The 288,358-nt window shown below is 39.1% G+C and overlaps 3 protein-coding genes across 4 annotated transcripts; 2 read left to right on the plus strand and 1 right to left on the minus strand.

Moving 5' to 3' along the window:
• Positions 1-73,383: 73,383 nt before the first annotated feature.
• On the plus strand, positions 73,384-178,672 carry NKD1 (NKD inhibitor of WNT signaling pathway 1). Its single transcript, XM_054389837.1, has 10 exons — positions 73,384-73,408; positions 73,544-73,576; positions 73,805-73,947; positions 140,184-140,241; positions 159,171-159,277; positions 161,862-161,957; positions 170,939-171,086; positions 172,172-172,256; positions 177,191-177,321; positions 178,098-178,672. Exons 1-10 carry the CDS (start codon positions 73,384-73,386, stop codon positions 178,670-178,672), a joined length of 1,401 nt encoding a protein of 466 aa, XP_054245812.1.
• A 51,904-nt stretch (positions 178,673-230,576) lies between these two features.
• Positions 230,577-237,448, minus strand: SNX20 (sorting nexin 20). The gene is made up of 4 exons (XM_054389815.1): positions 237,419-237,448; positions 235,102-235,279; positions 233,424-233,575; positions 230,577-231,273 (listed from the first exon to the last, which is right to left on the minus strand). Exons 2-4 carry the CDS (start codon positions 235,265-235,267, stop codon positions 230,605-230,607), a joined length of 987 nt encoding a protein of 328 aa, XP_054245790.1. The 5' UTR covers positions 235,268-235,279; positions 237,419-237,448; the 3' UTR covers positions 230,577-230,604.
• Positions 237,449-248,123: 10,675 nt separating this feature from the next.
• CYLD (CYLD lysine 63 deubiquitinase) lies at positions 248,124-267,558 on the plus strand. 2 transcript variants are annotated; one of them, XM_054389894.1, is made up of 16 exons: positions 248,124-248,664; positions 249,328-249,630; positions 250,466-250,571; positions 251,580-251,678; positions 252,770-252,886; positions 254,428-254,807; positions 256,210-256,375; positions 257,175-257,316; positions 257,851-257,973; positions 259,234-259,325; positions 260,397-260,463; positions 262,130-262,262; positions 262,870-262,978; positions 263,999-264,117; positions 264,765-264,981; positions 267,057-267,558. In XM_054389894.1, exons 1-16 carry the CDS (start codon positions 248,158-248,160, stop codon positions 267,239-267,241), a joined length of 2,865 nt encoding a protein of 954 aa, XP_054245869.1. In that variant the 5' UTR covers positions 248,124-248,157; the 3' UTR covers positions 267,242-267,558. The 2 variants fall into 2 exon arrangements, with proteins under 2 accessions (XP_054245869.1, XP_054245870.1); XM_054389895.1 differs by having other exon boundaries at positions 254,437-254,807.
• Positions 267,559-288,358: the final 20,800 nt, after the last annotated feature.

Consider the following 288,358-nt stretch of genomic DNA (forward strand, 5'->3'; position numbering starts at 1 on the left):
TACAGTATGTGTGTGACCATAGAGTTGTTCCTCTGAAACTAATGAACACTGATAAATGTAGATGTGTGAATGCTGGAGCAGTAGCCAAGCAATGAGGAAGCTAAGTGGATAAGATTGTTGGAATGGATACAGAAGTCATTAAATATATGTCAGGATTTTGACATGTGACTGTGACTTTAGGCAGTTTTGCAACCGATACTGAAAAGACAAAAAAACCGATCCTATTAAAATAAAAGTTTTCAAACTTTGCAGACCAAAAATCTGAGCCATTCAAACAAATCATTGAAAACACTTCTACAGTTTCCATATGACATACTTTTTGAATAGATGTAGTTTCTAGTGGCTTATCAATGGAGAGGCAATAAGGCTTCTGGACTGACCAGTTGGGGATGCCTGGAGCCCAGCTGGAGTAATGCTGCTCTCCACTGAGTCAGCAAGGGTTGAGCCCTGTGGGCTTGGGAGACCTGTCTGATGGGTGAATGAAATGGGTGCTTAATTCTCTCTTCTTCTAGTCTTTCTCTCTTTTTCTTCTCTCTGTATATGCCTCTCTCTGTATCTTACACAAACTTTCAGTCATTAGTGGACTGCCTGCTGTAGAGAGCTCTGGGCTTTGCACAGTCTGGCAGTCTCTCTGTCTCTGGAAAGGAGATCTAAATCAAATCACAGCAAAAAAAAAATTCTCTTATGAGAGCTGTCACCTTGCTGGGATTTGAGAGGGGGGGGAGGGCGGAAAGTATTTGGAAAGAATGTATTTCCATAATCCAGCAAACTTTTTCTAGCTTGAAATATTTTATCATTGTACAGGGAGTTTTCTTTTGTCTCCTTGGTCTCTATGACCTCATGTGTGACTTTCATCCCCTTGCATCATAGTGTGCACAGCAACCTTAATCCATCCAATTCACATGAGACAGTAGCCCCTGACTGCAGTAACTCCTATGAAAGACTGGAATGAAATGATGTTACACTGATGTGAATTATAGATGTTATAAATATACATCAATTTCCAGTTAAATATTGAGTCTTGAGCTTTCCAGAATAAATGGAGCAGTAGATTTGATAGCAACAGATCTGTGGTATGTCTCTGTTTGTATTCCACTTAAAATTAATTATCATTCAGAACTAATTATCTTGAACTCAGCACTGCATCTGGACTACAGTAAAGATTTGAACTATATCTCTACTGTGGTGAATTGTGTTTGGTTCTGTGTAAGAATTTTTTGCCAATATCACGTCTACACCTGCTCATTGTGAATGTACAAGTCTTCTTGTGACTTCATCATCACACTGAAACTGCTGCAATTTCTTTTTCCTTCTGTCTCTCTTCATGTGAAGGAAAAAAAGACAAAGAAACCTACCAGGCTCTGATGCCAGGCTGTTCTGTTAAAAGTCCCTCTCCTCTGGCACCAGGCAGAAGCTGAGCACCTAGCTCAGTTTCTTGCACTTTTGGCAAATCAGATCAGTGTCAGCTGCATTATATTTTTCTTGATATGAAAATGCTTTAGCAGTTTGGTTAGGACTTTGTCTTTCACTGCTACGTTTTTGTCACTGTCAAGTGACATCTGAAGAAAGTTGATAATCTCTTCTTCCTCTTGTGAATATTCTTTATGTAATATGTGCTTTGACTTCTACAAACTTGAGTTGCTTTCTAGAATTCCAAGCTACAGGACATTTCCAATCCAAAATACTTCATTTCAGAGTTAAGTTGTCTACTAACTGATAATGGATCTCTTGTGTCCTTTTGAAAAAGTCAGCTCCAAAAGGTGGAGGAAATGAAAACTCCAGTATGACAGCAGTTCCACCCAGGCTAGGCTGCATGATTAACATTCTGGGATGGATTCTCAGCTGTGCTGAGTCTGGCCTTCATGAAGCTGAACAGAGCCAGAGTGAGTGGTGGCAGAGAGCCACCTTTCCAGTCCTTTGATCCTGGGCCAGCCAGAGGCAGAACTGACTGTCTGCATACTTTAAAGCAACCTAAGAGGTGTTTTTAAACTATGCAGTTATAATGATGAGGTAGGGACTGTTAACCCACATGGCTACCCAGCCCCACTTCAGTATCCTGGGCATATCTCTCTTTTGCTCCCCAGCCTGGCTTGTGACCCTATTACTTGTCACCAGGAATCCTAACTGTATCTTTATAGTTACTGCTTTTAGAAGTTAAAAAGCAGCCAAAGTCAGAGACAAAAATATTGCCTGTTAGATTTACACACAGAAGGAAATACCTCTTTCACCAATACATTAATCTTATTTTGGAACAAGCCCATTTTAGATTACTCATCTTGATTTCGATATCTAAATTCATTCTATTGAGTGTTATTATTGATCTTGAATAAATATTTTATTTTTAAAAATTCTATTTACCATTAAGTGTTTATCATTACAGGTATTTGAGGAAATAATATTTGCATTTTTGGAAAGCATCTGCATGTTGGAAAAACATGTTTCCTGAATTAAGGTGAAACACTTATATTTTGGAGTGAAAATGTTTCACCTGTTTCTTAGATCTATAAAATGTTGCTCCCTCACCAGGATTTTATTTTGTTGAAGTTTTGTAGTGATCTTAATTCTGAGAAAGCATTCCATCTTCATTAATCTTGTTCATAGATTACATACTTGTGAACTGTTTGAGATGAACGTTTTTATGACACAAATATCCTTTAGACTCTTCTGTGATGCAAATTTCTTGAATTGAAACTATTCCACCTTTTCAAAGGTAATAACCATTTGAAATAGAAGGCTTGCTGCTCACTACTACTGGAGTGCTCTTTGAATTAGGTTGTCTGGAATTTTCCCTCTGTATGAGACCTTTATGGAAGGAGGGACAGATGATCCTGTGTATTTGCCCATGTGTGGTTTCTGACATATCTGGTGTTGGCTCTGTTGGAAACAGAGGAGTGGGGGAAGAAGGAAGGAGGGAGAAGCATTCTTCTGGAAAATTACTTTTTTTTTTTTTTTTTTTTTTTTTTTGCTTTGGAGCAGGGATATCAAACTTGGCAGAAACAAAGTGCCTTCAGATAAATCTTTTTCTGTTCCCAGGAAAAACTTGCAAGCTATGAACTGCTGAAAAACTATTTACAGATGAAATTTCCATTTGTTTCTTCATAGATGGTCCAGTTTTAGGGGACAGAGTTTTGAAACCCGATTTGGGGGTTTGGGAAAGAATGCAGCGCGACTATAGAGATGTGTAGATAAAACCAGGAAGCTGACTGGGACAGGGAACTTCATAGATGATTGAGATCCAGAGAGATGGATTATGGAGGGAGAATATGGAGTCCAAAGGGAGAGCAGAGTGGAGACAGGCAAGAGAGACTTTTAACTGGACATTAACTCCTCTATGGATGACCCAGAAGCCCTGCACAGACCAGTCCTCATCCAGCTGTAGCCTGAGCCTTATCCTATTCTCTCACTTAGAGAGCATAGCTTTTCACTGTCTGATATCAAAATTTGAGGATATTTGGTACTTAAAATAATCAAGACTTTAGAAAAATTGCTTCTCCTAGTAGTAGTAAAGATGACCTAGAATTTTTTCCCAAAGAAAGTATTTTCTGTGAGATACTATGCTAACAAGATGTGTTAAACTCACATGTCATGCTTTCAAAGCTTGAGAGTTTAAAACTGGGAAGCTCTCTAAAATCACAAGAAAGATGAAAAAGGAGGAAAACTGAGGAACAAGAGTGGAAGGACAACATAAAGCAGTTTTTCCTAACCTTCTGTGACCAGGGCAGGCTCAAAAAGTTACAGGCAGGCAGATTGATAGGAACGTTTGGCAGTTATTTTACTCAGCTAAGTAAGACTTCAGAAATGGGTAAAATAATGAAAGGCTGCATGATAAAGATTTATTCCTTGAAGGAAGCTTTCCAAGAGCTCCTGTTCTACATAAACCAGAATGGCTTGTTTTCTCTTGAAAATTTTCTCTAACTGGAAATCTTTAACTCCAAAGTGTCAATCTATAAATATCTTTACAATGTATAATTCTTTCAGGAATAAGTAGTTGTGTACTATTTGGAACTTTTCTTCTGTTATAAAAAAAGAATTAATTTAGCTTTGAGCAAAATCCAAAGCCATGTGAATCATGGACAGCAGAATGATCATTTCTTGTGTACTACAACATCAGGTATCTTGAATTGTTATTTATTTGTGGTTATTATCCATGTAATCTTTTAGGTGAGTGCCTTAGGGAATATTAACAGTAGGGATACTGCAGTGGGAAACAGATTTACAGACTTTCCAAGTCATACTTGCTTGGCACTGCTTGCCTGGCACTGATCTTTCCTGCTCCAGCATGGTGCTTTTCAGGCACAGCAGGCTGGTATGCAGCAGTGCAGACCAGGAGAGCAGTAGTAAAGCTGCACTGTCGGAGGCCACATGGTTGTCAGCAGTGTCCTTACTCCAAGCATCCTCCCTCACAAAAGAAAATGCTCCTCCCACACCAAACACCCCACTTTCTGTCCATTCTATGAGTCAATGCAGCAGGGTCATGCTGAGATGAGAGGATCAGCCGCGTAGCCTTGTCATCCCTATGTACTGAAAATGAATGATAAATAAAATTAGTACTTTATTTTCTGGTTTGTGGGTTTGTAGGATACATTTGAGTGACTTTTTCAGAAACCACAAAGGCTAGAAATCTTCCTTCTGTTGTGATTCTTATGTAAATAACTGGCTCCAGATGTTGTAACTGTAAGAAAGTAAGTACTGGGAGAGCTGTAACTGTATCATGTAGCAACATCAGGAAGAATCATCATTCCTTCTCCAAGAGGCAACTTTGAAGGGAATTAGGAGTAGCTAAGCAGATAAGTATTTGAGAAGTGTGGCCATGGAGGGTACTGAAAGATCATTTGGGATTTCTCTATAACCATTAACTACAGAAGGGTCATCAAGATTAAATGAGAGTGAGAGTAAAGTATGTATCTCACTCATTTTCTGAATCAACACCATGTACATGATGTACATGGATTGATTATCTGGACAAGGGGATTGAGTTCATCATCAGTAAGTTTGCAGATGACACCAAGCTAGAGGCAGGTGTTGATCTGTTAGAGGGTAGGAGGGCTCTGCAGAGGGACCTTAACAGGCTGGTCAGATGGCCAGAGTCCAACAGCATGAGATTTAACACATCTAAGTGCCGGGTTCTACACATTGGCCACAACAACCTCATGCAGTGCTACAGGCTGGGGACAGAGTGGCTGGAGAGCAGCCAGCCAGAAAGGGACCTGGGGGTACTGTTGACAGTAAGCTGAACATGAGCCAGCAGTGTGCCCAGGTGGCCAAGAAGGCCAATGGCATCCTGGCCTGTATCAGGAATAGTGTGGCCAGCAGGAGCAGGGAAGTCATTCTTTCCCTATACTCAGCACTGGTTAGACCACACCTTGAGTACTGTGTGCAGTTCTGGGCCCCTCAATTTAAGAAGGATATAGAGATACTTGAATGTGTCTAGAGAAGGGCAACGAAGCAGGTGAGAGGTCTGAAGCACGAGCCCTATGAGAAGAGGTTGAGGGAGCTGGGGTTGTTCAGCATGGAGAAGAGGAGGCTCAGGGGAGACCTTATTGCTCTCTACAGCTGCCTGAAAGGAGGTTGTAGCCAGGTGGGGGTTGGTCTAGATGAACAGACAGTGAGGTGGATTGAAAAACTTGATGAAAGATATAGCTCAGGCGGTTGTGGTCAGTGGCACAGAGTTCAGTTGGAGGTCCATAATAAGTAGTCGTTACTGGATTCAGTCCTGTTCAATATGTTCATCCGCAACCTGAATGAAAGTATAAGATGTACCTTCAGCAAGTTTGCTGATGACACAAAACTGGGAGGAGTGGCTGACATGCTGTCTGGCTGTGCTGTTACCTGGGAGTTCTGGTGGACAACAGGATGATCATGAGCCAGGAATGTGCTCTTGTGGCCAAGAAGGCCAGTGACATTCTGGGGTGCATCAAGAAGAGCGTGTTCGGCAGGTTGAGGGAGGTTATCCTTCCTCTCTACTCTGCCCTCGGAAGGCCTCCTCTGGAGTACTGTGGGTAGTTTTAGACTTTGCCTTTAAAATTTTTCACAGATCTTGAACAGAAAGTTGTAAAATGTAAATAAATCACTATTGGGTGTAAAAAGGAAAATAATGATTATTCTGAACATTTCCATTGGAGAGATATCTCCCATAAGATTTGGTTCTCAAAACAATTTTTGGCTCTCTTCTCGCTTCTTTGCTTGGGGAGATACTACCTGTGTGTGCTTCTGCTGGTTTCTGCTTGACCTTGGCTGCATCACTTTTATTTTAGCTAAGTCTAACATTTCTGCTTCTCTCTCTTGTCCCTTTTGTACAGGGGAATAAGGGGGAGGCAGGGAGGGAGAACCTGTTGCATCTCCCCTGGTCTTTAGGCCAGGGGGGTCTTTGTGCTGTTTGTAAATTGTAAGTATTGTAAATACTGTATGTTTGTATATATTCATTTCATTTCATTGTAGATTGTAGTTTTGCCTGTAAATACAGCTTCCATTTGCTTCCAACTGAGCTGGTCTGGCAAAGATAAAGTTGGGGGGAATTTCCAACCCACCAGAAGTATTGTGTCAAATTTTGGGGTCCTTGGTTCAAGAAGGACAGGGAACTGCTTGAGAAGGTACAGCAAAAGGCAGCGAAGATGATTAGGGAACTAGAACCTCTGTTTTATGAAGAAAGGCTGAGGGACTTGGGGCTTTTTAGCCTGAAGAGAAGACTGAGGGGGGATCTTACCAACCCTTAAAAGTATTTAGAGGGTGGGTATCAGGAATGGGGCCAGTCTTTTTCAGTGCTCAGTTACAAGACAAGAGATAATGAGCACAAACTTGGAATTTCCATCTAAACATGAAGAGGAATTTCTTTACTTTGAGGGTGGTAGAACACTGGAACAGGCTTCCTAGAGAGGTGGTGGAATCTTTATCTCTGCAGTCATTCAAAATGTGCCTGAACACCAACCTGTGCAACCTGCTTTAGATGAACTTGCTCTGGCAGGGGGATTTGAATGATCTAGAGAAATCCATTCCAACCCCTATTATTCTGTGATACAGAGATTCTTTAGGGGAGCATTTACAGAATACATCTTTGAGAGGCCAAAGTTTACTGTAAAAAGGAGAAAATTGTCTCTAGAATAATTTGCACATACGTGAAACAGATTCAATCTTTCCATACCCTTTACATGAGGTCCAAGGAGATCTGTCTGTACAGAACAGCACATTGGTCTTGCACTGACTAATACAGGTTGTGCTAAGGCATATAAATAGACATACTTGTAAAGAAATGTTTAAAGCACAGAAGTTAAAAAAGACATCAACTCATAGATTCTTCAGAAAACATTACTGTTGAGAAAATGTGTCATGGTCTATATTCTCTATAAATTGTATTAGTTTGTGGTTTAGAAAAACTGCAAGGGAATTGGATATTAGAGTTGGGTTTACTTCCTCAACTGTGAGGAATCCTGGCTTACCAGCAAAATTCAAGACAGTTGGTGAAATGTATGAGGAAATCAATGTAGTAGGTCACAGCAGATACATTGTTTTTACACTTTGTTTTACACATTGTTTTTAATGCTTCCCTGTGGACTATCTTATCAATATGACAGAGATATGTGATTACCATGGCAATCTTTGAGAACATGAACAGACTAACATATATTGAACTCTTGTTAAAGCATTTTGAAAAATACCAGGATATCAATTAATTCCATGCAAACTTCTGAAGTAAACTGTACTTCAAATGCAAATCTCTCCCAATTTTGGGATGACAGTTGCATTCACTAACATACAGGTGTAGCTGTACTCAAATAAATAATGATGCAAGGAACAGTAGAACTGTAGTGAGTTAAAGCCGTGTTACCAGATTGGACTGGGGCTTAGAATCATGGTTTTATGTGAGGAGAGCAAATCTATATTTGTTTTCAGGCAGTTTAGGAATTGCCCCAAGAAGCCTGGCTCAGAATCCCAAGTGCTGTAACCTCCTTTGTATGCAAAGGGTGCAGAAGGGGTGAGTGGGCACCACAGGAGCTGTATGGGAAGTGCCAGGAAAAGTGCTGCATGGAACAGCCATGCCATGACCACTGCTCCCACCCCCTGCACCACACACCAGCTGCCAGCTGTGCTGCCCCATGAATTATGCACTGTTTATTCACTATGAAAATCCACTCTCGGTTAAGCCTGTGCTTACACCACCTAACTCATACTCACTAAATCTGGGGCACATTATACACAGGTCTCTGAGATGAAAGGCCAGCCATGAACTAGCCATTCTCCCCTCAAATCCTTTCAGTCAGTCATTCTCTAATGAAAAACACTAAGGAACATGCTTCCAGCTCTTCTCTGCATTTGGCCGGCTTCTAAAACAAGGCTAATTGTCTGCATGTGTCTTGTTCAGTTGAACGTCTGTCAAGAAAACACTCTGTCTGGCTGAGTTTAAAAGTTAGCTCTGATCCTGTCAACCACGTTATTCTAGTTAAAGCTGGAGGTTAAATTCCATTGGTATTTAAGGTGCATATTCGACTACAATGCACAAGGAAAAACTAATCTACTTCATTCTGTTCAAGACCCCAATGGGTTAATGAAATGTTCTTAAAATAAACAGTTCACTGATGTATTTCCTGGGTGAGTAATCAGCATTAATGATACTGTTTTGAGAATTTGCCCACTGCAAATAAGTGGGCAAAGCTGGCAACATTTATGTAGGTAAAATACTATCTGCCTATTTGTATAAGTAAATAAATTTAAATGAAAATGCTCTTTAGTGCATTTGAAATAGAAAAAGGTGTGTTTCATTAACAGCATTTTATAAACCTTTCCCACCTTTAGAAAAAGGCTTATTTTTAATATGCATTCTGTCATATTACAAGTCAGTTTTCCGTTAGCAACAGGAAGGAAGTTCTTAAAATCAATACAATTTCACCTTGTTCATCATCACAAATTGAAATTATGACTTGTTCTGCCTAGATTAGCATCTGATTGTTAATGTATTTCTAAAGATAACCTTTAACTTAATCCAATTTAAAAATAAATTCTAGGAGCTCTCTGCTTTTGATCAATTATTTTGCATTGTCCAAAGTGAGTAATAGAAATTTATTTAACTGCAATTCAAATTGGCTGCTATCCAGTCTGGTTTTGCTTGTTTGATAGCCTAAGTGACATATTTTGGGGTTTTTTTTGTTGCCTGTACTAAGGCTGGGGATTGCCTACTGGGACTGAAGTTTCAGAGAGGAATAAAACAATCTCTTTCTTGCTATTTATTTGAAAGAAGAAAGCTGCATGGAGGCTCTGGTATTTTTGGTAGGCACATGTGGAACAAACATGTGTAATTGTGTGACTGATCCAGCAGATTGTCTTGCTATATATCATGGTATGCCATTTAGAGGAACAATCTGAAGTATGATACAAACTCAAGTATGTGTGAAAGCTCTGTGGAGCAGAGGAAGCTGTATGTATGAAAATGCCCTGCTAACATACCCTCTGTGTAATTATGCAGACTATTGCATGCATCTTTATAATGTGCACATTTTACTTTTAATCGAGTCCAATCTGCTGTATCCACAAGAACACTCAGACGAAAAATATATTGGTCATTTGCCAAATGTCTGAAGATGATGAAGTGGCTAATATAGTCCAAGTAGATGGAACATCACAACTGGGTTGCGTAGGGCTGTAGCAATGTGGTGCATTGTGTGTCTAATAGCCTTCAGTTACTCTCACTTTCTTTAGAAGATGAAAATTCTTGGGATAAATTAAATACCCCAGAGGTGTTTGGCATGCATACAGCATTTATTTTATGTTTGCCTTTTTTTTATTCTTGAATGTAACTTCATCAAGCAGTTCCACAAGGTAAAACTACTACCTGTTGAAGAAGCTGCAACAATGTGCCTTTTGTACTTGTATAACCAGTTCTGTTTGTTTGGTTTGGTTTGGTTTGTTCTGTGTTGTGGTTTGTTTGTTTGGGGTGTAATTGTTTGGGGTTTTTTTCCTTGGGTATTTTGCTTGTTTGTTGGTTGGTTTTCTTTTTTTTTTTTTTCCAGGTGGTGCATCAGTACTTCAGGCAGCGTCTTCATGCTTCAAAGTACCTCAAAACTCAGTGTACCTTAAAGTACACTTAGAGCATGGTGACACACAGCATCCTGGGCCACCTGGAAACAGAAGCAGCAACCCTCTGTTATGTTTCTAACACCAGTGAACTGCAACAAGAAAAGGTAAGAGGAAACTAAACTGTGGGACACAGAGCTTAAACAGCAAGTTTCTGGACTTGTTTCTGTGATATGGAAATAGGGAAAGTTCAGCAGATGCACTCCATATCTGCTATGGTATATTAACATAAATAGAAAGAGACATTAATTCTATGAAGTAATGTTGGTAAGTTAACTCTTAATATGTCATAGCACTCAAAATATTGCATGTGATTTGTTTGCTGCTGTCATGGGATGAAAGTTGCTGTTACAATTAAGTTCTCTGTCAACTTCCGATTCTCCTGAAACTTTTCATAATAGTACTGTGCGATATTGTGATGTCCATTCATACTGGAGAGTCTGTGACCAACTGGGAATGACCTAATTCTGTTTTAAAATGGAGGCAATTGAAGCACAGGCAATTCTTGCCTGCAGTAATTTAGTGGCAATGCTAGGAGGAGGAATGATGAATTTTTACTCTGTTAATTTCAACAAATTGCAGAAGTCACTACTCTCTTCGATCTCTTATCTCTTCCTTATACAACTTGACTAAAGCATAGAGGCTGCTATAAAGGATTGCCTAATCTATGCAGAAACTCCAGTTAGTGAGTCAAGAAATGAATAAACATGAGCTTCTTACAGTGATTGAAGGAAATATAACACAGTTGAAAATGGTTATTCACATTCTGAGGACTACCTGTTTAGTATTGTTGTTACTATTATGAAGTATAGAAGAGGGTAAAAGAGCAGATCTTCTATATACTTATAGAATATAATGTATGTAAATTTGTTATTAATGTAATTCACATGTTACCAATTGCCAAAAAAACCCTCCCAAACCACCCTGGAAAAAAACCAACTCGGAAAAATTCAACAAACTAATGCTTATTTGCTTAGGACTTGAGAGCCTGATTCTGTAATGCCAAGCTTTGCTCAGCTTTTTGGCTACTAGAGCAGAAGTGCTCAGCAGCACTTCTCTGTATTGGAATTTAGGGCACCAAAAGTCATCTGATAGATGTCCAACAAATAGAAAGGAAAGAGCAGATGTGGCCTTTTTGGAGAAATTCTGTTATAGCTTTTAATCTGACAATATACTCATCTTGCCTGTTCCATTGTGGCCACATCATGATGAAATGTTTAAACTAGCATAGCTATTTTAGTCCCTGGGTAATTATTTAAAGCAATGTTCTGATTTGGCAGGAAAAAAAACCCATCAGCGGAACAGCCAATACTTTACACATTGTTTCAAGTTGGTAAAATATTCAGGGAAGTAAACTCTGATTTGACTGAATACACACATCTTGTACCTGTACAGGGTTCATAGGAATTTTGGAAGGCAGGTCCTATCTGAGATACTCAGCATGTCTACCAATGGCCTAATTCTTTGTTCTTTCCATTAGTGTGTGGACTCCAGGGGTGTGAGGAACTGATAAGTGGTAAATATTTGAGTACTTATGCATTGCTTTAAGAACTAAAAGATGGGTCAGCCTCAGAGGAAATTGTTCCTTTTTCAGGTAAAAGCCTGCTTTTCTGTGAAAAAGATTCATTTGGAAGAGTTAACAGCTTAACTAAACTAAAATCATCTTCCACAGGAATGAGGCAAATATTTGCAGCTAAGTGTCCATTTACAAAATGTGGTGAACTCTTCTCTTTGAAAATGTTTTGTAAAGTTCAAAGGAAGAAATACCCCATTTTGGGGTCAGTGTATATTACTGTCATTAGCATTGCTGCTAATGGGGAAGAGTGGGAAGAACCATGAATATGAATTTGTTTGCATTGTTCAATGAAAACCTATCTGCTTTTTGCTCTAATGTGATAGACATACAACTACAGCAAACAGAGACACCAACACTGCTACCTTAACAAAGGTCTGTGATTTCCAAAGGGTATTGATTTCTTTTTAATACTTCAAAGAAACCAACCAGTCTTCTCTGTCCAACTTTAGGAACGAGACTTCCGAGTTTTTCTACTAAGGCCAAGTTAGGAACTGCGAACCCCCAGTGCAAGCTGAGCTCTGGCCATAGTGCAATTTAAATTATTTATGCACAGTGCTGTGTTCAAACCATGTGCACATTTGTCCTTGTCAGTCAACAAGTGTTCTATTAATCAAACAGGAACCCTGGTGCGTTCATTACAAAAGTAAGAACATTGAATTTGGGATGGTATCTTTAGTGCTTTTGACAGACAGGGATTATTAAGTTGTCACTCCCTCTTCTCTGCAAACTCTCCTATCTTCCTCCCCTTCTTCTGTAATGCATTGTCATTTTATTATTAAGAGCATACTAATAGTTAAACGACAGGAACCCTAAACCCCTGACTAGTTCACTGACATGACAGGTTATTTTTTCCCTCTCTTCCCTGTCCAAGAGCCCCTGCTGATCTTCCCAGCATGCAGTGCTGTGTGACCCTTAACATCTGGCAGTGATTAATTGTCTTACTGTCATAGTGATCGCCTTCCTCCCTCTGATCCTCACTTACTTTGTTCTCCCTTTTAAAGCCAGTGTGCTGGAACCTTTTCTTCCCACTTTTAAATCTGCCCAGTATCCAGGATACTCTGTGTGTCTACTGTGATACAACTTGAAAGAAACCGAAACAGTCAGTTATCTGGCCCTGAAAGTCTGGTCATGGATTCAGAGGGCTTTCTGTTCACTGAAGGGGTGTGCTTGAAAAACAGCACTAACTAGAATGACACAGATCTTGTTGAACTTGATCCGGATCTCAGTCTCTTCTAAGCAAACAATGCAATTATGGGAAACATCATTTTCAGCAGATACATGCAGTATTGTGTAGGAGGCTGTTGGCTGAAGCTTACACAATGTTACACAGATTAAGGGCCTGACACCTCCTGACAGCAGCTGCCCCTTTATGTTCAGCTGCACCAAGGTCTGAGACCTATCTGGACCTGAGCTCTTCTCGCTCAACTCCCACCAAGTTAGGCAGGGTTCCTGAGGTGTACCAAGGACTGTTGTGTAGGCTTCAGTGCCATGATCATGCAAGGGGAGAGCCAAATCAGAGATGGTGTTTGCATGTGAATTTTATTGGCTGAGCAATGATATCTGGGGAGTACTCATGCCTATTTTAGATGCTTGTGTAATAAAAATACTGGTGGATGAGGAAAATACTGTACCACTAAGATAAATGTCAGATGTCCTCATTCCGCTCTCCAACATCAGTAATTTGCCATATGATTTTCAAGAATCATTTTAATCCCTGCCTCAGTTTCTCATACTGGAAAATAAAGAGATAAACAAAACATGCTCTGAGGTATGGGAGACTTAATTAGAGTTTTCAGAGACCTTTATTTTTCCTGTATGAATGTGAAGTATTGCTAGGCAATTATTTGTATCTGCACATTAGGCACCAGCTGGCAGGCATGGGGGAGCTGTGTAAGAGAGAGGAAAGAGGCCATGTTGTGCAGAAGTTGGGTTTTTTTAAGTTGCTTGGATTCAGAATGCCTGTGATCTATTCACAGTTTGGCAACTTACATGGGTAAATTACCGACTGCTCTAAACTTCCACTTCCTTGCATGCAAATGGAGAATGAGCTAATAGTATTCTCTGCAAAAAAACTAACTCTCTTAACATTTGAGGATGAAAGGTAAAAATAAACAGTTGTTTTAAATCCTGGTTGAATTGCAGAATACATGCACTGAACCTAAACTACTGTTACATTTACATTTTAAGGCAAAATATCTGAAAGGCAGTTTCTCCTTCACTTACCAATTGAATGTTGAGTTCAGAGCCTCTGTGTCTCCCATGGCACACACTCGTCACAGATTTCTCCAGAGCAGTATTATGTTCCACGTCTCCATGTATTTCAAATAACTGTAAGGCCATTTATTTTCTGTTTCAAACCAAAATAGTAAAATGGAGTGCATGGACCTTTCTGTTGCTAAGCAACACTTTATAATGTGCATCCTGCATTTTGCTGTGCCATTTGGCAATTCACACAAGATCTTGTTTGTTCATTTCCAGTCTAGTAACGTTGGTTGCTATATTTCAAGTGCCAGTATAGATCAAAGTATTTCCTAGAAGGATAAACATGTTAACTGGCAGAGAGTGAATGATTAACATCAAGCACAAGCCTTTTAGTATAAAGGACTTGGCATGTCATCCATTGGCAAAGCTATTCAAATGAATGCCATCTATACCTAACAGATGTGCCACTAAGGACTTATTCTCTGCTTTCCAAAGTATGGCTTGCTGTGCTGGTGTGACTGAATAAGGGTGATAGCTGCTGCTGAGCTTTGTAAGCAACTGAGCCAAATGCTGTTGTCAGCCGTGGTAGTGTATCTGGAGATCTCTGCTGACTTTGCCTAAGCTACTTCGGCTTTACATCCATGTGACTAATGGTAAAATGATATTAGGCTGCTATTTTGTCTTCCTCTGCCCTTTATGAGCACTTGCAAGCAAACCAGAGTCTAATGTTTGGCTGTTTGATATTACTTGTCTCTGATAAACTGTAAGTGTATGCCTAATGAAAACTTTTTAAGTAGAGAACACTCATTCCTCATTACAAGTCAAGACATAGCTGGTTTTTGCTATGCTCTCCACATTTCCAAACTTCCGATTAAAAACTGCAGATATGAATCACGTTGTTTACCATACAGTTTGGAAAGGAAGTTTGAAAGAAGGTTGTTCAGGCAATGCTTTAAAAAATATGTAAGAAAGACAATTTGAAGTTGCATATAGCCATAATTTCTCCCCTTGTGTCTGGTTTGTCATCACTAGCTACCTGTGCATGTGTAGCATCCTTAATTTGCAATGTGTTAGAATCTGAGTGGTACTGTATATATTGGATCAAATGTTAGATGCTGACAAACATATTCATTAAAAGTACTATGAAGTGGGAAGCACTGTGGTGTTAAATTTGACATTGGCAACAATATTGAATCAATTACAGTGTAACAACCACTATGGAAAAGCTAAGGAGAATTCTATAAAACCTGTATTCCTGTTGTAGAATGGTTGAGGATAATTCCAAGAAGCAAACAGCCACTGAAATTAGCAGGTTATCTAAGTAATTCTTATTGCCACAAGAACCCCATGCAGCGCTACAGGTTGGGGACAGAGTGGATGGAGAGCAGCCATGCTGAAAGGAACCTGGGGTGTTGGTTGATAGTAGGCTGAGCATGAGCCAGCAGTGTACCCAGGTGGCCAAGAAGGCCAATGGCATCCTGGCCTGCATCAGAAATAGTGTGGCCAGCAGGAGCAGGGAAGTCATTCTGCCCTGTACTCAGGACTGGTTAGAACACACCTTGAGTACTGTGTGCAGTTCTGGGCCCCTCAATTTAAGAAGGATATAGAGATACTTGAATGTGTCTAGAGAAGGGCAACGAGGCAGGTGAGAGGGCTTGAGAACAAGAGATTGAGGGAGCTGGGGTTGTTCAGCATGGAGAAGAGGAGGCTCAGGGGAGACCTTATTGCTCTCTACAACTACCTGAAAGGAGGTTGTAGCCAGGTGGAGGTTGGTCTAGATGAACAGACAGTGGGGTGGGTTGAAAAACTTGATGAAAGATATAGCTCAGGAGGTTGTGGTCAGTGGCACAGAGTCCAGTTGGAGGTCCATAATAAGTAGTCATTACTGGTCTCTTCTCCCAGGTAACCAGTGACAGAACAAGAGGACACAGTCTCAAACTGCACTAGGGGAAGTTTAGGCTCGAGATGAGAAGAAAGTTCTTCATAGAAAGAGTAATTGGCCAGTGCTGCCCAGGGAGGTAGTGAAGTCACCATCCCTGGAGGTGTTCAAAAAAAGCTTGGACGTGGCACTTGGAGCCATGGTTTAGTTGTTGTGAGGTGTTATGTATTAGGTTATAGGTTGGACTTGATGATGTCTGAGGTCTTTTCCAACCTGTTTGTTTCTGTGATTAAATCTCATTATTTTAGACAGTTGTGTGTCATGGGAGTGTATTTTATAGTTTCTCTGGACAAAAGTGTACCTGCCAGCAGTACTGGTGGAATTGTAAGTGCTAGAAGTAATTTTTTTAATTGAAGAAGCAAGCACAGTATTCTCTTGTTCATGCAGATATTAGTATCTGAATCTAATAGTATGGCCAAGGTCAGCCAGGAGATAAATCTATTAATTTTTTTCTTTTCTTTATCATATACCCTATCTTAGACACAGCTATGAAGAAGAGGATGAAGAGAGAGGTAAGGCAGATTTGCCTTATGTAGTCAGAAAGCAAAGGCAAGAGGCAGATTCTTTACACTTCCAGAAGTGTGTACAGCTGGGGAGAATCAGCCCTCTCATTTCATGGCAAATAATCAGTTTCTTATTTTCTGCGGCAACCATTAATATACTACAGCCTTAGCTCTAGGCCTGTAGGTAAAGCTATTTGCCGTGACTGCTTTCCTGTTTGTCCCCAGAGAGCTGAGGATTCTCCAGCAAGGCCATGGTGAGCAGGGTGATCTTCTGTAAAGTCTGTGATTTAGGAGCCAGAGCAGACTCAGATCCATTATCTTCTAGCTGTATTGGTAGATACTTCTAACTGATCTAGAAATACATTAAAGAAGCTCTTTCTCTCACACACACAGCAGGAATGCACATAAATTGAAAGATGGTTTTTTAAAAATTGACACACACTATCTCTAAATTGTAATCCCTATTGCTCATTTTGCTTTTTTGTAATATTGGAATCATACTGATTTCTACTGAACTGACTTCAGCCGAGGCATGATACTGAAGTAATATGAAATGAGAACAGCACCTCAATAATGCCTTAAGTTTTAATTTCTAAACTGATTAAATATTGATTTGGGAGCTAAATGTGGAGTATGGTTTTTGTAGAGTATGACTATAATAACTGTGGCTAAAAATAAAATTAAATGGCATGTAAAAAATATTCTTAAAAGGTTGAAATTGTAATGGTGTGTCCTCTTGGCCCAGATTTACACAACTGTCTAACACTGATTATAAGCTTAAACACCCATCATGTAACATCAGCTTTTCAATCCAACATTTGTTTTTGAAAGTCTTGAGCACTCCAGTGTGAATACCACAGGGGCTGAGAAGAACAGCAGAGAGGCAGTTGAGTGGTACTGCTCTGTTGTTAGGTTGTGCTGCTCTGGGCCTCAAGATTAAGTGCTCTGAACTGTGGGTCTGTGTTTGCTTCTATCTTTTCTGAGTAAGTACCAAATTTATGTTCCTAGTGTTTGCTACTGTGACCTGCACCTAGACTGTGTGCCTAAACCAGCCTTAATTAGGTAACGTGATGAATAACATGACATTATTTTAGTGTCAAACGATGATTTCCTTTGCAGTACCCACCAGTGAGGGAGCAGTGAGCTGTACTTAGGAACAGCCACAGAGGTGCCTGCACTGCTCACATCAGGGGCCATGACTGGAGGGAAGGGGGGTGGTAGGGCCCATGCAGAGCAGGTCCCCCACTACTGTGCATACACCAAGAGCACATAAGCAGTCAAGGCAATCTGACACCAGAGTTGAAACAGCCCAGCGCCTTCTGTGCACTATGTGTGCACCCATGCAGAGAGCTCAGGCCAGCCCCGATGACACCTGAGCAGAGCGAATCAGGGAGGTTTTCCTACAGAGAGGTAAAGGCTAAAAAAAAAAAGTTGGAGATGTGTGTCTTCCTGCCTTACCCAGGCACTTGGTGAGCACGTGTGCCCCATGGCCAGAGCACTGCTGCCTGCTGTGGATCAGGCCGTGGCTATCCTGCCCTGCATAGGTGTTGCTTTGGCAGGCAGCAGGTAACTTATGTTTGTAGCAGCAGCTGCTGTTGTCTGAGGCTGTGGTTGTGACAGCACTTGGGCATAGTTGGTCTTGGAGGGTAGAACTTGGGATAGCATCATCTGTAAGGCTGCAGGCAATAATACTAAGCTCTGGTTGTCATTTTAACTGAGCATTATGTAAATCAAATAGAGTAGCTGTTAAATTAAAGTGTGAGGAAGTAATGCCTTCAGGTATTCCCTGCCACAGCAAAGGCATGGGATTTTAAAGAAATATGGAATTTGTAATTTCCATGTTTCTTTCTAAAGGAGATGGAAGTAAAGGTTCAAAAACCCCCTAATTGTTGCCTTCCCCAGGGAGACACACTAACAGCTCCCCACATAGTGTTGGGGCAAGCCATGGTGGCCAGAGAGCTGAAAAGCTTACTATACAGATCCTTTCTGAGAGAAAAGTAGAACTATTTTTAAATCCTGTGGGAAGTGACTTTTTCAATAGGGCTTGCAATAATTAAGAATTTCTTAGAAAGGAAAATTTAAAAAATCTTCTGCCTTCGGAAATCTCCGTATGAAATATCTTGGATATTCAATCAAATACTAGTTCTGGTATTTCAGAGTAAAATCTCATTTGGAATGAAGCATGTAAATTTAATAATATTTCAGTTTATTGATTTAGTATCTATATTAGCTCACAAAATCTCACTCCAAGAAATTAAACCACTTTCGTGGTTTAACTGGTTAGCTGTTGCAATTAATAAAGTTTTTGAGGCATAGCAAAAGGAGGAAAGTTCTAGGACTACATCTTAGTGATATTTTCAATTAAAATATTTTACATTGAAATGAAGATTTAATTTAAAAAAAATTAACATAACTTCTCACTTTAAAAAACACCATGATGCTAAAAGAATTTCTGCCATTCGACCAAAGTGTTCCAAGTCTTGCTCAAGTACTGAGAAAACACTCCAGGCATGGACCATTGACGGTGCTTCAGTCCAAGGTGACATTGATATTCTGAACATTTAGACCAGCAGTATTGCTGGGCACACGATGATTACCCTAACTCATGAGAATTTTCAAGATTTACTATATTTCCTGAAGCAAGGATGAAAAGCCAATCTAAATATTATTCAAATGTAAAATCTTCTAGAAATTTGGACTGAGTCTATTGAGACATTCCAGTTTTATGTGAAAGCTTAAAATGTTATAAAATCAGTTTAAACTTTTTTGAAAATCTGAATGAAAAAGGGAACTTTCTCATTTGAAGATACGTTCTTCTAATTTTAACACCTCTCCTCCATTTTCCCTCCTTAGTGGAACAAATTTCTATTTATTCTATTTTTAGCTTTTGAATTTTTAATGAGTGACACTCTCAGATGAAAATGCATTGTGAAAATATTCCTGGCTCTCTGTGTTTAAACTCTATGTGTATTTAAAATATAATTATTAGCAGTTTGGGTGCACTTGTAATTAGATCTTGAACTCAAGTAGAATTTGAAATACAGTTTCTTCTCTTCCATTTTATAGTAGATAGTTTACAAAAAGGTTTTTTATAAAGGTAACTGACAGCAAAGATGAAATCACAGAGGAGAAATAATTGAGACAAAGAGATAGACAATTATCTTTCCTAAAGATTTTTACTTGCTGTTTTTTGTTACTTTGCTATGCATTTGCATTAAAGCCTGAAAAACAGTATATGACCAGATAATTCACAGATCAGATAGTCACTGACAATTTTTCTTCTAGGATGCTTGATCCTTACTGAAAACTGAATTTATTCTTATACTTAGCTGCATTGTCAGGTAACTTCCTAAAGCAATATAGTGATCTCATTTACACCAAAATAAATAGAATATAACTACATTTGTTTCAGAGGAGCTACTCCAGCTATACAGTTCTTACTTTAGGACAGAATCTAATCTTTATCATATTCATTTGTGTGTATCTCAGTGTACGTTGACAGGAAGGCAGTGAGTGGAGTGCTAGTTACATCTAAGGTAACTCTGAAATAGATTTGCATTGAACTTATTTGGTCCATGGCATCTGAAACATCCCTCTCCTGCTTAACCAGGTGTGGGTGTTCTCTTGGGTGCCAGCAGCATTGCAGCAGATCTGCTTCCAGCATAGATTACTTGCAGAAAATATGTTTGACTAACACAGGGGGTTCACACCTGAAGCATTTGAAAGCTGGGCCAAGAGAGCACCCACAAATTACACCAACTTTGTGGACTTGACAAATGACCTTATCGTACAACATATTCCTTAACTTCTTTTAGATGTCTGGAACATCTTAGATCCCTATGATACTGTCTAGGAAGCTGTGTTGTACCAATGTGGCTGGGCAGTATTTCAGCCTGTACAGAGCACATTAACTTCGATGGAGATTAGCTTGGTAAGGATATGCAATCTTGGTAGCCTTAGTAAGAAAGGCTGTGATGTGGGCCCCCTTGATATTCTTAGGAATCATAATGATTCATGTACAAACACACAGTTTATATCTCCTCCGTAACCTTACCAGCAAGGGAAGGAAAACTTCTGTCCCTTGGCAGGAGTCCCCAGCGTGCTCTGAGCTGTTGGCTGCATTTGTGTGTTTATGAATTCTAACAACTCCATCACGAATGTTGTCACCAGATACCTGGGCTCTCACCACAATAACTACATTTCCAAATGTTTAAGCATGGTTTGCTCTTAGGAATGTGCTTTCAACTTTGTGACTGTGTTATAGAGTTACTATAAACAGTAAGATACCATGTGGTTTTTTTTTTTCTTTCTTTTTTTTTATTATTCACTCCCTAATCTTTCTAGTCAAGGGTGAAATATGCATGGCATTACTTCCAGACTTCTTGTGTTTTCTGTGTTTCAGTGCTATAGAGATGGCTTTCTCTTTTTTAAATAAGACCTTATATCCTGAGAGGCAGAGCAGAGAAACACAGCAGAGACCACCACCATTGGAGTTAGTACAGAATGTGCATCTGGCATTTTGAAAATGTTTAGCCTCCTGGAAGGAACCAGTACAATTTTTCATCTGGAAAGTATTCAAAGGGTATTTACCGGAAAGGAAAGTTGTAATCATGTAATACAATTATGCAGAAGAGGTTGCAGACACACTATGCAAACCAAATGGGGTTACAGTATGTTGGGAGAAAGTAGGATGAGAAAAAATAGTGATTAACTGTTTTGTTGCAAAGGGAACAAAATGTCTCTTTATATTGTTTTGGATCCTAGAAGACAGAATTCTGAGGGAAAAATAACCATCTCCACGGGGAAAGGAAGAAACTTAGCATAAATTTATGTACCGTTGGAAGGATCACAAAGTGCCTCTTAGTCTGACTGATACGTCAATGAAAACTCTTTTATTTCCACAGATGTTGGCTCGACCCAACTCTGCATAAAGGGTTTGAGAGGGTTGAAGGGATGAACAGTATCTTCTTCAGACCTAAGGAAAACAGCAGAGTAGTAAGAGCAAAAGTTTAGAGTGTTTTATTCCCTGGGAACAGCTCTGTTTTGCAAATCTCAATGAGAAATATTTGACTAATCATGTTTTCTTTAAGAATGGTGAAAGCTTCAATTATTCACCTTGAAGTTAAAAACAAAGCTTCTTTATGTCTGTATAGATGTTTGTTACCATAACAGCTCATCTTCAGTGAGATTGCCTCAGTGAGATAATACATAGATAGGAAGAGTCACCGAGAGTTACTAACCTAAAGTCACACAGGGAACCAAGCCCTTTCAGAGCAGTTCATCAGTCTGCCTAGTGATAGTCCCAGTAACCACTGGACCTGGAAACTTGCATGTTTTGTAAATGGGTGGCACTGTATGTGTGTTTTAATTCGGGCTGTTCACTTTCAGGTAACTCATCTCTTTTGAGTGTTGCAGGGTGTTTTCATAAGGAATCACTTCTAAATTTGCTAAATGCAGAAAAAGGACCTCAGCTTTTTGGCAGCCATGAATCTTTCAGGAGTGAAAATGGGAGGAACAAAAGGAATAGCTCATTAGGAGTAAGAAGATGTCAGGCTGTTTTAAGTGCAGAAGTTATTCAAATAGCAGGTCCTTGTTAGAAGTGTGCAATTTTTGGACATGATTCTAGCCTAGTGTAGCGTGGTAGAATTTCCTGAAATTAGTAGTGGGAAGGGGTTTTATCATTAAATCAAACAACATAAGAAAAATTTTGATTTTTAGAATCCCAAGGTCTTTGAGTGCATAAAAAGCATTATTTCTGTGTAGTTATTTCTGTTACCTTATAATAAGCTTTAGAAAACAAACAGCAGGTTTTATTCTTCACTTTTGGAGTAAAAAAAAGTTGCTTCCAGGGTGAAATTTGGCATGCCAAGTCTCTGGCCAGAGCAAATTTTTAAAGCAGTATCATAAACCTCTGAAAATACAAGTTTATAATAGAAATGCAGACATACAGTTAATTATATTGTCATGAATGGCGCCACTATAATTAGCTAACTTCTATATGATGCCAAGTTTTAAAGTATTTTACTTTTATGACACTGGATGTCAAAAGCTATTTATGTCAGTTTCTTTATTTTTTTTTCTTTTATTGTCTTACGGGCCTGGCTCACCAGGTTAGGAAAATGGCTCGCGGATTTTTCTTCAGCTCTGAAGAACCTTTGCAGCCTCAATGATAAGCAGATTCCTAGAACCTAAGGTCTGTAAGGAAGTGGATTCCCTCCAGAGGCAGGGAGGAGGATATCAGAAGATGCAGACTTCTCTGAATAACCTTGGACTTGTGGTTCCCATTGAAGGGCTTATTCTGTGATTACTAACAGTCTAAGCTGGACAGCAATCTGCTAGTATTTTGGTAGTGTATATACTTTTAAGGTGACATTTAAAGAAAGAGAAAATACAGAGGAGAAAGGAACACAATCTGTTTTTTAAATATAATATTTCCTATGAGTTCAAAAGCAGACAGGTGCTAACAACACAGCCAAGGAGACTGTGGGATGAGAAAATCTCCTTTCTTAAATTTCTGTTTCCAAGTAACTGTAGCCCTTTCACAGCTCACTGCTTTTTAGGTACTTTATAGTGCACACACAAAGATCACTGTTCCACCTATCACTGAAAACCAGTTTCCTCTGGATGATTTTTTTTATCCATATGCATATCCATATTCATATAATAATAGTCTTAACTTTGTCCTTATTATTTAACATATCCATTGTTATATGTTTATATAAAAATTTTATTAATATTCATATGCTTGAGCGAAATTTTATATAATTGGTAAGGGTCTGAAGGTGAAACTTCAGGTACACCCTGTAGGTTGTAGCTCTTTAGGGATGGTCTAAATTGTGCTGCCTTGGAGAGGTATTTTTCTCTCTGGATGATATTTAAGGTGAGCTGTTAAGGCAGTTCTCTTTCTATCTTTTTTTGTCTGAGACTATGTGAACTGTTCTGAGACTATGTGAGTGCTGTTCTAGGACTGTTTAGCAAAAGTTACTGTTAAGTGGATGTTAACAGTTTTTACAGTATGATAGTTCTGAATTATGTCTGATCAGCTGTTTTCTGCTGATATGCCATCTAATTTTATTTCTTCCAACAAAACTTCCAATAGTAATTTAAAAAATACTTAGTTGTGCAGTAACCAACAACACAGTAGGAATTAACATGGCTTGTGCTGTGCTTCTAAGACTCTCTCTTCCTTCTCACCTTTCCATGAAACCTCTTCTTTTAATGATATTTTTGGTTACATGCTATTTACTGCCTACAAGGAGTTCCACACATACTATTATCCTGTACATAGAGGACAATGCAAACTAATGACATGAGTTTAGTTACCATGCTTTTTTTCATATTGGCTTACTACAGGTTCCTTGGGTGGATCCTTCCAGCTCCAATGCACATGAGAAATCTCTCTGATTGCAGCAGAACTGCCCAAGTAAATAAGGAATGAGGGACTGGCCACTCAGTGATGAATAGTAATTTCTGCTCAGACAAGGCACGTCAAATCAGTGGCCACCAGCCAGCATGATGGAATTAATGAGGGGAAACAGTAGCCAGTACTGACAAGTTGGGATAAACTCACAAAGTTGCAATGCCACATCCAATTACTATATTTCATTATTGTTCCCTGGAGATGGGGACCCTCTGACAACCTCTATGAAAGCTAAACTGGAAACCCTGAGAACAGAAGAAGCAAGTATAAGTAAAGCTCATGCTGATCTTTTCAAAACACCCTAACACTGAAAAAGACTTGCCTTGCTTTTCTGTCTCTGACTTTGCCACAAAATCTGCACTTTGCTGCCTGGTAGGAAGTGTTAAAATAAATTGCTTTCAAATGAAAAGAGAAATAAAAGTTAGGAAAACATTATTTTGTCTGTGCTTAATTTTGTTGTTCTGTTGGAAGTGACACTTCTACGTTTTGACACACAGCATATTTTAATGTAAACTTCCTGTATAAACCAAATCGGGCTATCAAGATTCCTGAGACTGCTTTAAAAAAAAAACAACAAAAAACTAAGGCATCCTTTTTCCATTCCAAATAAGGGCATTTACTAGTAAAGGAACCAGAGAATTGGTCCAAAGAGTGCAGAAAAGATGTTAATGCCAATGATATTTTACTCCATAGAATACTTCACTCAACAATAGATTCCAACACATATGAGCAAAAGAACAGCCTGAAGGAATGATTCATATGGAATTATTTAATTCTGCTCAGCAGAGAGCTACTTTTAGCTGGGAAAAATCTTCTCATAGACTGGTAGGCAAAAGAATATCCTGTACAAAGCCAAATGACATCATCAGCTTCTTTGTGTAACAAAAGGCCAATGGCATCCCCCCTTGCTGAGTGAAAATTAGCAGCAGGTCTTTGCACAGTGCACATACTTTGAGAGGAGGGAATTGTGTCATTGTTATTTGCTATTTCCGCAAGCTGACACTTATCTTGTAAGCACATCAACTGTTTGCTTTAGCTCCACAAGTCATTTCCTATACATTATATCAGTTAGTCATGCTGTTCTGCATTGTGTGCAAAAGAGGTTAAATTCCACATGTAGAGAAATCAAAGATGAATGAGAAATGGGAACTATCTAAATAATTGTTTTAGAATGGGAACAACTATTAATTTCTTTAAGAAATAACTGAGTGCGTAAACTGCTACAAAGTTTTGCTTCTACTATATTTGAAGCCAGATCAGCACACCAAACTCTTAAACTCCTTGAAGATAAATTAGATAAACTCAAATCCTGCCAAATTACTAAATACAAATAATATTTTTTTCCTGGTTTTTACATCCTGAAAAGCACAATGAACTATCAAGAGAAAAAAACAGAGCTGACTATAGTTGCAAACTATGGAAGATACCAGATTTTTTTCATATATAATTCCATATGTAAAGAAATACATTTTAGTAACCATTGCAACGTCTCAGGTATTGCCCACTTTTATTAGCAAATGTTTATCTGCTGTAGTGCTGCTGGGGAATAGTCGTATTTTTTCCTAGGGAATTGAATGGGATTTAGTGGTTTTTCTCAGCTTTAATGTCATGGAAGTTTTGGATTTGGTTCTGGACTTTTTACAGAAATGTTTGCTTACTGTTTGTTTTGAATTAGAACTATACTATCGTGCAGTGCTGCACTATATGTCAGAGAATATATCAAATTGAACTGCAATTTCTCAAGCACAATGGGAAGTGAGAAAAAGAATGCAGAACTATAAGAAAATGTAACATTCTTTGGCAAATAATAATGAATATTTTATTCAGCTTGGTTTGAAACATAACATTGTAAGATTCTGTTAGAGAGAGAGAATATCGTTTTCCTTCAGTCTCTTGGCTCTATAATAAGATCCTGAAAAATTAATTTCCTTAGTCCATAGTTGAATACAAACTCATCTGTTAAGACTTTCACAGTCTGTAGATTTTGCAGCAGAAAGAGTTCAAATACTCACATGATGCATTTCACTTTTTCCCTTGTTCTCACTATCTCATTCCTATGTAACTGTATTAACATCACTGCTCTTCGTCTTTTCTTTATTTTTCAATATCCCAGGACAATATTATAAAATCCTTGTGGAGAGAAATGTAAAAAGTTATGGCTTCAATTCACCAAACACTTAAGCAAGTGCTTAATTTAAAGCATGTGTGTAATCCAAATTTGCTTCAGTCATTGGCTTCTGGACTAGAGCCAGTGCATTTGGAATGCATCCTGCATATTTATTCTACTATATACATGATTCTATCACGTGTGTAAAGTTGTGATTAAATTTGTCAATTACAGTAACTGGATTAAATTTTAACCTAAGAAAAATTTACAATGAGCAATGCTCCTGCAATAACTGTAACATCTGATGACACAGAAAATCTTTAATTTAAAAAAAAAATCGTAGCATTTGAGGCAAACTGTGTATGTAAATTTGTTTTTTTTTTAACTTTCTTGAAAAGTAGTAAAAAAAAACCCAAACCAAACAATTTCTTTCATGTTAAAAACAAGGAAAAATTATCAGATCTGTTGCCTTTGATATTCTCCAGATATGTGTTCTGATGTTTAAGTGTACTAGAAATACTGCCCAAACTATGTTCTGTGGAAAAAGCTTTCGTTTTATCAGTTCATCTAAAAAAGATTTCTTCTTTTGAGATTTGATATTGATTGTTTGCAGTATTAAAATAAGGTTCTGATGTTTCAGAATCTGTCCTTTGCACTTGTCCTCCCTGCTGGAATTTTTCTGAAAATTTAAGGAATGGTCCAGTAGCTAAATGTCACCTAGATCATATATGTATATTCAGACTCCATGTACATTATCAAGTCTATATATGTGTGTGTATTTTTTTTTCCAGTTATATGTGACAGGGACAGAAGAAGAGAATTCTTATTCTGCTGGAGGTAAAGAGCAAATAAAATGCTCTAAAAAAAAAAAGTTAACGTCTCTAAATTACATGGTAGAATTCCTGCATTAAGAACTTTTAATTCTGAAAGAAGCTGTAATCTCTGTCAGTTGCTGTTCTGATATGTCATTGTGCATACATTTTGTTACACAGAACAAATACAAGAATATATTATTCTTTTGTGGAAAAGTTGCATGGACCTAACTGATAAAGTCAGGAAGGAAGGACTGATGTATTTATGTTAGTATTCACATTATTCATTTCAGAAATGTTGCTGAGGGTGAAGGGCTTCCAGGATGGCTAGAGTAACTCTACAAAATGTTTGATGTACTACTCTAGGAAGCAGAAATTTCCTTGTTTCTTCAAATGAAAACTTAGACTCTCTGTTCCCTGATTCTCTGATTCCTGGACTACTGTCTTCAAAAGAAATTTCAGCTTTTTTGTTTTGTTTTGTTATTTTTAAAGCAGGAAGAAACATGTTTTTTCTTTGTTTTTAAGTCTATCACTGAAGGCAAAACTTGAAAGATATTTTTAACATAAATATAGAAACTGTTTACCTATCACTGGTAAACAGTTAAATGTCTCAAAGGAAGCTCCATTCCAGCATAACTCACTTCCATCCACACCTAAGCTACTAGCATGTGTGGTAGCCATGTGGTGTTGATATTGCTTGTGCATGCTAACAGTAGAAACTTTCCTTGTGGCAACTTCCTCATAGAAATGGTGTACAAAGCTAACTGTTTATGCAGTGATTTAAAGAATGAGGTAACTCAGATACAAATCTTTGGTGTTTCTGCAAGGTCACAGATTATTAGTCTACAAGGGCCGTATTTAAGTCAATCAAAGCATCAACACCAAAGATTTTTCTTGTGGTGTTCTGATATTACTTCCATTTGCCCAAAATTTAGAAACAAAGCTGAATTTTGTGTTCTCTGTATGGTTTCTGAAAGGGAGACCATGAGGCTTACTTGAAGAAGGGTGCCTGTTTTTTAAAGAAATCAATATGCTGAATGTTATTGAAAATAAGGATTGAATGCATTATCTGGGACACTACTGGAGGCCACAGGTCTTTCTTGAGATTCCAGACACTTCCCATTCCTTCTCCAAATTCCTTAAAAAAACATATTAGTGTTCTAGACTGACAGCAAGTGACAAAAATGACAGACCTGCTCTCAGGACCTTGGCATCTGTTAGGGGTAGAGGGCATATGTATGAGAGTTTCAGAAGAAAAAAATAAATAAGACATGGAAGCCTTAGCATGCTCAGAATCATTCTTCCCTGCAGAAATGTCACTATTTGGAATTACTTTAACATGATATTCTCCATTTTGACCAGCTTACTTTCTTCCTCCTGTTCTTCAGATCTCTAATGGGCATAGTAAAAATTACCCTGAATTGTTAGCTCTGCTTTCATCTTCATAGCCATATGGTTTCTTGAATTCATATGTATGTTTTTTAACTCAAGATGGTCAATAGAGAGTATGAAATTACTAATGAAAGAATCAAGCCTTCTGAGCAATATACTGGTATTCTTTTTAATCATCCAACTTTCCTTTTCCTTTTTCTTCTCCATGTAAGCATTTATTGCAAAAGTTTTAAAAGCCATAGATGATCTCTATTTATCCGCTAATCACTGAATAAGAGAGTTAACTCATATCCTACTCAGGAAGTCAAAATCTGAAATATCAGCACTAATCCACTTTTCATTTAATTATTATGAATACTTAACCTTGTCAGAACAGATTTGAGTGCTTCATTGTGAAGTTTGCAAGCAACAAGTATTTTAAAGGAGGGACTGCTAGTTTTCACAATGTAGTGACAGATAACCATTATGTATGCATTTCAACTGAAAAACAATATCCTTTCTTCCATATCTGTGCAGCCAGTGCAGAGTGCAAGTATGTAAGACATCAAGTCTTTCATTAACCCAGGAGCTACCTTTTGTTCTTGCTGTTAGACCCAAACTAATGATGACTTCCAATTAGTATGAATCAGTGTAATGTTAAATGAATGACTGGAAAACAGAAGGAGGAGAGCAATTGAAGTATTGAGTGGGACACTATAAACCTTGAATGAACATTTGTGTTTGTGAAGATTTACCTAACAAAGTTCATTTTTTATCTCTCACATTTTGCTTAGGTATTATGGCAACCTGTGTTTCCTTAGGCTAACTTGCTATTTGGAAGTAAACACCAAATTACCACCAAGGTAAACTTTATACTCATCCTCTTGCAAACTGCAGTGCTTCTGACATCAGAGGTGCCGTAAAGTATTTCTACTTGAAAGGATAGTACCTGGATAATTTATGGACTTGCATTCCTCATTTAACTGCTGAAGAATGGTGATACAGAGTTTTGTGGGTGAATTTCAATGGTGTTTGAACTGATTTAAAATATACAAGGTGGCTATATTGGTCACCAACTATTACTTTGTAACATCAGGGAACTTGTGTCAGCAACGTGGTACAGGGAGAGGAACCTGCTGAATTCATGCTGACAAAACAGGAGAACTTAGAGAAACCTGGATGCTGACAGGCTGGTCAAAGCAGCACTGTAAGATGCAGCCTTTGGGATTTTGGGAGACACTATTTTACTAGAGATAAGATACTGAATTTCAAAGAACTCCGGTATTTACAAACCAATGGTGAAAGAGAAAACTAGTTGGGCTGCTCGTGTATGCTGAGAGTGCCTGACTGTGGTGGGGAATGCATGTTTTATTAGACTGGAATGGCTGTGTTACTTGTGTGATTGTAAAACTTTAGTGAATGTTCATACAAATTCCCTTAAAACAAAGTCCTTAAAACTTTAAAGAAATTGCCTTTGTGCATGACTTAAGACTTGTGTTTTGTAGGAGGTTTTTCATAATAGACTTCGAGATGATGTTTCTCTCCTATCAGTTTCCACAGGGGCAAGAGTCTAACCATACAGGCCTAGGAAACAGAAGAGTATTGTTTGAAGTTACACTAAAATCAGTTTATCTATCCACATCTCTGTCCAGAGTAGCTACCTGACTCACATACTTTAATAATTAGACATTATTCCATAACAAAGTGATTTCTATTAGGCAAAATATTTAGAGTTTTATAGGTTAGAACATGTGGAGTGCTTATTTCTGGAAGCATCAGACCTGTGTGACTGGCTGGCCCACTGCCTGCTGTGTGTTGCAAGCAGGGGTTTTTGGGTTTCTATCATTTTTCACAGAGAAGCAAAGACGAAGACTGAGACAGTCAATGCAATTACCAGAGACGTGAAGACATACTCCATAGAATTAAACAAAATTAGATTAAGGACATTGTATACAAAGAAATACTTTGAATCCAAACACTTTGCTCTGGACCTAGCACCTTAAAACAATTTCAGTGTGTGAATTGCAGGTTTCGCTAAGAGGAAATACGGGGATAGGGGAGGAAACAATTATTCAGTTACCCAAGATGTTAATTAGTAGTAGGAAACATGCAATTAGGCTTGGATGATTTTTAAAAATAATTTTCAGGTTAACTAGATTAATTCAGCTATGGGAAGAGGGACATATTTAAATACACTGGGCCATGATCTGTCCTGCCTTACAGGCTTGCTGCAGCTACACCACTAAAGTCAGTATAAAGGATGGGAGTGTCCACATTTTGGAGTTAGATGCTAGCAGCTGGCCAGATCTATGATCTTTTACCTCTTGATCTTTTCTTAATCCTCTAAGTGTACACTTAGAAGCAACAGCTTTCTAAGCCAAAGTGTAACTGCTGATACTTTCCAAGCCCTGTTTTCCAGCTCAAATAGTTCTGCTACAGTCAAGCTATATGCTTGACAACATATGTTTTTATCATCTGGGAAGGAGAATTATATTTGGAACAAAATAGAATTCAGTACTTTCTAAATTAAAGTTGGAAGTTTGTTGTTTAGGATGAGTATACCAAGTTACTATAAATTCAAAGGAGAGATTATTGTAATAAATTCCTTCAACAGACTTGAAGATTATTTTAATCTAATGTTATACTCTAACAAATTGACAAGCAAAAATTATGCGGCAACATCATCTCATCAGAGATGCTGTCTTTACCTACAAATCTCTTTAATTGTTACAGGTAATTTCTGTTTCCTGGAGCATTGTATTTGCACAGTTTAGTTTTTAGGGTCTGTCATTGATTAAATAAATCTTAGGGGATTTCCCAAAAACTTACTGGAGTACAACCTCTCCATGCACCCTTGTTCTGTTTTTCTAAAACTACCCTAAAGTTGTAACCAAAGTATGTGTGTGGGAAGGACATATGGCTAGGTAGAAGACAGCATATGTCTTAAGTATGCACTTACCATGCAGTTAGTTTAGACAGCATCTGTTGTTTGTTTAAACAGCTTTCAGGTTTTTTTTCTTTTTGTAGGGGGAGGGGTGCAATCTGTTTAAAGGGGACGTGCAAAGAGAGGGAGGGGAAGGGTTCATGTCTGGTTTGTTCTTTTTTTCTCTTGTGTTTAAGGAAGAATTGCTTTGGTTTGCCTTTTGTCTTAGAAATATCAGGACTGTACAACATTATTTTTCATGGTATTGTTGCAGGCTTTTTGGATCACTGAGGTTCTGGGAGTTTTTGTCAGCTTTAAATGGAAGGGGGAGTAGGTGTGGATTCCTAACAAAGAGTATTTCTTTAAGCTCTCTCAGTGAAATGCATTTATGTTTCTGTTACCATTAGAGCACTCACGTATAGTTAGGACCCTGCAAGGCTGTTTGGTGTCATGCACCTTATTTAACACAGGCATTTGGCTTATGTTGTGGTGATCTGTTATTGCAGTTCAGGCTCCTTGTATTTATTTGGTAGGAGCAGATGTTCCTTCTCTTGCCCCCGTGGGAGCCCCTGCTCAGCAGGCAGATGCTATAGTACTGAGGTGCTGAAGAAGTAGGAGAGGAGTGAGGAGAGAGATCCATCCTAGCTCCACATTTATTCGAAGTGTGGGACTGAGATAGCTGTCCTGAGCTCTCTGGACCTGCATCCTGCACTGAGCAGGCACCTACCTGAATCCACAAACATTAGCTGTCTTGAGTTTGCCACCAAGAATTCCCACCCCAAATTGCTGACATACTCAGCAAGCTTTGAGTGGCTCCGTGACCTCCTTCCCTTGCATCATGCTTTCATAGTCATGAGCATGCAACCAAAAACAGCTATTAAAGAATTTACATAAAACCTCACACGTGGAGTAGGCCAGAACTTGGCAACTGCAGTGCTGTTTTGCTAAGCAAATACAAATATAGAGGCAGATTCAATTTCGGCAGAAAGGAATTCCCAACTCTGTTAATAGGCCTTTCACATGTTCAGTCTCTCAGATGTCTCAGATTAAATGGTTTGCCACTTGTCCTCTAATTTGCAAGGAAAAGCAGAGTAGGCAGACCTGGATTTACATGGTGCTAATTGTTTTAAGAATTCCCATACTAGAAAGAAAAAGAGGAGACAGAAGGATAAGGGAGTGTCACTTGTCACAGAAGCATTGGAATTGCTCAAATGAATACTTTCAGTACTTTAATTTGAATTCTCTTAGGGCCTCTTGATATTATTAAAAAACAATATGCTCAGTTAGGAACTTCAGTTTTAAGTTGGCCCTCAAATTGCACAGGCTGGATAAAACCCTGCAAGTTTGAATGCAACAGACTCCAGGAAGTCTGCCCCAAAAGTAGGCTTCAAGCTTCCACAGTCTTGAGTGATAGGAGACCACGAATCAATTACCTAAAGGAAGACGTGTGTTTTAAAATGTTTCCCTATTGTCCCTATTTGTTTTTCATCTATTATTGTTTGCCTGCTAAAGCCTTAGTCAACAAGCAGAGAGAATGTATTTCATAACTAAAAATGACACAACAAATTATTTCTTAGTACGAAAAAGTGCCCTTGATTTTAGTAACTAACAAGGGAAGTAACTTTTTTATAGAGGAAGTTAAATTACTTTAGGGAACAAGAAAGATAGGACAGAAGCAATCTGAGCAGAAAGAGACATTTGCCAGTCTTTCCAAATACCTTCTAACAGTTGTGAGAGAACCATCACACAGATGCATCGGAGATGTCCTCCTCTACAAGTTGCCTTTGCTGCAGAAGACACGTGAGGGGAGCTCTAGGGTGATTGCAGTATCTGTCAGAAAGTGGCACTCAAAGAGTATTCACTGATACTTTCCTCTCAAAGTGGCTGTTGGGATTCTGCAAATGTCTGTTATGGACCCACAGAATCACAGAGTGGTAGGAGTTGGAAGGGACTTCTGAAGATCATCTAGACCAACACCCTCTGCTAGAGCAGGACCACCTAGAGTAACTCACAGTATGGTTCAATAATGTTATCAATGCATACAGACTAAAAAGTAGTATTTATTTTGGATATACAGCGGTGAGAGGCTGCAAGGAGGTGGGGAGAGTGTTAGGATTGAAAAATTAATGTGTAGGCTGGAAGAATGTCCACATTTTTCTCTCCCAAAGAAAAGGCACTTCTAGTAGGATCACACAAAATACTGTGCAAGTAATGGATGGCAGTAATCAACTAGGTAATTATTGCAGGTGTATCTGAGGGCTGCAGTAGCTCACAAGCTGAAAGTGAGTCAAGAATATGTTTATGTTGCATAAAAAATTACTTGTTCTTTCTGCCATAGTCATGGTGCATATATCCTTAACTGGAGAGTTGTATAGGTGTGAACAAATTGGAAAGAGTCCAGAGGGAAACAAGGAGAATGATCAGAGGTGTTGCAAACAGGACTTAGGAGGAATGACTGAATGAAATAGAGTTCTCTATTTAAAGACGAATGGAAGACATAATGTACAAGTGTGTAAGAGCTGTGAAAAGAAGAAAGGAGTAACCTATACTCCACATCTGTGAGGCATAGGAAGGGAAATAATGAGCTTAGTTTGTGTCTGGCTTTTTTTAAAGAAAAATCTCTAATACTTGAAGAAAAAACTAATGTGTGGGGAGGTGCTGAAGCTTCATTTTGGACGTCTTTAGATAAACATCTGCCAGAAATAACAGTATGATTGACCCTGCTCTGGGAGTAAGGCTGCACTAAATACCTTTTTGAAGTCCTTTCTGGCCTTACCTGCCATGATTCTCTACTTCTGAGTGCTTCTGGCTCAGTACATAGCTTGTTTACTCCTGCTTCCCTTTTGTATATTTTCCTGCACATCTGTGAAGGGCCAGGGGACCCAGTTTGGACCCAGTTTGATTCCTCAGTTCTCCTGTACCAATATAAGCACAGTGAATTTCTTTTGGTAAACCCTATGTCCCTTTTAGAACTACACAATTTGAATTCAGTTTTTCTCCCAGTGAAGACTTTTACATTCCATTTTTGGACCCACTGTGCAGTAACTACACTGCCAAACCTTCTTGCGTGCTGATTTGTGTATTAAGTGATAGGAGTGGGACACTCTTTAAACATCTGTATGTTTGAACACTGGTTTGGCAACATTAAATGAAAAATGAAGACATGGAAATATGTTAAGCAATGTTCAATAGTTTCTAGAGGTTTGATTTAGGTGCCTTAAGGAACAAATGCAAAATTTATTTTTGGACAACATTTAACTATTGTATCTGAGTATTCTTCAACTACTCATCCTTATAACATGCCTTTAATTTTAAGATTTCTTTTTGGCAGGAAGAATGCAGAGTAATTTTAATATAAGTAATTTTATTTATATGCACCCTAAACATATTTGTATACGTAGTGAGCTCCAATTACAGTCTAATTAGAGTAACATGAGAGTCTTAAGATCAGGAGTTCAAATTTATATTTGTAAAAATTCCAGTAACTTCTAAAACACTCTTCAAAGATGTTTATTATCTCCATTTTCTGATTGATGGGGTTGTCATACTTTTAAATACAAACGATGCTGGTGTTAACATAGAATTTCACCTTCATTACTTGAATGTTTGAATGACCATAATAGTTAAGATAATTGAAACAAGAAACTTGAATATATGGATGGGAGGAAGAAAAAGGTAAAAATCTGCACACACCTAGATATACTCAAGATTATTATTATTTTTTACCAAATACTAATAGCTGTTCATATAGAAGGTAAAATGATACTATGAGCAGTATGGGAAACTGTGGTCTTATTTTTCAGGAAAAGTTTGGGGATTTGGGAGATGATGTAGACTTTCAGATTCTTGAAAAACTCCTTCATTTGTTTTATAAAGTGTATGACAACACTGATCCATGCAGCACTGTCCAAAGGAAATTTTGTTGTATGTGATCAAGTTACTTATTGGCATACAGTGCTAGGAGTGATGTGCAAGCAGCAGAGTCATCTATTGATTCACACATTACTGATAGGCTATGGCACAGTTTAATTTCTGGATATTGCCTGTTCTGTTCCTTTCAGGAAAAAGTCTTTTGGACTGATTGTTATTTCTGGAAATAACATTTTTAGAGAGCCTGGCACATACCTACTGATCCAAGACAAATGTGGAAACACAGAGGATTTTTGGCAAGAACAGACTAGAATTTCTTCAATTATATGATTTTAAAAATCTGTTCTTCCAGTCTTTACTCAAGCAAATTAGCATCAGCCTTAGCTGTGATTTCTGTAGTGATGTCTATGAAGAAGAGTTTTTATTTGCTCTTTTTCTTCTTTTTTTTTCAGTAGCTGATTCTAGGGAATGTTCTATGATTAACTTATTACTGAGAGTGGTTCAGCTTCATAATAAATCAACCCTTTAACATTATTCAATATGGGATAACAAGTTATGATTAGGGTTTGAGAACTGAAGGCCTTCAGAGCTGGAAATCTACTGAAGTCTATGCAATCATTGGTGTCTTTGATTCTTCTCTGCTTAGGATAGGGACTGGGGTAGGGAACTGGAAGCTTTCAGAACTGTATTTCCTGAGGAGGCATACCCAGCCTGGAGACCAGGAATAAAAGGTGTTTGAAGATGGAGTTGTAGCTCAATGTACATTTGATAGCAGAGGGACTGAGTCAACAACTTAAAGGAGAAGTTTCCATTGTTAATTAATTAAATCCTTATTCTAGTGAATTTTTAAGACATTCCATTTACACTTACTATTGTGTTGCTGTTGAGGTGCCTTGTAGCAGAAAATACAAAACTGATCTTCAGTGATCTGTGGGCTGCACATGGTCTACTCCCTGGGGAATGCTGTCATTTCAAATGAACGTCAGTTCAAATTTAGTTTTAACAATCAGCAATGAGTGCAGTAGAGCTTAGACAGCCACTTTTGATTAATTTGCAGATTTGTTTCTTCTGAAGTTTTAAGTAAAGAAATTATTTTTTTTTGTAAGCTGTTGGAAAAAAAATTTTTTTTTTCTTTGGGAGAGAGTAATTCCACTTGCTAATTTATTCTCCAGTGCAGCCATATTGTCAATTGGTTAACACTTTCAGTATGAAAAGAAAGATGACAAAATAGTCTCTGTCTTGTTCCATGGAGATTTTCTAAAGCTCATGTGTTCCATTAATGGAAAAGAGAAAGAAGGCAAAAGGTATGTGTTTCATAACACCCACACAATCACATACATGAAAGATGAATTCCTCACACAGCAAAAGAACTGAAAGAAACATCCTTGAAATAGATTAGCAGTAGCTCTGTTGATATGACTAAGATGGGGTGGGATGGAGATTATTTTGCTAGCAGCTAGGAATAGGTTTGTGGTTTCTAGAAAAAAATAATCTCTTATGAGTCCTTCTCCCTGCTGTGCAAGAAATGAAGCTGAATCGGTGTGAAAACAGTTGCAATGGCTGCAGAGGCAGAAGATTCTTTCTGATGCATGTACGTGTAGGAGGCTGGACACCAGCCCAGCCCTGGGGAGTTTGGGGGACACCACTTGCATTTCTCCCTCCTCATATTTGGGTTGCTTGGGATCTCTGAGGATAGAATGGCTTTGCTGCAATGAGGTCCCAAGAGAAACAGGATGGAGATGAATCTTAAGAACTGGGTCATTAATTGTTCTTTAGAGCTGTTTCATTTTTGTGTTATAAGCACTATTTTCAAAACTTCCAAAGAAGAATAGCCTTTTCTCACCTTTTGGAGATTGTTTTTGCCCTTTCTAGCTAAGAATGTAGGTCTAGAAATAACTCTGGTAGCCATTAGGTCCATAGTCTGATTATTTTTTTCTGTTCTGAGCCATAAATATGAAGATAAATAGCTCTCTCTTTACTCTGAGACAGTAGTCCTTAACAGTACATGGTTTTCTAGCAGCATTACATAAAACTGAATGAATATTTATCAAACGATGTTTCGCAGACATAGTCAGGGCCATGGCTTCAACAGGAACTGGGGATGCATTGCTTTAGCTTCTATGGTAGGGGTTTAGCACCAAGAACAAGACTGCCTGAATGTGAAACAGCATAGACCACAGTTATTTCAGTATGCAATCTAATGTGGAAGTCCAAACAACTGGGACTCACCCAGCGTGCAAAAAAGTTTAATGGGACCAGAGGGAACAGTGGACTTGAAATAGTGCTGGTTTTGCTGAAATATGAGCCTGTGCTGGGGCTGGGGGAGTAGCTGGTATATTATCACCACTAAATTGCTGTTTATTGCTTTATGGAATTCTCTGCAGTTCCTGCTTCTCCCCATGTTTTATTAATCAGTGAGGAATTGCTCTGAAAGTCACAGGGTGTTCCTTCTGTAAAACTTGCTTGAGTAAGAAGGAGAGATTCACTGTGACTTCCAAGGGGCTAACGGAATTGTTGTCCCTTGTTCCCTTCCCCAACCTCCATTTTATTGTGAGAAAAACACTGCTGGAACACACCTGTGGGTAGATGGACTAGAAAAGGTTTTAGTGTTTCAGATGCCTCTGACTCAGAGATGTGAGCACTATCTGCTGCTCTTCCTGTCTGTCTTGTTTAATAAATTTTTCCTTCCTTGCAAAGGAGACTTTGATAAGAGGACATTATGTCCTCAGCTGAATCACTTGCCATAAAGAACTATAAAGGAGCTTTCAGTTCATTCTACCTCAAATGGTGGCTTTTAAGAAACTGTTCCCTAGTAAGAAATACTTCTTGAATCAGTCTTTTTCCTCTCTTAAATGCAAATCTCCTACTGTGTTCTTAGCACTTGGCATTTATGTAACACTTTTCATCCAAGGCTTTTAAACTACAGTGTGTTGTAACTTTCTTGAAAGTAAGAATTTTACCTTAGATACATGTTTTTAATTAGACTAAACAAACTAACAAAATCATGGACCTCATTCTGCAGGCTGATCCCACTGATTGAACCCAGGTCTCATGAATTCTTTGTGAAACTGGGGCCTAACTTTAGATGCCTTTTTTTCTGGAAATAAAGGAGCTCAGCTGCACCACATGATTAGTTTTTTAATCAAATAAGTTTTTGGCTATCAGTGGAGGAATGATCTGCAGGTGTGGAGGAAAATTTAACTTCCCAGACATGCAGTACTAATTCTTTGTTCTGCTGATGCAGGATTAAAGCTCAATGGGAAAGAAAAAGATCAATGTTGTTTAGGCTTTGTCTATACCAGGGTAGAATTTTTATGTTCTCAGCACCCATAACTGGGACCAGATTTTTTAGTACTACTCAGCTCCCACTAAATGCCTAAGTATATACTTGGCATTAAAAATGGCTCAACACCAAATGTAGTGAACTCCTGAAAATCCATCCAATTATTTTGTATACCCAAGTTCTCTTTTCAGAAATACAACTCTGGGGTTTTTTTCATATACTTAATGAAATATGTAGTATGGGTGATACTTCTGTGAACCTAAGATATTTGCAGTTAATGGTTTCTGCTGTGGAAATTCCATTAGCAAAACTCTCAGAGTAGACCCAACCTAGAGGTAAGCAAACTGTTAAGGATATAATTAGAAATTACTCAAACTGTTTCTCAAGACACTATGGAAACTTAAACCAGAAAACTCTCTGAAGTTTAGAACATTATTTTATTAGTAATTCATATTTCTGATTTTTGGAATTTGGATAGATCTGAATAGATTATTTTAAACATGAGGATTTTATCCTCTATTTTTAATATTTTTTAATTGTAGAAGCAGCTAAATAACTTGCTAAAGAATGGTCTGTTAAAGTGCTTGCATTAGGCAAGTATACATGTATATAATATTTGAAGGAGATTAATGGATCATAACTCTTCAGATGGTCAGCACTCTATAGTCCCATTAATCAAATTCTTAGATTAAAATGTAATTATCCAGGCATTTGTGAAATATTTGACACAATACAGTGATTTCTGGACCCCATGTTTTTTGATTATTCTGAACCCAAGTCACTGCTGTAGAATTTTGCCTTCCAGCAGTGTCTTTCTGAGAGTGCTGAAGAGGTGGGACTTCCCCAAAAGCATTTCTGACATGACACCTAGATCTGCTGATGAGACTGCTTTACAAATATTGCTTGTTTCACCTGAGTGGAGAGGTCATAGTATAGTAATTACATGGGTTAGCTTTGCTGCTGCAGCTGAGAGCCCATGAAGAGTATTTTGCTGTGTTGATACACAAATACAATGATCACAGACGCTATGGAAACACCATGGATAAATAGTGCAGCTAGACTGACAGGTTTCCATTGGTTATGTGATTATTTTTGATGAAGGTCAGTTTATTTTGAGTTTTGCATTCTGCTGGAAAAGTCTGTTGGTTAAGATTCTACTTCAAAGGACTTGGAAATTGTGGGGATTTTTGGGGTTGGATTTTTTTGGTTTTGTGGGGTTTTTTTGTTTGGTCTTATTTTGAAGAAATAATGAGGACTTTGCACTGGAAGCCTGCAGCAATCCTGTTATGCTGTGATTAATGTCACTATATAATTCTGACAAGCTGAAGCCCTCCCAGGGTGCTCATTCATCATGGATATCTCTATAGCTCTTATTTATTTATTGAACAACATGTAAGCACAGTTCCCTTTTTTGTTTAACATATCAGCATTTCACTGTATGTGGACTTCAAGGTTTCAGTTTTGTTGACAATAATGAGATCATCCAGACAATTATTGTTTGATTTTTCACTTCACTAGTGAGGAAGATTAAAGAAAAGTTAAGGAGCTTTGTCTGTTTCCTGTTACCCATTTACTGAGGGGGAAGAAAAACGAACTGCTTAAAATGTATAAATTATGAGACTTTAGATCATGCTCAAAGAGTATGTGAGGAGACTGCATACCATTAGCTCACCGGAGTTTTGTATCGGTCAAGCTGGCTTTCTGCTTAACTAAACCACGATTTGAATCCCCACTTAAAACAGCATGTATGAGTTAAGGGCCAGCACATATCTTATGTATGTACCATGTCCAACTCATATACCATCGAGTTCTTCATAGTGCAGATGTTCCTTGCTTGCAGAAGAAGGATTTGTATCTAGCATCAGCATTTTGTTACGGCAACTCAAGTTCCTGCAGGCTCCCTGCACTGCCATCTTTCATTTGAAGAATAAAAATGGATAAGAAATAAAATGTGAACACGTAATAGGATGTTACACAAGGTTCCAAAATCAGAGACTGGTAGTGTCATAGGCCAGGCTGGGAACAAGGACACTGGTCACATTATTTAACATGTTTGAAACTGCTCAAATACTGATGTGGTGGGTGATGTGTAAGAGTCTGAAGAGAAAGAAAGCAATTCTCACTACAGAAGTAACACTACACCTACAAGAGCAAGTACTCATATGGACACTTTAAGATCAAACAAAAATATCAAGAACTTGGAGGGAATTCAGAAAAGATGATGGCAAAACATGATTAAAGAGCACAGAAAGATGATGGCAAGAAAAGATGAAAAAAACCTAGTTTTGCATAGCTATATGATGAATCAGAAGGTGCATAAGTGTCTACAGCTAATTGATGGATATAAAGGTAAAGGAAGGAGCATAACCATCTGAGGTGTTATGAGGGCTTGTAACTGGGAGTAGTTGGACAAAATTAATCAAACAAGAATTTAGGTTGGGAAATTTCCAAACAGAGGACCATATGTTCCCTTCTGGCATAAAAACGTGTGAAGGGGAACAAAACACTCTGAAAGCCATGTGGCTTTTGAAGTGCAGCTGTTGTTCCACATTCTCTCCCCTGCTCTGTGAAACTGAGGGCTAGGGCCAGGTTTCTGAAGTGCACGTACTATCAACACAAGTGTTAGAAAAACCAGGAAATCACTAGTTAAGCTTATCCACCCCTTGAAGTCCCAGTTACAAGTTGTACCTTTGCCCATTTTTACTTCCCACATGTCTCCTTCCTCCACTCAAATCTTGATTCCCACTGAGGTGAAGTGTTAAAAAATTTATGGTTTTGCTTTGTGGGGAAAGTTGATTGAGGCTTTGAAGTATATCATTAATTTGTGGACAGCCTTTCAGTTCAGATTATGCTCAAGTATACGCTATTGAAAGATGGATAAAGAAGGGAGAAGTACAGTGTTTAATAGTGTGACTGTTTAATACCAGTCTTGATTAATAAATTTAATACCTCCTTCCCCTTCAACAGCTAATGGATGTGGCTGAAGTTACCACCTTGCTTGGAGGACTGCAACAAGGACAGAATTCTTCCTGACCTCTGGTTAGCAGGTAAGAGTGTTGCACAGAAAGGATTTTTATAAGGATACAGAATTTCTGGGTTATCTTGTCTTTGTGTACAATACAGTTATGTGGGTGACCTCCACTGGATTGTGGAGCTTTCTTTTTTTGGTGTGTGTGTGGTGCCAGTTTGTCGGTTAGTTTGGGGTTTGTTTCGGTGGTGCTGTGGGGGCTTTTTGTGTATGTTTGGTGGGGAGGGGTTTGCTTTGTTTTGTTTTGTTACTTAAGTGTAACTCTTGCTTTTAGATGGGATTTTCAGCTTTATGTGTTCACTCATGCCCTCCAAATTGCCCTGCACAAGTGCTTCCTAACTTCTTCCTGCTGCACACTCCCCACATCTGCACTCCATATTGTCCAGTGAAAAATTAATATGTCACGTTTGGGGACTAAATCAAATCATTCATATATTTCACCAGGACTGAAACCTATTTGTTTAAATGCATGTCTCAACATTAGTTATACAGTCATTGCTGATTTCTTCTCAATAGAAGCCCACAAAGCAGAATATATCATACAGTGATAGTATTTTGATTTTTCTGTTTGTATTTTTCTAACTGAAACACTGTTGAAGACAGTTCTCCTATTTCCAGTTTTTAAAGAGATATTTGGTCATTGGAAAGTAAGTAGGCCTAAGGAGTTTGAAGCAATTCAGAGTATTCAAAGCAGTCCTTAAAAAAAAAATTTACATATTCCACTAAACCCATTTTATTTAGATGAAATTTTCTGCTGGTACAAAGTGCTGATTTTTTCTAGCTTACAGTACCCATCATTTAAATCCACAGCTGTTCAGGGTAGTCCTGAATCAGTAGACCTGGTCCTGGCTAACCAGAGATCTCAGCTAATTGAAAATTGACAACTGTGATGCCCATCTATAAGAAGGGATGGAAGTAGGACCCAGAGAACTGCAGACCTGTCAGTCTGACCTCAGTGCCAGGGAAGGGCATGGAGCAGATCGTCCTGAGAGCCATTATGCAGCATGTGCAGGGCAACGGGGTGATCAGGCCCAGTCATCATGGCTTCATGAAGGGCAGGTCCTACTTGATGAACCTGATGTCCTTCTATGACATCATCATGCACTTAGTGGATGAGAAGCTGTGGCTGTTGTTTACCTGAACTTTAGTAAAACATTTGGCTCACAGCATCCTCCTGGAGAAACTAGTTGCTCATGGTTTGGATGGTTAAAAGCTGGCTGGACGGCTGAGTTAAATTCATGTGATAGCCAGTCCCAAGTGGTGATCCTCAGGGCTCAGTTTTGGGACCAATCTTATTTAATACGTGTATCAGTGATCTGGATGAAAGGGTTGAGTGCTGCCTCAGTAAGTTTGCGTGTGTCACCAAATTGGGTGGGTGTGTTCATCAGCTCAAGGGTAAGAAGGCTCTGCAGAGAGGTCTGGATGGGCTGGTGGGCTGAGGTCAATTGTATGAGGTTTAGCAAGGCCGAGTTCTGCACCCTGCACCTGGGTCACAACAACCCCATGCAATGCTACATGCCTGGGACAGGGTGGCTGGAAAGCTGACCAGAAGAAAAGGATCTGGGGATGGTTGACAGCCATCTGAACATGAGCCAGCAGTGTGCTCAGGTGGCCAAGAAGGCCAACAGCATCCTGGCCTGTATCAGGAATAATGTGGCCAGTAGGGCCAGGGAAGCAATTACACCCCTGTACTCAGCACTGGTGAAGCTGCACCTCAGATACTGTGTTCAGTTTTGGGCCTTTCACTACAAGAAGGACATTGACTTGCTGGAGTGTGTCCAGAAAAGGGCAGCGAAGCTGGTGAAGTGTCCAGAGAGCACGTCTTATGAGGAGTGGCTTGAGGGAATGAGGTTGTTTAGTCTGGAGAAGTGGAAGCTCAGCATAAGATCTCATTGCACTGTACAACTACCTGCAAGGAGATTGTAGTGAGGTGGGGGTTGGTCTCTTCTTCCAAGTACCAAGTAATAAAATGACCTAAAGCTGCACCAGGCAAAGTTTAGATTGGATATCAGGAAAAATTTCTTCACTGAAAGAGTGGTCAGACTGGCTGCCTGGGGAGGTGGTAGAGTTAACCCTCCCTGGAGGGTACCCTCCCTGGAGGTGTTAAAAAAGCATGTAGGCATGGCACTTTGGGATATGGTGACACTGGATTAACAGCTGGACTTGATGACCTTAAAAGTCACTTCTGACCAAACCGATTCTGTCATTCATGCCTTTCTAGTAAACTGTAAAATCTATAGAGCACCTAAGCATTATTGCTGATAAATTCTGACGATAGTAATCGCTCTATTTCATAAGTATTTAAAGGACTATCAGTAGCTTTTGAGTTTTCTTTTATCAATACATGCAAGTAAATAACAGTATATTAGCCAAACCCTAGCAACAGGTCACTTTTTAATGTTCATTTTAATATTCTCAAACACCAAACAATAAAAGAAACAGACCTGCACACAAACTGAATTAAAATTTCATCAAAAGGACAGACAAAGGCAAGAGAATTCTGAGTTAACTGAACCTTTGCTTCCTGCTGTGTATCTAGATGTTCCTGGAGTTCGCTAACCTTGATTAGTGTCGACACCAAAGGCTATGTGTTATTGTAGATCAACTCACACAATTATTGCTGACATCTTTAATCTAGCTTTTTAAGCAGGGAAAAAAAAATATAACGGTCTAGTGTTTATAAGCAGAAGCTAGACAAATTCAGAACTAAAGTAATGTCCCCAGGTTTTACAGGAAGAGTAAATTAAGCAGTGGAACAATTTTTCCTTCACCTGAAGTCTTTATATTAAGACTGGGTATCTTTTTAAAAGAGGTGCTATAGATGAAACAAAAATAATGGTCTTGATGTAGAAACTAATGTTTGAAATTCTTTTTTGCCTATGTTACCCAGGAGATGAAATACAATGGTCATAATAGCCTCTTTTGGTTGCAACATCTAGTGATCTAGTGAGTGAATTATGTATTCAGTAAAACAGCTATAGACAAATAAATACTGAGATATTTGGCTTTTGTGTGCTATTTATATGAGATATGCTTATCCTGAACATGTTCTGTGAAGAAAGTCTAAATTGAAATAAAAAGAGAGATCAACAGACAATTTAACAGACACACTTTATGTCAGTAAATGCAAAGATTTCATTATTATGTTACCACGTTATGTCTTTTCAAACAAAAAAAAAAGCTCACATTTGTAATAATTTCTATTACATTATCAAGATTTTCTGACTTCTAAAAATTGCTATAAAACATGTTCACACACATAGTGAGGTATTTAATTTTCCATTTCAATGGGACAGCTTAACAGAGAAGGTTGATTAATCTCTAGACATAGAATTTGAAAAGAGCAGCTAATACAGAGTGTATGAGCTTTTTGTTTTACCTGATTTTGATTTTAGTAATAAGCCCAATGACTTAGGTCAATTTGTTTAACAAAGCAAACTGGGACTTGCGAATCACCTTAATTGGTTTCAGAGCTGACTTTTAAATTCATTGCAGTTCTTAAGCTATTGAAAACAGAAAATGAATAAATGATGTTTTTTAAAAACAATAACAACAAACTCATGTCTAATGAGTCCATGGAATGATTTCAAAGTAAAGTCTCCCCCGGTGGAGAAATGGGAGCCGCCTGCTTACCAAATGGGCTGCACCTGTGCAGCTCTCACAGGGGTTAAAAACATATCAAAGAGTTTCATCTGTGCAGGGCCTTCTGAGACATGCTAAGTGGATTCAGAAGTTGGAGGAGGATCAGCACTCCTGGCATCATGTGCTGCATTACTATAGGTCCTTGTTTCCTGTTAATTGTGGTACTGCCAGAGAAGGACTTTTTTTTTTTTTTTCTCTCATATAAATAATAAAAAAAAGTCAGCCTGCAGGCATGGGATCTGATGCCTTTTCTTGTTGTAGGGATGGAGTCATCTGGTTTTAGTGCTCAACATCTAGTAGCTGGCATGTGGACAGAGAGCAGCATTCTGTTCAGCTCCCTTGGCTTCTCATAATCAGCAATCAAGGTCCATTATTTCAGCAGGTGTGCTAATACTGTGAGCATGGCTGCCTCACTCTGAGAAACTGAAGATGTGTGGCTGTGGCCTCTCATACAAAAATTGTAATAAAATTATTATTGCACAGAATGGGTAACATTCTCATTCTGCAAATTTGCCAGAGTCCTTGAGGATACACTTTTGTTGTACTGTAAAACTAACTGAAGAATGAATGATAAACTCAAGATTATTTATGTACTCCACAAGCATATCCTCTTAAGGACATTTTTGTCTTCAGGAATGCAGTTGTATGCTGAATGCATGTGGCTTTTCCCTCAGATTTTACTTCCTCTTGTTATCCTGTGTGTTCAAATTAATGGAATTGGTAGAAACCAAATATTGGAAACTTTAGTATTGGCCAGGTTTGGTGAGATTTCTCTTGCAAAATGCATTCAACAAAAGAAAGCTGGCGTACATCTCCCATCATGTTCCACCATTAATAGCAAAGTTTGAATAAGGTGTGTCAGTAATAAGCTGTTGGAACTAAAAGATGGTGGCAGCAGCAGGAGGCTGGTAACATCCCATACCTTAGGAGTTATGAAAAGGCACGTATCTTTAAAGATATATTTACATTTCAGAGTACTTCCTTCTCCTGCAAATAAGAAATTCCAGCAGAATATTTAGCACCATTGTCTTCACCAGCTGCCATATATTTAATAAGAAAATCAGAAGAAGAGGCATTTATCTTTGTACATCTGTTTCCACGTTCCAAGACTACACATCATATGATGTACATGGAGACTGATTTAGTAATGCCTGTAGAAACATCAACATTTGCACTTTGTTTATTTGTAGACAGGCTTACTCTTACCTCATTATTTGCAATTCCCCTCATTTCAAGAAGTAGAGTCATTAGGTTCTCTAGCTGCAGGAGAATTGCAGTGTTGGTATATAACACTCCCAGCAGGGAGCGTGTCTTAAGATCGTTAATAAATGGAACATAAGGACAATGTATGTGAATAAACCTCGGCAGCATGAGGCGCCATTCTTGCAAGCTGGTTGAGAGCTACCACTTATCCAAGGCTTTCTGAGCTCAGAAAGACAGAGTTACGCTGCAACTTAGCTAAGCCTGGAAAGTCCAGCTGAAATCAAGGAAAATTCTTTACAAATTAATAATCTTGAACTCAAGGAGAACATTTTCTGTACATAAATGAATCTTGATTAAATTTAGCAGAAAGGTAGCAATCCTAACGGTGCATAAATCACAGTTATCATCTTAATTTCTTCCTCTTCCTTAATTTCTATGTTCTATGGTATACATCAGAGCACATCCATGATTTCTTTATGCTAGGCTATAGTGTATGCTTCCCAGCTGCCTGATAGCAGGAACTCTGAAATCACAAGCTACAGTAAAATCATGGAGTGATTGCACAAATAATCAGATTTGACTATTACTTTTCCTCTGTCTTCTGAGTTTTATTACGATAAAGGTTATCACTAAATTGATTAAACGTCCTTGCTGTTGCTGTGTACTTATAGAACAAGTCTCCAATTCAACATAGATGTTGTCTCTTCTGTCTTATGAGGACTTCTGCTACCCTAGACTTCTTTCCTTGTTGGTGTACTCATCTTTCACTCCTGTGTTCTTCTAGCTAATCCCCTTCCTTTCCTTCCTTTTCCTAAAAATCTCCAGTGTGTGACAGGAGGCAGCACAGTGTTGTAGCTTACAAAGCGGAAGCTTGGAGCCATATGGAGTCTAAGCAGCTGAACTTCAAGCTGTGAAAGATATGGTGAAAACTGTATCTTTATGAAAGACAGAACATTTTTCATGTACAAGTAAAGAGGGATATATATCTGAGGGAATTATCCTTTGTAAGTAGAAAAGTCATAATACATTCAAATCACTATCTATATATATGAAGAATTTTTCAGGTTGTAAACCTGGAATGGAAATGCTGTTTAAGCTTTTTCAGTTTCTTTAGACTTCAGTGGATACACACTGGTCATGCAGAAGGTGTCTCCTTTACTTTTGTGAACTTTTCTCTCACATAGACTGTTACCTAGTTAGTGAAAGAGAAAGAAAATCAGCTCTTTAAAATGTATGAATTATAAAGCTTTATGTTACATCCAGACAATACATGAGAAGTTTGTTACTAAGAATTCTAAATAAGCTGAACTGGTGCATGCACTTGGGTTGTCCCTGAGTTGGCCCTCAACAGAGAGTATGATTCAATGGTCAAGGTATATCTTTGTATGTCAGAGTTGTTTGTCCAGTCCACATACTGTGATATTCATTATAGTGTCAGCTTTCCTCTCAAATAGAATTTGTATAAAGGATTTTTATATAATTTTAGTCTCTTGCTAAGGTCACCATTTAGGTCTTTGGAGTAGGAGGAAGTGTTTCAATTAAAAAGCAAATGCTTGTGGAGGCAGAGAGGTGTTTTTCTAAAAGAGCAGTATGCTTACTAAAAAATTCAGTCAAATCAACCAGAAATAAAGCAGAAAACTCCTTCCTGTTTTGAGTGCAACTGAGATTTTTATGTTTGCCTAGAAACAACTTTAGGCAACACCTGGTTTTCATTTGCCAGCACCTGGTCAGCAGAACTTTGAAAGCTATTTCTACCCGTCTCTTTCTGCATTGCCCTGAATGTGTTTCATAGTATTCTGAATACAGCCTGTGTGTTAGCCCAACATTGCTTCCTATTAATACACAAAATTGTCATGCTTTAATGTTCTACCTATACTACATGAAGGTATGCGATTTAACAGCACCTTTGTGGAATTCAGCCTGAAAGGTAAGACAGTTCTCATAGAAGAGATCTAATTTAAGTGTCCAGGACAGTATATTTCCAAATGGCTGGGAAGCCTATAGTTCTCTTCTCTGTTGGAGCAGTATCCTGTACAAAGGAGCTTGAGAAGGAGGATGTAATGTGTTCTCTGCAAAAGGGAATTTTTGCAGCTTCTTAAACTGTTACAGCTGAGACAGACTCCCAGTTGACTATCAACTGTTGATTTATTCTGCAACATCAAGCAGATTAAAAAGATGATACCAACAATGAAGCAGACAAGATGACTGAGCTAGAAATCCCATTCCTGAACAGCCTTCTCCATTTGTTACTCCATGTGTTAAAAAATTTACCTTTATGAGACAAGCTGGTACAGTGTAAACACAATCTGCTAAACAAATTCACAAATTCAGTTTTGTTTGTTAGCAGTTAGAAAAGGCTGGATTGGAAACTCCTTCATCCCTCTTCTTTGGCTTTTATCTTTGGTTGTGAGGATGTGAAATTTCAGGCTCCCCCACAAAGCCAGACAGGATAGAGAAGAGACTATCTTTTGGAGAAATTTAGGAAAAAACAAGAGGTAAAATAGCTACATGAAATACAGTTTCCCTTATTTTAATAGTGTTTCTTAATGAATGTTGTCATACTACAGTCATGTACTATATAGTCCTCAATGGCTTGTAAAAAAAATGTGTATTGTGGTGCTTCCTCTAGGCATTCATTTCATATTAAGACCTATTTTTTGTCCATTGTTCCTGCCTGTTACAGTAAGCATGCCATTAGACATGCTGAGATACATAAAGAATATTTGCACTATATTTGAACTCTGACTTGGGTGTTTAGAGACTAACTTAAGCTTTGTTCTTCTCACTTCTTACAGAGCTTAAACTTCAGTATGTGATACTTTAAATATGGTCACTAAGCCAAGTTGTTTCCTCCCTAGAACATGCGTTCGGCATCAGCTCTCACCCGTCATTTGCTGGGATTGATAGTGTGCCAAGTCTTGAAGTCTTGACTCAGTTCTTACTCTGACAAGACTCCTATGGAAATCAATGGAAGTTTTGCCTGATTAAATACTTCTGGATTCCTCTGCAAAACACTTGGCTTATTTATATCAGGCACATTTGGAAAAATCCAACATTTTTCCCCTGTAAAGCAGGATTATCAAAATTTAACTGATGGAGGACATTATGAAGGTAAAATACCCAGGGGCCCACTTTCTGGCAGTGGAACACTATCTCTATTTGAAAACCAAACCCAAAGGCTGTGAGGCAATACATCATCTAAAAAGCAGTAAAACTTATCTGGCAGTATACCTCACGGACAGCATGAGATGACAATGTCTTCTTCCACTGTAATGTGACTGATCAGTGACTTGTGTTATTTAGAGTTGTTTGAAACCAAACAATAGGCTATGAGATATTACATATAAGATTTTACTCCTTTTTGTGAAAATTAGAAAAAGTAACTGTAATATCTTCATACAGAAAGATGTACTGAACTTTAGTAAACATTTCAGTGCAATCAATTTTAATGAATACCACAAAAACACTTCAGGATTAACATAATCACCAGAAATAAACAGAAATTAACTTTAATGATCAACTTCTAATGTATAACTATCATCCAATTCTTGTTTTATAAACACGGTTAGATTTTCATAAAACTTGGCATGCTTTATGTCATACAATACATGTTTTGAAAACAATATGTGCTTTGCATCTGGAAAATGAAGCCTTTTGGGGGGTATAGGAACATGTAATACTCTTCATTGATTTGCTGTGGAGTAAATTTATTTATTTTGAGAGACATGCAACTTTTGTTTCTTAGTGAAAGTAGAGGAAGTGAAACATAGTTTTCAGAAAGAGTAAGAAATAACATCATGTGAACCAAAATTAGATAATTTTTTTTAGTTATTCTACTAAATCTGTTCCACAGTATGCAGCATGAGAGTTCCATCCTGTACCCTTCAATCCTGGTGCTACAAGCATCCCAGTCAGGCCCTGCAGTTCCATCTTTGTGGCGTTCTCCTGTGGAGCCAGAGTCCATCCTTGTGAGGTATGTGCACTGGTCCCACAGCAGAGCGTACTTGTCCTGCAGTGTAGACACAGCTTATTCACCATAGCTCTGACTATGCAAACCAAGATCTGGTCTTGATTCTTTCATTGCCTGAAGAGATGTGTCAAAAGAGTAGGGCCTTGGCTTTTGGGGAGAAAGCATATCATATTTCTCTCCAAAGTCCTTCTCCAGCTGTCCAGGAACTGCACAGTGAGATTGTGGGATTATTTCTACACTGTGACATGAAGAGTTGTTAAAGCCTACTGCAGGCTATGACTCATGCTTTCTTTCCCAATGGCTATTAGCCCAGCCCCAGATTTGATTTAGAGCACTCACGTACTCAGGAAGAGTTGGCTTGTGCTATCTCTTGGCAGACTATTTTGTAGCATATATGGTCTGCTTGTGTCTGCTCCATCCAGCCATGTGAACAATAGCTTGGGTCCATGCTAAAATACCATGCTAAAATAGTCAACAACTATATGCTCTGTTTCCTGCTCTGATACCTGCTTTCTATTTCCCTTTATTTTACTAGCAAACAAAGCTTACTATCTTAGAACTTATTTACACTATTGCTGTGTAATCTGCACAGACATTACCTTTTCTTATGTATCCTAAAAGTACAGAATTTGATCTGAGACAGTCTCTTAACATGGGCATGAGGCTTTCACTATGAGCTGGGGGCAGGGTGAGCCCTGAAAATGAATACAAAAAAGGCAGCAAAGCTGACTTTGTAGCATACTCTGTGACAGAGCAAATGAAGTGTAAGGACAAAAGAAAGTAATTCAGGAGGCATTCTTTAGGGTGGGAGCTGCCAAGTTCAAGATGCAACAGGGCTAGACAAAAGCCCAATTTGCTTTCTGTAAAACATTGTTCCTCATCTCTACCAGAGCAAGTTGGGAAGGAAACTGCCTCCAGTCATCTCACAGCTGTGTTTGGAATCAGACTGCACTGCAAGTTTTGAATACTTCTTGATTTAGTTCCTATGTGGTGAATTAGCAGGGGGAAGATATATGTCAGGAGGACAGATGGACCAGTAATGACAACTAAATCAAGGGAGTTGTTATCTGGTCAACTATTCTTCAGGCTCTTATGTACAAAGAGGTCTCTGAAAACATGAGTATGATTGCACCATGAAATATGAACCAAGCTACCATCTTTGAAGGAGCGTGACGTATTTTAAAGTTTTAATTCTAATTTTTTTTCACCAGTTCATTTGTCTTTATATTTTTCCTTTCTGATACCTCTGGAAATCCCACTGCTTCCATAGGGCCTATGGATTCTTACTACAGGCTAGCATGACTCCAAGCTAGAAAAGGAAAGGTTTGTTTGACTTTAAGTGAAGGAAGCACTTTGTCATAATTTATAATGCAACTACAGCAATTTTGTGGAAACAAAATAGATTCATGAAAGGGTTAAAATTGTGTCTAATTATGTACCACTGCTGGTTTGCAGACTCTGATTCAAGGAATGCCTAAATTTCCACTGGTTGGAATCAGGAAAGATAATGGAGATAGACCTGTGCATGCCTTAACAGCTTGAGGTGCTTAGAAACATGGTACTGAAGCATTAGCTTTGATAAAGTGTTGCAGGTCCTATGCTTTTAATACTTATGAGACTCTTCCTGGAGATGCACAGTGACAGGTTGAGAAGCCATGGTCACAGGTTGCACCAAGAGAAATTCTGGACAGGTATAAGGATAAAAAAATTGTACAGTGATTTGGACTAGCTGACCTCCAGAGTCCCATGCTACCTAGATTTTTAAATAATTCTGTCATTATCGAACTGGAAGGAACTTGGCAGTATGTCCAAATCACTGCCTTTGCAGGAAATGTCCCCTTTCTGTCTCTTCAGTCTCTTTCACAAGTTGATCAAGTTCCCTCTTCAAAATAATTGGTAGGGTCAGTGGAAAAAATATATCTAGGGAGCTTTCCAGCTTCAGCTTCTATGCACTGCTCTTTTCCTCTTCTGGGTTGCATCCAGTCTTTATAATTTAAATGGTAGTTACATCTCATTTTCCTCTTCACCTAGAACCAGATACCATCAATCTAGAGCCTAGTGCCCTTTGACCCACACATCTGGTGATTCCCTGACTGAGGAGAACTTTCTCTTCTCTCCAGTGACCAAAGAGTAATAAGATTTTATGACAATGTGTCAACTGAGAGATTTCTAACTGCATATATTTTGATTTACTGAGCAGCTTTGTCTAGACCCATAGCTGCTTCTTTGCATGCTTAATATTATCTTTACAGTTCTAAGAACAGATAAGCTGTTCTGACCCTCAACAGGATTGTCAGATAGATCTTCTTAACAGCTATTGTACTGATTTTTTTTTTTAATAGAAGATGCAGTCACAATTCATCATTAACATTGGGATTATTTTCAAGATACAAACATACTCAGTAAAGCCTTCCCATTTTGTTATCTTTATATTATCAAATACAACCTGGCAATTAATTTATCTGCTCTATTCATCTTCTCAACATCAATTATTTTTACAGGCTGTCATTGGCAGCATACACTCATCTAGAGTATTAATGCTTTATGGGTATCAGTTCTTGCATACTTGCTGGATTGTTTTCAAGCTTGGTAAGTGTCCAGCAATGATAACTGGATAATTTGTGGTTTTATGAAAACGTCTATATGTTAATACTTGACTTAAGCATGACTAACTTATTTTCAAGCACCCATTTACTGACCTACATGAGGAATCAGTCCTCTTACAAACTATAGATCTATTTCGCTGGTGAGAAGTATCTGCTCTCTCACCATGAGCTAATATTTTCCATTTGTCCAATAACCCTACTTTTACATGGGACTCTTGAGAAATACCCAAATTCCAACCAGCATTACTGCTGAGGTGCTGCTAATGTGTTTTATCCCATGCATATTATACCTGAAATGAGCATAGTATCTTCACCTTAATGCATTTTTGGCTTTTAACTGTCTTAAACAACTTTAACAGTCTCTTCCACAGAAGTGCAGCATTTGTTTAGGCCTTCTTCCTGAATTAGACAGTAACATGGCCAATTGAGATTATCTTTCAACAGAGTTCTTCAGTACAGGTGACCCTTCTTTACCATTTACCTCCAACTAGTGAAGCAGAAAACGAAAGAGGCAGCTTCCCACTGTACCCTGAAACGAGACTCGAACTCTGATGGGTTACTCTGAACAGCACTTTATTGGGAGGGGTTAGCAGGAACAGCAGCATTGGGTCACCTCCTCAGAGAGTGACAAAGAATCAGAGCACAAATATCTCTCCATATATGATTCTATCAGAGCATACATAATCGTCAGAATTCTTAGAACTTTTGACAGAATTTCATAAACATTCAGTCTGTTCTCATTTGTTCTTCTTTCTTGTCAGGTTTCGAAACAACTTCTTTCATTCTTGACCTGCATACTCTTTAAGTCAAGTGAGAGCTCAATGGCCACAGACAATGGTTATTCTTCAATGTTCCACCTGTCTCATTTTTTATCTATAGTTCAGTAGTCTAACAAGTAAAACTTTTCCTCTACAAAGCAAGCAAGCTCTCGGGTGACCACATTCGTGATCTTGGGTTGGGGCTATACAGAGGTCATGAGCAGCTGAAAGTACATACCTAGAAACCTTAAATCTATTCCCTTCTACAACTAGCTTTCCTTTTCTTTCCGTTATGCTCTGTGGCAAGATGAGTTCATGCTCCATATTTTGGTAGCTGAGTCTATTTAGTATAATAACTAGGCCTTTTTTAGGATTTATGGATGTTAATGCATTTGAAGAGTATAGTAAGAGTAGATCAGATAAGATGGCCTTGTGCCAGGAAAATGAATTTTGCATGGATACCATTATCTGCATTGAAATGATGTTTGGCACATGTTTGGTTTGTTTTTTCCCCTGGGATGAAAACAGGACCTACAGAATTGGATTGCTGCATCACTGTTACCATTTCTTAACCAGAGTACTTCAGTCTCTTAAAAGGCCCATAGTTATTCATATATAGTTTCATGTCCTGCACCTTTATTTCAGTTTGAAATACTGGGATTTCCTTCTGTGATGGAAAAAGCATTACCCATGATTATCTGAAGATAAGCTGAATATTGGAGTGCAGTGCTTCATTTACCAGATGATTTCACCATGCCATACTGTTCTGATACAACATCCCTCTTGGGTAAGTACTTTATCACTCAACAGACTGTTCTTGAAAGAACAAATCCATTGTTCTGGTCAGTGAGGTGGGAACATTTTCAGTTGTGTGAATTCAAGCTTTCTTTTTGATGAGCCAATTTTTCAGTTATATTTACCCTAGATACTAACAGGACTTAACAGAGGAGGTTTGTCTTATGTAGTTTTATTTGGATGACTTTACCTGGTAATTGGTCTGGTTGTGATGACATTTCCTGTCAATTTTTCAACCTAGTGATAATGGAAAAATTGTTATTGCCATCCTTATATGTGGCCTGTTTGTGGTCTAAATCTATAAAGCTATAGCAGCAATGCATGGTTTGTTCAGATCATAAATTTGATCTTCTGAAAACTGAAGCCCTACTGACCTAAAATCTGTTGTCAGGAGGTATAAAACTATGGAAGGTATACATTTTTCTACTAAAGCACCACTCTTAGTTCTGTTGCATGCTTACCCTCCATCACTAGACTTCAGGTTTAATCTGCAAAAACTTTGACTCCTGGTAGGCTAGAAAAGGAGCAGTCTTTGTGTGTGTGTTTATATGCATAGATGTGTGGAAGGGAACTCTCCAAACTGCCAAATCACAGTTTACTGACCACTGTATTCTGTGCTGAAGTTTTCACACACTGGCCAAGTCACAACAAAACCCTCCAATACTCTTCTTAGCTCTGTATATCTATGACCATCTGGGGCCTTAGCAAGTTCTTTTTATGGATACTTTTTTCATAATACTAGGTTTAATGATTTCATTCAATATTTCAATTGTTCCCATTTACCTTTTTACCTTTTTTGTTTTCCTTTCATTTTTTTTAACTGACAAATTGATTGCTTTTGCTAATTTCACAAAAATATCTCAAAATGCTTCAGACTTTCCTCTTTCACAAAATACAGGCCAGGCTCTGAGCTGTGTTGCCTCAGCTCACAGCAATCAGTTGACATCTTTTTCAGCTCCTGTTCAGTGGGCTACTGAAAGGGAAAGTTTCAGGTTTAAATTCTATTGGCAAATCCACAGTCTTTTGGATTCTCCCCTGACCTTAATCTGCAAGTCCAGATGCATTTGAGTGTGTATAAACTGATCCATTGCCTGTTTATCCTGGAAGCATTGTAGGTAATTGAATATGCCAAAACCACAAGTTTCCTCAAGTCCTTTGCCAGTTCAAGTGGGGTCTTTTTGTTCCCTTCTGACTTCCACCTCTTAGCAGTGCTGTGGCCAGCTATGTCTTGTGCTGGTTGATTCAAGCATATCAAGGGTTGGTCCTGGACTGGAATGAGCCTGGTTTTTTAGAGAGGGAAAGTTCTGCAACATCACTGGTGCTTGATCAGACAAGCTGACTGCTAAAAAAACTCCTGCCCTTTCTGACTGTCTTGTGAGCTGTTCATCTGGGTTTGACATTGAGCTGAAAAAATGCCAGAGCTTGCACTTTGGCTTCGCAGAAATAGTAACTTGAAATTTCTGTGCTTATACTTCAGATCTCATTGCTAACACCTCTAATCCCTTTTTGACCTAAGGGGCTCACCAATTTTATCTTGTTTCTGTTGGGAGAAGAAGTTGACTATGGAGTGAAGTATTTTGCTGGGACAAATGTGTCTAGTTACAAAGAATGTGCGCTAGGGTCTGATTGCCTGAGCACAGCTGGGATTAACAAGACTTGGAGATCCAAGCCTTAGTCCAGCTAGCCGTCTAGTCTAAAAAACTCTTTTTCATAACTCTTCTCAGATCATATTGCTTCTGTTTGCTTTGAATTTCTTTTTGCTGTCTTAATTTGTTTTCACATGCTCACAGATGTAGCACAACAATTCAGTACAACCCCCCCTGCACTTTTTAATTGGACCAGCCCATTCCCAGGTTTTTCCAGGGCTTCTTTTCTTTCAGCTGTCACTTAACCAAAGGAAAACCAATGGAAATTATCTCACATTCAGTAGAATGACTCATTTGTCTGATGCCAACTAGAGTATTTTGAAACAAGAATTTTCCATTGGTGTTCACTAGAGCAAGCAGCCAGCAAATGGAGTCACATTTCTTTAGGTATGTACTGGAAGTTGGTGTATGTTTGCAGAAATGTACCCATTTAGGAATTAACCTTGATTTTGCTCTTATTATAATTAAAGCTATAGATTAATTTATGGAGGTGGAAGTGGAATGTATGCATCACTTCAGTTTAGTAGAATGATGCATCACTTTTGTCATCTACCCAAGAAAGGAGTTACCTCAGAAACACACATCTATGAAATTGAGTTGGGAGCAACATACTCTCTGCTGTATGTTTCTTGTCTATCTTTAAGTGCTTGGAAAAGTAGGTGGAAGAGAATGTTCTTAACAGAGGATGTTATGTCAGATTATATCCTACTTTTTTGCATCAGCAGAATTGCGAGTACAAAGGGAGGATAGGCATTGGCTTTTAAGCTGTAGCAAATAAACCTCTAAAAAGGGGTGGAAAAGAAAGTTGTGTCGCTGTTTAGCCTACAGCTTCTGGTTGTCTGGTCAAGCTAATCACAATACTTAGTCTGCACTCTATCTTTAATAATAATTTAAAATAATTTGTGATCATTTCATTCCAGAGAAAATAGCAGCTTGCAAGAAGTAGTGGTATCAAGAGCACATAGTTTATTAAGAGATATTTTTTTTGAGGTTTTGCTGGGAAGGAAAGAATCTGTAGCTATACGAACAGGAAAGTTTCTAGAGCACAATACAACTGTAGTATTTTTGTGGTTATGATCATATTTCATTTGATTTCTCAGTGTGAGCAGTGCTTGTCTTTCCCTCAGTGTAGGGCACTTGCTCATTTCCATGGTCTAGAGCTGAAGCTGGTAGCCCCTTGTAACTGACCAAACATAGATTGTCTCACATTCAAATATTAAATTTTTATTTCTTCAGTTATAACTGGGTCCATTATAAATGCATTCCTGGTGAGCTGACGGGAATGCCAGAGCCTTGCTCATGGCACTTTGGAAGTGCTGAGGCCTTTAGTAATTATTAATTTAGAAAGTAAATACTCTAAAAAAGAAAATGATCAGTGAGCAGAAGAGACAATGAGCAGTTTAACTGTAGAGATAAGGAAATATATTTTTGAGTCTCAAGTGAAATCAACAGAAGCTGAAAAGAGAAAGAATTCTTAGGCAAAATTCTATCTTTTTCAGGTTTGCACTGACATTATTTTCTGAGTTCTTGATTTTTGTATACTCTAGGTTGGGGTTTTTTTTCTATTAAAATGTTTGAGGGTTTTATCAGAATATTTTTCACTAAAAATGTTGAATAACAAATTTCAGCCGGCCTTATTTAATATTTTACATATGTAGCTCTGACCTAGGGTGGTTACATGTCCAGAATACATGACATCTGTAATGCAACCCTAGAGATTTCAAAGATGTAAAATTGCTCATAAAAAAGGGAAAATCAAATCTTTGTTCTCTCATGTATTTTGTTGCTACTCAAAAATCAGCACACACATTACTTGGGACAAAGGGAATCTTTCAAACAATACAGGGTTTGGAATAGGTTCACCATGACTTTCTGAAGAAGTGCTATCTGAAAAGTGCTATGAGCAAAGGAACAGTTTTTGATGGTATTTGGTTATTTATTTTTCCAGTGAATTCTTAGTACCGTTTGTCATTCAGCAGTACTTCCCCTGGACTCTTGTATTCTTAGTAAAAGAAAAGGTAGTACTGGTTTGGATAGTGACATTCTTCTAGCAATCACTGTGTACTAAAAAAATGTGTCAAATTGGTTGGAGAAAGCCTTTATTTAAGTTTAAAGTTTGTGAGGCACTTATTAAATACTTGGTCTGCTCAGTAAGACCAAAGCACACAACTTGAATCAAATGCTGCTTGGGAAGGCCTTTGAATGAGAATATTAAAATTCCAAATCATAACAGAGTTCATTTTCTTTCACCTTGTCAGTAAATTTATTAGAATCTACATGAATAAATAAAAAACAAGGCAAATACACTCAAGAACACAATTGAGCATTCACCTGACATCCGATCATTAGAAGTGCTCGTGTCCTTCCCACCGCTCCTCCTGGAAGACAATTCAGACTTTGTCACTATTTCAGACCTTTTTGAAAACAATCATAAGTACATGCATTTGTGTGACAATCACAAATATGTGAAACGTATTGCATACTTTGAAGTCTGTAGAGTTCTGTCCCTGGGAAAAAAAATGTAATATATAAAGAGTTTATAGAAATGTAGGAGCAAGGGAAGGAATTTGTGCTGAGAGCATAATCTCCAAGTCAGTAAATGTCTGACCATTCAAAACGAGAAGAATCACTGTAAGTGCTTCACACACCCTGACACATCCATTCTTACATTAGATATCTCTGTAGCCCTTTGTACCCATTGTGGCAAACTGCCAGAAAAAGGCATACTTTAGCTGCTTCTCATTAAGAAAAAACATCTGAAGAAAAATTCTGAGAACTGGACTTTCAGCTGTATTTCTTCTACATTTTCATGTCCTTAAAAAAGAATTTTTATTGCCACCAAAGAATCTTCAGCACAAATATCTCCAGACTTGAAAGCAAGAATGGAAAGCACTGTTTACTGATAATTTGTAAAGTTTTGTGTGAATTTTAGAGCACGTTTTATGTACAGAGAAAGTGCTCATTTGCCAGCAGAAAAAGGGCTCGTGTCTGAAATGCCAACAGCAATAGACTGCGCATGTGTCAGGAAGGGTTTGTCAACTGCTCCCTTTTAATTTGCATGGTTAGTACTGTGAGGTTTATGCAAGGCAGCTCTCAGGGGAGGGGACTGAAAGTTCTTTGAAGTCCTTTGTGGTGGCTGTCTAATCTGGAGAAGAGGATTACTTTCTTTCTGCCAGAAGCACATGACAGTTTGGTAATTAATGAGCATCATAAAGTTCTCTTTTTCTATTAGATACCCATTAGTAAACCTGGGATGGTTGTCATTTTGGACAAAACCATGCATATCCTGATTTTATCCCAACATCAAAGGGGATCTCCTACTGTCTGATGCTGAATGCTCTAATTGTGTTTGCGTTCGGTGGAGTTGGTGCAGAATGCATCTGAAACAAGTCTTGGCATAAACTGTAGGTCCTGTGATTGGACACACAGCCTGAGCCTTCCCAGAGCTAACAGCTTAAATGAGTGGTGGGTTTCTCTATTATTTTAAACATACTGCTCTCTTCCTCTCCTGTCTGTCTGTTTATGCTATTTGTTTTCCTTTGAGAATACAGGAATTAACATACTTTTCACATCCATACCATGCTGAAAATAGGAAAGCACCGTGTTGGGCTATTTCCCTTTCCCCTTTTGATATAGTATTACAAAAAGTCTTTCTTTAGGATTTAAGAGTATTTGAGGTATTAAAGCTCTCTTGGGTTGTCTTTTTCACATCATTCTGAAAGTACAGAATGGTTTCCTGCTCTTTATATTTGGCTCTTTTATACTGAAACTGTTGAAAAGTCCTAGTCTGTGGACTTTTTGAGAAAATATCACCCTTTCTTCCAAAGGGTCCAGTTTCTGAATGCAGTGTAGTTTCTTCAACTGCATTTAATCTCCTTATTTCTAAAGAAGAATGGCTAAGCAGCCTGTTTTATATATTCTGAATTTAAGATTTTTTTGAAGGTCAGATGCTCATCCTATACTAGAAATCTATGCCAAATACAGACAAGATAGAGCTCAAGGATATTGCAGGCGCTTTTTCTGTAAGTGAGGTTGGACCAGAAAGCTCTACTGTAATGAAATGTGATGGCTTCAGAAGGACTATACAGTGGTAAAGCCAAAAGAGAAATACACATACCTAAGATTCCTTTTGTTGTGTTTTCTCCTATATTATTTTCTCTTTTTAATAGGGATGTATCTGTATTATTTTTAATATGTGATGGGGACAGAATTCTTGCTTAGGATTTCTCTGGATGCTCTACATTGTGACTGTTAACTCAGTAGCAGCAAATTATTATAAACTTTTGTATCTCATGTGGGGAAAATGTATTGCTGTTGTAACAAAGCAACTGTATGTATGTTCAGTATAAAAATGCATAAAATAAACCTAAATGGCTTGAGCTAGCCAAAATGTTTAGCACAGTCAGAGGCACTCTGCTGTATGGGTGGAAAGGAAACTGGTGGGGGGGAAAAAAAAAAAAAAAGATGTTCTGCCATTATAGTAAAACTGGAATAGAGAGACTGAAATACTTCTGCAATATGAATGTTCCTTCCTCACTAAAATCACTGGGAAGATGAACTGAGGTAAATAATGAATCAGTGAAACAGAATCGGAAAGTTGGGGTTTTTTTTTCAGATGATCTCTTAAATCATTAAAGTATGATAAAATAATAAATATAATTATTATATTTGTCATATCTAGAGTCTGACCTTTCAGTTGTGATTCTCTGAGTAATTTTTTCCCTTAGGAAATGAAAGCAGTGAGTACTATCATTGAAGATACAAAACCACTGGTAAATATAGTCCCTATATTCTCTCTTGTTTCAAATTGGAACTGGTCAGAAAATTTACTGCGAACAACTTTTCATTTGCAATACATATAAATGTTTCACTTTTGAAAATTTTCTGTGTTTAAAAAAATTAGAGCAGGATTCTTTGTATTTTTGCAATAGAGTATCTTCACCTTGCAAAGACACATTTCAGCCCATTGTTTAAAATTAAGAAGGCAAACTGTGCTTTGTAATAGAGAAAGACTAAGAATCAGAACAATCAGTTTCAACCCAAAAAGAACATTAAAAAAATAATAATTTGAACATTTTCCTCTTTTAGAATGACTGAAAAAATATTTGTGGAGTTTCTTACAAAGCAGAAAATCTACTTTCTGCACAGCTCTGAGCCCAGCTATAAGCTTGACAAAAGCTTGGACACTCCTAGCAATTTAAACTCTATTTGCCTGTGTACTGGTTTGGGGCCAGACAGATCGTCTCTTGCCCCGAAAGGGACAAAAGAATGAGACTCACACAAACGGATTGGAGAGTGATGGAAAGTTTAAATGGAAAAGCAATTGGTGAAGCTACAGAGAACTACAAACCACAAAGCATAGTGACAAAGAGTATCCCAAAGCGTACAGAACCCCTCACAGAATTCCCAAAAGCTTCCCAATCCTTCCCTTCTTCCCACCTGAGGGTAAACCCAAACCCCCTAGGGCTCTTTCTTACCCCTCCCGCTGCTAGTCAAGTCTCAGGCTGGCCAGGTCTGAGACTGCCCCCCCCTCCATTCTCCTCCTGGCATTAGGCCTAGACAGGCCTAAGAGGCCTTGAGGATACTCCCCCGGCATTACCCGATAAGAGAGGACATCTCCCGTGGGAGCAGAGAGGGAAGAAAGAGGAAGAGAATGACTCTGCAGATGGCCTTATAGGGTGCAGGATTTATGGGTAGAAATACGTCGTTTCCTGTGTCCACCCCTCTGGGTGGGCACCCAGGACACCAGAGGTGTATCTCATGCGGCAGTGGCAGGGGGCACCCAGCCTAAACTGCCACAGCCTGTAACATTTACTTAGACTGAATGCAGGGAATCACATCTGGGTTCCTTTAATTGCAGAAGTGAAAATTAGGATGACTGGATTATTTTGTGGTCCTTGCAAAATCAGTCTCTCTTGCCGTTTTGTACACAAAAGATCATTCCATATTTGCTTCTGAGATCAGTACTTTCTATTTGTATTTGAATCTAGATACAAAATCCAGGTGTGTTCCACAGTGTAGCCTCTAGTAACCAGTATCATTGCATGGATGGGGCTAGGAAAGCCAAAACTCATTTAGAATTGAGTCTGGCAAGGGATGTGAAGGGTTACAAGAAGGGCTTCTTGCAAGTGTATGGGCAGGTGTATTGGCATTCAGGTATTGCTGCTGAATGAGGCAGTGGGCTGTTGATAGAGGACACAGAAAAGGACAAGGTGTTCTGTGTCCTCTTTGGCTCAGTCTCTACTGGCAATTATCTCTGAAAGGTCATGACTACTGGGGGAGGTTCCTGAGGCAAATGTGACTCATATCTTCAAGGCAGGTTAGAGGAGGATCTGAGAAATTACAGGCCAGGCAGCTTCACCTCAATCCCAGGGAAGCAAACAATCCTGGAAACCATTCCCGAGCATGCTAAGGACAGAAGGTGACTGGGAGTGGTCTGCACTGATTTACAACAGGGGGAAATAACCCCTGATAGGTTATTGTTGTTATTATAGAAGCCTGGTTTTGACACTGCCTTATCTAACATCCTTACTGACAAACTACAGAAGTACAGTCTAGATGAGAGGAAGGGGAAGTGGACTGAAAACTACCTGAACTGCTGGGCTCAGTCTTGTAACCAGCAGTATGAAGTCCAGCTAGAGCCCAGTTACCAGTGAACCAATACAGGAGACAAGTACTGTTTAATATTTCCATTAATGACTAGGATGAGGCTATGTTATATTTTAGGCTGTTAATCCTGTTTGACTTGATTTAAGACTGATATATTTAAACTTCTTAACTATTTGCCAGGGTGCCATAACTCTGAGTTTATATTTCAATTGTGTGAAAGATTTGTTATTAAAATATAAGTCTTTATAGTAAGAAGAATATAAAATTTAAAAACAAAAGTTACATTATCCATCTCATTGGTTTGGACAACAGAAGAGAATTTGTGGAGAACCATAGGGTATTCAACAGTAATCCAATAGCAGGGATAGAGATTTATGCTGATTTGTCGAATTTTAAATCCAGTTTTATTAATGCCTTCCCACTCTCAGTAGGAAATACTCAGAACATATGAGGAAACTGTCTTATGAAACAATATTTTATTTTAATAATGTGGATATTATTGTACAGCTACTCAGACAAAGAGAATGAATTGTACCTCATGGGTCTCTTGAAATCAGTATGGAGTCTCCAGACCATCTCAGTGGCTTAGCTGAACTCAGTGCAGGAATTTTCCTCCTCTTCTCCATGGGGACAGTACTAACTGATCTTCTCCAAATGGTCTCAAATGCTTATGATCCAGTTAATTTTTTATGGTAGATGGTTTAAGAATTGCTGTACAGCGTACTGATCTCTAACAGGGACCAAAGCAGATGCCTAGGGAAGAATATAATAATAGGGTTAAAATATCATGATACTTCCACTCAATCATCTCTTGGTCTCTAGCAAGTTGTTATTCAAGGAATTCTTGAGTTTGAGAAGGCTTACCTTCCTTGAGCCTACGTAAATTAAGATACTCCCAGTGTTTAGTTGGTTAGGAATATCATAGTACTAGAGATGACATAGCTGTTCTTTCATGTTTTTTTGTTTTGGAGGTTGATGGGAATGGTTGGTCTGGTTGCTGAACAGTGCCATTCCTGTCTGCATAGAAGGACTGAAGAGTGAAGCCCCTAAGATGAGAGCAATTAGAAAAGCTTTTATTGATACAATGTTTTTTACACTGTTGAAAATTTCCATGGTGGTATTGTCTGCCCTTGCAGAAACAGAAAATACACCTTAAAGCATTGCACAGGAGCCACAAGTACACATGCAGGAACTGGCTTAACACAAATGTAGCTAACACATTGACTGCATTTGGTATGATGACAATGGTGTGCTATGTCAGGCTGTTATACATGTTCACTTGAGCCTTGTTCAGCTTAGCAGCAGTTTCCTCTGATCTCCTAGATGTTTTGCTGTGTGTAGTATGTAGGAGTATTATCTATCTGTTTAAAAAAAATCATGTCTCCCTTTGAGAGCAGAGGGAAAAGGAACCTTAAGTCTTACACTGTGTTCAGGGAGTGGAACACATCTCACCCAACTTTAGCTGCCTACAATATTTTCACTTGATCTAGTCACTCAAGTGACTCCTTATAGCCAAGACAGCGTACTATCCATTTCATCTGACCTATTTTAAATGTCTGTATTAAAAAGACAAATTATGTCCTGATAGGTACTTTTAGAAAGTTATTTGTCTCAATATATACATATAAGATAGGTCACATGAACAGCTTGTTTCTCTCCATTGACTGTAGAGGGAGAAGAATTCTACCTAGTGTGTTTTCAGGAGTTTGTTTGTATTCTTAAAAATATAAATTTGCTTGAAATAAATAAGAGACTGGGCTATTAGTGCATGAAGGTTGTATTAGCCTCAGTGATTCAACCCACAGTCCTATAACTGCCTCAAAATATTGATGGAGTCCTATAGGGAAAGATTCCCTTAAGATGCTGCAATGCAGTCTCACAAGTGAGGGCAGCAGGTAATGCTGTCAGGAAGTACAGGGTGGGTGGGTAACGTACCAGAGGTCTTTCACTTGCATGACCTTCCGCTGTCAAAACAGAGGGAAAACAGAACGCCTGCTATGATGCACCCTGCCTTTGTAGGGTGCTGGCAGAAATGCTGCCTTGGTTAGACGTGGTCTGGCACTAGTTCAAAACCACCATGGCAAAATTACTGAATGCCAGGAGAAGAACTGGGGCCTTGTTCGTTTTATGCAAATCCCAGAATTCCTGTAGCTTCTGTCATGTATTTGAAAATACACAATGCAAAAGGACACGGAGTGTGGAGCAGAGCAGCAAAACGGATCTCCATGGGTTATCTTCACTTCATTCAAACAAGCTCAGTCTATTTGAATGCAATAATTATGTCATTAATGCCATAAGAAAATGGTGCAGAAGTACAGCGAAGAGCCACATGCACAGACCACAAATTAGATCAATGTGCAACATGCTGGGTACATGCAAAGACCTGTAACACAGTTAATGGTAAAAGAAAATCAGAGAAGTATAAATTAAATTTTCAAAGAGTTTACTTGGTCATTTCTTCTGTCAAGACTTCAGATGCGTCCTTTAGGGGTGGAGAGGACTTTGGATTAAAGCTCATTTGTGATAGTTTTTTATCTGTATAAAGCAAGTCTTGTGGTTCCATTGGATGAATCTTGTAAGAAAAAATTTTGAAGTGAATTTTGAAGATCACAGAATTAACCAGGTTGGAAAAGACCTTTGAGATCATCAAGTCCAACCTATCACCCAACACCATCTAGTCAACTAAACCATGGCACTAAGTGCCTCGTCCAGTCTTATTTTAAACAATTCCAGGGACGGTGACTCTACCACCTTCCTTGGCAGCCCATTCCAATGGCAACTCTTTCTGTGAAAGATGAAGCTGCTTTTTGCAGCACAACATAGAGAAGAGAGGTAAACAATGAGGGCCGTGTAGCTCAAGCTGTTTGTGCTGTGCTGGTTGAACCAATATATCTGTTTTCTTTGCAAGGAATTCAGTGCAGACAGGGACCAGTCTGTCTCATCACCTGGAGAGAGAGAGTGTGTGTGTGTGGTGTGGGGCAATGGTAATGTGCCCTTGACTTCTGCTATGTGCCTCCACCTCTCCAGGTCCACATCTGAAATGGATCTATTGCTTAGCCAACAACTTTGGTAAGCTGCACAAATGCTGACCATTGATCCAGGATTGTGATTTCTGTGCCCTTTGGCTGACGTTACAGGGAACCTGTGGTTGTGGTCACCACTTTAGATATGCTCTCTAAGTCTTGTGTAAGCCATCACCAAGACTGGCTGTAGTCTACATCAAGCTCTGAGTCCAGTGGAGCAGAAACACACATACTGAAAGGGAGAATGGCTGTTATCTTTGCTACTGTTCCTCACCTCTATCAAGAACTGTATGTCTGCTGCATCACAGGCCTTGCATCAACATCATTGCTTTGTGTACACAGAGTATCTGCGGGGAAAATCAGTAGCAACCAAAGATTCCACGTGTAAATAACTTAAAGATAGACCTGAAGGTTTATTTTGCCTTATCTTAATTTTCAGAAGGTGGCATTCTTTTCTAGCCAACTTTATTTTAGAGTGACAAATACTCATGGCAAGCTACTGGTGCCAAACTTGTACTGTGACATATGGCCCAGGCATATTTTTTAGAGCAACGTTTTCTTTCTCAGTATGATATGCTTATGTGTGACTTTGCCAAAACAATTCAGAATCATTATAATTCACACAAAGCTTTGTAGATAATTTTACCTTTTCAGGTAACTCTTATGTTCCTACTTATTTACAAGCACAGCACCAACCCTGCTTACTATATCTACAGAACTTCAACAAAATTTATGCTTATTTTAAAAAAAACAAGCAAACATAGGAGTGCTGTGCTGAACCACCACACATTGAATTCAAGCCTTTCATGTTTCATGAGAATTTTGCAAAGGCTATTGTATTGAAAATCAGGCCTAGGTGTCTGTCATATTCTGTAGTTTCAAATCTCCTGGTTCCAGAGATGGAGCCTAACTACAAAATGCAGGCACAGGTCCTGATTCTTACATTCTCTTTCCAAAGTTCACAGCTTTGTCAGCATATGAGAGTATAACCAAATGCATAAAACTTTACTAGGCAGTAAACAATAATATGATGATCAAACAACTTTTTCTCCTTTCTCCACTCTTCACTGTGGGTTGCCATTTCATCAGAAGTGACTTTACACAAGCAGTATGCTCTGTGAGTAAGGTCTGACTGGTCTTATTCTGTTCTCATGCCAGTTATTTTTCCATATAATTTTCTTAGAAAGAAAAGCAACAGCAAAGTACAAAATGAAAAGTGAAAACAAAAATCCAGCTTCTGGTAGTTTAAAAGAATTCCAACAACAATGAGCAAGCAGCAGTATAGTGAAGTGGAGGAGCTCAGCTGGCTTATCTGATAGTAGACATTTGCTTTAATGCAACACATTTCTTTTGTCTCCATGCAATGAGTATTCTAAAATGGATATGAAATGTAATAGGGAATTGTATGATTTAATGGTGACCCTCAGTGCCATACTTTGTTGTCTGTAACCTGTGTTGTCAGCTGTCAGGAGTGGGGCTCTCATCAGTCATCAAAGCATTTAGCAGAGTTTACAGTCTGCTGTTTACATTACTGGCCAGTACTTTACTCTCCTGAATACAGTTTAACTATTCCACCACCCCTGTGATGAGTATTCTTTTCAGCAGCAGCAGTCCTCACAGCCTTGGAACATTGTTTTTGGACACAAACATAACACAAGTTATTAGAACACAAGATCAAAGGAGGTGTCCCACTGTCTTCCTTTCAATGCTTCCATTGTGTTTGTATGCTGAAGACTGCTAGAGAGTTAGAACCAGAGAAGGGGGAGAAGGGGGAGGAAACCTTTGTACAAAGGTACTTGTCACTGAGAGAAGCCCATAAAAGATGATGTGAGAAAAGACACCAGGTGGAGTATAAACCATTCTTATTGTTAGGAAATGCAAATAACAATCTCCTCCTGTATTAAAACTTTCTTACTTGTAATTTCTTGGATGTTAAAATAAAGGTTCTGATTATTGAAGTCATGGCACTATTTTTTACTTTGCTTCTTTTCTTTTTATGTGTAGCATACTGTACATGATGTTGGCAAAAGTTAGATTTCCTCTTTCTCTGCATATTGTTAGAGTTGTTCGCAAATTTCTTCTCAGCAAAATACACACTGGAAAAAGCAGTCAGAAAAATCAGACTTTAAAATATCTCAAGGATTGCCTTTTTTATGAAAGACATCCACAGTATTTTGGATTGGTAAATAAACTTCAAGTTCATTTTATTTGGATAGAAACTGTGTTTTCTGTGGGGAAACTTTGACAAAAAAATTCCTGTATGTCCTTTGAATTCTTTCTGGTTGATTTGCAGTCAGATTCCAAGCAAACAGATTCTAGGCCCAACACAAAATCTACTGACAAATCCAGTTGCTTCTAAATTGCTGTGAGAGTCCTGGTCCAGCTTCCTTGGTTGTAAAGATACACAACAAGAAGCAAGAGTTTTTCTCTTGTTTTTAGGCAACATATATTGTTTTTTTCACCTTTCCACTTTTCTGATGAGCTCAAGTCTGGATTATTGAGTTGGCTATGCAAACTCTATGCAACTTTGAGAGAAAAGTTGCAAGACGAAACAGGTGACAATTAGCAGATCACAACAACAAAGCATTTCTTCCAGCTGCACCAAAACTCAGTCCTTTATTGAAGGCAGCTGCTGATGTGGACTTGCAGAGTAATAGACAGTGAGAACAAAGGTTAACCTAGCATGAGCTTATGTATCTTTATTGTAGATTCTTCTAATTTAAGACTTCGTAGATTCATTTATCTGAATACAATGCAAACAAGATGTGATACTAGCTGAAAAAGAGTATTTGAAGCAGACAAGTACAAACCTACGTGTCTCCTGGTGGTCGTTGTGGGAAGCAGCTCATCTGCTGAATCAGCACTTGTCACCCTGAACTACCAATCCTTAAACTCAACAGCTATCTCTATATGATGGGTTGTCTTGGCTTTGAAGAGTTGTAAAAGAGGAATATACTTTGATGATGGAAACTATATCTGCTGGAGTATGGAGATACAGTGTTTGAACAGTGCAGAATTATGAGTCTCGCCAGGGTTTTCTCCATCTGATCATCACAGGCTCTCAAAAGAAATGCAGGGATAATCTTGAAGAAGGCCTGGAAAAATTTCTCATGTTACCTAAGCACGTGCAATATCTGGCATGGTTACTCAGAAGGCTAAGTGATGTAGTGAATGCGTTCATTTGTGATAGACATCTTCCACAGATACTGTTTGAACTTGCTGATCAGTCTCTCTTCCCCTTAGGGTCAGGGCAGTTGCTGACATCGTAAAAAAAAAAAAAAAAAAAAAACCACCAAAGAAAACCTGCAAAGCAAGTAGGTTTGGAGTTGAAAGGATGCCACAGTGCAGACTCATGCCAAAGCTTTGAGGCAATAAGCCAAGGCTGCAAAGTTGCTAAAGCTAGTAGCTGCTGATGTGCCAGATTGCAAAAATGCCTCAGGGAAAAATGCTGGAAAAACTGCCAAGACCATAGGTACCAAAGACAAAGACCCGAAAGCTGAAACAGTGTCTTGTGACAGGCAGCCCATTTGTGGGAATGAACGATCAAAGCACTTGTATGGTCACCAAAACAAAATTTAAATGCTATTAAAAGGATCAATCATACTTCTAAGATGAGGTTTGTGACCCTAAATTCATCAGCAGGATAGTAATTCTTGAAGCAATTCTTGAAGCAATTCTTGAAGAGGTATCATTGCTGTGGGCAGTTCTTTGATGGAGTAAAAGGGGAGTGATTAGAAGGTGGTTGAAAGGGAGGCTGGGTGTGGTTTGTGACCCTCTTTGTGATTTTGAGAGCAACTGGGTTCAAAATTCTGTATCAGTTGGATCCTGAAAATATTAAAAGATTATCTATATTTCAAGTTGTCTCTGACAATGGTGCTGAGTACCATAAGAATCTTTAGAAACATATAGTTAAATGTTTTTCCTTTCACAACTAAGCAGCCTTTTCTTAAAACACTTCTCTAAAATATAGACATAGATTATTTAATTCATAGGAGGAGCAGCATCACAGTTTCCAATTTATTGCCTGTATGTGCACAGTTTTTTGAGAATTATGTATTTTTTTCCACTTTAAAAAGCAGTTCAACTCTCACTTCTGCTGGAGATGGTCTAGCAAGACCTGCATGCCACTCCAGGTGGAAGCACCCATCTGAGACCTTGGGAGGCCAATGTCAGTCTTCTTTCATCTTTAGCTGGATGGGAACATGGCAGGAGCAGGGAAGAAAAGGAAGGAGATAAAGCTTAAGAACTTAAAAGCAGTATTCTACCACTTGCCCTATTACCCAGACAGGAAAGTCAGTGTGATTCTTTTATCTGTCATATATTTGCCCTCCTACTCCTGCATGTATGAAAGAGCAGCCTGCAGAGGAGATGCTTGGTGCTCAGGCACCAAGCAAAGTCCTACTCTGCCATGTGTGTCAGTGGTTCTGGCACATGGCTTATGTGCTGTGCAGGGCTGGGCCTTCTCCACTGGCTGCATGGACTTTCTGAGTGTGTCAGTGAAGCCTGCATAACAAGGAGCCTCTAAACAACTGGTTTTAGGACACTTGCTTTCATGCAGCCTTATACCATGTTTGGTTATCTTTAGGTACGTGTTGAATCTGAACTTTTTCAATGCTGTTTTATTTTACCATACACTAGGCTAGCATTTATTTTTGCCCACTGTTCTATAGATAATATGTAAATAGAGAATGAAACCAGATGTGTTGTTTTGGCCGATATCATTGCATAGAAGTATTCCACTCTGTCACGACAGTAGAACAACCTTCACTGGTACACACAGGATTCTTCTCAATCTAAGTGCTATTTTAAGTGTTGTTGTTAATTTTACTATGCTTTTGAATATTGAAAATTAATTCCCATAGTGGTCTTATTCACTTGTTCCTTGGCTAAGATACATTTATTTCCTGTCATCGACTAGTTTATAGAATACCAAAGTTCAAAAGAGTTTTGCACCCTCTGAAAAAGTAAAGCGTAGTCATCACTAATGAAAGGGTAATGAATAATACTCTACGTCATGGATTTCAAACTTAAAGAATTCCATTAGGGTCACTGGGTTGAATTAGAGACCCTTTAATCATTACTACAGTTTTATGAATGGTGTACTATACTCTGATATTTTACTAGACGTCACTACTTAACACACTTCTGGCTCCATGGAAGGAAAAACAAAAGGCTTTGTGTGCTTGAAGGTCCCTGTAGTTTTAAACATCATTATAATTCTACTGAGTCAAATCCTGAGGTCCCTGTTTAGTTGTTACACCATGCTAAATACTCCTGAAATACACTGTGATTTGTCTGAGGAAAACCATGGTAAGAATCTGAAGATTTGGCCTTTTAAGAATAGCTTAAACTCCCAGGTGGAGAAAGAAATAAGTGCAGTTGTGGTTCTTACTTAGTGTAATATAACCAGCTTCTATTGCAGTCATGAATCTGATGGTACATGGGGTCAGTTACTGACATTTGGGATTATTTTGTCAGATTTGGTCTCCTGTGAAAACTTTTGTTTTGCAGGGTACGTCATTGCCTGTAAAAAAAAAAAAAAGGGCTTGCTCCAAACTCTAACAAACGTTGCATATATGAAAGGGATACTGCACAACAGTGACTGTGTTACAAACGCAAGACACAAGTGGACCTCTGTAATCCACTGTGAAAGCAAGGACTTCTTCCTGAAGTTCCTTGTTCAGATCTTCTGAACTCATGACATTTTATGGCCTCATTTTTCTCCCAATAGCTGAATAATGTGGGCAGCATTTCACAAAATTAATTACTAAATCCATCCCCTTTGGGGGGCACTTCTGGTAAGGTGTTCTTATTTTCTGGTAACCAGTGAAGGTAAGTGATAGCCCAAATAAAACATTTTCTGTTCAAGTTAAAAAAGGGTGCTTGAGTATACACCAAGCTGAGGAGAAAATAAAATCAGTGTTACAATTTGGAAATTCTTAATATGCATCAGAGAGTTTTTAAAAGTTTTCACAGTCTAGGTGAGGCTCCTGCCCCAAGGAGCCACTTCAACAAAATCACTTTCTTCCCCACTTTCTTCTCCCCAAAATGAGGCAATCTTCAAAGGAACAAATGTGTCACTTTAAATACACAACATAAAAAATGGGCCAAATAAATTATTAAAATACATAAAAAAGAGAATTCACAAAGATGCACTTTATTAGCTATTTGACAAGCAATTGATGCTGTTGCAATGGCTGCATTTCACAACATGTCTTTTCTTTGCTAGACAGTTAAATAGTTGAAATAATGTGAGAAATGACTTTGCAGTCATCCAAAGAACAATTTGGCTTTAAATGGTTCATTTAATGGCTTTCCACTGGCTGTGCTGTGCAGTCGTTTCATACCAGACCTTTGCTACATCCATGTGCTTTGGAATTCCTTCTGAAAATGAGCTCTAAGCCTGACCCTCCTCTCCCCATCCCAATTCCCCACAGAAGTGTGACTACATATGCTTTGAATCTTTTTTTCAGATGAGCTCCCAAGTCTAACTCTTTCCTCTCTGTGCTTGAAATGTATGGATTTGAAAGCACAGACAGGGCCTTGAAGTTTTTGGACCAGGCCCATCTGGGTCAATCCTTACATAGTTTGACTGGTAGTTTCTTCAGTAAAATTCTCAGAAGCCTTCCTTTTTTTTCTTGTTCTCAATCTACTATGCACTCCCTTTTATCTCTCCTACTTGAACTACAAGGATCTCAAGGGAGATGTGATTTTCATAAACAGAAAAATAATGACCAGCCAGAGGAAGGAAACAAATTTTTAATGACTGTGAGAACTGTCTTTATGAAACAGCAACTTTCCTTTTAGTTTACTCTGTATGTAAAAAATACACCATTCATAAACTGGTGGAGGGGAGATTCTTTTTAAAACTCAGCTACCCAATTCATAAATAATAATAATAAAAAAAAAAAGCTGATACAGATTTTATTTTCTTGCTGCCAACATTTTGAATCACTAAGAGTAGGTTCCGGATCTGACCCTGAGAACTTCATTTTGGCACTCATTTCAGCGGGATCACTGCGTGCGCAGAGATGCCCCTGAAAACAGTTTGCAGGACTAAATCAGTACAACAACTGGTTTTCCAGACGTGCTGCCTCCCTTCGCAGGCAAGATACTGCTAGGGACGGACGCGCCGGGCTCCGGAGCTCCTCATCACGGCTCCGAGAACCAGGGGCGGTGGCAGGCGGTTTGCGAGCATCACTGCGGGCGTGCGGGGTTCCCAGCGCCCACACCCCTTCTGCATCTCGACGGGGCAGCCGAACGGCAGATCCGGAGCCCGGGCCAGCAGGGAGACCAGCCAGCCCATGTGTCCACCAATAAAGGGGGCGGCCCCCGCGGGCGTGCAAAAGGCACTCGGCAGCTCGGCTGCCCGTGGGGTTTTGCGCAAAGCGGGACTGCTCCGGGCCGAGCCGACCAGGACGGGGCAGGGTCTGGTGGCGGCAGCGGCAGCCCGGCCGGGAGCCGGCAGCAGCGCGGAGCTCCGCGGGCGGGCAAGGTGGGGGCAAGGGCGGCGGGCAGCGCGGCGCATTGTCTGCCCGGGGCTGCGCAGAGAGCCTGGCTGCCCGTGCCTGGCTCCTGGCTGGAAGTGAAACGCGCCCCGGCTGCTCCTTTTTCTTTTCTTCTTTCTCTCTCTCTTCCCCCCCCCCCCTTTCCTCCCTGAGCCTCCAAAAGGCTCCCTCGCTCCTTTCATCTGCCGCCGCGGCCCAATGGGAAGGCGGAGGCTGCCTGCAAGTGGTCTAATCTCAATGAGGTGTCAATCATGTTCCCCGGTGGGTGAAGTAAGGTCTTTTGTAACCGCCTCTGTCTTTGGGAAAGAGAGGAGAGAGGAGGAAGACTGGAGCGGAGAGGGGGACGCTGGACCGTGCTGCAGGAGAGGAACTGAGATTTGATCTCGCTTGTGCGTTCGCAGGGAGAAGCGGAGCACATGGATTTCTAAACACGCTGGGATTTTATGTATCTACAAAAATAACAACAAGCGAATCTGACCCTTCTGAAAACAGTCAAATGAATCGTAATTGCAGATCAATGCAGAGAGATGGGGAAACTTCACTCGAAACATGGTTAGTTCCTTTCACTTGCTACTTCCTTAGCCCCTTCCCCTTGGATTTTACTCGGTGTGTTGCTGTGATTTTATATCGGTGTTTAATGATCTCCCTTTATTATTTCTCCCACACATCTCCTCTGGATCTGCCTAGCTGCCGTTTGTAAACCCAGAGAAAGTCCAGAAGGTAGGGATGGCTCCTTACTGCTAGTAACTTTGAACGCCTTGCCCTGGTCCGGGTTGCTCTCCCCATACCCCTGCCCTCTTCCCTGAACTTTCCGCCTTTGCTCTCTGCCTGCCCGCCCCAGTCCGTCCCGGCTCCAAGCCCGGCCTCGGCTCCGGCCGCGGGGCTGGCCACGGGGGCCTGGCGGGCTCTGCAGGCGGCTCAGCGGCGGCATTGTCTTCTCTTTCCTAGGTGATAGTTTTGCGGTGAACGCCTCTCTGGCTCGCAAAGGGCTAGAGGACTGGATGGTGAAGCAGAAATACTCCGGAGGCAGCAGTTCGGGACTCCAGCACGGCTGCCAGCACCGGGCTGTTTGCAGGATTTCCAGCGCCAGGGTATGTCAGCTTCCTCGCTGCCCCCACCCCCTCGCCCCTATCCCCACCCCGCCCCTTCTTTTTGAAATTGGAAAACCCAAAAGCTCTTTCTACATCCCTCTCTCCCTCCCAAGGGTCGGTTGTGCAAAGGCCGGGCTTTCTTTGCCCTAATGGTGCTCCAAGAGGCTGCCCCGTGGGTGGTTTTCTTCAGTCCTTTGATGAAGTTAGGAGCTGCAGCACAAACTTGGTGCTGGTACAAAAGCCAGAGGAGTAAGTGGACCTATCTGGTAGCATTTGGGCAGTGCCGTTAGAAAAAAATCCCGCATAAAGGGGAGCAAACAGAATCTGTGGGAGAAGCCCAGTGCCCTGCCAGTGTGTGCGAGCTTGTGAATCCTGATTGGTGCACAAGTTTGACTGTGGCATTTTGGCAGAGAAATTCAGGAAAAGAGAAGTCTCTGAAGAGTGTATTGTTATTTATTTGTTCTTTGCTAATAATGCATGGCTGACTTTCTCCATAGGAGTTACTGCACATGTCAGTTCTCCTGACTGTTACCACACTGGTGACTTTCCACCCTTTCCTCCAGTCCTCCCTTGTAAAGCTGGGCTGGAGAAATGGTCTAAGTTCTTGCTTTTTTTTTTTTTTTGTTAAATGTTGTCTCTTTAAACAAAAAGGCATCATGGGAGGTACACAAACAACAATTCTTAGATATGATCCTCATGGTGTTTAAAGGTATGATCTAGAGCTTATTGGTGTTTACTGAAAGACTCCCATTAACTTCCCTGAGCTTTGGATCAAGCCCTGAAAGCTTCATCTGTGGAAAAGTAACCTGAGAGATGGGGAGATTGGAATCTGTGCTTCCCAGCAAGTAATGTGGCTCTGAAAGCACAAACGGAGACGGGCCACCAAACCTCCTGCAGGCTCTGCATATTGTTAACTACCAGTTTTATTGTCAGAAGCCTGATCTTCTTGTGTCTTAGAAAAATTAACTCGGAAGTGCAGAGTATTTAATTTTAGGTGGGGTGTTAAAGTGTGTATAAGATGTATAGTATGGAGAAAGATAATCTTTTAGATTCTAAGAGTTCTGTATATGGAGGAAAGTAAATTGTTTGGGAGTCACTAGAAGTAAGATGAATGGGGTAAGATAACGACATGTTTGTAACTGATGAACATAATCACTTCATGTTCAACTTAGATATGGTTGGTTAAAGTGATTTTTATTGTGCTTGACTTGGAGACAATGTCTTCAAAGAAAGAAGTTCTCATAAATAATGGTATATACATGTATGACACGTGCATAGAGTAAACACGTGTGCTTTTAAGTAATTTTTTATTATCCTCATTTTTGTGAGTATGTTCTGCCTTTCACATATGTATTTTCCAGGAAAGAATCTCAACTCATCAAACTAAACATAGGTTTAAAACGCAGGAGTTAAAGGTCAGAAATTCTGACTTTAGCTTTGTGAAAGGTGTTTTCCTCCAAAGAGAGTTTGCTTTTTTTGAAAAGAAAAAAAAAATGTGAAAGATACTTTGCTATACATGAAACTCTTCAGTTTTCAGTTCCATGAGGTGTGCTCAGCTGGAATAACAGCAGACCAGTATTTCTCTTCTTACTCAAGGTGTCCTTCTCATGATAGCTCAGCAATTAGCAAGGCATTAACTAAAAATTAGTCTACAGTTTTAGTACCTGACAAAACTGTAAGTAGGTTTAAGTATGCTTAAAAACTGTTTCCATGAGGCTTTTTACTGTCATCCTGATAGAGCCATTTCTGAATGTTTGAAAAATATATGCAGTTTATTGCCCGATGTATCTGTATGCATATATAGCCTGCTAATTGATTTACTTTAATTGTCATCCTGTCACAAGCACACTGTGACAGCTACATTAAAGTCCCTTTAAAATATGAACTTTTGGTAATATGGAAGGATGCATTTCTAATCCTAGATTAGAACCAGATGTGCCATATGTACAGTCTTTTTGACAAGGATTATGGAGTCACAGCTATTGGCTCCATAACTGAGATTGCATGACTCTTTCTTTCCTGAGACCTCTTTGATCTCTTGTATAATTATACCAAGACACAAAGTGAATTGTAGTCTAACCTCTTGACTCTTTGTTCACCTCAAGATGTAGAAATACTAGTCACTTCTAATGGTTAGTCACATGGGATTGTGTGGGACAGTTGTGTATTCCTCAAAAATGTAGTACTGTTGCACTTGAACTGACCAAGGACTCTTCTTACCATTTCGTAATTCCTCCTAAAATGTTCATTTAGCTTACAGGACTCTGCAGAATGGTATTTATTGTGTTACAACTGAAACTTTGGCGGCTTCTAGGAATCTTTAACCAAAGTTTCATTGCTAGTGGTTTCAGTAGTGTGTAGAGCCTTACCTGGTGAAATCCAGCATACTTCCAAAGACCTGTTGATGGGAGAGGAAAGTAGTCAGCTGCTTCCAAGTCTGCAACATCAAATATTTGAAAAATTTCGATTAGAATTTGAAAGCAGTAGGGAAATTTTACTTACATTGCTCTATGTAAGTAAAAAATTGTGTTTTGGTTGTAGTTGAAAGGCGATTTTCCTCAAGAACAGAGACTGAACTGCTTTGCAGAAGTTAGTCATCCAGAGAAGACGACACTGAAGTTCAGGGGGACTCGTGCAGTGTTTTAGAAGAGGAATGAGTGACTAATACAGGAAAGCAATAACATTTCATTTGTGTTACTCTCTAGAATGATTGAATGTACAGTAGTTGTGGAGGGGAGGTCTTTATGTCAGATCACTTAAGAGGCATTTGACATGAGGAGGGTTCAAGACTGTACCACCTCTTCTCTTCCTGAATTGAAGTTTTGAGAGCTTCTTGGTTAAAGCAGACTTCATTCAGCTGACATGTTGTCCGTGTTACATCCTGTCCATCCGTGTCTCCTCCCTCCCTTTGACTGGAAGAACAGTGATTAGTGTCCAGCTCTTGTCAAATGCATCAGTCATCTGAGAAGGATCTTATAAGTAATTGTTGGGTGAATGCATGAGCCAGTGGAAGGGGAATGTGTTTGAAATACACACTTCTGTGTGTGTACAACTTTCTGTTCTGAGCCTTCTAAGAGCTGTGATCTCATTAAACCATTGCCACCTGCCCAGCAGGGGCTGCTCTACTCTAAATGTTGTAATTGCTGTGGAGGCTGAAGATTGGGCTCTGGTCTTCCACATCAGGTAGAATTAGACAAAAAAGGAATTCTGCTGCATCCATAAAAAGTATGAAGTCTGGAGTAATCTTCTAGTTTCAAAGCTAATTGAAACCACTGGGGGCTGTAAATCTGTTAGAGCAACTGAATACACTTCTGCTGCTGCTTTATGAATAAGACACCTTGTGCTCAGGTTTTCTGACACTCTAGATTATCCTGTGTAATTCAAGTTTAAACTTATTCAGTGTGTTTACTTTCGCAAGCTATTTTGGAGATCAACGTTGTTTACAAATACACGTTTGTTTATTTATTTAACAGACAATTAGTTCAATGCTAGAGGGAGAAATATTAAATATGACATTTGCTTAGTTCTGTTTACTGTTATTGTCAAAGCCATAAGAGTTTTTACTGGCTTTGTTGAGATCCATGCTCAGGATTGGAAAAAAAAAAGTCGTATTTTTAATTAAATTTCAAAGCAACTCACAGTGAGCCAAGTTGTAAGTAATCATTTTAGGTAAAATAGAAAAGCCTTTAGCTTTCCACTTCTACTGGGCTCCTTGGTGATAGAGATCCTTATGCTCAGCCCTAATTGATGTTAATTAACACTGAGTATGTGGTCTAGGAATAATACAGTATGAAATGAGGAAGCACATCACTGCTTCAGAGGTGGGGCTCGTTCTCCATTTGTTCTGTGCCTGTAACTGCGAGCGACATTAATGGGCATTCCTTGAATGACTGAGAGGAGACTACATGAGTGTCAGCTTCACTGCTCCTCTAGCATTATCTTCCTGAAATTATTTTATAAAAAAAGCCCTTCACAATACTCCACTGTTAAATTTGTGTGTGCATGTAAAAATACATAGTCTTATGGAGCACACAGCTGGGTAGGTTATTCATCCAAAATGAAAATGATAAACAGAAAAGGGACTTTTTGTAGTGATAGTTATATACTGTGGCTTAAAGTCTGGTGAAATGGAAGATTGAATTGTAGTGTCTTGTGGGCAGAATAATGTTTGAAAGACTGCTTTCCCACTGATACGGTGACAAGAGCAATTAAAATTTCTTTGGGTGTTACCTTGTGTGACTACTTGAAGTGATCTTTTAAACTGAAATGTTTTCAAGTACATTCATGTCACTATTGTACAGATAATTATTTGTATTGACTCTGAGGATTAGAAGAAAGAGCAGACTCAGCAGTGCTAGATATTTTTAGTCATACCAGTATATTTTGATACAGAAAATAATGTGTATGGCATTTTATTTTGTGAAAATTTACATTGAAAGAGTGAGAAGCAGAATCTTATTTAGTGTTGAAATTTGGTGCCAACAAACCACGATAATTTAATTAGTGGTGCATATAGTATATCTTGACAGCTCTGGTTTGGGAAAATTATAATATGAATATTAACAACCAAAGAGTCTCTAAAAGTATTAATGCCATGGTGATGAGATTAGTGAATTGGCCAATACTGTAGCAGAAAGCTGGATTCCAAGGGAATTATCCTTGAATGATACCAGTTGGTGCAATTAAAAGCCACAATTCAGTTGCCATATGGAAAGTGTTAGGCATCCTTACATGGTTTCAAAGCAATGTGCCGGAGGTTAAATTGACATATGAAGAAAAGCATAAATTAAGTATTTTGTGTTATGAAATTTAAAGTTGACTTTGCTTGAGCCATATGGAGGAGGTGGATGGAAGACAGTCTGTATTTCATCAGGGCTTGTTTTATAGGTGTTTCAGATTTAATGTGGTGCACTCTTAATTTGATATGTTGATTGGAAAACTGGATGGCCCATGCAGTTTCTGTAAATGATCTCATTAAAGTAACATTTTTTGATCTCTAACAACCCTCTTTCTCCCACCTCCTCTAAAGTGGAGTTTCTTAGCTTGATGGGTGTAAGAAAGAAGCATATTCTCTGTAGTATCTGGATGACGTCCTCATCTAAGTGATACAAGATATGTCTCTTGCGTTACTGATAGTCCCTCTTGGCTTTGTGTAACCTTAATTCTTCAGAACTAGAAGATCTTGGTTGTGGAGTATGTTTTCTTCTGTAAACTGGGATGAAAAGTAGCAATACTGTATTATATTCTATAATGACTTAAATGTAAATAATGTAGCCCAGACTTTACACTTACACTTTGGTTATAACAAAAAAAAGAAATTTGTAGCACATGGCTGCCGACATATGGGAATGTTCTTACAGCAGCAGTCATTAACAGAAGCGTTTTTCTGTAGGTTTTGTGAGATCTGTAATAAGACCCGGGAGGAACTTGGTAAGTGGCTATTTCTAGACACCCTTCAGAAGAAGATCGTAGTTGACTTTTATGGTTTCTTTTGAATCAGGTTATGAAAAGAGGAAAGAGAAGTCTCTTGAGTATTGAAACTTTGTAAGAGTTTTTCCAAAGTTGGGGAAATAATTGTTCGGTGATGATATTTAAATCAAAATGGAACATTGCTCCCTGTGCTGCAGATGTTGGCCTTTATAGAAATCCTTATGGATGAATTTTGCTTTGTGAATGTCAGCATCAAAACCTGGTTGGAAAGTAAACGACAGATGTTGAAATGTACAAAATACAAAGTTATTTTTTGTAACTAAACTGCTTTTCTAGTTAATATACTAGTTACTCGGATTACTTTGGAGTTTTCAGACTATGTGGTATTTATAGATATCTTTTAATGGAAAATGAGGTATAGTTTTAGTTCAAAAATTAATGTGAGGAAATGGTCAAACAGACTTTCTCTGTGAATTTATTTAGTCGTATCTGCCAACATTGGCAGCAAAACTAAGCTTGTATTTACTCCTACAGAGTAACTACAGCTATGGGAGATTGGGCTGGACTCTATTCCATTCAAGAATTATTAACCAAGTTCCAAATGCAAAATCTTCATTGTGTCTGATTTCTGAGCCAGCAAAGTGTTTGTGTTGGAATGTGTCATGACATTTGTCTTGCAGTGGTGGAACGCCAGTGGTGTTAGCTGTGGTGAAAGGACTGTGTTGGCACAGATATTTTTACTATTGCGTAATCTAAGAGAGAGGGAAATTACTTTTTTAGGTTAAACTATTGCTGTCCTGGTCTCTCTGCAAGAGGTACAGCTGCACAGTGCATTTGCTTTTTCTAAACATCTGGGTTTACTGTCATCAGAGCAATATAGCATACCTTTTGTCTTGTAATTTGCAGAATAGTGATGACACTTTTGAACACGTGAGACCTCCTTTTCTGAGATGGAAAGTCCTATATAGTTACATGTGTTGCAAATAAATTGTTGTGACTTAGCCACGTGTCCATTGTTTAAGGACCAGTCCATTGGCTTGCCATGGTAGCTGACATTCCAGAGGCTTGTATCTGCGAGTAAGTGTTCACATAGTCTATATGTGTGCATCTTACATGACCAGCTGTGTGTCCATCATATGTGAGAAATGCTTCTGCCACAGTCGTGTGGAACCCACTCATTTAAGGAAGGGAATGACAAAGTTTCTTGTTGGGAGGTTCTCTAACAGCTGTGAAATTGAGTACCACTGGTTTTGTTGGTGTGGCCTGTTGTGTGTTATAGGGCAATAAATGATCCTATTTTAGTCTATAAAACTTTTGGTGGAATAAATATTTTTACTGTCAGAAGACCATACTGTGGTCACAGGAGACTGAAACACCATCAGTGCATGAGAAGCTCCTCAGTGGCCAAGAGCCACCTTGTAGAAATGTACGTAAAGGGTTCTTCCACGCTAACCCTCAGGAGGGCTAACAGGAGATCCTGTGATTCCCTGGTTCAAACCAAGGTCCCTGCCAAACGTACATGAGGAGTTGTTCCTTAAATCTGAAGCTGTTGTTAATAAAATTTAATGCTTGTGAACAAGACTTGTCAGGCAAGCAGCTTTTCAGCTTTTTTGTCAAAGCCCTAATAGTTTGATAATTTTCTCCAATGACCCTTCTCAGTCTGAAAATTCACTGGAACTCTGAAATTCATCAAGATGACTGTAAAAGGGTGTCTTATTTATACCTTCAAAAGTGCCGTCTACCAGTCTTGCTTTTGATTTAATGGATTTGGATTTAAATGCAGCCTCAGTGGCATTGGTCCCTTTTCAGTGAGAATGTGAGATCCTTCCTTAAAATGTGGGAGGAGATCACTTATGTTTTGAGCAAAATTCATAGCAGAGAACTTCTAATGTGCCTGGAATTTTCAGCCATGTATCTTTGGACTTCAAACTAGCCAATGCAAGCAGAGTATGTTGCTTTAGCTCAGGATTGGCATGTGGTCAGAACAGTCTCTGCACTGTCCATCCGGAGAAATACTTTGTTTTGCAATTAGGGTGGAATTTAATGCATTTGGGGGTATTACTGTGGGAGCTTTAAAGGAATTAAGTATATTGAGGTTACTATTCAACATTGTGATTCAAAATCTGTGAAGGAAAATCATGCATGGGTGTTTGATCTTGGGGTGCAGCCACACATGCTGTGAGGCATAAAATAAGGGGGTAGACTCAGTAGGGAAGTGACAGAACAAAGTACTGTCTTGCAGGAGAAATGGGATTTGGGAGTAGCTTCAAATCTTTTGATCCATACTCTGAGTGAATGATGAGTGGTATGGAGGTGACAGATTTGTCTTAGGGGGGGAAGGGGAATGGTGGGTAGTATGTCACATTGCCCTCAGAGATAGTTTGCTGTCTGATTCCCCAAAGGGTTAGTAGTGGTAGGTAAGGACTAAGCTGCTTCTTGTCCTGTCATAAAAATCTTCTATAATTCCAGGACAGTGAGTTTCAATAGAGTTAGGTAAAGAAGGTAGTGACTGTAAAGCTAGGCCTTATGCCTTAAATGCATATAAAGAATAAATGCATGTCTGGGGGAGTGGGAATTTTGTCTGATCATAGAGTGCCCCAGTCTTGAGCTCACAGAATAACAAGCAGTTTCTGTATTGCATAAGATGCTGCGGTTAAACCTGTATCAGTGTTTCTGTAATAAACTACTCTTTTTTGGAAACAATAAATAATAATTTTGCTTGTGAACTTTCCAAGTCTCTCTCTGTTCTGTACACACATAGCATACGTGTGTATAAACTACAGACACTCATTCCCCTATAAAGAGAGAACATCACAGTCTAGCAAACAGAGTATCTGTCATTCCAGCTGAGCAAAGGTCTAAGGCAATAACCCAAAATATCCTGGAAGAAATTCTAAAAAGCATTGAAGAAATCAATCGTCTGATCCTAGAGGAAGGCCTTTGATGTAATCCTGGTAAGTTTATACTGGGAGCCTGCCTATTTCTTTATGGTCAGCCCTAGACTTGCTATATGAAAAGTAGATCAAATAATTTCATATGCTCCTGCTTTAAAAAAAAAAAAAATGGTTGATAGTTTCTAAAGCATACACACTGTTTGAATGTACATTGTGGCTTTTAGCTGAAGCCCAGGTGGGGAGGAAAGACTTTTCAAAACAAGTACTTACAGGAAAATAAATAATACTTTGATATTTTTCCCATGGAAAAACTGTGCCTCATTTAGCCATCCTGAATATTTAATTTTATTTTGAGGATAAACTTCATAGGTTATCTCAATTAAAACCATTTTTATTTATGCAAAACTTATGTGCAAGATCTTGTTCCTGATGTATATGTGTATGTAAAAGGAGTTACACATAAATTTCTTTTAAAGATATATTTGTAACTAACTCAGTACAGTTAGGTGAGTCTGGTTTTATAATCTTGAAAAATTCTGCAATATTTCTCTGTTATGTTTTGATATGACAGCCTTGCTGCAATAGAAGAGAAACTTCTTGTTGCTTTCAGTGGTTTCATATCAAGTTCTCTGCCATGTCAGTGGAAGACGAGAAGGTCCAAGTGGTGAGGCCAATAGTAATTTTTCTAGCAGCTTGCTGGTGGGATGGCAATGTATTTTCCCCTGCAGATGCAGTTTATCTGATTATTTTATGACTGGTTCACAAAAGTTTTTCACAGTTGTATGCCACTTAAATTCCCATTTGTAATTAGCAATGTAATTTTGCAGATAGGTTTTAAAACGCATGTTTTGAGAGGTTATTCCCGTGGCACTGCTTAATACCCATTAAAATACCATATTTTTATTGTATGAAGGTGGTTTTTTATCTAATTATATTGGTTTGTTAAAGTGTTGCACCACAGTTTCATTTTTTTATCTTTCTCCCCCCACCTTCTCTAAGGCTGTTTTTAATCATTTGTTTATGACTAATAGGAAGCACAGAAAATCTTTAACTCTGGACTAATGTGCAGCATAAAGAAGTAAATGAGATCTCTTCCTGCCTAAGCTATTGTACAAGGCTTTTCTTTGAAAGGCAGAAGCTCTTGGACTACATAGTGATGATGTGTAACAGAAAAGAAAAGAAAAAACCCAGCATTTGGAAAGGAAGTATTGTATTCACTGATGGTATATAGACTTCATTGGAATTTGATCATCAGCTTTACCAGGGCACTCTTTTCCAGATGTGCTGTTTGATTTCTCTTTTTAAAATGCAATTTAGAAAAAAACAAATTGAGATCTATGTGATGAAAGTCAAAAGTAAGGTGTGTTGAAGTAGCTCTGTGTCCTTGGACTTTTGCTGTTATCCAGGAGGCACTAGCTAGACTGCAGCATGCAGGTGTTGCCCGTGCTTAGGCAGTGAACATCCATGCACTATTTAAAAACAGAACAAACCTTTGCTAAAACAATTTATCCTTAATCTATGGCCACTTCTGATTTTTTTTTTTTTCTATTTTGGAAAGACAGAAACTAAAGGTACTCCAGTAGGAAGGCCCCTAGATTTGCTAGTAAATTAACAACAGACAATGGATAATGTCCTGTGGGAGTAGCAAAAAGGCTGTGAGGTCCCTTATTACTTCTGTCCCTTATTAGTAATCTGACTAATTGTGGGCAACACCTCCTCAAAAAATGAACAGAATTTCACCACCACTGGAGAAAACAGGAAAGCTTGTCAAATACAGAATGGGATAGTTAGATGAGGAAAATGCTAATGTCATGCCTTTAGGGGTATGTTTTAAGCAAGGAAGGAGTCCAGGCCTCCTGTACAGCCAGAGTAGCATCAGAAGCCCTATCCAAAGACAGGGTGAGGCTTCTTCCTACTTCCATACTCTCAATGGACATGGGCTCTACTCAAAGTCTGTGGTTATTGTATATCAGTTCCAATATCCAGTAGTATCAGGAATGGATTATTAGTTGTTCCTTCAGTTAGAAATATGTACAGGGACTCTCTTCTGAGAGGCATGCCTGTCTGAGAGACATGCCAGACCAAGGGTAGCATTTGGCTTTAAATTGTGTTGGCACAGCTTACTGATGCCAGCATGCTGGGTGCTAATAGCTGATGGCAGAACTGGGCAGAGGGAAATAACTCAAAAAGGAATCTTCTGATGTTCAGTCTCATCTGTCTGTAAATGAGGTGGAAAATCAAGTGTGTGCTACATAGACTTACTCATCCACAGCCAAGAATCTTTCTTCTCATGATGATGGTGACTAACAGTATTTTGTGTCATACCTGGCTGCACGCCAAGCTATATTGTAAGCTTTGTGCAATGCTGGTCTGCAGTGGCCCTTGCTGTAGGGTGATGTCTTCCTTCTGTGTCAGTGCTGCTTTGTTCACGTGAAGCACCTTTTCTTCTGCTGACCAAGTTGTGCTTACAGGAGGCTTTACCCAAACTTCACATACTTGTTGGAACTGCCTGTCTGTGTTGTACAGAGGCTGAAATGGAACACCTTTTGCTACACAGCTTTTGACTGTATGCTGTTGGCAGGACAGATTTTGGAGTGAGCGACCTTTGTGGACTATAAAGGGTTACACTGTTGAAGTTGCACAGGCACCAATCCACTGGCACACCACAGGTGATCTCAGAGTGAATGTTGTTTAAAGCGCCTGTCCCACGGTTCCACAAATGTGCTCTGACCAGAGGATGTTTTTCTAACTTCAAAGGGCTTCTCAGCCTGGCTCGGTGCCTCACAGACTGAGTCCACAATTCCTCTCTGCTTGTGATGTGTTCTAACCATGTGTGATTTTTTTTTTTTAATTTTTTTTTTTTTTTGGTATGTGATGTTTTCTTAAAGTGGCATTGACCTGTGTTCAACTGAAACTTGCTCTTAAGCTTGTAAACACAAACTTGTCGTGTGGGCAGTTTTCATCTTAAAATGATGTGTGTATTTTTTTTAAGAGCAAGAATAGACATCAAAAGGAGAAGTAATTTATAGGAAAAGAAGAAAAACAAAAAGAAACAAACTTGAAGCAGCCTTTTGAGTTGCACCATCCAAAGACTTTTCCTTGAAGATCAAAGTGTGGGCCCTTTGCAGGCTGTAAGGGGAAGAACTTGTTTCCACCTCAGCACTGCTGGTGTCACTTTGCCTCAAATGTGCCTCTGTACAAGAGATGTGCAAAAGAGGAGAGTGAGGCAAAAGGAGTAGAAAGTGGAAAGAACCTAGGACACTTCTCTGTGACCTGATTTTATTTAATTTTTTTCCTTCCCTCTTTAGCAATGTTATGTTAAAATAAACTTTTAGGAACATGTTTGTATGTTTTTAAATATTAAAGGTTTCCTTTTCTTCTGTAGTACTTTGTAGTATAGTTTCCTGAAGGGGATTATTTTCAGGTTAATACAAAATATAATGCTGGGAATTACAAATTGACTGAGTCTTTGTGGGCCAAACTCTTTTACTTTTGAAGTATGTTAGCCCTCCGTTAACTCTGTTGAGAGTAGGATTAGGCCCTGAAATATCTCCTGAGGTACACTGTGCTACATTAATAATTAATCCAGCTCTCAGATTTAGCTTGATCCCAAGATGCTTAGACAGGCAAGATCCTGGAGAGGTTAGTGATGTTTAGAACCTAGGCACTAACAGCAAACAAACCCTGCTACCCTGCCATCCCATGGTTATAGACAGGAACCATCCCACCGGGTTTATTTTGGCTAGTTTTAAAGCAGGTGGTCAGGATGAATTCCTATTTTCAAAGTCACAGCTGCTGCTTTGAGACTGTGTAAGAAGGGCTTTGGTTTCTTAACACAAAATAACTGAGCTGATGTTTGGTATTAGAGCATTGTTATTCTGGGAAATGGACTTTTCATTTAAAAAAATATCTTCTCTATGGAAGTTGAAAATTTATACCTCATGATTCTAAGGGCAAAGACCTGAAAAGGTTTCTTGTTTGACTGATGATTAAGAATTCTTCCTGGACTTGAGTAAATGGAATCAAGGTAGTATTAACAATTAATAGCAATATTAGAAACAGAATTACTGCAGGAATCTCTGTTGGTATTAAATAACAGGAGGGGAAAGGGGGGGAACTTGGTGGATTTTAGGGCAACTATAATTTAGAATTTTTCTCTTTTACCGGGATGTCTTTCTGGCAGTTACCCCCAAAATGTTATGTCTTCATCATTAGATCAATTAAAAAGAGCAAGTGGACTTTATACCATCAGAGTAATGATGCTGCAATTAAGGAGAAGGAAATGTTCTATTTCATTTCCCTCCTTCATTTATTTTAAAATGAGCCTTCTTGGCTGACTTTTTCGGTAGCATCAGCAACAATATAGCAAGAATGGTGAATTTGTGTTGCTAGAAGCATAAAGAGAATTCATGAAAGATTTTGTGTTAAGCATAGTATTATTTTTTTTAAACAAAAAAAAGGATTCTATTCACTGTAGTTTCTTTTCTTCTTTTGTATTCCTTGCCACCTTATGATATTATAATATTTTTTGCCTACTTTCAAAATTTCACAGATATATATTTGTAATAAATATATGTCATGTAAACCTTTCTCTAGTGTAAGAGAAAGTACATTTTATGCAAGGTACGCAGCGTGGGGTTTTCTGGGCTTTCAGTCTCATATGATCCTGCCTTACAATAGATATATCAAACGGGAAAGAACAAAATGCATGGATGGATGCAGAATGGATGAAAATATGCTCTTAAAGAAGATGGGGGAGTGCTGGTTAGAGGAAGACTGAAAAAAGCCAGTAGGCAGGGAATGTGTTTCTTCAGCTTATACAAACAGGTTTGGTAATGGATGGAAAGGGCAAAATCAGGGTTAATTTGGCACTGGGGACAGTGAATATAGGATTTGCATGTGTAGGGTGTAACAAGATTGTTGACTTGGTTGTTAAGGGGAGGGAGTGAGAATGGACACATCAGAAGTACAGGCAGTACAGATACGACATCTGTGTCGTGCACTTAATCCTTTTTACCTCAATTGTAAAAATTTTTTGTTTGTATTTTTATCTTGTGATAGTAATTGTTAGTAGCCTTCCTGTCTGTTGGAAGCTGCATGTTCTAGTGCAGTACTTCTTAGATTTATCCATTAACAAATGGTGCTGGATCATATTTTATATACAGGTATATATGACAGAAGGTCCCTGCTAAGTTAAAGCTCTCTGTGGTTCAGACATTGGCTTGCCATGCAGCCCTTGCATTTCTGATAAGAGAGTTTGCCTTTGCTAATGGGCCTCCTCGGGACTCTAGTTTGTGGTTGGGATTTTCATGGGTAAGGTGTCAGCCGTGTTGTGCTTAAGGACATAGGGAAGTAGCTTAAATGCAGCTTTCTTAAGCACTCTGAATCACAAGGTAGGTAGCCTTTGAAGTAATCTGAGATTAGAAGACTGGTCTGTGGGCCTGGACACAATGTTGGGAGGCATTTGCCATGTGGGTGGTCAGAGATGGATAACCATTGCTGTAGTGCTACCTAGTCTCTGAAATGCTGGATTTATGGCTTAAGAATGAGATACAGGAGCCAGGTAATCTTAGTCTAGACCCCAGCTTTAGCTGTATAACCTTTTTGAAGTTGCTCAGATATGAATCTTCACAGAGACCCAAGATAGCTAAGCACTTGTTACTTATTTATTTCTGTTTGTCCTCTTTCTGAAGCTACCATTTTTATTCACTTTTTCCCACAGGGAAGTGGGGATAAGTTTTATCCTTTTCCTACCTAGGTTGTCGAAGTAGACAGAGAAATTTTTGAAGTTCAGGAAGAACTTCAATGACAGCTGTACACTTAACTCATTGCTATGTTTTTATGAATAATCTAGGTATTTGTTAGCTACTTTCCTAAGAAAAGAATGAAAAAACAAGTTTGAATTTGCCTTGGAATTTATGTAACCTCCCTTTACAAAAACCCCCACCCTCTTACATTGTCTTTTCTTCTGCTCTAGAGTAATCTTCCTAAAATCCTATTGGAAAGGGGCATTTCTGAACCTTCTGGCTCTTGTCACAATGCATTGGCCCAGACTGGGGTGACCTTTGTTTTCCTCCAGTCTGTAGGCATGTCTCCTGTTCCCTACGACTTAACAAAGGTGATGGAGAGTGGCCTAGCAATGACTTCCACCAGCAACCTCAGCACCTCAGCAACCATCAGGACCCATGGATTTATGGATGTCCAATTTGCATAACTGATCCCTAACCCAGTCCTCATCAGCCAAGGCAAACGCCTCCTTTATCCTGACTTGCTCTGGGGCCTCAGGGCTCTGTGGCTCCTGAGGATAGTCTCCAGCAGTATAGACAGAGACCAAGAAGGCACTCAGTAGCTCTGCCTTCTTTTTATCCTCTGTCACCAGGGCACCCACCTCATTCAGCAGCGGGCCTCATTGCCACTAGTGTTAGTGTTGTCTGCAGTGTATTTGAAGAAACCCTTTCTGTTGTCCTTGACTTCTCTTGCAAGGCTGAATTCCAAGGAGGCATTAGTTTTCCTAGTTGCCTCCCTACATCCTCTGACAAGTCTTATATTCCTCCCAAGTGGCCAGCCTGTCCTTCCATGATCTGTAGACTCTTTTCTTCCAGCAGTTTGCCAGCAGTCTCCTGTTCAACCAAGCAGGTCTGCTGGCTCCCTTTCTTGATTTCCTACCTGTTGGGATGCTCTGATTTTGAACTTGGAAGAAGTGGTCCTTGAATGTTAACTATTTTGGGCCCCTTTACCACCTTATTTCCCTGTCCCATGGGATTTCCCATAGCAATTGCTTGAACAGGCCAAAATTGGCCCTGCTGAAATCCAGGGTTGTGATCCTGCTTGGTATTCTGTTCCTACTGCACAAGATCCTGGACTGCACCATCTCATGGTCACTGCTGCCAAGGCTGCCCTCACCCTTCACCATTTCAACCATGAATGATGAGTAGGATGAGTAGAATGCCAGATTTTTGCCAATGCTACTAGATGAAGTGGACTACACATACATAACCAAGGACAATTAAAGCATTTTGTAAAAATTCGACTGAGGTTGAACTCTGATGCATTAGCTAGACTTGAGGCTTTACAGGGAGATGAGCTTTTTTGTGGTGTTTGCTTGAATAATGAAATTGCCCTCTCTTGAATGTAGAGCAGCAGAGTTTGTACATGAGTGAAATGCATGTCAAAATGTTTACAATGAACTGAAGTGGAGTAGTGAGTCAAAGCAGTAGGCTTTTTGTTTGTACTGACTTTGTAATGGAGAGCCTTAGAATGAGGGTGAACTATGCCTCCTATTCTGGTGGGCCTTTGTACTATTTAGAGCACAAAGTGGAGCAGGTTTACAGGTTAATTAACACCTCTTCCCTCCTTCTGGTCCTGGCAGTGCTACCATGATCAGGTATAGAAGTGGTGACTGATCATTAGTGGTGGCTACTCCCAAACTTTTTAACTGTGGCCATTGAATTATCTGCTGTGGATGTCATTTGTTCTATTAAACAATAGAGAGCACAGCACAAATGTGTGGTGCTGAAGAGCCACTCACTATGGTGTTAGCCAAGCAGCAGCACACCCCTACAGCTGTGTGTGTGCAGCCAGGCACATCCCAGCCTGCAGCTTCCCCATTCCCCCTTTCATATAAATATGAAGAGAATTCAGACAAATTCTGCCTGTCTAAAGAGGATTTAACGGCATCTTGAAACCCATTATTATGTGTTTAAGGATGATTTATCTGAATATGGAATTGTAAGGTTGGTTTTAATCTGGCAGCTCAGTGGTTTTGGAGAGTTTGGTTGGGCTGGCTGGAATCATTGCACTGCATGCATTGTCTGGGTGTTGGATGTGGACATTTGTTGGATTTTTTTCATCTCCCTTTGGAGGCTTCAGATCGCTTTGTCACCTATTGCCCACAGTTGCGCTATGCTTTTTTCCACTCTCAGTTCCTCAGGTCTCAACATGTTCGATGCTTGTATTTTAACAGCTAGTGCTTTTGCATTAGCTTGATTTAAATGCTACATTGTTCAGAAACTAAATCTTTGTGGAGAAGCAAAGGCACATGTGGTCTAACTAGCAGAGTGCACTTCGGGGTGTGGAACAGAAAGAATCCTTTTGCCATCTTGCATTAGCTATCACCTTGTACTGAAACATTTGAGGCAGGTTTGAATCATACATACTAACCATACCTTACCCACTGTACAGATTGCTAACAAAACCCCATGTGTAGCATATATGTATTTTGGAGCTTAAAGAATTTCTCCTCAAATCTCCTTTGACTGGAAATAAGATGGAGCACAGCTCAGCTCAGGAGCCAGTCATTTCAGGAAGAGGACAGTGCAGAGGCAGTGGTTGCTGCCTTCCTTGAGGCAGTAAGAAAAGTGGAAAGGGGACTATGATTCAGTGGATCATAATCATCTCTCAGCTCCAGGGGCAGTGCAACTTTCAGCTGCAGCCTAGCTCACATGGATTATAATACAGCCCACTATGCTGAAGCAGAAAAGCAGCAAATTCATCCTCAGGAGCTGCTTTTATGTTGTCTAGAAATGAAGAATTCCTCTGTAAGAATGTAATGCTTTTTATCCAACTTCCCAATTCCCATGCTTCAGCAGCGTATTTATCTTCACCGTTTTCATGCAGCGAGTAGAGGAAGGCCAAGAAACATGAGTAAAGGACTTCCTTTACAGCCAATGATACGTGCAGTCCAGCATCCTATAAAGTTAACAGGGATTAAGGTGAATGACCATGTGAGCAAGGGAGGCATCCCACCAGGAAACATGTCTGGTTTTGTACAGCAACTAAAGGAATACTATCTACAGACTTTGAATCAAAGACTTGGACAGCTAAACCAAGCTAATCCCCATAGATGTGCTGTTAAACTAATTTCCCATGCATGGAATAAATAGTGTAAGAGTTTTGAAAAACATTTTCCAGCCATTGTTAAGAATTGGGGTGTGAGCTATAAAATTCTGATCTGAGTTCAGACTTTCTTCATATTTGTGGGTTTGGTTTGAGTCTGTCTCTAGTTAGCAGGGTATAAATGCTAAAGTTTCCCCCCATGGCTTTAGAAATATGTTGTGCTAGTAGTTTGAGCCTTGCTTTTCTTAGTGCATCTTTATTTTAGAAAATATTTCTTTCTGCTGTAGTCAGACTTGTTTTACTGGAAAGTCTGAATATTCAGACAACTTGACTAGACCTAGTAGAGCTGCAAAAGTAAAGTGTTAATTGTCTATGAAAACAATATTTCTTTCTCATGAATTCTCTCAAAGTAGAAACTCAAGTTTGTATGCCCTTACAGAGAAGAAAGTAAATGTCCTATAATGTTATCTTTTTAGGAAAGCTTGTAATTCTTTGTTTCTTTCTTTTATTTTTTTTCCCAGCCTTGATACTTTGTTAATATTTAATTACTAAAGCTATTAAAATTAATTGATAGATGAGAAAAGGTTTAAACTGAATCATGAATGTCCTTGGTTTAGAACTTTACGTGAGAAGGATGAACGCTGTTTTAGGTCCTGTAGTGAGTGGAACTTTTTTTAATTCACTTTGAGCCTGAATGTGATTTGTAGAGCAACTCTCACTTTGGGTAAAAGAGCTGTCTGCTTGGATCTGTTAGGCTAGGTCTGACTGGGCAGTGTGTTTATATAGAGTGGGAGGTTAGGGTTCTCTTTCTTGTCAGAAGATAGACTTTTTGGATGTCCGTGAGAAATGATTACCCAAAGAGAACTTAGGAGCTGGACATTGAACATGCTTTGTCCTGGACTGTCACCCATTGTATCTGTAGCCTGGTGTGTGGCACTTAATGTGGTTTCAGATTGGCTTCACTCCGAGCAAGTGTGATGGTCTTGAGATGATGGCACAAGCCCACCAGACAGTGTGGTGGCTGTTTTCTAAGGGAACTTTAGTGCTGATTTCTGTAGAGTTAGGCTCTGGCAGTCATAATTGTGTAGCAGAGAATACTACAGAAATGGGTGTACAGGCATTCTCGAATGCTTGGCTCTTTGTCATAAAATTTAATCTATTTACATATTTCCTGTACCACTGTACAAACAAACCAGTGGGCAGAGTCCTGAAACTGTTTTCTCAGGCAGAGTTCCAACTGATACCAAAGAGGTTGTGATTGAAAATAATTGCTTGTTTAGAAGCATTTGAATGTGACCTTTAGCAAAATCTTCTTTCCTTTTGCTGACTTTTTGAACCCCTCATTAGGGAGTTATTGAAAATCAGTAGGAAATTTCAAGGAGTTCAGGCTGCAACACTAGCTGAGTTGTAACTTGCTGTTCCTTTTGGAGCACTGCAGGAAACATGATTTCTTCTGAAACTAGCACAGGCCTACAGTATTATTACTTTTCTCCGTTTCTCATTCGTCGTTGAATTTGCAAGTACTCCTCTGTTAGCCTTATTAGATCTGTGGTAAAAGCACATGTGGTGAATTTATACATGTTTCATCACAGATGCTGAGACCAGTCCAAATCTAGTAGTGTTTTGCATGTGTGTAGAGATCTTATCACACAAGCAGGATGCAATATGTGTTTCGCTGCTATCATTGCAATATCCTTCTGTTCCCAGGAAAATCCCCCAAAAGATACTGAGTTTGAAGAAATTCATAGGAGAGCTAAGGGTGGTGGAAGATGACTGAAAGAGCAAATGGTTTGCTTTTTGTTAGAAAAATTGATGAGAAGACTTCTTGTCATAGCCATAGAGTGAAAGAATAAAAAGTACTTTTATCTATGAGTAATTTATGTGCTTACTTATGCAGACCTTTGTTGTGATAGGGAGTGTTTGTGCAGCAGCTATTCTGGAATACCTGCTGCAATCAGTTTCCATGTGTAAACATGGCAGTAAATACTACCAAAGCAATGACTGAATGAGAATTAGTTCTGTATTGCTTGAAGCTTAAACAATTTAGAAAAATTTAAACAATTTAGCTATTTAGAACTGTGAAGGAGTATGATTAAGGAATAGCAGCAGGAGAATTTAGGAAAGAGTGGATGTAAAAACATAGTATAGGAGGTCTTTTTCAATTAGGAATAATTATTAGGAAGTTATGCAGGTTTTCTTTTCCCTCAGAATTGTTAAAAGTGCAGAGCTTACATCTCTGACTTTCTCAAGTATGTGGTGGAAAATTGGGTTTTCAAAGCTAAGTCTATTGAGTTTGGTCCATTTCGGTTTCTTCTACTATAAATAATTGTGTGCATCTATGCCAACAAAATTGAGATTTGTTGGATTTTTCTGCCTTTCAGTGAATATCTTGTACATGATAACGTTCAACATAGTACTGTTACTTTAGACATTAGTAGATTATGCTGACAGCAGCAGTTGTAACTCAGAGCTCTGTCCCTTATGAAGATTAACAATCCTTGAAATAATAAATGTATCGGAAATGTCAAACTAGAAATTGTTTGTGCAGACATCCTGCCCTTCTGTTTCCGATGATGGAACAGAAGTAAAATACTAGAGCAATAAGGTTTCAGTATCTCAAATGAGCTATTGGAGAGAAAAGATCCCTTCATGAAGAATATATGTGTTTGGAAGGGCAGCAAGAGGGTGACGACAAGTCATTTTGCAATATCACATGTGCTTACAGCTTATGGGGAGTACTGCAAACAGCTTGAAGCTTTTAACACATCTGAGCATTGTTGTCTCTTATTCTGGTCGCCATCATTCAATGGGCAGAAAACAGTTCAGCAGGCACAAGGGCCAAAACCTTGCCTCCTGTGGATGGGCATTGTTTTAGGAGGGAACTAGTAACTGATTTTTAAGCTTGTTACAATATAGACCTAGCAGTATATTAATCATGACGTTAAGAGGGACCATAAGTATAGACATGACTTCACAGAGTTGTCATAAATTCTGCTCTTGCCATATTTTAATTTCCAAGGCTTTTGAATCTCAGACAAGGTGCAATAGATGTGGTTATTAAATTCCACAGAAGTATTTTTATTGGGCAAGACATTGCTTGATGATGTAGCTGTGAAAGCCAAATTTGGAGACTAGCAAAAGGTTCTTTATCCGTGCATTTAAGAGGAAAAATATTTTGTAACACTCATTTGTTATTAAAATAACTTGTTTTAAATTTACCTTTTTTTCTTGAATGCGTGTGTGTGTACATAGTAACAGCCATGACAATGTAGGGCTTTAGTCTCTTTGCTACAGGATCATCAATAATGTTTTCATCAATAACACACAGGTGGAAACACAGCTTTAGAGACCAGATATTTGCTGGAAGGCCTACTCAGCCAGGTGTTCACAGTCCAGAAGGTTCCCCCAGTGCGTTGATGATAACTTCTTGATGCAAATGGTGGATAAGTCAACTAGGAGAGGAGCGCTGATGGATCTTACGCTCAGTAACAAGGAGGGTCTGGTTGAAGTGGTGATGGTTGAGGACAGCCTTGGCTGCAGTGACCATGAGGCAATGGAATTCAGGATTTTGGGTGTTAGGAACAGAATACCAATCAGGGTCACGATCCTGGACTTCAGCAGGGCCAACTTTGGTCTGTTCAAGCAATTGCTATGGGAAATTCCATGGGACAGGGAACTAGAAGGTAAAGTACCTTCAAATACGTTCAAGGCTGATAAGGGAGTTTGGCTGCAGTTTTGAGGTAGATGGTCCCTTAGTAAGTTACTCTCTGGACACACTAATAACTGGCTGTTCCATGGAGTGCTGTCTGCATTCCCTTATATCCTATGGTAAATACAAAGTAATCTGAGGCAGCTTGTGCCTTTATTTACCCCAATGGAAGTGCTGACACAAGCTATGGCCATGGATTGCCTGTCATGTAACTATACTCTCAGATGTCCTATGTTGAGGAAGTAACCTGAAGCACTAAGGTTCATTCAGTAAAATTTCATAGTGTTTAGTTGTTTGCACCATAAGCCACAACAGCAGAGTTGTATCAGATGGCAAAGTCCTACAACTCCTTGCTTGTAGCTGGAACAGAATTTAAGAGTTATGTGTCGAGTTTAATTTGATGTAATAATAATTTATGTCATTTAAACACACTAGAATATATTCTGTTGCTGGAATTTATCAATAGAAAATCGTGTATGTAAAATTCTCCTCTTCATCTTTCTTTTAAAAACACATTCTTGTTCCTGGTTCATATTTAACAGCACTGATAAATGAAGTCCTTTGCCACAAACAGGTGTATGCCACCATCCTGCCCTGCCAGGATACCTGCCATGGATACCAGGTTGCCTGTCACAGTTTGGAGAGCCAGAGCTTAGCCTGTCTGGTGAAACTGACAGTTTTATTGCAGACACCTGATTGACAGAAGCGAAATCACGATTTCATTTAGCATTCGCCACATATTAGATAGTAACTTTCAGCCACCATAAGACTAAGCTGGATTTGAAACAGCAGCCTGTTGTTGAAAGGCACTGCTGCTCTTTCTGACATGCTCATCCTCTAGAAGCATTTGTAAAAAATATGAGTGTAGGGTAAGAACATGAAATTTCCTAGCCCCTTCAAATATGTTTGCCTGTGTCTCATTCTTGCATACTCTGTTTAAGCCTTCAGTTCACTGTTCACTCTCTAATTCTCAGCTGTCATTTGGCTTCTATTTTTTCTATTTTATGCAAAATTCTTGGAAACCAGAGATGATTCAAAAGGGGATGAAACTCTTATCCTACGAGACTCTTCCTGAAGCAGGCAAATGGTTTCCTTTCTTGTAAGGAGCAAGCAAATGCCCTGTGTCCTAGAGAGCCGGCTTGGTTCTTTCCTCTTGACACACGAGTCAGGATGCTTTTGCCAAGAGTTTTATTTGTACTTATGTTACCGGAAATGTCCCTGATAAGAAGTAGTTCTGGCTGAAATCTCATGAAGGCTTTTAATTTTTTTTTTCTTTTTTTCCCAAGAGGACTGCTGATCCATTTACATTCTTTTTTGTTGTTACATAAAAATGTGAGTGAGGGTTTATCTTTGCCTTTGAGATGTATGGCACTAGCTCTGGAATTCTTTCAAATGTACAAAATGAGTCTGTGGTTTAGATATCTCTGATACACATTTTTTTGTTGCAAAGTTGGATCAGTTTTTTTTTTTGTTGTCATACTGGTTGGTGCACTTGGCAGCTTGCTTTTTAAATAATTAGGAGATAAAATTGGACTATGCTTGAAATCCAGAACGTCTGGTATTTTCTTGCTTTACTTAGTGATGTTTTCAGTCCGCCTTTGAAGACCAATGTAAGGCAGTTAAGAACTGAGGGTTGAGAATTTTTTTTGTCATTTTCAAAACCTAGATCCAAGCCAGCTTTTCTTGCAATATTTCAGCCTCACCCTTCCAGGACACTTTGAGATAAATCAGTGTCTTTATCAAAAGAAGCAGGTCTTTTGGGGTGCTAGCATTGTAACATTAAATATTCATTTTAATTTGCAGAGTTGAAACAATTATATTGAAGCCCCCAATAAACTTTACTTTAGATTTTGAAGCTTTAAAAGTATGCTGCTTGCCTAATTTCATTCTACAGTAGCTAGTAAGGATGTTACTGCTCAGATACCATTGAAAGTGAGATGTTAGGGAAAGCTTGTGGAAAATCTGTGCCCTTCACAGCATGTGAAACAATGTGACAAACTGAAAGGCAGGTATGGGGATTTGGGAGGGTCTTCTCTTTCTTTGTTTTCTATTTCCTCTCCTTGGTGCTGGACACAGTGCCACAGGAGTGGTGAGGGAGGAAGCACAGCAAAAAAGCATTCTTCCCACTTAAGAAATCTTTGATTCATGAGATGTTGAAAATATTCTTTATATAATTTTTAATCCAGTCATATTGAGGAAAAAGATCCTCATATGCAATATTGTTTTGCACCTCTTAGGAGCTGCTGTTTCCATTTCTGGTCTAGAAGTGGATGCATTTTAACAAGTAGAGAAGTAATTTTCTATATCACTAGAATCTAATTCTGGGAAAAAAAAAAGTAAACTTGGCATGATTGACCGTACTTAGATAACATAGTCTGTATTCAGCAGAATATTAACAAGACAAAATTTGTGACAATGTGGCTTAAGCTGCATCCTCTATATCCTGGCTTGCCAAAGGAGGTGTATTTTGAAATTAGACTGCAATGAGCAAAGTCCAGCTCATATGCAGTTGTGTTTATTTTTATAAAAATCGTTGCCTTGACTTTACTGGGTTAACTTCTTTAGCCCAGTATAAATCATGTGAGGGAGAACCAGAACTCTCAGGTTCACAGCTAGCTATATAGCTACAAATGCCCCTTCCAAAGAAATATTTTTTTGTTAAGTCTAGCAAATATGCCACAGAAGAGTAGTTGTGGCACTTGCTCTCACTTCACGTTCTCATAGGCATCTTCAAACAGAAAGCACAGAACTTCAGAGACTTTGAATTCACCTTGTTTCCTTTGTACTGATGGTCCCTCAAGTAAAGAATCTAACTAACATGGCAGCATTGAACAACATAACCTTGCTCTTGTCTGAGCTGAGGATAAACTGGCTACTCAGCCTGCTTTATTTCAAACGGTCTAAATTTGCTTTATTCTCTTTACAGCTGATTTTCTTTAGAGATCGGGCCTCCCATTTTTTTCCTCTCGGCAGCTCGTGGGTGGAGATACAGATGCATAGGCAACTTGCAAAGCAATTTTGTTGGGTTGCAAATGGCTGTAATTAATTCTGTCTAGATTAATTAGCTGATATATTTGTGGACACAGTGTTTGGGGAAGAAAATAATTGGGAATGTTATAAGCCAACAGTTAGGGCTCTTGCCCAAATGTGAATAAGAAAACGTCTCTAGCTGGTATGTTCAGAGCGAGTGTGCTCCCTCTTCGTGCTTACTGTGTGTGCATGCACACAATTTTAATCAGTGAAAGCAGAAGTTTTAAAAAAACTTCAGGGTTTTGTTGTTTATGTGGTAAAAGTAAATATAAAATCAGGCTGTTTCCTTGTGGAATGTGACTTCTGGAGAGGAACACCCAAGTTTTAAACTTTTTCCTTCAAAATTTATGGAAGCCTCAGAAACTTCCTCTTCTTTTTTTATTTTCTTTTTTTTCCTTTTTCTCTCATTTTTTATATGTCAGGATCCATTTCAGGATTTTTTTTTTTAACGTGTATAACCACAGTATGTTTCACAACTTGATTTAATGTGGCTTCCATGCATCTTGAATACAATAGTAACTTCTGAAACCAATATTTCTTTAGAGAGCAGTAAAGTTGTTTCTTCATGACACCAGTAAGTAGTTTTCTTGCCAAGAAGTATATCGTAAGATTTATTACACCCTCTAGTGCCCTCCCCCAAGTAACCCAGATTTTAGCTTCAAGTAAAGCAAACATGTTCTAAAAGTACTCTTTAACTTCAGGCTAGGCGAATACAAAATAAAATCCTCCAGGGGTACATTACAAGTGAAAGATTCACAAGCCTTCCAGGGGGCTTAACTTTTTAAGTAGGCATTTCACAAGTATTTGTTGCATAAACCATTATATGCTTCAGGCTGGGTTTCTTGCAAATATTTTTTTGTTTTATTTAATATATGACATGCAGCAATAAATGTTTTTTGTGAAATGTATCTTTGGTCAGAGGTGATGTTCTGTGCATTAGAGCATGTGCTTTCTTGATTTAGTATTTAATATCAAATTTCTTGGACTGTCATTTTAGTCCACTCAGTATCATGAGGTGCTGCTGCTGCATGGAAATGGGGATCATACATTCCAATTACCTCCCATCACTCATTTTTCTAAATTGAGTACTTTTGTCTCCTGCAACTCCATCTTTGGTAGTTGGAAAAAGGTTTTGGAGACTACAGAGGCAAATGACAGCCATGTGTATGTTGTCCTCACTTAATTGAATAGACTAGATAGACACAAAGGCCCTGGAAAACAACATGTCAGCAAGAGGACATAGGTAGCTGTAGAAGGGAATAAATTTAAGGTTTCTAGGTATGTGCTTTCAGCTGCTCATGACCTCTGTATAGCCCCAACCCAAGATCACGAATGTGGTCACCCGGGAGCTTGCTTGCTTTGTAGAGGAAAAGTTTTACTTGTTAGACTACTGAACTATAGATAAAAAATGAGACAGGTGGAACATTGAAGAATAACCATTGTCTGTGGCCATTGAGCTCTCACTTGACTTAAAGAGTATGCAGTTTTGGAAGGTCAAGAATGAAAGAAGTTGTTTCGAAACCTGACAAGAAAGAAGAACAAATGAGAACAGACTGAATGTTTATGAAATTCTGTCAAAAGTTCTAAGAATTCCGACGATTATGTATGCTCTGATAGAATCATATATGGAGAGATATTTGTGCTCTGATTCTTTGTCACTCTCTGAGGAGGTGACCCAACACTGCTGTTCCTGCTAACCCCTCCCAATAAAGTGCTGTTCAGAGTAACCCATCAGAGTTCGAGTCTCGTTTCAGGGTACAGTGGGAAGCTGCCTCTTTCGTTTTTCTGCTTCAGTAGCCTTACAGTTTTAGGAGATCTGGCTTTTCTTTCTGTGTCTTTCAGAGACTTCTCTGTAAGCTTGGACAAGTCATGTATTCCACATGTTGTTCATCCTTCCCACAAAAATAATCTGTTACTTCTTTCATTTTTAACTCCTAGGGCAGGGTCCCTCTGTTCCTGTGTTATAGTGTACAAACCATCGTTTACAGTTTCATTGGGACCTCCAAGTGCTACTGAAACGCTAATGACAAATAAGAATATGGAGAATAGAAAACACAAGTAGTGTAAGACAAAAAAGGGTCCTTGAAAGATTGTAACAGGAAGCAATGTGAGAAGTTTAATCCAACCTTGAGCCTTCCAGAAATGAATGAGTCTCTGTAACTCAAAGAGATTTTTGGAAGAGAAGCCCTTGAGTATTACAGGCTACCGGGTGACAAGAAAATGTAGGAAAGAAGTCTGGATTGTCTTTTTAGACAACCTGTTAGTTGAAAAATTGCATTTAAATAAGAATGATGATCAGTTTGAAGTAGAAGTAGTAACAGAAACCCTTGTAAGAAGGGAAATGATGTGTCTGTCAGAACAGTGATATTCAAATCATCAGACATGAAGGATAAAGACAAAATACCAAAAGCTTCAGAAAAACAGGAAAGGAATATAAAGCCCAGAAAAAGTCTTTCTTTCCAGATCTGAGTCTTGTACGCAAGAAAAAGGCAAGCCCTGATACTTGTAAAAGTGTCCTTCTTGAAAGAGGATTGAAATCAAAACATTGTATGCATCAAAACTGAGAGTCATATAATAGAAACTCATAGCTATTTGATAGACTGATAGAATTCCTGGTGGACAGAGAAAGTCACCCTGTATTTTGAGATATGAAGATGGAGGGGTAGCTACTAGACATTACTAAAGTGAAGCGGTATTTGTCTTGAGGCTTTAGACCTTGTAACACAAGCTCTAGAAGTGGTCATTCACTTCCATTTACCAGGAGGCGATAGTTCTGTATGCATTCAAGGCTTTGAAGCCCTAGTTTGAAGCAAAAAAGGATGAAGCTCTGTTTGCACTATAGTTTAAATCCTACTACCCTGGCTATATAAAGGCTGGTGTTATATTGTCTGACTGCCAAAGGACTTTACTTATGCTTTGCTTCACAAAGAAATTTGAAAAGTATTCATGAGAAAGCAGATTTGCTGAATTATTGATTCATTTCTCATCCTGCATACTTTGTAAGTCATATTTTGTGCAAAAGTAGATGGATGGTACAATCATTGAGACCACTAGTTAATCTAGCTGGCATGGTAACCTGCTGGATTTCTGCATGGCATAAATATGATTTACTTTGGTGCCTGGAGAAGTATGAAATTGTTTCTGGTGTGGGCATGTGCTGGTTGGGGAGAGAAAAGGTGGCTGCAGAAGGTTGCCATTTAGTTTATTTACTTCATTTTTCAGCAGAAGCATGCTATTTGTGATTAACCTCTTTTGTCACATCCAAACTTCTGTACTCTACCTTTCCTGCATTGGAGGATTTAATTACATTAAGAGAATTACACTCAAACGTTTATCTTCAAGGAGGTTTCTCTGTAATTTGTGTACATGTTTTGATGTCTGTTGCAGATTCTCTGAGGTTTTTGTGTTCTGACTCTGTCATTTCAATTTGTATTCTCACATTTGGATCTGATAAATTATATCCATTTCTATTGTGGTTGTAGCTGATGTTGGTTTTCCACTTTACGGGCCAAAAGACAGTCCTTGCATCCATATGTGCAGTTCTCATTGACTTCAATCATCCATGTATTTATAGTCTTTTTTTATTTTATTTTTTGTCTTGTCCACAGGCACTCATGATTTCACCATGACAGTAGTATCCAAATGTTGCAACCTCCTGGTCTCCTATGGCCTAAATAAAGTGAAAATGAGCCAAATTCTTTTCACATTTATACAAACAAAGTGCCTTGCTTTGGGAGTGAATGTGTGAAAAGATTTGTTTCAACACGCTTGAGACTTTGAGGTTTCATTCCTGCTCATACAACTTGTGTAATTTTTGCACTCTACGTTAATAACAAAGTGAATTTGATTATTAGGAAGAAATGCTGTTAGTCAAATAACAGGAATAAGAAAAAAACAGCAGGAATAAGATAGTTAGCAATAATAACTGATATTGTTTCAACTCTCACTGAAAATTCCTCAAGTGAAATGTTAATTACATAAATAAAAGTACTAGAAGCCCTTTGAGGGCATCATATCATTGTTATAGAGCAGTTAATTTGCTCTTTACTTGGGCTGGAAAGAAATACTTCAAGTTGAGAAAAGAGGTTCTCAGTAATTCAAGATGTCTTGCTTCACAGCTAGTAATATATCATAAAAACTGAGGACTGTTCTGCTCGCTTAGGTACACATTTTTAGTGTCTTAATGATCCTCTAAAAGTTTTTTATTTTTTAAAACAAACAGTTCTACAGAAAAAATGGAGATTGAGGGCACAAGATCAGATTTTTTCCATCTCTGGGAAATTTGTTGGAAACTTATCATGGAAAAAAGAAAAGAATCTTGGAAATCTTTCTGGTGAGCATCTTGGTTTATGTGAATTATTTTCTGGAACAGAACAAAGCCAGGATATATTTATAGCCATAGAGGTGCTAGCATGCTGCCTCAGCTTTGGCTCCTGATAGCTCACCAGCTCCTTTGCTCTTTTGGTTGAGGCAGTTCTCTTAGAGAGTTGATGGAAAATCTAAACCATCTTCAGATTGCATTATCTCTTCTTTGGGGCTAAAGAAGATTTAGAAGGGAGCCAGGGTGATGAACCTCATGGGTTTTCTTTGATCTCTTCTTGCCAGTATGATACAAAGCATTTCCTTAGGACTGCAGAGCGACAGCCTGTCCTGTGGATGCAACTGAAACTCATTTTGGTGTTGCAGATCCAGCTAGTCTCCTTTCTACATTTACTTAAAGGAGAAAGAGGGAAGATTAACATCATTTTGCTGCCCACATATTACCTTGGACAAGATGGACTGAAATCTGAATAGTGCTGTTGAATTCCGGCTGGTTGATTTCTGTGGCGAGCCTGAATGTTTCATTTTCACTTCTTTTTTTTTTTAATTTTCTTTAATTTTCTTTTCCCTTGAATTCTTCCCTTTTTTCAGTCATTTGAAATAGGGAATGTAACTTGAAACTGGAAGCAAAAAATTTGCTTTCAGAGATCAAGAGTCTTTTAAGCAGCTTACTGGATCAGCAGTCGCAAAGTTATCATGAGGCCTGAACTCTTTCTATGGGTTTAATAGAAGCAGCACAGTGCAGGAGCAAACATCACAACTCTGTATCCTCAAGGGAAGACTTAGTGCTTTACACATACAAGCAGAACTAAATACTGTACTTTGATGTACTCTTTTTTGTTGTTGTTGTTATTAGTTTCAACCTGTTGGGAGTAAGTTTTTCAGCACTCCTGGTTAATAGTTCCCTTGATGTTTTGTGGAGCTCATGTACATTATATAAAACTGGAAAGAAGGACACTTCTTATGGATGCTAACCATCCTAATAGCTATAAGCTACGGATTTGTGTCAGTGTGAGTTTTCATGGTTCCATGTGTAAAACAGTAGTCATCATGTGACAGGATTATTGCCATATGTGATATTTAACGTTTGCCTGGTACTCTTGCCATGTTTGGTGAAAGCAGAATGGATACCCAGTGTCTATTTTGCAGGGGTGGGCTGGGCTGCGGTTCCATGTGTTGAATTACACTCAGGGGGTCTCTGATCAGATACAGTACCAGGACTCAGTTTTTCAGGCTGTGTGTATGTGGTAGGTAGTTACTATAGTACACTCTACTCTGTTGCTACTCACTGCATTATCTGAGTGTAAATCTGAATGTTGACAGGTGAGATACAGTGAACTTAATTCCTGCAAAAGTGTTTTTTAAAATTCAGGGTACTAAGTTGTGTGAGCTATCTTGAGGTAAGACCACAGTGAAGACAAGGTGTTTCAGCCAGAGGCTGGCTATGCAAGGTCCAGTAGTGGTGCAGGAGGTGACCCTCCCTAGATTGCCATGTGTTTAAAAGAAGTTTATTTCTATCTAGGAAGACTCCTGTGCGTTAGAAAAATGGAGTTAGGGGCTGGATTAATCCTTTGGTTTGTTAAGGTTATCCTCTGTGGTTACAGACAGCCACGCCATATAAGCACATTTATAAACTCACCAAGATCCATTAAAATAAAATACCCTGACAGTGCTCCAGGGTTTTTGATTGTTTGGGGGCATAGGGAAAGAAAAAGTTGCCCCACTTTTTTCCTGTTGATAAGGTTTTCCATTTTCTAACCTTTTGGGTAACAATCTACCTCTAATTTCAGCCTAAATTAGTTATCCTCAAATACAGATACATGCCTTCTAGCAGGTGGGGGAGGCGGGGGTGGGGGGAAGCCCTAGAGAAGGGAAGCTAATGTCTGGTTCATGGAAGCATCAAGTTTCAACCACTGAAATGCCGTGGCATGGCAGATCTAAATCCTGGCAAAGTCTTGTGTTTGTCCTTCAAAGATAAATAAATTAAGCACCGTGGATTTCACTGGCTGGAACTCTGTTATAGGAGAGTAAAATTTCCTTTTGTTCATCTTCTTTAGGACCATTCGATAGTCTTATTATAAATAATAATTGCCCTAATGTCCCTAATTAAAAATTTTTCTTTACCATTCTCCACTGTATAGTGCACTAAACTGAGGTCATCAATTCACTAAATTCCAGATACAGGCATGTTGAAAACTTCTGTGATATAATGCTGGTAGGCTGTGCAAATTTAAGTGCAGTATAAAAATTACAAAAATTGTAATTGTAACAGCTGAACTATGTGCGTTTGTGTCAACGTAACTACATGGTATTGTGAAACCCCAGGTTTTTGTGGAAGGGAAAAATTTACAGTTAAAAAAATCTATATCTAGTGAGGTTCTGCAATAACTCCTTCATATCTTGAAATCTTGACTTAACCAAATTTCCTACTGAAACTGAGAATCTTGCTTAAATAATATCCGTAAAGATGGTAGGACAGCCCAGAGCTGATTTGAAGTCCTACTGTGAATTTTATTTCCTAGATGATAGGATTTGTCAAAATAGATGAATTGTCATAAAGCTTAATTTCAAAAAATGTCATCTTTTATTCAAAATTGCTGAAACATCTGATTTTTTGTGTGTTTGAATCTTTATTTCTAGTGTTGGAGCAATTTTTTTGTTCAGAATTTCATTCTTAGCAAGTAAAGAAACAGAGAAGATTGACATTGAAACAGAACTGTTTGAAAATCATCTGAATAAATCTCTGGATGCTTTGACTGACCCAGGAAGATTTTCAGAAAAAAGTGAATATGTCACTTGAGGCTTTTTTTTTTTTTTTTAATCCTTTCTTAAGACATAATGTTTCTGAAGTTTTGAAAATTATTATCCAGCCCTCCAAGGTTTTTGGCTCACATTACTGTATGGAAGTCCATGTTTAAAGTCTGCTTTGTTCTTTCCTTGTGTACAGAACTATGTGCTATGAACATTTTATCATCTCTTTGTTACCCAAAATAATTGAGACCTGCAATAATTGTATATGAAAGAGCATGGTAGTGAAATAGTAGTGAACTTCCCATGTGCAACACAAATGTTGCCTCAGATCCAAGGACTCACGTTGACAGCTCTTCAAGAAGGTTTAGCTATACTTGCCTTTAAAGGCTGTCTTAGCTAATTAGTGTATTAGCGCTCATGGGCCACGGCTTGTGAGTTCAGAGCTTCTGCTAATTAAGTTTTCAATGTAATTTTAGTTAAACTGTTAAAGCTTTGTCCCAGGGCTGTTCTCATTAAGCAGAACTCCAGCTCTCCTGGATTTTCTTTGTTCAGAGCTTTCTTGCCAAGTGCATGGAGGCACATCTGGTATTGGCTATGGCATTCGCATGGGTCTAACACTGCAGCAAAAGAAACAATGCAATGAAATTTATCTGGGAAAACAGTGAGATCACAGCATAACATTTCCTTGGAGAAAAGCCTGAACTACTTTTATGATCTGGCTTAGTTCTTACCAGGGTACCTTAACCATCAAACTTCATGGTGTACGGAATCCCAAAGGATAGGAATGGAAATATTCTTTTGTTTAGTGAAAGCTAGAGTACAGCAAGATAATGATTTCATCTCTTACTCCAGGAATGTGTTAGGGACCTAAGCCCCACTGAGTAACAAGTACAGAAGGTAGTTACTGCAGATGGGTACCTGGGATCACAGACTGTGAACCACCTGTGATCTGAGTTAGAGTTACGTTGCAATCTCAGAGATCTCTGTGTGCCATACTATCACTTTGTTTACCAGCTTTGGGCTTTTAATTAAATTTTACAGGATACTTGCCCACAAAATGGATTAGGCCTATTGTGTTACTTAGGGGGGTGGGGGGAATGTTATCAAACATGAGGCTTTAAAGTTGGCAGTTGCTTATTTTTTCTTAAGACTTAAATAGGCATGTCCAAATGAACATGGCAATTTCTTTAGAATAGAAATGAATGCACTGTTTTGTTGTATCCCAGATCTGTGTAATAGACTGTGACACCTCCTGCTGAGATACCAGGTGAAAATCCCTTTCAAAGGGGCCATGCCGTGCTGTTGCCATTGGCCTCCAACACCCTTTCCTCACCCTTGGTCCCAGCCCTGCCCACGGTGGGGGGCCTGCAGGCTGCTGAACTGGTCACTTGGCTGAACTTCCATCCTAGTGTGGCCGTGTGGTGCCACACAGATACAGAAAGTTAAGTGGAAAGGTAAAACTAAGAGGGAAACCTCAGAGTTCATGTTCTGTGGAGCTGAACAGAAGAGTTTATTCTAATTAGAGGTGAATTGTTCCTTTGCATCCCTATAGAGAGTGCTCTATAGCAAAAGATACTTGTTATTACTGTTTATCTTTTTCTCCAGTTCTTGGGCAGGTACTCTAACACCTCCTTCCCTGCCGCTAGTTGTTTTCTGCCTTGTGATTGTGTAGTGTCTTCTTCCTTTTTTTTTTTTTTCCCTTTTCCTCCCTCCATCTGTACCTGGCTTTCCACAGATCCTTCTTTTTTCCCTCTCTACTTCTTATTTTTCTATCATGTGTTCTTTTTGCTTATGGAGAAAGAAGCTGCTTGAGTGACAACACAGAATTTGGACTGCTGTGCTATGGATGCTGCTGCTGGTCACTGCAGTGGTTCACTGCTAGGAGGGAGCTGGAGGCAGGCTACCAGCTGGGAAGTGGAGAGGGGAGCCAAGAATGTGCATTTGGTTTGCCACAGACAAACACTTTGCAGCAAGCAATGCCCAGCACATCTACATGGAGATCCTATCCTGTAGAGATACTGACAGATCATTACCTTTTCCTGGGTATAGCTTTACGAGGGTGTTAGCTGTGCTTCTGTGTCTGTAATGAAAGCAGTTGTTTTTTTTTTTTTCTTGAATGTTGAGTTGGTATTGGGGTTCCTGGATAGGACTAATCTGAAACTCCAAACGAATTTCAGAAGGTGCTCCCATAGCAAACATAGACATGGCCTTGGTTTATCTAAACAGTGGGAAGTCAGAGCAGCCAGTGCTCAGAGGAGAGCCATTTGGTTGTATTTAAGGATAGTATCTCCCCATATCCCTGACATGCAGAACTGTCCTCTTAACTTCTCTTCCATGTCAGTAATAGCTCTCCTGGTTCTTTCTGGGGTAAGAAGTCAGCCTAAGCACCAGCAGAATTTCAGATTCCAGCTCTGCATTGTTTCTCTGGCAGCACTTATTGAGGCTGTGGCATGTTTTACTCAACTTCTGGGTTTCTTTTGTACCAAGGAGAAACCACACCATTCCCTCAGTTGGCTTGGCAGACTATAACAGTGAGCTAGCAGTCTGAACCTCAGTGAGGTTTCTGTTGCTGCTCAGATTTTTAAACCTTTTCTTATGTGTCACGGAAAAGTCACAGCTGTAGCAAGATAGCTCTACTCCCTCCTCTCTACTGATAGGCTGCTAGGCTGGTTTTTGTGTCTTTTCTTCCTCTAAATTGACAGAATTGAGGAACAATTTTGCAGATATTTATTTCACTGCAATGAAGTATTTTCTTTACTTGTGTCTTTGATATTAGCAATCTTTGATTTCCTTTTTAAATTTTTTTAATTGTTTTTGGAGGGAGCAAGTTTTAATGACCATCAGAACTTAATGAATATGAGAACAAACACAAGTTCATGTAGAAGTTGTCTTGGAATAGACTATAGCTCTTGGAAGCAATAAACAATACAGCTCTCATTTCCTGTCAAAGACTAGCACCAGGTGATTGATGGAAAAAGTGCTAAAATCTGGTTAAAAACAACTTACTCTGCTTGTTGTTCCTAAGGAGTGTGAGGTCCATGTTAAGGCAGAAGTTCATGTTAATTTGTTGGTGAGATTAGTAATAATAATATTAGTTGTGTCTAAATAATATATGGCAAGGTACCCTGAAACTGTGGGTGATGTGTATAATTAGAATGCTACTGTGTCTGGCAGAGGAAATATTCTCTGAATGGCTATAATTGTGGTCAGAATGGGCCAGTGTATACTTGTACGCATCCTGATTTTTGTAAGGCGAACCACCACATTCCATGGAGATAGAATGAAGTGAGCTGTTTCCCCAGGCTTTTCAGCCTCTCATTCTCTGCCCCCTTCTCTACAGTAAAATCTGTATATAGCAGTAGGGCAGCATGTCTCTCCATCACCTCAGTTACTGCAGAGCTCTCTCCTATAGCAACCTGATGTTAATTGGAAATCATTCCAAAATGTGCCACAGAATAGAAAACACCTTCCTGGATTTGTCTTGGTAGGCTTAATAATGAGAAATTCTCTTAAAGACATGGGCTGCTACTTTGTTTCGCTGTATTGGGTCTTTGAACTGGTATTTCTCTTTCCTATCTCTCCCTACTTTTTCTAATTCTTTTTTTTCCTACTCAGCCTCTAACCTCAGCCTGTTTTGGACATTACTTTTTCACTTTCTCTTCTACATCTGCTCCTTCTCTCCGTGTTCATTTATGTCCCCATCTCTGCTTTCTGAAAACCATCAGAATTTCTTTTGTGTCCTAGAGCAACATAGAGATTTCTGCTCCAGCACCACTAGAGCTAGACCTGGGTCTGCCTTTGTCTTTCTTCTTCACTGGCATAAAATATCCAATATAGAGATGTAGGAAAGAATAGAAGTCTATCTTTTCTTCAAATAATGCTAAAACTGCCTGACATTGCATCTGTGTCTGCTCACAAAGCAAGTATTATACAGAACACTTTATCATACTTTGGTAATTATATACAGCCTCAGGGTCATCATTCAGGGAATGGGATGGAGGGATTTCCACACTATTTTTGGTCTTCTGTTGAACCTTTATGTCATGAAGAATAAGGAGTATCACTTCTTTTGAATCTTTTTTCCACTACTACTTATGTCTCTCACCTGTTAAGACTGTATAAGCTGGATATATCTTCCCCTTGTATTTAGAGTCTGAATATTACTTGGATTTTTTAGACACTTCCAAAACATAACTAATATTTTCAAAGTTCACTTCATTGTGAACCAGCTGTATTTCTATGATTGTAAATTTCTTTGTTGTCCTAGCCATGAAAGATATTCTTGAATCTCTCCTATGTTCTGTTCATTACAGAGGAAATAGACTTCCTTTTGTATATATCAGATTTGTTTAATGGAATTAACTGTCCTCCTTACCAGAATTATTTTGATGATTTAATCCCTATGGAATTTGATAGGAAATGTAATCTTGTTCTTCTGTGTAGCACTTCGGTTATGATCTTCACAGCTGTGAACTGGGTTTCCCTTATGCCTGTCTTACTTCCTCTGTCTCTCTTAATATGAATTTGGCCAAGTGTGGTTTATAGTTAGATTTCACGCTCATTACAGTGTGACATGAACTGGTAGCCTGCTGAAATGGGCATTCAGAGGCTTAAGAGGTGGAAAGGCTTGCTAGTGTGTTTGAAAAATAAACACTGCGAGGAAGTTTCTTCATTAGATGGAACTGGGAACTGTAAACCCTGGGAATTTGAGAATTATCTATGTACATATCTGAGCACTTAAAGCTAAACCAGGGAAGGTGTGAGATTTCAGCTTCAGGTCATACCTGTCAAGGGTTAATGGGAGTTGAAGCTGGGCTGCTTCCTTTGCAGCAGTATCCCTTTACATATATGCTTTTAAGAACTTGCTAACCAAATACAATCTGGCTCTTGCTTAAAAACCCATTCTCACTTTCCTAAGGTTTAACTAGGGCTGTCTGTCCAAATGTGCTCACATACCATTTGATATCACATGGGAGAATCATAACAACCCCTGGAAAAGGCCACAGATTTATCCTGACACCAGTGTCTTCAAAGACTCCAGATCCCATGTGACACTGGAGCTGAGAGCTCAGGATTATACCTACTTGGAGACATTCCTTTGCACCTTCAGTTTCCCTTAAACTTGGTATTTATAAAAGAATGTGCCCAACATTTAATAAATACATTAAAAAGATTATTTGCTTGCATGTTTTCCAGAATTTCCTTTTATCACATATGTGCTTAGTGATTTTAAATGATGACATCCAATTGGTTGCATGCTTGACACAATGAAAGGAAAACTGCAAACAGAAATGTAAAAGCACATTCAAGCTGATTTTAAAAAGTAAATTATGAAATTTTCATTTAGGAAGATACTTTGCTGAATGGAGTTGTAGCCTGTTAACAGCCTTCTCCTCTGACTAAATTGCAGGCAACTGTTCTCTTTTAAATCAGATCCATGAATGAGCATTATGAGTGTTGAGTAGAGCTGTTGGCCAGAAGAAAATTGGGTTGTAAAAGTAAGTTTTACAAGTTACCAGACATGTGTGAGCTCACCCTCATTTTGAAGTTCTAAGCTTGATAATCATTTCTCTGTGACAGGTATGAATGACTGCTCAAATCAGTTTGAGGGATGTGTGTAAAAATCAGGCTGGCTGTTTGCTTTTAGCTTTTATGCTTTGCTTTCTTCTGAACTCTTACCTTGCTGCAAATCCAGGGTGTGCCAGAAAACACATATTGCTGAGTGTGCCCCTAACCAAATAGGGGTGAGAGTTGTTTTTCCTTTTTTGTTTAGTTAAATATTTTTCTTCCTAAATCATATAATATTTTTTTCAGGCATCTTGTTATTTCAAAAAAACTGCTCAAAGTCTGCAAAACAGCAAGAGATAATTTAACTCACACCTTTGATTTAACCACAGCAGATGCTGCTAACTACACTTTGTTTCCCAGTGAAGTAATTTACCTTGAAGATGAGAAGTAGAAACATATTATTTAACTAGCTGGCTTGATTGCTCAGAAATGAGGCTGACCAAAATGAGTTGATGATTTGTACCTTAGGACTAGGCTATTAAGCAAAACTGTCTCAGAGAATGAGACCTCATTGTAATGGGGATGCTAAGAGTAATTCTTTAAGCAAATACGCATGCTGAGTCAAGCAATAAGGGAAGTAATGCTGTGATTTGCCTGCAAAACTTCCATTAGAGCCAGGAATGAAAAAACTGGGAAAATCAGCTAAGGACCAGGAAAGAGGGCACTGGAGGCATGAATGTTGTCTATAACAATGTGTAGTAAAGACAAGTGTGCCACATATGACACAAAAAAATAGTCTGTATTCATTAATGGCTTGAGCTATCAAGAATTTTGTAGATTATAACTGTTGGAAAACCTTCGAATAAAGTTGGAGTGAAAACCTGCAGTACTTATGGAGATAAATTATCATAGTTGTCTTTATTCTAAAACTTCCAGCTTCTACAAACAGGAAGTGCGTTACTAATTTGGTAATAGTTTTGTTATTGAAATTAAAGGGACATGGGCAAACTTCCAGATTTTCTGTTACTTGCATGCAGAATCTGCATCTAATGTATGGTTACCCTTTGTCTTGCTAGCACCCCTTGTGACAACCATTGAGGCACTGTGTGAGTACTCTGTACTTCTTGTCATGTCTTGAGCTTAGTTCATCCCTGCTGACTTTAGATTTCTACAAGGTAAATGTTGACATCTGAGCTAGTCGTGCTGTCTCCTTTCATCAGTGGAAAGACAAACTTAGGTGAGGTCAGTTTTAACGCTTGTGGCTGTTTCTGGTAAGCCACGTGAGCAGAAATGTCTGTTTTGCTGTTTGTGTTACACAGAGTAGAATGAGACCTTGTCTTTGGCTGACTTCTCTAGGTGGTACTGTTATATATAGACCATGGGTGAGAATTTTCTTAGAGCACCGAGAACGTTGTTATTTTTGAATATATGGCAGGAGGTAAGTAAGGTAGGATTAGCTGCTCAGTGTCTAGCTACTTTGAAATTTTACAGTTAGTTGTGCTATTTTAACCAGAGTCGATATATCAAATGTCTGTGGATAGACTCTGTGTGTGCTGGAAGTCACTGCTGTGTCCAAAACTGTCACTTTGTCTTGGGGGAAACAAAAACCTCAGTCACATGAGTGACTGAGAAGGAAGAAACTTGCCAAAGAAACACTGCAGTAAAAATCAGTATATGGATATGTATAAAAGGAGAAGAGCAGATGGCAGGCAAAGGAGAAAGGAAAGCTGCAGACTCTTTCTTGTAGTCATTGCTGCTAGAAGGAAGGCCATTAAGCTGTAGAGCAAATGGGAATGTTGTCAGTGACACACGAGCATTAATCTCACGTATCTGAAAAGGGGTAGATTTAGGAACCTTTGACTGTGAAGCTTGGCCTCTGGTGTACTTTAAGTGTGGGTGTTTAAGCGAGAGTGTATTTGTGTGTATGTGTGTCACAGAGAGAGAAAACAGAGGCCCAAGGCCTTATCTTTGCAGAACCAGAACATGACACTCACTATCAACATCTTCTCTACAGATGCTGGGGTTTTGTCCATTGATCATCTTGTTCCCAGTTTTCAGTGTTTGCCTGTGTGTCACAGAACTGGATAAGCACAGGATAAGTACTTCTCAGCCTTGTGCTAGAACTGTGGCTTATCCCATATCTCTCTGTATTTGCTTTTTTACATTGAACAGACAGAAAATCCTTGGGTTTTCCCTAGCAGCACAGGTCATAGTAACATCTCCATTACATTAGAGGTGAGATGTGCACCAGCAGCAAGAAGTGTATGTGTAAATAACATCAAAGAACAACTTGAAGCTGTACATCTTTTTCCAGAATGATTCACTATAACTAGCAAAAGAAACCCTTAAATTAAAAACAGCCCTGTCACTCTGCTTTGGAAGGATTATTGGCCAATGGTTGCAAAGTAGATAAGGTTATAAGAAGTCCTGGGTTCTTTGATCAGTCTTCTTGAGCTCTTTAACTTCTGTGTGCCATTCTTTCTTTCTCTTGCTTGAAAATACCTGTGAACTTTTTCAACCACTATTGCATCCTATACAATCCTATCACCTGCTGTCACTGCTCACTACCACAGCTAGTTGTCATGCTTATTTTACAAGGCTCTGTTTGTACTTTCAGTCATGGATTTTGATAGTTTCTTAATATCACCTTGATAGCATGGTACTTAGGGACAAGACTTTGTCTTCCAAATAACTTCTCACTTTAGAGTGAGTAATACCAGTGCTCAAGACACTTGAACAAAAGATGATGTCAGCCTCTAGCAGGAAGGAAGAAGCCTTGCCTGTGTTTTAGTGGCACAGATAAGAGGAGAGGGAAGAAAAAAGAATTCCTTCCCTGAATACTTGTGCTTGAAGTAGGAGGAGCTCCTATCACTCAGATCTTGAGCCGCTTTATTGTAGCCTGGTCTTCCTCTTTGATGCCTTCTTTTCCTTTAGAGCCGTGTAGTTAATTAACTGCCTTGATTAAAAGCAGAATGTCCAAGCTCTTGGGTCACCACGCTTGTGAAGTTTAGAAGTCCTGTTTAAAAATAGGCACCAGCACCTGATATGCCTTTTGAAGACAGTGGGAGCCAGTTCTGCATGAGCTGGCTAAATATAGTGGCAGCCTTACCACTTGCCAGAGAGATTAATAAAAGGAAGAAACTCCGTTAGAGCAGGTAGAGTACAGTGGAGCCAGAAGATGTCCTGCCTGTGCTGTTTGGTGGCATGGGCTCGTAGTAAGAGAAGAATTTCTTCAATTTAATTTTTTTTTCAATATGGCAATATAGAAAAACTTTCAACATCAGATGTTGTCAAGTTGTGAAGAAGGACTTTATATACCGTTTAGTCATTGCTTAGACAGAGCAGAAATACTTGAAAATTTCTTTTTTTTACTTCACAGCTGCTTGTAGGGACCAGCCCTGCATGCAACCTTCATTTAGTGAAATATTGAGAAAGTTAAATGATCCTAATTGCAGGCAGCTCATTGACTCCATGTTTTAGCTGTCCTTCATTTTAGTTTTAGGTTTACTACCATTCCACACAGACCTGTTTTTTGTATCATTTGTCTCATTTGTATTGTTGGCATCAGCTGAAAGGGATGAAGGTGAAGCTAATGGAGCTGGTCTGTGAATTACTTAAACTAAAGTTTAATTCCACGCATTTATTCCTTGTGTTCTTCGGTTCAGGCATATGCTTTAAGTCTGTGACATTTGGCAGGTTGGAAGGTTTTGATGTACACTGGCTTCTGTACATAAACACAAGCCACCAAATGTCCAAAAAAGGGCAAGTTAATCCAGTGAAAAGGCTGAGATCTGAAATGAGGAATAGAAACAGTGGGTAAGAGGAGAAAGGGGAGAAACTAGCCAGATGAAAGATGCTGGAACAAATTCTGAAGGCTGACAACTAGCTTTTGGAGTGCTTTTACTCCACATGCTTGCAATAAATAATCCAATTTTGGAAATCACAGAATGCATCAGGTTGGAAGAGACCTCAAAGGTCATCTAGTCCAACCCTCAGTCCAGCACTGACGGGTCAGTGCTAAACCATGTCCCTAAGCACTAGGTCCACACACTTCTTAAACACCTCCAGGGATTATGACTCCACTGTTACCATTCCAATGTTTGAGAACCCTTCCAGTGAAGAACTATTCTATCCATTCTCTATTCGTTTAGTATGGTAAAGATATAGAAGAGCTTTCCAACAATCTGTCTGCATTAGAGGAGGTGGGGGGGAGAGAAAAAAAAAGTATTTTTAGTACTTGTGCTGCCCTAGTAGTGGTTTGCCCCTAGAGAGCCTTATGTAGAGCTGCTCACCTTTGAGATAATCTGGAGTGGTTAAGGTAGGGTGATGCTGATTCCTGGGGGAATGCTTTTTCACGGGATGACAAGGAGCCTTTTGAACATAGGAGCCTGGTAAACACTCACAGGCCCATTTAAGTGGTAATTCAGTGCTTAGTGCAAGAGGGTTCCAGCTCATCGCCAGGGCATGTAGGCATAGCTGTAACACAAATAATTGTTGTTGCTGGCCTGTCACATTTCAAGAGTCAACAAGGAAGAGCTCTACAGCCAGTACTGCATAGAAGAACACATAAAGGCTGTCAATCTCATCTACTTTCAGGGGTTCTTCCTCTGTGCAATATGTTTAGATAGAAGTTAATGCTCTTTCTATAAAAATCTGTGTTGGAACCTTCTGGACTCTTGTTAAGTTTTACTGTTGGGAAGCTTGAAAAGAGAAAAACTTTCTTTTCTGAGTTTAGGCCAGTATCATATTCTGGACACTCATCCCATTTTTCCTTTCCCCTTTTGTGGAAGTGTTAAATATTTTAAGTTTGTTATATTGACCTTTTTCAAGAAAAACTGCTTGGAAGTATGCAAATTTCAGGTTGGTCTCAGTGATTGTTGTTATTCTCCTAAGATGTTGACAGTGTTTCTAATCATGGCTTCATTTTTACACAGGTAGTATTTAAACTAGCAAAAAACCCCAACCTTTTGAGTTTGTTCAAAACGATATTGTACTTCTGCCTGTGTTTCTTATAAATGTAGTGACACAACTTTATAGTCTCATAAAATTGCAGAAAGTAATTTTTTCAAATGGCTTCTGATCTTAAGACATTTTCTATTGTCTGTGCTCCTAAAAGCACAATTTCCCTTTCTGAACTCTTGAGCTGCTTTTGTTTCTGCTGAGAAACTTGGCCAAATCAGATTTAAGAGAAAGATGAACAGAAACAAGAGGACAGAAGGTCGAGAGAGGGGCATCACTGGTTTCAAAAGTGTTGAACAAAGATACTGGTGTATCAATCTTTGTGCAGTCTGTGCTTCTGTGTAGTTTCTAAATGTGTATATCTCACGAGTTTAGGGTAAGGAATCTATTTATTACTTCATTTAACAGGAACTGTTTCTTTGGAGCCTTTCCCAAACTTTTCTTTGGGGCCCAAAGAGGGTGGATAGAAGCTTTCAGAAATGTGCAGCATTCTCCCATGCTGACTGTGGAATAGATAGGTAAATCCTGATAGCTCAAGACAAATTACATGCACTTGCCTGTCTGTAAGAGACAGTAATATACTGGAATAATATTTCTTTGCCAGCACCTTTCCCACATTGATTCATCTTGTTCCAGCAGTTTAATCATGGGCATTTGAATGTGCCATTGCAGATACTAATTCAGTTTGACACATCCATTTTCCATACACTTGGGAAAGAAATCTCTTTCTACTGGTTCCCTACTTTAAGACACAAAGCAAAACAAAAAACAGAGGGATGTTATGTGATTGGTACCAGCACCAGTTGCTGTATTTGTTTGTAAGTTCTTGTTCCTTTTGAAACAAGCTTTAGTGGCAAGAGAGGCCTTTAGACAATCTGGAGGGGATATAAAGAATGTGCTTTGTTTATACTGAGCAAAAATAATTGAGCTTTTCTGTTGCTGCCTGAAAGCCATGTCTCCTGTTTCTGGGACCTGTTTACTGTGTACTGTACAGAGCCTGCAGCCTTTCTGCAGCAGATCGGGACTCCTTTAGCCGTTCTGCTGTTTCCTTTTATATGGTTGGGCTTTTGAGCAGCACTGGTATGCCCCAAACACCTGCCAGATTTGCATATCATTCTTGCTTGGCTTGAGCATCCACTGCAAAGTTGGCACATGAACTGTGGAGAAGCAGGGCTAGCGTTTTGATTGCACGCCAGAGCCTGATACTGAAATAGGCAGTGGGAAGGAATCCAGTAATTGTTGGCCTCTGATCAATGAAAACTGTCGTTAGGCCTGTAAATCGTTGGTATGTGGGCTTAGTTCTATATATCATCTTTGGGCTGGTGTCACCCTGACTCTAGGACGAGAACATTATCAACATGTCATCAAGTCTGCTGGGAGCTTTTTATTACTTTTTCTCCCTTTGATTTATACTCATTCTCAAATTTCACACAGGTCAGGTTTGACAACACACTGGAGGGATGTTGAGAGGATTGTTTCTTCAGTGCAGAAGTAGATTTGCCAGCCCTGTCTATAGCAAGAAGCCCCTCACCGCCTACCTCTCTGTTCCCCTTTCCCCTGTACATTCCAAATTGCTGCTGGTAGATCTCAGCCCTGGCAGAGCCTCCCTCACTCATTGCTGCTTGCAGTGGCAGGAAGCAGAGCCTTCCATTATCTCTGCTCACTATTCGCTCTGATTGTGGTGAGACAACACCTGATTAGCGTTGGCCTTGTCCACACACAAGAAGCACAACTTCAGTTTAAGTAAACTGCTACTTAAATTTGGATTGAATGGTGATGGTGAAGACTCTGTTGTGGGTGTTAAAGATTCTGGCTCTCTTTTTTGCTTGGCTTACAATGTTTCTGAATCAATTAAGCCAAATCAAAATAACCACACGTAGTAAATGTCCACATAGCCTTTTGCTCTTTAACTTAATTTAAAGCTAAGCCTCCAGTTTAAATCCAGGAGCGGCTTCTTTTGCAGACGAGCTTGTGGCACCTGGGGTACCATGGGAGTGCTGCTGGAGCAGCCCCTGTGAGCACTGCAGATGTACTGGCTCAAACAACACTCTCCCCATTGCTGTTGGGATATTTAAATCTGTACTGGCTACAAATGCTGCAGCTTCCATGGCTCTACTTCTGTTTTTCTAAACATAAACGGATCATCATTGCTATGTGAATTCAACCAGAAAATATGGCTGTTGCCTGTTGGATTACAAAAGCAAGACTGCACATACTGATTTAACGCTGAATGCACAAATGGCTGTGGTATACCAAGGGATTCTATGATACTACCTTCTACAAATAGGCACAGCAAGTCCAGATACAGTTAGGGAGTACAGGTCCTGGGTTTTCCCACATTTAGCTGAACTTGAAATATTGTGTCAAAAATAACTTTTTGTGGATTCCTTCCTTATGTGCAAGATAACAAAGTTAAATTAAAAGTTGCTGGATAAAGTGAATGACAAACTTTTTAGAGTGGCTTTTCTGGAGACCTTTTATTCTAATGAGTAAATCCTCATTAAGGGACACTGTTTAAATCTGATCATGGCCCCATTTCTGCAAAGCACTTACTGTGTGCTACATCATGAATGAAGTCAGTGAGATTACTTGGATGCTTAAAGTTAAGCAAGTGCAGCACTGAATTGGGTTGTGCATGAGCACAAGATTAGTTGCTGCATAAGTACAGGCCTTATTACTCAAAGTTAAATATTTTGAATTCTTTTTTAATCTTCTTAATGGGAAAATGAGTAGGCTGCCTTGAAACTCATTTCTTGCCAAATTCCGTTTCTTAAATCAAAGCTCACATCTGAGTTACATGGCCACAGAAAGCATTATAAACTAATAAACCTCTGAATTTGTTTGCAGTTATATAAATTGAAAAAACACACAAACTAGCTTAAGGTTTCTTTGTTCTTACTTTTCCTTTGCTTTTTCTTTTTTTGTTTACTTTCAAGCTTGGGCCTTTGAACTGTGTTCTTTCCTTGGCCTCATTATGCTCTTCCCTAGGCCGAGCAGACAGGGAGGGCTTGTGACAGATGCCTGTATCCACCTACACAGGTAGCCTTGTTACCTCTGTGTGCACAAACTGTCTTCAAAGGAGCTACTGTTTTCTATCAGTCCAGTTTAATATGTCCAGAGTGACGTGCCTACCTGACCCAGTCTGTTGTCAGAAGGCTTAAAGGCAACCCTGATCACAGAGGGCTGCACAACTGCTTCAGTGTGGTGACTTGTTGTGTGTATAATAGGGAAACTTGTGTTCTCCCCGGTTCCCCTCCTGCTTTGGGGAGAAGGGCAGAATGTGCTATGTAAGCAGAGAGCTAAGGCTCGATGTGCAAGGGAATAACAAAAAAGTAAATACAGTGATAATGCATGAAGGGAAGAAAGAAAAGCAGAGGTCTCTAAACAAGATTTTGTGTGTTATCTCCAGCAACCTTGTAAGGGAATTCACAACATGAATTTGTGTATGTGTGTGATCATTGGCTTGATCATGTAGGCTTTAAAGTATTATACAAATTGTATTTCTTTGTATTACTTTTTGTCCTAAATTCTATCCAGAAACTGAGATCTTGAAGCTATGATAGTTTCCTATTCCATTTATTTATTTATTGTAAGATGTTCTAAACAGTGTGCTGCAGCAGCAAAGAAAGCCAACAGGATGCTGGTTTGCATCAACAAGGACGTTACCAGAAGAGATAAAGAAGTTATTGTCCCACTCAACGTGTGTCAGATGACACCTGGAGCACTGTGGCAGTTTTGGTTCCTGCTGTGCAAAAAAGATTCAGACAGGCTGGAAAGTATCCAGAAAAGGGCCACAAGAATGGTCAGAGGACTGGAAGACCTGTCATATGAGGAAAAGTTGAGAGAACTGGGTTTGTTCAGCCTTGAGAAGAGAAGGTTTAGGGGAGACCTTATTTCCGCATACTACTACCAGGCTACCAGGACAATGGAGGTTCCCTTTTTACAAGGCATCACCTGGAAAAGACAAGGAGGAATGGGTACACGTTACTACTGGGGGAATCCAGAAGAAATTTTTTCCCAATGAGAACAGTTAATAATTGGAAAATAATCTCCCAAAAGAAGTAGCATATTCCTCTATATTGGTCAGTTTTAAGACTCAACTTGACAGGGTGCTGGGCCATCTTATTTAAACTACACTAGAAAGGTTGAACCAGATGATCCTTAGGGTCTCCTCCAACCTAACATTCTATGATTCTAAGTTTGTTACTCTTTCAATGGAAAAGACACCAAAACAGAGGAGAAGGAGCTCTGCCCATCAAAACAAGCCGATGGGAATAGCCCTACTTAAAATAAACAGGGCTATATTGGGCACATTGAGGATTCAGTCAGGATGCAAAGTAGTATCTAACTCATAGCAGGCTCAGCAGCTTCAATGTTTGCTTTGCAGGAATCATGTGGGAGATTCACAACATTAAACTGTTTTCAGGTGTTTTGCTGCCACATTACAATCACTAAAATTTGGCTGTGCACAGTTATTTGCCATGAAAGCAGAGAAACTTGAAATAAAAGTCTGTTAATAGTACAGTGTGAGCATATGGAGAATACCTCAGGCTCCAGTGCAAAATCCATATATTGCCAGCCTATGTGAAACACCTCAGTCCATCCTAGGACAGAAAACCACCCCAGCTACTGTGTTTTATGATCTAAGCCAGGCTGAGTTCACGTTTCCTGAAGTCAAAAGTTTGTCACATGTTGACACTCTTCTCCTAGTCTTTGTTGCAATATATGAGTCTAGAATATTCATCAATTCAAATGGACCAGAACATTGTGTAAAGGTTTGTTCCTGTACATCACAAAACCCTCTGCCTCATTCGCAGAGCTTGTCAGTCCACAGCAGGTGGCTTTTTAGAGATGCAGTCCTCTAGCTCAAGCTGCTAAGGCTTCTAGCTTGGTCCTGGAGACCCTGGTAAAACTGTTCAAATAAGGTTTGCCACAAACGTCTGAGGATCTTGGTGTAACTTCTGGATCCTTTATTTCTACCATGATATGTGTTTTCCTAGCCTATCTCTATATGCTTTTCCTACTTCTCAGGATTTCTTTTCATTTTTGTGTAGCATCCTCTTTGTGGATTGTTGCCTTTGAGCAACGTCATTAGGGATGGTTACTCCTTTCTGCTTCTTTTACAGCACATATGAGGGGAATCTCTATACTGTAAGCACTGATAAAAGTATAGCACATGCAGAAATTTGAGGATTTATTTCAAATGGTTGCCTGGGTAGATAGTGCATGGCAGCACAGGGAAGCTTGGCAGTGGGCAAGGTACTGCACTGTCAGCTGACTACACTGCTTCAGCAGTAACACTTTGTAGAAAGTTGTTAAGATGGATGGATGGAGAATTAATCTGCAGAACGTATACAGCTGAGAAACTTGATTCAAAGACATCTTCCACAGAATTATGTTCTTCACAGCTCTTGAATTCTTGATTTTTTTTTTTAAGTGTATTTTCAAGACAACTCTATGTATATGACAGGTGTTGATAAGTAACTTTATTTTAAATATACGTGATGTGAAGAAAGTTCATTTACATGTTAAAGAAACTTCTCACTGGGGCAGTGTCCTTAGTGCTTTCTGAAGTTTCAGCTAGCAGCCTATCTCATTTCTGTCAGATATGCAGTAGAATTTGTCCATAATTTCTCAGAAATCCCTGTCTCCACTGAATATCTGTCTCTTCATTGAACCCCATTTTGTCATCCTGCCAACAATTCATTCTCATTTGTATAAGGCTGTGGCTGCTGGAGCCATATTATAAGAATAATGCAACTCTGAAAGGGCTGTGAGCTAATGACTAAATCCTGCAGATGCACGTGTGTGTGCTCATTCAGAAGAGATGCCCTTGCAACTCCCAACCTAGGAATGTCTTTAAGAGTTAGACCCAGGTCATTGAAATTCACAGCAATGGCCGTGGCTTTAGTCTTTTCATCAGATGTTTAATGTTTGCTGTCTGTGGCCCTGCATAGAAGGGGATCTAGACATCTGGGAATGTTCTTTCTCTACCCCCATTCCATTCTCTTTCCAGCTGTAATCCTTGATTCTTTGCCTTGTTTTTGCATCAATCTTGATGATTACTTCCTTTTCACTGCATATTCTATTATATACCTTAGCCTAGTTTCTATCACTGCTTTTATATCTTGTCTATATTACCTTTCAGGTTGCTTGTTCCACTTTGAAGTTTATTTTTAATGAGAGATAATTAACATTAGTATTAGTGTGATACAATATTTCATTTGCCGTTCGTCTTTTATAGAAACCTTCTACCTTTTTTCATTGTTTTTAAGAATTCATTTTAGATGATTGATCTCACAAGCAGTAAAATTTACTCATTTAATGAGTCAAGTTGGTTTCAAAAGCAGTGTTCGTTTGAGTAAGCTTTAGTGTCTATGCAAAGGTTTCCATGACTGAGTGCCTTTAATTTCATCTGTGCGTGCTTTCCAGTCTTTTGTGTTGTTAAGCCTTTTCTCTAACTTCTCCCGGATTCAACGGCTTTGTGTTTTTGAAAACAACAATAATAATAGGTTTTAAAATATGTATGTACCTTCTCTAGGTTTCTTACTGCTTTGCTCTTTCAAAAGAAGTTGGTAGTTTTGAGTAATAACTGTAAGATAATTATTAGAGCAAATAAAGGCAGATTGACAGGAGTTTGGGATGAAAGAAAGCTGTAATCTAAAGTGAAACATGCAAGGCATGATGTAGGGTCTAGGATGTTAATTTGCCGATGTCTTATGCTATCCAATGGAAATAAGGTCTCCTTCCTTTTAAAATCAATCACAAAACTTCTGTTCACTTAAATGGGAGAAGTACCAAAGCCACCATGTGTATTTTGTATACATACATCAGAGTAGAACAATTTATACATTCAGACTTCTGTTTTAACCTCTTGAGGAACATATGTGTTTTCCAGTGCAGTGCATAGCTAAGTATGGTAAGATTACCACTGGTTCACCTGAGAAAGCGTAGAGGTGAGCAGCAAGTTTCCAGACTCTGCTACTCCTTTCCCACAGTCCTCAAATGTCTTCTTGCTCCACTTAGCCATTCCTCTTTTCTGCTTTCTCCCTCTTGAAGGCAGGCTTTATAAAAAGCAAGTAGGTAGAACAAAGTCTGCACAAATCTGGTCATGGTGAAGAACACTAGATTTGACAATTCAGATATCATTGTCCTCTGTTTTTTAAGGCCTAAAAGTGGAATATGTATAAGAAATCAAATAATCGGTTAGGGATAAGTGTTGGTGAGAAATTGTTTGGTTTTATCTATGCCAACCTTATGACAGTTATATCTGTCAGTTCCAGAATAATTCTTCATGTAACCCTCTGCCCACAAAACTAATCGTACAGTAAAAGACTCAATTGAAAATGATAACAAGGTAAGAAATCTTTCAGGTAATCTAAGCTTCTTCGCTCCATGTGGGAGAATTGACCAAACCTTGTTCTGATTTTTCCTAAAGCACACTGATGGTTGTGCATTTGCAATATTGAATCTTAAATTCTGTGTCCCTCTAAACCAAATACGCATTTAGTTGAAAATGACAGTGTATCTTTAATTGGTGAGCAAGGATCTTTCAAAGAGCAGGAAAGACTGATCAAAGGTCATTTGTGGCCTTGTGCTTCCTTCTTTTGTATTACGAATTTCTTACTCTCTGCCTTCCTTCTTTCTGTTTGCAATGTCTTCCTTTATGGTGAAAAAGGAACTGTAACCTTCCAAGAGGTAAAGAAAAAATGAGGAAATTTTTAGTGTCTAGTATGAACAGATGACTGTTTAGATAATGAGGTTCATTAAATAGGGTGCAAATAGTGGTGCAAATGGTGGCCCTTTAGAAGACTTTGGAGCCAGGATATTTCCTTTCATCATTGAGGTTTTGTCGAGGTACACTGTTGATTAGGAACATGAATGTCAGGCTGTCCATGTGCCAAGCTGGGAAAGCGTGTCTGAATAGATTCCCAGCAGGAAAATCACTGAGCTACGCTTAACAGGTGAAATAAGGTGGGAACTTAGAGAGAAAAGCACTGTTAATAGAAGGTCACTGACTGGGGGAAAATAGTGGCAGAAGTCCTCATTATTATTATTTGTTTCATGATAGATGTCAACTGTTCTTACTGCATAGTAAGTGTCTTCTGAGAAAAGACAGTGCACAGTGAACTGGAAGTTCACTTTTTGCACCTTCATTGAGACTGCACCAATTGTTCTTGTAGACGCTTGAGATGCTCCAAGAGAGCCTTTTTGCCAGACGCTTTTCTCCATTATACATTTAGCAGGTATAGAGTCCTGTTGGCAGACATTGAGTACTATGGGTACTGCTGCGCTGTCTGGCTACTTATTAAACTTACACGAGAGGATGAGTCCTAACAACACAAGGCAGAAGGACTTAAGAGTCTTTCAAGGTCAAGTTTGATAATATAAAAACAAAATCTCTGTGGTATGGCTCTGCGATTTTTCCTCTGCATGTCAAAAAAGAATGACCTTAAAATAAAAACCACATGGTACAATTTTTCTAACAGAGAGCCATCAAAATGGAAACCACAGTACTGAGGCAAGGTGTTGGTGCAGTTGCCCTGATCATAGTACAGGATTGTAAAGCTTATCTACCCATGGTTGGCAGGGCAGAGACTCCCACTGTGTAATGCCTGTGGCATCACATTCACAGTTTACAATGTCATTTGGAAGTCTCAGCTTGTGCCTAAAAGTATTTCTGTTCCTGCAATGCAGTTAGAACCAAAATTTGTCCTTGAAGTTGTTACAATTACGAGCTATTGCAGACCAGACTATGGTTGTGTTACTTATACTGAGATCTTTAATACAGATGTTAAATCATCCTCTGCCATCTGTGACAAGCACAGCAGCAGAGGTGCTTTGCAGTGGCATCCTACGTCTTCCCAGTGTGTGCTCCCTGATTACTCAGAACCAGGTAGAAATGCAGTAGACTGCAGTAGGCCTGGCTCCTCCAGTGTTCACTGTGGCAGGTATGCTGCGCTGTGATGTGGCCACAGTACTGACAGTTGTGACAGTACTGGGTAGGGTGGACTGCTCCAGGAGCTGAGGGTCCATACAGCAGCTTAGGTTTGGAGCAACATGAAAGTGCTTTGTGCATGTTTTAGTGATTTTTTTTTTTTTTTTAAGAAAAGGTTTCCTTTTTAAAAAAGGTTGTTATTGTCTCTTTTCAGTGCAGCTATCTTCAGAAATGGTTCTCATTCTCATCTGCTTCCCCCTGCCCTTTAATGTTGTGTGGTTTGTTTCTTTGGAGTTTTGGTGGGTTTTTTGCTTGTTTGTGCTGAGACTTTTTTTCTTTTGCAATTTGATTGATCCTCCTTCTTTCAATTCTGCATTGGCTGGCTGCATATGGAACCCTGCCTGGCTTTAGCTGAGACAAAATCGACTACACACAATTTCCCTCTGACAGCTTGTACAAGAGCAAACATTTCCGAAGAGCTGAAAGTCTAGAAATTCAATCAGCGGAAAACCTACTGTGTGGAACAGCTTTGCTAGTGCTACAGCTCCCTGCTGGGTAGAAAAGCAATCCAGTTACAATAAATCCTTAAGAGTGGAGTCATTTGGGTAAAAGGAAAAACAAAAGCTGGTTTATACAAAGTGATTGAAGTCAGACGTTTTGACTTCCCATTGAAAAAGGAGTCAAGGCCCAGGCTTGCTTGGTAATTTAACGGGAAGAATGGCTCCTTTCGTCTTTCTCTTGGGCAGAATTCTTAATATTTTGCTTGTGCAAGAAATATAAAGAGTTTTAAGTTTAAATATCAGCTTTGATACCAATATTGATGCTACAGCTAACTGTAAGATGAGTTGGTCCTGAGTGTTCCAGCAAGAGGAGAAGGCACTGTTCTCTTTCCAGCCACTCTGATGTTGTTCCACTGCAGTTACAGAAATGTGAAACTAGGATAAAACTGGGATCAAAATCAAGGCTTGTATGTCTTGCCAGGAGAGCTTGGGCAACATTTTGTGCTATGTTGCTGGTGTGTCATGATCTTATGAAGCTAGTGATGCAATCTGGGCTGCCTGACAGGCTCTTCTGGCTGAAGTTAAGAGTTGCACCTAGAGAGGGAGAGATCTGTTGCTGTTAATTTTCTTGCATTCTTTAAATACAAGCAGCATTAGAAAACATTTGACATTAAAATAACAATGTTAACTGAGATGCCAGTAATGACTGTGGTGAAATAGTTCTCCTAGTTTATGTTTAAAAATTTAAATGAAGGTAGCTTGGGGTAATAAAGTCTCCTTCTAATATTCAGTTATTTTATTAATTGTTTGTACCACTCCTTTTTGTGTGCCTTTCATATTGGAGTATACTAAATGGACCAAGAGTCTTGAATTGAAAAAATAAGGAAACAATTTTTGAGAAATCAATTGAGCAAAGTAAACTGACTGGAAATACTGAGGTTTCCTTTCCCCTTAAATGCTTTTCAAAACTGTGAGAGGCAAATATGAATTTTAAGATGCTGCTGTCCCATTAATAGCTGTGTGCAGTTAGTCAGGCTTGCTGCTCTGCATATAATCTGAATTCAGTTGTCGTACCTCCTCTTCCCAAATGTGTCTGGTTCTCATGGAGAATATTAAAGATTATGTAAACATTGTAAAGGATTTACACTGGCCTTTCTATTTAAATACGATGTTGTAAATCATAGCAAATGAATACAAAACCTTGTGACAAAGATGGAGATGAGTTGATTTAGAAAAGAGAGTAAGGCATGATGGTAGCCTGATAAGAAAAACTCCAGTTTGTGTCACTTGCTAGTCACAGCCACATGAGGAAGACTTTGTGGGCCTGTCATGAAACTGAAATACCCTTAGTTTCTCTTCCAGCTTTATCTCATGCTCTGTGGGAGAAGAAAGTGGCTGTTGACCCCAAGTGATGCCACTTCTATCAGAGTGTTTTGTGCTAGTCATGGAGTCATGTTTTTTTTATGCCACCTGTTTAGAGTGGTTTTGCTTTTCTAAGGGGAGCATACTGAGGATGTGTTAGCCATAGTGATGTGCTCAGACTGTGGAAATAGTGCTCTTAGAGCTTTTGGCAACATTTAATATCCTTGGTTTGTTTGGCTTCTCACAGTGCTGGTTTTGGCCTCTCTTGTTTTGTGTGGAATCTAACTCCAAGGCTAGCTTTTGTCAGCCACATGCATTTTATCTGCAATCATACATAACAATGCTTGGTGATGAATCCCTGGCATTTGTGGTCGATGTTGGAGTACCTGTGGACTTGTGAAACCTGGACTGAAAGATCCAGTTTATTTGGCCAAGACTTGTGTGCTCACAGAATGGTACTGGTTAGTCCAGCTTCCCTGATAACACAGGTTTTGAAAGTCTTCAGAGAAGGAGACTCCACAACCTCTCTGGGCAGGTGATTGCAGTACTCTGTCACCCTCAAAGTAAAGAAGTGTCTCCTTAAGTTTAAGTGAAACCTCCTGTGTTCTAGTTTGGACCCATTGCTCCTCATTCTATCACTGGTCACCACTGAAAAGAGCCCACCCTCATTCTTGCGGCCTCCACTTTAGTTGTGTTCTCTCATTTCTCTGGGCTTGGGCGCTGCAAGAAGTGAACAAAAGAGAGCTGCCTTAGATAGCAATGCTTGCTTCTCTATTGTAAACACTTGCAGATGGCAAGAAATAGGTCCCCAAGAATGTTTTGGAGTGCATCCTGCTGAGCCAAGGGAGGGTTTGTGGGTCTTCATAGCGCTGGAAGTAACAGGCAGTGGTCTCTGCAGAGTATACTGCAGAAGAGTAACAGAGAACAGTAATGCTTATGAATAGAAATAGTCAAACAAGGGGCAAAAGCCATAGAGTATTAGCTTGCATGGCACTGCAGAAACCCAGGTGTGGCTTTGTCACTGCAAGATAAATTCCTTTGTTTCAGGCTAAGCAGCTACATACATATCCTGTGAGACTGGATCATGGTTTTCTATCAGTGTTTCTTGAGAAAAAACTTCAGCAAAATTAATTTTCCTTTTTCTTAAAGTCTCTGTTTTCCTTGCAAAGTAACAAATGAAGATGGACACTCACAATCAGAAAACGAATCTTTTTCCCCAGAATGGTGAAAACCAGCCATCAAAACCTTTCCCCAGTCTTTGGATGTCTCTGGGCATTGTCTGCCCAGTTCAGGAGGCAAACCTGTAGCAATGGCCCAATGTTCACTGTTTTGTATGTCCAAAATGTCATTAGTTGCATTAAAATGAGGATCTGCTCCATCACAGCAGACTGAATTTATTTGTTGTTTGTTTACTCATTTGTTTTCTCCTGCCTGTGCATATCAGCAAAGTCCTGTGTGAAACACACACATCTCAGATTTTGTTTTGAGCTTTGGTGTTCAGGGGAACAGAACTGAAAATACATTGATGGTATCTTGGACAGTAAAAAAAGAAAAAAAAAAAACTTTGAGAAAAATGTAAAGAATTTTAATTGATTTTAATTTGTCTGGTTGAGACTGGAAAGGAATTAAAAGTTTCTGAAAACAATTAGCCTTTCCACACACTAAACAGTCTTCTTAGTTCGAATGTTTTGGGGTTTTTTTTTGAGGAAACTTAGAACAGCAGATCTTGCAGGTATGCAATGTGGAGAGTTTGGTAAGCTTTTGAATGTATGGAATAGAATTGTCAATCTTCTGCTTCTGTGCTTTTAGAAATGAGGATTCCATAAAGTTTTCTACTTCCCTGTCTCTTCTCCTGATCTTTTTCCATCTTGGTGCTGCTCTGCCAATGTGGAAATCTTCAAGTCTACAAACTTGATTTGAGTTACCTGAGCAGCTCTGCTGTTTGTTCTCCTGCTGAAGTTTCCTGCTACTCTGAAATGTGGTGAATGACCTCAGTAATACAGTATTTTACTTACAAAGCCACAAGGCTTGAGTATGCCTTTGCTGTTATTCCCTGGAGGAAATTATCCATCCTCAAACAGTGAGACAGGAGAGATAATAAGGCATCATTTGATGAGGAATCACATTTCATCCTGAACAAATCTGCTTGATGGAAGATTTTAGTTCTGCTTCTCCTAAGCTGTTTACCAGTTCTTGGGAGACAATTATTTTGGAAGGAAGGTGTGCATAGGAGTAGCAGCAACTGAAATGGGGAAACTATTGAAGTGCTACGATGAAAGTGGCTGCAAAGTGTGGTGCTTGGAAATGAGCAGCAGTGAAAAACTAGTAATTCTGTGTGTTGTGCTATGATACTATGGTTTTTATTTGAACCATTCAGAAAAGGAGACCATGTATTTTTGCTGCTGCAGAAGAAGGGCAGACTGCTTTTGTTTCTCTTATTCCACCTAAAATCCTGGGGAAAAAAAATACCACAAAACAAGCAGAATACATCTGTCTGTCTAATCCCCTTAAAACTCTTTACATGTTAATCGTTAGAAGAGATACGTCTATGATTGTGTGGTGTGCTACATTTCCCCTGCCCACTGCCCCCAGTATTTAGTTTATCATTGTTACTTTTTTTATGCAAAATTTGGAGTTCACTGGTAGGAATTTTATACAGACTTCTACATGACAACTGTAGAGGTGGGGTTTTTAGGAGTTTGTGTACGAGGGGGAGAAGAAATTTATCATTGCTGCTATATTTTCATTTGTTTTGATTTGCTCTCCATCGAGAGAGGTGCTGCCAGGTGTGGCTTCCTACTGCTTTCTAATTCTGTGATCACAGAATACCCGATTCTGCAGTCCTTGCACAGACAGGTCTCCCACCGATTTCAATAGGAAATTTGCCTGCATCAGGGATAAAAGAGTGGGCCCCAAGTTGTGTACAATGATGCAATCTGATCCTCCTGCTGTGGAAATTGATGTAATCGCATTCTCACCCTCCCCCCTTGTCTCAGCCCTTCTCCTTACCAGCCCCTGGTGACTCCTGAGGGGCTCACCAAATGGAGGGGAAGATGCAGCTGTGTGCTACAGCAGCAAGAGAGGGGAGGAGACCTGCTAGAAAAATTTATGAAGGGTTGCATCCTAGATGTAAGCCTAGAAAATGACTAAAAACACGGACCTGCCTGCCCCGAAAAATGTAATCACCTGCTTTTGCTAAATGAGCAAAGGTTTCTTTTCTGTAATTGTGACATTTGTGAAGTGCTGCCCTGCATATGTTGTAAGGCTGAATAAAGTGCTCCATGAGTTGAGCAATCTCATCACTGCCTGCATTCATTCTGTGCTGAGGGACAGGGTTAGCTGTTTTAGGGCTCTCTGTATTGTTTGTGTTGACAGTCTCTGCTTCTCAGCAGTTCTTTTGTGCCCTGGCAGAGTGCAGGTTGCTTGGGAAAACTGAACCTCGAGAATGCTGTGCTTTGTTGCTGGGTGAGCTGGGCAGCCCCTAGGATGCTTCCTTCTGCTTTGCCATTTACATGGGGTTTGGTTTTGTTTTTTTCCTTTGGGAATTCTAGGCTCAGCTGAATTTGTTCTGTGTTTTGCGGAAGAGAGGGCTTGTTAAAGAATTCCCTGATGACTTTGAAGTGAACTATTTATTTTCTCTCAAGGCTTATTCAGTGTAGCCATTTGCCCCTTCTCCTCTGTTTTTTCACCCTGGTGTTTCTTGAGCTACAAGCATTCTTGGAATATACTAGTTGTAATGAGTTATGTGGGCATCAAAAGTTTTCTTTGAAACTATACAGCATCAACATCTGTTAGCTCTTAGAGAACAGAGACTCAGACAAAGGGGCTGATGGGGGGAGGGAGGAAAAAGATATTAAATTCTGGAGTATGAAGTCTCTGGCTCAAAGACTCAGGGGGAGGGGAAGGGGAAATCTGCTAAACTCCACGGCTTTGATGTGGTCCTCTGGCTCTGGGATTCCTTTTATGGGAATGTGCGTGGCAGACAGTGCTGCACGGCCGCCTGCCTTGCTTGCCCACTCTGCCTGCCAGCCCTTCCTGCCTGCCCTGCTTACCCTCCCAGCCTGCTCTGCCTGCTCACACTGTCAGCCCCCCCTTCCTGCCTGCCTGCCCTGCCCTGCCCTGCCTTCTTGCCCTAGTGCTCCTGCCCAGCAGCCCGCCCGGCCTGCAGCATAAACCCTGCCACAGCCATTGTTGCTACAGTAACTTTTGCAAGGAAAATGCAGGGTGCTCAGTTTTCAGCTATTGAGATGGGGAATTGAAATTTCTAATAATAGAGGTAACATTTGATTAAAAAATAAAATCAAATAAGTGTTTTGAAGTGAACTTTTTATTTGCTTGTAATTCTCCTTCTCCTGACCCTGAGGATCAACATGCAACTGTTCATCTAAATTAGGTTTTTAAATGATGTGTCTGTGGTTTTTTATTGCCTGTAATTAAAAAGCATGTGTCTGTTTCTATGTATGCAGCATCAATCAACATTCAGGCGTGATCACTGATGCTGTACTACTTACAGGAATGTATGGGGATGGGTTCTGCTTTTTCTTTTATCTTTTTCTGCAGAACCTTACAGTGTTTGTCCTATGTATCAGGGAGCAGGAAAAGAGTAAAAGAAACGTTGATGTCTGTCTTTTCCTTTTTGGCTCCATTTTTAGCTGTAATGCTGGTGGCATTGTGCTTCACTGACTTCCTGGCCCATTAAAACCCTGACCAGTTATAAAATGATTAGTTCACATACCTGGGCTTTTGGGACAAAGAGGTGGTTTAAAAAGGAATGTGAACCATCTGTTTTGCCAGCACCTCCTGTTGACAGATTTATGGATCAACATTAGCATACATGTCCAGGGTCACACACCTGTGCTTCCTAACAAGGTAATATTATTTAGCAGGGTATGTTTTCGTCCTGAGGATTCAGAACTTTTTGCAAAGGTGGGCATCAAGAATTCTGTTTTACAGCTGAAAAATGAAGGCACAGAGAGATTTAAGTGACTTGCCCTGCACCACACAGTGAGTCTGTGGTGGAGCAGTTATTGAATCCAGGTTTCCTCCAGCTGCATAAATATACGTCATCCATTAACAGGAAAAGACTTAGAGCTATAAACATAATAGAGGAGCATTGATTATCATTCTAGGGCAGTTTTAAGCCCTTGTGCTGTATGAAAACCTGAGCCATGTAGGAAGGCACAGACTATTATCACAAGAAAGGTTCAGTTTGCAGTATGTTGAAGCTGCCCTTGGTTTCAGTGATCACATCTTAAATGAGCAAGTTATTCCATAGTAGAGCTCTGTAGCCATTCCCTGTGTTTCCCAGCATATACTTGGGTAAAATCATCTCATTGCTCTTTAGCCAGTTTGTTAGTTTCTTGATAACTAAATCTGTCATGAAAGGAAGTTGAACAGAAAATCAGATTTTTTTTTATGTAGCTATGTACATCTGTCTGCTGTGGTGAAGAAGCTCAAAATACGCAATTTGGAGGACTTACTGAGCTTCCCAGGCAGATGAAGATTTGTCCTCTTCATGTCCTTACACCTGTTCATCAGTATAATCTATGTTGAAGATAAGGTCTTTGGGGACATGGGACAGTTGATTTTTGCAATCAGCAAGGAGATTAGAGGGTAGCTAGAACAGCAAAGTAAGGTGAGTAACTGAATCTGTAGAGTGAGTTCATTTATCCTTCTGAAGTATCTTCAAAGTGAATTTAAATATAGCAAAATGCAGTCATTTCTTGTTTCAGTCCTATTTAATCTCAAAGACTAATGATCTTTTTTAGCTGGAGATGGTTGCATGCTTCAGTTGTACAGATTCAGCAGTTACTTTCCATCTACTTTCAATTATGGCACCTCTTATCTATCAGAAGTCCTTGGAAAACTGTGAATCACCCTATCACTTTAAAAAGCAAAAGCTGTAATAGTTCCATAATTCCAGATGTCACTTTGTAACACTTCAGATTTTCTAAAGCTCTGTGTCGGTGTAAGCTGAAATTCCCCCCCCCACCGACAATAACCAGGCTAGCCCAGTCTGGAAGCAAATGAAAGCTGTATTTACAAGCAGAGTCTAAAATCTACAGTGAAATGCAATGAATATGTACAAATATACAAAATTCACAACATTCATATATATATACAATCAACAGAAAAGCACAACCGATCTCCCTTTGCTTCCCCCCAAGGGGACCCTTCCCAAAGGGGCCTCTCTCTCTCTCCCAGGAGCTTCCCCCCCAGACCCCCCTGGACAGAGAAGCAGAGTTAGTTAAGCAGAAAGTTGTTAACTTAGCTGCCAAGGTCAGTGTGTTATCTTCAGCCAGAAGAGAAGAAGAAACATCAGCCAGACAGCCCAGCAACTGCCCCCACTGCAGAACGCAGAATGTGCAGAGTGCCCACTTTGTTTTGGGTAATAGTTCTTAAACATTTCTATCTATCCAATGGAAGTGTTTAGAACAATCAGTATTTTGCTTTCTTACACCCTATAGTGACTTATTTATACTCTTTCACTTTCTCTGTTCTGAACTTTGCAAGGAAAAATTAAAAAGACAGTTTCAAACCATCACAGTGTCCATGAAATCCAGGGTAGAAACATCATGTAAACAGTAATGTTACCTTGAAATTGGAATGATCTAAATAAAACTGTCCCCTAAAGGAATCTTCTGAATGATCTACAGGTCTTAATATACACTGGATAATTTCATTGGGTAATGCTTTTTTTTTACTGGGCACAAGTAATAATAGTCTGTAGTATTTGAAGCTCCTATTGCTGGGGTTATTTTTACTTCTATAGACTTTTTTGAATACACAACTTATATATATACACACACATATATATATATACAAGCATGCTTATCTTCCACAGTACATAGGAATCTTACAATTGAAGTTAAGTGAGCAGGTTGGTAGTTTTTGCTGAATGCCTTTTGCAGTGATTGACCACTGAGAGGATGCTCATTTGTCACTGCAGCAGAGGTGAGCAAGATACCTGCAAAGAGCATGTTTCAATATTGTCACTACCTGATTTTCATAGACTGGAGAAAAATACATCAGAAGAATGAATAAAGGTTTGTGTTTTATCCTGTTGTAAAGCCTGGTCGAGGTGCTGGATCAGGACAAAAGAGATTCAGCTGCATGTTGCAAGCGACTTGGAGCACAAAGTACCATGTTTCCTTCATCATGAAGGCTTCTGTGTAAATATCCATCTGCTTTTGCTTTCACTTCCTCAACTGCTATATGGTCATGTTCCTATAGATGGAATATCCTTAAAAGCATATCATACATGGCTCCTTGTGCCATGTAACAGGGTCTGTAACAGGGATATAAAAATATTGGCAAGCCTCTAATAGTCCACAATCCTTTGTGACTGGAGATTAAAGGATTATTGGGTTATTGTGGTGGTGGTGTTTTGTTGTTTGTTTGTTTTTTAATATTATTCTGTCTTTATCTTCACAGTATTTTACCAGCAGCTGGAATAGCACTACAGTCACCTTCTGTGTGATGAAACTGCAGGGGCTCCAGTTCTGTCGAATTGGTGCATGCAGTAATTTCAAACAGTATTGCTGTGTTAATTATGGCTGGGAGTTACTGCTCCTAGTGAATGAAGGTTTAGCTCCTAGCTAAACTGAATGCATTTGTGGGCTTCACCATCACAGTTTTTGAGCTGGTGTATTAGTGTGAAGGTACCAAAGGATGAATTTCAGGATCTGTTGTGCTACACCCACTGTGTTCTGCTATCTCTGTTAGGAAGACTGTAACTTTGGACATAGAGACCATCGTGGCAGTAAAATTGTAAACCATGACAGCTAAACCCATTCAAGATAATCTACTGGAGATCTTAAACGAAGAATCTGTCTTCTTAACCTGCCGTGATTATATTATGAAGAAATTTTATCTGAGAGAAGCTTCCATGCATGGTGGAGGAATTAAAACCTGTCTGTAACGGATCACAGATTTTTATTTTGGAGAAAGGAAATACAGAAGTTGAGCTTGCTGCTTCTACTTAACAAACTACATTTTTGCTGTAGGGGGAACAATATTAGGCTAAACTAAGGCATAAATGTGTAATGCTCTGTCGTGTTTTTCTCTATGGTATATGCTTTAATACTTAATAGTATTTGCCTGGCTTCATTTTCCATTGTAGTGAAGCTTGGAATGTATACTTTATCTGTGTAGGGCCTTAGTTAACATAGATTACTTCTGAACAAGGAAGGAAAGGAATTTCTTGTCCTAAATAGGTAACTGTTACACAGAAGTGTGTAGTTTGTTTGAAAAGGCTTATGTGGGGGATCTTCAGTCATTTTTTAAAGAATATTAGTATGAAGACTTCAATTCCAAATGGGGAGATGGACAAATGCATACCCAAAGAACATTTTTATGTTTGCCTGTACATAGTGATGACACAAAACTGTGTGCAAAGCATCCACTTTTGTGTGTATTTGATTGCGTGGATTTGTTTGCATGGAAGCTTCTGGCCTAGCAAAATGTCATTTTCAAGACTATAAGCAGTTTCATTCTGTAACTATTTTACTTTTGAGTTTTAACCCTGGCTGTAAAGCTGTGTTTGCAAAGAATAGTGATCACCTCAGGTAACTGAGTATCTGTTTCACCTGCATTATCCTGAAAGAAATGATGCCATATTTTGAGGTGTAAATAGATTTTGTGGTAGTGATGACTAGGCTTGAGTTGTGCATAGTTACACATAATTGTTTCTAGTCCATGGGAAATTCAAATACCCAAAGGGGAGATAGCTTTCCCCATCAGCTGTTTTTTGAAAAAGTCTTTTACCTCTATCTTTTTAAGTCTGGACAAGATCAAAAATAAAGTAAAACAATAAGAGCTCCTGCTTTGGGGGTTGGATGGGTTTCCGTGAAGCATCTTCATTTCAAAATCCACTAAGGAGTCGCCATGTGAAAATCAGACTTATTTTGGAAACTTGTTTCCTGCAATCGAGACTAAAGCATTCAGAATAGCCACTTAGCAGATGACAGCACCCTCAGTCATTTGGGTGAAAGGCCAAAGAGCATCCTCATTCTTCTGAACATCTCTTTCTTGGTACTGGGTTTCTTTGTCTACAGCAAAAATGGAAGTTTATACATAGGTGGTATGGCATTCTTCTTTGCAGCTGCTTTAAAACCATTGTAAAATCTGTTCCACAAGATGTTAGAGTTACCACATATCTTGTCCCTTGCAGTCGTCTTGTGAAACACGTTTCTTCAACTTTGCTCTTTCCAAAAGTACTGGAACTTTATTGCATCAATATGGGAATAAAGAGAGAATAAAAGGAAGTGTTTCAATCAGATAGTTAAAAATAGTAAGGAAAGTTTTCTTAGTTAACAATTGGCCATTTTGAATGTGTTTTACTTGCAGAAAGTGGTGGATATGATACCTTGATAAGAACCTCACTAAAACAGGAAATCTCTGCGTGCTTTCTGCCAAAAATGTGGAAAATTCAATATCTTAAGGCTAAATCAAAGGATCTTAATGAGGTGTTTGAAGGAGGAGTAAAGCAACTTGTTTCTGCTTGCGGAGAGCAACCCCTTTTAGAAGAACGTTAATTAACACGCAATTGACTGCGATGTAACACAGGGAGTGTGTGGGGGGTGTCCAGGCTTTAGAAATGTGCTTATTATGATAGATAACCTAAATCAAAGGTTATCCTTTCACATATCTAATGCACCTATGGATGTAGCTGTCTGTACTTACACTGAAAAGCAAAACTGTTTAGCAGCACATTAGTCCAAGTGTGGATTGCTAAAATATACACTCTGAAGTCTGCAGCTTTGACTCTTACGAGCTAGGTGTCATAGAGTGGTGCAGAAAGGTGCTGCTGGGACAGGTAGGAAGAGTCATGCTGGTGACCAAGATTAAAGGAATCACTGAGCATAATGGTGAGGAGGAAGGGCTAGATGTGAATTCAAGTACAACTGTGTAGAGCCTGGAAGGTAGAGACAAGGAGCTTAACCTCAGTGTAGAAGCAGAAAGGGAGCCAGCAAAGGCATCAGAGGAGTAGTGTGATGTAAGCAGAACAGTGGATGAGGATCTGGATGGCACCCTTTTCAGATAGCAGATGAAAAGGAAATCAATAGATGCAAGCCCCAGAGTGAGTGCCTAGCCTGTAGTCTCCAGAGACTGGGATCAATAAGAAAACTGCGGAGGTTGGTTAGGGCTGGCTTTGAGGTTAAAGAAATGAAACTCGCAGTAAGTTAGAATTCAGTGGAGTCTGACTGCATGACAGAGTATGGAAGCAAGTGGCAATTTCCTGACTTGTAACCAGCTGAATAGAAGGGTGTGGGAGCTTTTAAAGATTGCTTTTCTTCCTCAGGTGGGTATATACTCAGCAGCGTTTGTGAGGGAGTTGCACTAATTAACTCTTCTTTCCACCCCCACCCTTACAAATGTGAACTAAGTACAGAGGCACCTATCAGGATGGGATATATGAGACATAAGATCCTTTCTACCCAGGCCAGGCAGCCAGCTGTTCAGAGTTTGGAAGCAGATGTTTGAGTTTGATCTTAGTAGTTCTGGTGATTTGTATTGGTAGCTAGCAGAGGCCAACTTAACTGAGAAACTCCTGGTGAGGTAGGGACACTTACACTAGATGAGTTCCTGTTTAGCAACCTACAGAAACGGCATGCTGGAATAATCTTTCTACCTAAATGTTTCTTGTCTTTATTTTTTCCAGTGCTCTCTGTGTTTCACAGGATACATCTGGTTTGGGTTGTTTCATGACTCAGTGCTCCAGTTTGAAAATGCAGGGTTGTGATTTAAAACTTCATGTCAAGGCAGTCGTATACAACTACTCATGACCTAAATGTTGTTTCATTTGCTCTCTCGGGCACTCCTCCTGCTGTGGGCTGGGCTCCTGCAGCTGTGCAAAGAGGCTCATGCTGCAGGGACCAGCCAAATGACAGAGCCACTGCTGGCTTTTCATTCCCTCCAGCCTGTGTTTCCTTTGTGCTTGAGCACACTTCTTCCCACTGTCAAACATTCCTACTGTAGTGTTTGCTTACCACTAGAATTTCTTCAGTTGCAAGTTATATGTAACACGTTTACTCTTTTCTTTTTTCCTGAATTTGGGTCACTGTGGGTGGGTGCACCCTTTTATTCACATTAAGGCAGTTTGTACAGGTTACTGGGAGAATACTGCATTATACATAGAGCTGTGGTCAGAATTGTTTTCTCTGATGCTTGCTCAGTTTTTACACTTTTCTGTTGAGTGTGAGTTTACATACACTGTCCAAATCCTTTTCTCAAGCAGGTGTGTTTTGGTATTTATCCACGTTATGGCACCTGTCTCAGTGGGGCTAAAAATATTCTGATAACTCTCTTGCATTTTTTTTTTTTTTCAGAGGAGTTAATGATAATGAGTGATACATTTTCATTTGTTTTCCCCCTTTAATGTTGTTTTGTTTTGGTTTTTTTTCTGTTAAATCTTTGAGTTGTCCACATCTTTCACACATACACTTCTATCTATCAAAGATAATACCATGTCATAATCGTATTTGAAAGGGAGTTAAGGAATTACTACCCTAAGTGATCCTGCTTTGGCAGGGGGGTTGGACTCGATGGTCTCTTGAGGTCCCTTCCAACCTGATATGTACTGTGATTCTGTGAATTCAGCTTAAATGTGTCACTAACATGTTCAAATAGTACTCTCATCAGTTTCTGGATGAACCTATTTAACCATTTTATATTATGGTTCCATGTCATAAAAACACTTTTCTGGAATGTAGTAATCTATAATAATTTAGTTTAAGGCAGAAAAGCTTACTGGAAATTTCCTTGCATTAAGTTACTACTTCTACTTAAATAACTAGGAGCTAGAGGAGGAATGAAACTAGACTAGAATATAAAACATATTTACTTAAGACCAATGTAATGATTGTAAGTGAGAAAATAAGGAAGTTGGCTTAATGAATATGCTTCACTCCGCTGTTTTACGCTTCTGTCTTCCACTCTTCCATTTAATTATTTGATGGTGCATTTTACATCAACAAATGTATGCACATTTTAAAGTGAAAAATCATAAAAATTAGTGACTTGTGGGTTTTATAGAGGATGAGATTAATGACATCGTTTTAACAGGCAACATTTGATACCCAGATGCACTTCTTGCTTTGATAAAATTTGAGAGGTGAAGACTACCAGCTTGGTAGAATTCTCCTCAGAGATCTAGCACAAGTAAGATCGTACCTATTCATTGCATATTTACTGATGAGGTTAACAGAAAATAGGGTGGGGTTTTTTTGTAATAGAGCAGGAAAGAGCAGATATTCTGAGTTTAGTGAAGAAAAAAGCCAAAACAATTATTAAATATTTAGCATTGTAGTAGAGACCAGAGGTGCCATATGTGCCTATGTAGTCACTTTTATGTATCTCGTTATCTATGAGACCAGTCAGAGGTATTCTCTCAGAGCTTCATGGAGAATGATGACATGGGGGAATTTGATCAAACAGAAGTATACCAATTTTTACAAAGCTCTGGAAGGGCCATCTTCATGCAAAAATAAGATATGTCAAGATTTAATGGCTTCTTTTTGTTTACTGTCCATTCCTTCTATATTTTTTATGGTAGTGATTGATATTAATCAGCACATGCTTTTAAAAATACTATTTATTGGAACAAAAACTCAAGGAAACAAAATAGTTTTTGTGATTTGCTTCTTGGAAAGCTAAATCCAGAATGACAGCTTTTATAGCACCATTGTGCTGTGCAGAATCCTAGCATTCCGAGCCAGGTTGCCAAGATTTCTGAGAGCCACTTGGCCCATAACTTCTGACTTTATTTCTGGGTATCTGCTCATGAACACAGCAATATATTCAGGGTCTCTGGGCTAGCTATCCAGTAGTGTTTGTGAAAGCTCATTTTAAAAATAATACTATTGCAGAAATTGATACTGAAGAATTCCTAAGGTACTTCTTTGTGGCTTAGTTACATTCTGGTAACTAATCTCAAAGAATAACATTTGGGCATGTGGGAGGCAGGAAAGAGCTTCTGGCAGCCTTCAAAAAACAAACCAAAAAAAAAAAGAGGTGTACTGCCTTTATCATGATAATATTGCTTAAAAATAATACAACCAGACAATTCTCTCAGGTTATTCCATTATTCTTACATTGTGTGAAAATCTCTGTACAGTCAACTTGCAGTTCACAGGTGGATGCTGAGATGTTCCTGGTATGGTTTTGCAGATGAAGTTAAAATGGCCATGAGTGGAGCACTCCTTCTTTATCACCATAACTGTTTATCAGTGGTGAAGAGAATCTAAAGAGACAGACTACACTGTAAGGAATGGGGGAAGGCAAAACATGAAGAGAGCTGTCATTGCTAATGGTTTAGCTGGAGTGGGGGGATGGAGGTGGAAGGGTCTACTAAGAAGAGAGTAGGTCTTTGTAAGTGTGATTATCTCCAAATCCTACTGATGCCCTTTATTACTACTTCAGCACCACTAGACAAATTATTTTGGGTCTGAGATAAGATCATCTGCATATCTATGGCATCTGCTTCTGTATTGCTGACAAAATTTCATTAATCTTGCAATGGAAGGATCAGGCAGCTTGTCAGTCTGGTATCTGCTTTTCTAGGATGACCTCTGGCATATGAGAGTTTTCTGTTTGTTGGTGGAATAAAGTGATAACATTCCTCTGTGGGTAGTGAAGGGCTTATTTCTTCTTTATCATTTTCATTTGGAGTTTTTTTTTTTTAATCTTGATTGACAGAATGTTGAAATGCTAAATATTTATCTACTTTGTAAAAAGATTTTAATATGGATATTTATTTCTTTTTTCTGTACAAGCTATTAATCTCTCTTAAATTTTTGTCCTGAAGTATGTCCAGAGCATTGTAAAATATCACCAAATGCCACATATAAAATTATTTACTTATTTCCTAGCAAAAAACTTCCTGTGATCTCTTTAGTGTTTTAATTTAATTCTGATGATAAGTAGATATTCTTAACACTTTAATGCTTTGTATATAGTATATTTGTCATTAATTTTTTTTATTTCTCTTTTTTAAACAGGATTTATCTGGGGAAGGCTACAGAGATACTATTGGTGATGAACACTTTCATCTAGAAGGTATTTAAAGAACAAACTTTCTTGGTTAATATTCAAGGAAATTGGAGTAATTCAGTGAAATAGTCAGTGTGAGAATGTGTATTAGAGTGCAATTCTTGATATACTGATGTGTCGCTTGCCTGGCAAAACTGTTATGATGGGAACAGGATATTATTTTGGTACCCCCTATCACTGTCCTCCTAGTACTGAAAGAAGTCACCTAGTTGTATCCTAGGCAACAAGAATTCAAGGTCTCAGACTTTTTTTTTTTTTTCAGGTACTTGGTAGCAGTAGTGAATATCACTGCTGCCCCCAGCAGAGGTGGTAAAAGGGATGACTGAAAATATTAGCATTGGGTTTTGTGATATGCTCCATGCCCTTCTGTGTTATACAAACCAAACTTAGAAACTCCTGCATTAATTTCTAATAAAGGCCAGAGATGCTTCCTTGATACGTTTTTCTTCAATAGGAATGAAAACATTGTCTCATATAACTTATTTCCAAGACTCATCTTTTCTCTTCCTCTCTCATCAGGCCTCTCTGTGCAGTGGAGATGTAGTCGTTGTGGTGGGAAGGGTCCTTGGGAACCCTGAGTATAGACACTGTATTCTGTGTGCTAAAGAGCACATCTTGAGGTACCTTGAACTTCAGTTGGGCAAGTGGAGGTTGATGACTGGAAGAGGTTAATTTGAGGACATTGTTGCTCATTTTTTAAAACAAAAAACATCAAATAAACAAGACTTCAGAACCTCTCTGAGGAAACTCTCTGGTTTAACAAGTAGTTGCATGGGCTATGTGCTAGACTGACATTTTAGGCTAGTGGAAACAATAGCCTAGTTTATTTAGGATAATGAACCATGTCAAGCTTAACCTGGAAATTTCTGTTCTTTCACAATCCAGTCATTTGTTTCTGGTGGTAGAGACTGCTGTCTAAACAGAACTTGGAAGATTCTCTGTGTTAAGAATCTCCGTCTTCCTGTTCCTTCCAATATGAAATGCATTAATATACTGTGGGTTTTTTGATGTTTCTGTTATGTCTGTAGTTTACAAAGATTGTTCCCTCATGTGCCTGTAACATAGAAGCTCGGTTTCAGCAGGTGCTTGTAGGCTACTGGTATACACAAAAGCAAAATATACTTACATGATGGAGTTAAAAGTGTTTCAGTATTTAACTTCACCCTAGTTTTCCACTTATAGTACAACATAAGTGTAATAAAGGGTGCCTTTTTAATTTTCAGAATTATAGAAGAATGTACTTAACAAAGGATACTGAATGTTAGGTGAATAATTTCATTTTTCTGTGTCTCATTCTATCTTTCCTTGCCTCTAATTATTTCTTACTTTGTCGTGTAGAATTGTCTTGCACAGCAAACTTAATATCCCATGTATAATATTTCCAAACTAGTCAGCAGTGGGATTGTTTTTATTAGAATGTAAAACCTTTTAGGCTATTGTCTGGTTTTAGTCTTTCAGCAGTTTTACATTATTACTTCTGATGCATTTCATTTCTTCTGAAGTAGCTGAGTAGTGAAGACAAGATTTAGATATCAGCAGGTGGTCCTTTCTCTGTGTGCTGCCACCGGGGAAGAGCTGTTCTGCAGTATCTTTCCAGTTGAGAGGCAAGGTAACTGTTCCCATGCAGAGCCCAGGCAAACATATGCAGATTGCTAAAACCTGGCCCTCATCCCTTCTGCTCACAGATCTCCAGGCAGTGCTTTCCATGCTGGAGAAAGTGTTAGCCATTTGTCTTTTGAATGGAATATTGAAAATCTTACACTTAAGAGACGATACTGGGAGCATTGCGTTAAAGCAGGATGTTTCTGTCCTTTTTGTATAAGTTTGTAATTTTTACTGGCAGAATGTTTTTGGATAATTGTGATAGTACTGACATAAAACTGTAAAATTAGCAGAACATGAAGCTGGTCCATGGTTTGAGACCTTCCTTAGAGCACGGCTTGAGTTCTGTGTGGCATAGGTACAAGATGACCTCTGTCATAGGTCTTTTCTGCATAGAAGTGTTTTGTGTGAAAATTTAATTAATCATCTAAAAAATAGATTTATATTTCCATCTAAAATAGTTCTCCTTTTATTTGGCTGTCTCGGTCTTTACGTATGTACTGGTGTAACACATGTTGAATGATTGTAGATTAATGTGTCATAAGGTAACCCTGACACCACTGAAAACTAATTTCAGAGACAAGGAGCTGTAACGCACTGAAACATGGTTGGTTGGGCTAAGCTCACAAAGGACATGAATGGAAAACAAAGATGTGAACACAACTTGACCAAGTACCAGGCAATTGTCTAATCAATGAACTATATTCTGTCTTCGTAAATACATGGTAGGCATGGAAAAGAATGAAAAAGAAACATTTCTTAGATTTGCAAAAAAGCACAGCAGGTGCCACAGTTGTTCTGGGTTAGGGGATAGTTATAACCTCCACACTCAGAGACTTTATTGGAGAATAAATCTGAGTTCTTTAGAAGACTCACTGAAAAGACAAAATGGCAATAAGAGGAATAATTGAATTCTTTATTTTGTTTTACATAGTCAAGTTCATTACTTTTTTTTCTCTCTTTTTCCCCCCTCTCAGCTGTCTGAGCAGTACAGATAAAAAGCACTCTCTTTGCTGGATTTAACTTCTGTGTTATGTAAAGCTTGATCAAATCCTTTCGTCTTAACAGACTTAACTGGCCAACAGCAAAAGGCTTGGGAATCTGGGATTAAGATTGTATTTGGTAAGAGGACTGGTGCATTAGTGCTTTCTTTTGAACTATAGAAAGAACAAAGTAAACATCAAAAGCATTAAGCCTTGAGAGCGGATTGTTGACTCAATGTTGCTGCATGACAAGAGGTTAGAACTCAATAGTGGCGACTCTGTTTACTGAGTGCTGTGCAGAAAGAAACAGTTTGACCAGTATTGTGTATTACATCCAGCACCTGCCTTTGATTTGCTGCTGAGCAAGTCACTAAATTGAAATTTTGGGGTTTTCTCTTATGTGGTCAGTCATTTCCTTAGATAAGAGACACTAGTGGAAACCTCAGTCTCTTGTATTGCGCTTGCTCTGTTTCCCTTCTTCCTCTTTTGTTAATAGCTCGACAATTTGGCATGCTTAATATAGGTTCTGTAATAGAATCATTTGCAACTTTCCTTCCAAGTTTATTTCTTTCTTTCCAAGTTATTTCTGCATTTCAGAGACTTCCAATTGCTGAACTTTGAGTGCTTGTGCAATTTGCTCTTGCTGGGTAGGAACTTCTCATTCTTGAATCTCCTTGTTCAGTAGTTTCTGCACAAGAAACTCATCGCGCTTCATACCTAGGATAAAAGAGCTCGCATTTTCTCTTCCTTGTCCCTAGATAGTAAGTCACCAGAACTGAAGGACTGGAGGTGGCTCTAATGGCAGGCTAAAATGGCAGGCAGAAATTAAATGTAGCATCAAAGAGCAAGTCACTCTTCTATCATGGAGACATGCAAGTGGCTCAGAAAATACCTGCTATTAGTGTGTTCAGTAATGACATCCAAGTTCTTTCTCTACTCTTCAAGGCATAAGGTAAGCTTTTTAATTAATTGTTCAAGACTGCTGAACCTTTCACCTCCTTTCCCCAGGCCTTTGGGAAATATTCATAGGCTGTAGACCAGGAAAGCTTTCTTATCTTCACCACTCCATGTCTTTATATAGTTAACTGAGGTTCCTTCATCTTATCACTTGAACACTGAGAAGCTGTCCCTGTTTTCTCCCTGCTTATGACATCAGAACCAGAAGCAGGAAAATCTCTTTCTGACACTGATTGTGGAAAAGAGGCAATTTCCTACTTGTCTGAATACAAGCTCTTTAGAGCCAAGCATATAACTATTAGTGTACTTCAGCTACCTTTTGGAGTTCAAGGTGAAGTCGTTAAGCTCAGAAGACTCCTAACCTATCACCCCAATTAATTATTTGATAATGTGATACGTCAGTGTTCTCCTGGAGGATTATGGCTTAGGTGTTTCTGCTAGTTATAAATGCGCAACTCTGTGAGATCAATCTAGTCCTTTACCTGTCAGAGGAGCTGCTTCTCAGGTTGATAGCAATCTGTTCCCCATTTCATTTGTCAGCCAAGGGAGATGTCTTGATTATTATCATATCTCAACAGAAGACTGGAGGAGATCCAAGCCTTTGTGGTGCCTTCTCTAAATGAGATAGCCAAAGCCCTGCTGAAAGTGAAAGAGTTTGACCTGAATCAACAAGTCCATTTTCTTTGTATGTTTCCCAAACCACATATATACAAATCATTAAATGTTAGATATTCTCTTGTCTAGTACAAAATTATTCAGGTCATCTTCTTGCCCATAAATATTGGAGAGCCCTCCAGCAGAGTTCAAAGCACATGTTGCTGGGAAAAGCCCCCATCGTATCTGTGAAAGAGCTACTTGTAGCATTTTTCACATGTTTACAAGACATTATGGAATTTCTACACCTGCAAGTAAGGCATGCTGCATTCAATAAAGCAGAAAAAGAATTAATTATATTAATAATATCATTATGTGTTTTTTAAGATGTTACTAGTATGTTCAGTCAATCCTTCATCTCTTCTTCCTCCACCCAGCATCCAGGGAATTGGTGGTTGAGTGGGAGCTGAGATATGGTTAATAGAGCTCTGCCAGTGTTGTCATTTCAGACTTTAGCAAGAACTAATAGGCAAACAATAGTAAAAAATGATCTATTGGATTAGGACTGCAGATCTTATGTCCAATGCTGCCAATCTTTCCAGCCCTGACATGACTGTTCTCATGCATTGCAAGATAATTCCTTCTCCTCTGTCTCTCAGTCCAGTCAAAAATCAGTGAAGACTTCAGTTCCTCGAGTGGTTTCTAAAACTGGAAGAAATCAACTCTGAGGTAGGGTGACGAGGTATGGCACTTGAGCCCACCCTCTTAGCTGTAATAGTCATGTGTTATGCTAGGCTATGAATGGATAATGAAAGGTAATTATGTTAAACTGCATGTTCCATTCTAGTTAATGCTTTCAGTTATGATGGTTAATTAATTTTCCATGTGTTATGTACAACAAAATTCCAATGTATTCATAGAAAAGACATAGACTGTGTCTTGCACACAGGGAAAGTTGCTTCCCCTACGTTGGGCAGTTTTAAGACTCAGCCTGAGAGTGTGCTGCGCCATCTCGTTTAAACTACACTATCACCTAGAAAAGTTGGATGACATGATCTTTAGAGTCCCTTCCAACCTGGCATTCTGTGATTAATTGTTATTACCTACCTAGTACAATTGATGCAGTCTTGGTGCTTTGCAGAAAATGTTCTTAAACCAAATACCTATTCATCACTGACCCTGAAAACAGAGTGCTAATAATTCTACATTAAAAGTGCTCTTGTGGCCAGCCTTCTGGGATGTTGTATGGGAACTCTGCATTTTAATGACTTGTTGCTAATCCTATGCACTTACCATAGATTTGCTATATGTGAGTATACGCTATGTGATCACCTCAGGCTAATGATCACTTGCTCACTGGCAGTATTTTGTTTGTTTGTTTTGGTTGTCAAGAGGTTCCTACTGTACCCATTCCTACTCTTAATATGACATGAAAGACCTTCAGGGTGACCCGCCGGCACCAGTCACCATTATCTGACAGCTAGTCCCTGCCTAGACTGGAAGCTGATAAGCTGGTTAATATGAATTGGAAGGAGTACCAAAGAACATGAGGGGAGGAAATAAATGGAGCAGTGGAGAGTGCCAAGAGAAAACTGCTTAGTTTGGCAGTTAGAATAAAAGTCACCAAAGAACATGAGACTGGTAGGATTAGCAGAAGTTTTCCTGTGGTCCTGCACAGATCCAGGAAATTATAAGAAGCAGGTAGGCTGTTTGCCATGAGTGGGAGGAAAATCTTATGGCATAAGGCACTTTAAAAAATTCTAAAAAAATATAAAACTGTAGAAGTGTTTCTTAACATTAGCTGTTCCAGTTGGGGGAGGGCTGGTGTGTGGATCAGAAGCCTTTACTTCTAGAGCTGCTGTTCTAAGTGCAGCCAGGTCAGTACTGATGAAAGTCTGTTGCCATCCAATGGTCGTCCATGGCCTGTATGTAATGAGTTAGTGGTCTCCAGGTGTTTCCAAATGGTCCTTTACAGTGTCTAACAGTTCCCACCCATGCTGGCAAGCGGAGCACAGAAAAGCAGTGAAAAGTGGGCTGTTATGTCACCTCAGAGGGTGAGCTTTCCCCTCACACTGAGCTGCTGCTGTGCAGAGGGTATGTGCTCTGCTGCCCATGCTGTGCTTCTTCCCTGCATTTTGGATATTGCTCTTTAGCTGACAACCCACCAGCTCCTACCAGTGCTGCCTAACAGTTTTTGATAGATTATGTGTTTTGTCTGTGGTTTCTGGGTTATTAATCCTCTGCACTAGAATGACAAGATCATACTTGAGTGGTTTCACTTTGATAGCTGTATTCAAATCGTTCTACACTGCTGCAAATTTACTATTTCTGAGCACAAGCAAGTTGAGTGTTAGGTGTAGGAACCCAATATCAAAGCTGAAAACATAGCTTGAGATGTCTTACATCCATGTCTTGTCCCTTACAGTATGACAGAGAGGGTGTTTCAAAATACAGTGCACAAGAAAACCTTCCAAACTTACAAGTGGTCTCTATTCTTTATGGTAGGTGATGAAAGTCAAATGTTAATAGTAATTTGTGTGAAATGTGTAATAGCTATTTCAGTAGAAAACTGAGGTAATGATACAGAGGTGAGCAAGCACATCAAAAAGAGCAACGAGCTAATCTTCAGTGAACAACGTAAACATGGAAAGCTTTACAATGATATATGCATGTTTTGTATTTATAACAATGCTGATTTTCCACACTCTTTCCTTCTGCCTGAGACTGGCAAATTTTCCTGCTTTCATGGAGAAGCTGAGGGGGCATTAGAAAAAGAATGAATTAGCAATGAGAATATTCATTTAGTCTCAGGCCAGGGTAGTTGTGAACTAGTTTGCTGGGAGGCAAAAGTCACCTGTGGGTGTAGCTGTTGGAAAAACCTGAATCTACAAATCTCTCAAGCTGCTTCTCTTGTAGCATGTGAGAGTCAGAAGATCAGGATGCATGTGGGAACAGGAGAATCAAAGGACAAAAGAACATAGTTTAGGCAGATCTCATCAAAGGCAGGAGGGCTCTTGCATTTGTCTTCCACATCCCAAAGGTGAACAATGCATCACAGCAGAGCTTAGGCAGCAGACTGTGGGCACCTAACTGGCTGCTGACATCAGTGAGTAAAGTTCATGGGAAGCTACCATGTAGTGGGACTGAGATAGCAGTAAGAAATGGATGCCAGTGATATAAAAGTGTCATGCTCTCTGCATTGGCTTGAAAGGACTGGGCCTCAGTAATCTGGACTCCAAATCAGTCTTGGTCATTGATGGTTTCCTTTGGACTGCCAGCACTGTGATTCAGAGGAGGAGGGTAATGTAGCATGTGTAAGCATATTTGCATGGGCTGTTCATCTAGAGTTGTGTGGGTAATGATCACACTGAGTGCACAGGAGTGCAGGCTGGTGCACAGTTCTGCCTTAGCATCCTGCTGCGTGGGTACACCTGTCAAACCCTTACCCCACTGCCCAGGGATTGCCAGGTTACAGCTAGCCACCTCCTCATGTCCTGCTCTCCTGCCTCCACAGCGGTGACTAATCTAGAAGGCAAGGTCTACTGTCAGATGCACCTTGGCAAACTGATCGACTTGGGCTGTGAGATCGACTATCTGTGAGAGACAGCTGATCTATTGTGTATGGTACAGAGATAAAGCTGCATTACTATACATGTGCAGCACTATAAAAATCTGCTTGAACTTTGCCCCAGGACATCCGCCACCAAGAACAAAGAATGAAATATGGGAACAAGTCAGGAGTTTGAAAACAATCTCTCTGGAAACATGATGAATACCAGTGGTTTCATTTATTCTACTTGAAGAACAAAGGTCCTTTTCTACTTCTAATTTCCCAGCAACGATTATTACCAGTTATTTTTCTTGTAGCTTTGACCACAGTTCGTGGAGGTTTTATTAAATATGTTTTTGAAAAGTGAGTCAAAATGCCATTTTTCTCTGACTCTCTTGTGGCTCTCTCTTTTTTTACCCATGTGAAACTAGAGCATATTTCCAGGCAAAGATTTGGGGTCAGATAATACTCTCATGCTGGTGTTCATGGAATTATTCCAGTTTTGTGCTCTTGTAATTGAAAGAAGTTCTGGCCCTTGCTATTTCAGAAGACAATGTATTTGTTTCAAATCCCTTGCGTTTACATGAAACATTACATTTATTTTTATAAACCTTGAATACTGCATTTAATAGACACTGTGTCCTGATGCAACTCCTTAATATTCCCAAAGTTACCAGTTCTCATGTGTTTGACTCAACCTTGGCACAGACAGGCAACCACCCTTCAGAGTGCTTCCTTTACTGGGTTTTTGGTAGCTTTCTGCAACAGGCTTTTGTTTAGATCCCAAACGCATGCCGCTGGAAGGCCTGCAGAGATTTCATACCCAAGAGTGTCTCATGTGAGGATACAGTGTATGACAGGATTAAATAGTTCTTGCATTTCTAGGATCAAATTTAGCAGCCATCATTTTATATAGATGGCTAGATAGATATAAAGCTAGATAGATGTAAAGCTAGATGGATGTAAAGCTAGACAGATGCCTGAACCTTCAGGCTGGATAGTTTAGACACAACAACCTGTCATCCTGCTGAACCTTACAAATACACAAGCATGTACATGCAGACTTAGAGGCAATTTCAGGGAAAAGCATACTGCTTTTTGCCTGTTGCTGTTTCAAATTCAATGTGTATATCAGTCAGGGTGCTTTTGTGTGCTTCAACTCCACTTCTGCTGCAGTAGCTACAGAAACCCAAAGTTTTACCTCACCAGGCAGAACAAGTGCCCTTTGTTACCTAGACAGATTACAGCTTTTTCTAAAGTCTGCTCTTCATAAAAGCCCAGCTTGAACAGTGGAAATTCTGACTTGCTTCAGATACTGAGGAGACTTTTATAGTTTCAAGTAGCTCCAGGGTTATATTTTAAAAGTTGGATTTCATCACATGTTTCAAGTTTGGTGGAAAAAAAAAAAAGGGCATGATATTTTTAGCAGAAAAAAAGTCCCACACACACCTTTTTTCTTAACAGATGTTTCATCTCAATCATAGTCAAACCTCAAAGCACAAGTAGCAGTCAACCTTATTCTCCTGTGGAGAAAAAGATAAAATGTCATTTGTTTGGAAGAGGGTTTTTTTGTAACCACAACTAGTTTGTGAGTAAAAGCAAATAATAAATGCAGCACTACAGGGTTGTGGAAATGAACCCGAAGCAACATTTCTGCTCTTGAAAGAGCTTGGAGTCCAGCTGCTCTTGTTATATGGAAACTCCCAACCCCCAGCCTACCAAAAAAATAAAAATACCAGTAATCATGTTTTTCTTGCTTTATAAATCTGATCCAGCAATTCAGATCCTTTCACCAGTAAAATATGTCATACAAAGAGCCGAACTTTGTACCAAAAGGGATTTAGAACTGCAAAGGTAACAAAAAGAGAAGGAAGGCATAGTAGTTGTAAAACAAAATATCCAGAAGTAAAAGAGCTGCTACCCAAGGAATTTTCACAGGACTCTGGAGGAGCAGAGAGCTGGGCTGTGCCTTGCAGCTGGGGCTTTACATGGGCATGGGGGTGGATGAGGAAACAAGGCAATCCTGAGCTACATGTGCACAAAATTTGTTTAGGTGGGAGTTAGAGTCCCTCCTAAGGACTTGGAAGCATTAAGCTAAAGTGTGGTGCTGCAGACCTTTTCTGTTTGTTTTATTTAGTGAGCCTTTACAGAGAGTGGAGCCATCCAGGTGTTGAAGGATATTCTTGGCAAGTCATTGTTCAGATGAAGACTTCACTCTGTGCCTGCTGCCAGACCCTCTGGGTGCTGCCCAGGGCACCACCTGTCTGCCCAGTCCCAGGATGCCTGTGCCCCTGCAGGGCCAGCTGCCCTGGCCCCACCAGCAAGTAGTGATTGCTGCTCAGGTTCACAGTCTCACAGTATATCAGAGGTTGGAAGGGACCTCAAAAGATCATCAGGTCCAACCCCCCTGCCAGAGCAGGATCACTTAAAGTAGTCCACACAGGAATGCATCCAGGTGGGTTTTGAAAGTCTCCAGAGAAAGAGACTTCACAACCCCCCTGGGGAGCCTGTTCCAGGGCTCTGTCACCCTTACTGGAAAGAAGTTTCTCCTCATGTTGAGGTGAAATCTTCTATGTTCAAGTTTGAACCCATTGTTCCTTGTCTTATCACTGTGAACCATGGAAAAGTGCCTGGTCCCCTCCACTTGACTCCCACCCCTCAGATACTTATAGACGTTGATCAGATCCCCTCTCAGTCTTCTCAAGACTAAACAGCCCCAGGGCTCTCAGTCTCTCTTCATAAGGGAGATGCTCAAGTCCCCTAAGCATCCTCCTGGCTCTCCCTTGGATTCTCTCCAGCAGGTCTCTGTCTCTCTTGAACTGGGGAGTCCAAAACTGGACACACTATTCCAGGTGTGGTCTCACCAGGGCAGAGTAGAGAGGTAGAAGAATTTCCCTAGACCTGCTGGACACACCTTTCTTGATACATCCCAGGATCCCATTGGCTTTCTTGGCCACAAGAGCACATTGTTGTTCCATGCAGAACTTGCTGTCCACCAGCACTCCAAGGTCTTTCTCTGTGGAGCTGCTTTCCAGGTTCAAGACACTATGTTTGAATGAGAAATAAGACTAGGAGGATATTGCAGGCTTTTTCACTAAAGAGGTAGCTCAAAGTGGGAAGAAGACTTCAGTTGTGAAACTCATGAGCTTTCTAGAGCTATAGGAAGGTCTGGATCCTTCCCTCAAGGATAGGTGCTCCAAACCATGTTTTCTTCTGTGTTTTGAGTGGTGCATAGCACAGGAGGCTTCCATCTCTGATTGCAGTCTTTAGGCTTTACTATAATTAGTAATAATGGTGAGCTGTGTTTGCTCTGTGGGAATAATTTCTTGTGATGAGATCCTGTGTGCTCTCTAGAGTTTAAATAAGGTGGTTGGGTCAAGCTTTGATGGATTTTATTTCTCTGTATGTTCTGCAGTATGTGATGTATCACCTTCTGCAGTATGTGATGTATCACCTCAATACTGTTCCTCATCTCTGTATAAATAGGAAAAGGAAGACATATGCTTGTATGTGCACACATATATGCAGGACTCTTGGTCAGTATATTGCTTTTCAGTTGTGCTGTGGATCAATCTCCCCCTCTTCCATCTCACAGAGTAAGGTGTGGGGCTTTGAAGGATGGGAACTCTAAACCTACTTCTTAATATTAACTATGAGGGAGTTGTTGATGTACAACTGATTCATCACAGCCAAAATACAGTATAGGTCCACAACATGGCCCTCTATAAAAGGCTAGCTTTGTGAGGGTCAAAGTGGCATTCTTCTCATGGGAAGCAATTTTGACAGAATGAATAGTACAGTTCAGATACCTTTAGAGGCCCCATTATAATAGCAGAGGTGAGGGAAACACAATTTTCTTATTGAACATCTGAGTTAGTTAGATGTAGATATCAAAATCTATGTTGTTAATAACATTCCCTACGCAGCCTTCATTTGAATAAAGGGTTATGCAGTGGCTGGGTTTTTTTCTTTTTTCTTCTTCTGTGAATCTCAAGGGAAAAGAATCCAAAGAAACAAGGAAAATTTAAGATAGAAAATCCTCTGTGAACAAGCATGTCTGCAACTTACACTGAGAAGGGATTTTTAAAACACAAAATTGTTACCAGTTACTAACCAAAAATCAGTGTCTGGCCATCTTAAAGAAGAGAGGTCTTTCTTCTTTTGCTTTAAGCCACAAATGATCAGTTTATGTCCCCATCTGTCACTGTTCATCAACAGAATTCAACACTTTGCAGGTACATTCTGAGCCCCAGGGACACATAATGCTGTTAGAATGGTAAATGGTCCATATGACAGTGACAGTTTACAATTAAGAAGCATTTACCCATGTTAAATGATACAGAGAGTTATAGCAGACTGCTTCCTGTTAATGTGGCTTTTGATATGCCCACTGATCAAACACCAATCTTGCTGCTATGGGTATCATTCTGAACTATTCTAACCAAAGTTTATGGAAATTCTTCCCCCTTTCTCCACCCTATCCCCCCTTCCTTTTTTTTTTTTTTAAGATGGAGGAGGGAGAAATGATCTTCTTTGATCTCCAATGAGGAAGGGGAAAAAAGAAACTGTTCTGTTCAGGCTTTTGGCTAACACAACAAACAGTGTTTAAAATTTAACTTTGCTTAGTTAATTAGCAATTCTGTTTAGTGCTGTCTGATCTTCATCCAAAAGGTATTTTGAAGCTTGAGAACTGAACATCAAAGTGTATTGGGTGAAGATGGTCAAGTAAGGCATTTAATCTGGCAGTTGCTGTTGATGAAATGCAGCCAGTTGGGGAACTAATTGGAAAAAGGAATCATAATCTGGCAAAATTCAGCAAATTCCCTCCCTGCAGCAAACTCGCTTCAGAGAGTGTGAGAAATCTAAGGTTAGTGTTTATAGTGTTTAAGTATGTATGAGTTACACCCTAGCTAGCAGAGAGGGGCTGTGTTGTCCATTGTATCTGTATCTTTAGTACATATCTTGTTTTATAAGGGCATAATAAAAAAATTTCCCCCCTCAACTCAGCAGCCATAAAAACAGACATCAGACCTAGGCAGAAACCTGTATCAAGACTTGGAAGTACTTCTACTTAAATTTGTCAGGTTGTTGGAATTGGCAAAGGGGACTGAAGCTCTAAGAGAGTGAATTTCAGTTTAGCAGTTTCCTAATGTCCTAGTGGTGACTTGACAGCTAGAATCATTATCTAATGCTTTGAACAATTAAAATGTACTTTGGTTGTCCATTTTTGCTGGATTTTTTTTTTGCAAGCCATCACACGGTCTGCACCACTGCCCCTCTGTTCTATGCTCAACAGTATCCCCTGGTCAGTGCCGGCAGTATGTCTTGTGACAGCTTGAATCTTTCAGGGGTTTGGATTTTTTTCATACATTGTGGTGTGCAATTGAACCTTTAATTTCTTTTGGCACCATCAACAGTAAATAGTGAAACAGAAGAACATGAGTTCTCTCTGTATTTTCAGGTTAAAATACCCAACCCAGCCTAGTACAAAGAACTATTAGTATAGCTCTTGTTAAATTGATTTTGACTTGTCTCACTGGACTTAAAATGGACAATTAATTTCCCTACAGTAAGTTTCAGAGAAGGCAGCTTGATCTTTGTTATTTTGAAGGGTGTGTCTAATTCATCAGCTTCAGCTTTCAGCCAGAGAAAGTCTGAATACATGCTTTTGGCACTGACCCAGGATGAGCCTGTTTTCCTATGTGCTTTTTCTGGTGGCTGTGGAACAGGAATGTTGCTCTCTTCCTGGGCCTATTCTGCCTATGTTCCTTTGCCCACTGGAAAAGACCACCTTTGCTCAAGCATAGTTATCTCCATCAGGGATGAATTTCAATCAATTCCATGGAATAAAACCAAAAAGCGCACTGAATGGCAGTGATATTCTTAATTGATGGCCTCCAGGAGAAATTAAAAATGAAATGTGAATGTAATTGTTAATTAAAGGATAACTTCTCAGTCTGGGCTTTCAAACATATCTATTTTTGTCCCTGTTGTCCTGCAGTCAGCAAAGTATGTCAGTTATGTCTGTCAAACCTGATTGGTAATGAAAAAGATATTGATAGAACCAGATAATTTAGACATCAGAGACTTCAGGAAAAACAATGCAATTATTTCTTTTTCAATAATTCTGGTCCTCCTAGACTCTAAGTTCTGTTGCATCTACTATATCTGTAACTTGGAAGTAAAATTATTACCCTGTTGATATTACAGGAATTTTACTACTGAGCTCAGCTGGACCAGCTCTTCAATGCTCGATTCCACCAGTAAAATGTTGGTCCTGAGGTTCAGTATGAGCTGTTACAGAATTCCTTATGACTTCATCTCCTTGTCTTGAAATGTCTATGCATTTTTTAAATTTTCCTTTTATCCTACTCCCCCATAAGTCTCTGTGGTTTGTTGTTTTTCCCCACAGACAGATAATTCTCTCCCTTTGTTTCTGGTAGTAGTTTTAAAGAATTGCTGTGGAATGCAGTCTATACAACTTAAGGGGAAGGGTTTGGTTATATATATGCCAGATGCTTACTTTCATAGGTGACATTTTTGGCAACTCTCCAATTTTACCTTTACTCTGAATTCTCTCAAAAATTAGACAGTAACAACCCTGGCGTTAAGATAATAGTCACTGGCAATGTCCAGGTATAATTTATCACCATGGAATTGGATGGCTTCTCCCATAGTTGTGCTGTCTGAGTTGAGGCCCTGTGGTCCATCACATAGCCTTCAGAATGGCTGTCATCCCAAAAAGGCTCTGAAGCAGTTCATCTTTAGCCTGAGTTCTCCTAACTGCTGTGCAGCTTTGGACTTGGTAGCTGTAACTTAGACTGGAACATTCATCACAGCTGCATCTTTCTTTTTTATTATTTGTGCCTGGCCACAAGATCCTCCTAATTTGTCTGACTAAAATGTGAAGTACAGTTGAGAAACAGTTTTGTTCTCTTTTTCCCCCCTTTACCTCATATGCAAGAACGAGGTGACTGAAGAACAGTTCGACAGTCTGAAGCTTAGTATTTTATGCTCATTCAATACATGCAGCACAGCAATCCATTTATACATAATTTTTGGGGGGTTTTGGTGACTCCTAAGGAGGATTTGGAATTTTTTGCCCTTTTCTTAGGAATGAATAAAGTCCTGAAGAAAATACTTAATTCTTCAGGGATGAGTCTTAATACCTTTAAACTGGCATTCATTCTCTCCCTCTCTTCCTCCCCCGCTGCAATTACAAGCAGTGGTAGTAATTAATGATCTTAGAGAGAAACATCTGCTAGTACACTTAAGCCAGTCAGTTTGTTTTTCATGAAAGAATGGTGTTTCACAACTTTTCCAAGTTAGTATTTTTCCTTTATTGTCTTTCCAATTTCAAATATTGTCCAGACACATTTTTATAGTGTCTTAAGGTTATAGAAGTGAATACAAGACCATTAATAATGAACAAGAAAAGAGAACATCATAAAGAAAGCATATGCAGTATTTCAATTCATGAAACATTCTGTTAGAGAACATTGTTTTTGAAAGCATGTGGTTATTCCCATGAGAAGCAATAAATATACTTTCTTGTTTTCCCCCTCCAGTTGCGGATTCCCACAACAAGGGTAGGTTTCTCTGTGTATTTGTCTTTATAGCACATTCTCTTTGTCGGGACTTGTTATCTGAGTGGGGAGTTAGGTATTTTTGCACAGATGATATATGGTACATGGACCTGTTTGTGATAGTCCAGATTTTAGAAACATAAGCCTATTAATTCTCCACGAGATAGGTATCTTGTCTGGTCTAGTTTAATATGGTTGGCAGAGCTGAAAGGAAGTTCACACTGTGAATACTTCTGAACCTTGGCATGCGGCTTACTGGTGGATCTCTGTTTGCAGGCTGCCAGTTTTAACTGTCCCAAGCAGACATTCTTATTTATAAGTAGATTCAGCATGTGTTTGTATCCTTCACCAAACTGAGCGCATGTCAATAGTCAAACCTAAGTATAGAAACAGGATACCCAACACTTTCCCTTCTCTTCTCAGACAAAACAGTTGTACTCCAGTATGTATTTTTAAATGTTCATTGGGTTTGGATAAGGCACGTGAGGATATATGCATAGACACATTATTTGATAAATCATAAATATTATTTTAATACCTCCATATTCCCCTTTAAAGCTTCCTCATTCAGATTTCATTTTCCTTTGCTGAATGAAACTTGACATCAGGATGAGATCACCAGATTTCCCCATTTCATATGGGCTCCAAAATGATTAACTGATTTCAAAGGATAATTCCCTGGAGCAGCAAGGCCAATGAGTTCTTCAGATCAAGGGTCAGCAAAGCTCAAAGAGGATAATTTCTGGCATACAGTATTTAAATTCTCTCAAGGAGCGTACTGCAAGATGTATCTCCTCCTTCCCCAATAGTTGAACTCTTGTTTTTTCAGAATTCTAATTTGTCAGAGCACGTTTTTTTTTCTCTGTTACACAAATTATATATTAAATTGAAAGCTGCCTATCTGAATGCACAAACTGTACATGCAGAAAGGTTATTAAACCTGCCAGTGAAAGGGCTGTTCCTGAAACCAAAAGGTAACTCTGTGCCATTGTTCTCTGAAGTACCCTGCAGACTGGGTAGCTGGTACTCTTTGCACATGCTGGCGGCTTTTCAGCACAGTGGAAGAACACAGTGGTGGAAGGGGAAAATACCCTGTAAGACATTTCATTTTGACAGAAAAACCCAACAAAGAGCATTTGGGCATGGAACAGCCAGTGTGCAGGATCTGCTCCTCAACTCTTTCAGCCTCATATTGTTTGCCATACCAGTGACATTTGAGATGCTTTCCTGTAACAGATAAAAGACTGCTGTAGAAATCTTTTCGCCATTATGTTCCTTCATGCATTTAAAACTATGTGCTGGTTTTCCACTGTTCCAATGAAGCTAGGGGTCAAACCAGCCCAGTTTTAATTTATTTCACGTTCCCTAGAACAAGATTCTGAGTGACTGCAAAAGCCTCTCATACAAATGTTTCTATCAGTTTTGTTAGAAGTGTGCATGTGAAAAACTGATCACTGGTGCAAATGAGCCACTGAAACTCTAGGGGCATGTTTAATAGTTATGAAGAACCACTGTCAGTGTAACCATCTTGTTATGAAGGTCCTTTTCATTTCTTGATTTTAGAAGGAAACAATGAGGCTGGACTAAGGTAGACAACCCAATGCCTTTTGGTTTGCAGTGGTCTCTTTGGCCTTGGCTTTGAACTTCCAGGAAAATGGAGTTGCATTTATGGACAGAGTGGATATAAAACAAATGACCCTTCTTCAGATATACTTCAAAGATTTGACTTGTATGCAATATTTATTTTAATATGTGCCTTCATTATGATAATCACTACACAAAACCTCCTACGAAACACTATCTGCTCATCTGATAACACCATCTTAAAAGAACAAGGGAAGAAACTGCTGTGATGCAAGCTTTCTCTTCCTTCAGCTGACCTTCGTGCTTAGTTTGTTTGGTGTAGGAAATCATAACATGTCTTGGAGTAGAAATCAAAGTGTTTCAGTGCATCAGTATGTGTATAATAAACACCATGTCTGTTTGTATTTGTACAATGCAACTTTGTGTGTGTCTGTAAGCTGGTGTTAGTATAACATCAAAACTGCAAATAAGTATCAAAGTCAGGAAATTGCAAAGCTGAGATTTTTCTACCTCATTCCTCCTTTCTTTACTGCACATCCAAAATCTTTCATAGTATACTACAGTTTTGAAAACAAACAAAAAGTAATACAACAGTGTTAAATTTAAACGAAGCCTTAAGACTGGAAAATGTGATACACATTACAATGTGGCAAAAGGAACATTGTGGCAGAAATACTAGGTTTTGGAATTTCTATTTTTTTTTAAGCTAATTGTTCTGGTTTAAAAAGTGAAAGAAAATGGTGAAAAATTACTAACATAATATCTCAGTTTCTAGCATGTTGGTGACTTGCTTTCCTGGGAAAATGCTCATGAGGCACTTCAGTAGTGCCAAACACCACAGAGTAAACCCAGTTTGAAATGGGTCATCCTGAACTGGAGGGAATCATGTCTCCTTTTTTGTAAGGAATGTGATTTTACTGAACTGGCACTTACATGAGATCTCACTTACAAAGGCATCCCCAAGAAATTATTCCTACATCTCACTAAGATAAAGGCTTTGAGTAAATGCAATGCAATATCTCCTATTTTTTGAGGAGTAGGCAGGATTACTGCTATGCATAACAGTGTGAGCATAACATTGCTGGCAGAATCATGTGGATGTATAAAAAATTTGAGGGTAGAGTTAAAAAATCTGTGTGTATTTTCATAATACTAATGAATATAGAGTTAATTTTCTTCAGATACAGGGTTTCATCATGTGCAAGGCTGAGTGCCTCTGCAGGAGCCAAAGGCACAGCCATTAACTGTCTGGGCATTTGTCTTTTAATCTACATGAGAAATATATGTATTTTTCTGTTTTATGTATGTTATAATATTGTGGTACATAGAATCATAGATTTATAGAATGGTTTAGGTTGGGGACCTTAAAGATCACCTAGTTCAAACCCCCTTGCCATGGGCAGAGAAACTATCCACTAGACCAGGTTGCTCATGGCCACATCCAACCTGGCCTTAAATGATTCCAGGTAGGGGGCATCCACAACTTCCTTGGCTGATAGATGTTAGTATTGATGCTGATTATGAATTATATTGAATTATGCAAGTGCATAATGCTATAACATGAAACTTAGGTGAAATATCCTTTTTCAAACATGCTTTGAAAAAAAATGCAACTTAACCTTTTTGGCAGTTAGTGTTACCTTTTAGGAAGGTGGTAAGATTTGTGTGCATTTGAAGAGGGAAATTGGAACAGAATTAGACCTTCATTTCAGAATTCATTGCTTCATTCACTGCCGCTGAATGCAAAGTTTTTTTACAATATGTCACAAACTGTCAATATTTTGCAAATTATTTATTTACAGTAATATCTCTGCTGATTTATATTCTCATAATACTGTGTGTGAACTTGCTGTGACTCTAGTATGTTTCTGGAGAGGCTGTGTACCAAAAGTTTTTGGGAGATTGTCTGCTGTAATTATCCCAGATGTAGAGAACACAAAACCAAATCAAATATAATGATCCTTTCATACAAGTTTGCTGAAATAAATTTCACCCTAAATATAAAGACAGTTGGTAAATAAAAGACTGCTTTGACATTTCCTTATAAGTGCTTTTTCTTAAATATATTTTTTTTTGCAGTGGCTTTGCCTCCAGAAAAGACAGACGGAGTTTGCAGTGGAGATGAAAAGAAAGCAGAAAAAGAATGTGACACACACACAGCCTCCAAGAAGCAACTGAAATTTGAAGTAAGTCCTCTGTATTTAAAAGTTTCACTGTAGTGACATAATTATGGTAGAAAAACAACCTGTGGACTGAATAGTGTCCTCTGATGCTCCCAACAATTTTAATGGGTACAGGAGGAAGCAGGATTGCCACAAGTCAGTGTCTTACTACCAATGCTCCTTATGAGGTGATTAGTGAAATTTATTTCCAGGTTTGGAGTGCATCAAATGATTGCTAAAATGTATAATAAGAAGAGGCATTTAGTTTAACCTGCCATCTGTGATCCTTTCATAGGTAATTTATTATGCTGCCTACCATGTTACCAAATCTTTAGACGGTCTTTTGTGGACTATCACACTTGGTTAAATCAGCCTAGCGTGATGATGTTTGTGAAAGCTTCCTTAACCATTGATCTTCTGTGACTTGGCCTCTGAAGTGAAGTAACTCTGCCCTGCTACATGGGAAATCTGTCTGATCACATAGCAAGATGAAAAGGATCCTGGAGGGTAATGAGTCAGATGGTCTACTTCCTTATAGACTTAAAACCATCATAAAATGTCCAGATATTGTGTGTAGCTGACAGATTTTGTTTATATAGGGAGCAATTTAATAAATATGAGTATTGAAATATGCTGTCATCCTGCTAGAGGGTTGTCTATTTTGGTGAAAAGGAAGGTACTCTGGTACCAGCAAAAAACAGCATAAATTTTTCTCTCTCTGCACTCCAGCAGATGTGGCAAACTTCTACGTTTCAGTGCTGTCAGCCTGTCACAGTAATGAGCTTTGCGTACGTCAATTGTTATTTAAAAGACCATGCAGCCACCTTGCAACATGGCTTGAGTGTTCCATTTTCTTTCTCTAGAGCAGATTTAGTAGTCTGATACGATTTCTTTTCTACTCTTTCAAGGCTGATTAAAAGGAGGTAGCTTTCCCATTGGCAGTTCAGGTGCTGCTAGGTACTTGTGTGCCTTCTGGGGGGAGGTGACTTTTCCTGCCTTTTGGGGGTTTTTTGCACAGCGGTAATTCTTTTTCTAGGCATGTTTTATATTCCACCTTGAGTAGCAGACATTTGCAGAGAGGAAAGGCATGATAAATTGCAGTTAACAGTGCCTTGATATTTGAACATTGAAGGACACCTGTCAACATGGTTGGTGCCAGAGTAGCTGGAACTCCACTGTACTGGCAAAGTCTGTGTTTGTTCCCAAGTAGTTCTTGGCATGCCATAAAGGTTAGCACTCCGTACTAGGCACCATGACTAATGCAGGGAACATTGCCATGGCTTTCAACTAAGCAGCGCACATCCTCACTTAAAAATGTTATGTTAGGCACTGTGGGACAGGGAAGTATTAATATGTGGCATGAAGCCAAGTATTGATATTTTTTCTCTTGTTCTACAAATGAAAGTTTTCCAGCCATGTAAGATAGGAGTGGAGAGACTGTAAATGTTTCAAGGGTATAAAGGAATCAGAAACTCCAGTGTTGAGTGTTGAGACAAGAGGTCTAAATCTGACGTGGATGTGATTTGGCTTTTAAAGGTGCCCGGAATGTTTATGTAATACGAAACTGTGTTTCCACAGTAGAGTGTGGGGCACTTGGCAGGCTTTCAGCTGGGCTTGTTACAACTGAGAGAAAACTGCCTTTGAACTCGGCAGGGGACAGGGGGTACCGGTAACTGCTATAGGGAATCGTTTTCAAGTCAGAAGATCAACCAGGTATTTTGAGCTCTATCATGCTGAAGCTATTTGGAGCTGTTTATTTAACTTGCATACAGTGGCTTTCATTTTAATTGCACTGTAACTTTTCTGTTTTGCCTGTTGTGGCTCTGGGTAGTTCTGATTGCACAGGTCTTTAGTGAAAGCAAAAGATTTGTACCCAAGTGACTGGAGTGCATCCTTTGTTTTTTGGCTGAAGTCATGGTTTTTGTTTGGCGATTTCCACCCCTCTTCCCTTAACAAATCGATTCTTTCAGGTTTTCCAGAGATCATACTCTTACTAACAGAAGCACAGTTGAAATAAGGACCAGGCGCTACTCCCAGGTCATTGTTACATGCCAGTTCCTAAACAGGCTTCATTTCAGGAGTTCAGTAGCATGATGCTGTGCTGCACTAATTCTGGTAGCCTTTGGGTGTCAAATATCTGTGTCAAGGACAGGTCTCACTGGTGGAGATTTGTGCCATATGTCCACTTCATATTAATGACTGCTCCTGGCACTGTGATGCATTGCCTGTTCTTGAGTCTCTTTCTTTTCTTTTGTCTTCCTGAGTTAAGCAGATTTTTTTTCTTGCTTGCTTTAGTTGGAAATCTTTTATATTTCAAGAGCTTCAGGGAGTAGTTGTCTTGTAACTTTCTGTGCTTTCTGCAATGAAGTAGAAAGCATCTCATGGATTTCCCAAGGCCTACCCCAAGGGAGTTAGGATTGTCACATGACTGTGACAATACTTCTTCATTGTAGTGGACAGTGGCCTCCCTTGGACCTATTCTGAAAGCTTCCTCCCCATGTGAAGGATGGAGGAAAGAAGCAAGCAAACAGCCTCTTTCTGTGGAGAGTCTCCTTTGCAAGCAGGCCTTTTGCTTTAGGTAATCAGCTGCTCTTTGCATGTTTCTTAGGAATTGCAATGTGATGTGTCTGTAGAGGAAGATAACAGGCAAGAATGGACCTTCACACTGTATGACTTTGATAACAACGGAAGAGTCACACGCGAGGTAAGCAAAGTACAGCTGCCCCTTTGTGTGCAGCATTTGCTAACAAGAGAAGTGTTTTATAACAGGAACGTTTTTTCTTCTATGAAATAGAGGTGTCCTGCCAACTTAAACAGCAGTTTCCATGGACCCTTCTCTCCTAGAAACAATCCCACCAGTAGTTTGCTGTTTTCAGATGTATTGGGCCACTTTTTAAGCTGGTTGTTGTTTAATACCTAGGATTAGCCTTTAAAAAAGTAGTACTGGCATTCAAGGAGGAAAAATATCTGAAACAATTGAACAACTAAACATGTTGTCAAAATAAACCCCTGCAGATGTATATTGTTCTGGCTTCTTTCCTGCTTTTCAGAGTTAAGCTAACCAAATAACAAGGTTGCTTTCTGACATTCTTTCCAGTAGGACTAACTATACTGTTCTGTTGTTTTCGTTAATAGTAGGCTGATCTCTGCCTTCTCCCTCCACGTATAAATAACATTGCTGATATTTGCTGGAGGACTGTAGTGAATGGCTGTCAAAGCATAGCCGTGTTTAATTTTTGTTACCAAGATGTATTTGTTATCAAGTTGTATTTCCTGTGCAAGTAAGAAGCCAAATAAAAGGACAAATAGATTATAATACAGTCTTTTTTTTTCAGAGCTATTTCTGTCCAAATTGAAAGATACTTCTAGAATAATGTCTTTTACTGAGATTTACTGCAATGTGTTGTCAGAAATTTATTTTGCAAAGTGTTTTTTGGCATCCATGCCTTCAGGTAAGCAGCTGAAAATTGACGAGTTTTGTCTCTGGCCCTTATGTTGGTGTCTGTGAGAATTACTAAGAACTGATTAAAAGAAATAGGATGAATACTGAAAATTTAGTGGCCTTAGATACCAAATGAGGAGAGAATTCTTCCTAGAAGACTGAGGCAAATCTCTTTTGATGTTTATGAACAACTTGCCAAATGTGGTTGTTCAGGCTTTTTGATGTGTATGTGAGCATTACTGCTAGGCTTTTAAAATTGTCTCTACTCTGATAGTGCTTTAGATAGTCAAATGAAATCTGTGCCACTCATGCAACAGGGTAAGCAGATGAAAAGTTACAGGCCAAGTCCAGAGTTTCTAGTGGGAGGATGATATATAGAGAGATGGCAAGGAAAAAGAGGGGTGGGCTGAGGAAATAGTATTGTATTTGTTAATTTATGGGGAATAGAGACCAGAAAAATAAAATAATTTGCCTGAAGTCTGACAAGAACCTAGAGGAAGATTGAGCCCACATCAGGGCTAAGTCTTCAATTCAGGGTTATCATGACTCTCAAAGAATAGAGGATAAGCACACAAAACTCTGACCCACACACAGGGGGGATCCTTTATGTTCAGGCATAGGATTCCCATTAATGTCAATGGGAGTTCCATGTGCTGAACATAATAAGAATATGCTTTTAAGTATGTATTCAATAATTATTTGTGATTATGTGGTACACCAAAGAGCTTAATTTGACCATAGTTAGAGAATATGTTACAGCCATATTCTGCCTATCCCTGCTACAAGAGCAGACTGTAGCTTAACTGAAACCAAATCTGTGCAGGGATTGAAAATTATGCTACTCTGAGGTCTGGAGGTTGCTACATTCAGTCTTGAACCTGTGCCAAAAAAAATTCTTTTAGCTGAGGGACCAAATAGGTTGGTAACTTTCAGCTCTATACGTGCAACCAAAGATAGAAACATATAATATGCACCATTGCTGAGTTTTCCAGTTATGTTACACACTTCTTTTGCAAGCTGTTCCAGTGCCATTTCTATAATCCATCTTGTTGGTTGTCTTCTGTGGAATCCAGATGCAATTTAAGAGTTATTTGTGCAAGAATGACGAATGATAGCAGCTCATAGATATTCTTGGCCACAAGAAGGAATTTCAGTCTCTTCATGTGACACAGAATTTCTTGTTCTACTAGCCCCAAGAGACTAGCAGTCAACACAGTGAGCCTGATACTGTCCTTTGTTAAGCATTTCTCCTGATCCAGCAAAGGACTTAAGTGCGGACCGTTAAACACCGTGAATTGTTTCAGTTTAAATGAATGGGACACATCCTTTGAGTTAAAAGTATGTGAAGCTGTAACAGTGTGAGAGCTGAAATCCTCCTCCCACACCGACAATAACCAGGCTAGCTCAGTCTGGAAGCAAATTAAAGCTGTATTTACAAGCAAAATGACAATCTATGATGAAATGCAATGAATATGTACAAATACACATTATTCACAACATTTACAAATATGTACAATCAACAGAAAAACACAACAAATCACCCTGGCTTCCCCTTCCCCTGGAGGGGCTGTGCTTCTTCCCCAAGGGGCCTTTCCCCATGGGGCCTCCCCCCCTCCAGCCAGAAGGACTCTCCCCAGACCCCCCTGGCAGAAGGCAGGGAGTCAAGAAGCAGAGAGGCTGTTAGACTTAGCTTGTCAAGGTCAGTGTGTTCTCTTCAACCAGAAAAGAAGAAACAGGCAGACAGAAGCAGAGCAAGCTGAGACTGCCCAACTCCCTAACCTTGTTTTGAGTAGAGATTCTTAAACATTTCTAGCTCTCCAATGGAAGTGTTTAGAATAATCATTATTTTGCTTTCTTACACCCAATAGTGACCTATTTACGTTCTTTCACTTTCTCTGCTTGAACTTTGTGATAAAAAGACAGTCTTAAAACCATCACAGAAACACATTGCTGGATCAGGGACAGAATGGACAGCCTGAGGAAGAGGCTTGATCTGTACCGGTGCCGTTTAGTGAGCTGATGAAAATGCTTTCAGAACCAGTCAGCTTTTCAAAACAAAGGTCTAGTGTTCTGGTGAGAAAAGCTTAGTGTGGACCTTCTCTCCTTCTTTGAACATTGCAGTTCAATGTCTCCTGGATTTATGTCTGGATTTAACAGAAAGATTACATTTCTTAAGTCAGATTTCTATCTGCAGACCTTGAGGTGCTTTACAAAAAGAAGTCAGGTTTATCATTCTTGGTTTTTGAGTTGGAAAAGTGAGACACTGAAAAAGGAAGTGGCTTGCCCACCCACATCCATTTCATTTCATTCCATTCCATTCAAAGTCATTGTGTTTAAAACATTCAACTTCATGTCCAGAGAGTTTCCAAAGAAATATATGGTGTTAAATTAAGTTTATAGGAGACATGTAGGTGGGGTGCAATTTTACAATTGCCTAAATGTTTTTTTTTTTCATTAAAATGTTTGAAAATGGTAAATAAGATATGGATTTAGTTACTGAATAAAATTTCCCTTGGGTTTTACACCATGGCAGATCACTGCAAGAACATTCAAATTCCATCATAGTGAAATTTCTTCTGGATCCTAACAACATCTTCAGAACTTAATACTGCTTTGATTTCCTCCTAGAGTCTGTATGACTTATTCCATAGTCCTTATGATTACAAACTTAGATCTAGTCATGCATCTTGAAGAGATATGCTCATTATGAAAGCATAATTGTTGGGATGGCAAATTATAAAATTAGCATTACTGTATGTCATTAAAGTGCTGCTTTTCCTGTCTTAGAAGATGACCTTTTTTCAGTCCTCTTTGGTGTAGTGGGAGATAACTTTTACTGCTCTAATGTATATTACAAAACTTTACTAATGTTTCCCTTCATTCCATAAACTGTAAGAGGACAATTCATTATGTACTGAAGGCCTTTTAAGAACTGACAGCTGCACTGTAATTATCTTCACACAGATATTTGTAATAGGACTTAAAACTTGGATAATTGAACTGTGTTTTTATTGTGAATTGAATTGTGTTTCGATCCATGAGGTTTTATATTGAGCTCTCTGAATGTGATTATACTTCCTAAACACTAGCTTGTTGGTGGTGGTGGCAATCAGTTCTTCTGTGGAAAACTGAGTTTCTTTGGTGAGTGGCTGCGCAGAAATAGGCACACAAGAAAGTTGCTTGTCAGGAATGAAAAAGGGAATTTCTTCTAGAGTAGTTGTTGAGGACACAGCAAGTGAGGTTCCTTTCAGGTTCCATATAAGAATGATTCAAAACTGTGCATGATTAAACAAAACTGATGCTGGAATAAAAACATCCTTCTGTATGTAAAAATCAGACTACGAAGTACAAGTGAGACATTTGTACTTTTATTTTTCTGAGGGAAAGGTAATGAACTGATATTGATGTTTCTCTTCATGCATTTTTAATGATAAAAGTGCTTTTTATATCTTACATTAAATACCCAATTTTTCCTCTTATGTTTCCTTTTTTCTTTCTTTCCCCCTCTTTCCCTTTTTATCTATTTTTGCTCATATCCTCTGTAATGAGTGAAAAGATTTGAGGTTATTTCTACGTTCAGAACTCAGCACCAAATCTTTGACTTGGGGAAGGAGATTGGGTTTTGGGGGCCTGCCATTTATGAGCCTGACCCTCATTTTGAAATTGTTTCAACGTATGATATAGAAAGAGCAGTGGAACCAACGGATAAAGAGGTAGCACCTGTCTGTATCATAGAGGCCATCATTTCAGTCGTTAGATGTGGTGGATTTATTTCAGAGAGACATATTAAGAGAAAATATGACATTCTCTCTTGGCTTTGAGGGGAACCAAAGACATCTCTCCCAGACAAGTTACAAAGAATCAGTGTTTTCTTTCAGTGTTCTTAAACTCATTGGGTGTTTTGGGGGGTTTTGAGGGTTTGGGATGGTTGGGGATTTTTGTGTGCAAATATTTAATTCTTTTAAATTAATTGCTCTGGAAAATCCTCTTAATTTCTTTCACAGAAGCTCTAGTTTGGTAACTAGTCCTACGATGATAAGCTATGCTAATACTGGAAAAATAGGATCGTCTCTGTACTACTAATGGTCCTTAGAAGTAAAATATTAATACCCGAAATAAGGACTTTCTCAATCACATGGGTTCTGTAAGGAATGAAGAATACTTCAATGTAATTTACTCTTGTTCTTTTTTTGCAGACATATTAGTTTCTCTGAATGTTCTAAATTCCTGCTAATCTCTTACGTAAGATCTGTAAAGTATTCTGTGGGCGTGTGTGAGTGTAACATACATAAGTGACCTTAATTGATCACTTTTTAATATTCCTAATGCCCATATTTCTGGCAGTCTATTAGGGTTGCTCTTTTTAATATACTTCATTGTATTAACTGCTTGACAAATTAGGATGTGAAAAACATACAGATTAACACTCTTAAATCCTCCAGCCCTGGAAACCCAACTGTAGTATTCAATAAGCAAGACACAAATAAATATGGGTATGGCATGTGCTGACTACCCAGCAAGCATTTGTTTTCCTCTTCAAGGAAAAAGATCATAGTTTCAGTTTTCTGACTCTGAATTAAACTAGCTATATCATCAGAAATTCTGTAAACTAGAAACTCTTCAGAAGGTAGATTCATGAGCCTGCTTCCTTCTAAATGTAATCCATTGCTGAAAAGGAGATACATATAAAGGAGTTTTGTCTGTTTGATTGATTTCTCTTATACCCATTTAACATACTGGTTTAAAAATCCACAATAATTTTTAACTAGAATTAATTTTTAAGCACATTTCAGTAAAAAAAAATAACCAAACCAACAAACAAACACACATGCAAAAAAAAAAACCAAGCAAGTGATATTTTTTGGGAAAAATGGGAAACACTGAAAAATCTATACTTACTTATTTTTTATGTGAAAAAGGAAAATTCTTGAGAAGTATGGGATGCAACTTTTTGTGCAGGAATTGCCAAGCATTCTTAGGCAAAGCAGTTGCAAAATCATGTAACTAGTGAAAATCAGAATTCATTGTGCACAAAAGTTAGATTCTTTGGTAGATGGTCTCTAAGAAATGCTGGTTGGTGTACTGGGAGTGAGGAAAATTTAACTTTTATTCTTGATCTTTGATGCTACATTTCTTGAGGACAGTGAATGCACAAGCTGATGTGTAGAAGGTAAAGCTGTCCCGATGGTTTTAGGCAGTTCTTTAATTTAAATACAGATAATGTTCAGTGGGACAGCTTTCAAGGGGAACAGTAATTGCCTTAGTCTCCTGGCAGTTGACTGCAAGATGAAAATTCTTTTAGGGTCAATATAGACATAACTATAAAATACACGTTTTATAAGATATATTTTAATAGTCTAGTGCTGCTGGTTTGGCAAGAAGCCATTACCATAGTAGCTGCCAAAAAAAAAAAAAAAAAAGCTGTGAAAAGGTAGATTTAGTCACAGTTCAAAACTCTTTGACAAAGGTCATTCCTACCAGTTCAATGCCTCAAGACTTTGTATGTCATAATTGTGAAACTTCACCACTGGAAAGCAGTAGCAGGTTCAAGCTGTCTTGTAGATTGTACTTACTCAGCCAGGACCTTGGTAGATGACACAGTAGTGAATGACCCAAGACTTGTTTGACCGAATTAGAACTGTCAGTTTCCTAGAATTCCCAACCCCAGATTAGGACCACAAGAAAGTGAATCCTATAATAAAATTGTTGTTGTCTGTATTTAAAAGATCATCATAAGCATTAAGTGGTTACGTAAGGATATTCCTAACCTCGATCCACCACCACGTTCATTCTGTGCCAGAACACAGAACAGTTCAGACTGTTGTGGAGGGAGCTAGGTGTAAAACATGTAACAAAATGAAAAGGCAGTGGAGTATAAGGCCACAAGGTGACCTGTGCAGCCTTTTAACCTGCTGGGAGCCCAGATATTAATTTGGGTTCATTTGGGGCTGTTTGGCGGAGAGATGTAAATTGCCCTGATGTGTGTGCACATATTTCTGAATTGCCGAGTATGTGTCACACAAATGTTGCCTTCCCTGACAGTGTCTGGGGGCACTTTTTAAACTTCTGAGTCAAGCACTTATTTGAGAAAGACAGTCATGGAAACAAGGGGCAGATGGTATGCCAGTTAGCAGGTTGGACCTCATCACTGGAAAAAAAATATACAAGGACAGTGGAAATAAAGACTCTTTGTCTTTGCTTGTTGAGGTTAAAATGGACTGGATGATTAGCTTGTACAAACATCTGGTTTAGTTGAAAAAAGGAAGGACAGCTTATCATGAATGAAAGTGTTGATAACAAACTCTTGATAGTGGCCTTGTATGGAAAAATGCCATCCGTGTTGGCTAACCAGCACTTGTTAAGGAATGTATGGAAATGGCACCATTCACTACAGCACCGAGTGTGTGAAGCTCTGTTAAGAATAAATACAGTGCTTAAGAATTCTGCTGAAGGGGAAGGTTTGAAGGTATAGGATTATAGCATAATGCTCCTAGAACATAATTTATGAGGGTGTGTGAAACAAGAGATATGTTTTTTCTCTGTGTTCTCTTTTGGCTGAATTTTTCTCATAGATGACATAAAATTCAGTCCTTCAAGTTGGCTGTCTGATGTGGTTGTGTCTATTTAGACGTCTGGCTAAGTTTCGGATCAGGGTGGAAGTGTGAGAAGTGAGTTGTGCTAAAGAGCTATGAGGTGTTCACCAGATTGTTACTGAGCAGTCTTTCCCTCATTCAAGCTTCAGACAGTGCTGCTTGTCAAAATGATGGAGAGGAGCTATTGACGTGGTAGTAATAGTTCATATGTCAGTGGGGAAATTTCTGCTCTCTTTTTATGAGTATGTTCTCTTGAAATCAAAAGTTTGCAGAAATTCCATTGACTGCAGAAAAGTTAGAGAGGCTACATGTTAAGACAAAGTCTGGACCCTATAGGATTTAGATTTTTCATTCTGCCTTTTGAGCTAGAAAACCACCTAGTATAAAATCATTTGTCCTGGCCGTAGGTCAGTATTTTACTAAATTCTGTATGAGTAGAAATTACTATTTCTGTGTCACCTTTAAAGCTGGTTAGATAATGAGGACTTTCTGGTATATTGGTACTAAAGTGCTGGGACCAGTTTGAGCATAGTAAACTTTGAACTGCTATTGTTACAGACATGACCTCCATGCAAAAGAAAAATTGTAGATGTTTTGAGTTTTTGTAGACCTGACTCTCAATCCTCAGAACCAGTTATACTTAACAAAAGATGATTTAGATACTTCCTTTGTGGTCATAGAGATCTGGAAAAAGCTTAGATACTAGGATAGATCAAGGAATAGGAAGACCAAAATGGAGAAATTCTCAGATATATATTGAATGTGGTCTTTATAGCCTATAATGATCAGTATGTTTTGGCTTTAGGTTGGTTCTCAAGATCAATGTAGGCAAAAACCCTTTGAGGAAATGCAGTGAGCCAAGAGATCTTTTTATCCTGGCGGTTTAAGACAGTGCCCTATTTGAGTCTGGCTGATTAACTGGAGAAGCCTTTGAGCATCACCAGCTATTCAACAGTGTCTCATCTGTTTGAAACAACTGGTTTATTAAAATTGGATAGTGTTCTTTCTGATTTAGTCAGACACATAAGCGTTTGTTCATGTCCCATTGCCTTCAAAGAGATGTCTGAAGACTGTCCTGCAATAACTAGATTTGCTGCTCAAAAATCTAACTGGCTTGAAAAATAAGCTAGACACCAAGACACATATGGTAAAGTGACATTGAGACATCATGCATTTCTAAACCTGAAGTTTACAGTTCTACCACTTCTCTTATGGGTTTTCCTCTATGTAGTCAACCATTTAGCTATCTGAAGAAAAAGACCCCCAAGAAGTAATAAGTCTGCCATGTCCAAGATTTTATTCAATTGTGGTATTTGTGTTGGTATTGAAAACTCAATTTTTAGTATGGTATGAATAGTTATCTCTGGGTTCTGTTGAAAACAGGAGAAAAGGAAAGGCAGAACACAATTTTGCTGCTTCACACTTCGGGAAACTGGAATACCTTGTGCTGTTTTTATTGTTTTGATCTGGTTTGCCCCACTTCATAAATATCGTGCCATTTGATAAAGATTCTAAGGTTCTGGATGAGTTGAGCTCTTTTAAATTCTGTGATTTCTGAAGATATTTCCATATTTAATAGTCCTAAGTCCAAAAGAGTTTCATAACATTTTCACAATAGTTTTGCCTTTTTGTGTTTCAATCCAACTATAGGATATTACCAGCTTGCTGCATACCATCTATGAGGTAGTTGATGCATCAGTAAACCATTCTCCTAGTTCCAGCAAAACTCTGCGAGTGAAACTTACTGTGGCACCAGATGGCAGTCAGAAGAAAAAAAGTATCTTGTTAAATCATACTGGTAAGGATTGGGAAAAAAAATCTAAAAACTTCAAGAATCCCTTATAATTCCATTTTTAATTTTGCTAATACAGATAAATGTATACTTAAAGGCAAATAATTATGAGGGTGTTTTAAACCCCATGAATCTGCTGTATGATCTTGGCTGCAAAATTGCTTACCCTCCTTTCAGTGTCTCCTAATTAGGGTTCCCTGTCTTCATTGATTGTTTCTTTTTGGAAGCATCAATAACCCATCTGTTGTGTTGTCTTTCTGTACTGCAGGGCAGATTTAAGGCCTTCTCAACTTGTGCCACTCTAACTCTTCTGATATTACAGTACTTAGTTTGCATGGACACATTTGTAGTGGTATAAAACATTTTTTACCAGTGCACAGCTATCACTGCTGCTGGGTAAGAATAAACAGTTAAACATGAGTAACCTTTATAAATCTATGCATAAATATTGCACATTTTTCTGTACTGACAGAGCCTACCATTATAAAATGGCTTATAATTTGACAGCTTATTCACTTTATAGTCACTAATAATAATTGTATCAGTATAATTATTTCAGTACTACTAAATGAAAGAACTTTAAAAGTATTTAAACCAATACTTCAGTAAAAATGTGGGAACCTTATCCAAAAGGAGATCCTTGTTACCTTGGTTTTAATATCTATATATCTATATGTATGTGTGTATATGTGTATGTATATGTGTGTGTGTGTGTGTATATATATTTCCACTTGAAGTGCAGCATAAGCATATTTGCACTGCTGGGGAGCTATATGATGCATTAGTACAGCATTGAGCTCCAAATGACCAAGCCCTCCTGAGGGACAAGCATGTCAGTATGAATGTGATTCCATTTAACCTGCCACATGGCTTGCAGCTTGCAGCCTAGCCCTGACTAATGTCCTACAGTCAAGGTTATGTCTGACTAAAATATGTCATGTGGACGAAAGCATTTTTAAGAAGGCTACATGAAATGAAACTTTACATCTTGATCTCCTGACAAGAAGAAATACATTTGCAATGTAGTATGTCAGTTATGCTGATCAGCAAGGACAGTAATGTGAGAATGATGTACTTTCTCTTGTTGGCAGATTTGCAGAGTGCCAGACATAGAGCTGAAAGCAAAGCTAATGAAGAAGTAAGAAGCTCTGAGAAGAAACAGCGGGCTTCTCTCAGGTAAGGGGGAAGAACACTGGCTCCTAACAGGCGTTGCATACCTCTGAGGAAACACAGACTTTTTACTTGCTTTCTTTTTAAAAATTATGTTAAAATAGAGGAATTACAGGTCTTTTCACTATGAAACTGTCAGTAGGTTCCTTGGGTGGTCATTTTGTATAATAAACTGGAAACAAACCAAAACCAGCAAAATCTATAGCACCCATTACTCAATTTTTCTTATTCTGTTGACCCTTTGGAGGACATGCAGTGTCTTTGTAGATATCATCTGCAAATACTGTGCCTGCTACTGGAGTTTTTAGCCCAGCCTTTTGGCTACAAGTATCCTAAAACCTCATCTTCATAGAGGCCAGTTCCTTTCTCTGTCCTCCTCCCATCTTTTTCATTGGTCAGGTCAGCTCACAGCATTATTAAATCAATCTTCTTTACTTCTCCCTGCCATCTATCCTCCTAAAGGAAGCAACTTTGAGCTAGCACCAGGTGTACAGTGCCTAGCAGAAGGAGGAAAGAAGGGAGCAGCAGACAGTAACCTTTACAGCAAATGGTCTACACACGCTTTGTCCCACGGAGTGAGTGACAAGAGCTTCCAGTATGCTAGCTGCTCCGTGCTCCGTTCTGCTGACATGGTTCTAGTTTATAGCAGCTGTGGGATAACTCAGCCCCACTTACAAAGTGCATTTGTACATTTGGTAGGAGAAGCAAATTCATTTCTTTCTTGCCTCACGGTGACTTAGCAGAATAGGCATCTCTGCTGACTCCCTGTCTGCAAGAAACCGTGCCTCCCTGATACCACATCAGCTTTAGGTCAACTTCTTTACAGGTTTAGTCATGAGGTAGCTCACATGTAGGAATTACCCTGGTTGCTTAGAACCTTTATATTTAATGTAATTTTGCAGGAAAATTGGGATAATTTATTTTAATTTTTTTCAGAAGTTTCAGAATACATTTTACCACTGGAAAAAAATATCTGTCTGTTGGAATCCAGCCTGTGTGACTCAGAGTGCATCCATTTCCAAAAAAGCAAAAGCACAGTGGTTTCTTTAATGAAGAGCTGCATGTATACTTACAGTGAGCTACATAGGAGATAACAAAAAAATTTTGAGTTCTTCCCTAACAGAATGTACATTATTTTGGATGCTAGTCCAGAACAGACCTTTTTTCTCTGAAAATATGTAAGCATGTGTATCTGTCTAGTTATCATGAGTTCTACCTACTCGACAGATATTACCTGCACTGAATGTCAGAGTATGTGATAAGCACTTACAGTGTTTTGGGTTTTTAAATACTAAATTTTTTTTCCAGATAAGAATAATGTTAATCTCTCAGTCCATGTAGGTGTGCTAGTCCTTTTCTGAATTTGATATTTTAATGGGTAGGAAAATAGATCAAAAGCAGGTAATTTTGATGCATTTTAATCAGTAGCTCCAAACAGGTCAGCTTGATTTATAGGTTTCATCTCTTCTAGGATTTTATGTTTTGTGCTAAGGTAGAGGAAAATGTTTGCTGAAATGCTACAGTAATGACATCGAATCACCAGTTGCATTTGTTTCTTCAGCTGCAAATTAAAAACAAAATAAAAGTCCACTTTTGTCTTTCCCTGGATTTAGGCATATTTGTCCAAATACATGATAAATTTATCAAAAGAAGGAACACTCAGTCTTATTAGAAGTGACAACAAAACTGTGCCTCCCTTTTTTGGACAGAGAAAAAATGCTAGTGAGTTATCCCAGTGAGTAAATCCAAGCACAATCACATTTCAGATTAAAAAGAAGACTAAAACAATTTCTAATATTCTGTTAGCAACTTTGTAAAAATTCTTCTGTGAACTAAAGAACACTCTGGTTTTGCTTGCTGGCCTAGATGTGGTGTTCAGATTCCCTCTGCCCACTAGCAAAGGTTTGTCCTGTGAGAATTTAATGCACTGGTTTTGTCTGATACTCTACTGCAAAAATCCCCTTTTAGTTTGAAGTCACCCTCCCATCCACCTTTTCTCTGCAAATGTACTGGTTTTGTGAACAGCAGCCGTTTCGTCTTAAATCCACAGCCACAAAGGCATCAAATGTTACAGTACAATCTTGGCTCTGTTGTATTTGTCCTTCTCATCCCTTTGGTTAGAGGCTTCCTAGACAGAACATATCTGTATCTTTGGCTGAGCAGATCAGCATCAGACAACTGTTAGTATCTGACAGCTTTTATTGCATCTCATTAAACATAGACAGGACAAAGATTGTCCTGTTTACACTGTGTGTGTGTTGCAGGGATGCTTTTGCATCCTGACCAAATGCTAACCCTCAGGAAAGCTCTCTAAGGCTCATATCAGAATCTCATGATATTAATGCAGAAGCAATGAAAGCAGCAATGAGGACTCCTGAGAAGTGCACATATTTCACAAATTCAATCACTTAGGAATTCTAGGCAAGATGTGATGAATATTCAAGATAAAATGGATAGAAGTGTTTTTATCCTGAAGGTTGGTGATGGATGAGTTAGATTTTTCATCTGCTCAAAGCTACAGGCAGGAGTTCTCACCCGTAGAGCTGAGGCAAGTATCAAGATCAAGTAGCTAGATTCACAGCTAGTTTGCCTGGCAAAACTAGTAGTGTAGTACAAAATGGATGGTGGAAGAGAACTGGGAGACAACTTTGTGGACTGGATATCTTCACACCATTCTAATTTTATATGTCTTTATTGTGACAGGGAAAATATGATGCATGCCAGCCTCTAAAACATTTTCCTTATACCCAGACACACATTCTCACTCCTCATTCTTTCCTGCTTAACTGATCTCTCCCTGACTGGCTTAAACTCTATTACATGGAGCATAGCTTTCAGGAAATGCCCCTTTATTTTTATGCCCTGTGCTCTGTCGCTGCTCTGTGTATATAGCTGTGTGCTTATTACCACTGGATGACACTCCAGCGTGGGAATTTTAGAAAGGACTTTCATACACTCCACAAATACTTAAGCAGATGCCTTTTTTAATTAAAAATCAAACCAAATAATAATAAAAAAAAAAAACAGTTACCACACTGAGTTTTTTTTTTACAGCTGTGCTTGATGCATGGTTGGTACACGCTCGTGTCTTCCCATGTGTATGTAGGGCAGCATTGTGGGGCTGGATGCCAGACACTCCAGTTCTCAGAAGTATTTAAGGTTCTCTTTGACAGTGGAACTCATCTCTCATCAGTATATAATTGCTTCACTGTGTATATTTGCGTGAATATGGCTTGAATGTCATCTTGCGTGTAAGAAAGCTATTAGAACGCAGGGCTGTAGCAATACTGGTGTAGTTCATCTGCACCCTCTTGATGAGAGATGGAATTTACTACAGTAACAAAGAAACAGGTTCCCCATTAACTTGTTTTTTCAACAGACAGTGCTGTATACAGTGTTGCTTAATTGTGTTGGATCAAACCAAATAATGTTTTGTTTCTGTGTTAACTGAGCATTGTCTTCAGGGCTTGGGCAAGTTCCAATGGTTTCCATGGGCAATTCATGCCAGGCAAGTTCAGTTAGCCAGGTTCTAACCCCAGAGATCTTTTATGTTGACCTGCTAAAGTGTAACAACCTGGAAAAATGTGTCTGAGGCAGAAAAGGTACTAAGTTGGCTGTGTGTCCAAAAAACTAAAGAATATCCGGACATTCCTTCTTACTTGAGGGTACCCCATGTCACTTCTGGAGTTCAAAGCTGACTGAGAGTCTTTAAAGCTTGCCTGCTTTCCAAGCACACTCTTCTCTGTTCAGGAGACTCTACCTCAATCAAAGCAGAGCAAAAATGATCTTCCAGGTAGGTCAAGTCTTGCGACTTTTATAAAAGAAGCTGTAGATGTGTCTGACAAAGACATAGAGGACTCAGTTCTGCAATGTCCCTGAACAGTAATATGGTAGACCAGGAAAGCAGTTTGTGCCAAAGCTCAGTGGGATCAGCAGCCTCTGGGAACCTGGAAATTCGTTGATAGACTAAAAGCAGAACACTGAGCACCGTACAGTACAGAACCCATATTTAGCAACTGCTATAGTATGCAAGGCCAAATTCTGGCCTTAAGTTCACATCAGTGCAATTACACAGTTGAATAGCAAAGTCTGTCTTGTGGCCTTTGAGACTGAACTATCTGAACGACACAGACAGTGACTTAATCAAGAGTTTTCTGCTTATCTTGTTTGTTACATTGAAAATACTGTTTATGTCTGCAGACATCCATTTAAATTGCTGAATTAAATTGTTTGGCACTATGGGCTACAATACTATAAACGTCTGCCTGATTTTTTTTTTTGCCTCATAAATGAATGGCATCTCAGATATTCATTCTCAGGAAATAGTTCTGCTATAAATAAAATTGCAAAGCTGAGCAGGAAAAAAAGAGTAGAGATTCTGAAGCCACCGGCTGATATGACCTTGCTAATTGTATTTTGGAAAGCTGCAGTTATCTCTGGGTATCCTACCAATACATTCTCTTCTCAGGCTTTCTCTGGTTACTACACCTGTGCTCTTGCCTGTCTTTGTGAGGCAGATATGCATGAATGTTTATCTGACATAAAGCTTACCCCAGCACTTCCTGACAGGGGTGGGAACAGTCATGAATCAAACAGCAGGTTTTCTTTGGCATGTACAAACTAAAGAATTAGTTGAATGGTTTGGCCCTAAGACAGAATGTAGTAAACCCTAGGAGAATTTTTATTTGTTTTTGCATGTGTGATGCAATTTGAAAGCCTCCTCTGCTTTGCAACATCAGGGTTGATTTACATGAGGGGAAAGAACAGTCAGTTCAGGCCTATTGCCTTAGCAAATCCGGTCATCCAAAATTTGAAGTGTTTGTTGTTTATTTGTGAGCAACTCCTGTCACTTCAAAGGGGCCACTAGTTGTTGGTTTGCAGATGGTGATAACAACTTTGAAGAACTTCTGCTGAGTTGTAATTTTGTTTCTTGCTGACAGATATCACCAAAGTGAAAACAATCCAGAACAAAGTGGGTGCTATCGTCACTGTGTTGATGAGAACATTGAAAGGAGAAACCACTATTTGGATCTTGCAGGAATAGAAAATTACACATCGAAGTTTGGTCCAGGTATCTGGTAATTTATGTTGCAACCTTTTTGTCTGTTCACTTTTCAGTTGCATGTTCCACATCAGGGGAAGTGAATTGTGAATCTGTGTGATTTGTCTGTAATGACTTTCTAGAAGGAATAGGACTGTGTGAGTACTGCAAGATATTTACTGGTGGAGGTAGTATCACAATGGAGTAGCTAATGTGATGCAAGTGCTGCTTTGAAGTACTTGTTTGTGTAGCTAAACTTAGAGGTGAGCCCAGGAGAACAATCTTTACATCTAAATTAAGTTTAGTCTGTGGGTGAGCCAAGGACTTATTTTTGGATGTTGGAGCTCATTCCCAAAATGATACGAGCACATATTTTATACTCACTACTGATCCAAAAATAGGAGAATGTGGGTTCATACCTGGAATTTTGGCTTCTGTGCCCAAATTAAAGGGATTTAGATTTCCTCCCTTTGCCTGTCCTCTGCCAAGATTTTACTCTTCCGCTCAGTTATTTTGGTGAATTTCAGATAGACCATGACAAAAAGAAGGTAATGTAAAGACTATTATATGCATGCATGCCGTCACACACACGCACACATTCGCTGGTACATATATATGTACGTATGTTTGTGTGTGCGTGTTATTTAGTAGTCAGAATTATTAAATGTAATTAAACTAGACAGCTGTAATGGCATTTGCTTCCTTAGGAACAGTTCACTCTGCTGATAATGCTATCCCTGCCAACTGCATGGTACTAATTAAAACTTTGAAATACTAGATGACTAACTCAGGTTGTTATTTCCTAGGATCTCCTCCAGCAGCTCAAAAACATGACCCACCAAGCCGAGTTGTGAATCAGACTAGATCTCGTTCTCATGAACCTGAAACCTTCCATGCTCACCATAGGAAGTCTCAAGTGGTGGATCCAAGCCACATCAATCTGGCTGAAAGTTCATATGCCAAGATAGCAGAAATCCAACAGAGGCTCCGGAACCAGGACTCAAACAAGCACTTTGTGAGGTCTCCCAAGGCCCAGGGCAAAAACATAGCCCCTGTGCATCCTGGAAGGGCTGTTAGAAATAAACCTTTTCAAGGGGCGCCCATGCCAATGCCTTCCCCAACTTCACGGGTGGGCCAGAATCTTCCTTATCTCCCCTTGCAATCTCAACAGGTTCACAAGAAGCATAAGCAGCGGGCAAAGGAGAATCACCAAATGTGCAAAACTTTCCAGTCTCCAGGGACAGTTGTGGAAAAGGAACATGTGAGAGACCTGCCTACAGTCATTTTATATGAAGGCCAAGTCGGACAAATGATACAAAGACACGAACACCACCACCACCATGAGCACCACCACCACTACCATCACTTCTACCAGACATAGAAGAGATCCCGCCAACATCCTCCAAAAATCATCACATATGAAGGAAATACTTTCTTGTGATAACAGAACTAAGGCATTACTATGATTAATATTATTGTTACTCCATTAATATTCACCTAGCATATATTTTAGAGGTTATATGGAACTCTTGAAACTTACCCTATTTATATGTTGTGGAACTACATAGCTTACTTAAACACCTTGTGGATTGATTTTTTTTTTTTTTAAGTGGCTTGTAAAACAGCAAACAGCCATAGCTTTCTGAGCTATGACTTAATGCACTTCTTTACAAGTACTACTTCCATTGTAGTAGGAAAGATACTTCAAACACTATTGCAGACATCTAGCTTACCGCTCTGCTGTATGTCGGCTGATCGCACACAAGCCTGTTTTCAGGGGAGCAATGTTCGAAGGGTTGGACTCCAGAGATACTCAGAATAATGGGAAATACAAACAGCTGCTACCTCTAGTATTATTCAGATTTTATTTTCTTTTTATTGATTGTAATGTGCTAAGGGGGGGAGGGGAGGGGTTAATTGACTGCATTCACGTAGCCTGTTTGTGCTCGCATCCTTTCAAAACCATTATCTTCATAATTACAAGGAAATATGAGCTATACTTGTCAACAGAGCTACACTTGTATGACTTACACATTATTTTCTTGGAGATTCTTCACCAACACAATTACAGTCTGTTACATACTGGGTAATTGTTAAATATACTTTTACTTTTGGTTTTTCTCTTGCTTTCCATTCTGTTTGGGGTAACCCTTTGAAAAGAGGAGGATGTGAAATGGGGTTTTCTAAGGCATCAATATACTTCAGTGCTTGGGCCCATAAGTGTCATTCATGGGGGTTTGAGAAGGAGAGGGGTTGTTTGGGGGTTTTGTTTTGTTTAAATCCACAGTTCTTTGTTTTGAGAAAGAATTGAGGAAAATATACTTTCTCACTTTAAATGTTGGCAAATATATATAAAATATAAGTATAAATATATATATATATAAATATGCACACTCTCAGGTACATTTTGTTGTGTTTTAAAAATCTGTGGTTTGAATATTAACATTAAAATATTTTTTTCCACAACAGTGACTTTTTAGAATCATATGCCATGGCATTTTCTTAGGTGCCTCCAGTTTAAATTTCCCCAGTAATTACCAATTTATGCTTCTCCCATTTTAAAGACAACTCAGCATGTGAAAAAAAAAATACCATTCACAGTTGTTCTGGCTTTTTCTGTATCAAAGGGCTTCCATTCCATGAAGGAGAATTAGACCATACTCACAAGACCGTACTGGCTGCTGAGAAATTTGAAGGCCAAAAGCAAATTGGAAAAGTGAAAAAAGGGTCTGTACATTAAAATTTTACTTTCTGAGGGTCCCAGATTGGTAATATATTCAGCTGGGGATTGTACAGTTCACCATTTTGCAGGCAGAAAGTGACTGAAAAGCACCCAGCGTTGCTTTTGGAACATTAAAGTTGAGAAATCCTCACATGAAAAACATAATTGTTCTTTAAACATATTTGCTTTTGGTTTTTATTATTTTAAATGTTGTGGTATTTTGTCTATAGTATATATTGTAAAATCTAACTATCCCACATTGTTATAAGCCCTTTATGATTAGGGTATTTTTTTCTGACTAGCATTTTGATCAGTCCAATAAGGGTCATTACCTTGAAGCTGACCAGTGTTAAGGGGATGTTGTCCTTTCCAAGAATATGGAGAGATCAGCTTTTAAAGAGAAGTGCAAAGCCTTACCTTCTTGTGGAATTGGAATAGAATCACTTCTTCATGGTAGTCAGGTCCATCTCTTGTCTACCCGGAACAGCAGTTGTTTAGATTTATTGTCCTCTTCGAAGAATCTGGTTTTTTTGGGGTTTGGGGTTTTTTTTGTTGTTCTGTTTTTGGTTGATTTTTTTTTTTACTGTCAACAGCGTGTTCTTTTAAATCTAAAAAAAAAGTTTTTTAAATGTGTTTGATCTGTGTGACAATGATACTGTTTATTTTTAAAATTCCTAAAGTCCAAAAATATTTATATGCAGAATTTTCTGTATCGCAACTATGAAAAGGCCACAAATTTGATTAGTTACCACTGAGTTGTTCTAGTCTAAGCCTTTTTTGCTGCTTGTGTATCATTCTTTTTCAATGTGTGTATATAATTATGGACTGAAAAAAAAAAGAAAAAAGAAAAAAAAAGGCATTTATATGTCTAGTAGAAGGAATAAGCTTATTTATAATATAGTGTTAACAAAGTCTGATGTATTCAAGTGACTTACGTTATACTGCATGCAAGCACACAAGTGTACATTCCATCTAAGAAGGGATGCCATGCTATTTGGTTTGAATATATAAGTAAAGTTGCTCTCTTTTCAGTAGAGCATATGCCAGAAAGACTGGGAGGTAGGAATTGTTTCTTAGTCAATTTTTTTATTGAAGGTTGTTGATGAAAACCAAAAAAATGTTCTGGAAAATTAGGATGCTTTCTGCCAAGGTATTTCTGAGAATCTGCAGCAAAGGGGCAAAAATGCTCTTTTACCCAAAGGTATTTTTTTTGGTAAAGGTTACAGCACCAGTAAGAAAAATCCCATCTGATTGACAAGTGTGCAGTAGCTGTGCCAAGTAGATGCTGAAATGTAACACAACTGACCTTTGGTTGCAGCCTTGCATCAATTTGGTTTGGTTTATTGTATTTGGAGTTTGAAAAGACAAATTCTGCCTTGCTCAGATTGTGTGAAATACAAATACATTTCAATAACGTGGCATCCCCATACTAAATCTTTACACCAGCCATGTATGAACATACAGTATCTGAATACTGTTTTGCAGTTGTATTATGTGCATTAAGTGTGAATAACATGTAGCACAATTTCTTTTCACAGAACCTTAAATTCCCTTATCTTTTAAAAAGGTTTGGTTTTCAGTATTTTGTATAGTAAATATAGGTGGTTTTGACTAAATGCATTATTTATTTAACAGCAAAAATATGTGCCAAGAGAATCCCCTGTTAATTAAAGTTTTTCTAGTTCAGAAAGTATATTTCCTTCTTCTTCTTGTGGATTTCAGGGGCTTATTGCAATTGCTGTCAGTGCTTGCAGATCCCACTGATGAAAGAGCTTGCATTAACATTTTTGGGAACAGGATCAGGCCATAAGGTATGGACTGGGTATGCTTTGATTTTGTATTTAAGCTATCAGGTTTTGAAGTTAGATTTCTTGTCCCCTACTGTTAGACCTGCGAGTAACTGGTTTTTCAGCTTGTCATTAATTCTGAAAACCGTTTAAAATATCAAATAAAAAATTAAGATGCTCAAAACTGTGGCTGAATAAAAATTTTAAATATTTTCTAATAGACCCAACATTTCATTTCTAAGGAAAAAAAAAATTAAGCTAAGTATATTATTAATATTTAAAAGTAAAACGGAGTGCAATGAAGTAATTTCAAGTGAAAAAATCAGTTTTTTCACTTATGTTTTATGGTTTTGCACAAAGCAATTCGGCAAAACTAAGCCAATCCCTAAATGTACACTATTTGCTGAAAAAAAGTCAACTGAAAAATTTTGCTTACCTCTACCAGCTGCAACTTTTGGGAAGCCAGGTTTTTGAAAAGAAGGATTGATAAGCTCTTCTCAAAACTTCATGACCACCTAATACAAAGTAAACTAAGTTATGGATAGTGAAGTAAAATATCTCTCCCAGTGAAACCTCTGGCAAGATTGTCAGATTTCTACTGGCTCCAGCATACCTATAATTTCATTCCAGGAATGTGGGGTCGAAGTCTTCATAATGTGCAGATAGTGATTGAAGTATTTGTTTTGTATGCTTCTTACTGCTGATGGTTTTGTGGTAACTAATATTAAATGGAAGTTTACTGTAGGAGATCAAGCTGGCAAGTTAATTTTGATTAGCAGTAAATACTGTGTTTTATACTCATGTCATTGGCGGACCTCAAGGCACTTGAAACAACATCTTTGAAACATCGCCACATTATTTAGTCACTGTTAGAAATTAAGACCCAGTTCTGCTCTTGGATGGTGAAGTACAGGTTCTTCTGACATACTGGCAGAACAGCCCCTCAAGGTCCTATGAATTTAATAAGCCACATATATGACCTCTATAACTGCCTTCCTACTCTAGTCATCATGAGCAAAGAACAGCAAAAAATACCTGGAGGAGTACCTTAAAGGGGGGTGGTGGCGGTGTACATATATATGTATGTGTGTATATATGTATCTGTGTGTGTCCTCTGGCAGATGTTAGTGAACAGCACAAGATGGATTCTGATGGAGGTGATCTTTCATAAAGGGATAAGTACTGTGTAAGCTCAACAGTCTACAAGTTGCCACATAAATACACAGATATGATGAATGCTTACTGATCTCCATATGTCATTGTGTACCTCAATTACTGAATGACAGATTTCATTTGTATTGCAATTAAAAGGAAAGTTAGGCCCCTTGGGGCCTAGATTATACTTGAGAAAAATTCATAATGCTAGAATATTTGCAAAAACATTCACCATAATTTTTTGCCTGGAGTACAGACAAGAACGTTCATGTTTGGAAATGTGTCAGCTAATCAAGTCTCACCTTTAATTACCTTGACGCAATTCATCAAGATCTGCAAATGTGTTCTCAAACCTGACTTATTCATGGTTTTGCTGGGAACCAAGTCATACCCAGCATTCTGTTAGTTGTCAGGCTTCTTTTTTTAAAATCTGCGAAGCAGAAACGTGATGGAAAACCCAGGAAATAAAAATTGAACTTACTGTTTTCTAAATATCTTCTTTCTCTTCTTTTCTAATACACTTAGCAGCAAACCCAGCCCCAACTTATCACACAAAAATTTATTTTATTTGTGTATTTTATAGATGTTTCATTGATTTGATTTGAAAGGGGCTGTTTTGAGACGTTTTTTGGCTTGTGAACATTTAAAATGTGCTAAAAACAGGGTAAAATGAACAGATGTAGGAAGCAAATGACTTTATATTGAAATTATTCACTAGACATCGAACTTCATCTTATTTGAGGTTGGGATTATAGTTTTTAAATAATGAGGTTTTCAATTTTGCTTTAGTTTACTTTTATATTTCTATATAATTCTAAGTGATTCAATCCTACTGAGCCAAAATGAGAGAAATCATATGGATGAGGTCTTCTAATTTCTTTGTTCTAAGCAGCATTACTTAAGGACCATTCAGACTGATTGCTGTGAAGGTTAGAGCTGTGATGAAAAGCTGGCAAGGATGGGAAGATTTGAGAAGTGTAGGTGTAGCACAAATGCATGTCAGAGGGGTGAGGGGAAACAAAAGGAAAATATTGTACAGAGAAGATATATTCATACTACTTTTTGAATCTTTTATGGTACATTTATTGCTCATAAACAGCAACAGTATTTCATAGAGTGCTTTTCACTGGGAAAGCTTTAAAGACTTTCTAGAAGAGGTCAATCTCCACTGTGTATTGGAAGGTGTAGTGAAAGCTGTAGATAGTCACTAGGGCTGTGGCAAAATAAGAAATCATGCCCCAGTTTCCTGGGTCTCTGTCCAAGCTGACAGATTTTTTTTTTTTTTCAGAAGTGGAAGTGTTGCTACAGATGTTTTCAATACTCTTTAGAACATGTTTTGAATAGTAGCATCATTTCTTTTTTTGTTTGATTACAAATATACATAAATTGGTCAAATGTTGCCCAAAGCTTTGATATCTGTCCTAATTTTCCTAAAGACTAAGCACTAACTATGCCTGTGAAACCTACTGACAAAGTATAATCTTTATACCACAGGAAATGGCAGAGTGGGCCTATTGGCTGTCTCATCAGCCTAATATTTCAGGGTCTGAGAGTAGGAAGTTCTAGAAATTTTGTGAGAATGTTGAAGACTTAATATTAAGGGGCTTCATAAATTTGCCAATAGGCAAACATTAACAATATCTGGCATACTGGTAATTATGTGCACTGTGCCTTCTTGGTTTTATCAAATCTATGAAGTGGGCTTTGTGTCTGCTTTTGAGTGCCTAGTCCAAATAGACAAAGCAGCCTGTAATTGCTACCAGCTAAGAGATGTACTCTGTTGATGAGCCTGTACTTTGTGGATGGAGATACAGGGTGCAGGTCTTTCTGGTGCTGAGTGCTTATTTTTGCACTTAATCCTTCCCATTCTGTTTTATTCATAAAGTATAGCACGGTGAGGCTTTGTGGATTTTTTAATAAAACACCTAAAAATCTGGGCCAAATTTGTCTTCGGCTTCACAAATGGAAGCCAGAGGAGCCCCATGCATGTCTTGGAATTTGGACCTTCAAATGCAGTTTTGCTATATAAGTCACCATGTTTTCTTGTACTAATTTCAGATATTTGATAAGCTCTTTTTATGGTTTACAAGTTTTAAAAAGACAAATAAAACTTTGTAGATTAAAACGTTGGTTTGGAGGTTGTATTTTGTCTGTTCTCAATGGAGTTGTGTGAGTGGTCTTTTTCTGTAGGCTTTAGCTTAAACCTACAAAGTGACTTTGGAGTGGGTGTTTATAGTTCTTCACATGCTTGTTCACAGGATAAGACTGTTGATGGATGAATAAAGTGCCACTTGAGGTTGTTAACAACCAGGACTGGTAACGCTAGTTCAACTAAGATAAACACTGAAATGTTATGGCAATTAGCCTTAAGGTCTCGCTTGGCCAGTGCTGATTTTAAAAGTCATAGATATGGTTCTTTACAGATACCCATGGCTGGGGGATCTGGAGCTATTTATTCCATCCTTGCTCTGAGTGCTTTATGGACTCCTGTATAGTGTATGCCCAGGGCAGCCTTGCATACTGAAGGTACCGTTAGGAAGAGAAGTATGAAAATTGTAATGTTTCAGTCCAAAGCAATTAACCCTCTCACCCTGCAAGGAGTGTAGAGGAGGAAAAGCTCAATTAAAGAGATTCGGAGTTTCCAGTAAGTGCAAAAGTATGAGGGTAAAAGCATGAAGCAGCACTGTGGGCCTCACATTCCTGTCTCTTTACAACTTTCTCAGGGAATATTTTTTTTACTTTTGATGTCTATAATCACAACTTCTTGCCATTTGAGTATGCCATCTGTTAAGGCCATAGCCTTTAATGGCTCTGTACATGTGACTTCCATGGGTTTCAATAGAAACGTTGTGCAGCTTTACTGGATCAACAGATGTAAACAGAAATACTTCAATTTACATTCACTTAGGGTCAGGGCCCCACGGTACTCTTAGCTTGCACTGTATCATGGAGAAGCTTTTGAAATAGTTTTGCTGGTCTCCTGATGCTAAAATCAATTAATTTAAATACTACAATCTTGAGGGCTTATGAATCTGAAATACAGAGTCATTTCAGCTAGTGGCTATGAATTAAAGGAGTAAGTCTTAGCATTTTCAGGAGACAGGCAAGACTTCCATGCCTTACTCTGCTAAAAACATCATCACTATAATCCCTTTCCTTTAAATTCAGCATTCACAGGATATTATGGCTGCTGATGTTTCTAACAATAGTTAATGAAGTTTATTTTACTTGGAGCCTTTATTCATATAGATATTGCTTTTATTGCCCACAAATGAAAAGGAAATCCACTGAACAGCAGACCTCACCATGAGCATCCTGTGTGCCCTCTTACCCACCTCCCCAAGGATGTGCAGGACAGAGTCCCTCCAAAGAAATGGCCTGTTTCCAGGAACACAAGAGGTACATTCACTATGTCTGTAACCCTGACAGAAAAATCAGAGGAGCCAAAATGGTTCTGAGGCAAGTAACCATTCTTTTTGCTCAAGAGGGGCATCAACATCTGCTGCATAATCCCTCCCCTCAGTGCTAGTGTGCTAGGCTTGTGTAGATGCTCTGGGACATGGAACAAGTAGTTGCTCATACTCAGCAAGGTCTTAGATTCCAAAATGCTTTTCCATCCCTTCAGTCAGTGATAGGATACATTTGGAAAGATGTCACTGTGAAAAGAACTTGAACAAGACAATTTTTTGCTGTTGACTCTCTGCTTGTGCCCTTTCATGGGTTTAAAATCCACTTATCTGAAAGCGTGCAGTTACATTTCTCATCATTTAAATGCATCTTCTTGATCTGAAGAAATAAAAGCAATTTAAAAAATTAGAGATTTTGTTTTCATATGTGCTGCCAAGTCTGATACTGCAAAGTAACTGCTGAATTGGCACAAGCAGTCTGAGAGAGGCAGCAGATTTAGGAAGAGAGAAGATAAACCTTATTATGTTTCTTTGCCAAAGGAGAAAAGAAACGATATTGACTTAAATGTGGGAAATTTAAAAGGGGCCATATGTTCTCACTTTGTGCTTTGTTTCTAATAGATAGACAGAAATCTTTGAAGTGTGGATTGGCACAGTAGGGTGCATGCTTCTGTAGAGAAAAGATGCTAAATGGGGAGGATGTGAGGGGGCACATGAAACTCTATTAGCCATGCAACAGCAAAGAGAGAAAGGCAAATCCAATGATAATGTACATCTGTTTCAGGGAATTTATAAGCTTTGAACATTTTTTATGTGCAGATAAGTGGATCCTTTTCTTACCATAACTTAGAACTTCAAAGCAGATTGTGTGGATAATGCAAATTGCTGAAATATGAGATTTTCCTACAAAGAGGTTTCCAAAAAAGAAAAAAAAAAGAGAAAGAGAGAGAAAAAAATTAAGGCTAATTGATGCCACAGTCTTTTATGTACACTGTAAAAAAACTCTGCAAAAATTGATTTTTATGAACTAAGAAATTGATGAAAAAAATACTGGAGCCTGCTGTTTGCATTCAGGAACTGTAGTTTGAAACTGAGTTTCTGTGAATTAAACATTTGTCTCTGCTATCACTACAGCAGTATTGTAGCATAAATTAAGATACGTAGCCAAGCTGTAATTATATCAAAGTCTGCCATGTTGTAGGAATGTAGAACTCACGAGTGTGGCATGATATGCAGAACTTGATGTTAACATCGCTGTCAAGGTAGTGAAGCAGGACTTTCTAGGATATGAGAAAAAAATTATTGCAAGAGACAAAAACTAATAGGGGGTGGGGGAAGGCAGGGAGTGGAGGATATTGATATGGTAAATCCTGGGAGTTGATGAATGCATAACTTCTTAACTGCTCAGAAAAATCAGTTGCTCTCTGAACTAGGAGGTTATGGCCAGGCTTGGAGATGCTGACTGGTGTTCCACCTGGGACATATTAATGTCCCATCTGTAAGTGCAGGGCTACAGTTATCATACACAAGGACTTATGTAAGCGAAGGGATTTTGAAGACTCATTTATTGCATGTACTGCAGAAGTGCAATCCCTTCCTCTCTTGGCAGCCTTAGACTATAAAGCCAGCTTTCTATTTCTCCCTGCACAGTTGCTGCCAGGCGTAGGGGTGCTAAACTTCATCTGGCTGCTAAACACAGAGGCAACCAGAAGTGGGAGCTCACGCCTCACTGCTGAGTCTTCCTTCAACTTTGGCATCACCTGCCAGCTTGGTGTCTTCAGTAGATATTTCTTTCCTGCACTTCAGTCTGAACAGACTATCGTGACCTCAGTCCTGGACTGTTTTTTATTTTTCTTTTCTTCCTAAATCCTCAAACAATCTTGGTCTCTGTCTGCCGTGCTGGGGGATCTTCTGGGGAACATGCCAGGCCTTGATATCCTGAAATAAGAGGTATCCTTTCTTTTTTTTTTTTTGAGATGTGTTTTCATGCCCAGTTTTTATTCCTCTGCCCCAAACCTGCCTCAGTGAGGTAGCTCCAGTGGAACCTTCTGGAAAGGTGCCCTTCTGGAAGGTTCCATGTGGGCCTCAGCTGAGTGGTTGTAGCCACTACAGCTCTGGGGCATCACCAGCTCTGCCCCCTCACAGTGGCAGTGACTCAGGATTCCTGCCCCTCTCCCTGACAAGTATGCCCACCCTCAAAAGGGCATGGTTTTATCAGCATTTTGGCTTTGGAGGGCAGCCCTAGATGGCAGTGTTAGTTCCTAACCATAGTTCAATTCCTGTGAAGGCAGAATCGTCTAACCCTGACGCAGGCCTTCTCCCAGCACCACTCCATCCCTCTGGGCTCACTGTTCATTGGTAAGCCAAGGCTGCACTGGCAGAGGGTTACTTGAGGCGACCTTGCCTGGTCTATTTACAATCATACTCCAAAAGCAGGGAAAGGGCAATAGGCAGAGATGTTGAAAAGAACAGCTGTATACCATCAGACTAAAGATAGAAACATGAAGCATGCAGACTAATTAAATTCCCAAGTGGCAACGTACAAAGTGTACAGACCAGATAGAACAGTGCCTTCTGCTTGTTTTGATCAACTCTGTTTCTATCACTTTGATGAGAATAACTGCTTGATTTGTCACTGGCTGTGGCTGCCAGGGGATTCCTCACACCCTTCACTCCCAGATGGTCTCACGCTGTCAATGCTGTCCTCGTGGCAAGCAGCACAGCCTGGACACACAGCCATTTCATAACCATGCAGAGACTGCAGCTTCTGTTGTCTGCAAGTGTGGCCAGTCAGCAGCACTGAGTGTCAACCAAAAAAAAAGTGTGAAAAATGTTTAGAGCTTTTGAATTTCATTTCCTGCCTTTTTTTTCCTAGACAGCCACTGGTTTAGATGCTTTCACTCTAAATAGAGTGAAATAGCCATGCTCTGACTAGCTCAGCACAACAGTATCAACTTAGTTATTTGTATTTCCTTCTCTGATGTCTTTTGGCCATTCCTTTTTTCCTTTAGCTGCCTCATAGTTAGGTCAGCTGGCTTGCTTCCTAACCAGTTGGTAGCTTTGTTAACTTTTGATGTAAACTGAACATAAGCAAGAACACCTTTGCTTTTTCAAAGTTCTGAGTAGAAAATTACCTGAAGAACAAACATGAAGGAAAAAAAAACTTCATCTGACAATCATCTTCTATTAGGAAAATGAATTTGTGGCATTTCAAAGTCCCTTATGATCCAACAGAAGGCAGACAGGACACTTTGGGGCCATAATCTCATGAAACGCGAGTTCAAGGGAGAAAGGTTTAATTTCCCTAACCAGGATTTACAGCTACATGAGATCAGTTAATTAGGGTGGTAATGAAGTGGTTTATTTATGAAATTTCCAAACATCACAATGCCTAATAAAGGTCCCAAATCTGCACTAAAGATGTATTACCAAAATAGGCAATGCTAGCAACTGCTTTAGCTTAGCATTGCAGTTTTGACAGCACCCAGAGCTGTATGGGGTTTAAGGAATGGGATAAACACATGAGTACTGAGAAGTTACTTACCAAGGCTTCTCAGCAGTCACAGATTGTCTTGAGGTGTGCAGCAAACATGTGATCCTGTCCTTTCCAAAACTCCCAGTCCCTTGTGCTAGGTCTCTCATAATTATATTTCTGATTATTCTTTTTAACCTTTTTGACTGCAAAGTATTTAGTCTTGTATTTTAATCTGCTAGTAGGGGCTAGGATTTCAGGGAGGAAGAAGGGGACTTTTGGGGAGCTACTGAGTGTGCTCAAGTAAGATGTTGGGGTGTCAGGGTGCCCTGGCAGGGTTGCAACGATGCTGTGAGGAGTGCAGGAGCAGCAGAAGCTGCAGACTAGCCTCAGGGGACTGCAGACCTTGTTGGCTGCAGCTCAGAAAGTCCTGGGGCTGGTGTGCCTGGAAATAAGGCCCATTCAGACTGGGAAAAGTGTGTAGCTTGAATGCATTGATACTGGTAGAGAAGTGTACTGCCTTTGTTACAGACAAAGGCATAGTTTGTGTCAGGATGTAGGCATCATAAACTGGTGTAACTGCTACTTAAGAATTTAATCTGCTTCCTTTACCTTTCCATCCCTAGTCTGCTGCTACACGGCTTTTACAAAGATTCTTTCTCTTGAACTTGAGTTGATGCTGACAACTATTTCTTTAAGAATAAGCTAATACTTAATGAGAATATTGAAGGCGATTTGTGATTTGACCAGGCTTTATTTTAGGCTCAAGAAAATAGAAAGCTAAATACAGTTAATCAGTGGTGTGCTTTTCAGTGTTTGGCCTGGGGAACAAAGGGAGCACGCAGGATTTCACCTAGCTAATTCCTGTGCCTCTAAACAATTAATTTCAACATCAGATAGGCATCCTGGAAGAGGTGCTGAGTATGGTACTTGGGTGCTAGCAGCAAGGTGGGATGAAAGGAAGTGAATGTGATGCTGCTGAACCGTTCCTGATAATGTATGACCTTCAAGCACAGCACGGGACTAAATTGTAGTACTATCTCTATTACTATACATTATATAAATAACATTGTGAACATTTTTTCCTGTTAAACTTTTTAATCCTGGTATTGTTGTTAGCTGGCCAAGAATAGCAAAACCAGAAAGATTCATATATCTTAAAGATCAACAAACAGTCCTCCAAGGTAGACTGAGTCAGTGCTTTGACAAGGAGGGAATCTCACTGGAATTATGTTGCTAGCGGAGAGCAGAATAACAATGAGTGTCAGGAGCACTGAGTCTACAGAGGAGTTAAATGCGAAGGGCAACAGTGACAGAGGCTGAACTCCAAAAGGCAGAAATAAAGCGGTTAAGTCACACACAACTTCATACAGTTGGAAGGTGCTGCAGAAGTCTGCCAAATCTGTCAAAAAAAAAAAAAAGTACTAACAATGGTATTTTTAGGCAGTATCATTCTCCTCAAAATCCGCATTAATTCATGAGTTGGTTTTCTTCCTGACACTCAAACTATCTGCTGGAAAACCTTTTCTGTACTTCAGCCTGTCAGCTGAAGGCCTGTCAGCCAAGGAGAAAGCTCTGATGCTCTGAGGCTTCCATTTTCAAACCTGGCATATTTCAAAAGCCACCTCTGAAAACTTGGTGCACTTTAATCAGAGGCATCCATTTTACTTGGTTTGCTCTAGCAGCCCAGAGAATTGTCCAGGTGATTTTTTCCTATTTGGTTGTTACAAGGTCTAGACTACACTACAAAAAGAAGCATTTTGACGCACATTGTGTTTCTCTCTCCTCTTTAGTAAGTATTTTGTTTGAAATGGCAGAAAGAACACGATTCAACCATATGCTGAACCATCTTTCAGCCTTGCTTGTTTTCCTGCTCAGTAGCGGCAGCAATGACAGAAACTGTCGGATAAAATGGGCTCAAATGTTTGTTTTAAACCACTTGAGAGACATAGATTACCTTTCATATGTCTTTGGTGTTGTAAAGTCCATTGACAGTCTATAGGTTTGGGTTTTTGCAAGAAAGTAGAAGGGATTATTTGGATTGACCTGTGTGAGTAATTTCTCTCTAATCTATTGGTCTATTTTTAGCTTGGTTTCTGCATCTTTCAAAGTAAGCTGCAGACTGTATCCATTAGCAGAGAAGGGCTTTCTCAAAACCTAGGCTTAATGAAAGGTTTATTTGGTGCAATCTTATTTGGACAATGGTTGTTTGCTCTTTAATGAAGATAGGCTAACAAGGATTTTCCCTTGGCTCCCAGCAGACTTTGAGTCAGATGAGATGATACATTGTGAGCTAAGCTACTTGGGTTTCATCCATGCTTAATCAAATCTGTGAGTTTTGCAGAGCCATCTTCAAACCCTCATTATTCACTTCTTTCAGAGATAGTAACAACATGTTGTGGCAGCTGCAACCACACCCCCCACCCTAGCTCAGGAAAGACCTCGAGGCGTGGCTTGTGAGGAGCTAATCTTTATCAGCTTTTTAAGGTCCTTTTGTGTGTCCTCCAACTAATTGAGCAATTGACCGTAGCCAAACTGACAGGGAAGTTGTGCTATAGAGAGGAGTGCTCTCGCTCTGGTTCTGCAACCTTTGCAGTTTAGAACTTCCGCCCTTTTGAACGGAACCTAGGGAACCTCACGCACCCCTCCTTGGTGAGTACAGATGCATATATATCCTGGATATCCGTGGGAGAGTTTCCTTTTATGAGTGAGTGGTGTGCATGTTTTGGCTCATCTCTCCAAACAGTTTAAATAGTTTAATTAGGTGTGCAACAGTATTTTCCCAACTGACATCCAAACCTGCAATTTTATTTTGTTGGAAGGAGAGCAGATTTAATTGTAATAAATCAGTGGCTGTTAGCCTCTTGTTTTGTCTATCTCCTTCATGGTTTATGCCAGACTTAATTTTCTACATCAGTCAGAACTTCACAAGTTTGAATAAAATAAACACAAAGCAGACAAGGTTTAGCTATTAAACCTCTCTGTACCAAGGCTTAGTTGTCTGACAGAGTTAGGATCACCTATGCTCCACTGGTTAACAAGAACAGACCACCAACCACACAGGTGCTGACTGGGCAGCAGAGTAATAGAGGGCCCTGGAAAAGCTGCTATGGCCTCAGAGGGCAGCTACAGGATTAGACATACAAAACCCCATCCAAACTCTCAGTAAAATCAAATGGCATCTTTCCCTTGACTCTGACAGAAGCTGGATCAGGCCTCCCATGAATTGTAATGAATAGTTATATTAATCCACTGCTATGTAGCTGTGAAAATCCTGCATCCCCTTCACTGGGATGGTGGTGCAAGGCTAAATCACCATGGATATTCGATTGCATTCTGGCTCATGTAGCAGAAAGAGCATTACCAGACAGCATTTTATATAAGATGAGTGCTCTCTGCCATACTCACAACAAATCTCAACTTATTGACTAGTGATTAAATGTTTTACAGACCCCCTGCAACATCAGAAGACTTGGTGAAATAGACATGGCTGCTTTCAATATGATCTCATAGGGATTTGATTACCATTTTGGCTACCTTCTCACAGTCATTCAAGTGGACCTTCAAGGAACTGTAACCCTTTCATTTTCAGACTTTCTTGGTACAACACTTGCTCAACGGTAAAAGGCTGGAGTACAAAACCTATAGCACTGATCATACCTGTGATGGTCTTTAAGCACAATATAGCAAGAGATGAGGTAAAGTAGCTATACATTCTATTTTGGAAAATTTCAGGTCCTAAACTGAAAATAAAATGTCTCTTTACAGCAGAGCTAAGCATGTTCCTAATGAATCAATTGTGATTGGATGTTTGGCATACATTTTTGTGTTGGCACTAATTATTGTTAAAACTCATAAAGAGTAACCAGTACTATGGCACATGCAGAGCCTATTTGCATCCAGTTGCTAAAATGTAGTTCCTACAGATTAACACTGTGACCAGAGTTTTCATTTCCCTCCTTTTGGACCAGGAACTTTACAAATCCTCATAAAAGAAGATTAGCTCTATTCTGAGTTACAGCTGATGCATGTTTCTGACAAACCACATCTGATGAGTAGTCTTAAAGAAATATAACAAGCAACACTTGCTGGCAGTGAAACAACAAAAGGGCTGGCCTCTTCCACCAGTGAAGAGAGGCTGGTTAACCCAACAATTTTGTACCAAGGAGAGAAATTGTGCGCTTTACATGGAAGCAAGGAGGTCACATTGCATATGTATTAATATATGCATTAACATATGTGTTAACACATGCAATGACCTAGCTAGGCAGCATTCTAACAAATCACATTTCATTACATATCTTCCTGTCACGGTATTCTTCTCAGTTCCACTGCAGTCTGGGAAATCAGTAACCAATGTTCATCTTGAATGTCTCTATTCTCTGGCCTCGGACTAGTTATTCACTTTTCTACTGTTATTCGTATTCCTACTGTCCTTATAAGGATAGGGTATCTCATAACTTCAAACAAAGAAAACATGCAAAGAAAACCTCCCTTGATAGTATTCAAAACAATAGAAACATTGCGAACTAAATCAAGGCTTTCCTATTGCGGTGTGCAGCACCATCTAATAAGGTGCAACTGGCCACGTCCCAGGATTACTGGCACTTTTAATGCCTGTTATGGTGCTGAGCCACCATCACCTTTGTTTTCAAGACCAGAGTGAGCTGCAATTGGGACTGCTCTGCTTTATTGCTGGCCGTTTGCTGTTGTAGCCAAAGCAGCTAAACATCTCTTATTGCACCACTTTTTCATCTATGGCATAGGAATGACCACTCTGTTCTAAGCCCCTCTCAGTAGCTGTTAATGCACTATTCTTGTCCGTGAGGTGACACTGGAGTGTGTGAAAGTTGGAGGTGTGAAACAAATAAGATTTTAAAGTGTGTGTTCCTTAAAGCCACTGCAGTTTAACCACTGCAACCCGTATTTAACGGACTGCAATGAGATGTGGCCTTTTTTTTTTTAGCGATAAAATGTTTATACACTTTTGGTGGAAACCGTAAAGGCTTTTGCATATTCGTGGAGAAAGCAGTAGTACTTCTTTAAGGGGAAAAAAGAGCAAACTACAAGTTCCCCTGGTCTTGGCAAATCATGAGGCGTTTTTCATTTTGTAACATCAAAGTCGGCTCCCCTTCTTTGATGTCTTAGCATGCTGTTTAAGGTAAAGCATGAATGAAGAAATGTCAATCTGCAAGGTGTCCATGTAGTTTATGCTGAACACTGAAGAGGACTTGTAGATAAAAGGCAAACACAAGGTTTGATAATGAATGTCCAACAAGGAGGTGTGCATATCTAAAAGGAAACGCTCAGCTGGAGAACAGCTCTGCAAACCTTAAACCTCTGGTTAGCCCAAGTTTAAGAGATTAAGAAAAGGCGGATTTTTTTAAAGTGTGGAACCAAGACAGGACTTCTGTAAAAATCCATATTGTTTTATAGGAAATGAGTGTGCTTTCTATGCTTCAACTTAGAATTATAAATAGACCACCCACTGTGCTTAATTTGAAAATGTGTAATTTTGAGAAGATATAGAGTTAATAGTGGGAAAAGCATCAGAGAGGAAAGTATAAACCAGCACAGTATATTGGGAAATTTATAGTGATTCCTTTGTGGTGCCTATTGTCTAAACATTAATACAACTTGTACGCTGAATTAAACAAAGGAAAACTTCAATTATTTAACGTGGTTCATACCTGTGATTTCTATTGGAGTGACAAGCACTTGGGGAGGCTAAACAGTACTAGGATGATGGAGAAGGCATTTTCTGGACACAAACCCCACATTTTTTCAGTCACAGGATATCTACTGATGTCACTAGAAACTTAGCTGTAGAAGAGGGTGTTATTACTGTATTGTTCTGATGCTGGCAGTGAATTTATGTTTCTTATTCATGATTCCTGAAGCTGGTGTGGTGAATTGTGTGTGCTTTGCTTCATTTAGTTGCAGAGCGAGTGCGCCAGGCATGGTACCCTGGAAAAGGAAGCACCCATGGGGGCTGCAATGGGCATCAGTCTTTTCTCTTTGCTGAGGCAGCTCTGCAGGGTTCAAGTCTGAATCAATGTATTTGAATCAATTGCCTTCTGTCTACTAGAAATTGGACTGAGACTGCAAAATAGTTTTGATTCATTAACAGGGCATAAAACTCCTGCAGTCGCTTCCTGATGCAGTATTTGAATAAGTAACACAGGAATGTGAGCTTCCAGACATAGCCAGGCTCCCTTTGTGTGTATTAACCTGTATGACACTAAAATGAGCCCTGTCCATTAGGGTCAGGAAATAGAGATGACTGGACATTTAACATGTGGTACTTAAAGAATCGATAACTATGGGAATCCAGGGGACTGGGAGGTAAAATTCCATAGTTTTGGTCAAAGCACTTTAATTCTTATCAGTCTTTTCTTCTGTTAGTTTGGAATAATTCTAGGAAAATAATGTTTGTTAGCACTTTGAAGATGGGGGAGAGACAAGCAGCCTTGGGATGCTAATTCATAAAAGAGAAATGTGGGATATAACGCATGGGAATATTGTTACCTTCTTTGTTCTCATTCTTATAAGCGAAACATCTTGTGATAAAATAACAATAGCAGTTGACAGAATGCCTACATTTTCTCTGGAAAGCTATCTATGGCTCTTAAGGATCATCTCTTGTGTTTCTTGAATTGTTCTCCCTCTCTACTTTAACAAAATAATGTGCAGGGACAAAACACAAAATCTGTACAAAAGAGGGCCTTTTTCATCCAAATCTGCCTGATTTGGACTGGTTTTGCCTGAAGAAGTTTAGGTGTGGAAGTGTGGAAGATGCTCAGGAAAGTAATAGTCAGCAGTCATAAATATTTTTTCTTAGTTAAGGTGGGACAAACGTGAACAAAAATGGTCTGATTGTGAGTAGTGTGTGCTGGCTATAATGCATGCTAATTCACAGATTCACAAGTATACAAAAGGGAAATCTGGCATCATTTTAAGACATAGCTGTTAAATAGTTTCTTTACACTTGGATTTTTTTTTTTTGAGTCTTATTATCAAGCTGTGGATTTCATGTCTATTAAAGAAATGTCTGAAAAAAGATCAAGAATGGGGAAGCTTACCTGGGAAAAGTGGGCAGCTGCAGCTTTGGAGAGTTCTTGGGAAAATTCCTACTAAATGCCATTGTGCACAGGTAGAACTTCACTGAGCTTGCCCTCTCCAAAGCCCAAGGACCAGGACCTTTTTTGAAGGGTTTAAACAGATCATGGGAACAAGAAAGATGATCCTTGTCCAACAGTGGGTACAGAGGAGCAAAACTGAAACTGACTACCATATAAGAAGCAAAAACGTAGAGGATGCCTTCTTTACTCTTGCATCAAAGTTTAATAATCTAATCTTGTGTGCTCAGGATTACTTTCAGCTGCAAAGTGAAAGAAATGCCTTTTTTTTTTTTTTTTTTTAATAATCTGATTCATTAGGCCAAACAGACTGCTCACAGCAATAGGAGCAGCTGAAAAATTGTTTCTTGAGCTAAGTTGGTATGCAACATCTAAGATGTAAAAGAAATGACAGAGGTCTCTTCTTGCCATTCAAGATTTAGGCTTAATCTGAAGTGCAGTTGGATTGGACAGCTATATAAAAGAGTAACAATGTTTTTAAAAAGGAAATAACAAAAAAATCCCCAAGACATTTTCAAGGACATCAGACATATTTTTAGTGCAGTGAGGGGGAGCCCACATAGCCTCAAGTTCACTTTAGCTACCTCTGATGCAGGTAGCAGGGAAGTTGTCACAGAGAGTTTAGCCCAGACAGTAAAACCCACCTGGCCTGCTGTGCATACTGAAGTCTTTTCTGTCATTAAAGCACTCAGCTGTAGCCAGGCTGGGTTAAGAACAATTGGTAGGCTGAACACAGCAATCAAATTTCTCATGGCATTGCAGATATTTTCTTCACTTTGAACCATGGTAAATTGCTGACAGATTTGATCCGTTCGTCATAGTTCCAGCAGACCACAGCATCGACCTTAATATTGGATTTGCAGAAGTGACTTTTTAATTGGGTTTTATTTGTTTGTTTAAAGAATTTTGGTTACATGTAACTCTGGGCTGAAACCAGTACTATTTTGTCTCAAGCATCTTTTTTGTCAAGTTAAGTCCCAATGTTATGCATTCTTTACCTTTATGGTTGAATAGTTACACTTTATTTATATGATAGATATCCAAATATTTGCTGGGAAATATAACTTTTGAGAGAAGAGATTAGCTTTCAAGCTCTGAGTCTTTTAAATGTCATCTCTCTGAAAACCACTGACAGTCAGTAGGTGGAGAGTTCATATTGTCTGACAAGTATATTCATAGGGAGCAACTTCAAAATGCAACACAGAAGAATTTCAGGAGTCTCAAAAGACTTTGGAAGCAAGAAAGATTTACCCCTCAGCACTTGTGCAGAAGGAACTGTGTTTGATTTAGGAGGCTTAATCACCTCATTTTGTTATGATCCTCTCTCAGTTCAATTTCTCCAGGCACAGGGAACTGAAAAAGGACTGGCAGGTAAGGGGTGATTTGAATCTTGAAAAGACAGAAGAACCAGTGAATTCATTTTTTTCAAAGTATATTCTCTCTCTTGGGCTGTTGGACTGTAGCATTCTTCAACAGATTGGGGGCACACTGTTTCAGTTTACAGCAGTGATGATGGTGATTTTTTTGTGTCACGTGTTGGGTCTAAAAGTCCTATTCAGCTTCACTTGTGCAAGGCACTTCCTACACGTCTTGTGCAATAATAATCCCTACTTGGTAGAACAGTTCTGTTACAGAATCACTTTTCTGTCATACTCTGAGTCTGACATTATCACAGGAAGGAAGGTTTCTCTCTGCAATGGTGATAAAGGTGAGGTCTCAAAAGGCTCGTTCTCACATTTTCTGATTTATGTGAGATGCTGAATGCTAGAAGATATGTGAGAATCCTTGTTCAACAGCATCACGTGTTGTGCTTTCTGAACCTACAACTTCCCTTCAAGCTCAAAAGCATGCCTGTTAACTGAGTGTACAGACACTGTCCCCTCTGCCAGTTCACTAAAAGCCTGCAGCAACTGCAATGCAGTCAGCTCCTGGGGAACACACTGAAGGGGGACCAGCTCCTGGCTCATTTGCTGCACATTGTCTCCAGATGGTTTGCTTCTCTGGTTGGACTACAAGGTTTCTTGGATCCAACTCTCTCTTATATGGTGCAGAAAACTCTGACAGCACTTAACAAGCAATGACTGGTAACAATAAGAGGAGTCTTCAAAGAGTTACATTTACATGTAAAAAGGCATAGGGACATTTATGTATACCAGATGGTCCAAAGCAGGTGGATACAATGGACTTACCGAAGTGCCAGGAAAGGTGAGTGCTTGTTACTAAAGCAGCACCTCGGGGTCCTAACCTGGACTGTGCTACGACTCCTGTTTTACTAGCACTGTACAAACGTAGCACGTCAATCACCGACCTGAAGAGATCACAATCTAAACGGACAGGATAATTACAGAGTGCAGTGGATATAGAAAGACTTTCAAAAGCCCTGCAGCATGTCAGAGGCAGAGCTGGGACTCTAGCTGAAGGCATCTTAGTACAAACTGAGCCTCTTAGTCATTAGTCCTTGCTTCTGTTGTCTAGACGAGCTGATTTGTTTATTTGTCTTGGATCCCTTAGCCTGCAAGCCCCTTCTGTAAGCAAAGGAACCATTAGGAGCCAAGCACCTTACCCAATTGGGGTATGTATGTGAAGTAAAAAAATGAGATTTAGAGACCATCCTTGAAAAAAAAGAAGAGTGAAGGCAGGGCCTGTCATGTAGAAAAAATTCAGTGAGTCCACAGAGAAATGTGGTGCTTCTGGAAAGGGAAATCCTGCCCATACCCTGCTGCAGCTCAATGAGGTATAAATAAGCATGTGCACATCAATGCTTGGATTTTCAAAAAACATTTTACAAGGCTCCATATGAAGGTTATTGAAGAAAAGACATTGCCAAGAGGTTGGGGACAAATTATTTTATTGAAAACTTGTTAAAAGACAGGAAATAAAAGGGCAAGCTTAAAGGTTACTTCTCCATTGCTGAGCACAGAATGCTAATTTAGATGCACCACTGGCCTAATTCAGCATGTCTTATGTACTTGAATCAGCTGCAGTCTCTTTTTCAGGATAAGTTTGTAAAGTAGCCATACAAATGTCTCTTGCATTACCTAGAAGCAACTAGGACTATTCTGCTCTCTGTGTTTATCCAGGAGTAATTTGCAAAGGAGAGGTATGTATATTGTACAGAACCAGAGAGAGTTAACTTTGGTCTATCCTTGTTAGCCTAACTTAGTAACTTTGGAAGTTGCAGCCCTGCTGGATCTGCATGCTGCTATCTTGACCTTGGAGCACATGGCAGTTAATCTGCTTGTGGAGAGACAGTTTATTTGCAGTGTTTCTGAATTTTGGTTTAAAACTGCTTTAGATTATGCTTTTCCCACTGTATTCATTGTATGCCTTACAGAAGGAATAATGCACAAATGAGCTGTTGGAGACCCAAAAGGGATGACTGTGATTTTCAGTTTATTATGAGGAGAAAATGCATCTGGAGTGATCAAAGGTAAAAGCTTTGCCCTCTGGAGGAAAAGCAGCCCCTATGATAAGCAGGCATATTGTAGCACACCTGGAGGTGAGCCATGGGTCGGATGCCTGAGTCTTATTTTTTAAAATTTCCGTTTCATTTAGTGAATGAGAGTAAAAATGAGAGCAGAGACAAAGGAGGGGCAGGAGCTGAAAGGAAATAGAGTAGTGATTAAAACAGACCGAAGGATTCCACCCCCAGCCATCACAGCATTGCTGCTGGGTCTCACGTGCTGCCACAACATGCCAAAACCAACAACAGCCTTGTCTCACTACAGAAGGTATAAAAAAAACTTTATCTCCTGCTCAGTGTCTGTCTTGCAACTAGAATTTTCAGTGTCAGTCAAGCTGGCTTTTTTGACAGAAGCAAGGTTTTTCCAACATGTGATGGAAGAGTTGTAGAGAGAGAAGCAATGTTGAAGCAACTGAGGTACTGGGAATTGTATGTCAGTCTCCCAAAATGGGAGTTTGGGAGCCAAGCAGAGTAGGAGCACATAGTTCTGTGATACTGAGGCAAATGGAACTACAAATAAAAAGCTCCATCAGAGAAATATCTGCAGTAGTGGAGGTGTGATGGAATTAGAAAATACCTGCTCAGGATGATGAACCTTTAGGAGAATTGTCTTTTCCAATTGCTTCTTTGCATATGCAAACCAGGCACTTGGGCTGTGATCTGGGCTGTGCAGAGGGTAAGAGTCCAGATGGCAGACAGCTTCCTATGAGCCTCACCTCTAATCAGAAATGTACTGGTAAGGCAGTTTGGGTTAGCAGGATGGACTGCAACACAGCATACACTCTGCTGTATTGGAGTCCATGTAACTCCAAATTAGCATGCCTTATGTTCTGTGACTCTGGATAGAGAGAGCCCTAGATCATTCTAGGCTTATGGGCACATCTGGACTGGAATGAAAACAGTGGCCTGTTTTCACCTTGACCACCATTCCAGGTATTTTTGCATAAAAGAGGAGTGTTGAGAACTAGGTCTATGACAATAACAGAGTTATTGCATTCTGGGCATATCACACCTTCAACTTTCGTCTCAGCATTGCTAACAGCATTTCTGTATCCCTGAACCCTTTCTGACTTGCACTGTCTGAAAGCAGTCTGACAAGAACTAAGCAGGTCTGCTGTGGTGCTTTTAACCCTCTATTTCTCTTTTCATTCTAAAAATGTGATATCAAAGAGAAGGAAATATGCATCCAACATGAGGCTCAGAAGTGCCACAGGATACATTTAATGAAGGTGTCATAATTAAGTTTCATTCTAAGTCACAGAATACACCTAAAATGAGGCCAGAGTGTTCAGAAAAACTTTGGAGGTCCTTTTGCTGGCTGAAGATGTGCCAGCAGTGCCCAGGTGGCCAAGAAGGCCACCAGCATCCTGGCCTGGATTAGCAATAGTGTGGACAGCAGGAGTAGGGAAGTTTATGGTGCCTCTGTACCGGGCAGTGGTGAAGCCACACTGTGCATACTGGAATCAGTTTTGGGCCCCTCACTACAAGAAAGATGTTGAGGCTGTAACATATCCACCGAAGGGCAACAAAGGTGTTGAAGGGTCTGGAGAACAGGTCTGGTGAGGAGTAGCTGAGGGAATTGGGATTGTTTGGTGTGGAGAAGAGGAGATTGAGGAGAGACCTCATTGCTCTCTACAGTTACCTGAAAGTATGTTAGAGTGAGGTGAGGGTTGGCCTCTTCTCCCTAGTATCAGATGATAGAATGAGAGGAAATCGCCTAAAATTGTGCCAGGGGAGGTTTAAGTTGGAGATTAGGAACAATTCATTTGCTGCAATAGTGCTGAGGCGTTGGAATGGGCTGCCCAGGGAGGTGGTAGAGCCACCATCCCTGGAAATGTTAACAAAGTATGTGAACATGGCACTTTAGGCCAAGGTTTAATGGCTGTGGTGTTAGGTTGATGGTTGGACTGTGTGTTCTTGGAGGTCTTTTCCAACCCAAACAATTCAAATACAGAGGATATGGGCTTCCAAATCATTCTTCCAAATCATTTGGCTCTATTCCTGTTGAATTACTGCCACATGGAGTGGAAACCAGTGAATAAGTCTCTTCCCCTACTCTCCTCTTTTAAGCTCCCCCTCACCTCCCACCCCCACCCTTGTGTAAGGAATACAGCACTAAACTTTCATCAGGTTTAATGGTGACGATATGGTGCCCCTGTACTGTGCACTGGCGAAGCCCTTTACAGGTCCAAATTCATCTCTTTTTTCCCCCTTCTCTCTGAAGCACTTCTTGGTAAAACAACTAAGCTGAATGAGATTCTATTTTAAAATGGTCTGCTGCTGACAGCCTCAGTTCTGCAAGCAGCTGAAAATGGCTGGCAAGCCTTTATACAAACAGCATGCAAAACATCACACAAAGCCTGGGGAAGAAATGGTTTTAGATGTAGGGATTATAAAAGAGTGAATACAATTTTAAGATAAAATACAAGTGATTAAGTTAATGATGGATAATTTCACCAGTTTGAAAACTATAATTAATAGGAATTAATTGTGTATTTAGAAGTTTAGCATAGCTTCACTAAAAACACTACATCAAACATAATGATATTGGAAGTCTATATAATGAAGAAATGATCCAGATGTTCATAAAAGCTTACAAAGGTTTAGGAAAAAAAGGGTCTGCATGAAGAAGCTCTAATGATAAAAAGATGCCACTTGCTGTTCTGCTCTTCTTTTAAATACATCCTTTCTGAAATAATGATTATCATTTGCACTTTCATCTTAAGTTAAATAGCATATGGCTTTGGCTGATTAAAGCCCCCTCCTGGTATTAATCAGCATCTTAGTATCATGTTTCTAATGGAGGCAGCAGTTGCCCTGCTGATATTGTAAGCTTTTTAACAACATCTAAAGTCTGCTGATCACTGCTGCTGGCAAGAAATAGCTTTGAGCTTCCTATGTACAAGAGTATTGCAAAGATGTCACTTACAGGTGCGGTTTATATGAGCTTCTACAACGTACTGTATTCTAAACACTTGCTGAAACTTAAATAATTACACTTAATAAGTAGTTATCTGTTTTTAAAAGACAATTGGAAAACGTCTTAGTATGGTAACACTTTACATATACAGGCGTCATGGAACCAGAGATTATTTGCTGCAATGAAGTGTTTGGATGCTTTTGAATGTCTGTATGGCCACTGTTCTAGCACAAGCCAGCAGTGATGCTCACAAGCTGACCTGAAAGCTGTGGCATGCCTTTATGTAGAAATGGCTTCCTACCATTCCTACAATGGTGCATGAGTGTTGTAGATTTGTCACATCATCTCTAAAACTCAAAGGGAGAACTACCAGGCAGGGCTGTGGTAGCAACACAGCTGCTTACACGAACACCCAGGGTAGGGCTGTGTATTGTTGGACACACTCTGCTCCCACAATCCCAAGCTAGACAGAGCGCAGGGAGACTAGACTGTGTGATTTTATGGAGATTGTGATGTTCTCTTTCACAGAGCTTTGTAGAGATGGTATAAGTTTGCTACTCAGGTTTGGCATTTCCCACAGGGACTCTGCCCAGGCTAGCTTGACTGTAAGGCAGAAGTGGAGCCCTGGGGCAAGCCATGAACTGCAGAATGCTATACCACACTTCCTGCATCAGGTGCTTGGTTTTGGATTCTCTTGTGACTCATTTAGCATTGAGATTTAACATTGTCCCCCAACTTAGTTACCAAATTATCTTTGGCTGTGCTGAATATTAAAACAAATAAAGAAGTACAAAACAGCAAGAAAACTGATGTTAGCCGAAAAGTTGGATAAATCTTATTATTTCAGGGATTTTCAAATGAAGGAAGATCCTGGTGAGGCTGACAGGCCAGGCACCACCTTTTCTATGCATGTGTTATCTTGTGTGTGGTGGTGATAGTAGAGTTCACATATAGGTATCATTCCCCAGATTAGTACTTCTTCCTTAGCACCTGGGAATCCTGTTGGATACTGCTTCCATTTGCTGTTTGATGTAGCTACCCTAAGGCACTGTGGATGCACAGAATCCTACAAACCTACACTCCTTTCCTCTCTGGATTGCTGCATTAAAAATCGTAGCAAGCAATGCTTAATTCTGTTTCACAAATAAATTTTAGCAAAGCAGTGCTATCTTATTGTTGCACCTTTTCCTTCATTGGCTCCTATCTTTTTTTTTTTTTTTTTTTTTTTTGTTACCTTTATATAGTACTGCATTCATCTAACTTTCTCACATGTCAACTGGACAATTAGTCTTTGCCCTTTTGTAAATTGTTGCCATTAACTTAATGTTTTATCCATCTCTTTTGGAGCTCACTGGATATCACCATTTGCCATGTTCAGGCTGATAATGTAAGCATGGCTCACAAGAGACTTGGATGTTTTAGCTGTTGTGTTTCATTCATCTTGCACATTTTTCCCATAATATCTTTGGCAGATGTGTTTGAACTTATATTTTTCCAATTCTAAAAGATTGTACAGTTGTTTTACTTACATTCTTGATTCTTGAAGTAATATGACTGTGATTTTTAATTTACAATTTACAACTAGAATTCACAAATAGAAGTTGCTCTCTCACATCTATTTTTCTATCCCTCTATTTTTTTAATGAAAATATCTTTACATCTTTATAAATAATATTTGCTTTATCAATAACCATTGACCATCTAAATACTCCCAACTATTTCTCTTTTGAATGCTAAGGCATATGAATTATACTCATGTGCTGAATACACAGAATAAATTAGGCAAATGATTTCATCCCTTTTTCTTAGTCAGAATTGGTGGTATTAGGGCAAATTTACTCCCCAGAAGAGCTCCTCTTGGCAGTTAATGTCTTCTTGTTTAGCTATTTGCCATCTGTAACTTGTTTCTATTCTATCTCTTTATTGGCTATTGATGAGGTCAAGATGGTTATTTGGCAGTTGCTGCCAACCACCTGTTTTTCAGCTTGTTGGCCCACATGGTTGCCACAGCATCATTTAGATAATACAGAACCTGCCTCCATCCATTGGTTTACTCATATTGGTTTCCTTACAAGCTACAAGGAAGTCCCTTCTGCCACTGCTTTGCCTCACCGCCAACAGTGTGCCTGAGATACTTCAAAGAGAGTGTTCCAAAACAACCGTTCTCAAAGGCTGGGCAAATTTCCATTAGCCTTTCCATGAGTAACAGGAGACTCTGCATCCTGTTTTAAAAGAACCACTGACATTGTGTTTCAGTTAGCAACCAACCACACATGCCTTTTTGCAAAAATTCCCCTTTGATCCTTAGAGTGCCTTCATTTTTCTTCCCCCCTAATTTGCCATTACTCAGTTAAAAGGGGATAACATAGAGTTACCACTGGTCGCAAATCTCAGGAAGTGAGCCACAACAGCTATTGTACCATGGGGTGGGATTTGCACCTGAGAAATGGAAAATGGGCACCACACTTCTACCAGCTTTCCAGAAGAGAATTTTAGCAGTGGCATCACCACAGGTTCTCTATAGCAGCTGTGTACATTTGCTAGTACTGAGAATTACAGTTTGGGAACAGAAAATATAATCTCTTGTCATTTATTTTCCCTTCACCCCCTTAATGAGAAACTAATTTTCTTAACAATTTTATAGTGACATCTGCAAACTTAGTCATGGAGCATCACCATACTGTGCTAAGTGCTATCAAACGAGCAAGGTGTGTCTCTTTCAGTACAGAAATGTTTGCTTACAAGTCTGTAATTCAGCTAGTGAATTCCACATAGAACTTCTACAGAAGAAGCAGACCTGAAATTCAAGCAATATGTAAGTTGTCATTCAGGTACTTTGCAGTTTCTTTCAATACTTCACAATTCAGTCTTTATATTTTTTTGACTGATATCAGGAATAAACTTGAGGAAGTAAATGTGCCTAATAGTAGAAGATGTGCTTGCAGACTGTTTTAACTTTCACCAGTCCTCCTTTACTCTGGCACTGCTTACCATCTGAATCTCTGAACATGTCAGCTGAAGCCTTCTTGTGGGAACTCATATGGAAGAAAGACTGGACATTTTCAGTATCACAGAATCACAGAATGTTAGGGATTGGAAGAGATCATTGGGTCCAACTTGTCTGCCAAAGCAGGATCACCCAGGGCAGGCCACACAGGAATGCACCCAGGAAGGATTTGAAACTCTCCAAAGAGGGAAACTCCACAATGAAATGGAGTGAGTGTGTTTACTTCAAACTGCACTGTGTACATGGTAGTGAGTAACAGCTCTTCAGATTTCTTTTAAATTCCTCATAATTTCTTCAGATTTGCAAATGTTTCACTATTAATGTACACAATGGACCTATCAGTCTGAATGCAGAGTCTGCATAGCTATGAATTGCAGGACGTGACAATTATCATGCAATTTGGGGGTTGTGGGAGATGTAAACATTATAATAATCTGATTTAAGTAGTCAATGCTCCAACAAATTAGACATTACTACAGTGAGATGAGTTCTGCCTTGAATGCAAATGCAGTTTCATTCAACTCCAATAGCAATTCCATAAAAGTACAGAGAGAGAGAGAGAGAGAGTGCATGTTGTTCAAAGTATTTTTAAAAAGGAAAATGTTGTACATATTAATGAACACAATATAAAACCTAGGGGGAAATAAAAAAAAATATACTTTGGGATAATTGTTTAGATTTTTGCATCTGGAAAAGCTAGCATTTCAAAAGCTAAACATTTGATTCACACAGTTTATTTTATTTATATTAGACATTCTCCACGTGTCTGAAATTTATCCCATTGCTCTGGACCTGCATCACTTATCTTGTAAACCTTTATCTTGTAAAACAAAGGTACAATGCTACACAGGCCTTGCATGGGTCCTCTGCACATGGACTGATGGAGTGTGCTGGTAATAGGCAGGTGTTTGGTGTTTGTACCTGTCTGTACTTCCCTTGCCATCTGGAGTAGTGCCGTGTGAAGGAGCTCTAATTGTGGGCTGGTAACCCTAAATTTAGTTCAAAAAAAGAACAAAAAGACAGTCCATTTGCCAAAATCTGCCATTTCTTAGACAAGAAAAAGCAGATGGACATGGAAAAGTAGGGAGTAATGAGAAGCAATGACAGTATTGATCTGTACTATGGTGCACTGTGTTGCATGTTGTTTTTAGCTGTCTCCTTCACAAGGAGGGCTATGGAGAAGGTATGCAGTCTGGCTTAGTTTTGCACTGGGATAGCCAGATCAAAACTGAGAGCATAAGAAGGATAAAGTTCCCACTTGGGTTTAAGAGATAAAAGTGCCTGAGGGGACTTAGCAGTGCCTGTCCAGAGATAAGGGAGAACTGCAGATGATTTTAACATCCAGAGTCTACCTACTCAGCTTTCTTAGTTGATGTGTGTTGGTATCCTGCAGATAAGCACAGAGCCCAGCCTGAAGCAGAGTCATCACTGCAGGTTGTCTCCAAAATGCCAGGAAGATCCCTATTCTATGGCTGAAACCCCGGAGCAGCCCTGATAGAGAAGGGACATCACAGTGAGTGCTATAAAGGTGAAACTGAAACAGGGGAAAGCACAGGGCACATAGGATAGTCAACAGAAATCAGAGTAGTACCTAAGATATGCATTTCCTTCCCACACTGTGTGCATACACACACCTGAGGCTCTCTGTTCCTTTCCTCATCTCCTGTAAATTAAGCAAGTTATGATGCTGCTGAAACAACTGGATGAGTAGCTCACTATACACTTCAGAGGTGTACCAAAGGCAGGTGGTGATGGTATAGCAGGATGTGGTCCAGAACATCAGAGGCATCACTCCACTTCTGAGACCTGGTGTGTCACTTGTACTGGGGCCTGAGCTGGGGCATTGTACAGCATTTTAGCTGTCATGCTAAAAGACTGGCAGCCACAGAAGCTAGAATGAATTATCAGCCCAGTGCGTATCTGCTATAAGCAGAAACATTTGCAGTGATCAGACAGCAGTTTATTGGCTAAGATCAACAACTGAGATACCTACAAATAAGTGGCTTTGCAGCCCTTTCTTCTAGCATGTCTTTTGTAATCAGTATGAATTATTACAGTGGCTTTCAGAGGTACAAAGAAAGTTCAACTAACAAGCAAACAGATATAAAAGGATAAAGGGAAAGCCAATGTTAATGTCTTTTCCTTACCAAAGACAACCGGAGTTCATAACTGTATCACTACTAGTCTGCACAATATCATTGTCAGTCACAAGACAAAAAAAAGTCTAGATTATGATAGATTAATTCAAATATCTGGTCTAATGGCAAATAACATTGGGATCAGAGAAACAAATGCTGTATGAACTCAGGCCACATTCCACATTTGCTAGAAATCCAGTAGTGCTGTTGTTCTCTACTGGGATGCTGTGATCCTTGGTATTGTCCTAACAGTTCACTTCTCTTTGGACATGGAAAAAGTAATTTTCCAGAGACATGCCCCTGTTTTAGCCAGAATGTTTTTTTCTATGACTGCAACTATCTTCATTATTCAGAGTCAGTGCTCAGTTTTTAAGAAAGAACCTACTTCTATGCTAGTGCTTGCTTACAACCCATATTGTGATATGACCCAAAGAGGAACTTGGCTGGTGATGGTGCAGCGTGCTGTTCATTATGATGGAAAAATGACTTTCCAATGACCTCATATTAAAAATGTCTCCATATCTTTCTTAAAGTAGAGACGTTTGACCAGATACCAAGATGGATAATGTCATTGTTAAATTCCTTTTGCTAACCTACTTATTTCTTTTGCTGCCCAAAAGTGTTACAGAGGACTACTATGTCCTACTGCAGAGCTGATGGTCTCCAAAAGCACTATTCCAGCAGTTCCTGAAATGCAGCACCGCCAACTCCTGCAAATTACATGTAAACCTCCCAACGTTTTAGTTTTTTAAGCTTCAGTTCTTTGACTCAATGATTAAGTGAAAATTTGAGGTTTCATATAAACCGTAATTATCTCATTTTATGAAGACAGATATAGAGACAAGCTTTTATACAGTTTTATAAGAGCAGGGAATAACAGGCTCAGAAGAAATGGAAATGAAACATTTTTACAATACTCTGAGTTTATATACCTGAGTGGTTGTAATTCTTAGTTTTGCATACTGAAAGCATACAAATCTGAAAATATTTCTTTTTATAGTATTTAATGAGATGATGCTGTTTAAATCTAGATTGTTTAATATTTAAAGAATTTGGTGCGCTGAAGTTAATTTTTTTTATTTTTGTTTAATTACTTGTGAGATAAATGGTCTATACATCATATTACTTTTTGATAGTCAATTAACAAATATCTGATTGAACGCAGTGTAGAAAGCAGACCTTTCAGTTTGCTATTGATCCACACCTTGTCCTGAGGTAACTTATCTCAAAAGGAGGAAAGGGAAACAAAGTGAATTTCCACTACTTCTCCCACATGATAGAAAAGAGTACATAAACTGTTGATAATGTAGTAATTTGCCCTAGAAAGGAAAGAAATTAAATGTCTAGGTCTGGGTGTGCCTTAGTAGATACCTTTCCATGACAAGCAGTGTGACTCTTTAGCTGGTTTATGTTTTGCTTCCTACAGGCTTCTTAACAAAACCTTGGGACTGGCTGTCACTCTTTTGGATGCATCTTTGCCTTGCATCGAAAGCTGTATGTTGTTTTCTGGTATTGAGTCTCTTGTAGATTTCCTCACCTTGTCAACTGGCAATGGAATCAACACTGATTTTATCATGTGCGCTTTCTCATTTCTATTTATGGATACAAATTAAAAACATGGGGGGGGGGGGGGAGGGGGCGGGAAAGGCGAGAGAAAGGAAAAAGGTTCTAAAAACAGCTACTGCCACCTAGTGTCACAGAAACTCGGAAAAATCTCACAAAGGCAGAAAAAGCTCTTTCCACTGGAAAATCCTCGGCATTAAATCCAATTTCAGTTGATTCCAGTTGGCACCGACTTCCTCAGACGTTAATGTTACAGTTTGTATGGCCAAACCTATAACTAGAGAAATAGTTTTACATAGGATAGGTGAGAATCTGTATGGGTGCATTGCCATGATAACAGAGAATTTAATTCTATTCTATAGCTCTGCACTAATGCAGAGGTGGACATTACCTGGCAGCCTGTGGTAGGGTGTCAGCCTGTGACAGTAGTGTTACAGGTGAAGAAATGTGTCTATCTGTTCATTTGCCAGCTTCAGAAGGCCATCTCTCAGCAACATAAAACCTTTTTATAGGTATTTGCCATGCTGAGATAAATAGCACCATTCCTTTTAGCATATTTTAAAGTATTTTATACCTGGCTTTCTGATGGTGGAAAATCCTAAAACTAGAGCTTAGCAAAAAAAAATTTGATCCTTCGTGTTAAATGAAAACAAGTCTGAGACAAGATGCATGAGAAGATACTGATTAACATTTCTTGGTGCTTGTGGAAGTAATTCTGATTGAAATTAATTGCATTCTTTATTAAAGCAAGGCTGGATACACCAAGTGCTATTAAATGTCCTTTCCACAAGACAAAAGCTCAGTCAGAACAATGGTATCACCACTCACCTCTGATGTCTGGATGCTGAAAGCCAAGTAAGATTATCTTTGTCTGGTCTGAGGTTTTACCAGCAATGGAATCCAACCAGGTATATTTTGTGATTGTGTGAGATTCCTGAAAATACTTCGAGCTCACCTGGTGCCTGTTCTTGGTGGTTCTCAGTGGTCTTCAAAACCATGTAAGCCTCTAAATACTTCTGCATTAACTCGGTGCATACTGTCAAATACATTTGGTAGAATGTTAAAAAGCAAGGTGGAAAACTGACAGTGATAGTATGTATCTGTATGTTTATGGGAACAGTATTTTAATGTATGTACTGTATTTCAGTGTTAGCTGTAGAGCTAGGCCCAGAGTTCAGAAGTTTTATGTGTTTTCTTTCATCAGCACACTTCTCAAATTACTGTAGCTGGGATTTAGAAAATGAAAGGACAAGGGGCACTATTAAGTCAGGAATGTGAAAAGAGTAGAAATTGTCAAGAACCTTAATGCCATCTATTCCTCAGAGGACAGCAAAGTAATAGTCATCATGACATACACATATTCTAGAGCAGCTAGTGACTTCTTTATTTATGAATAGCTAAAGTAACTGAAGTTATGAAGGAATGTTTGAGTATCATCTTCTTGCACATCTTGGTGATCATCAGATCTAGGAAAATTGAGAATTGCAACCTGAGTACATTCTATGAACTGCAAAGGGCATAGTAACTGGCAGAGATCCTGATGCAGGAAAAAGCTATTCAGCTGTTTAATTCTCGGCACATGAATATTCCCTAAAGTCCAGTGCGTGCTCAGCCTTTGCTGGATTGGCACATTAGCACTGAGAGGTTAAAGGACTATTTTCCATAAATCCTTCATTCGCAGTGCTCTGAAAAAGTGAGACACATTTTCTCTTACACAGCACCATGTCATTTTAGCAGTATTGCTCAGAAGGATGCCATAAAGAAGCTTTGCAGTTGGAAGAAAGGGGTGCAACTGAGGTTAATGCTGAATTGATTGCCTCATCATCTTTCAAAGGCTATCAGTAAGGAAAGAACAGTGAAGACATTTTGTTTTTCTTAACTAAAAATAACTCTGGTTTTAACTTCCCCCTCCCCACCGCCCCTTCATCCTAGGGGTAGATTTTGAGACAGTCTTGAAGTATTTCAAAAGTTAACAAACAAATACCTTACTCTGCCATGAAAAACATCCAAAAACATTTTAAGTCCCTACTGTTCTATCTTGACATATCTTGGCCTAGTCACACACAGAAACAGAAGGCTTAACGAATGATCTCCATGTTTTCCATGAAAAACATTACAAATAAGGTAACTGCAACGCTGGTCACTCACAGAAGATCTAGAATTCATATTGAGATCCTCGTCACTTTCTTCTGGAGTTTATGTTCTACCTTACAAGGAGGAGGGATACAAACGTACCTTTTCCCTTTTTTTTTCTTTTTAATAATTGAAAGATGAGACAGATAAGCAAGGACAAGTAATGAACTGTTTGGATATGGCAATACTGAGCTGAAAAATCTTGCTATTTTTCTTTACAGACATCTTTCTATTTCTTGGAATTTTTTTAAAAACCATAGGGCCAGACTATGTTTTGCATATCCAAAAGAGTAGTGAATGCTGGGCAAAGACCCATCAAATCCTTTCCATTCTTTTCTGTGGTCATCGACACAAAGGGACACCAAATGATATTATGTGAGTGTCAAGTTTTTGCTTTTCTGCAGTGTTGTGGTGAGTGACAGTCCACTGTTGAAGACTGATACAATGGAGCCCTTAGGGTACCTGTTCTGTTTCAGTCTCTTTCTGAGTGCATTTTTACTTCAATATCAGAAGAATTTAAAAGCCTCAAAACAGATGAGAGATTGTTTGAGAGCAGTCCTGAGTGCCTAAGTTTTAACTTGGATGTCAGTGTGCTCTGTGCAGACTGCGCGTTGGTGAACATGTGTTTTAGGAGGAAGAAGGAATCATGCAGGCAATTGGGAGAGCTCTACTTTTGGCAGGATCCAAGGGTGATGATTTGCCATTATGATTTCTCTACAGTATGAGTTTTAAATTAAATCACTACCTCAGCTCTATGGAGGAGCATTCTTACAAAAATGTCTCCTTTTTAGTGTGTATACGGCCTCCTATTTTTTGACCTGGCAAGAAAAAAAGGCAAAACAAGCCTTCTACTTTTTTTTAACAGATACTGTTGTATTTGTGGCTTAAATCAGACTTGCAACATTCAGCTGCAGTACATCTGTTTGGTTAGTAAGAGCAGACATGTCAATTCTTAGCGATATGGCATTGTGGGTTCTGGACAGCTTGTTAAAAATAAACAGTGCCTCCTTCAAAGGACTTTTAGTCTGTATGGACTAACACGGAGGAAGAATGTCTGATGAGTAAGTGGTTTAACCTTTATATTGCAATTTTAAACATGAGCTTTTTACTAGCTATGGAGAAGAGAGGGCAGAACTCATAAGTGGTGATATCTCACTCTTCTATATAGTGTGGCAGTGAAAAGAACTAATGCTTCCTGGCTGGGTGGTTCAAATGAGATGCTTCAGAGGCATGTTTCTCAAAAGGCCTGTGAAAGAAATGTGGATCTCCATGGCCATGGATTTTTGTATACAAAGGAACTGGGCCCTTCACAGTCCATGACATCATTTGTAATCTTGAGCTGGACATGTACACTTTTATTAAAACTTGGTAGGGGGTCTTCCGATACGGTCTCTTTCTGAGTGGTTTTCTGTGTTGACTCTGCTTCTTTGTCCCCAGTGTCTGCCTTCATGCCAGTTTATTTTTCAAGTGCTTGCTCAGGCTTATTCAACTTTTTTTTTTTTTTTTTTTAACTTTTAGTAATTGAATAATACATTATCACACAGAGGTTGCTTCTCATAATTTTTTGTTTATTTCTATTCATTCAGCTTCACCTGTAACTTATCAACTTTCTCACTTAGCTTCTTGTCTGTTTATTTTTCATGGTTCAAAAGATCTGTAGTTCAGTCTGCAAACCTGAAGCATTATCCCATTATCACTAGTGATCAATATGTCATTTCACCTCCAAAGACAGTTTTCATAAGTCTGTTTTTCCCATGGCTATTACTGTGTATGCTCTCAATTATAGTCATGACTAGTTTTATCAAATTGAACAATATTAATTCTGTATTTCTATAAAATATTTTCCCCAGATGATTTAGAAACTTGGGGTATTTTAACTATAACTGTTTAGGTGAATTGTTTAAAGAGCTGGCACATAGCCCCCAGCTGTATGAAATTACAGTATCAAGTTTAAACTGTTAGAATGTGTTACTGGAGACAGCTTGGAATAGCCATGTAAAAATCTACAGGCTCTCTAACTATTCCTTGAAATATCAAATTTGTATAAACTGATTCCTCCTCTACTGCTTGGTAATTTGTTCTTAACTTAAATTTCTGGCAAAAGTTGAAAAATTCCTTTATGAATCTGCCTCCTCTTCAGCATGCCTGATTTGAAGACCTTGTTTACTTTCAGCTTCTCCTTGGAGTCTGCTTTTAGATATAAATTGTCCTGTGTATAATCACATTTGTGGTGATTTTCGGGAGGCAGGTAAACAGTACCTTTCCTACTTAGCAGGATGCTTTTTTATTTAGAAAGACATAGCTGTGACTTGAGAGACATGAAACTGCTATTTCATAGCCCTTCTTGATGAGCTTTTCCTTGTAACAGAGTGGCATGCCTTTTGGTTGTCTTTTCTGCGGACCTCCTTCCCTTCAGTCATCTTTTCTGTGTCTGTAAAACATAATTATCTCAGCTATATACAGTTAGCCTGGGTTGTTTAACAGTCCACCTAAGGGTACTGCAGCCACAGATGCCACACCAGTACTTTCCCAAGAGTCGGTGAGCAATAGTTTCATCTCCTGAAAATACACTTTGATTGTATTTCCAGGTACCCTGCAAGTCCTAACTATGAGCAGACAAACATTTTACAACCCTGCAGTCTGAATTAGCTTTTTTTCTTTTTTAAAAAAGTGGTTACTTAGCTTTTTATCTCTCTGTATAGTTTTTGTTATTTGATTTACTCCATTCATCTTCTGCTTACATTGTACAGTGCCATAACAAAGCCAGCTTTTTCTATCTTTAAACCCTTTAGGAAGAAAGTATGAAGATATGATTGTTACAATAGATGTTTCAAGTTTCTTCTTATGTGTCTGTGAGGAGAATTCTTTGTGATGGCAGATCTTGGTAAGTGGAAAGAGGCAGGAAAAGGGATAAGTGCTGAAGAAATTGATACCTGGGCTTGGGAATGGAAGAGAAAAGCCATGTTCTGGCCAGGTCTTTAATATTGCTATATAAAGCAGAAAATCTGAGACAGTCATGTGTTTGGATTTAGGTTGTGGCTTATAAAGGCTAAATGCACTATTTTATGTTTTCTTCCTTTCCATATACAGCAAACTGAAGCTAAAGTATTCCCTTCTTGTACCTTTAAATAATTCAGGTTTGCCTCTAAGGGGAATACAGTAGATGTGCAAATGGTCCCTCTGCTCACCATAGAAATGTTCTCCAGAGCATTGTGATTGCAGTGTATAGGACTCTGACATCTTGCAAAAAGCACCAGCTCTGTAACTGTAGTAATTCGCTGTGGCTCAAACCCTGCTCCTGTACTGAGAGCATGGAAGCCCTTTCTGGGCTGGCCACAAAGTAGGACACCCAGGCAGCTAGTTCATGCATAGCTATGATGTGTATGAGGGCATCAGCGCTTCTGTCTGTGCAACTGTATCCTTCTTACCATGTGGCATTTAATATCTTTCATCAGTTACATCCATTTCACTCTGAGATTTTTATAATGTTTTTGTCTGCCTTCTCTTCTGCCCTCTTTGCTCCACACCCCATTTTTTTTCTCTAGGAGCAAATTCCTCCCCTCCCTCTCCTGATCCTTTTTTTTTCCATTTCATTTTTATATAATTCTTATATTTTCTTTGCAGTACCTGCGGCAGCTGCTTTGCAGATCTCCTGCTGTGCAAATCGCCCTTCACAGAGGAAGATCTTCCTGTCAGTGACTGACAAGAGGTGCCAGGAGCAGACTAGAAGACTTTTAAAACCCATGAGTTGGCAAATCAGCAGGTATCAGTGTGCAGTTCTGGATACGCCCCTAGCATTAGTTCCTATCTTGCATCAAAGAGTTTTTAAGATACGGCCCACAGGCAGAGTTTCAGGTTAAAAGGAACACACTGTTAGTGTTTGGCTGCATTTATCATCTTGATTTCTTTTTTTTTCCAAATGTAATGACACCAGTGGTTTGGTTTTGGGGAGGTTTTTTGTTTGTATTTTGCTGTTATTTCTGTTCTGGGTTTTTTATTGGTTTGTTGTTGGATTGTGGGGTTGGTTTGTTTGTTTGCTTTTGTGGGGGGTTTTTTTGTGTTTTGTTTAAAGGGACTGTCTTTACAACAGTCTAAACACAGGTCCTGTTTTTTTACCTTTCATGTTTTTCAAGGCTGACAGTGTTGAAGAGGCTAAGATACATCAAAGACTGAAGGGAAAGAGGAAAGACATGGGATTTTAGGTAGGACTAAGAATGCTCCAGACAGTCTTCTCTCCTCGGCATACAGGTGAATGCAAGCGGTCTGCAGGAGTTTGGAAATTTGGTTTAGCTCCTGAATCATTTTAAAGAGCTTTTAAAAATAGGTCCTAAGTGATAGTGCTTTGCACAGGAAGCTCTAGATTGCAGGCAAAATGACAATGGAATCAAGTGGAGAATAAACAGCCTGGATAAAGGACACAGAATTTGGTACACTGCAGTCACTTGATCTGAGGGGCTTAAAGCTTTGAATGCTTCATACCTGCAAACCAGCTGTAAAATGAAGGAAATACAAGTAGCCATGGCCTGACATTTCCCTGTCCCAAATATTTAATAATTCGCTGTCTTCTCTGGGCACATTAAATGTAGTTACAAAACTAAATTTTAATTCTATGTCAGCATTTCATTATTCTTTTGAACCATTCCTTCCTTACTTACAATTTTAAGTTTGTTTGGTTTTGATTTTTTCTTTGATTTTTTTCTTGTCTTTATCCTTTCTTTCTTTTTCTTTTTTTCTTTTCTTTTTTCACCTGTTGCTTTGGTTTGTTGTTTGTTTGGTTTTTTTTTTTTTTCCATAAACTCCCTTTTAAAAAAATTCTGCAGTTTCTTGTCTGCTTTTCTTCCTCAATGGAAGAAAGATAGTAAAGGTAGCTAGGAGACTGCATCTCCCCTGGTAGTTGCATGGATGTGTTGGGTTTGCATGGCAAGGTTTTAGGGGAAGGGGCGGGGGGGGTATACTACAGGAGTGGCTTCTTTAAGGAACTGCCAGACGCTTCTCCTAGGTCTGATAGAGCCAATGCCAGCCAGCTCCAACAGGGACTTAGCCAAGGCTGAGCCCATTAGCAGTCATGGTAGTGCCTCTGTGATAATGTACTTAAGGGGGCAGGGGGAAAAAAGCCTGCACAAATGCATTCAGAGAGAGGAGTGAGAACTTGAGAGAAACAATTCCACAGACACCAAGATCAGTGAAGAAGGAGGAGGAGGATATACTCCAGGTGCAGAGCAGAGATTCCCCTGCAGCCGTCTGTTACTGAAGGACTGACCTCATAGGAAGGTATCTACGCTGAAGCAGCTTGTGAAGAACTGCAGCCTGTGGGAAGGACTCAAGTTCATGAAGGATTGCCTGCTATGTGAGAGACCCTATGATGGAGCAGGAGAAGAGTTGTGGAGAACTTTCTCCTCTGAGGAGGAAGGAGCAGTAGATGAACATGTGAGGGTTGGGGGGAGGGTATTTTTAGATTTAGTTTTCTCATTATTGAGCCATGAGCCTTTCATTATATTTGCTCTCTCCTGTTTAGCTGAGGATGGGGAGTGACAGAGCAGGTTTGTTGGACTCCTGCTTACTAGGGAAAGAGGATGCTAAAAGTTTCAGTCTTAAAGTTGTCACAAACTTTTGTACAGGCAGGCACCTGCAGATTTATTGAAAAATTACTCTGGTTTGGAGTGGGATTGGATGTTACCATCAGTTTGTGTTGCTAACATTCTTTTGTGAGTTTGAATCTGTACAGGCAATTTGCTGCTAAATGCCCTTTCCAACGCTTAACTTAAAGATAGGCCAGAAACATGACTGGCTATTCTGGAGACCATACTGTTTCTTCAGTAAAATACATGAAATGGACAAGTTACATGGAAAAAAAAACCCAACAAACAAATAAGACATAAAAGATCAATTGATTGTAATACAACAGGCACTGCTCCTCTGCAGGTGTTTTGCACAAGGGGAAGCTGCAAGGATAGCATTTGTGAGGTTTAAATAATGAGCGTGGAACTGTGTTTCTTCCCCAACAAATCATTCTTCCAATAAATATGTTCATGAAGGAGATCAAATTCAAACATTAGCTTATTCCCATGCTAATTAGTACACTCTCTGACTCTCACAAGAAATCAGTAATTCAGACAGAATCAAAATCAAAACCAACTTGTTTCTTGTAGTTAATGTTGCCATGGTACTATGGTTATTACAGATAGTACTATTTTAGAAGAAGAACACAGCCCTAATAGTATGTGTGCTTCTGACTTTGGAGGTGTGGCCTGGGTTCAGGGCTGGTATTAATTGGTGTTACAGCAGTGAAGCTAACGCCGATAGAAGCTGCCTCAGGCTGTCTGTTTATGTAGCTCCACTCTCCCCTAGGCTGCTTCCCTGGCTTAATCCCTCCCCTATCCAGCCTAATTTCTTTTCCTAATTTAAGATTCCATAATCCATTCATATTTAATATTAGTATAAAGGGGAAACAGCCCCAGGAGAAAGAGTTTTTGTTCTGTTGAGGCAACAGAATAATTCTTTACTTCAGGAAAAGAAATGACAACAGGAAGGATAAAACAAACAAACAAAGCCACCTAACTTCAGTGAAAAAAAAAATCTTTCTTGAGTACAACTTAAGTTTAAAATTTCTAATATGTGCAGTATCAATACATTGATGTTTTAAATCATTCAAAGTTTAATGGAAAAAAATCCCAAAACATGTTGTTGGCAAGGTTTTCTCATTGGGCCAGTGTCTTCTCAGTATTAGCTAGCCATGAAAAAAAAATAGTTCTTCAAGGTTCCATTTACTCACTTGATTTAATTCAGTGACTAAAGTTAACACAAATAAAATTTGTCTTCTCTGCATACTCTCCAGATATTTTCCTAAATAGATAGCAATATTAGTTATTTTTTTCCTTGGAATGAAATATGTCTATTTTGCTGTATCTGGCACTCAGCATTGCATCTGAAAAAAAACTCATTTTTTGCTCTACCACCTATGGTTAAAAAAAAATATAAGATGAAACATACTAGTTTTAAAATCTGGAATGACAGGGTAGTCAGAAACAACTATTACAAGTCACTTTAATAAACCTTCCTTTGTTGATTAAAATTATTCATTTGAAAAGCAAAATATATTTTGATAACTTTACATTTTCCCCTTGAGAACGCTTGTATGAATTTGTATTTATAAATATTGATTTATAGTCTGTATTTTTGTAATTCTTACCTTCCATAGTTACTTTAATAAATGTGTGTAGTATATACATACATAGTAAAACTATGTATGCAGATATAGCTGCGGGAGAGTAGGTTCAGACTGGATCTTAGGAAGTTCTTCAGTACGAGGGTGATGTCACTCTGGAATAGGCTGCCCAGGGAGATTCTGGATGCCTCCTCCCTGGGGCTGTTTAAGGCCAGGCTGGATGAGACCTGAGCAGACGAATCTAGTTGAGAGGCATCCCTGCCCATGGTGGGGAGGTTGGACTAGATGAATCATAGAACTATAGAATCATAGAATGCTTTGGGTTGGAAGGGACCTCCAAAGTTCATCTAGTACAATCCCCCTGCAGTGAGCACAGACATCCTCCACTAGATCAGGTTGAACGCTAAGGTCCCTTCCAACCTAAGCCATTCTATGATTTTCTGATTCCACAATAATGAAATAGCTCTACATAGTCATAAATCAGCATGTTTTAAAATTACCAGCCTGAAATAATCTGGCTCTCTTTAGGAAAATAACTGAGAAGTATCAATGCAAAACAAGGCAAAAATAAATCAAAGTTTTCTGCCTTCTGACTTAAAGGTCATGATTCTCTACCAGGCTGTTCCGATCTAAGCTTTCATATGATTTGCTAAAATGCTTCATTGACCAAGCACATATGATAGCACAGGTTATTCACGGGAAAAAAAAATCACAGTGCTACCACCTTTCGGCATGTCTGTGTCAGTCTTGAAAAAACATGAGCACATCTCCCATGAAGGCAAGGTATTTTCTGTTAGAAGGAGGAGACTGTCTAAGAAATGAGCCTACTGTTTGTTTTCTGTTTAATTAGAAGAACTGAGACTGGCTTAGTTTAGCAAGCCATTCATCTACTTGCATTTGACCATTGTCTGGATTACAGAAAGTATACAAGCAGCCCCTATGGATATTGCTCAGCACATCTGCAGAAGCAAACTACGAAGTACCGGAATTGAGGGAGGAATTTGCTCAAAAGGCTGAGCAAAATTAAATCTTTCCACTTGTGTGTGCACTGAAACCAGTTCCAAACACTTCATTTGAGCCATGGGGTTTATTCCAGTTGTTGTCAGTGTGAGTAAATGGAAACGTATCCATGGTTTTAGAGCCTGAAGTGGTGCTAACTGCCTTCAGTTCTCACTGGAATGGTGGTCTTTACACTATTTTTTTGAAACTGAAAAGAGTTTTGTTCTGGCAGATCCTGAAGAAAGCAAGCTGCCATTCAGCACTGAAAGGTAAAGGCCTAATCTGGATTCAGATTCTTATGTTTAGCACTGCTCTATTATGGTAGGGGAACACTATATATCATCTTTTCAGCATATGCAATATGTGGAGGGGAAAAAACAAAATACCATTGCACAAAAAAAACGAAGCTCCATGTTTGCATAGGCAGTTGTTTCATTTATTTACTCCCAAACAGATTATTAATGGGAGTAATGTTTCTACTTCCTCATCAATATCATGTTTGTTTCTTTCCTAAGAGCTTTTTCCCCCTCATCCTCCTCTGCTCCCACTCCCCTGTTGTCTGTATTTTTCCTAGTATTTTTTCACACTTTATTTCCTAAAAGACTAGCAGGTTTGACGATGCATTGTGATTTCTTTTCTACAGGGTTTTATGAAGGAAGCTGGAGGCAGTTCTCATTAGTCTCACTGACATCTTTTATCACTTATCAGAGGAACAAGCAAACGGAGAGCAATTCCTTTGATCATGGCAAAAGCAGAAAGAGTATTAAAAACCTTATGAAGATTCACTAAGTAGAAAGTGGAAAAGACAGTCTGTGGCATGTTTCAAAGAAGGAACATGATTTAAAGTTGCCAGATTTGCTTGTATATATTAAAGAATTGTTAAAGATGATACATATTACATGCATCCTTAGGTTTTTGTTGTTCTTTTCTTTTCTTTTGTTTGACAAAAAACCCAACACACAACAGTTAAAGGAGCTTTTAGGCAGAATGGGTGAAAAACAAAAGGTGAGCCATGTCAGGGAGGAATTATGTGATTCAGTGAAATTCCTGGAAAATAAAAATAAGGTTGCAACAGTGGCACAATGCATTGAAAAAGAAACCTGTTCTCATTGGAGAATATTAAGAAATCTTAAGAACATGCTCAGCTAACATGATGCCCTTGTCATGGGCCTTGCCATACACTGCTCACTCAGTTCTCTATTTGTGCATATGATCAGCTCGTATCAAAGCATCAGATTTTAATTACTTCTGAAGGCCCTTCTTTTAACCTGTGAAAATACAGACATCACAACTACTCAGGCATTTTCTTCCAGCATAGACTGTGTCAGCCTTGTCCATGAAGCACTTTTTACTATCATAATTTTTAACTATGTTGAATTTGATTTGGATATGATGCAATGTAGTACATCTCTATAGCACCTGTTATGCAAGCATCCCCAGAACACTTTCTGATCAAACTAAAATTAGCAATGAACTACATACAAATTCCTTAAAGATTCATTTTAAAAGAGCTCATAAGGAGAAGGCAGAGATGTATGCACTCAGTTCAATGTTAAAACAGGCAGAGGATCGAGCTCTTCTCTCGCACACCAGTGAGAGAGGGGGAACTAATTCAGTATATTGCTTTTATAACAGGCTTGGCAAGTGCTTCTCAAAGTAGTGCAATGCACTGCTCTAACAATACTAACCAGAATGAATTGCATGAATACTGTAACTGACCTGGAAGTGACAGGAGAACCAATACACAAATACACAGGTGAGTTATCAGCTCTCCCTTTGTGTACACATTGTTCTAACATTTGCTGCTTCTTATAAGACATAGGAAATGTCTTATCAGAAGCAATTCTTTGTGGTACATGGCCTCAGTCATCCACAAGGAACACAGTTGGGAGAAAGCATAGAGCTTTGAGGGATGTGAATCGTGGATCTAAAACAACAGAAATGGTTTTTGCCAGAGAAAGGGTTTTGGGAAGAAAGCAAACTTCAGCTGTTTCCTCAGGATTGTTGCCGGAAGTTGTCATGAGACCCAGGCTGACACAAGATGACATGTTGAGGAAAGAGGCCTCCAGATCTTAATGAAAATCACACCAGCATATAATATCTGTCACTGCGGTAAGCCTTTCTTTTGATTAATTTCTTTTAAATAAATAAAGTGTTTCAAATAATGTTTTAAACATTTAAAAAAATGTTTTTAAATAAATAAAATGTTCCTTTAAGGCAGCAATTTGATCATCACCTTTGCTTTTTAATAGAAGAGAGCTGTAGAACCTGAAGATACAGCAAACCTGATGAGAAAATTAGAGGCTGCTGCCTCAGACAAGTAGTAATGTCTGAACTAGTAAGAAGCAAACTGAATATAGTTAGTTCAGTGCTCTTGCTAATCACAATTACGCATTTTTGTTAATAGCTCTGCCTGTACCAACGGTGGCAGTCAAGCTGCTGGAAGTCCACCCCCTTGGCTTGTCCCTCCTGTTTCCAGAGCAGTGAGACAAATGGCATCAGTGGTAAGCTCAAATCATGGCAACTGTGTGACAAATGCAGATGCTTGAGGGTCATCTGCAAGAGGCAGGAAATCCTTAAATGGCACCGAACAAAAAGAGGAATTTTATAGCCACGTGGTTAGCCAAGTCAGTCTTTGAAGGCTGGCATCTGTTAAAAAGAATAATAATTAAAAATAAAAGCCCTATAAAGTCAGATCTTAAAATACAACTGTGCAAGAAGACATAAGCTCCTTTAACCATAGCTAATAGATTAAGCAAGTTGCATTTTCTGTAGGGATGTGCCTTCTAACACTTAATGGCCCCAGACTGCAGCTAAAACAGCTGAACTATACTGCAGTGTGGCAGGAAGAACAAGAAGCATGTATGTCAGAAAAAACGCTCATCTTTGGATGAGCTTTTTACCTCTCTAAGGCTATATATGTGCTGTTATGAAATGAAGAATTTTACCATAATATGTAGGTTGCAGCCTGTGGTGGGTTGAAAATTCATTCCCCCCGAACATTAAAATTGCCAGACCAGCTCAGTTGGAAGCAAATGAAATCTGTATTTACAAGCAAAACTACAATCTACAATGAAATGCAATGCATATGTACAAAATATACAGTATTTACAATATTTACAAGTATTTACAATTAATGAACAGCACAAGGAGCCCCCTGGCCAAGGACCAGGGGAAGATCATATCTTCGTCTCTCCCTGCCTCCCCCTTACCCCTCTGTAGAAAAGGGAGAAGAGAAAGAAGCAGAGGGATGTTAGACTTAGCCAAAACAATGCAGCGAAGGTCAAGCAAAAGCCAGCAGAAGCACAAAGTTAGTATTTCCCAGAGCCAAGAGGTGAGAAGAGAGATTGTTTTGGGAACTAATTCTTATGGTAGATCTCTCTCCAATGGGATTGTTTAGAATTATCATTTTCCTTTTTCCACCAAATAGTGATTTACTTACATTTTACTACTTTCTGTTCAAGATTTGTGAAAAAATTTTAAAGGCATAGCCTAAAACTACCACACAGCCACTCCTTTATTCTGTGGTCAATCGTCGAATGTGGCAAAAAACAAGGTGAGAGGTAGTCTCTCAAGGACATTGTTTCAAATTTTGTGACCTTTCCATAGCTAGTAAATCAATCTACTTTGCTCCAAATACAGTTGCAGTGTCTGAGGCAGACAGAATGGGGAAGGAAGAAAGAGCAGAGGAAGATCTGTGGAGCCACATACTGACATTGTGAAACAAAGGCAAAATAGTAGCTATAAAGACATCCAGTGGAAAGACTAAACCTCTGGACCAACATACAAACAATCTGGCCAGCTCTGCCATGTGCTTTCTCTTGCAGTGATTAGCTGCATAATTGTTCTTTGTCTCTGCATTTCACTTGTTGCGGTTTATTGTTTACTGCTCCCTCATCCCCTCTGTGCCAAGCATCAGTGGTATGCTACAGTCTGGCAGAAATAAGGAAAACATGCTGAGATGAAATAAACTCTCTCCTTTGCACTGCCTTCACATCCTGCCTCTTAACTTGGGTATTGAAGGGTTTTGGGGTGGCAGCAGCAAACAAAGGCTGTTTTCAGACTGCTCTGCCTTCCCAAAGGGAAATTAATTCCTTTCCTACACAAGAGATTTATATGGCAAATTAGGTCAGTTATCATTAAACTACTGCACAGCAGGACAAATCATAATTTTAAATGCATTTAAAATGCATGTACATTTAAAATACATTCTGATGCAGTGGAAATCAAGCCTCTTAAAGTCCCTATGTGGACTAGTCAGATGAACATGGAGCATAATAATCCAGGAATTTAGTTGAGTTTACGGCTGCTTGTGAAGACTGTAATTTATATCATTGTTTACATTTACTTACAACTGCTATCTTCTCAGGATAAGAAAAATATAAATGCTTAAACCTAAACCAGTTCTTCCTGTCAGTCTCTCTAAGTTACTTTTTAATCTTAAAAGAAACTTAGACCCTTCCTTTCTCAAAGTTTCCCAACATCAGCCTTATAAATGCAGCCATGTGTTATGCAACTGATGGACCATTTTTTTTTGCTTCTTTGCAGATTTCTTCTCTCCATGATTCACAAAACCCCAAACTTTTCTTCTTGTGACTGCATTTTTTGAGTCTTCTTTTTTGATAATTTAATTTCTTGGCAGACTTTATAATCTCATGGCTACCAGAGCCCTCTGCCAAGATTTATGCAGATTTAAAGCCTGGATTAATCTCTCCCAGTATTTTTTTTTCTGGAAGAAACTGAATAGGAAGGAGGGACCCCCTTCAAAGATTTGACCTCCTGAGGGTATCCTTTCAAAGACTTTGGCATAGTTTTATGGCTTTTTGCTTCCACTGGACTGCCCACTTCTCTCATGCTGTTTCCTAAGCATTTTTAAAAGCTAGTAGTTTCTGCAGAAATCTTTTGGAGAAAAGATATCTTGATGCAGGAGGAGGATGCTTTCAAACTCTGGTCTGCAGCTGGCACTCAGTAGGGGGAGAAGCCAGTCTCCAAATCCAGGCCATCCCTGCAACTTGATAAACATCACTAGCACAGGTCAGGGAACTGTAGGCCTATGCTAGCCAGATCTGCTGTGCTTTTCACGGGCTGCTTCCAAAACCCCTTCTATATTTTGCTATTTCCAGCACAGATGAAGGAGACCACTGGCAACTACAGTCCAGGTTTAGTCACCAAGTATCCATGTGTCAACAAAGGGACAAAGATCAAAATCAAAGGTGTGTACATATGGTGTTTGTGATATATTTATACCTTTCTCTAATTAAATTAATGGAGCTTTAAAATGTTTTATATAGTTGGATTCAAAGCAGGACCAGCTCTCATTTTTCACACTTGGGAGTCCAGCTGCCTAAAATGGAGTCAATGAACTTTCCCTAGCACCATTCAGAAGGCATTATGGGTCCATTTATTTTTACTTCCCTCCCCCCATTATTTGATAGTTCTTTTAAGAGTTCTGAGTTTCACTTGGTTCCTTTTGATCAGAAGGAAAAGGTACTGTAGGAACTGAGACGCTGCAGTGACTCTGGCTTTGAACTCACCAGGTCTAAAAGGCTGCAAGAACATTTTTTCTTTCAGCTTTCTAGCCAGCTCATAGAGTTGGCTGATAAAGGGGTGTTAAATTGTCCTGAAGGACAGCTGGAAAGCTAGGTGTTCCATCTGAATTCACAATGGAATCGAGATATATAAACTGAGTTTAATCATATTAACATTTAAATGTTGGACTTTAAAGTAGAGTGGCTAAATAAAGTTTATTTTCCTGTCACTTCAGCCTGTGGGAGTCCTAAGCTCCTGCAAATGCTGCAGCTCCATCTAGTGGCAGCGTAGCCAGCTTTCAAAAATACTAATACTGAAAAAAATTAGGATATTAATTCTGTATTTTCAGTAAAATTCTTTAAGATTTCCTTTCAGAAAAAAGCTTACTCTAGTGCTATCTGGAATGAAGCAATGTTTAATTTACGCTAGTTTAGAAAAATTAGTATATGAAAGTCCATTAAGTCTATTTCTCTTCAGTATTTTTCTTGCCTCAAAAATCACAGACTTTCAGATGTATTCCTATTTCTAACAAAATAAGGTGGTATGTTCAAAACTATGTATTTACATATAACCGTATGGTACTTGAAAAAGCAGCTTTGAGTCAAAGTTCTTAAAACACTTGGCAAACATTTATTAAGCATCAAAACAATCACACCTGTTTGCTCTACCCACTCACCAGTCCATCTGTCTACCCACCCACCCATTGTGTATAGAAATTGTGCACGTGTTTATATAGACAGTAGACCTTATTCTGCTCTTACTTACATTACAACTTAACTTATTTCAATGTAGTTGCTCTCAGCTCCAATTGGTCTGACATGAAAATTAGTTTCTTGTGTATCTGTATATAGAGCAAATATACTAACAAAGTGTGATGAACATATGTTGTAATGTGATCTTAATGTAAATAGGTTGGTTCTTTGGGGTTCTCACCTCATCCAGATGGGAGCTGACATTCAGTATTTTACACCATTACAACTGTATTTAGTTTTTCAACACATCTTGGTCCTGCCTTTGATCTAATCAGAAAATAAACATTCTTGATTTGATTTACTCAGCTGCTCTCTGAGACACAAACCCAAGATTTCATCCTGGGTCCTGAACTGGACTCCCATGCTGCTTGTACAACTCTGTTGAATTCAGTAAATGTATTTAGCCTTATTAAGATTCAGGAAAGCATATATTATCCTCCAGTGATGCAGCAGATAACAGGAGTTAATAACAAGTATGTGATAAAGATCACAGGATTCCCTGTAAACAAGATGCTGCACTGCACAGAGAGCATCTTGTCTGCATATGTTTCATAAGTAACTAGGCATCCTCATGGGCTTCTTCAGTTATTTTAGAAAGTTGTGTAAACAGTATTATCTACTTAATGTCCCAAATGATATAATAATTGATATGGAAATGGGGCAAAGCTCAATAGATCGTAATACAACTCTCCAAGGACTCATGAAGATTTTATTTGAATTTTCTTCTAGCTTGTATGTATGCAGCTTGTGGTTTGTTAGATATACTAGACAGACGTTGGATGAACAATATTCTCTTTTTCCTGGAGTGCACAAGGATTTTAGTCATTGTTTCTCCAACAGCTTCTTAACAAAAGTTAAGGAAGGGCAATAGACAAAGGAGACAGGCAGATGAAATCCAAGACATGATGGCAGGTGGAGAGCACCCATTTAATTTTTATACATCTTAGGAATAAAAAAAGCAAATTGAATTTATGACTGGGAGCCCTGCAGCCCCTAAGTTCTCTTCCATTTCAAGATGTATTCAAGACATTAAATAGGCTTGTATAAATCAAAATTGCCTCATTCCTAATGCACATTCCTAAATTAAAATTAATCTATTTGGTGAAGTTTTGCAGCTTTTATATTCAGTATGTACTTAAAAGCTGAATGAAGAAACTTTACTAGGGAAGTATTGGGCCAGGAAATACGGGGACTTCTGGAAAGTTCAGGTCAAGTCTGTTGCAAGTGCTTCAGATGAAATCCAGGCCCTTAGAGGTCCCCAGCTGTTGCCATCACCATGTCATCTTTTTCTTTCAAATTATTTTTTCATTGTCACCTTTGAAGAAATTAATAAATGCAAAGGTCCCAGGCTTTGCATTAGTAGGAAGGGAATACGCACATGATTTGCTTGGGGGAGGTTGAATTTTTGGAGGAGATTTAAATTTTGTTGCATTGTAGTAGTATTGGAATCACAAACTGATTTTATGAAAGCTGCACTTGACCCGTTGATGACGTATGTTGTAAGATCTGCAGTTCCATGAATGAATTGACTTGGCTGGAAGTCTCTAAGCAGCAGAAACTGGAATTAGCCCTTTGAGTGAGGTAGATGATATGGTGGTCCTGGGGAGCTCTGAAGACAGTGTTGTCAACTGGTTGCCACAGATGCCCCACCAAAAAGGCTGCCCATTAAGGCGGTATCCTACAGACACATTGATCCTTCTTGACACCATTCCTGTAAGTATTTGGCTCACTTTTCCCCATTATACAAGCAGACTATCTCTGCCTTCCGGTAGATAGGGACAAAGTCACTTGGTTATTCTAGGACAAATCTGCTGACAAAACTCTGCTACTATATTATACGGAATAGCGTTCCCAGAAGAAATTTAGCTTACACCAAGAAAATAATGGAGCGTTTGGGCACCATTTATTTTAATGCCTTTTGAATTATGTATTCAATTACGAATATTATGAATTCAATTACGAATATTTTTTTAGCCAAATTGCACCTCCCTCATATTCCTCATGTGCACTGCTATACCAACAAAATTGGTCAGCTTTGGATCAGTTAATCCTTTAGGGATGGAAAGTTATATAGCATTACCACAAGTAAAAGCTAAGTAAGATCTCTCTAATGTTCCACCTTCCTGGTACTTGTACTTGCTAGTCAGCTCTAAGGTGAGGGTCTGTGGACATAATTATCTACTCACATACAGCTCCAGAGGAACCTGAGGAGAATCCAAGGCAGCTGTGCCTGGGATGCTGCACACAGGAGGGAACAAAAGAGGGGAAATTACTTTTCCCTGTACTTTGGTCTTTCACCATAAGCTGCTTTGGTGATAGAGCAGCAGTCTTGCCTCCTTTCGGCCTTAACTTCCACTTGCCTGAGATCAGGCGCAGTGCAGTCCCCAGACATGCTTTCCTCTGCCATTTTGTTACTGATTCAGACATGATCCTCTAGGAAGGTGTTACCTTTGATCCCTTGTAACTGTCCTGCAATGTGGTTATGTTGTGGGAAGATTAGTCCTTAAGTCTCTTAATTAATTACTCTTAATTCTCTTACCGTGGTATAAGCAGAAAAAATAATAACTGTCAAATAACAAATAATCCACATATTTTGAGTTTAATGCCTAGCCGCTAATAGCTGCTTAAAATATTAACTTTCCACTCTAGACACTCGTATTATTCTGCATTTTTTTCCAGCCCATCCTTCTTGTAACAATGCATAACAATGGTTTTCAGGTTCAGTGCACTTTCAATTAGCTAATTCTTCTATGTGTTTGGGAGGTAGGTTAATACGTTTATTACTAATTTAGTGAGAGTGTCATTGTGGTCCATCTAGTATGTGTACATGGAATACAGGCCTGAAAGTACGTAGTGAACTATGTTCAGTACAGAATAGTGACCCATGCAGTCATGATATGTTAATTAAAATATTTATGAGAAATAATTTATCAGATTATTAAAATAAGTGTATGGGAGAGATAATATGGTTGAGGGAAATTACAGAAGCAGGTAAAGAGAGGCTTCTTCAGCTCTTAGGAAGATTTCAGAGGAGCATTAGGGCCAAGATAAGCTTACTATTTATGTATGTGAATTGCATCCCTGAAAAAATTACCTATCCTAATACAGTGCCACCAAGATGATATTCGCATGGTGCACAAGGCTGTAAAACTAAGGCAATGCCCAACTTACATAAACCTCTGAAAGGCAACAGAGGAGCACATGGCTAACACAGTCTGTTAACCATGTGTCTCACAGCTTGATGATCACAATTCAATGCTAGCATTATATTAGGCAGATGTTCTCCCTAAGAGCATCCTTTTGTGGTTCTTTTCATTTGTGCATAAAGTGCACGTGGTATGAATTTTCTACCCTGGTCAGAGCTGTACTTAAAGATCACCCCAAACAAGAATGTGCCTTCAATGCAAGTTACAAAAGTTATGCAGCTACGAAAGTGTTCATATTCCCTCGTCTCTGAAGGATTGTCACTTTTATTTTTTGCCCCTACAAAAGCTGATTGTAAACCTTCTCCCCAGGTTCTCCTGCCCACAGCAGTTGACTTCAGAGGGAACAAGACCAAACCCACATTCTCAGAAAGCGCAAAGTGCTGTTTGACTGGGCTTCAGCCAGGGGAGTAAAAGAACTAGATTTGCTATATTAAGATGCACCCCTTACATTGTTCTTGAAAGGAAGTAGTTTCCCCATGAGCAAGCAATGCCTCTGATTCTGCAGATTCTTAAGTACTTTATTCACCTTATTTTCCTGTTTTGACTTTTCACACAAAACAGGTTATGTTCAAAATAATAAAAGCATAAATGTTATTGCTCCTTTTGAACATGGAAGCCTTTTTTTACTATCTTTTTTTCTACTAATATAAAGTTATGTTAACCAAATAGGTAACTTCCAGATCTTACCCTTTCAAGAATTTGTCTTCAGGAAAAGGAGCTAACGGCTTTGATCTTTTATGAAAATATTTCTTCTGTTCATTGCATGTACTCCCGAACTACAAGTTCTTTCAGGGTAAAAACCCTTACAGGATCTTTTTTTGCCTTCCATTCTTCCAGTTTTTCTTGCAAAGACAGAAAATCCTTCCCAAGTTCATATGCCAAAGTGATCATTGATTCTAACAATGGAATGTAATACCTGTGACTGGTATGCACATGAAGGCGTGATAGAGCTTTTTCTCCATATTCAAAGGCACTTGCTGGATTGTCTAGGTCCTTGTAGCACACCACGATAGCACAGAGAGTAGGGACAGTTGAGACGGGGTTGCCTCTCATCAGCCTTTCCTGCAGACCAACCACTTCTGAAAGGATTTCCAAAGCTTTGGTGTACTGGCCACCCCGCAGGCAACCATATGCTTCCCGAAGTTCTGGTCTTGTTAAAAAGTCAATAAATTTTTTTGATCTTCGGATATATTTCATAGAATATAGAAGTCTCAGGTAGTCCTTGAAGGCTAATTTTCTCTCATTGATTATTTCTTCTGTGAAGTTCCCTGTTAGAGCTTTTTTGGGAAAGGTCACATCTTCCATTTCCTCACTAAACTCCTCCAGCAGACTTCTGTGCAGTTTCTCAAAATCAGAGTAACGCCGTTCAATTACAGACTTGTTGCTGTCAAAACTCCCTGTTTGCAAAATGATTATTTTATACATCTAAACAAAACAAAACAGAAAAAATAAGTGTGAGATGGACACTCCAGCCTCAGTGCAGTGAGATTTCATCTGCTACTGCTTTGAAAAGACTGTGATTGTATATTCCACCAGCTGAAACTTTCCTGCACCAATTTCGTGGTTGCAATCTTGTACACTCCTATGGCTTATAGCAGTGCTGCTAAATCAGTTGCTGCCTGTGATGATGGTACATGCTCTGTGTAAGCCTGATATTTAAAATGTTCAGTCATCAAATTAACAATTCCTACCTCCTGCTGTTATGGACTTTTGTCACCAGACTCAGCCTTGGCATGTAAGTAACTTGCAGATAAACAATGCACTAACAGAGCCCATTCTGCAAGGTGCTGGGAATGGTGAACCAGCACCAGAGTGAAGCATTTCTGTGGCTGTAGTTTGTGTATAACAGCTATGGCTGATGCTATCATCTTAAGTGAAAGGAATGGATTTCTCAGACTTAATAGTGAATGTAATCAACATTGGTCACAATACTCAGAAATGTTGTTGTATCAGACATTTCTAGGGATTTGGGGGTGTTACTAATGCTATGGAAGAAGGGGGAAGTTTTGACAGTAGTACTTGGTGCGTGCAAAAGTAAGACAGAGCAAACCCAAAGCTTTTTTCCCCCCCTCTAAGTCATTGTCCTATTATTCAAACTTACTTGGCATATAAATAATGCAAAAAAAAAAAAAAAGAAAAGACATTTTTGCAACAATCTGTTTGCTGTTCAAAATCCTTCACAAACAGCTAACAGCAGTGCTGTCCCACAATGACAGTACTCAAGTGTATGTCTTCCTTACCTCTTCACCAGCTCAAATAGATGTGCACAAGTCTATGGGATCGGATGGGATCTGCTCAAGGGTTCATAAGGAGCTGGCAGATATGCTCACCAAGGCACTCACCATTATTTGTCAACAGTCCTGGCTAACTATGGAGGTCCCATTTGACTGGAGGCTAGCAAATGTGATGCCCATCTACAAGAAGGGCCATAAGGATGATCTAGAGAACTACAGGCCTGTCAGTCTGACCTTGGTGCCAGGAAAGGTTATGCAGCAGATCATCCTGAGTGCAATCACACGGCGTAATCAGGCCCAATCAGCATGGGTTTATGAAAGGCAGGTCCTGCTTGACTAATCTGACCTCCTTCTACAATAAGGTGACCTGCCTAGTGAATGAGGGAAGTGCTGCGGACATTGTCTACCTGGACTTTAGTAAAGCCTTTGACACTGTCTCCCACATCATTCTTCTTCAGAAACTCATGGCACGAGGCTTGGTAAGTGCACTCTGCACTGGGTAAAAAATTGGCTGGATGGCTGGGCCCAAAGAGTGGTTTAGTGTTGACCCTTCAGTGCCTCACTGAGGGCTAGACTGGGTGATCTTTGAGGTCTCTTCCAACTGGATGTATTCTAATTCTAAAATGGCTATGACAAATGTGGTATTAGCAAAATGGCTGCAAAATAATATAGTGTTATGTGTTGTGCAAATAGATTCTCTTCTAGTCCTGATCCAAGCACACTGAGGAAGGCTGCATCCTTAATGCGCATAAATCAGTGAGGCACACTTAACTGTGTCACCATACACCAGCTAAGGATACAGACTGTAAACCTTGCTGACTTTTGCATGATGACCATGTTCACATTTTACTCCACCCTGTTCCCACTGGATTATACAGCAACTGGAGCAGTTTCACTTATGCCAGCTGTTTTCTTTGCTGCTGTTGAAGGGTGTGAACCAGTACTAGGACACTAGTCTGTCTGATTCTCTTACATGTTTTTCCTTAAAGAGAAATTCTCTCTTTTAATCTTCATAAATGATCTTTACAGACACTCTTTGAAAGGTTTCTAAACCTGAGCTGACCTCTCTGATCTCTTTTCATTTGCAAGCACTGTGACATTTTCCTATACTTTGTCCTCCTCCCTGCTGAAAAGTGTATATATGCCCAATGCATAGCCAAACCAGATTCCACAGCTATGCCCATATGATCAGTGAGAACAGGATCTACTCAGCATGGCATAGCTTGCGAATCTTGGCTCTCGGTAAGGCTTTCATGTAGTGAGGCATGCTGTGTGCTGTGCAGACCCCTGTAGAGTGAATACAAATTAATGATGATCTTACATATTCATTTCTTATCTTACCACGTATTTAGATAAGTGGTACTCTACAATTCTGGTTGATGGGATTTCAAAAAGGAGTTTGACTTGTCTGCACTGGCGTTTTTCATTCCTCCAGTATTCCTGAAGCTCCTTAGTGGTCATCGAGGAGTTGGGACTCAGGGATGCATTGGAATCTAAAAACAGTATGTTTCATATGTCAGATTACAATCTTTGCATTTGGAAAGAAAACTTTTATGCATGTGCTGTGAAAAGAGACCCTAGAAATTCTGTTGTAGAAGCAAGACCTCAAGACTGATAAAATAAAGTGATGACATTGTTAATAAAGACAGGTTTGAATTCTATGAGTAAAGCTGTTGTAGTTTTGGGAGACACCAAATTGACAGCAGATTGAAGTTATGGAAAAAATACTGACAGGTATTGTATGTCTAGGTTGCAACCTCAGGCATAGTTTAAGCAGGAGATATGTTTTACAATCAGACACACATTCAAATATTGCCCCTATTCAAATTCTGGGTTTGTGCAGTAACAGGTGAAAGCTGAGAAAACATGAATATTCTAACCTTAAAGGAAAAACTCAGATTACCAGCTGAGCTGAAGGAGGATTTCTCACATCTTCTTTTTCTTTGTAGCTAAATTGATGCCACATTTCAGCTACAAATATTTTTTATACCTCCCTTGTGTCCTCTCTCTCTCTCTCCACAGTCACATATACACACAAACATACATATATATGCATATATAAAAATGTTGGACAGCTAGTTGAAGAGTTTGCTTACAGAGGAATTTGATGTAGTCTCTCTAAAGGATGATTTCTCTGTATTTGAAATCTAAACTGTTTTCTTCAGGTGGCATATAGGCTAGCAAAGTGGATAAAAGACATGGAATATCTACATTTCAGTGGGCACACCAGTCCCAGTTTCCAATCAGTAATGTCTCTGTCAATGCAGTCAAATGAAGTCAGTCTGCAATGTATCTAACATTCAGACAATGGAGATAAAGTGGCCACAAATGAACGAGAAGATAACAGCTTAATGAAGAAACAGAATTGTAAAGGCACCATAGCTCTCTTTCAGTGGCCCTGCTTTCACAATGTTCTTAAGCACTTGGCCACACAGTTTCAATTATCAAGGCCTTTAAGGTTTGGGTTGATCTCTGCAAAGCGTGTATTTCCTCAGACAGGTGGTGTTTATGAAATCCTTGCAGGTTGAAAATCTAGATGAGATCGTGTATGTTTTGGATTATATATAACATTTTGTTTAATAACAGGTGACAGTAATCTTAAGCATAATATAAGTTCAGTGCTGTCTCTTTATAAGGCATGTGAGGAACTACTGCTTGAGTTGAGCTTCAGTCATGCTGACATTGCCAAGAAGTTCACATTTAGTTCACATACAGAAAGTACACTCCTGAGACAAGCTATTTGCTAATGACAGTTTTGGTCCCTGGTGTGTAAATTAAATCTGGAATACATTTTAGGTGCAAGAGATTGAAAAGGAAAACTGTCTGTGTGTATATACACACTGGGATGTACATCAGTTTCATTATTGCTAGATTATTACTACACATTTCATCAAGGCTTATTTTCAGTGGAGTATAGCAGTGTAAATCTAGACTACTGTTGCAATAAATAAAGCAAGGGTTTTTACATAAAAGATTCATGTCATAAGTAGCTACATGAAAAATAAAAGATAGAATCAACCTGGTAGGTCATCTTTTCCTGGGTTTTCTTTTCTCACTTGATATGGAATTTCAGCCTTGGGTTGATTTTGTTCTTCACCAGATGGAGCTGTGGTAGAAAATGCAGTAATACCTCTTCCAGCTTCTAGAAGTTTCCTTTCTGCTGTGCAATGTGAGTCTTGGTCCATTGCAAGCTATCACTGAAAGGTTAAGAAAAAATATGACATTTCTTATTAAAATGCCTTTGAAGGATACAGACTGGTAAGCTTTTTTATTGATTTCCTCATTGCTCTCTCATTGCATGAGGACAACCACAATGCCATAAAAACTACAGCATGAATAGAATTGTCTACAGAGCTACCAGTGAAGAACCATTCCTATTACCATTACTGATAAAAGTGTTTGGTTAGCTTTTTGGCAGATTAAAATCCACCATGAATCCATTCTTGTGCATTTTATCCAGGAGTACCTGTGTTAGCAGGGGGTTTGGCATAGATGATCTCCAGAGGTGCCTTCCAACACCTACCATTCTATGATTCTATGAAAACCGTAAGAAGTTATGTTGAATAAGATTAGGTAGGGAGCACTGTTCTTATCTATGACAGTTCTACCATAACTTCAGTGGGGGCAGACTTTTTCTCCTTGTATTTTGCCCTCAAGCTTGCAAGTTTGAGTTCAGATTAACTAAAATCTTGGAGGTAATTAGTATAACTAGCAGCCTGGCTCTCTTACATTGCTAGAATTTACTGTTCTCAAGACTCCAAACGTTGCCATCTGTTCTTAATCACAACCTGTAGGGCAAAATAGGGCAGCATCTAAACCACTAGATTATTTTTGTCATATTTCACTGTTTCACGTTATCTCCAGAGACTTGTCTCTCTACTGTGAGAATAAAACAACTGAATCTGACAGTGCCTAGGTGAAAGGAGAATCGAGTTTTCTAAGCCTTTTCCACTAGCTTGTCTTTATAGCCTATATACAATATTTGTAGTAGATTTGTGTGCAAGGACCGCTATTTTAGCACATACTGATAAAACACATAACACAATATATTCCTAATCCATAGCCCAGGCTGTCCATTTTGCTGCATAAATGTTTTCCCAGGATGTTTTTGGGTTGGTTTGTTTGTTTGCTTTCTTTGTGTTTGTTTTGGTTTTGTTGGTTTGTGGTTTTTTTCTTACCTACCTGGTACATCATTGTGTTATACTAACAGCTGAAATAGTTCTAAGAGCGTCCTAACAACTTTACCAGAATGCTGTTTTCTGTGAGTTAGCATGAGACGATTCTTGCTCACAATCTAGACAGTGTGTGAAAATAGATCAACCCACATCTAAAAACACCTAAGTCTCCCTGCTGCAAATGGAAAAACAATGCCTGAGCAGTGGTCATTAAGTAATGAGAGGGTTTAGGACAGGGATGTTACGACATGTTATTTTGTCACCATTTGTCCACCACACAGTTATGCAATGCTGGATGCAGAGGTGAGGAAATGCCTTCAGAAGGCCTATTGATTTCTCATTAATTGCAAGGCTCTAAGAAGAAAGGAAATTACTTGCCCCACTGGAAACAACACAAGTGCAAACCACTTTCCTAAACAGAGACCCCTCCTTTGCCTAGCTTGGATAAGCAAGTACATACATGTTGTCATCCTCCTTAGTAAGACCATAATGGAAGCTCTTGCTTTTGGATTTGGGACTAGGAGGTGAAAGTTCTCACTGTTCTTCTGGTCCTCAAAATCTGCTCTTTTTAACATAAAGAGTAGTGACTTATTATTGTCTAACTGCTCCATTTTTGAAAAGCATAGCCGTTTAATCCAAGAGCATAAACCTGAAAATATCTGGGTTTAGTGTAATTTCAAATATAGCAGATTAAATCAGGCATCTGAAAATGGTTGAACAAATTTAAAAGACAGTTTTTTTCTTTGTTCTTTTTACATTTAACTTTGTATACATAAAACATGTATGCCTGTGTGTGTGTATATATATATATATAAACACCACTGCAAAACATGACTTAACAGAGAAACACTTGTAAACAGAATGCAGAAGGGAACATTATGATATACGTCTTCTGCCTTGAATATATGTCTGCCTAGAAAACTGTAAATCATAGAAACAGTTTCATTTTCACAGCTAAAAATGACTGTAAGCACTTTTAAGTAAGCTGCTGTTTATTTTTACATATTAGAAAATTCCAAAATTATATAAAAACATTGCCATAAATCACACAATATTGCTTGGAACAGGCACTCACCTTGTTTCGTTTCAGGGTAAGTGCCACTCCAACTCTGTCACTGAGCTGTAAGTTGCACTAGAAACCAAACTGCACAGAACACTCACCTGGAAACTGATGATGAGCTTTTAGTTGTGGTGCATGTGGAGTCTCTACGAAGTCATGAAAAGCCTTTTCATTTTCAAAACACACAAAAATATGTCTGTGTTTTCATCTAGAAGGCATGTTCTCTGTTTTACAAAAAGGAAGGAAGAAGCCTCGATTAAATCAGACTTCCTCTTCCAATTGGCTCACTGTTTCAAGCACAGACTGATTACGAATGAAATCCCCCATCTGCCTCAAACAGCGCTTGTGCTGTCTGTGGGCAAGGCATGGCCTGTTGTCCCCAGAGCAGCTCCAGCAGTGAGGGTAGGTTTGCAAACAGCAGTGTCAAGATTATACATGCAAACCCAAAGTCTGGCAAAGCAGAAAGTTCAACAATAAATATAAAACAAAATCAGTGGAAAGTTTTCTGCATGCATTTCTAAAACTAGAAAAACCCCCACACTTAGCAAAAGAGGGATTAGGAAAAAAGAACCAATATGCAAATGGCATTATGCGGAAAAACCTGCCCCTTGGGACATCTTTAAAATACAACAGACTAAACATCCAGTTCAGGAAAGAAAATGCAGATGGTACTACAATAAATAGCCCCACCCTACGTTAAACTTGCACTTCTGACAGAAATCCCAGTTTCCACACAATGCTTAAACATATGATTAATTCAAAGTATATTCTTAAAATTTAAAAAGGAGCGTTATCATATGTGACATGACTACTAAACTTGAAATGGGCTTATGTATGTGCCTAAAATTAATCTTTGTTGAACTGAGGACAAAGTGAAGAAGAATAATGCATTAATCCACATGTTCTTTGGCCCAGATGCTTTTGCAAGTTCGTATCACTTTGGAAATTTACTTTAAAGAACCAGGATAGCTATTTCTGGGGTAAATAATATGGATGCTATCTTTTTTTAGTAATGTAACTTTCCTCATTGCCAAAGCTCATTCACTGAAAAACCAAGGGATTTTAATGCAGCACAAATGTGGGAGGCAAACATCCAAAGGACTACATGGATCCTGCCTCACACATTCCTTTAGAACAAACAATTTAAAATAATGTAAAATTGAGGCCATAAACCGGCAATGCTTCTCTTCTGGTTTATTCGCAACATAAAACAATGCCAACTTTAACTTGGATTCAGTCTAAACGTAGAAGTTTTGCCAAAATAGCTGTCAGAATGATGAAAAATCACTCCCAGGCAGCTACAGTCACACTGGCAGAAACCCTAGTGTAGATGCTCTTATGCTGGCAAAGACCTTTAGACCACTTTGCGTGTTCCATGAGGAAAGTGATTTAAGTTACACCAGAGAAGAAATCTGGGCTTGCCAATACAGCTCTAAGGTGTAGCTGTACCAGCCAAGCCTTTTAACTGTAGACCAGCCATGAGTTTCTGGCTTGAGTCTCATTCCTTTAAAGTTAGATTTATGGGTTTGGTTACAATTGAGAGCAAAATCCAAGGGGGATTTCAGTGCATTTCACTCACACTGACAGTTCGCAGATGTATCTAAGCTTTGAATTCTGAATCTGTTAATTTATGTGTTGCCAAAAAGCAATGTATTATTTTGTGATGCTTAGTGCTTAGTGCTATTGTCCTGCTCTTGATAAAGCTAAAAGAAAAGAGAATTTTCCAGTATATTAGGATTCAATTATTTCAGAATACCGAAGTCCTAGACAAATTAACCTGGACAATTAAAAAAAAAACAAACAAAAGAAAAAAAAAACGCAAAAAACCCAAACCAAAACAAACAAAACAAAAAAAAAACCAAATAAAAACCCCACAACCAACCTCACAAAACCAAAAACCCCCAAAACCCCCCCCCAAAAAACCCCACCAACAAACTGCAGTTAAATCTTATGCATATGGCTGACTGACATGAAACAATGTACAATTCAAGGATGTTCTGTAAGAATTCTGCCTGCCTCAGTAGAGCAGCTTTTATGGTCACAGCCAGTAACAGAAAAGGCTGAGATATCCACAGCAGGTTTAGCAAGCTGCTCCTTTTGCTCCCATGATCTCAGGTTTGGTCCAGATAGTCCCTGGTCCTTCACTGTGCCCCAGTGCTGTTAATCTGGTAGCATTTTACTTTCTTAACTGTCTGTTTGACGAACATCTTTAAAAAAAAAAACAAAACAAAACTGCAGTATACAGTAGTAGTTGCTACCAGAATGCATGTTCTCAGTTCCACTTCCAACAATCTAACACTGTGTAAAGGGTTAAGCAGTGGAAAAGGGGAATATTCACAATGGCAGGATACCTTTCTGAGAGATGGGCAAGTGCACTTGCACCATCAATTTACCTCATATTCAAAAAACGCTAGTAAATTTTAATGGAAAAGCATGTTCTGTCATAGTCAGTAATGGAAAAGGGATCCTCGTGCACCAGCTCGCTCAGAGTTTGAAAGCACTGACTTTGGTGTACATAAAGAGTACAGTGTTAAACCGCGTCTACCAGGGGATGTGGAAGAGTGATAACACAGGAGAGAGGCAAGGTTAAAGTGTAACACTACAGTGCATAAAAGTGGTTTTCATCAGCTAGGTCCTCCATACCAATTTAAAATGAAAATACTCATTTTAGGAAGACTAACCTGGAAGTTTATGCCTAGAACTTGGTAATCAGTCACCAGACAAGCTACTTTTGTGATGTCTGTACTGAAAGACTGTGTTTGTGCTTCTGATAGTTAAGGAACCAGAAGGGAGTCCTGCAATACTGAAAAACATCCTGCCTTGATTTTTATCTTTTATTTAGGCAGGTCACATTTTCCCTATCAGACAGGTTTCATAAACCCAGACAGACACAGTATTTAACCATAGAATACAAAGCTGGTAGCGGCTTGAAAAATTGTGGGATAAAACAATGTTATATACAAACTGCAGTTTACTGCCAGATTTTATTGGCATTTTATTATAGGCACAGCAAGGTCTTATTCTTGTTAAAGAATGCATCTCTAATATTACAACTACAAAACAGTCTTCTCTCTGAAGAAATACAGCTTCAAGCAACCTCAGAGTCTATGCTCCTTATTTTCTCTCAGGCCCCAAACTATGTAACTAAACCCTATTTATTTTACCCAATCATTCATCAGAACTGTAGCTAATGAGAAAAAAAACAAGAGGAGGCAGAAATGCCTAGCATAGTTATCCAAGTCCTCTTTTATCACATAACTAATATTTAGAAAGTGCTGTAGTTTTGTCTTTAATGCTTCTATAACCTTTCCTTTCTTTCTCTAATACAGCTGAATAAATACCTACCATTTCCATGTTTGAAGTAGTAAAAAAAAATCATCTGCTCTGCAGGAATATTCTGCACTTTTGGGGTTGTCATGGGCTGAGATGTTTTGATAAATGAATACCATACTCCCATCCTGGCACAGCATAAAATTCTGTTCCACATTCTTTATATAATGTTTAATTGTATAGTAGTGTGTCATTTGAAAGCAGAATTTGTTTACCATATTTCATTACTGCAAAACATGTCTCTTTTAACAAGACTGTGGTTTAAAGAAATATTTCACTATTTAATGGCAAATACCTCGTGCTGGTGTTACTGACAGGGTTTTCAACATGAAAGAAACGTAACAGGCCCGTTTTACACTGCCAAAGCCCTGTTATCACTTTACAACTCCTTTATACTTCTAAAGGAGTATGAAGGAGCTTTAGAGTAAACAGCAGTCTTGGCCTGCCTTTCATCTCTGCTCTGCCAGTGACATGGAGCTGTAACACAAGCCCAGTGGGTCAATAGGGTATTAACTTTGGTTACATTTCACAAGCATGACTCCTTCTGTAAAATGACAGACTTTCTAAATGGTCTGGGATGGTCATTTCTCCTCCTGAAATCACAGAGAGTTAAGTACATAATTACGAGCTAGAGAAATATTTTAAAATATTTGGGTTTTGAGGTATTAGGTATACAACATGTAGTCATTCCTAGTCTTCTGATATTGTATTCTTATAATGTATCTGTCCCCTTTTCTTCTCAAATATAATTGTAGCATACTTAGGCTAATACCTACAGTCACATTCCATATATAATTTATTTATACCCAAATGTAAACTTAATGAAATTTGGGAAAATAGCATTTATAGTAGACATGCATTTTGGAGTAGCATAAAAGGCACTTCTACAGTGGAGGAGAATGCAGCTGCTGTGCATAGATAGCCACCTTGAGGATTAACAGAACATGACTTGGGTTTACTGTGTGCTCTTCTGCAAAATGAAGAAATAGAATGCATAAAGCTTAGTCTCTTTTCACTACTATTTGTTGTTTAAATATTAAATATGACTTCAAAATTCAATTTTGGTCTTAAGTGACTAAATAAAATGAATAGTGAGACCACTCTTTCCATAGTAGATGGAATCTCGTTTCTTCAAGAGTTTTCAACACACACCTGCTGGTTTCTGACACCCAGACTGTGTTCTGTCTACCTTGCATGCTCATGATAACAAAAGCTTGTGGTGTGCCTTCCTACTAAAATCAGTGCTAGTGACACACTGAAGCTTCTGAGCTCACATGTGAGCAATCCAGCCCTGATACAGGGCTGCAGTGGATCTGCTTAACTGTCTCTCTAGATTCTGGAGATCTAAAGAGAATGGGATTAAGTGTAACAGCCTCTACTTTAGCTAATATGGAACTGCGTACACTAGTAAATTACATTAAAATATGTATTAAAGATATGTTAAAGCTAAGTAACTAGGAAAATGTTTATTTGTATGTCTTGTAACCAAGGCACATGATTGTAGCCACGCAAAATTCAGAAGTGTTTTTAAAAGGAGATTTAAAGAGCCGGTTTAGAATAATATGCAATGAAAAAACTCTTCTCTAAAATTAATGTTGTCTTCTAGAAAAACTGAAAGCTTATATAGAGCCTTTAAACATACTTGTCCTGTTGAAAAACTCCTTTTTATTCTGGAATTTATTCTCTCATTCATTAAAGAAGAGCTCACTATATATAAAACCCACTAATGGCAAGTGCATAAACCAGAACAGTATTCAGATGACAGTTACATTCAAAAGTCTTTTATCAAATCTAGTATGCTTCTTAAGTAAAAACATTTCAAAAGTGGCTATTAAAGCCAGATCAAGTCTGACACTCATGAACAATCTTTAGGTAACTCTACAGTCACCTGCTACACCAGAGGTACTCGAGGTTGCCCTCCAAGTTTTCTAAGCGGTGGAGAATGCTGTGTACTGGGAAAAAGCATGCTGTGTATAGCACTGCAATCACCCTGCCACCTTCTCAGGCAGACTCGGAAGGTCAGTGAAACTCTTCTAGTAGTTTTAGACTTGGCGGAGGGGGGGGCCTTCCGAGTGCAAGCTGGGCTCAGCGAGGCCCCGAGAAGTTTGTTTTTCCCTTCCCGCCCAGTGCAGGGCTGCCGGCTAGCGGGGCGGTGTCCCGCGGCACCCCAAGACATTAGCACTCGCGTCGCCCCGCGGAACGGCTCCTCGTTCGCAGGCCCGGAGCCGCCATATGGCTGCCGATCAGCAACGAGACACAGCCTCAGTTCACCGAATGCGGGTGCGAAACTGCCACCGACCACCCCTCCCCCTCCGCTTCCCCAGCACATATACGGCCCGAGAGCGCACTTCCACGTACGCCAAGAGGCGGAGACCGCCGCCCGCTGAGGCTCCAGAAAACACTGGACAGAACAGGCCCGGCCGCGGGCATCGAACACCCTCGGCAGCATCAGGCTCTCCGTCGGGAAGCACCGCGCGCGGCTGCTCCCACACGGCTCATAACCGCCGCGCGCGGCCCCTCCCGCACTGCTCATAACCGCCGCTCGCGGCCCCTCCCACACTGCTCATAACCGCCGCTCGCGGCACCCTAGCCCTCCCTCCTCCGCCGCCGGGGGCACACGCACGCGTTACCCAATCAGCTCCGCTGTTGCTCCCAACGTCTCGTCTTCCTGAGCTGGAGAGCCAATCAACGCCCTCAAGGGGAGCGTGCCACCAACCGCTCCTTCCTGACCTCCCGCCCCCTCCTCTCTGCGGCTCATACAATCTTGATGGATGCAAGATTCATCTGGTCCACCGGGTGGCATTCCTCACCAATCGCGCTACGGAACGGTGTCGCCGGTGTGCTGTGGTTGGCTGTGGGAGAGGCCGGGGGACAAGAGGGCGGGCTCGCCGGGGCAGCAGGGAGCGTTTCGCCGGCTGGAGCTTCGGGCTGCTGTGACGACGATGGGGGAGTGTGGAGCGGGCCGGGCCGCTGGGCGGGGCCCCGCGGGGGTGTGAGCCGGCAGAGGGGTGGTGCCGCAGGCGGGCAGGGCGTTGAGGCCCGGCGCTGGCGTGAAGAGGTAAGTGAGCGAGAGAGGGGCCGTGGAGGCCCGGCGCTGCTGTGGGGTGTTGCTTGGCGCCGTCAGGTCGCGGTGATGTGGCTGGGCAGCGCGGCACGGCCCCGCTTCGCCGCTCCGTTCTCCCCGGCCGTTCCTGTGGTCGCTGGCCCCGCGCGCGGACCGCTGCGGGCCGGGCCCGCACCCTGGCGGCGGCGGCGGTGGGGCTGGGCTGCGGTGGGCTCCCGGCGATGGGGCGAGGCCCAGCGGCGGGGCCAGCTCGGGCTGGCGGTAGGTCCTTTCAGGGCTGTGCGGGGGTGCAAAGCTTAGGCCCTCTGTATGTTTCCGATAGTTCAGCTTTAAGCCCCGGGCAACTTAAAAAGTGTTTCGAGCTTTCCTTTCATGTCCTGCGCGTAAACGCCCAGAGAGCAAAAATACTCGAAGCTAAGGCGGGGGACAATAATTATTCTCAAAACCAGCCTTGCATTGTGACTTGCAGGTTTATTACGTGTCGCATCATATCTTGCTAGGCGATACATCGCTTTTGCCACTAAACCTTCCTCTTACGAACGAAGTTAAATATGTTTTGGTTTCCGTTTCAAAATCTGAACGTATGCGTTTCATTTTACTGAGAGGACTTTCCTGTCGGGTCGTCAGTAGGGTTGTCTGCAGAGCAGTGATGATGGTGGTATTGGTGCATACCTGCCAAGTCTAGTAATTCCAGAGTGTTCTGAAAGCTGATACTGGTGTTTATTCTCAAGTGCAGTATTTGTACCAAATTTATAACACCCTACAAAAATCTGTTTTAGTGGAGTTTTTTTAGCTGCATTTTGGTTTAGAAATCATATACATTCATACTGTTAATTTGTAATGAACAATGTGTCAGCAACTGTTTTGAAGATACGATTTCTATTTTTGTCACTCATGGCTTGTATTACAGTCATGGAATTCTGTGTACATTGAGATGCAATGAAATTTGCTTGTTCTGATACTAACCTTCCCTTGAAAACGATTTTTGGACTGTTGAAGAACATAAATTTGCATCTCAACTGTTTTAAACTTGGTATTTTAAGTGAGAGCTCTGTAAGAAACAATACAATTTATTTTTGCCTTTTCATGTTATACTTGGAATCAGAGTAAGACTTCTGTGTTCATGCAGAAACCTGATAGCTGATTCAGACATCTCTGTGTAGTTATCTAAGGCTGTGGCACGGCAGAAATAAAGTTCTTGTATTTCATAGCAAACTGGTTTTCTGGTGAGAGCTCTGTAGTGGCAGGGGAAAAAAAAAGAAATTAGGGAAGATTTGAAGCTAGGTAGGTGCATTGTTATGGCCTACCTCTGACAATTTTTAATTATTTTGTTTTCCAAAACATGTAGTATTGCAGCTACAACTGTGTTTTGCCTGTCGCTTCCTAAAATCCTTTGAGCCTGAAAATTGTCTGGTAGTAGGTGGAGCAGAACAACACAATTGAACAGGCTCTGACACTTCAACATTGGTGGTGATTGTGAAGTACACTCTGGTATGTGCAGAGTTTTATAGTTGCTGGGATGTTGTGCACTTGACTTGTTGCTAATCATGATTTGTTTGGTTCCCAAGTTAACTTATTCTAAAAGCTGGTATTTTATTCTGATTTTAGTTCGATATATGTGTGTGTGTGTGTGTTAGCAAGTACACTTGACTTGCAGAATAATGACCATCATCTCCGAGGTCATTTCCAACCAAAACAATTCTATGGTTCAATGAAAAATGGCTGTAAACCCCCCAATCTTAAAATCAGCGATTAATGTACCTATATTTCTGATATATTGGTAGAAATTGGTATTCTTTTCAGCAAGCTTTTCTGTGCTGTTAAAATACTATTTTATGAATTTTATTATTCTAAAAGAAGGGAATTTGCAGTATAGAGCTCTATATTTTCTTTGGCAGGCACAGTGGTGGTAGATAAGTTTTCAAAGACAGACATTTTACATAGTGATAATGAAGTTTGTCATAATGGAAATCTTTTGATACTGTATTCAGTGACTTAATGACATCTCTGTGGATGACTAGAGCTTTGAAAGGCTGACGATGCACCATATAAAGTTAACAGTTGCAATTAGATTATATAATGATAACATATTTTTACACTGAATTCTTTACTACTAAACACGTGAAGATTATGTAATATTGCAGCAATGGACCTGCAAGCAGAGTATACTTAATAAAAAACATATAAAAGTAATATTCTAAAAAAAAAACCAGTTTTTTAAAAGATCTTGAACAGACTTCTCCATTAATATGTTGTTTCAATAAATACCTATTAAAGTTAATTACTTCTAGAAGTGGAATAGAAAGGCCATGATCCCTGTATGTCAGAGGCAGTTATTTGCAGCATATTAGGAGTTGTTTATCTTTGTGGAATTTAAAAAAAAAAAATAAAGTGTTTCAGCCTTTGGAAACGGAGAAGGTAAAAAGGAATTATCAAGATCAAGGCACTATCTGCTTCTTTTCCTGGCATCTGGAAAAAAGTAAGGGGAGGGAACTAGCAGAACTTGGATGGAACTCTAGTTTAGTATCTGAGTAGACTTGTAAAAACTAATGATCGTGTAATCATGTTTCCTTTGGGTGGAGGGATCCTCTTGTATTCTTAATTAGTTCCCTCATAAAATATTACTATTTCACTCTGATGTCAGTTTTTTTGTTAATCATCAACAAACATTAAAGCCCATTTATGTGTATCAAATGAAACTGCAGAAAAATATTTTGTAACTTGAAAACAGATCGACAGTCTACCAGACTTCAGCTCAGTGAGGTCTGAAACTGTCCAGATTATGTCCCTCAGATGGAAACACTTTAAACAGTGTAACTCCTGTGAGCTGCTGCAGCAGCAGTGTCAAAAGTGTGATGATGACTTGGACACCCACGGGTAAGGTCTGTGAAGAGAAGCTGCTATGTTCAGTTTGAACGGCTGTGTGGTACAAGAGCCTCATGAGGAAGCTCAGCAAGTCAGCACAGAAATGTGTGAATTCCTAGTGACTGAGAGGTGCTACTTTGCATAAATTCCAGGACCTCTGTGTTTGTTACTACTTTTCTTTGTGGGAAAGTTTCGTTAAGTATGCTGTTTAAAAACGTGATGAAAATATGTACAGTACTGCCAGATTCCACTGCTTTCTAGTGGCTTCTGAAGCTGGGATCTAGCTGAGTAGGAGAAATAGAAATAACTTTCCTGATATTTGAATGCAATCAGAGAGATGATCTAGCAAGAGAAGGCACAAGGACAAAAAGTATTTGCTTTTTATTTGCTGGAGTTAAATTTATAAATAACCATTGAGATTTTCCTTTAACTGAATGCAAACAGTGGCATCCTGGATTACTGACAGGGAAATTTACATTACAATGTATTTCTTAACTTGTACACTACCATTTTCTGTCATCTTTAGAAGAACAAAGTCTGGTTAAGGTACTGCAGATCTTTTGTCGTGTATCCAGTATGATCTGAACTGTAAACATATATATATATATGTACATATATTGTCCTTCTGTATCTGCTACCATGTGCGAGGAAATTCTGTCTTTTCAGATTGTTCCTGTGTAGTTTATTGATTGAGAACTATAATTCTTAGGATAACATTTAACTCGTGTGTTTTCTTCCACTATCTTAATACTGAGGGTGATCTGCTTCCTACATCACTGAAATGAATTATCTTTCTAAAATGATAAAAAGAGATGACTCTATAGGTTTTTCTTCAGAATTGCACATTGTGATGCAGGCACAATTTGTTTTTCATATGCTGTTTAATGCTTACTAGAGCTGTCCGTTTCTATTATTTAAAGAAATGGTTGTTATAAATTACTAAAGTTTCCATTTTGTATTGCTCTGTTACATTGACACAATTTTCTACTACACTAAATCAAAATGCTATGTGGGATGACAGATGCAGTGCACTTTGTCAGTAGTAAGTACACTAAAACACGAGAAAAGAGTGGAAAGCTTCCATAAAGTACTGTTTGCAAACTCAAGCAGGATATTTATTCCTGTTCATCTGGAATTAAGATTTCTTTTCTCTATTTCATTACATTTTCCATAGCTCCTTGCTTGAGGGAAATGGAAAAGGAAAGGAAATACACAGCAGTAACAAGTAGAAATGGGTATGTCCATGACCAGCCGGTCTATGGCTGTTTGAAGACTATGCTTACTGTTTGAGATTTTGCTGAACTATTTTTATTCTACAGGTAGAGTGAGCCTAGTCACAGATTTAAATGATTTTCTGTTGTGTTGTTTAAGACTAGTTGCAGTTCTCCAGTTTAATTTTGCCTTTTCCCCCCTTTTTCTTATTCTAGGCTTTCCGCTCTGGATTTAGTTCTTTGCAAAATGAATATTTCATTGTTTCATAAAGGTTGGACCCACCAGTAGAATTTGTCAAGAACAGCATATGTAAACAAGCAACTTGTTTTTCTTCAGGACTTCCGTGCAGCTTTAGAAGTTCTAAGCACAATGAATTCAGGCTTATGGAGTCAAGAAAAAGGGAGTTCATCCTACTGGGAAGAGCGGATCTTTTACTTGCTTCTCCAAGAATGCAGTGTCATAGACAAGCAGACTCAAAAGCTCTTGAAAGTGCCCAAAGGTAGTATTGGGCAGTTTTTTCAAGACCGTTCTTCTTTGGGACACTCCAGAAATATTCCTTGTAAGGGCAAGAAACTGCAGATTGGATTAAAGATTCTGGAACAACCTCATGCAATCCTGTTTGTGGATGAGAAGGATGTTATAGAAATAAATGAAAAACTAGCTGAGTTGCTTTTGGCCATTACTAACTGTGAGGAAAGATACAGTCTGTTTAAAAGCAAAAGCAGATTAACTAAAGGCATCCAAATAGATATTGGCTCACCTGTTAGAGTACAGCTGAGATCAGGAGATGATAAATTTCCTGGAGTTGTTCGCTTCAGAGGACCCTTAATGCAAGAAAGGTCCCTAACAGGGATATACTTCGGAGTAGAGTTGCTGGTAAGTTTTTTGCTAAGAGGGAGCATCATATATATTTTGTAAGATGAGCTAAACATCTATTTAAAGAGGCAGTCACATTTTTTTTTCAGGGCTGATGGTTTTGTAGAATGCTACAAGTCAAATGGCAACTAGTTAAGATAGAAAATATTGTTGTTGTGTGCTCCTAGTGATGTATTTCTGCAAAATTCATGTCAGCCATAAGCTTTTGAAGGATTAGATTCAGGAGAGTGCCACTCTTGCATTAGAGGTGTATTTTTCAAAGTCTTTAAATATTTCCCAAGTTGTTTACAGTTCTCACTAAGAACCTTGGGGAATATCAGGCCCAAAAGCTTCTAAAAATCAGCTTGCTTTATTTGGCACCCAAATGGAATTTTTGAGTCATTATGTCTAGTATGAAGTAATCTTATATTGACACGGCAAAAATTTATTGGGAAGGTTTGCATCTAAAGAAAACAAGCTTTTCTAAGTGGAGAGGCTACAGCTACTTTATGACATCTTACTGTTTGTTCCCTAACTGTGTGTGTACACTTGCCACAAATTCTGGCAATAGAATTCTTCCAGTATAGCGACAGTTAATTGGGCAAATTCTTACTGCATTTGCCTAAAAGATGCTGCTCATTTTTTGTTTGTTTTCCCTCCTTTTCTTCCTCCTCCGACACTTAGGAAGAAGGTCGTGGTCAGGGCTTCACTGATGGACAGTACCAAGGCAAGCAGCTTTTCAGATGTGATGAGGATTGTGGGGTTTTTGTTGCTTTGGACAAACTGGAGCTGGTGGAAGATGATGACAATGAACTGGAAAGTGACTATGCAGCTCCAGTTGACACAATGCAGGTAGAACTTCCTCCTCTGGAGATCAACTCCAGGGTTTCTCTGAAGATAGGAGAGAGTATAGAGTATGGGACAGTTATATTCTGTGATGTCTTACCAGGCAACGAAAGTTTAGGATACGTTGTTGGAGTGGACATGGTAAGAAAATAATCTGACTTTAATAATTTTTGCATGTGTGTTACCTACTAAATGACATGCAATATAGATGAAGAAACATTATCCACAAGCTACTTCAGCGGAGGCTGACCTAAAATGGGAAATAAACACTTGTGTCCAAAGATGCCCCTTGGTGATGATTGGGTTTTTTTGGCATCAGGTAAATGATATCCTATTTGATGCTAAACAGTTCAGGAAAAATAACTGGTTACTCTGAGGAGCCTCCACTGAGCTACTTGCAATGTTAGATGTCAGTCTTGAAGTAATAGAGTTGAGTGTTTGTCTTGTGAGACTGGCTTTGTACTGCCTTTAAAAAAAAAAAAGTAAACTGGATGCCTTTGTTAGCTATTTTTAAAGCTTTTTTTCCCCACGTATTTTGATTTGTTTGATGTTTTATTTTAAAAACACTGAGTTTTATGTTCAAAAGTTGGTCTTTCAAGAAAATGTGAAACTTGTAATTAAAAATGATTTCTAGCACCTTGATAGATTTTTTTTTTTCTTAATGAACAGCTTTAAATTTTAGGTAGTTACAGAGTGTTTTGGTTTTGTAAATCAGGTAATTATTGCAGTAACTGTTGCCTAACAATGCACTGGAATTGTTCTAACTTATTTATAACGTATGGATTTTAGTAGAATAATGCTTATTATAATAGGAAATATTTCTCAGAAGAACAGTTTTTGTGTTTTGTCTTTGTAATCTGTAATGTTTGTTACAGGAAAAGGTATATGTTGTCAAACCTTGCACTTTCTACTTTTTACATTCTATACTGCATAAATCCTCTCTTGAGATACATGTAACATGCTTTTCTATTTCTAGGATAATCCTATTGGAAACTGGGATGGAAGATATAATGGAATACAGCTGTGCAGTTTTGCAAGTGTTGAAAGTACACTTCTTTTGCATATCAATGATGTTATTCCAGGTATGCTCTGCTTTCTTAACCAGAAGGCAGGCTTTGATAACATCTCAGCCTAGGCACAGTTACATGACTAAAGTAATACTGCAGAATGAATATCCTAAATTCACTTGAATTAGTGTAACCTGTGTTATCCTTCAGTTTCCTTCTACTCTGTTACAGTCTCACTAGTAGAAAAGGTTTAATATTGAACAAAATTTTTGTCAAATTGTATAGTATTTACAACACTACACAGCTGTATAGTACTCATTAATGTGTTAGTGTCTGTAGTGGGAATCTTCTTAATTGAATGTTGTTCAATTTACTCCAGGAATTTAAATTTGTTGGATTAGAAAGGTGTTCCTTTCTGTGCTCAAAAATGTGTGATAGTCTTATTCATGCAATCTGTAAGTACATAAAAATTATTAGCAAGACTGGAAAATTCACTGTCCGTAGTAATTCACTGAATAGTGTTAACTTGTAACCACTACAGTCCCCTGATTCCTGTTTGTACTGTATCTGAAGACAAGTACTAGTGAGTGTGTAGTCTTGTACAGCCTGTGGTTTGTAACCATTGTCTTCTGTCTTCAGTTTGGTTAACTTTTCTTATGTTCACTTCCTGCTTGTTGGTTTAGTTGAGATGCATGTTTCTGCATTAATTCCCCTCTGAGGAATTCATGGGGAATTCCCCATTTTTAGGAAAAGAACTATTGTTTTACATGTGTTAGTAGAAAGCAAAGTTTATAATCTCATGCATCTGTTTCCTAAAATGGAGGCATGCACATACATTGAAGAGCGTGAAGTCCATCTATTTGATGTCTCCAAGAAATCATGGCAGACTTCAGAGTAACGTAATTGTTGATGTGGTAGAAGCAAATTGCATACTCTTAAAATAGTGATTCTGTACCAAACAAGGTTTTACTCCACTCACTTGTAGAATTTTGGATGCTAGACCTTGATTTCATGAACTTCTCTATGAAATAGTGAAAGCATAGAAAAAGGAAGCTAATACTGTCTTTATATACCATGTCTTAGAGACTGTGTCACAGGACAGGAGACCTCCCAAGCTTGCCTATACCTCAAGAGGTGGTAGTGACAAAAGCTTGTTCAATCATAGTAAGCCAAAGGCTACAGGTATGTATGGGAAGAAATTTTCTTTACCTATATAAGAGTAGAAGTTTCTGTGGACAAAAGTAGTTCTGTGGCTTAGGAAAAAGTGTTGCCTGGTGTTTTCTGTCACTTACAGTTACATATCAACTTAAATTTCTCTGGAAGTAGTATGACTTTATTTAACAATAATAGAGGTGGTAGACAGTTTAAGTTAAGACTGCTCAAAATACCTTCAATTTCATGAAAAATCAATTTGAAATTTATCAAAAGTTCAAAAGCATATTATCTAGTTGTCTAGTACAACAGTTCAAGGCTGTGTTCTGGTTTTCCAAAAGTGTGGCATTTATTTGTGGGTTTTTTGTGTTTTTTTTTTTTTAAGTTTTCAATGAACCTAGTTTACTGTTGTCTTCTTTCTGCAGGACTAGAAAACTCCAAATTTGTAGCCCAAGAACAGATCTACTTAATAGTAAATGTGTTAATTTTTCCGTTACTCAAAACTGAAATCAAATTTCTGAAGTGTAAGCTTCTTTTGACACTGGTTTTAGCCAGAGCTGAAAATCCACCCAGGGGTAAAAAAAAAAAAAAAAAGTGGTAGGGAATTTTTTTTTTAAAGCCATAAATGAAAATACAGTGTCATTTGAGTGGCTATTATGGCTTGTAGAATACTAGTAGCAATATATTCTGTAATTGGACACTGGCATTGGATAATGACAAAGATGGTCTTTACCAAAGTAACTGGTTATACGATGGCACAAGTTATAGCTGTGGAATTGGATTGATAATTTATTTATTCTGAATTTATTTTTTAAAACAAAAAAACCCTGCTTATACCCATGGTTTACAATAATGAAAGATTTGCACTTTAGGGGCATTTTCTGCTTTTCAGGCAGGTGACTTGAAATTTCAGTTTGGAGGATTATGTTTGTTTGGGATAAGCTGTTGCTTTGCTGCAAGCTTAGAACTGTGTTAGCTTTGATGGGAGAGTTTGCTGTTTTGTGGAAAGGCATTTTTGTCTCCTTGGAAGTAGAGTAACAAATTTATGCTATGAAATAAGTGTGTAGCTAACCTTGTGTTAATAGAGATTCATCTCTTCAATAAAACATGTTGTTCTCCAGGATCTACCTCTGAACCTGGGAATAGAAACAGATCTGAAGTCTTCTACACATTAAATGGCTCATCGGTTGACTCTCAGCCTCAAACGAAAGCAAAACCCCCATGGTATATTGATGAAGGTAAAGAGACATGATGGTTTTTCATGTAGGCATACACTTTATTTACAAGACAAATCAGAACTAGAGTGGATTGATGTTCTTCAAATAAAGCAAGTGTGAGTTTTAATTTTAAAACAGTTGGAGTATGTTGTCGTGGCGGAAGATATAGTATATCATAAAAAGCATCTTGGAACCCCCATGAAAATATGCTCCGTCTTAGTTGATGGACGTGTTGTGTTATCCTGTGTGTAGAAGATGATGTTTTTGGCAGTGTGAATGCAGCTCTGTGGGAATGCCTATGTCTTGCAGGCAAAATAAAAGCTGAGGCCTGGAAGGAAGTTACAAAGATACTCCTTGTAGCCAAGTATACAGAGTAATTTTATTTGTGCTTGTCTTTTTCTAGCTAATGTTAGAGATGGAGGGGAACTAATATTCTGCTATGTAAGCTAATCAGCCTGGAAGAAGAGGAAGAAAATAATCTGACTTAGCATACATATTTCTTCAATATTTTAAAAAGTTATTTTTGTAAAATCTCTCTTTGAATTCTTACAAGTATGGATGCACATACTTAAAGGGTCAGTTTATTTCGATTTGCTTCCAGATAAGTTTGTTCTTCTTTACCTAGTCAACTTTTCTAAAGTGTGGCTGACTCAGCAAGTGAAGGGTAGACACTAATCTAAGACTGTTAATTTACATTGGAAACCTGTGACAGTAGTACCCCTGATTTCCATGAACTGTAAAAGAAACTGAGTTAAAATTGTTCTTTGCTGCCTAACAGATATTGTTCCAACAGCTTGAAACTCTGTTTAAAAATAGTTTATTATAATATTTTAAATGAGGTATAAACCCTCTCTAACTTCAGTTAATAAAGCTATGGGGGAAAATAGGTGATAAGAGGCTTTTGCTCTGTCAGTACGAATTGTGTATTAGAGACGATGTAGAGAGATAAGATACACAACACTTGTGCTGTTACGTCTACTTGTGATCTTATTTACCGAGCACTACATTAGTCATGACTTATTTAAATCCTTTATTCTTTATAGACACTGACATATTCCTTGTGTTGGAACCCGAGTATACTGTGATAGAGCCAGAGGAATAAACACTTCCATTTGCAAATCATGTCTGCTATCAATTACTCATCTTGTATGAGCTGTGAGCAAAATGCTTTCTGCAGTCACACTGTCCAATGACTTCCTTTTTTTTCCCATTCGAATTATAACCCTTGGGGCTGTTGCACTTAAAAACCAAACAAAAAAAAAGTTTTTGGTCTAAACCTTCTCGTAGTTGCTGGCTAGCATCTCCTTCCTCTGTGGTGTTAATTTCTGTTGGTTGTAAAAGTGGAAGGGCTACAGCAGTGTCTCCTCAGCCAGCTTAGTTTCTCCAGTGTTGCCAAGTGAGAAGCATCTTCCTGCATGTCCCTTGCTCTTTCTTACACTGGACACCCATTAAATCAGATGTGGTTGCTGATACGCTTAATTGGTTTGATAGCTAAGTCTTTTTTGTAAAATGGGGAAAAAGCCATTCAATATTTACTGACATCTTTGTTTTGATTTTAACAGTTGCTGAAGACCCTGCAAAATCACTTACTGATTCATCTCCTGGATTTGGGCATTCTTCACCACCTCTGCAACCACCTTTAACAAACTCTGTGTCTACAGAAAACAGATTTCACTCCCTCCCTTTTAGCTTGACAAAAACATCGAGCACTAATGGTACTATTGCACATACTCCTCTCTCTTTATCTGTTCAGTCAGTAATTGGTGATGTAAATGCTACAGCTAACCAGGAGAGCCCAACAACAGCAAGCCCAGCTGGGAACTCACATGGTCTCGAGGCAGGTTCGTTGGCTGAAGTTAAAGAAAATCCTCCTTTCTATGGAGTCATCCGCTGGATTGGCCAGCCCCCTGGAGTAAATGAAGTGTTAGCTGGACTGGAACTGGTAAATATAAATTGTTGTCCATTAATTGCATGTCCCTTGTTTTGTTTCCGAGAGTTGGTGTCTGCATGCTTTGCAGTGCAGTCAGTCTGGAGTAATTTGTCCATACAGGTGGTCATGCAATATCCTTGTGACACAGGTAAATTCTTGGGTGAGCTCTGACTTCTCATGGCTGCTGCCTCAGCCAGGCTATGAGATGTCTTTGTGTTGCAATGGGTAATTGAATACGTAGGACTGATCATTTACTTTAAAGGAGAGCCCTTTGCTTATGTTACAGAGATAGAAAATGAAAAAAGCCAACTGTATTTAAACATTCTTTGAAATGCAGATTTACATAAAATAGCCTGGCTGCAAGAGTCTACTGAATGTCAATATTTTGTCTCTTTGTCTGTTGCATACCAGCAAAGAGGCACGCAGAGTCCTAGCACTGGGTTTTGGTAATGAGTGGTAGTGATACAGCCATGTGCTTTATGTGTTCTATTGGCCCTTTGTCAGTTCCCAGGGGCAGCAGGCATGAATATGACTCTCTGGCAGCTGCTGTCAAGGTTGTGATTGACTACAGTTAAATGAATGTGATGCATTTAGGGAGATGGGGTTCTTTACATCAGGATAACGTTCGATAACATTTCAGATAAAGCAGCAGTTATGTAGAACAGCAAACACCTTTAGCAAAGTAGGTGAGAATATGACTGGAATTTCAGTTGTTACAAAAAATCCTCAAGCTTGTGGGTTCTTTGGGTAAAGCTCAAGCTATAGTTTGCCACAGATGTTCTAAGCCTGCAGTTTAGGATGCCTGGATTTCTGGAGTTGCCTGTCACACATTTCTGCATTAAAACCTAGCAGTTATTAGTAAGCAGACAATACGTCTTAAATCATGTTAGCTACATAACTTAATTCTTGTATCTAGTTTGTGTTGCTTTTCCTTAGTGTACATTCTGAGGCAGGATTTTTTCTTGTGCAGGCTACAGTCCTGAGACTGTACAGTCTACAGTTCAGAGACTTGGTGATTATGAGTTTAAAAGGTGCTCGATAGTGCATGTGTGCTCTTTCTAACTACAAAAGGAATTTGGAGTAATTACTAGCTTAGTCAAGTTCCTTATATTCACTAGGTTTAATTCTTGCTGTCTTTTCTGACCCCCTCCCAAGCTGCTTCTGATAGAATTTTTGTTTAATTTTGGATGGAGTGAAAGTTTAAGCATGAAGAATAAAGTGCAACTCTTAAATTTCTTCAGTAAAACCAGTTAAATAACACCTTAGCTTGAAGCTTCATATACTAAAATGTATAAATTGTATATCAAGCTTTAGAGTACCTGAGGGGGTGGCTTAGGAGTAGATACTTTATCAAATACCATACTGCAGAATTCTAGAAATAACAAAACCAATTAATTCTCCTTTGAATTTTCAGGAAGATGAATGTGCGGGTTGTACGGATGGGACGTTTAAAGGAACTCGCTACTTCACTTGTGCTCCGAAAAAAGCTCTTTTTGTTAAACTCAAAAGCTGCAGGCCAGATTCCAGGTTTGCCTCACTACAGCCTGTTTCCAACCAGATTGAACGCTGCAACTCTCTAGGTACTGGGCTTCTGCTTAACACTTACCATCTGGGAACTGACAAGGGTTTTTGTTTCATTTATTCCTGCAATATGTTCTTTGTAGTATTACTTAAATGAGTTTAATTAATAGAGGATCAGCCTGTTCAGAACATAATGCTTCTGTGGATTACTCTTTTTATGCTTTAAAACAAGAACATGTTAATTTATTTAAATTTCATAACATTAAGTAATTTTTTTCTTACACTGTACATTTTTTTTTTTACTTTAGAAGCTGTAAAGCAATCTGTCTGAAAATGATACTTGCAACTCCAGCAATATAGGATTGCATTATCAGAAACAGAGTTATTTTTCTGTAATGTCAAATTATTCTTTTCTAAATCCTGCAACAGAAAAGCATGTGTTTTTACGGTGGAAATTTGCTGTGAAATGCTCAGGGTTTTGCATTTTTTTAACTTCAGATACTTTAGATTTCTTGGGTCACGTTGTGTATTGCCTGGGACAACAGAAAAGAAAAAAGTGATACTTGTAAAATAGCGTGAACAGGGCATCTGTAATGAGGAGAGAACTTCATTCCTACTGGATAAAATTAATTTCGTGCTGCAGGCTTTCTGAAGTACTCTAAGGTGCATTGTCAGTGGAATGTAAGGCCTTGTTCACTCTGGAAGACAGTGAGTCTCAGGTATGATAAAATGCTGTTCTGTTCCAGAGAAGGAATGCTTACACTAAGGCAACAACCTAGCTATGAAACATTAATAAGAAATTCTCAAGGGGAATAAAATTTGAGGCTTTAAAGTGTCTTTTGAAAAAAAAAATTTCAGCCTTTGGAGGTTACTTAAGTGAAGTGGTAGAAGAAAACACTCCTCCAAAAATGGAAAAAGAAGGTTTAGAGACAATGATTGGAAAGAAGAAAGGTATCCAGGGTCATTACAACTCCTGTTACTTAGACTCCACCTTATTCTGGTAAGTTCATAATTTGTATAGTGACATCCTGTGCTAGAAATGCAGAACCTGTGATCTTTGTTGTAATGACTGTGTATTGCTGTGCAGCTTCTGAAGTGCACTGCAGTCTTTGACATGTGACTGTGCTCTTCCATTCTGAATAAGTTCTGCAGCATTTGCTGTGGAATGTGAACTGCTAATAATGTCCATATTGTACTGGCCCTTGTGTGTCTATACTCTTTTTGACTGAGTCCCTGGCCTGTAAAGGCTGAAGGATTAAAGATTGCACAGGCTTGGGGGTGGAGGGAGGGAAATGTCTCATAAAACTTCATTGCTGAGTGCTACCAGGGATACTGGTTTTGTAGTCTGCTGCAAAAAGGATATTGGGTTAGAGTGGACTTCTACTATTTAGTAGAGCTGTGTTGTCCTGTGTCCGTAATTACACCTCTGTGAGTTTGTTTAGTATGCAGCTTTGCTTGGTTTTTCTTACGTTGCTTAGAAGTGCTTATATCTTTCAGAATCAAAACCACCTTACTGTTCTTTTTTTCTTTGTAGCCTTTTTTCTTTTAGCTCTGTTTTGGACACTGTGTTACTCAGACCTAAAGAAAAGAATGATGTAGAGTATTATAGTGAGACTCAAGAGCTGTTGCGGACAGAGATTGTGAATCCTCTGAGAATGTAAGTAAAAACACGAGCCGCTTTCTGGTCTCATGTAAATTTTACACTAGATTGTGCTGCAGGCCTGAAAAATTTGGGTAGCTGCTGCTGCCAGTCCATTCAGTTTTTGTTATTTTTATTTACTTGTTCGCCATGGTAAATTTAATCAGTGCTAGCTGGAAATAATCATATTTGGCAATAAAATATTTTTGCTAGTCTCTGTTTGGAAATGCAGTCAGCATAAAACTGTTGTAAAATTTGTGTAGGTATGACTAGGAAATTATTGATAAACACAAGTTGCATTTGTTTGCAGCATTTGTATTTCTGTGATTTTAATGCTGTCCTTGACAAGGAAAGTATGTGGGCTATTTTATGTGGAGTTTCATAATTGGATAGATTTGGCAGGGCTTCAGAGGTTTCATTGATTTTTTTTTTTTTTTTTTTTTTTTAAACAAGTCAAAATGCTTTTATTGAAAGGAATTAACATGAGCTTTGGTAATTTCTTAGACACAATAAACAAAGGTAATACAGCAAAAATCTGCATGGAAAGTTATTTTAGTTTTATTTTTTGTTAAACATGCAAATAATAACAATTGTAATGCTGACACTGTAGACTGCCACTGAACATTTAGCACAGTTATTTTTGATTCCTGGAATGAGTAGATGATTTCTAATCTCTTGTTCTTTGTAGGAGTATGTGTACTTTGGTGTGTTCCAGGGTTCTGTAGTATAGGTAGTAGGTTACACCAAGCAGACAAAATCTCAGGTGGTTGAGAAGGCTGAAAGTCTTACTTCTACCTTTCCACTGTACTTAAAACTTCCTTTACATTTCTTGTAAAGTTTTAGCAGAAAAGATGGAATGCTACAAAACTTCAGTGTTTTAGGTCAGCAATACAGTTCTGTATCTTTCTCTCAAATATTTCATTATTTTTTTGTTGTTAACAACTCCCGTTGCGCTGTTATGTGATATGCTGAAAATGCTGTATTAAGCAGTGCAAATTAGAGTGAAAACAGAATTAGTTGACTGACAAATCAGATAACAGCTATCCTGGTAAGTTAATGCTTTAAAAAAGCTGTACAAGAACATTAAGCACTACACAAAATTTATACTGCATTAAAAAACCTGATAGTCAGATTGAACATGAGAAGTCAATCCAAGCTCTAGAGAAATACTGAACACAGTCAAAAGAGGATTCAGGAACCTGTATTTCAGCTTTTTTTCCCTGCTTCTCTGACTTGATCAGAAACTAGCTAATAGTGCTTTAAACCCATTTATCTTAGATATGGATATGTATGTGCTACAAAAATAATGAAACTGAGGAAAATACTTGAAAAAGTTGAGGCTGCATCGGGATTCACTTCAGAGGAAAAAGGTAACTGGGGATGTCTTCCTTTCTTTGAGATTTTTAAGAATGATAATGTGAAGGAACTGAAGTACCTTGCTGTATAATTACACCAAAACAAAACACGTAAATATTTCTCTGTAGCAATAATATCTTTACCACAAATTTTGAGTGACTGTTGGGTGGTAAAAAGGTCATCTCTGCTTCCTTGGGTCTGTAATCCTAGCTGAACAGTTTCTGCCCTAAGTCTTTGACTGACTGGTTCTTTCCTTGCCTTCCTATGCCCACTCCCTTCTAGCAGTTAGGGGAGATCTAAAGCTCTTTCTCAGAAATGAAGATGCTGATAAGACAGGGGTCTTTCAAAATGTCACTTTGGTCCCTGAGGAATAATCTTTGCACTACAACATTTCATTGTCACAACGGTTAAGAATTTGAGTATTTTAAGAAATAATGTGTGAATCACTTCAGAAAAATTGGTTCCCAACCTTCTGCTGCATGTAATGATTGATTAGCATTGTATTATGGAGCTGTTTGGGTTTTGTTTGGGAGAACACTAATTTCTTTGAAAATGCTAAATGCTGAAAACCAATATTTATTGCAGTTAGAAAGAGACACATTCCAGAAAACTCTTTTGGGGGAGAATAGACCTCTGGGAAGCTAATGTTGGCTGCATTCTTCATAAGAGAGCTTGGTCTCTAGATGAACTTTGTACTATTGTGTGGTTTTTTTATGTGTGGTGCTGTCACTACTCACCACTTTTTCTGCAGTTTCACTGTTTTCTTCTGAAAGCTTTTCTTTCTCCCAGAAAAGTGTGGTGCCAAGTGATTCCTCTGAAATACACAGTATCTTTTTGATCTTTACTGGAAAGCTTTTTTACCATGTTGAGTCTATGCCTTTGATTGGGGCCATTTGACACCAAAACAGTAAATAGCAGTTTGTGTCATGAAAATGTTTATAGTTTGTCATAATCCTATAGTGTTAATAAAGATGTAAAATATGAACCTTTCTTCCTGTTAAAATTTTGAAACCTTTTATTTAAAATCAGTCTTGAATAATGTATCTGCTTTTGCATACTAACAATATTTTTTCCTCTCCTCCTAGATCCAGAAGAATTTTTAAATATTTTGTTTCACCATATTCTGAGAGTTGAGCCACTATTGAAAATAAGGTGAATCTTTTGTTCTTTTCTGAACTCATCCAGTTATAGAGGCTGATAAGGAGAGAGCATCTAGTGCCTTTCAAATTGAGGTGGCTCTTAGAGCACCTTTGATTTATGATTTATATTTCTAGTAAGATATAATAAAGTTATATTGACAAATTTGACTCTATCCTACATTTTTTCGTAGGTGGGTTTTGCCCCACTGGTCTCTTGCAAAAGCTCAGAACAGTTTGGCTTGAGCTGGACAAAGCTCCCCTGTCCCTGTGCTGTGTACTTTGGAGCCTTGCTGTCTTCCTGCCAGTGTTGCTGGAGGATGGCTGCTGTAAGAGCACTATGGCACTTCTTAATGTGGCTTGCACCATGTATCTACTTACTCCTGGGACAGGCTGCAGAGACTGCAGAATTGCTGTTTATGCATGGAAACTTGTCTGCATTTCTTCTTTAAGGCTGATAAAAATATTTCAATGGTCTGCCCTGACCAGGTTTGAGTTCTCTTAATGTAACAAAGTAACAGTTACTGGTATTTACATATGCCTTCATTCTGGACTGAGGCACTGCAAGGATTCAGCTGTCATAACTGAGTTTAACAGAGGTAGGGATTGTCTTACACTGCTGTCGTTCTCCTACCAGGCACCTGCTATTCCCAGCTTCCCTGCTGCATCCTGTGGCAGCAGCAGTGTTGCAAGGCATTTTTCCCATAGTTTTTCAGTCCTTTCCTCACTGCAGGGATTGTTTTGGTCTATATGCTGCTTTAGCTCAGTGGTGTGTGACCTAAGTGCCCTCTGTTGCGCTATGCAGAGATATGGGGGCTTCAACACCATAACTGGAGCATCTGTGTGTGATGATATGCTCTTCTTCCCTGGGTAGATGCCATTGGAGTATGCCATTGGGGCTGTCTTCTGTGGTAGGTCCATAGGAGAATTTTGGAGGAAAAAAAAAAATATGAAGGGATGAGAGGTCATATCATGCCTCTGGAACTGTGTTTCTGCCTAGACAGAAGTCAGTGTTTGTAATCAACTGGTAGATTAAAAAAAAAACCAAACGAAAACACAATACCTAATAACTTCAAGTATGTATAGAAAAGTGTTTAGAAAGTAGCTTGTAAGACCCTCCCAGTTGTTAGTGCCTCGCTTCAACTCTGAAATACAATGTACTGAGAAACTGTCTGTGGCTAATGTGTTCTTCTGGTGAAACAGCTGGGGCACAATACTATAATTGTAGTAATATTTACTATTATAATTAGAATAGTAGATCTTAATGTAGGAATGTATTCGTAGTTTTTGGTAATTACCAGATGTGCTTCTGTGGCAGAAATCACAGCTGAAGGGTGTAAAATAAAAAGTAAGGGAAGGTGCCTCTTATTCCATTTGTATTCCATTTGCTTACGAATTATTTCTCAGTTCAGTAATACGTAGGCATATGTTTTAAAAACATACTCCAGAATGGATGCTGCTTTTGTTTTCTTCAAGTTTTCTGAATTCATTGCATACTTGATTGCCTATTATCAAAGCACTTTATTGTTACTGGGTTTTGGTTTTGTAAAGCACAATACATTTCAATGCACAGAGGATGTTGTATAGACTATTTTCTGGTAGATATTATTTTCCTAGTAGAATAGTGTCATTGTTACAGCAGAGCTTCAAAATCTTTTTTTTTAATTTTAATGTGTTTTTAGATCAGCAGGTCAGAAAGTACAAGACTGTTACTTCTATCAAATTTTTATGGACAAAAATGAGAAAGTTGGAGTCCCAACAATTCAGCAGTTACTAGAGTGGTCATTCATCAACAGCAACTTGAAGTTTGCAGAGGTTGGTGACAGCTGTTTGCTTTGTTAGAAAAGATGATACCTAGGTATTTGCTTATTCAGCAATGGGACAAAAGTAGGATTTGGAGCTAAACCAAAATGCAGACATGTTGGAAATACAAGTATGAGGTCAGTGGTACAGGATGCATACGTTACAAAAATAAAGTTGCCTTAATGACATACAACCTTTCAACAGACCAAACTAATTTAGATAAAGAATTACTAAAAAAAAAAAAAAACTTGTTAGTTACTGCCAGTAAGTTGTCTTAAGGATTAATGTTTTGAGATGCCTTTATTTGTAAAAACCTTTACAATGGGAAGATTTTATTTCTTCCCCATTCAGATGGAGGAGTGGAGTCTAGTACTTGAGCACAGCTGGGAGTTAAGACATTTGACAGTGATTTAGATGCCACTTTACTGTTTTTTGTGGGGTTTTTACCTGTAGTTTTTCTCTCCAAGTCTTTATTTTGCTTACCATCTTGTTAATTTTGAAGTCAATGGGCTCCAATTTTAAATAGCACACATACATTTATAGTGTCAGAAGTATGTATCTAAATTGAGATCGTTACCAGTCTTAAGCTCATTACATTGTACTCTGACATTTCACCTAGGCCCCCTCTTGCCTGATTATCCAGATGCCTCGCTTTGGAAAAGATTTCAAAATGTTCAACAAAATTTTTCCCTCCTTGGAACTGAATATAACAGACTTACTTGAAGACAGTAAGTATATAACACTGTCTTGTCTAATGAAGAGAGTTACCGAGAGTGACTAACATAGTAAAAGCAAGTACTCTGGGTACTTTGGTGGGGCTTTTCCTTAAATATTTAACAAGGTAGTGCTATGAGATGTTCAGGTGGAGGAGAAAGGAAAGTTTATTGGCTAAAATGTTTGGGGTTGGTTTGTTTTTCATGTCAATTAAAAGCTATAATTCAGAAGAATGTATAGAAGTAAAACTGGATTAATAAGTATCTGTGCAACTAAACTTATTTCAAGATAAGATTATTAACAAGAACACAATTCATTAATATGTCTAAGTGTAGCACTGATTGCTTAATAGGTATTTACAGTGTTAACTACATTAGTCTTCAGTTTGTGCTGTTTATTTCTAAGCTTTTGGTCGTGAGTTTATCAAACTTAGGAGAACTTGAGGTTCATATGGAAACCTGCAGCATGTAGTGATGGTGCTTTTCTTTTACTATAAAAGTCTATCACCATTTTTTGTGAACTTAAATTCCTAGCATTTGTCTTCTGAGTTTTTTATTGACTTGCCTAAGGAAAGACACACGGAGTTTAATTTGAGATTAGAATTAATCACTGAAACTGTCATGGCCTTTTCTTCCATTGTCATGGCCATCAGCTTACAGGATTTATTGGTTGGTGTTTTTTTTCTGTTGTTGAGAGATGGGATCTAAGCCAGCTGTACCAATACGATGAGAGAGAACTGACTTGATTTAGAAACCTGTTTTTACTTGTTCATGCAGTTAATGGGACTTAATTTTTATCATCATCTTTTGCAACTTAACACTCCAAAAGTTTTTCTCTCGCTCCGCATTATATCAAAGGGAAGAAGTTAGATACATTGGTACGTTTCTCCTTTGATTGGCAGTCTGGTTTTAGCTTTTTTAATGTAGTGTTTCTCCATCATAAGTAGTTATCCTCCCTCCTTTCCATACCCTTTATCTTAAAAACAAAAAAGCAGCTTTCCCAATTGGGGACTAATGTCTTCTTTAAAAATGCAGCTCCCAGGCAGTGTCGTATATGTGGAGGACTTGCTATGTATGAGTGTAGGGAATGTTACGAAGATACTGATATTTCTGCAGGGAAAATCAAGCAGTTCTGCAAAACATGCAATACACAGGTAAGTTACAGTCTTGGTTATCCTGCTTGGGGTTAACCCAAATAGTACGTGCTGTAATAATTGAAACGAGGGCAGAAGAGCATAGTGAGACTCTTGGTCAGCACTAGTGCAGATATGCACACCAAGTAAAGCTTAGCCAGGAACTTCACTTGAGCCTTCAAAGGTATTCATCCAGTATTCTACTAAAATCATGACAACTGCCAAATGCAGGACTGAATACAGGGGAGAAGTAGTGAGCGAGAGAACTTGGAATCTTGTTTCTTGTTGCCTGCTTTAAATCCTAATTTTAGGTGCATGTGGCCTCATTTGAATTAATAAATTCATGGCATAGAACTGCTTCACTTTGAGAGCTGTTTGCTATCTTGCATGAAGCTGTCACAGCCATGGTTTGTTTTCAAGCCTGAGCATAGTAGAAAATAGTTGTATTAAATCTGACCTCTGTTCTAATCCTTGATTTGAGTTTTCTGGGCAGTATGAACTGCACTGGTGGGGAAAAGTAGAAGAAACGTTTAGTCTGCTGCTGTTACTACAGTTCCTTCTCTAATGTCATTAGTCCTCAGTTCAACAGTAACGTTCCTTTTAGCTGCCACTGAAACAATCTTACGGGCTGGTTTTTTTTCTCTTCTGAAATATCACTTCAATTGTAGGTTCATCTTCATCCCAAGAGACAGAGTCATAAATTCAATCCATTGTCACTACCTAAAGATCTGCCAGATTGGGACTGGCGACACGGATGCATCCCAAACCAGAAGATGGAGTTGTTTGCTGTTCTCTGTATAGAAACGAGCCACTATGTGGCTTTTGTTAAATATGGGAAGGATGACTCCGCCTGGCTTTTCTTTGACAGTATGGCAGATCGGGATGGTAAGCTTTGTTTTATTCTTACTAGTTTTCTCTTAATTTTTTTTTTAAATGTAAAAACTACTTTAAATTTCAGTGCCTTATTTTGGGGCTCTTAATGTCATTTAACTTGATGTATTGGATGCTGTTTCGTAGCAGCCACTGATTTGCATAATCTGAACTAAATTGGATACCTTACTAAACAGAAACTACTGCAGAAGTTTTCTAGCTGAATTCTTCACACGTTTTTCTGTACTTTGGACGTTTGGCAGGGAGAATTAAGTAATTGGCTGCAGAAAGGTGTTTTTTCAGTCTCTGTTTAAGTGGATGTGCACCATTATCACATACCACACAAATATTACTGCTTTTCCTTAAATGCCTTGGTGTTGGTGTCCTCATAACAAAAGAAATAGTGGTTCACTGCAACATCTATGTCATTCCTGTGAATCTCTTTAGAGTTAGCAGTGGAAAACAGTTACCCTGTAATAATAGAAATGTCAGTAGAACAAGTGTTATCTTAAATACTGCTGCATTAAATATGTTTAAATAAGGACTCTGTTCAGTCCTGGCACATGAGAAAAAACAGCAAGAGTTGTAAGTGTCAGACATATGGTAACAGTTCTTTGCATGAAGCATTCTTTAACCCTTGTGTTACAGTGTGATTTCGTGGGAGCAGAAGAATGTTGCCTCCTGTTGAAAATGAAACTGCTACAGGATTAAAGTCTCTTCCCTCTAACAGCCAGAAGGCACACAAGCTTTGTTTCAGAGTGCTTGAAATGTGTATGGCTGAAGTCTGTAAAGAACCACTTCATTTCAGGAGTGTAGATCGTAGAATCATAGAATCAGTCAGGGTTGGAAGGGACTATAAGGATCATCTAGTTCCAACCCCCCCTGCCATGGGCAGGGACACCTCACACAGATCAGGCTGGCCAAAGCCTCATCCAGCTTGGCCTTAAAACACCTCCAGGGATGGGGCCTGAACCACCTCCCTGGGCAACCCATTCCAGGGTCTCACCACTCTCTTGGGGAAGAACTTCTTCCTTACGTCCAGTCTGAATCTCCCCACTTCCAGCTTTGTTCCATTCCCTCTAGTCTTATCACTACCTGTTATCCTAAAAAGTCCCTCCCCAGCTTTCTTGTAGGCCCCCTTCAGATGTGGGAAGGCCACACTAAAGTCACCTCAGAGCCTTCTCTTCTCCAGACTGAACAGCTCCAACTCTTTCAGTCTGTCCTCACAGGAGAGGTGCTCCAGCCCTCTGATCATCCTGGTGGCCCTTCTCTGGACACCTTCCAGCATGTCCATATTCCTCTTGTAATAGGGGCTCCAGAACTGGACACAGTACTCCAGGTGGGGGTCTCACCAGAGTGGTGTAGAGGGGGAGAATCACCTCCCTCGTCCTGCTGGCCACACTTCTCCTGATGCAGCCCAGGATCTGGTTGGCTTTCTGGGCTGCGAGTGCACACTGATTGCTCACGTTGAGCTTCTCGTCCACAGATCACATGAGATGATACTCACTGGTTTATCTCCTACTGATCTTTGGGTGTTTGTATCACAAATCGTTTTCTTCAGCAAGTGCTGTAAGCTAAAAATGTCTGCTGGGAAACGGTGTCATAGATGTCCAAACTTGTAGTGTTTGAATTTGCTCAATTTTAGATGGCAAAGAGCCAGGAACAAGCTCTGCCTTACTCTTGCAAGCCAGGTACAGACACTTATGGTTTGTAAATTCATCAGCTGTTACGAGTTACATTATTAACAAATTCAGTAACTTTGAGGTGGAGTATGTAACTGGGTCGTTCTCATAGTTGTACAGAATTTTTAGTGTTAATGAAAACCCAAAATTCTCGTTCTGGTGGGGGTTTTGTTGGTGTTTGTGTGGGTGCCTGTTTGTCAGTGAACACAAGATACTCTGACACCAGTTGCAATCTTTCTTGAACAACCCACGTGTCGTGTAAGTTTACCCTGCAGTGGTCCAGAGTGGCAAATGTAGGCTTTTCAGAAGGCATTTTCAAGAGTTGTGATACTGTCACAATTAGAGTACATTATAAGAGCAAAGAGACACTGCCCTAATCTATTATCTTTCTTTCCCTGTGGTCAAAAGGAGGTCAGAATGGCTTCAACATTCCACAAGTTACCCCATGTCCAGAAGTTGGTGAATACCTGAAGATGTCTCTAGAAGAATTGCACTCACTGGATTCCAGAAAAATTCAAGGTTGTGCACGAAGACTACTTTGTGATGCCTACATGTGCATGTATCAAAGTCCAACAATGAGTTTATATAAATGAACTATGTCCTCTGGAAAACTGAAGAAACAATGTAGAGCTGCATTTTTTGGTTAAAGGAAACCGTTGCTGGCAATGGAAGCGATGACAAGGAAGAGCAAAGGATTACTGTTCCAAAAACTACATGTGGAGTTCTGTCATTGAAGTATTTTGCACTCTAGGAAGTGTGCTTGTGTGTGTTTTGTTTTATAAACAAAGTAAGGCTAAGTGAAGCTACTGAAACTTAAACCTTTAAGTGCATTGATTATACACAGGCTTTCTTGAAATGTTAAAGGTGAAATTATATCAGGAGAAACTTCCTTAGTCCATTAGGAATGTAAAGCTAGATAGCGTTTTTGCTCAGTACATTTCTGTGGACCAAGGATGATCATTCTCTTGTATTTCTCAACCCCACCACCTCTCCCCACCCTTGATTGTTTAGCACCACAGATTCTCTCTTTGAGAGACGTTTCAGACTGTTCATGGCTTATTAATTCTGTTCTGTTACCCATCTACAAGATTCTTTTCAGTTCACACATTTGCATCTTCAAAAATGACCATTCATTTAAAGATCTGGATTCCTAGCTTATGAAAATCAAGCACACTGATTTGCTATCTTTTAACTTGCGATTTTTTGAGGGGAAAAAGAGCAGAAGAGGGCATTAGAGGGAAGCATAATTGCTGAAATACAAAATTAGAAAAAGACATCTGTTAACTTTCATTGCTAAGTGTCTAGTTATAAAGAAACAAAGCTGTCTGGAACAGAATAGCAAATATATACAAATGATTCGAGGACAAAACAATAAAACAGTGGATTGCCTCAGGGAATGTTACTGAAGTGGATTCTAGTCCGTGGTAAAACAAAACTGACTTTTCTGCAGTATGTTAAGCTACTACCTGGGAATATGTTACCCATCTGACTCTTCATTTAGGATTACTAATGAATAGTAAACTCTGCCTGGAAAGATGAAACTATAAATAAATGTAGAGCAGAGTTTTACTGTATACCAAGTACCTAATGAAAACTAACTTGAAAAGCTGCAGCACCAATGTTGATGTAAAATATTATACTTTGAAGTCTGTTGGTTCCTGTTTTGAACGAAGCACTGTTGTTCTAGTTGCTTTTTAGCTACTTCTGTCTACACCGACTGCCAAACATACAACTATATATATATATATATATATACAGTAAAATCTGGTTGTACAAACTGCATATATAGAAGCTATACATTTTCAACTCTGAGATGTTTTATATGGAAAACTTCCTTTTTTGGATCAAGTCAATAGAAGAAAGTCACAAAAAGTAACAGAGAAAAAAGCCACTTTGAAAAAGCCACCATTTTAAAGACAGTGGAGACTGATCCCATACTGTAGAAAATGTGATTACTTACTTTATTCTTCATGGAAAACCTAAAATTTTTCTTTGGGACAGGCTTTGCCACTGAACAGTACAAGAGAGGGTTGAGACCTGCTTGAAGGGCTCAACTGTCTAAAGTAGGAAGAGGTACTGAAGGACTTGGTCTGTTCATTAGCCACTGCATGTAGTGTGCTCTAATTTCTCACTCTTTAGAGCAAGGAAGTAGTTATTAAGTGTCACTATTGCTTTTGCCTCTAATAGTCTTCTGGCTTCCATGTTCCCATGCTTTGCTTACCTGGTCTGTGGTCCTTAGCAAACCGCTCTTTAGTTTCATTACTACTGTGAACTCTTGATCTCTGCTGAAAAATTTCAGTGAGGCTTTAGGTGACGGACTTCATAACCTTCTGTCAGTGGAGGGGTTACTGTCCATTGGCTCCTTCTTGGCTACATACCATTCTGCTCTGGGACAGCAGCTGCAGCTGTGTTGATAAAGATATCATAGAAGCATCTCCTAAGTTAAAAAGGATGAGCTATATAGGTCTAGGCTAAGTAGCTTGTTTTTACTAAAATGGACTAGAGAACACTGACGTCATCGGCGTGGAGTATGGTAACCCACCCTTGGCATACTGAGGAGGAAGTCCAACCACAGCTTCTCAGTAACTCAAGTGATGTTTTTAAACAGACCTGTTTGCAATGAAAGAACAAACCAGGGCTTGCACAAAAGAAAGTAAAAAAGGCAATGATAAAACAGACTCTGAGCTTGCTGTCTACAGAGTTTGATACCTTCACACCCCGAAGGAGCAGGGTGAGACTGCACCTGAAAGTAGTTGGAAGTGGCACCCCTTCTGAACAAGGAGCAAACATGAAGGCTTTGCAAAATGAACAAGCACAAACCTATGTACCAATGAGACCAATGTGAATGTCTGGATTCTTTCTCTTTCCTATCCCTAGATTTATTTTCTGGTTTTCCTGATGTGTTAACTTTCATACTTCCATATACCTTGACCTCCTATCATCTCCTCCCTCCCATATATGACATACTACCTGAAATTACAGTTATCTTACCTCTTCCTGAACTGAAGAGAACAGCCTTGGAATTGCTATGGCCAGAGGGGAGATGTGGATTTGCCAACCACATTTAAGTTTTCTAGATGAATACCCCTCACAGCAAAATACCATGTTTGGTTGTTTTTTTTCCCCAGCTGTAAACATCCAAGAATCTCACTTTTTGGGATGCATACTCTGTTAGCAGAAGTGAATTAAAGAAGATGGATGTAAATGAACTGTTTGGCTTTTGCCTCCAATCTTCTGGCCTTTGACTGGAAATGAAAAAGTTGTGCGAAACTTGTAGAAGAAACAGAAAAAACAGGGAGTTTAAATGCATTACTGTACGTGCTTCTTGCAGGCAGTGCTTTGCAGCCTGCACTTGGTACTCTTGCAAAATGGGAGATAGTTTTCCAAACAGTATAGGATTACATGGCTACTTTATTCTTTGTCTGTTATGATAAGCAGAGATGTCTTATATAGCATAAAAAAAAAAAATGTTGGTTTTGACAATTGAATCTTTTAATCCAAAAAGTATTGCTTCATGGTGGGCTGTTGGATTGGAGTTAATCTGGCAATGTCAATGAAGTACTATGGAAACTTATTCCAATTTTTATTGCCTTTCTCAGAAAGGAGCATACAGACTGTGAAAGGAACCTTGAAAAAAACTTGCATATAAGGGTAAGAAACTGTTTTTAGCCTTTAGCACATATTGTAGAGGATCTGGATGAGCTCCTTTAACGAGAACCTGCATTTTGAAGCATCTACTGCTGTTAAATGCAATACCCAAAGATTCTGGTGACTTAAGTACCAAACTTCTATGTATTTAATGCATTTGGGAACTTGCCAGTCAGATCTCTTCTTTTTCTTATATGGTGAACGTGCTCATAAATTAATAGCACTTACGTCATGCTTCATCGTTTGGCTCTTAAGTCTTGCTAACAAACAATGGCCTTAACCTGTGAGTAGGAAAAAAATGCATAAAAATTGTGGTTCTTGACAGTGTGTAGAAACAAAAGTTTCATAATACATAATTGGGGAGAAACCTTTCACCCCTACTCTGCTAACCCTTTTTAAGAATGGGTTCAAATCAGTAGAAAATTGAACAAATCACTGCACCACTAGATTCTTACTAATTTTGAACACAGATGGTGAAGAGAAAAGGTATTGGTTAAAGGTGATGCCTTACACATTGCTCATTACTAAACCAGGACTTCAACCAAGCCCAAAGGCACAGTGAGGATGCTTGTCTTTTGGGGGGGGGAGAGGGGGGGAGAAAATATAAACATCTCTGAGTAAAAGTCTTGCTCATATATGTGATACCGATCCTGTGCTCCTGAAAATGTAGTATTGTGTTTTACTGAACAGCCAGGGAGATTGCCATTTTTAAGCAATTACTATGTGTAACAGGCATTAGTCATAATCATAAGTGGTTCATTTCAATGCACTTAGTTTTCTTGTGCACTTTATAGTTCACTGAATAGATGAATGTGGTCACCATGATCCCTAATGATAGCCTGCTTAATACAATACTAAGGCAAAACATGCTGCAAACTGGAATTTTATGGTTTCAGAACTGAGTTGGTGTAAAACGCAGCTTGAAAGCTTTGTGTTTTTTTTTTCCACTGTAACAAAGCATGTTTTTCTCTGTTCTTGATGTTTTGCTAAATAAACATCCCATGTTTTGTGCACAGTCTCTTAAACTTACAAAGGCTTGTCTCCCAGAGCGAGTCAGGGAAACAAACCATTGTGTCAGGTTGCCCTCAACTAGCCTTAACATTTTTTTCCCTAGTGGTAGAGCAGAATTAGCTGCTGCTGGAAAGGAATGTACCATGTGCTCTTTCTGTATTAATATTAATTAAAAATACTATTCCTATAGCTCTACTCATTTCTTCGGGGGCTTGGAGTTCTGGGAGTGAATACAGTGTTGCACTAGCTTTGTTTTGTGTACTTCTGGAAAGATTTTTTTTTTTTAATGTATTTTTAATCGTCTCAATTTCAGCATTTCTAGGAAATTTAGGAACTGCTGTACTGTATCAAAGCAGGTCTAAGTCTACTGCTTGTGTACCTGATTAGCCCAGACCCTACAATGGAAAAAAAGCAAAAGCTGCTGTAGCTAACAGTAGCTTGCCTGTGGGCAAAAGTCAATTTATTTCCAAATGCTGAGCACACCACCATTCTGAGCTTATAGCTCCTCCTGGGAGCTTGTTCTTGCTTCAGTGCTGCTTCCATAGCTGCCATTTAGAAGACCTGCACACCAGTTTTGCATGCATTCTTTGTCTAGGGAACTACTGCTATCCAGTATGTCTAGATTTAATTTTTAAAATTTCCTGAATATTGCAATACTAATAATCACAGAAACACAGAATCAACCTGGTTGGAAAAGACGTCAGAGATCATGAAGTCTAACCTAAAATAATGCAAAAGTCCTACCTGGGACTGTAAAAGGAATGGTGCTGGTACTTTAAGAATCTTCATCTTGCTGCAAATACTTAAATACTTGGAAAAGGTATTTTTAGGAACTCCATTACCTACTTCTGTAAAGAGTTGCCTTGTGGTGGTGGTGTTTGTGGGCTGTTTGTTGGGGTTTTTTTTTTGTTTTTTTTTTTTTTTTTGTGTAAGTTTTTCTTTTGCAGCAAGGTTGTTGTCCGGCGGTTTAAAAGGTAAAGCTGAGCCTTTCTGTGCCCAGAACATCCTCCTCAACATTCTCCCAGCAGTACTATCCATGTGTCATTTCAGCAGAGCTTGGCTCTGCTGAGCAGCTGCAGCTGCCTGTGTTTCGAGTGTTCAGTCACTAGAGGGCAGTGCCTGCAGCAGCTGTAAACTTCTTCCCCATTCTTACGTGTCTATACAGCTATTGTAATCGTGCTGCTCTTAAAACTACTTTTGAGCTAACGAAATTAGGTACATATAAAACTTGCACAGGTGTATAAATTTCCAACACACCAAACCTAATGCAAGGGGCCTTTAGTGCAGCATGGGCAGTGTGTTAGTTACCCCAGGGTGCATAAACGAGGTGCTGCAGGTTGAGCTGGTGCCTGCTGCATGTCAGGGTGACCTAAGGTGCTGGGCTGGCATCTCACACACTAGCTGAGGTGTGGGCAAAGTGGCGTCAGGGCCTTTCTGTACCACGCTGCCCGTGGCTCTCAGCCCAGCAGTGCAGAGCAAAGCTCTGGTAACAGAAAACTATCGAAATGAAACCTCTTTGTGTGACTAAAGCAGACAACTACTGGGAGATGCAAAATGCCCTGGCCTGGGCTCCATCTGCAGGGCAGTGACAGCCAGCAACTCCCCAAGGCAGGAGTGACATAGATACAGCTTTATAAAATGGGACACCCACACTAACAGAGAGGTAGCTCTAGGTTAACCAAATGCTTTGCAAACTTCGTACATCCAGGCACCTGATGAGTTCTCTTCCCATCCTGCTTGACCCTCGTTTTCAGCTGATTCCCTGTTCCATAAGAAAAGAGACACATGGGAATGTAATGATAATTGTATAAGATACATAGTAATTTCTTTTTGAATAGTCTATAAATTGGCTGGATTCACCTTCCGTTTCTGACGAGCCCCGTTTGTATTTGCTAGTGCTTACATGTTAAGATGCTGTTCACTAGGTAGCATCTCACGTTCCACATTGCATGGATTTTTTTTTTTAATCATGCAATTTTCCCACCTAGCAAAGTAATTTGTAATTTTGTTGCTGCTCATCTATTATAATAAGTCAATGAATAAATAATTTATAATGCAGCAATTAAACGTATAATGAAATGGGCAACAAGTATTAATAAATGCAGAGCTAGTTGCCCAAAGGTGAACAGACTTCCCCTCTCTTCTTACAAGTCAGGTAATGATCTTTCTATGATCAAGAAACAAGCAGCTGCTAAACATGTAAGTGAAACCAGGGGATATACAAGTTCACACTACAATACTGTTCTTCAGCCTTATTATCATTGTCGCATTATCGGTTCTTCTGTGACTTTTCCTCTGAATTTTTAAAGACAGGGAGGGAATATGCAATTATTTTTAAACATCCTTCTGCCAATTGACTGTCTGAGCCCAGGTGTGTTGCTGAGGTGTTAGCTCCCTTCAGTAACCTAACTAGTACAGCATGACCGAGTTTTATCCCAGCAGAGCTATTACAAAACCAGTGTTGATCTGTAGGACAGTACAAAAGAAAATGCTGAAATTCCATGAGGGATGGAAGTCCCTTAAAAACAAAATTCAGTATGATTAAATGCCAAATACAAATGAAACAATCCAAGCAGAATATAAACTAATGTATCTTCTAATTTTACATATGGCTATAAATGATAATAGCACTGCTGCTGCTCTCACTAGTTTGATACTGCCATCAGGAAAAAGCAGAATGATCTTAGTACCCTTTGACCCTGAGTTCTTCCTGCTGTAGTAGGCATGCTCCAGGATGTGTCAAATTTCTTCAGTTCCCATCTCTCTTCAGTATTTTTCTCCTATTCAAAATTGTGCCAGAGAGTAACCATTTCATAGGAACATCCTTATTTCTTTCTTCAATAGTCATACAGTGGATCTCTTGTCATTTTACTTCCTCTCCTTTTCTGACAGTGCACTCTCTCAATCCCTCTCTTTGTCTCACCTCTACAGGTTTGTGTTTACCCACATATATGCTTCACCACATGTGATAACATTATTCCGAAAATTTGGTTTTGAAGGAAAGATTGATTCATTTACTGGCTGTGCCCCAGCCTGAGCTGGTTCTGGCAAGAATGATCCATTAACATGGGACTGAGGAGACAGAGCATTGCCCAGAACATCAAGTTGTTTATCTAAAACTTTCTTATATTTAGAAGAATAAAGGTTTTTCTCCCTGTCTGCACACAGTTTGAGAATTTCAAGGGCAGTTCATTAGTTAGCAGATACTTCAATGAAGCTACAGTGGTTGATTTATTGAAATAGATAGCAGGAAACAGAATTATCTTAGCAAATTAGTCTGGCAGATAGGAAAGGAGGGCAGTAGATAAGATGCAGTGCTGACTACATGCTTCTGATGGAGTTGCACTGATTCACAGCTGAGGATGAGTCGTTACACTTACGGAAAGCACTCGGGAAGAACAAACAAGCCTGCCATGAATGTGGCCAGGAACTGTGTTCAGTATGCTGCCTGGAAGCACTGTCCGTGAGACTGCCTGGCTGCCCTGCAGTTTCTGGCTAAGGTGAGAAATATTAATTCTTTTGTACAATTCAAACATACAGCAGAAGGCTGTTTCACAGAGGAAGCTGGACAACTGTTTTTCAACTCACATATTGCAGTCAACTGTATTTCAGCTGTATTTATCAGCACTAATGAAGCCATTTCTTTAGTTTTCCATTGCTGCACCTGTCTAGGTCTTTTTAAAATGCAGCAGCTTGCATGAGGGGGATCTTTGGCAGTCACTTGACTCATGATTAAAGATACTTAGGTTTATATGAGATCTTTCATGCAGACAAAACCAAAAGCATCAAACCTCCTCTGCCCACCCCCCTCCCCGGCTGACCTCCCAACACACTACTAACTGCCTCCTCCCACTTTTCTTGTTTAGATAGGCCTCTAATAAGTTCACAGTATATGTTATTTAGCACTGAATGCAGCTGTAGTGCAGAGAAGCTACTTAAGACTAGGCAAAAAAGGAGACAGTTGTAGAAAGAAAAAGTTCATGTTTGAGAGGAATTTAACTTGGGAATTGTCAGCTGCAAGAATGAGGAGTGGGTGGATGTGGGTGTGGAGGGGTGGGTGTCAGGGTGGGTGTCAATCTGGTTGTGGAGAGTGCACAGCAGTCATAAAATGAAGCAGGAGCTTCATACATCATCTTGCCATTGCTCCCTGGAGCACTCTGGCCAGAGTGGGGACTGTAGGACAAGAGCCTTCAGGTGACGTTGTTGATGAATTGCTATACAAGGTGCTCAGAAGACATTAAATGACTATAACATTTTCTAAGCAGGTATTAGATGTGCCTCCAACTTTATGTTGGGCTGCTGAAGATGACACAAAGGCTTTTTAGCACAAACTCTAACTTCACAAGCTAGCTAACTTCGCTAGCCCCAAAGGATTCCCCTCCAGACAACTCACATTTCAGTATCTTTCATTCTTTAGAAGCAATTACTTCCCATGCCCTGGGACACCCAGAGTTTGGTCAGGGATGCTGACTCTGACCTCACAGAGAAAAATTTTGGAGCTTAGTGGACTAATTGAATTTATTCACTGAGTCATGTCCCCAGCAAGAATAAAATTCAGAGTTGTGAAAGACCTCATCATAAGAGCAGGCTGAGAAATGTACACAGAAGTCCTGATCCCTGCAGGTATTGGTATCAGTGGGTGGTCAATGTCTTGCCACCTGGGGCACACCTGAATTAACACATTTATCAACAGTGTGTAGAAATAAGTGAGCAACAGTTTTGCACTGTGTTTAGTAGCATTCACCCTCTCTCTGCAGAGGCTGCGAAACCTGCTAGACGCTCCACAGCCAGGACCGATGGCCACTTCTTTCAGTTCTTATGATGACCATGAGGAAATGTAATTATAAATATGGAGAGAAATTCAATGATAAACATGAAAGGGGTGGGGGAAAGAATGCTTTCTGCAAGGTAAGAACTCAGTGATAAATAGATCTGTGCATATTTCCCAGTCTCATTCCTCACTTGCCAAGTCTGATGCTATTTTCATTAGGTCATGTTACCATACATGTCATTTTATACAAAGGTGCAGTATATCACAACTGGAGGTTGAGGTGCTTGTAGTGAACACAAATGAGCTTGTAATGGTCCATCTGCTTTGATTTTATTTAGTGATCCCTCAAGGGCTGGGAGCTAGAGTGAGAATAACAATGCTTCAACCCATCTGCTATTGTAGTACCAGCTCCAGTTGAATTATCACATGTTCTGAGTGGCTGGCATATGCTGTGACATAAAGCTACAAGGAAGTGTTGCTCTCCAGCTGTTGTGTTGACAAATACTTTTCAGCCAGTCATTAAGTTCAGCTCAATAACCAGGGGGAAACTGCAGCTAAAAGTTGATTATTATTTTATTTTAAGCATTAGAAGTCACTAGTACAATGTATTTTATTTAAAAATGTGTCACTACGGGCACACATTGTATATGAGCCCTAACCATAAAAATTTCTGATGCCCATAAATTTTTGTGTTATATGACTGGATGAGCATCTCTGTAACTGACAGGGTAAATCTTAGTAATGAACCTATGGCTAACCTTGTTTATGAAGCAGCCCATCTGAAGCTGTGTATGTTTAAACTTGCTGGCTTAGTGGTGCCATGGGCCATGAGCTTGCCTGACCACAGAAGGAATGACTGAGAGATTATCTGAGGCCATATGCAGTGCTGAATACCTAAATTTTCTTCAAGTTCAGGGGGAAAGCAACTGGAGACCTATCTAGAGACCTTTACCGGTTGGATGCAACAGGTTCAGATGGCTCATGTGGCATTGCACCTCATCTGGCCTGCAACGTATGGTTGCTAAAATTTTTCCTTTACTCCCTTTTCCAATGTCTGTGGCTTGATGAAAAGCTCAGGACACCCTGAAGATACTATGATTTGTGCCCACACAGGGAATTGCTTCAGAACAAATCTTGGAAGAGTATTTGTGGATTGCTGATGACAACAGTCAGATTCTTGCCTTCTCCTTCCTGTCTCTCCTCCCTGTCCTCTCCAGGCTCTAAGGGTATGGAATCCACCATTGTCTGAGAACAAAATATAAAGAACTTCCCACAGGTTCAAAGGCCAGATGTATGTAGGAAACATGAGGCCCCCTGCACAGTTTAATGTTCCTCTACTTCTGCTTAATGTATCCAAAGAGGGCCCAGGCCTTTTGATCACTGTCCACCATTCATCAGATACATGATCAACAAGAGTAAATAAAAATCTGTTCCTGATATTCAAAAGCACTCTCCAGAATTTTCGTCCCTCCTGACAGCCCTGCTGCAAATGGAGAAGGAATTGGTGAGTGGTTACAACCAGAGGACGCTAAATGATGGTACTGAACCCTCAGAAAGGCAAGATGGGTGCTCTGGAGCATGGCTCTTGTGCATTAACCATTGCATTAGGGATTCAGGTCTTAAATACGACTTAGGCATGTATTTTGTCTCTGAAAAACAATAGACCCTGTTCACACTGAAGCATTGCAGCTCTGGAGGTTTATATTTCCTATTGTATCCAAAGACCTGTGGGTGCCAGCTGTCACTGGTGCTGCCGTTGTATTATGATCCCCTGGCTAGTGCAGGAATTGTTGATTACGTTGCCTTTAGAATTAGTTGATTACCATGAATAATAGGCCAACAAGGCTGTCAGCATTTTGACTTTAACTATAACTGTTACAATTAATTATGGGTTTAATTAGCATATATGCCTACAAGTAGAGAATATAATACTTCATGGGTAACAGATGATCCTGCAGCTGTAACATAAAAGTGTGATACAGGTTGGGATACAGATAGTTATTAATAAATGGCTTCTATTGTTTGAGGTCCTTATTCATACAAATTAGCAGGCACGACACAATCAACCCAAACTGTATAATTTATAATAATTGATTTCATTTTGACTGACCACCAGTCGGCCTACTACATGCCCTCAGAAGAAAAATAGCCCTATTAGGATAAGTTTAATCCCAAACATAGCTAATGAATCCTATTACTTTAAGGTCATATTTGAAGCTTTTGTTAATTGTCAGAACCATTTTAAATTGATTAGAGTTAAATTAAATCAATGTAATGTTTAGAAAAACAATATTTCTAATGGATGAGGCGAGGCTGACCTCGAATAAACATATTTATCAACCGATTTCAGTGAATGAGAAGGCTAGCAGCTGGGCTCATAATTCATGATTGTCTATAATATGGGAAATGTCACTATCTAGGCAATTAATTATGTCAGGTAATAAATCTGTTGCTCACAGTTGAGCATTTGCCAGTTGGGGTGGCAATCCCCTCAGCAAGGTTATGATGTTTAGAGACACTTTGCAGTAGCAGAACAACTATATGCAACTTTAGAGGGAATGAATGTGGTGTTTTCCTAACTACCCACATGCCAGACTGTGAGACTGTGATAAACTAGTATGGAATAATTCCTTTGCCAGCTCATATCAAACAGTAAAGATGTTCTACAAGGAAAAAGTTTTGCCAAACAACATCTGCCAACAACATTGCCCAGGCTGGAGTGGTCAGAAGGTATTAACAGTTCCTTACAAACTTCTATTAAGTGATTGGTTTTCAAAATGTATAATGGTTAGAAAAATGTCTGAGAGTGTGAGAAAGTCAGACTGGATTAATATGAAATAGGCTACATGATATTTCACAGGTAATAATGGGGACAGTTTAATATAACAGGACATAGGAAAAATGATACACAGAAGCAGGATCAGTTTAAGGTTAATCATGCACTCAGCAGCTTAGGAAAATGTCTGGCATTATTGCAGACAAACGACACAAAGCATCTGTTCTATATTGCGCCCAAAAAAGAGCAAAGGTAAACTAAATTTTCATAAGTAAAGGTGAGAAAATAGTTTAAGAATGGCACAGCAGTAACCAGAGACAGGTAAATTCTTCTTTGTATAGTATTAGACGTGCAGCATGAGCTGTCTCATTGAACAGCTCACAGAAGAAAAGACTGAGTGTAAGTAAATCAATATGGTATTTCTATTGAAAAAGAGTAGGATATGTGGTGAAAAGTTCGCTAAATTAAAAAGAATCTCCAGCACTTCAAAAAGTTTCCTAACATTTTTTGAATCACACAGAATCACAGAATCAACCAGATTGGAAGAGAGCTCCAAAATCATCAAGTCTAACCGACCACCCAACCCTAACTAATCAACTAGACCATAGCAGCAAGTGCCTCACCCAGTCTTTTCTTAAACACCTACTTATTCTCTAGAACTAGACTTCCCACTTTGCATGTTACCTCAAGATGATGTGTTCTGCTCAGCATGCCAAAGCAACACTCTGTTTGCCACCAGCGAAATCCTGTTACTGAAGGCTATCCTGCTTTTGGAGCATCAGCTGATTTTTTTAAATTTCACAGTCATCCATAAGCTTCAACACTGAATTTGACCATTAGTCCTGAACTGGACACATAAAGGGTCATATTTTGACACTTGTAATCAAAAGTTCATACAGTCTGTGCAATCTTAGATTTTGCACACAGAAGGTATGATGCACTAGCAGGTTCACACCTGCATGTACATGATTGACATTTTAGAACTAAAGTGTTGGCTTCATAAACTGGTGAACCACACCGAGTGGCTCATAGCAGTCACAAGTATGTTGTGAATTGGCCATTTTTTTTAGCTTGAAGTATATCAACAAAGCAGTTGTGAAAGTAAGTACTCAAACGCAAGTCATAAGCTTACATACAATAGCAACAACAGTCATAGCATAAAAATAGCCTCCTATGGGAAGAAGAAAATGCAGATGCCTTCTCTAGGTGCCCAAAGAAGACAGATCATGTTTACTAAAAGGTCCTGCTAGCAGGTTTTCCCCATTGTTCCATCCAGACATGTCTTAGGAAACAAAAAATAAGAAACATAACTAGAGGTCATCTGACAGGATTAGAGCTGTCATGTGAAGCACCCAAAACTCCACCCCAGGGACAGGGTTCCTTGATCTCTGCTGCTCGTCTTATAGAGGCTACAGGCAAGGCTCAGTCCACATTCACTCTCCCATGATGAGAAATGTTTTGCTTCGTACAATCCAGCTTTCCTCGTGCTTTGGCATGAGTCTGCTTTGAAGGCTGGTCTGCCTGTGTTTATGCTGTGAAAAGCAGCTGCTCAAGCACCACTCCTGATATGATTGAGCACGATTCATCACAGTGGGTAAAATCCAGCTTTGCTTTCTATTTGAGCTAGACTCTTACATTAAGCTATTTGTGTTACTGAAAATTAGACAAGCCATAGTGAAAGAGAAATTTGCCCTAAGACACTCAAACTTCATTTATAGTGGGCTGAAGCTCACATTTGACTTCAAGTCTCTGGCAGACGCTTTGCAAATACTACTTGCAATTAAGGATTTAAACAGCAATTGGTTACATTTGTATATAACTTATCAGCAGGTTTGGAAGAATATGAGAAAAATCAAACCACTGGCTGAGACACAGAGAGCTGCTTTAGGATATTAAGACAACTTGTGTGTGTGTCCGTGTGAGAAAGAAGGAGAGACTGTGTTTGTATGTGTGTATATAATGACTGTTTAATTTCTTGGGTAAAAGTCCTCCCCCCCACACCTTTCCTACATGGCAAGGAAAATTGCTCTTCTAACCTGTCTTCAAAATGTAATAACTTTGCTTGCAACCAACCACTGTAGACCCTGACTGGACTCTGAATTATTACTGTGAGATGAAACATTTCTTTAACAAAACTGAGCCCTTTAATATCCCCCATCTCTGTTATTAGATGGACGAATGAATTTTACTTTGAACATAACATGTGGCATTGTCTGAAAATTGCCAGTATGAACTGAAGCTGGCAGGTAGTTTCTTGCTCTCCTCGTCAGTGATTGCCATTTATTATATGTTGCACCTTTATCTGTCAAATACTGCAGAGCGCTATATTGATTTGTGTCTGCCGCAAAGCAAAGGTCACTTTGATCAACATACTACAAAACCAGAAAAAGTAGGGTTCTGACATTTCATTACCTGGGAAAAAAAGGACTAAAATAAATAAGAATATGTTTGAGAACAGAGCACTTCAATATCACACTGTGCAGTAACTGTAATTAAGAAAAGAACTGCTCTATTGAGGTTAAAGAGAAAAAACGAGAAGGCAGGTTTTCTTGCAGGGACTATTCTTTACATGACTGATTCTGTAACATTGCAGCTCTGATCTTACTGAAGGGTTACATTCATTACAAATCAAATACATTGGCTTTTCAGATCCAGACTTTTAATGAGCAGTAAAACTCAGGAACTCGAGGAAGTGGGGAAGATTTTACAAAATTTTAAACTTTGTCTAAGAAACTCTAATGAGATTGGGGACTTTCTGTGCTATACCCAGATGAAGACGTGGTCCCAATTTTAGGAATGTAGAGTCTGAAGAGATAAAACAAAGCATAAGAGCTTGCTTAAGATCCACAAAGAGTGAAAGGCAGAGCCAAAAATTAAGCCCTGATCTCCCTTTTCCAACTCTTGCTCCCAGGAGCTTGGTTGTCTTTCAGAACTATCACACAATTCAAAGATTTTTATAGAAAGTGGTGTCCCAGGTGACCCAATCTTGTTATTTTCTTCATGCCCAATGTCTTTCAGACAACCCCTACATATTACTTCACTAGGATCAACAGATACTTCCTTGCCTTGTGTAAATGAAACAAGCCTAACATTTCTGTGGAGGTTTTTCATTCTTGCAGAAGGCTCTGGTTTACATTTTGGAAATTTGCTTTTAGAACCAGCCTGGCATTTTTTTCACAAAGCATCTATTTTTGGTACTAACAGTTTTGTTAATTTGTTTTTCCACATGCAGCACCCAGATGCCCTCAGTGAGTGTGCTCTCAGCTGAGTTGCTAGACTGGACTTTTTCTGGATGTGGATCTGGCAATTCACACCCCTGGTCTTTACAGAAAAATGAATCTACATTCTTAGAAGTATTACTGCTCTACCTGCATACAGCTAATACAGTGGCTGAAATGCTTTCCCATCATTACTGCTGTGAAGTTTTCTTTTTTCTGTTTTTATAGTGTTTATTTCTTCACCTGAAGCCACATTTGTATTGAAATACAGCAAGCAGTTATACCTTTTGTTACACCTTTGATCACTAGGGTGCATATCACAGCTTGCATGGCATATGGCAGTGCTTATCATGTCAATAACAAAGGCTGAATAATGCAATTCTTGGTTGTAATTATCTTTTATTATTATCAAGGGTCATTCCCGGGCTCTTCATCCTTTCATCTCATGTGGAATTTTGGGCTTCCTTATTAATTAAATAGCCAGTGTGATTGAATTAGCCAATTAGCTCAGCCTGAAGGGATGAGCATTGATCCAAACAAAGGGCCTGATTCCATAAACTTGTTGCTGTGAGGGGAAGTCTTGCTCAGATCTAGCTGACAAGAGTGGGCTTGTAGGAACTGGATAACTGTTGTTAACCTATCCTGGTTAATTTGCAATTATTGGACCAGGTTAAAAAAAAAAAAGGGGGGGGGGGGCACTTTCTTACTAGGAAAGTACTGTTTATCAAACTTGAACTCTTCCATAGGGACATTTTATTAAAAAAAAAAAATCAGATATTGCTATATACAGTTCTGATGTAATTTAGAATTTGTAAAGTTTAAATTGAAAATAGAAAAAAAAACAAAACAACAAACCAACACCTTTTAACATTAAGAAAGGAGTCCTGACTGCCCCTAGGTATTGGAACAGTTTTGTTGTAAAAATCTGTATCGCAGAAAACGTTCCTCTAAGCAAAAAATTAAACTCTGTCTTCAACTGTTACTTCAACTAAATAATGTAAATTCCCTAATCCTAAAGCACAGAATAAAATCCCACACAGCAACAAGGCTGTGCATCTCTTTGGTATCTGTGCCTACAAAGCAGGCTGGATATCAATGCAAATGCAGTTCATCCCTCTCATGCTCCACCATTCTCAGTCCCTTTTTTCCTCCCTTTATCTTGACATGTTTACTATTTTTTCTACATTGTGCTTCACTGAATAGCAGATCAAACTTCAAAGCAACTTTTAGTTTGAAATTTGTTTCCAAGCTCCTAAGCTATTCTTTTTCTGACAGCAGTGGATAAGAAATTGTCACTACCACTGGTGACATGTCATTGGAAGATACAGGAATAACAGATGGGCAGCAGTGAGATAGCAGGAACTAACTTCTTTAAAAGACTGTGTTGACATCACCAACTATGAGAGCAGAGGTAGAATGACCCCCAGGAGGGAATCCAAGCTGCTCAGCTCTTTCTGACTCACAGGTGCTTACATAGATCATACTGCACTTAAAATTGTTTGAAGTTTCAAAACAGATATGTTGGAATTCAAGAAAACTATTAATAAAGGATTAAGAAAAGGATGAATGGACTTAGCCAGCAGCTTCATTGCTTTAAATGATGTGGCTAAAATGATAACTAGGATTGCTGATGTAACTGGCATAGCTGAATACTATTAGTAAGAGTCAAGAATCCTTGATTGCAATGTAAGATCAATGGGTTATGACATTTTGATGTCAAGCTGATGGCTCTGACTTTCTAAATGAAGAAAGATTGATTATGGCTCTTCAAAAGCATGGCTCATAATCAGCATATATAGGCAACTCTTGACACCAACCATACATAATACCCGTTATGGTATGTCAAAAGTCATTGCTTTGAGTGTGTGGCCATGATTTCTGAGCAAATTAATTGTTCTGATTACCACAAGATATTAGAATATATTGCATAAAACAAACTAGTGCATGGTGTCTACAAGGAAAGTACCAGAGGGGCAAGTGCATTTTGTGTCTAACAGATGGTCCACAGCATATATGAAACCTGTTCTTTCTGGCTGCAGTAGGAAAATGACACAAAGCACAACATGGGCTTCATTTGTTGCACTTTATAAATGAATTTCTCTTCCAAACCAGGAATGACAAATACCCATAGAAAAACAGATTTCTTGATTTTTAGAGAGCTGAGTTACTGCTAATTACTTTTGAAAATCTCTTTCTACACTGCACTTTATATTTTTTTTTTTAAATGTGACAGTGTTCTATTTATACTACATTACAGTTCAATCTGAAGTTTTACTCCATGGTGTAAACTGCATTGTGTAAAATTGCTGTACAGTGGATAACATTGATGCAGCCACAGAGAATATGTTAGATGCAGGGCATAACAAAATCCATGGTAATAAAACAATGCCTGAGCAGTCCCACTCAATGCATGTGCTGTATTGAGCACTTTTTTTGAAGGAAGTTGGTATTACAAAAGAAAACGCTAAATCTAATTTTATAGAGGTGTTTAAATGTAGTCTGTTGACCAATACATTACATTTTATTGTCTCCTTCAGAATTCTTGGAAAAGCCCTAGGCCCCTGAAGGAAAACCAGTCACATCCCCTTCCAAGTGAGTCTTTTGCTTCTCTGGTCACCAAAACTCCCCCCTGATGCCTGCACCTGCTGCCAGAAGGTGCACCACTCTTCTGGAGCTACATAGCTCGTATTTTGTGTTAAAAATCCCTACGGCAATGTAAAACATCAGCTACCCTTTCTCCCTGACTGCTTCCCCTCCACCTCATGCATTAGTGTGTTAGGTTGTTTTTTCGTCTTTGGTTTTACCTTCTCTCGAATACATCTGCATAATTTTTATTCCTCTAAGTTGATAAATTGTGGTGAGTGAAGTTTCTGAAACGGCTGGCTGCAAGGAGGGCTTGATCTCGCCACCACAGCCAAAACTGCCTGACATCACTTGCTGAAAAGGGATAGAGTTGTTCAGCTGCAAAGACACTTTCTAGAAAAGAAGACAACAGCATGTAGTGCTCAAACTGTAAAAAATATAACGGGAGAGGGGAATCCTGTAAAGTTTACTTAATGCTCTTAAAGTCCTGTATTTATTTTTAATGTTTTCCCTATAATCAAGTTGCTTAACTTAATGTGACTTATTTGAACAATATGGTTTGGGTGTTGTATTGACTTGTCAGTTATTATTCAGCATATAAAAGCTTTAGCTTAGCAGAAAGCAAAAAATAAGGCATGAAATATCATCTGTTGTGCACATCAATGGATCTTCAGCATGACATGTAAGGTTAACAATTACAGAAACAGTATTTCAACAATGTGACACGCAAACTGCATTCCAGTCCACTGCTAGTCCATGAAATCATGTTTCACTACTTTCCAGAGACACCAAAGAGTGTGTCCATTACATGTCTGCCAGTGTGTATGCACAAAGGTCTGAGATATTAAAAGATGCAGCGAGATGCAGATGTAGATCATGGACATATTCATGGAAGTTCATAGATAGCCTCACAAACATCCAAATGCAGGACCAAGTCTATTGCAAGTACTGTTTAGACTTGATCATCTTTAAACTGGCTCCACGGAGTCAGTTCATTGTGCTTTCCTTCAAGAAATATCTTCATGTATGCTATGCCAGCAGCACCTACTAGAGGCCTATGTAGAAAACTGAGGTAGCTCATCCCTAAACTCAGTTCCCAATTTTAAGCTGTATTTGGTGCTCAGATTCCCATGGAAATGTGACCAAAGCAGCAAATTTGATCTGCAGCGTACTTGGTACAATTACCTTATTGCCTTATTCATTTCTGTAAGGTATTAACCCAGACACCCAAGAATGGTAATTTAGGTGTCACAAGGAATTATTGAACTCCTCAGGTAAGAAAGATCTGTACAATTTGCTGAGTGACATCTCATCTTAGTGTCACAAGGGGGTGATAGCTGGATGATAATGCCACTTGTTTCTTCCCTCATCAAAAAGAAGAAAAGCCTAGCAAACCAGGGAAGACCCTAGCAAAGCATTAGAGTTTGTTGATGTTTATTTTTTATTTTTCAGACTGTAAGAACATTTCGTGCTTGGTGCTGTACAACAGAGGAACTAAAGATGACCCTCTCCTCAAAAAGCTTTCAAAGCAAAGTAGTGCTAGCCACAGAAAGATGGACTGACATGATCCTGGTCAATATAGTAGTCTGTAAATTAAATTTTTTGCTCATTTCCATAGTCTCAAATGAGTGTCAGTTCTGATTAGCTGAGCCGAGTTTAAAAGCTGGAAGAGTAGCACTGCCAGCATCAGCTGTAGAGCAAGTCCAAGAGAGGATAGAGCTGTGTAATTGTCGTGACAGTTGGATACAAACAGAAGATTATCCTATGCAGTAAAGAAGTTCCTACTCTCTCCCAATCCTGAACCCCATTATTTGTTAGGATGAGGGTCTGAAGACTTTGGGAAGAATTGAATAGTAGTAGGTTAAATAAAAACACAAGACTCTGGTGAATATAACTGGAAAAGATTTTAACCACTTCATTGGTGAAGTAATTTGAAAGGAGTGCTGCTTCTCAATGTTGCAAAGTTATGTGTAAGATTTAGAGTAGGAAGCCAATTTCAGTTTTATGACATCATGAGGTCTTATTCCATGAAAATTCCTTATAGCCACTTATTCAGACCAACGAAGAATCCAAAAAATAAAAGTAGTAATGCATGGTCTGTTACTTAGGCCATCACTGGATTGTTTCAAGGCTATAACTTATAGCTGTGATTTTCCCCACCCCCCATCCCACAGAAAACTTGTGATTTTATGTGCTTTTTTATGCATGTATTAAACAAATGGCACAGCTGAATAGCTTTTCTTAAAAACTGGACATTCACCAAAAAGAAGTTTGCCAGCACAGACAATTAGGCTTTCTTCTTTTAACAATAGACTGACTGACTGGCACATTTGAAATGCGAGCGTATTTTTTATTCCTCTGTTCACCCTTTGAGCTGATAAACATGAACAATGGGAAACAGCTGGGACAGGAAAACATTTTAGTTTGTATTTTCAAAGCAAGCAAGAAATAAACCCATCAGTGGGAGCCAGATCACATCTTCTGCCTTAGGGGTACTCAGCAATTGGGGGGGAAAAAATACGATCCATATTTTTAATCAAACATTACATATTTATTAATGTGCAGCTGGCCTATTGTCTGCATGATTTTTTTTTTCTCTTTAACGCTGTGCTGCGTCCGTCAGCCTGACATTGTTCTGTAACTGACATTACTCTATAAGGATCTGGAAATGCACAGATTTAATAGGAATCATTGAGACAATTGCTTTCTGTATTATTAGGTCTGTGTGACGTAGGTACCATCTGAAATTCAATCTTAGAAGAAAAATAAGATATTGTTCTATCAAGGCAATTTTGTGCACCTGTGATACAGTAAGAAAATACACCCCCACCCTCCGATTTTTCTCCTCCCTCATCTAACTTTGTGGCCATGTAATGATATGTGCCACTCTTTTGTTAAAAATGTTTGGGCAAATGTATTTTGATTCTTATTGAGATTAAACTTTCAGTACATCTCTCTGGTAGCAAAGGTTGGGCTGTTCATTAGTTGGAGGTTTGGCCTTGTCAGGTTCCATTGACTGTTGGCTAAAAGGATCACTTTATCATCATTTGTCTGCAATGGAGACAGTCTTTATTCAGCCTTGATTCCTCTGGGGTCACAGCTGTCATAACTTCACTTGCTTTATAATGTAGACCCCAGTTTTGCAATCCCCTTAGGCAATTGTTTGAGAGGTTCTGTACCTTAATATAGGTAATATGTTATTTATAAAGGAATACAAGGGAAAGGAAGGGATTATATTCCTTAAAACATCTCCCTCCTAGCCTACTGCTTGGGAATAATCATTTGGAAGTTATGTTAAACTCAGTTCTTATTTTGAGTGCAGGAGGAAAAGATGCCTCTCCCCACCCCTGGACTTTTATCTTTTAGATGCAGTCTCTAGACAGAATCCTCAGGCCTGGTTTTCCAGTGGTGAAAGTTGACATAATGCCACAGATTTTGACATTGTTTTGGAGAAAAAGGCCTTAACTTTCAAGGTCCTGTCTCTACAAGAAGTCTGGGAAGGTTTGGGCTTGTCTTTATTTTTGGGGCTTAATTTGGTTTTGAGACTTTTGGCAACACACTAAAGATTTGCAACACAGAACGTACAAAGATGTTTCATCACAAATGACATTTCCTATTTTTTTTTGTTCTCTTTTGATTAGCTGTGTGAAACTGTTTCCTCCAACCTTTTTACTACACAATATGATTTTCCTCAAAAACTTAC

Source organism: Indicator indicator, chromosome 19 (genome assembly GCF_027791375.1).
Source record: "Indicator indicator isolate 239-I01 chromosome 19, UM_Iind_1.1, whole genome shotgun sequence".
Taxonomy (NCBI): domain Eukaryota; kingdom Metazoa; phylum Chordata; class Aves; order Piciformes; family Indicatoridae; genus Indicator; species Indicator indicator.

Bases quoted from the DNA above. Each gene is read 5' to 3' on its own strand.
- NKD1 (XM_054389837.1), top strand. From the start codon at position 73,384: ATGGGGAAACTTCACTCGAAACATG. The intron at 140,242-159,170 runs GTATTTAAAGAA...TTTTTTTTGCAG, and splicing joins TGAACACTTTCATCTAGAAG to TGGCTTTGCCTCCAGAAAAG. The intron at 159,278-161,861 runs GTAAGTCCTCTG...CATGTTTCTTAG, and splicing joins AGAAGCAACTGAAATTTGAA to GAATTGCAATGTGATGTGTC.
- CYLD (XM_054389894.1), top strand. From the start codon at position 248,158: ATGAATTCAGGCTTATGGAGTCAAGAAAAAGGGAGTTCATCCTACTGG. The intron at 259,326-260,396 runs GTAACTGGGGAT...CTCTCCTCCTAG, and splicing joins ATTCACTTCAGAGGAAAAAG to ATCCAGAAGAATTTTTAAAT. The intron at 262,263-262,869 runs GTTGGTGACAGC...CATTTCACCTAG, and splicing joins GCAACTTGAAGTTTGCAGAG to GCCCCCTCTTGCCTGATTAT.
- SNX20 (XM_054389815.1), bottom strand. From the start codon at position 235,267: ATGGACCAAGACTCACATTGCACAGCAGAAAGGAAACTTCTAGAAGCT. The intron at 233,576-235,101 runs GTTGATTCTATC...TACTGTTTTTAG, and splicing joins AGGAAAAGATGACCTACCAG to ATTCCAATGCATCCCTGAGT. The intron at 231,274-233,423 runs GTAAGATAAGAA...TGTTTTGTTTAG, and splicing joins ACCACTTATCTAAATACGTG to ATGTATAAAATAATCATTTT.